General features: G+C 44.6%; 1 protein-coding gene across 7 annotated transcripts; it reads right to left on the bottom strand.

The window, feature by feature from the left end:
- Nucleotides 1-60,514: 60,514 nt before the first annotated feature.
- Nucleotides 60,515-244,781, bottom strand: SLC8A2 (solute carrier family 8 member A2). 7 transcript variants are annotated; one of them, XM_030218037.1, is made up of 7 exons: nt 243,238-244,781; nt 98,957-99,065; nt 93,234-93,252; nt 85,364-85,488; nt 83,262-83,361; nt 67,455-67,730; nt 60,515-60,891 (listed from the first exon to the last, which is right to left on the bottom strand). In XM_030218037.1, exons 1-7 carry the CDS (start codon nt 244,764-244,766, stop codon nt 60,515-60,517), a joined length of 2,535 nt encoding a protein of 844 aa, XP_030073897.1. In that variant the 5' UTR covers nt 244,767-244,781. The 7 variants fall into 7 exon arrangements, with proteins under 7 accessions (XP_030073897.1, XP_030073898.1, XP_030073900.1 ...); XM_030218038.1 differs by lacking the exon at nt 93,234-93,252 and adding an exon at nt 92,704-92,738 and having other exon boundaries at nt 85,364-85,474; nt 98,962-99,065; XM_030218040.1 differs by lacking the exon at nt 93,234-93,252 and adding an exon at nt 86,298-86,315 and having other exon boundaries at nt 98,962-99,065.
- Nucleotides 244,782-288,358: the final 43,577 nt, after the last annotated feature.

The following is a 288,358-nucleotide window of genomic DNA, read 5'->3' as shown; positions in this document are numbered from 1 at the left end:
TCTTGGAACTTTCCCTAAAACAATTTGAGGATGCTTTCAAGACTTATCTTTTCACAGCCATTGTTGGCGAGGAGGGTAGTGTCAGTGGTTGGAGGCAGGGTTGAATATGACTATACAAAGGTATATGATTATAAATATGATTATGACTTTGATTCTGAGCATGCATTTTACTAAATTTGCTTCTTGAATAACTGAAGCTTATTTCTTTTTCTGGGATGTGTTTCTTTCTATAAACATACATACAGGGCCGTGCCAACACGGTAAGCGGGGTAAGCGCCACAGGGGGGCGCCTGCCTTCAAGGGCGCCGCGCCATCAAGTTGCATTTTTAAAAAAAAATCGTACTTCTCCGCTCCATCCCCGATTCCCCGGCGCTTTAAATTTACCTCGCTCCGCCTCTGACGTCTGCGCAATGTCAGTGAAAGCGCTGCCTGTCTGACGTCTCTCCACCAGCCTTCCCTTCGCTCGTTCGTTCCCTCTGTATCCCGCCTTCTTCTGACGTCATTTCCTTGAGGGCGGGACACAGAGGGAACGAACGAGCGAAGGGAAGGCTGGTGAAGAGACGTCAGACAGGCAGCGCTTTCACTGATGCTGCGCAGACGTCGGAGGCAGAGCGAGGTAAATTTAAAGCGCCGGGGAATCGGGGATGGAGCGGAGGAGGCTCAGGCTGATTGAGAAGTATGCTCAGAGCCTCCTTTGCAGGCCAAACCCAGCCATTTCATCCATCGCGCCCCAGACGGCAGCTTGGGGGAGCAGCGCTTGGCTCTTTGGCACCGCCCAGCTCTTCCACGCGCCTTGGAGCCAGGCAGATCCGGGGGGGGGGCCCCGCACCAACTGATAGTCTGCAGGGGGGCGCCAGAGACCCTAGGCACGGCCCTGCATACATATAACTTAAATCTGCACAGAGCAGTTGCTTTAACCATAAACAGCAGCACTACAACAGCATTATTATCACACAAGGGTTGGGAGAAGGAGGTCACCCTTTCCTTCCCTGGGTCTGGTAAAGGATAAAACTGCCCAGGAAGAAGCTACACTTTCAGGTCGGTCTGGAGACCTCATGGGTGTTGCCACCATGGAGAAAGCTATGGACGGACTAAAGGGAAGCCACAGGACTAAACACAACATGGGCCTTGATGTAGTACTGTTAAAACTGAAACTGAGTATGGTTAGTAGTCCATCAGGAAGTTCCAGTTCATAAAAACCAAGATGATGTTACTACTACTACTTAACATTTCTAGAGCGCTACTATGGTTACGCAGCGCTGTACAAAATAAACAAAGAAGGACGGTCCCTGCTCAAATGAGCTTACAATCTAAAGAACGAAATGTCAAGTTGGGCAGTCTAGATTTCCTGGGTAGAGGTGTAGAGGTTAGGTGCCGAAGGCGACATTGAAGAGGTGGGCTTTAAGCAGAGATTTGAAGATGGGCAGGGAGGGGGCCTGACGTATGGGCTCGGGGAGTTTGTTCCACGCGTGGGGTGAGGCGAGGCAGAAAGGGCGGAGCCTGTAGTTGGCGATGGTGGAGAAGGGTACTGAAAGGAGGGATTTGTCTTGAGAGCGGAGGTTACGGGTAGGAACGTAAGGGGAGATGAGGGTTGAGAGGTAAGGAGGGGCTGCAGATCGAGTACATTTGTAGGTTAGTAGCAGAAGCTTGAATTGAATGCGGTACCTGATCGGAAGCCAATGAAGTGACTTGAGGAGAGGGGTGATGTGAGTGTATCGGTTCAGGCAGAAGATAAGACGTGCAGCAGAGTTCTGAACGGACTGAAGGGGGGATAGGTGGCTAAGTGGGAGACCAGTGAGGAGTAGGTTGCAGTAGTCAAGGCGAGAGGTAACGAGAGAGTGGATGAGAGTTTCGGGTGGTGTGCTCAGAGAGGAAAGGGCGGATTTTGCTAATGTTCTGAAGAAAGGCCATGGAGGACTGGTTCTGAGATATGGGGAAGTCCAAGGGAAAAGTGTGAGATTTCACCTGCTGAATCACAGTTGTGTTCACACTTACACCAAATGACCAAACCTGAGTTTGTCTTCTGGGTTTTGACCATGAACTGCCTGAAACCATGGAGGGTTTGCTTGGAATGGTGCCCCCATTAACTCCAGGTGATAGGTCAGTCTTGCCTGCTCCTATTGAAGCATTTCCATGGCTAGACTTGATGATGCAGTGGGAAAATGTGGGATACAAATGCAACAAATAAAGAAATAAACCTGTGAAGTTAGACCACCGCTGATGGAGGAGAGCTGTCTGTCTTAAAGTTGTTGGGATAACTAGTGGGGGAGCAGATGCCTGATGCGCTGAGGAACATGAGTTGGTAGTGATGGACCTTCTCCCCCTCCCCCCCACGACAATGGGGTTAAGGAATTTTGTAGGACTCTGGCCATTTAATTATTAGTATGCCATTTATGAAGAAACGAGCTCAAATTACCCTTGATGAGTTTGGGATTCTCCGACAGGTTTGCATTTGGGCATGTATCTGCGGTATTCTATAACACTGTGCAAATTTCCAGAACGCCTCAGATCTGTCCGTGCCCCTCCCAGGGCCACACCCCCTTTGGGTTACATGCTGTGGGATTTGGGCGTGCAGTGTAATAGAATAGTGCGTAACAAGATGAATGCGCAAATCCAAATTTCAACATTAACTACTTTTCTTTTACACGGTCAACAGAAGGCTACAAACCAGACTGAGGAGGTGAAGCTTTGCCAGTATTGTATTGAGGAACTTGGAGGCGGCAACTGGAAAGTTGTAACAAGTTCAGGCTGGGTTGTTTAATAAGCCCTTGATACATTGCAAATTAGAAAATTTGGAAAACAGAGCAAAGCATTTGAACCTTAAGGTGCTAAACTTTCCTAAATCTCCTCTTTTGCCCCCCTGGGAATAATTTTATGTTTAAAAAATACTGAATTCTGCGATTCCTCCTATTAATATGCTGCATTTTATTCTATTTAAGAAGAGTGGTTCACAGGGGACTGTTCTTAACAGTGAAATATCAGTAGGCAGCTTGGACATGGTTTTTGGCGCATTCTGAGATAGGAGAGCCTAAGTGAGGCCCCCCTGCTTCTTCCCTCAAGATAGAGATCATGTCTTACGCTGATTTTAGCCATAGGTCAGAACTTTTTATGGGACTCAAGTTATGAATATTTTCTGACCCATGTAGGGTTACATAAGTTTGTAAGAAACGTTTTCTTTCTATGAAGCAAGTTTTGCCTCTTTGGGGAGCAATCCCAATTTCCTTAAAAATGTTTCACTGTTTTTGCTAATATCACGTATATTCTCTTTGAGCTGGAACAGCTGAATTTTCTTTTGGATCCTAAGCTGGAGATCCCGGTTTCTGTATCTGCCACTGTAGAGGGTTTAACCTTTATATATTGCTACTTGTAAATTGTACTTGTGTTACTTGCAGTTAAATTGCACAAATCAAAAATTAAAAAAGAAAAAGTTCCTGCTAGGATTTCTATGAAGGCTGTGGTGACCTATGGTTAAAACCCAAACTTCAATGAGCCTGGGGAAGGTGGATATGTTACTTTTTATCACAATCTCACTAATCTTGGAGGCAGGGGCGTAGCCAGACCTCACATTGGGAGGGGGCCAGAGCCCGAGGTTGGGGGCACATTTTGAGTGCTGCTCCACCGCCCCCCCACCACCACGCCTTGCCTCGCCTCCTCGCCCCCCTCCCCCCCGCCTCGCCTCCTCACCCTCCCACTGCCTCTCCCCCTCAAAAACAAATACCTTCACTGGCGGGGGTCCCCAACCACCACCAGCCGAAGCCTTCTTCTACGCGGTCTCCGGCACAGCTGCGTTCGCTGCCTGCCCCTTGCTCTTCTTTCTTCTTCAGCCAATCCAGGGGCCCGGATGAAATTTGCGGGGGCCCAGGCCCTCGTGGCCCCCTGTAGCTACGCCCAGTGGTGTGCTGGAGCGGGCTCTCACCAGCTCGCGAGAGCCGTTTGTTAAATTTTTAAGAATTTTAAGAGCTGGTTGTTAAAATAGGCCCCATGTGGCTACTTTAACAACCTGCTCCCAAAATGTGAGCTCAAGCCCCCTCCTGAACTCCCTTTTACTTTGCTGGCAGGGACACTGAGCCCCAATGGCCTAATAAATAGACTGCCACTGCTCCCCACTGGTTGTTTCTGGCTCTGAGCAGCAGGCCGAGACTTCTTGTGTATGCTCTGACCGTGCGCGAGAAGTCCTGGCATGCTGCTCAGAGCCAGAAACAAACAGTGGGGAGCAGTGGCAGTCTATTTTGGCTGGTGGGGCTCGGCATTCCTGCCAGCAAAGGTAGGCCTAATGTGTCCACATGGGTGGGGGGGAGAGACATGTATTACCACCCCCAAATTGCAGGGCTGGCTACGCCTGGAGAGAGAGCCCATTGTTAAAAATTTACCAGCACACCACTGGCTACGCCCCTGCTTGGTGGCTGTGGGGATTATTACAAGACAGAGAAGGTGGCCTAGGTGTTTGGCTTAAGTACTGCTCTTGTAAGATGACAAGGTTTAAAATGGCCTACTGGCAATGGTAAATACAAATCTCTTCGGCTGATTGTTGATATAATCAATAGCGGGAGTCCAAAAATACTCTCTTTATATATTATCAATGTCTCCCTCTCCTCAACTCATGTGTTCAGTATATATATATATTTTCTTCTAATCATTAGAATACTCTTATAATAGTTCGAGGAACCTCAGTTGTGCATATTGCCAACTCAACTTTATGGCAATAAAATGTGCACACGACTCTTCATCGGCTCACCATGATACCACATTTTTTTCAAATATATTTTTCTTCTATAAAGTCTTATATCACTATACTTAAATACTCATCTTCTCTCAAACAAATCGGACCCAGGGGTTGTTGTTAACATAGTAACATAGTAGATGACGGCAGAAAAAGACCTGCACGGTCCATCCAGTCTGCCCAACAGGACAAACTCATATGTGCTAGTTCTTTGTGTATACCCTACCTTGATTTGTACCTGTCTTTTTCAGGGCACAGACCGTATAAGTCCACCCAGCACTATCCCCCGCCTCCCAACCACCAGCCCCGCCTCCCACCACCGGCTCTGGCACAGACCGTATAAGTCTACCCAGGACTATCCCCGCCTCCCAACCACCAGTCCCGCCTCCCACCACCAGCTCTGGCACCAGACCGTATAAGTCTACCCAGCACTATCCCCGCCTCCCACCACCAGCCCTGGCACAGACCGTATAAGTCTGCCCAGCACCAGCCCTGCCTCCCAACCACCAGCCCCGGCACAGACATTATAAGTCTGCCCAGCACTATCCCCACCTCCCAACCACCAGCCCCGCCTCCCACCACCGGCTCTGGCACAGACCGTATAAGTCTACCCAGCACTATCCCCGCCTCCCAACCACCAGCCCTGGCACAGACCGTATAAGTCTGCCCAGCACCAGCCCTGCCTCCCAACCGTCTCTGCCACCCATTCAAGGTTAACGTCCGACATGCACGTTTCGCCCTTCCACAGGGCTGTCTCAAGGACTGACCCCTATAAAAATAGAAAGACATCCCAACATTGAACGAAACTGGCAATGGTGGCAGAGTGCATCAGTATTATTTTATTTTTGTTACATTTGTACCCTGTGCTTTCCCACTCATGGCAGGCTCAATGCAGCTTACATGGGGCAATGGAGGATTAAGTGACTTGCCCAGAGTCCCACTAGCAACATTCCATGTAGAAGTCGGCCCTTGCAGATCACCAATGTGGCCGCGCAGGCTTCTGCTTCTGTGAGTCTGACGTCCTGCACATACGTGCAGGACGTCAGACTCACAGAAACAGAAGCCTGCGCAACCTTCTACATGGAATGTTGCTAGTGGAATAGCAACATTCCACGTAGAATCTCCAATAGTAGCAACAGAATCTCAATAGTAGCAACATTCCATGTAGAATCTCCAATAGTATCTATTTTATTTACATTTGTACCCTGCGCTTTCCCACTCATGGCAGGCTCAATGCAGCTTACATGGGGCAATGGAGGGTTAAGTGTCTTGCCCAGAGTCACAAGGAGCTGCCTGTGCCTGAAGTGGGAATCAAACTCAGTTCCTCAGTTCCCCAGGACCAAAGTCCACCACCCTAACCACTAGGCCACTCCTCCACTCCTCCAGATTGTGGGTCTGCTTGGGATAGATGTGGAGGGCAATGGTAGTCAAAAACTAGGGGAAAGGTGGTTTTTTAAAGTAATTTTGTAAGTACATCTACCCAAAGTGGATGAATCTTTTCTGGGCAGACTGGATGGACCATTTTGGTCCTTGGTGCTATCTCAGATGGATTATGATATAATTAAGTCATAATCCAGAATAAGAAGGAAATCATTTTTTCTTCTTATTCTGTTGTTAATAATCCAAAGCTTTTCTCAAACATCTGTTTATCATCACCTTAATGTAATCTTCAAGAGATGTTTAGACCTTTGACCACTGACCTTTCTTTGGTCTGGATGAACACTGACCTCCTGTGTGCCCATCCCTGGCTTGGCTCCAAAGCTTGGTGAATTCTGCCCCATTCCTCTTGCTAAGATGCCGTCCTTAGGGGCAAGTCAGCTGCTAGAGAAGGAAACTAGGGAGGTGGGATACTGACTGGTCAGAATTAAATGATATGCCATGATATTAGAACTCACATCAACTTCGTCAGTCCCAATTGTTATTTTTTCTCCACCACTTAACGCAATTTTTTTATATATATCACAATTTTCACAATCAATTCGAACTCTTGCCTCAGTAGTGCCAGATTGTCCAACGGTAACTACTGGCAATTCAAACGGCACTCAGTTCTTCATTGGCTTTATTTTTCTATATTAGTATTTTTAATGCACTTATCTTAGGCATTTTCGGACCGGCAAGAGTTAGAATTGATTGTGAAAATTGTGATATATATATAAAAAAAATTGCGTTAAGTAAAGTGGTGGAGAAAAAATAACAATTGGGACTGCCGAAGTTGATGTGAATTTAGACGAGTGGTCCCTTATATTGTGGAAGATATTAGAACTAACAGGCCCCCACCCTTTCTTTTTAAACACAGACACTCACATTCCCAACATATGCGTGATAACCTCATAGGCTGCTACTTGGTGAAGCAGAGTCATATGAGAATAGAGAAAACATTAGAAATCAGACACACTCCCTCTCCTCCCTTCTCCATGGCAGCTCCCTGATCCCCTCCCCCCCCCCCCCCCCCCCCCCCCATTTAGTACACCATCTATCACACAGTGCATAAATGCCACCATCTTTCCCAGCTTGTAGCAGACGGTAGGCAGGGTGGTGAATGGCATGCAGAACTGCTAAGTTACCCTGTTCTAGATAGGAGATCTTAGGCCAGTCCTGGATTTTGGACAACCCTATCCTGATGTACTCCTGTACTTTTAGCATGGACTACAAATACCACAATGCACTGGGATGTAAGTTCAAAAACCAGGACTGAACTAATGTCTCCTGCCTTTCTTGAACTAGATCACTTAGCAGTTCTGGAAGGTGAGGAGACTCTACTCCTCCTCTATCACCAGACTGGACATTGCCCTTCTGCCTTGAAGGCCAGGATTAGATGCACTGGGACTCAAAGCAGAAACTAAAAATTCAGCCCAGAAGTTCTGCCTCTGTGACCTCACTCAGCTTCAGGGTCGCCGAGAGGGGGGGACAGGGGGGACAAAAGTCCCAGGGCCCGGGCCTCGAAGGGGGGCCCGGCGCTGCAGTCCCTTCCACCCGCCCCCCTCCGTCCACCACTGGGCCCCCCTGAATTCAAATCATAGCGCCTCACCTCTACCTCGCTCCGTGTGAAAGAAGCGCAACAGCGGCAGTCTGCAGATCGCCTCCCTTCGGCCCTTCCCTCCCTATGTCCCTGCCTGAGGTCGAGGTGAGGGGCTATGATTTGAATTCAGGGGGGCCCGGACCGGTGATGGACGGAGGGGGGCGGGTGGTGGAGGAGCGGCAGCGACGACGACGGCCATCTTGGGGGGGGAGGCGGTGGGGCGGGGGCGGGGCCCCGGGCCTGGCCCAGTGTCTCGGCAGCCCTGCTCAGCTTCACCCTTTGTGGTGCTAGGGCCCCACGTAATTGCCTTGCCTGTCCCTTCTGCTAGACCAGGGGTAGGTAACCATGGTCCTCGAGGGCCACAACCCAGTCAGGTTTTCAAGATTTCCACAATGGATATGCATGAGATCTATTTGCATACAATGGAAGCAGTACATACAAATCAATCTCATGCATATTCATTGTGGAAATTTTGAAAACCCGACAGGGTTGTGGCCCTCAAGGACTGTGCTTACCTACCCCTGTGCTAGACCTAGCCCTGTCTTTACATAGAAATGGGACAGCATTGCACACTTCACACAGGGAACACAGGGTATAATAGCTTCAGTTCAGTTTGGCCCAGACCAGAGAATGGCACAGAGATGGGGTCAAACGGTTAACAAACCAAACAGAGAGGGTAAACAGCATACATATAAAGTACACAAACAAAAAAAGCAACACTGGGCCTTCAAGACTGAGACAACAGGAGCATTTTATTGACAAGTGACCCGACACGGGCTGTGTTTCGGAATTAAACAACGCCTGCCTCAGGGATCAGGGTCTGGATGTAATCTGTTTAACATTATATATGTGTCCAATGTCTCCGAAAGTAAACGGAGAGGGTCTTTACAACCAAACTCGCCTATCAAAATATGCAACGGCGATATCGAGCGAAGAACTCCTGTGTAAACCATTTCTTTAGCAAAAGAAAATTGTCGGGTCACTTGTCAATAAAATACTCCTGTTGTCTCAGTCTTGAAGGCCCAGTGTTGCGTCAAATGGTTAACCACAGGGACGGGGACTGAGCCCATGGAGATGGGCTCAAACTTTGTCCCAATGTCATTCTCTTGAGACTAGACTTAAACAAGCTGTTCCAAGTAGATGGAACAGCATCTACAAAACATTAATATCAATATGTAAAAACTTAACACATCTTAGACAACTGGCAACTGAATTCAATGATAAAAAACTGCAGAAGCTGCTTTTGGATTTAAATGAAGTATTGTTAAATGACATCATTTGTGTCTTGTCTGCCTTTGATGTAGCAACAAGAGTCTTGTCTGTTGATCAGACTCCTACCATCTTCCACATCCTTCCATCCCGTGCCCAGTTGATCTTACAGTTACTACAGATTCATCCATTGTTGCAGGCATCAAGGAGCACTTCAAATACGTAATTGTCACTTATTTTCTTGTTCATCCACTACACAGTGTTGGCTCTCTGCTGCACCCACATCTGAAAGACAATCCAATGATCTTCTCAGATGATATAAAAACACAGGCAACCGAATCTCTGAGAAGGTTCTACCAAAACCAGATCAAAGTAGAAGGTTCAAGTCACCAACATCAACAACTCAGGATCCTCCACAATCCACATTCCCAGAATTGATGTTAATTTTATGAGCGACTTTCATGGAACAATGCCTCCTTTGAAGGCTGTTGTTAATGAATTAGACAGCTAGTTTATGTTTGAGTGACGCAGAGGACAATGTTTAGATTTTGTTGAAAAACAAGCAAAAGTGCTGGCCAAAACTTGCAAAATTTGCACAGAGCATCTTGTGCATTCCTGCTACCGGCACAACTTCTGAAAGGACAATTTCTGTTGCAGGAAGGACTATGGAAGACAGGAGAGCTAGACTGAATCCTGAGATTCTTGATGACTTATTATTCATTCACAGATTTAAAAAATCATAGTAGTACTTCATAGGGGATACTGAGCTGGTTGTATTTTGTCCCCCTGGACATTTAACCAGGTAGATTAGGGTTCTTTGGGGTAACAGAAGTCAGATATTGTTGGGGTTGGAAGGGTAGAGGGGGGAGAAGAGGGGGTTATTTCAGTTGCTCATTATTATTGTTTTCTATTTGTGATTTATAAACAATGGTTGTACAAAATATTGTTCCGCTTTATACTTTAATAAAAAGATTTAAAAATAAGATCATAATTGTTTGAGGTTTGTGCAGATGAGGACAGAGCCCGTGGGGACAGAGACAGAGTCCGCGGGAATGGGGTGGGGACAAACTTTGTCCCCATGTTATTCTCTAGCCCAGATATTTCCTCCTGTTCCTTTTGAGCCTCTGTCTCAGTTTGACATGGTCTCTATTGCATCCGGACCTTCACTTACAACCAACTCATTTCCCCCTCTGTGTTTAATTCTCACTCAGTTTAGCTGCTGCAAGGATGGTCCTTGGCCAGAAGTTGCAGATCGCAGTTCCTTCCAGAATGTGTTACACATGCACCCTAAATCTGATGAGTTGATGTCACCCCCTTGTGCTATGATGAACTCGACTCTCTTATCCTCCTCCCCTCCAGGGCTATCAAGGCTGCCTCTGTATCATCTCAAACTCCAACTGGCCCAAGGAATCCAACCTAGGTCACTGACATGGCAGTGCGTAGAACTGTCACCCCTGATGCATTATGGGAACTGCAGCACTGATTTCAATGGGCAGAATCATGGACTACAAATACCACAATGTTTTGGGATGCAAGTTTAAAACCAGGCCTGGTCAAAAAGCCGTAATTTGGCAGTTCTGTTCCCCTTCCCCTCCTCCCCCCGCCCCACCCAGTGCATGCATACAGGTTTGATTTATCTAAGAATCATAACAAGCACACGTTTATAACTGGAAGAGGGTGGAACTGAGAACTGGATCAACTGCCTGCCTGGTTGATGTGAAATCAGTTGATGACCCTCAGACACTGGTTTGCTGAAACCTCAGATTTGAGGAGTTGGGATTTCGGCCTCTGAGCAGCCTCCTGATGGTGGAAATCCAGCTATCCCGGCATCTCCTAGAACTGCAGCTAATAATAATTGCTGCAATCATCCTCCATTAGGTGATAATTTTTTCCAGCAAGAATGTGTGTTCTGGGGAGAGGGGACGCTTTACCCCGGAATAAAGGCTTCAAGATGTGCTAGGGGAGTTTTATACGCTTTGATGGAATTGATGTGAATGCAGGTCTCAGTGTCAGAGCCCTCACTGCAAGTTTCTGCTTGCAATTCACTGTAGTACAAACATAATTATAAATTCCGGTGTCTCTTTGGCAATACAGACTCCTGCCACTACCAGACACTTTGAAAAGCAAACGTGGAGGAGTAGCCTAGAGGTTAGAGCAGCGACCTGAGAACCAGAGAAGCTAGGGCTTAAATAATACTGATACTGGAGCAAGTCAATTTAACCCTCCATTGTCTCTGCCAGTGCAGTAAGTGTGTACGATTACAGCTCTGTACTAAAGTTCAGTGCTGAGTTTCCAAATTATTTGATTCCTGATGCAGTAGGCAAATATGCACAAAACACAGGAGCTAACACGGGAGAACATGCCAGATACATGCACACGTGGGCCTGTGCTAGCGGCAGCTATATTTGGCACATGAGATAATTGCATTGACATCTGAAGGTAACATAGAGGGGGATAATCGAACGGGGGCGCCCATCTCTAAGGACGGCCCGGTAAAGGGGCGGGGCAACCCGTATTATCGAAACAAGATGGACGTCCATCTTTTGTTTTGATAATACGGTCGGGGACACCCAAATCATGAAATTTAGGTTGACCTTAGAGATGGTCGTCCCCGGTTTTTGGCGATAATGGAAACCGAGGACGCCCATCTCAGAAACGACCAAATCCAAGCCATTTGGTCGTGGGAGGAGCGAGCATTCGTAGTGCACTGGTCCCCCTGACATGCCAGGATACCAACCAGGCACCCTAGGGGGCACTGCAATGGACTTCATAAATTGCTCCCAGGTGCATAGCTCCCTTACCATGGGTGCTGAGCCCCCCAAAACCCACTACCCACAACTGTACAACACTGCCATAGCCCTAAGGGGTGAAGGGGGGCACCTACATGTGGGTACAGTGGGTTTGTGATGGCTTTTGAAGGGCTCACATTTACCACCATGTGTAACAGGTAGGGGGGGTGGGCCTGGGTCCGCCTGCCTGAAGTGCACTGCACCCACCAAAACTGCTCCAGGGATCTACATACTGCTGTCAGGGAGCAGGGTATGACATTTGAGGCTGGCAAAAAATATTTTTAAAGTTTTTTTTTTAGGGTGGGAGGGGATTAGTGACCACTGGGGGAGTAAGGGGAGGTCATCCCCGATTCCCTCCGGTTGTCATTTGGTCAGTTTGGGCACCTTTTCACGGCTTGGTCACAAGAAAAAATGGACCAAGTAAAGTCGCCAAGTGCTCGTTAGGGACGCCCTTCTTTTTTCCATTATCGGCCGAGGACGCCCATCTGTTAACCACGCCCCGTCCCGCCTTCGGTACACGGCCGACACGCCCCCTTGAACTTTGGTCGTCCCCGCGACGGAAAGCAGTTGAGGATGCCCAAAATTGGCTTTCGATTATGCCGATTTGGGTGACCTTAGGAGAAGGACGCCCATCTCCCGATTTGTGTCGGAAGATGGGCGCCCTTCTCCTTCGAAAATAAGCAGGATAGTAGCATAGTAGATGACGGCAGAGAAAGACCTGTACGGTCCATCCAGTCTGCCCAACAAGATAAACTCTCATGTGCTACTTTATGTGTATACCTGACTTTGATTTGTATCTGCCATTTTCAGGGCACAGACTGTAGAAGTCTGCCCCGCACTAGCCCTGCTTCCCATCCACTAGCCCCGCCTCCCCCACCGGCCCCCCACATTTGTACTGGAATGCTATTGGATTGAATGTATTCATCTTATACACTGCCTTATACCTTCATGCCAAAGCAATTTACAAATGCAATCACATAAAATAAAAAACAGTTACAGTACAAATCAACAATACCAGGCAAACAACAGTATCTGCAATAAATCAAACATAATATTGATGAAACATCCAAAACTTTAAGAGCTTACAAAACACAGGATGTGAAGAAGCATTTTAAATTTCCTCAGGCAACGAGTTCCAAAGAGAAGGTCCAGTGTAACAGAATACACGCTTCCTACATTTTTTGCCCATGATCACATTCCAACACACGTACGGATATATGTGCATGCAACTTCACGTGCCAACGCACAGTTTTTTGCAAATACCAATTTCGTCAACCGTCCGGCATTTCTTGGTTCCAGCTCATCTCTCCCTTCAGTGCCGACTCTTCAACGAAGCTAGAAAAGTTGGGAGCCCTAATATTCTCATAGTAAACAGAAGAAACTATCATAAAATCCTTGCTTGTGCTGATCCACAGAAAGGGAAATGGGACTTGACATACTGCCTTTCTGTGGTTTTTGCAACTACATTCAACGCAGTTTACATAGTATATACAGGTACTTATTTGTACCTGGGGCAATGGAGGGTTAAGTAACTTGGCTAGAGTCACAAGGAGCTGCAGTGGGAATCAAACCCAGTTCTCCAAGACCAAAGTCCACTGTACTAACCACTAGGCTACTCCTCACTAGCAACATTCCATCTAAAATCTTAGATAGTAGCAACATTCCATTTAGAATCTGAAATAAGGAAAGGGAAATGGGACTTGATATACCACCTTTCTGAGGTTTTTGCAACTACATTCAACGCAGTTTACATAGTATATACAGGTACTTATTTGTACCTGGGGCAATGGAGGGTTAAGTAACTTGGCTAGAGTCACAAGGAGCTGCAGTGGGAATCAAACCCAGTTCTCCAGGACCAAAGTCCGCTGTACTAACCACTAGGCTACTCCTCACTAGCAACATGCCATGTAAAATCTTAGATAGTAGCAACATTCCATTTAGAATCTGAAATAAGGAAAGGGAAAAGGGACTTGATATACCACCTTTCTGAGGTTTTTGCAACTACATTCAACACAGTTTACATAGTATATACAGGTACTTATTTGTACCTGGGGCAATGGAGGGTTAAGTAACTTGGCTAGAGTCACAAGGAGCTGCAGTGGGAATCAAACCCAGTTCTCCAGGACCAAAGTCCGCTGTACTAACCACTAGGCTACTCCTCACTAGCAACATGCCATGTAAAATCTTAGATAGTAGCAACATTCCATTTAGAATCTGAAATAAGGAAAGGGAAAAGGGACTTGATATACCGCCTTTCTGAGGTTTTTGCAACTACATTCAACACAGTTTACATAGTATATACAGGTACTTATTTGTACCTGGGGCAATGGAGGGTTAAGTAACTTGGCTAGAGTCACAAGGAGCTGCAGTGGGAATCAAACCCAGTTCTCCAGGACCAAAGTCCGCTGTACTAACCACTAGGCTACTCCTCACTAGCAACATGCCATGTAAAATCTTAGATAGTAGCAACATTCCATTTAGAATCTGAAATAAGGAAAGGGAAAAGGGACTTGATATACCGCCTTTCTGAGGTTTTTGCAACTACATTCAATGCAGTTTACATAGTATATACAGGTACTTATTTGTACCTGGGGCAATGGAGGGTTAAGTGACTTGCACAGAGTCACAAGGAGCTGGGGTGGGAATCAAATCCAGGATCAAAGTCTGCTGTACTAACCGCTAGGCACTAACCCTTTGCTCCTCCTCAGACCTTGTGTTAAAACCCCACCATTGTGCTCAGCCTTCAGGTCTTCTGCACAACAATTCTCTGCATCTCTGCTGAATAGGGAATATCTTCATTACCAGAGAATTTCAATGGGCTGTACAGCCGCACTGATAGTATACCAGACTCTATCCCACATACCAGTGATTTCCAAACCTGTCCTGGGACAGCCACAGCCAGTCAGGTTTTCAGGATACCATGATGAATGTGGATGAGATAGATCTGCATACCAAGGAGGCAATATATGCAAACCGATCTTATGAATATCCATTGTGAGTATCTTGAAAACCTGACTAGCTGGGGTTCCCCCAGGACAGGTTTGAGAATCACTGCTATACACCCTTTGTTGGGTGAGGGATGATGACACACTAGTTCTTGACTTCAGTCCCACAAGCCATATAGAAAGGGGGGGGCAATTGGTGACAACAGCACACAGCTGCATGCGATCTAGAAAGGAGGTGGGGTAGAACCACAACAGCACTCTGCTTTGGGTTCACAGGCTATGCCGGGGGGGGGGGGGGTGATGGAACCCTTGTGTATGTAACGCATCCTGTGTGACCGTACAGATTGCAGAACTTCAAATCAAGCAACCCTACCCACCAGCTTACATCGTAGTCTGCAAACGCCTCTCCGGTACTATGTAAGCCATATTGAGCCTACAAATAGGTGGGAAAATGTGGGATACAAATGTAACAAATAAAATAAAATAAACCTGGTGGGTTCTGGGCAATTGTAACTTGCAGGTAGCCACTAGGCTAATCCATGGCCAGCAGTATCACTACGTCATGCTTCCTTTATCTGCACTTTTAGTTATTAGTTCTCCGTTTAACTCTGCTCTCAAGAGAATGAAATCCAAGCTTATCCAGATTCCAACCTTTTTACCAGTCTCCCTAAAGCATGCTTGAACTCTCTCGCTGTACTGGTGTTTCTACTATCTTGGCTGGTAGGTTATTCCAGGTATGGAACACCCTTTCAATAAACAGCACAACAACAAAAACATTTTTCGTGTGCTACTGGGCAAAAACCATTTGTCCTATACTAAATTCAGTGTGCGTATTCCAAATCCGAAGTCAGAATTGTTGTAACACGTCAGGAAATTTTGTTATGCATAAGTTTGCCCAAATGAATTATGCACTTGGAAAGCTTTGAATAATTTTTTACAGAACGAGTTTTACTCCAACAATTACCTGATCTATATCAAAGTTTTCGTAGTAAACAGTATATGAAAATGTAAAGGAATAACAACATTTCAAAAAAGTCTAATATTCCAGTTTAAAAGTCTTACTTCAGCAAGGCCCAGTACTGTTAAAAGTGCTTCAGGCATCTGCTTTTGCGTTTGTGACCGGTCATATTTTCCCATTGCAAAAACTAGCAATAGTTCCCCCATCATGTTGGGATTCCAGCGGCCTTGATATCTGTTCTCCATTGTAGAAATGTCTTTATGGAACCTCTCTCCATGTTTCTAATATATAATGCATTAATATTATAAGTGAATAGGCTTTGCATGTGTAACTTAAAATCTAGACATGTCAGGCAAATTCAGAGTTCATATTTGGAATCGGCGGGTTCAATTTAGCATAAATCACATGTTTTTCTCTCAGTAGCAAAATCATTGTTGCGTTGTAATGAAGCATTTATATCATGCTTCACCCTCCATAGAAGATCCAATTTTCCAGCACTGTCTTCAGCTGCATCCATTTTTTTTTTCTCCAAACGTTTGTTGGCCCTTCGAACGGGGCCATATTCTTCAGCACCAGATATGGCGTGTTTATGTTGTGTGTTTGTTTTAGTGCTTAGTCTTTGATCTTTTGTTCTTTCCTATTTTAGCGTTAGCGTTCTTTTCCCATTTTATATATAATTTGCATTGTAAACCACTCAGAAGTTCATTCCCATTGGTGGTATATCAAATTTTAAATAAAACTTGAAACTTCATGATGCATTGTCATGGAAATTCCATTCCTATACCCAATGTTGCTTTACTGTAATTTACTGAAACATCAAATATTTTAAATTTTATATTGTATCCCCTTTCCCTTCTTTTCTCCTGCAGACGCATTTCGAACCTCTCATATCTTTCAATCTAGGACTTGAGTTGCAGGCCCTATATCATTTTTGTTACTTCTGTGAACAGCTTTCATCCTCTCATTGCAAAGGTCCTGCCTCCAGAGCAGAGCACTCAGTTCACCACTGACCTAGAGAAGGGCTCTATTACTTCCTTTCTTCGTTGATGATACAGTATTTATTTATTTAGATTTTGCGCACACCTTTTTCAGTAGTAGCTCAAGGTGAGTTACATTCAGGTACTCTGGATATTTTTCTGTCCCAGGAGGGCTCACAAACTAGGTTTGTACCCGATCTCTGCAAACCAGTTCCTCACCACTTTTAGCTTTCTGGTCTACTCCCATACATATTCAGATTTAATATTTGGGCACCTATGGGTAGGAACAGAGGGTGAGGACATGGATCCTCCCATGGAGCTCAGAAAGCCAAGAGGGATCCTCTGAAGACTGGAAATCAGGGGTAAAGATGTTGGGCCAGTATGCCATAGCGATGTCTCTTTGACGTTACACTAATGGATGGCCCAAGCTGAGGCGCTCTATGCTATTTAGCCATTTTTGTTACCCTTCTCTGAACCTTTTCTAGTTTCGAGATGGGATGACCAGAATCATAGGTGCCAGCGTTGTGGGCACCCCCAATATTGAACAAATTCCTTAACTGTGACCAGGGAACATTCCCTTACTTTGCACTTAGCACCCCCCAATCATTTTGAGAAGTTGGCTCCTTTGACCAGAACTGCACATGATACTCAAGGTGCAGTCACGTTGTGGATCAATACAGAGGAATTATAATACCTATAAATACTTATGCAGCAAACAAAATACCTATGTGGCATAAATGCACTGGAGGCAAGTCTCTTTCAATTCAAAGGAAGCTCTGGGGCATAGGATGAAGGTGAAAGGGGATAGACTGAGAAGTAACCTGAGAAAATTCTTCTTCATGGAAAGGGTGGTGAATTCGTGGAATGGCCTCCCGGTGGAAGTGGTGGAGACAAGTACAGAATCTCAATTCAAGAGAGCTTGGGGTGAGTACATAGGATCTCTAAAGGAGTGATAGGGAGAATAGATGGCATGGATGGTCAGACTGGATAGGCCATATGGTCTTTGTCTACATTTTTCACTGTTTCTATAATATTCTGTTTTATTCTCAATTTCTTTTCTAATAATCCCTAAAGCTTTGTTTGCTCTTTTGAATACTACCAGACACTGAGCTGACAAATTCAAGGGAGAAGAGAAAGCAGATGGAAAAATGAAGAAGGGGAAGAAAAGGAAGAGGAAGAAGGGAGCAGGGAGAGAGAAGGGGGAGGGGAATGAAAAGAAGAGAGTGCAGATGGAAAAGGGAGAGGAGAGGAAGGAAGGGCAGGGGAGAGAAGGGGGGACTAAGAAGAAGATGGTGCGGATGCAAAAAGGAGGGGAGAGGGAAGAAGGAGAGGGGAGACACTAAATGGGAGGGTAAGAGGGTGTTAGGTGAGAAATTGGGAATGGAACGCAGCGGCAAGAGTGTGAGGGGTAGGGGAGAGTGCAAGCGGGTAGGATTTGAATGTATCAAGGGGAAGGGAGTCAAAATGCCTGTATGCCAAAAGGCACACACTGTATTTCTCCTCAACACACACTCTGTATCCCTCCGCACATACCTTGCTCCCCAACACAATTTGCCACCAGACCCAACCACCCACTCACCCACCCCCACCCCTAAAGCAACTTATACCCTCACACACCCCACCATAACACACACCCTCTAGCATAGATCCCCACGTATACCCTGCTATACCCTCCGAAACACCCCTCCCAAACATACACAACCCCCCACATACTGCCTCCATCACACGAATACCCACACCTCCTCATACACCCCATAAACATACCCTATACAAACAGGCCCCAACCCCACATATACACACACCCACAAAAACACATTCCCTCCCCACACACTCCACACATATACCCCTTTCACACATACATGTGACACACCCTACACACCACTATACACCTCCACACACAGTGCACTCCCCACTTACATATAACCCCGTCCACACTCACTACCCCAGGCATACTGAAAACACAAATATATACACAAATCCACTCACAGAGGTGTTTCACACCCTCTGCTACCTTAACAGGACACACTTTACCGTACCATCTGATTTCACACCTAGCCTGGAATAGACATGTATGCCTTTGCAAATGGAGGAATGGGGAAATGCGCCATTTTGTCACGCCATAAATGTGCAGTTTTCAACTTGTTTCTAATCTGCACATTTTACTGTAGTCTTCGTATTTAAAGGTAAATGCTACTATTGTATTATCTTCTCCTGCAGATTATGTCAAATGTGATTGTATTGTGATCATTACAAGTGGCCCCACTGCCACCAGCTCATGCACCAGCTCCTACATTCCACTGAGAACTAGATTTAGAGCTGTTCTTCCTTTTACCGGCTCCTGGACCAGCTGCTCCATGAAACAGTCATTAATGGCAACTAGGAATCTCCCTAGCATGTCTGATGAGATATTCATTCAATCAATATTAGCCTAATTGAAATCTCCCATAATTATTATATTGCCAGTTTTATTTGCCTGTTGAATCTCTGTTATCATTTCACAGATTATTTCTTCATCCAGTCCAGGCAGGGGCGTAGCCAGACCTTTCATTTTGGGTGGCCCCAAAGTTTGGATGGATGGGCCTTCCAAAATCCCCCCTCCTTTGTCCTGCATCTTTCTCCCCCTCCTCTGCCCCCAGATCCAGAATTCCCCCCTCCCTGACGCCCAACATCTCCCCCCTCTCTGAAACTACCCCCATACCTCAGTACTTTCGACAGCAGCTATGTACATCCACTGCCTGGTCAGCCCCGCCATGTTCTGCCAGGGAGGAAACAGGAAGTGATGTCAGTGAGGGCAGGGTGTGTCAAAGGGAAGCTGCTGAGGAAGGTGCTGAGGTAGAACAGGGAAGGGGTGTGTTGTAGAGCTGCAGGTGGGAGGCAAATGCCAGATCTGGGGGTGCAGGAGAGGGAAAGGGCAATTCTGGTCACCATATCTCAAAAAAGATATAAAGGAATTGGAGAAGGAGCAGAGAAGGGCAATGAAAATGATAAAAGGGATGGAACGACTTCCCTGTGAGGAAAGGCTGAGAAGGTTAGGGCTCTTCAGCTTGGAGAAAAGGCGGCTGAGAGGTGATATGATAGAAGTCTACAAGATAATGAGCAGAGTAGAGCGGACAGATGTGAAGCGTTTGTTTACACTTTCAAACAACAATAGAACCAGGGGACACAAGATGAAGCTAGAATATGGTAGATTTAAAACAAACAGGAGAATGTTTTTCTTTACTCAGCCTGTAGGACTCTGGAACTCGTTGCTGGAGAATGTAGTGACAGCAGCTGGCCTTACGGAGTTTAAAGGGGGTTTGGGCAGATTCCTGAGGGAAAAGTCCATTGAACATTATTAATTTTTTTCTTTTTTTGGTTTTGCCGGGTTCTTGAAGCCTGGAGACAGGATGCTGGGCTTAATGGACCATTGGTCTTTTCCCAGTATGGCAGTGCAGCCACTGCTGAACTATTTTGAAGGCCACACAGGGTGGGCCTGAGGCAAAAATGGGTGGGTCGTGCTACGCCACTCATAGCCAGCAAGAGGGGGCAGGGGGGCAAAAGTCCCTGGGCCCGGGCCTCCAGTGGGGCCCGGCGCAGTGGTCTCTCTGTCTCTCTCCTGCTCCTGACGAGACCCGGGTGATCGCGTCCCGACAGGAGCAAGTGAGAGAAAACTCTGGCACCGGGCCCCCTTTGCATTACCTGCCTAGCCGCTGCTGAGCCCTCAGACCGCACATGCTCAGTTTTGAGACTGAGCATGTGCAACCTGAGGAAAGCAACCGCAGGGGTAGGCAATGCTGGGCAGATGAAGGAGCCGCACACACTGCCTGCAGCTGGAGGAGCCAGCCAAGGTACTTCAGGCGGGCGGACGGGAGGGAAGGGGGATGGCGGCGGCGCTGGCGATCATGACTTTTTTTGGGGGGGGGCGGCGGTGGCGATGATGATTCTGCCCCAGGCCCGGCTCAGTCTCTCGGCGGCCCTGACGCCAGTGAGTCCAGGTGAGCAGTAGTATACCCCCACTGCTTTATTGTTCTTCATCACACATAGAATTTCTTTCCATAAAGGTTCCAAAATGCAACTTCTTTCCAGTAGATCGTTGTCCTGTTTGATTATTTGCCATCCTTAACTACACTGCCGCCGCTTTACCACTGTGGGCAGCCCTGTCACTTTGATACAGTTTGTACCTTGGAATTACAGTATCTCATTGATTATCCTCTAACTAATGGGTTTTTAAGATGCGTATAATACTGAAAACTCCTCAGTACACAGAGAGAAGTTGGTCAGAATTCCATGAGCCATGCTCCGCATGCTTTCCCCACTTTTTAAAAAGCATAGGCCATCGCTGATGTTAGGAGCTAGGTCTGTTTTGGGAACAGCTTGCTATGGCAGAATTGGTTTCAATCTCAGCTCTTTAGGGTAGAAGAGGTGAAGGAACAGGGTTTGGGGTGGAAATCAGGCCTCTTCTGGCTACCCACATTCCCCAAAACATGCGAGCATGGCCAATGTCTGACAGCCTTTAAGAAACGGCTGAGCCAGTCATTTCTCTTCAGGGCTACCCTCATGGCAGCTTTCAAAAAAACCCAGGCAGGATTTGCAAGACCAAGGGAAAAAAAGAAAAGGAAATGAAAAAAAAAAAACAGAAAGAAAGAAAGAAAGAAAGAGGGAAAGTGCATCAAACATTTCAAAAAGGACAATGTCTTTAAACAAAACACAGGGAGAGATGTGAAGGAAGATTTTGAAAGGCAGGATTGAAACTTTAGCTTCAAAGCCTGGGCTGCCTTTTGATGTGGCTAATCCCCATTCTAAAATCATATTTAGGGCATGAAGTCTGCGCATAACCCCAGCCACTCAGCTTACCAGCAGCTCACTCCGCCCAATTAGTTCCTTCGATACATTTGGGTTTTATTTTCCGAAATCCTCAACACCCTGTCTCTGATGATCACGTTGTGCAGAACTGCGGAGGGAAGGAAGTTAAGGTCGTTATGTGAGAGCAGGCTGTCTCATTGTGAGGCTGAAAGGGACATGGAACACAATATGGAATGGCTAGGGAGGACACAGAAACTGGTTACAGGCACTGTACCTGACAAACAGGGTCAGCTTTAGGCACCAGCAAAGGGCTTTTTCAAGGGCGCCGTGCAGCTCAACGTTGCGGTGTTGGCCTAACAACTTGTACTTTCTATTTTGATGGCGATTCCATCATGGATTGGATGCTCCTTTTGATCTTAGTACAATCAACTTTGCTGATTAATTTTGACTCCTGAAGCAGGCGCAGGTAGCGCTGAAACTCAGGACTGCGTCGAGCCAGTTTTATATCCTCGTTCAAAGTTGATTGATCGTCAATAAATATCCCAGTGCTGGAACTTCATTGGTCTTCCCCCATTTTTTGTTTGCGGTTTCATCTGTTGTCCCTGGGGGACCGTTCTGCTTTTTGTTGGCACCAGCAAACCAAGCACATGCCTGGAGTGGCCAGTTTCTGGGGGTGGCATTTTGGCCATCATTTTGATGACTAAAGGCTAGGCATGTGTATTCCTTAGTACACATTTAGTTCATTTATGCACCTTAAAATTCTTAGGGGTCCTTTTACAATGCCAAGGTAGAGCTACCGTGACGTCGGCATGCGCCAATCCAGCACTACTGCAGAGCCACCAAGGAAGCCGGCGATAGTGTCACCCCCACCGTATGCCATTTCCAGCTTGACTGGAAATATTTTGTATTTTTATCGCTGGGTTAGTGTAGGAGCCCTTACTGGCTCGTAAATAGGAAGCGGTAAGGGCCTCTCCAGGAAATGGCCGTGAGGTAAGCTTGTACTTACTGCACGGCCATTTTCTTTTCTTTTTTTTTTTAAACCCACTGCAGTGGAATGGGCCTCAGCGGCAGCAAATCCATGTGCCAAGACCACCGCAGGGCCCCTTTTACTGCAGCTTGGTAAAGGGGCCCCTTAGTGCGGGCGTAATCAACGTAATATGTGTTAACCTATGAATGCAGAAAAAAAAGAGCAACACTGGGCCTTCAAGACTGGGACAATAAAAGTTCTTTATTGGTGACCCGACACGGGCCGTGTTTCGGCGCTAAACAGAACCTGCTTCAGGGGTCAAAAAAGGGGACACAGTACGGTGTACTTGAAGTAAAATTCAATGCCCCAGCGTGTAATATAAACAAAATCGCCGTTCACAGCAATCACAAAGACGCGGCTGTATGGGGAGCCCTCTCATGTGCTTAAAAGCGAAAATGAATGAACACATGTACAACTAATTTATGCATATTAAAAAGGTTTTAATGCATGTTTTAGAACGTTGCAAAAGTGCAGTAAAAAGCAACAAAAAAATGTATGGCAGGGCCGTTGCTACATAGTAGGCATGGCAGGGGGGAAGGGCGCTGATGTTTGGGGGGCACCAAAAGCTGCCATGTTTAGCTGTAGCACCGGCCTTGTGAAGCATGGGCATCAGATACTGAATGCAGTAGCACCATGGACTAATACAGAGGCATTATAGTATTTCCAGTCTTATTCACCATCCCTTTCCTAATAATTCCTACCATCCTGTTTGCTTTTTTGACCATCGCCGCACACTGAGCAGAAGATTTCAGCGTATTATCTACAACACCACCCATATCTTTTTTTTGAATACAGACCCCCAAGGTGGACCCTAGCATCAGGTTACTATGATTCGGATTATTCTTTTCAATGTGCATCACCTTGCATTTGTCCACTTTAAATTTCATCTGCCATTTGGATGCCCAGTCTTCCTGCAATATTTCACAGTCCGCACGTGTTTTAATAACCTTGAACAGTTTTGTCTCATCTGCAAATTTAATCACCTCACTCGTCGTTCCGATTTCCTTATCATTTATAAATATGTTAAATAACACTGGTACCAGTACTGATCCCTGCGGCACTCCACTGTTCACCCTCCTCCATAGAGAGAAATAACCCTACCATCTGTTGTCTGTCCAGTAACAATTCCTAATCCACACCAGAACCTTGCCTCCTATCCAATGTAAAGCAGAAAATAGAAATTAGATCCTGGAAATGGACTTAGGAGAAACACAACAAGAGAATATAATAAAGAGAGACCAGGACCAACCACGTGGAAAAACAAAAGGTCAAACCACAAAGTTTATTTATTTAGATTTTGCTCACACCTTTTTCAGTAGTAGCTCAAGGTGAGTTACATTCAGGTACTCTGGATATTTCTCTGTCCCAGGAAGCCTCACAATCTAAGTTTGTACCTGAGGCAAATAAGGGTTAAGTGACTTGACCAAGATCACAAGGAGCAGCAGTGGGATTTGAACCGGCCACCTCTGGATTGCAAGACCAGTGCTCTAACCACTAGGCCACTCCTCCACTAGCAACATTCTGTGTAGAATCTCAGGTAGTAGCAACATTCTATGTTCCACTGCACTAACCACTAGGCTACTCCTCTACTAGTAACATTCCATATAGAAGCCTGCCCTTGCAGATCAGCAATGCGGCCGCGCAGGCTTCTGTTTCTGTGAGTCTGACGTCCTGCACGTACGTGCAGGACGTCAGACTCACAGAAACAGAAGCCTGCGCGGCCGCATTGCTGATCTGCAAGGGCAGGCTTCTATATGGAATGTTGCTAGTGGAATAGCAACATTAACATTCCATGTAGAATCTCCTATAGTAGCAACATTCCATGTAGAATCTCAAGGTGAGTTACATTCAGGTACTCTGGATATTTCTCTGTCCCAGGAGGGCCCACAATCTAAGTTTGTACCCGAGGCAATGGAGGGTTAAGTAACTTACCCAAGGAGCAGCAGTGGGATTGGTACTGGCCACCTCTGGATTGCAAGACAGGTGCTCTAACCACTAGGCCACTCCTCCACCAAAACAGTGATGTTTAATAGTTAAAGAAATGAGAGTCAATTGAAAATGTGGATATCCTGTGTTTTGTTCTTACAGGAAGAAACATCTTCCTTTTTTTCAGTGTTCTGCTGCTTGCAGGCTAGTTTCTCAGGTTTTCAATTTCTTTTTTTTTTTGTCTAGGTATTTGTTTCTAATCTGACTGACTGTGTTTTCCTTTTGTAACCACAGAGGATTCTTTCACATATAAATTCTGTATTGGCTTGTTCTCTTTTTCTAACTGGATGTGTACTGGTATTGCAGAATATTTGCAGTGCAGACTTTGATAGAGATAGGGTTAGCACTTAGGTGTCACATCAGTGAGAGCTAAAGAGGATCCACGTACGTACGTGGAGAACTCAATAGGTCCCACGGGGCACTATTGCATCAGTGCTTATTCCAGTGCCTTACGTTTGACACAACGGTCTTTTTTAAGACCAACTTTATGTTGCTATTTCAAGCCTTCTGTTTTTCAACCTAAATGTAAAATTAGATCATCAGTCTTTTCCTTAAAACATAAGACTCCTGATGCAGGCTGCCAGGCCGAAACACAACGTTGTGTCGAGTCATTTCTAAGGAAACATTAATAAACTATGTTGATTTTATTATTAATTATTTGTTTGGTCCCAGTTCTTTGGATAAGCCTGGTTTACTTTTCCCACTTCTTTGATCTCTGTTTGCTGCCCCGTGGGATCTATTGAGTTCTCCATGTACGTGGATCCTCTTTAGCTCTCACTGATGTGACACCTAAGTATGTACAGAATGTTTCTGTAATTCTGCTTCTGCTCTGAACCTGTTGCTGGGAATTTTATTGGTTGATTTAGGAGTGTTCCATGTGAATGAATAATTATAGTCCATGAGGGCAATCCTATAGCTGGGTGCCACAATTTGTGTGCCAATGTTGCATGCTGAATGCTAATTCTACAATGGCATCGGGGCACCAAGATGCCATTAAAGAATACTAGCCTAAGTCAGCATTGATGCGCCTAAATCCAGGTATGAACAATTAAGCCAGGTGTATGGCAAGCATGACTGTTCATGCTTAAATATGCTTAAACAGTATATGCCCCTTTGACTTATGCGCTAACTCCCTAATTCTATAAAAGTTGACAAAAACTGCACGCGCAAATTTGTGTACATGCCCAATTTACACATCCAATTTAATTGAACAATGAGCCAATTAGTGCCAATAATTGGCTTTTTAACAAACAATTATTGTCACTAATTACATTTAATTGGAACTTCTGCACATAAATTTAAGCACAGGATCTGTACCTAAATTTTATCCATGAGTAAAAAAGAAGAGGTGTGGAAATGGGAGCTCATGGGCGGAATGGGGGCATTCCTAGCATTTATGTGTGTTGTTATAGAATGAGGTGGATACATGGCTATTTAGGTGCATGCATTTGTACTACGTTTCAGTTGGTGGAAATGGAGACACCTAAAATTAGGCGTGAGTCCTAGGTGTAAGCGCTAATTTATAAACTGCGCCTAACTTTAAGCACAGCCATATAGAATAGCACTTTTATTGGCAACCACAGAGACGTAGGTAATGCTGAAATTACTTTATTGATGGATTTCAGTAGATATACAAGTAGACTCAACACGGACTTGTGCAATCCAGTGGTGTTCACATTTCTGATCGGTTACGAGGTCTGTGACAGGACTTTTTTTTTTTAGCTGCTGTTGCACCCTAGTGGTGCTTGCTTTGACAAACTGTGATAAAGCAAGTTTTGCACAAGATACACGACTCCTGAAGCAAGCGCTATGCGCCAAACACAGGTCCGTGTCGAGTCTACTTGCATATCTACTGATATCCATCAATAAAGTAATTTCAGTATTACCTATGTCTCTCTGGTAGGCTTGGAAGGCTAGTCATGCATCCCAGGGGCGTAGCTACGTGGGGCCATGGGGCATGGGCCCCTGTAGATTTGGCCCTGGCCCCCCCCCCAGTTGCCAACCCCTTCGACACCCCCCTCCCCTGCCAACCCTCCCCTGCCGCCGTCACGTACCTTTGCTGACGGGGGTCCCCAACCTCTGCCAGATCAGCAATGCAGCCGTGCCAGAGAAGAGGTCGGCTGGCGGGGGTTGGGGACCCCTGCCAGCAAAGGTACCCGATGGCGGTGGCGGGGGAGAGTTGGTGGTGGTGGGAATAGGGAGTCGAAAGGGTTGGCACCAGGGGGGGGTCAAAGGTGGTGGTGGAAGTCAAAAATGGAGGTGGGGGGGGGGGGGTCGGCGGCGCCAGGGGGGGGCTAAAATGTGCCCCTCACCTCGGGCTCTGGACCCCCCTCCCGCCAAAGTCTGGCTGCGCCCCTGGTGCATCCTTACTTTTTCCCATTTGGACATTGCACGTGGAGGTTGCCTTTCTTTTTTTACTGTGTGTGTTGCCATTGCAAGATATCCCAGTTTGAAGAGAATCCATCCTCCTGCTAGAAATCCCACACGGGGCATCTGCCATTTCTCCCCTTCCCTGCTGCAGGTGCTTTGACCAGTTCCAGATTCTTACTGGCATTCATAAGGAGGAAAAATTCTCTTCCCTGCTTTCTCCTTTTTATTTTGGTCTGGTCCTGTCACTCATGCCATGCCCCCCCGGGTATGCCCCAGGCAAGGCAAATAAATAGAAAAAGTACTTTTATAGCTGGCCTATTCACTCCTGTTCAATAACAGCTCGGGGCTATTCTATTAGACTGTTCTACATTTCGCCCGTCTTTGCACCCTGGAGATATTAAACTTCCCCATCTCCCCTCCCACACGCCCCTGGTTCCCACAGTGGAGGGGAGGGGGAGGGATTAGGGAGCACACTCTCTAATAAGATTTTTATTTAAAGTGATAAGAACTTGGGGGACACAGCCCAAATACAGAACAGACAGTCTATAGTCTATGTGCAAGAAATCTATGGTCTATGTCCCAGAAATGCCAAAGAAAGACCATGATCAAGTATTTTACATCACATTCATTGTTGATTTAATCATAATTGATAATGATTGTAACAGTTGGGTAGGCTGGATGGACCGTTCAGATCTTTATCTGCCGTCACTTTCTTACAATGCCCAAAGAAAGGAAGAAAAAAAAACAAAGAGGAAAAAATCTGGTGTATCCATGTGTCTGTACATTTCTAGCACTCTGTGTATATGTGTGTGTCATTTGTCTGTCTGTCTGCCCGTGTAATGTGCTGTAAATTAGTTAATTTTGTTCTATCAAAAAAAAATAATGTTGAAAAAAAAAATAATTCTGTTCTGGGGTGCATCCACTCTGCTCTCAGTATTGAGGGACAGGCAAATATTTCTTCTCTCCTCCCTCAAAATTTCATCCAGATTCTACTACTACTACTACTACTACTATTTAGCATTTCTATAGCGCTACAAGGCATACGCAGCGCTGCACAAACATAGAAGAAAGACAGTCCCTGCTCAAAGAGCTTACAATCTAATGGACAAAAAAATAAAGTAAGCAAATCAAATCAATTAATGTGAACGGGAAGGAAGAGAGGAGGGTAGGTGGAGGCGAGTGGTTACAAGTGGTTACGAGTCAAAAGCAATGTTAAAGAGGTGGGCTTTCAGTCTAGATTTAAAGGTGGCCAAGGATGGGGCAAGACGTAGGGGCTCAGGAAGTTTATTCCAGGCGTAGGGTGCAGCGAGACAGAAGGCACGAAGTCTGGAGTTGGCAGTAGTGGAGAAGGGAACAGATAAGAAGGATTTATCCATGGAGCGGAGTGCACGGGAAGGGGTGTAGGGAAGGACGAGTGTGGAGAGATACTGGGGAGCAGCAGAGTGAGTACATTTATAGGTTAGTAGAAGAAGTTTGAACAGGATGCGAAAACGGATAGGGAGCCAGTGAAGGGTCTTGAGGAGAGGGGTAATATGAGTAAAGCGACCCTGGCGGAAGATGAGACGGGCAGCAGAGTTCTGAAAGAGAAGCTCCAATCGTACCATGCAGTTAAACAAATCAGAGTGCCTGACCCTGTGTTATAATGAGAACCACTTCATTAAAATAACATAGGGTTTGATTTCTGTATGCTAATATGTTACCTGCCTTAAGAAGAAATGCCAGTGGCTCGGAAGGTATCTACCATGGTACATGAGGCACCTAGCAGGTACAAAATCACGGCAAAGCTTCTGTGAAGCATTACAATAGCCAACAGGCTTGAAACCCTGGGCCAGTAAAAGCCATTTACTGGGATGAGCCTACCAGGAAAAATGACTGAATTGAAAAAAAGAAACTGTTTTCTTTATTTTAATTACAATTGTACTGAAAGGCATGAATATGGCGTGAAGAAGCAGCTTGGTGGCTAGGGCAGCATTCCTTGTGACCTTGGGCAAGTTACTTCACCCTCCCTTGTGTCAGATACAAATTTAACCCCCCTCATTTACGAACTCACCGAAAATGGTGCAGCCGTGCCATTTTACTAAGTGAAAATTTACTATGCAATTCGCTAACCTGTGGTACCTCATTACCACAGGTTATTGAATCGCACTGTAAAAAAATGTTTTTGCATTGCTGGAGCTGGGAATATTCCATGTTCCCGGCCATAGCAATGCAGAGATAGCAGGCACCAAGGGCCAGTTCGCTATGCCAAAAAATGAGCCCTCCACAATTACCCCAGATTGGCACCCCGACAAAAAAAACCCTGACAAAACAGCCTGGTAACAAAATAGCCCTTGACAAAATGGCCCCTCCCACAAAATAACCCTAGACAAAATAACCCCCTAGAAAAAAATGCAGTGTCATATTCAGGGCAGCCTGATCGGGCCCTTTTGGCAGGGGGCTAATTTGTCAAAGACTATATTGTAGGCAGGCTGTTTTGACAGTGGCTGTTATGTCAGGGATTATTATGTCGGGAGCTTTTTTTGTTTGGAGTTTTTTTGTCGGGGCTATTTTGTCGGGGTACCCCCCCCCCCCCCCCGGATCCCATTATTAAAATTGAACAATGACCCTTCCTGGTACCCCTCACACCCTTTCAGTCTAGTGCTCAAGTGAAATACCCCCTACCTGTTATTCCTCCCCTCCCCCCGCCCCAGCACATACCCCCAAATCCCTGCTGGCTAGCAGGGGATAGGTCCTATCCTCGGTTGCTCTTGCCCTGAAGGCTACTGTACTGGAAATGGCATCATTCTGGTCCCTAACTTACTGCTAGGGGGCCAAGCTGCCAAGTAAAGGAACACTCCCCTAATGCTACTTTATGTAAATGCAGGTCTGCCTTCAGTTTGAGTTTGGAAAGGCAAATAAGTAAATTTATGTGGGTTTATGTATTTTGGTTCATATTTTGTAATGACTTCTTTTTAGCTTGTTAGCCACATTAAACTCAAAATTGTACAGGAAAATGTGGGGTATAAATGTCATTATTAATAATAATAAATGTAAGTATATAAGTATTGCCATACTGGGAAAGATCAAAGGCCCATCAAGCCCAGCAGCCTGTTTGCAACAGTGGCCAATCCAGGTCACAAATACCTGGCAAGATCCCAAAAAAGTACAAAACATTCTATACTACTTATCCCAGATTTTCCTCAATTCCATTTAATAATGGTCTATGGACTTTTCCTTTAGGAAGCCGTCCAAACCTTTTTAAAACTCCGCTAAGCTAATCGCCTCTACCACATTCTCTGGCAACGAATTCCAGAGTTTAATTACATATTGTGGGAAGAAAACTTTTATATCTGAGAAACTTCCTTACAATGTACAATGAAATCATTTAACAATTAAATTAACAACCCCGTCTGCACCACGGTATCTTATCTAACCCGCAAACGCTCTACTCCAGTAGGCACACAAACCAAACTAAAATGCTGCTTCAACAAGTTGCCCATACCCAGTGGCGTTCCTAGGGGCGCTGACACCCGGGGCAGATCGCTGATGCACCCCACCCCCCGGGTGCAGTGCCCCCCCCGGAACAGCGCGACCCCCGGCGAAAGAACCCCCCGGGTGCACGCCGCTGGGGGGGGGGGAATGCCGCGCGCCTGTCGGCTCTTCGTTTCCATGCTCCCTGTTCCGGGGCAGAGGGAGCATGAAAACGAAGAGCCGACAGGTGCGCGACACCCCCCCCCCAGCGGCGTGCACCCGGGGCGGACCGCCCCCACCACCCCCCCCCCCCTTGGTACGCCACTGCCCATACCACTTCCTATCTGATCAGTCCCGGTCAGTTTTCAAACGGGTTTATTTTGTTGCCCGTCGCACAAATGGCCCACTAAGCTTAATGGAGAATTGAGCAGATCACAGTCCATCTGTCAAATGCATGGGCCAAAGACCTTACCCAGGCCAGCATTCAGTACACAAAACATCCAGGGAAGGTACTCTACCCCATGTTGGTGGAGTAGCCTGTGAACTAGGGGAGTCTGGTTCAAATCCCACTGCCGCTTCTTATGCTCTTGGGCAAATCACTTAAGGGTATTAAGGTTCCACTCAAACGCGTGAAACCATTCTTCCCGAGGGAAACATTTTGCAACTTCACAGTGGCGTAGCAAGGGGGGGGGGGCGGGAGGGGCGGTCTGCCCCGGGTGTCAGCTCGAGGGGGTGCTCCCTGCCAGCTCCCCCACCTCGGCGCATCGACACCCCTCCCCCCCGACCAGTTCCCGCACCCTACCTTTAAAAAAAATATCGGAATCCCAGGTGCAGCGCCTCACGCCTGCACGTAAAAGAAATGTGGACCGTCGGGCCTTCCCTCGCTCTATCTGTCCCGCTCTCCGCTGATGCAACTTCCTATTTCTGCAAAGGCGGGACAGACAGAGCAAAGGAAGGCCCGACGGTCCACATTTCCTTTACGTGCAGGGCAGGCGCGAGGCGCTGCGCCTCGGATTCCGATATTCTTTTTAAAGGTAGGGTGCGGGAGCTGGTCGGGGGGAGGGGATGTCGATGCACCGAGGGGGGGGGGGGATGTCATCGTGCTGCACCCGGGGGAGGGGGGGTGCAACGGCGAACCGCCCCGCCCCAGGTGGCAGCCCCCCCTGCTATGCCACTGCAACTTGATACAATCAATGGTACTAAGCCATGTAGACTACTGCAATGGAATTTATGAGGGATGCAAAGAACAAATTATAAAGAAACTTCAGACCGCTCAAAACACGGCAGCCAGGCTTATATTTGGAAAAATGCAATTCGAAAGCGCCAAACCCCTCCGAGAAAAACTGCACTGGCTTCCAATCAAAGAACATATTGCTTTCAAAATCTGCACCCTGGTTCATAAAATTATCTACGGCGAAGCCCCGGGATACATGACAGACCTCATAGACCTACCAACCAGAAACACAACAGGATCAACACGAACATACCTAAATCTCCACTACTCAAGCTGCAAAGGACTCAAATACAAATCAACCTATGCATCCAGCTTTTCCTACATAAGCACACAACAATGGAACGCATTACCAAAAGCCGTGAAAACAACTTATGATCACCTAAACTTCCGGAAATCATTAAAAACTAACCTGTTCAAAAAGGCATGCCCTACCGACCCAACTTAAATGCCTGAACCCTGCAACACAACGAAACCAAAGCTCGTAATGGACGTATAATAACTCTTCCTCTCTACGACTGCCTAATGTGTCTGTACACACGAACCTTATTCTACCACAACATTACTGTATTTGTTCATAATGGAATTGGCGAACGCCTTTACGGTACTATGTAAGCCACATTGTGCCTGCAAATACGTGGGAAAATGTGGGATACAAATGTAACAAATAAAATAAAATAAAAATAAGGTGCACTGAAAAGTGGCCTGTGCTGGTGTAGACGTGTGTATTGGACGCACGCAGGTCTATTTTTCAGCGCACCTGGGGAAAAAAGGCCTTTTTTTGGGCAGAAAATGGATGTGCGGCAAAATGAAAATTGGCATGCGTCCATTTTGGGCCTTAGACCTTACCGCCATCCATTCACTTAGCAGTAAGGTCTCACGCGTTAATCGAGTGGTAATCATCAGCGAGTGTACAGTGCCGATTATTGCCCAGTTAGTGTCGCTTGCTGGAAATTTTCTGGCGCACGTAAAAAAAAAATGAAATTACCGCCCGGGCCACATGGTAGCCGGGCGGTAGTTCCAAATTGCCATGCGTTGGGCGCACATTGGCGCCTATGCGGCTTAGTAAAAGGGACCCTAACCCTTTCATTTCCTCAGATGGAAGCATAGGAGCCCTTTTACAAAGCTTAGGTACGTACTAATGCGTGATTATCGCAGCAAAAATGGCATACTGTGAGGTGCGCTGAGGCATCCCAAGGTAATTTGGGGAAGCGCACATGCTACTGGAGCAGGTCTGGGGACAGAGTGGGTATGTTCTGTGCTAACTGGTTAGCGCACGAGTGTTGCCGCATGCTAACGGATTAACGTAGGTTTAGGGTGTGAGTCCCTACCACCCAGTGGCGTAGCTACGTGGGGCCACAGGGGCCTGGGCTCCCATAGATTTGGCCCTGGGCCCCCCTGCCGATGACCCTCTCGACCCCCCTCCCGCCGCCAACCCTCCCCTGCCGCCGCTGTCGCCATGGGCTACTTTTGCTGGCAGGGAACCCCAACCCCCCGCCAGCCGAGGTCCTCTTCTTCCAGCGCAAGGCTTCGTTCTGTTTCTGAGAAACTCAGAAACAGAACGAAGCCTTGCGCCGGAAGAAGAGGACCTCGGCTGGCGGGGATTGGGGTCCCCCGCCAGCAAAGGTAGGCGACTGTGGCTGCGGGGGAGGGTTGACGGTGGGAGGGGGGTCGAGAGGGTCGTCAGCAGGGGGGTCAGTTGGTGGTGGTGGTGCCGGCGGCGGCGGCGGGGGGGGGGTTGACAATGGCGGGGGGGGGGGTCGGCGGCACCGGGGGGGGGCTAAAATATGCCCCCTCACCTCGGGCTCTGGACCCCCCTCCCGCCTAAGTCTGGCTATGCCCCTGCTACCACCATATGCAAATGGGGAAATTAGCATGTGGCCATTATTACAAAAAAAACCTGCAGAATCAGTCATTTTACCCCAGTGGTAAAAATGGCCTTAGCACGCAAGAAGGACCCCGTGTACAGACGCATTGAGGCCACTTTTTACCGCTGTTTGGTACAAGGGTCCTTTAAATTGTAAATCCTCTGGGGATACGAAAATACCTACTGTATATGAATGTAAAGTTTGAGCTAAATCCAACATCTCATCTCCTTCTCTTGCTCTCCCCGCTGTTCTATGAGTCATGGGGCGAGGGGGGAGAGAGACGTTGCCTCACAACCACAGAAAGAAACAAAGATATTTTAACCAAGGTCTGAATGAGAAAGGAGCGGCGTCTTTCAGCGTGTCACCAGAAAATACAAAGTACCGTCCTAAAATATGCCAAATCCAGCATACACCTACAAGGCTATCATGCTGTTCAGTGCCAAATTCAGCATATTTCCATAGGAACACCACACTATAATGTGTCAGTTCTGTATATTTTTAGTGCTGTTGTATCTTGCAGTATTTATTCATGTCTCTGATATAATGGATGTGCATGTACGTGTGTGTGTGTGAGTGTATGTTTAAGGTATGTATGTGTATGTGGCACCCTCCTAGCCCTCTGGCAGCCCGGCACTGTTGCCACTGCATATGGCAGCTCTACACTCACACAGCCCCATCAGTTCACCAAATTATAAAGCTGCACTGCTTCCCATATGTTCTACAACTTGCTGACTCCCCCACCCCCATTGCTCCCACAGAGGGAATGGGGAATGGAGGAGGGAGTGGCATTGTACCCTGCGGACCAAGAACTGACACCGGATGATGGATTACTCGGCCAGCCCTTGGTGTCAAGAGAGGAATGACCTCACAGCAGTGATCCCGAGCCCTCCCATCTCCCCCCCCCCCCCCCCCCAGAAATCTCCTGCCTCTCCCAGCACCTCCTCCCCATCCCCGAGTCACTGACAGACGGCAGCCAGGCCTCCGCTGGGAGGGTCAGAGGGGAACAGTGACAATGAGGCTGTGGGAAGCTTGGAATAAAGGCTGGAAGATGGACTTTGGGGAGGAAGCTGACATGCAACCAGGGCACCCCCAGAGGAAAAATGGTGGAAATGCAGAACTTACCCTGAGCTGATTCTCCACTTAGGAAACACAGTTCAGGTTTTGGCTAGCTTGAGTTGCTCCTCTGGACTCTTTCTCTCCTTCCTGGCTACATAAGTCATAAGTACATATGTATCACTGCACTGGAACAGACCAAAGGTCCATCAAGCCCAGCACCCTATTTCCAGCAGTGGCAAATCCAGGTCACAAGTACCTGGCAAGATCCCAAAATAGCAAAGCAGATTTTATGCTGCTTAACCCAAGTATAAGTAGTAGATTTTCCCAAGTCCATCTTAATAATGGCTTATGGACTTTTCTTTTAGGAAATTATCGAAATCTTTTTTAAACACTGCTTTTTACCACATTCTCTGGCAATGAATTCCAGAGTTTATTTACACGTTGAGTGAAGAAATATTTTCTCCAATTTGTTTTAAATGTACTACTTAGTAGCTTTATTGCGTACCCCCTAGAAAGTGTAAACAAGCAATTCACATCTACCCATTCCACTCATGATTTTATAGACCCCTATTAGATCTCCCCTCAGCCAGTCTTTTCTCCAAGCTGAAGAGCCCCAGCCGCTTTGGCCTTTCCTCATAGGGAAGTCGTTCCATCCCCTTTATCATTTTTGTTGCTTTTTTTTCTATACTTTTCTAATTCTGCTATATATTGTTTTGAGATGCAGTGACCAGAATTGCACTCAATAGTCAAGGTGTGATCGCTTCATGGAGTGATACAAAGGCATTATAATATTCTCAGGGTTTTTCCCCAACCCCGTGTGTCTCTCAGCTATTCATGGCAGTTTATTTTCGATATTTATGCGTAAGGCTGCCGATTTTATGTTTTAACCAATAAAAACGGATCAAGCGTCCCAGTATAAATAAAGTAAAAACAGGTGTTTATTAGATAAACACTAGAGAGAAAAAAACCTTTCCATTTGTACTCTTTCACTCTTCCCCACTTGCCTTAAATTTTCCTCTCCTTTTTTGTGCCTTTTCCTTGCTGACGACTCCTCAGCTATACAAACCTATTTGCCCCCACCGGAAAAGGAACCCAGCAATGGCACCTGCATCATGAAAACACTGACAAACACTAATTTTTGGTATTCTCAAACAACCACTAATTAGCTGGGAAACAAAGACCTAAATGTATGATTCATAAACCCCTCAGAATAGAAGCACTAATTCTATGCTACATTTTTATCTTTCCAACATTAGCTCAAAACAGTTTACAATAAGACCCCAGAATAGTTAAAGGTTCAGATCTACAGATGAAATCTATCCAGAAACAATCATTTATGCCCATTTTAAACATAAAATAAATTTAAAAAACTTCAGGCAGTAAATCACATAACCGGATCTAATAATACATCCATACTCCTGGAAAGAATATTATCATAAATTTCTAAAAGCTGCCACATATAAGCCTATCTTTACTGGTTTGCTAAAAGTTAGATCTGTTGATTAAAGAATTTCCTTGAAAAGCCAACTCCACCTGTTGGGGGCGCTGTAGGTTAACACGCATTTCCAACACCCTTGAATTTTATCTCCTTGTGGAAAGATGATCTAAGGGCTCCATTGCCAGCTGATCCTATTATTCACTAATCCTCTCAGGAAGGGGACCAGTATGATCCAGGGCTTTTAAAATAAAAGTTAAAATTTGAAACTGGACCCTGAATATTACTGAAAACCCGTGCCATTTTTGAAGAGTTGTGCACCCTCTTGCATTCCTTCAACCCCAATTCCCTGGAAATCATAAGAGGGGGCTTTTGCATTTTGAATAACTGACTGGTTATTTTGGGTAGGCCTTCCAAACCACCCCCTTCTTTAGCCTGCATCTCTCTCCCTCTCCTCTGCCCCCGGATCCTGTATATGCCCCTGCCTATGACCTGGCAATTCCCCTTCCCCAGTGTACCTCACTGTGTTTGTGGGCGACAGCAACAATGCACATCCACTGCCTGCGCTGGTCTCTGCTTCCCTCTGCCGCGTCCTGCCCTTGCTGATGTCTCTTCTGGTTTCCTCTGGCAGGACGCAGCAGAGGGAAGCCTGCAGAGACCAGCGCAGGCCGTGGATGTGCAAATGATTCCTACCTACCCATATGTAAGCCAGAGACCCTGATCAGTGACAGTGGTAGATAACTGGAAAGCTTCTACCCAGCTATTTCCTGCTGAATATCCACTCTCGAATTTTCAATGTCCAACAGAACAGTCCATAAAGTAAAGGTCATGCATTTGATATAATACCTTTTGAGGTACAACCAAACCAATCTATTATATACAGGTACTTTCTCTGTCCATAGTGGGCTCACAAACTAAGTAATTGTACCTGGGGCAATGGAGTGTTAGGTGGCTTGCCCAAATTCACAAGGAGCTGCAGTGGGAATTGAGCCCAGTTCTCCAGGTTGCAGTGAAGTTCCTAGGGGGGGTGGGGGTGGGTGCGGTCCGCCCCGGGTGCATGCCGCTGGGGGGGTGCCACGCGCCTATCGGCGCCGCTCGTTCCGTGCTCCCTCTGCCCCGGAACGAGTGAAGCAGACAGGCGCGCGGCACCTCCCCCCCCCCCCCCCGTTTTGCCGGGGGGGGGGCGCTGCATCCGGAGGGGAGCGCATCGGTGATCCGCCCCGGGTGTCAGCCGCCCTAGGAACGCCACTGCCAGGTTCTCAACTCATTGCACTAACCATTGGGTTACTCCACAAGATACCTGACACAGTCCAGCAGTACAGAGTTCCAGTAGATCTGGACTATAAGTCTCGGGTTCTTCAGAATCATTTTCTTATACTGCTCATATAGAACAATCTCTTGCCCCTGCCAGAGAAGACTTGTAACTGGGTCATATCACCACCATGAGGCTGGTTTGGGCAGTTAGGCCTAGCTCCTGGGAAGGAATCCGCTGATCAGGTCTCAGACCCTCCTCCCATTGCCTGAAAGCACAAAAGAATTTAGGAAAGAGAAATGAAAAGAATGGGACACCACTGTGTCCCAGTTGACAATCGCAAGCCCCCTTTCCTTTGAGGCTCATGGCCCAGCTGCTCCGAAATGCACCTCTGATCACTGAGAACAAACAGCCACCTCTGGCGAGGAAGCAGCAGGCACTGCGGCCCCCATGGTGGGGAACACAGGGCAGGAGCTCTTCTTACACTGTGACCTTTAAATGACCTGGGGCTTCTGCCTGAGTACCCAGCCTTCCAGGGGGAGAGGGGTGTAGGGAGCAGAGTTAATGCTGGCAGAGTTTCTGCGTGCAAAGCCGCACACCTCTGTTTTCTCATATGGGTTTAGCCTTGTGTGCATGTGTTACAGTGGATCTCTGTCTGATTTTTTATTACAGCATACGAAAAGTGGGGTCCTTTTACTAAGGTGACCGGAAAAATGGCCTGCGCTGTCGTAGGCGTGTGTATTAGACACACACAGGTCCACTTTTCAGCGGGCCTTCAAAAAAGACCTTTTTAAAAATTTTGCCGAAAATGGACGTGCGGCAAAATTAAAATTGGTGCACGCCCATTTTGGGTCTGAGACTGTACCGTCACCCATTCACTTAATGGTAGGGTCTCTCGCGTTAACCAGGCGGTAATCATCTACGCATGTAGAATGCCAATTGCCGCCCGGTTTCCACCGCGTGCCAGAAAATAAAATATATTTTCTGGCATGTGTAACGGACACACGTAAAAAATGAAATTACCGTCCGAGCCATGTGGTAGCCAGGCGGTAACTCTGAATTGACACACTTTCGGCGCACGTAGGCACCTACACGACTTAGTAAAAGGACCCCAGTGTTAGGTGACTGCCATGTCCCTGAACATTACAAAGTACGAACAGTAGCAGCTTTGGGGGTGCCAGTGGGAAATCAGCACCCCTAATATTGAGCAAGCTCCTTCATTAAGTCCAGCGAGGGGTAATTTGTATTGTGCTGGGCACTCTCACTCATTCTGAGCCCTTGTACAACTTTGCATTAGTATTTAGTTTATTTATTTCCAAGAATTATAAACTGCACACATTACCATTCTTGGCGGCTCACATCGATAAACTTAAAACAACATACATAAAATGTCAGACAGGCAGCGTAAAATCATGCAATCATCACATCAAGTATTAACATTGAACGTGCATTGAAACAAACAAGTCTTCAAGGAAACACACTCCTTTTAAAAAAAAAATATACTTCCCTCTTTGGCTTGATTTTGTAATAATTGTTTCAAGAAACACCAGTGACAGAAATGATCTATGTATAATTGTGCGTATGTGGGTGGGTGTTTGAGAGTGTATGTGATTGTATTTGTGTGTGTTCTGAACATTGCCAGGATGGGGGGTGAGGGGTACCTAATGGGCAGCTTTTTAAGGCATCATGCTACTGATATAAATTCTGTCCTGGCAGCCCCTGTAGCGCAGGGAGGGGGTCCAAGGAAGAAGGGGACCCAGCTGTAGCTGCTCATGGATCTTCTGAGGGGGGCCCCACTGCTGTAGGAATCCTTTCCAAAATGATTGCTTGAGAGTCTTTCATCTGAACTGTCACTGTGTCATTTCTAAGACAGTTTCATCAAACTTCTTCAAGGGCTGTGAGTGAAGCAGAAATGACAGTACAGAAAGACAGTTCAGGGCCTGTGAGCCCTGAAGTATCCTCACCCCTGTCTCCTACACAGATTTTCTCTTACCTAGGAAACCTGTGACTTTGGTTTGATTTTGGAAAAAAGAGGCACCAAACACAGAAAGAAATTATCTATGTGTAAAAAAGAGTAAAACCATACTTCCCAAGAACCGTTTTCCGAAATTTGGTACAATCATTAGTACTCAGTCACCTAGACTACTGCAACTCACTCTACGCTGGATGCAAAGAGCAAATACTCAAAAAACTCCAGACAGCCCAGAACACAGCAGCCAGACTCATATTTGGAAAACCAAAATACGAAAGCGCAAAGCCCCTACGAGAGAAGCTACACTGGTTACCACTCAAAGAACGCATCACGTTCAAAGTATGTACCCTAGTACATAAAATCATCCACGGCGAGGCCCCAGCCTACATGTCTGACCTGATAGACCTACCACCCAGGAATGCTAAAAAATCATCTCGCACATTCCTTAATCTTCATTTCCCCAACTGCAAAGGCCTAAAATATAAACTAATGCACGCATCAACCTTTTCCTATATGAGCACGCAATTCTGGAACGCATTGCCACATAACCTAAAAGCGACCTATGAATTGACCAACTTCCGCAAACGGCTGAAGACCCATCTGTTCGACAAGATATACCACAAAGACCAAAACATGTGAAATCCCCACACTAATCTAGTAATGTTGAGAATGCCTTATATTATTTCACTATCATGACTTCCGCTACCATGCAACCCAAAATACTTCTGTAACACTAAGTGTCAATTCTCCTCTCATTTCCACTATCCATTGAGCCTGCAAAAAAGTGGGATAATGTGGGATACAAATGCAATAAATAAATAATAAATAAATAAATAAATAACTTTGTGGGTGTGTGTGTTTGGGAGGGGGGGAACAACACAGGCTCGGGAGGGTTTTGAGAGTGCCTGTCACTGCACACTTATTCTGCACAATTCTGGTTATCGCATCTCAAAACAACAACAACAAAAAAGATACAGAGGAATTAGAAAAGATACAGAAAAGGACAACCAAAATGATTAAGGGGACAAAATGACTCTCATGGGAGGAAAGGCTTAAACCCAGAGGGGGAGGGGCAGGAGAGAAGAAAAAGTGCTGCAGGGTGATTGGGGAGAAGTGAAAAGAGCAAATGGATGTCCTTGGGTGGGATAAAAGGGGACAATGCTGGGCATGGAGAGAGGAAGAGGCAGAGGGGGCTTGTGGGGCAGGGTGGCATAGAGAGAGAGAGAGAGAGGCATGCTGAGCAGAGGTTAGGAAAGAGAGTGAGAAAAAGGCGAAGTTATAAAGCGTTTGGGAAGAATGAGGAAGGGCTGCAGTGAGGATTGAAGGGTGGTCAGTGTAGCCCCAACTTAAAACAAAACAAGACTCCAGGGATGATTGGAAAACTACAGACCAGCGGGGGAGATATGACAGAGGTCTGTAAAATCGTGTTTACCTTCCAAATTATACAAAGACTGGTGGAAGTTCCATGAAACAAATAGGTAGCACATTTAAAACAAACTGTGGGGAGTTGAAGTGCAGGAGCAATTTGTTGATATATGTTTGTTTATTTATTTATTTGTTGCATTTGTACCCACATTTTCCCACCCATTTGCAGGCTCAATGTGCAAATGGACTTAGATATTCTGCCTTTCTATGGTTACCATCAAAGCAGTGTACCCAGGGAAATGGAGGGTTAAGTGACTTACTTGCCCAGACTCGCAAGGAACTGCAGTGGGAACTGAATCCCCTTCCCCTGGTTCTCTGACTGCTGTACTAACCATTGTCACTCCTCAGTGTTATATAAGAAACACAACACCTTATACTGATTATCTGGTTCACAGGACAGTCATTTATTAAAATAAAGAAACAGAAGAAAAAATTGAGGAAAGTATTTTTTTTTCACTCAGTTCACAATTAATCTGTGGAATTTGTTGCTAGAAGATGTGGTTAAGGCAGTTAGCATAGCTGGGTTTAAAAAAGGCTTAGACAAATTCCCCGGAGGAAAAAGGCTGTAAACCATTATTAATCATATAGCCTTAGGAAAGCCACTGCTTATCTCTGGCTGAGAACAAAAAGGGATGGATCTACCCCCCTGAGATCCTGCCAGATACTTGTGACCTGGATAGGTCACTGTCAGATACAGGATGCAGGGCTAGATAAACCTTTGGTCTGAGCCAGTATGGCACACCTCAAATTCTTAACACATACAATGGCTTATATCAGTACCCTCGGTAACTAAGTGCAAAACTAAACTCACAGAGAACTTAATCAGATCCACGTTATCATTATTAGGGGAAAAGGGACCTCAGGCATGGCAAGACGTCAAGACAACATATCTTTAGTGACAATTCAATCACTGGTCCCCCCAAAAAACCCCAAAACAATTTTTTGTGAAGAAATTTCGGTCATTGCAAAGTTTGAATTAAAAAATTGATTGGGGGGGGTATGCTGTGTCACCAACTTTAAAAAAGTGGGTGGTTGACATCTTGCGAAGCCTGAGGTCCCTTTTCCCCCTAATAATGATAATGTGGATCTGATTAAGTTCTCAGTGAGTTTAGTTTTACACCTCAAATTCTTATATTATGGAGGTGCTAGATGGGAACAGAGAAAGAAAGAGCTTGTTGCCGGAGCCAGAGGAGACAGACTTTGGCAGAACCACCACTGGTAAGTTTGATGTGGGGACATAATTTTTAATAGATCTGTCTATGGTGTTGAGGATGGACAGGGGACAAGTCAGAGTACAGGGGTCTGGGAAGTGAATATGTTCTCCCCAATTCCAGTTGGCATTGCCTTTACTACAGGTCCACTAGGCCTGCAGCTGGAAAAGTGATGAACCTCAGGTTTCCAGGCTGTGACCCCTCTTCTTTCCCTCTCACAACACATGGCACTCCCTGCTGGCAGAATGGAGAACACCCATGTGCAGGCCAAAACAATGAAGGGCCCTTTTACTAAGCCGCGTAAGCGTCTATACACACCCAATGCACGCCAAAATGGAGTTACTGCCCGACTACTGCGTGGCTCTTGTGAAAATTTCATTTTTGGTGCGCGTCCGATACGCGCGTCTGAAAAGTATTTTTTATTTTTGGGAGCATGTCACGGACACGTGCCAAGTGGCATTTGACGTATGTAGGTCATTACCGCCCGGATTCTTTACTGCTAGGTGAATGGCTGGTGGTCAGGTCTCAGAGTGAAATGGACAGGCGGCAATTTTGATGTTGCCGTGCGTCCACTTTTGGCAAAAAAGGCCTTTTTTACAGGCATGCTAAAAAATGGATCAGTGCTCACTCAAAACCCGCGCCTACACTACTGCAAGCCCTGAAAAGCTGTTTAAGGGGTCCTTTTACTAGGGTGCGCCCAAAAATAGCCCGCGCTGTTGTAGACGCATGTATTGGAAGCACGCAGTCCATTTTTCAGCGTGCCTGCAAAAAAGGCCCTTTTCTTTGGCCGAAAATGGACTTGCGGCAAAATGAAAATTGGCAAGCGACCATTTTGGGCTTGAGACCTTACCGCCACCCATTCACTTAGTGGTAAGGTCTCACATGTTAACCAGGCGGTAATCATCAGCGCACATCACTGCGCACTGGAAAATAACATTTATTTTCCAGCACACGTACTGGACTCGTGTAAAAAATGAAATTACCACCCGGCCATGCAGTAGCCAAATGGTAGTTCCAAAATGGCATACGTTGGGTGCGCATAGGCGCCAATGCGGCTTAGTAAAAGGACCCCTTACTTATTTCTCAGCATTCATGAGATAGGTGTAGCTTCAGAGATTATGGGCATAAAGTTGTAGTGGAAACCTAACATCCAGGGGGTCTGCAATTTTTTAAAAAACTCCTAGTTTTGTCTGGGCTTCGCTGATTTGCTATTTCTTGCTTCCCTTGTGGTGGGGGGCGGGGGAGAGTTGGGGATGGAAGCGGACGGACAGGGGACTCTCCTCACAATTTTGTCTGTCTTGTCCCTACTCAGCCGTAACCATTTAGAAAGAGTCCCGGTTATGGTCATTTTCATTATGGATTTTGGATGTATTTCAGGAGTCTGGCATTTCCACTAACACACTCTGCCTTCTCTTTGTACATCCCCAGAGGAAGATAGAAGGAGAGAAGGCTGATTGTAGAGAATGACACAGGGGCAAAGTTTGTCTCCATCCCCACCCCATCCCTACAAAATCTCATTCTACAAAAAGTGAGTGCTTGTCTTTTATTGGCAATGATGGAACTAGTGCAGTGGAATTTGAGTTTGCAGGAACAAGGTGGGGATGGAGATAAGGACAAACTTTGTCTCCATGTCATTCTCTAGTTGATTGTACAGAGTGTACTGCTTCTCTGATCGTGCATGTTGAAGGAAGAATTAAAACATTGTTATAAAATGTTTCTTTTCAGAAATAACTCATTCTAATTATTTAATTTATTTGCATTTAGTTCACACTTTTTCAGTAGTACTCAAGGTGTCTCTGGGGAGCTTACAACTTAATTAATTTTGGACCTGAGGGTTAAGTGACTTGCCCAAGATCACAAGGAGCAACAGTGGCCTTTGAAACCCTAACTAGACTACTCATCCTCGCCTAATAAATCTGCTAATTCCTCTCACAGGCCCTTCTGATCTACTCAGGCCACCCTAATTCTCTCTTGCTCCCCTCATCTGTCGGGATCTGTGTTCTCATTAAGGACATAATAAATCCGTTTCCTTGAAGACGAGAGGTGCAGGTGACACCAGAAACAGGAGCCCTGGAGAAGATGCCGATGGCATTGAGTGCATGCCTTAAGATTGGCACTTTCTGGCATCTGCCTTAGTCTGTTCCCAAGCTTGTGATCCTGAGGGATTTAATAACCATAAACAAGTCCTAAAAATGCGCCACAGAAATGCCGGGCATTACAGGCACAGCCTGAGTTGGAGCTGGTTTCAAAAATGCTGTCACAGAGCCCAGAACGTTTGGTTTGTGACCTGGGAGCGCCCTCTGGCTGTGGCCTACAGCTATTTCAGTGCCTAAAATCAGCACTACAAAGGTTTAAACTGACCGTAGCAATCATTCTGGATTCACATTTAGAAAAATATTCACTTACTGTATGTTACTATGTATATTTCTAGTCATTCAGGTATCCGTGGACAGTCGGAAGCACAACAAAAGCAGCAGTACAGGAGTTCATAATGTAGTCCGAATGATTCTGGTTCTCACACCAGTTGCTGGTTTCAGGTGAGGTACTTTTTACGATCAAGTATGTTTCACCTTTGCAATATTTGTACTGATAATAAAACCAGACCTTGTCAGTATACTGTAGATTACTGTTTCAGTAGAGGGGAGATACTGTATTACTAAAGATACCCGCCAGAAATCATTTTATATTCCTGGAAGCAGGGGCATAGCTAGATGGGGCCACGGGGGCAAGGGCCCCCACAGATTTAGCCCTGGCCCCCTCTACTTTCCACCCTCTTGCCACCAACCATCCCCTGCCACATTTGATTCCCCCTCCCGCCAAAGTCTTCTTCAGCGCCGGTCTCCGGCACCTTCACTGATCTGTTTCTGTGAGTCCTGACGTCCTGCGTGCATAACGCATGCAGGACGTCAGGAGTCAGGACTCACAGAAACAGATCAGTGAAGGTGCCGGAGACCGGCACTGAAGAAGACTTCGGTTTGCGGGGGTTGGGGACCCCCACCAGCAAAGGTACCAGGCAGCGGTGGAGGGGGGAGGGTCGGCGGCGGGAGGGGGATCAAAAGTGGTGGGGGAGGGTCGGCGGCAGGAGGGGGGTCGAAAGTGGAGGGGGGTCAGCGGCGGCAGGTGGGGTCGAAAGTGGCAGGGGGGGTCGGTGGCTGGGGGAGGTGGGCTAAACTGTGCCCCCCCACCTTGGACTCTGGACCCCCTCCCACCGAGGTCTGGCTACGCCCCTGCCTGGAAGTCTACAGTGTATGTTCTAACTGTGCAGAAAAGTCCTCGCCAGGTTAATGCCTTCAAAAATCAAGAACAAATCAGAACATCAAAAAGAAGCCTTTCACCTCAGAATACCAGAGAGTTCATTTTAGAAGTATCTTGATGTGTAGACAATGACATTTTCACAAGTAAATGGCAATTTCAGAAAGCTGCTATTTAGAAATGTATGAATTTAGGGCATCTTTTATCAAGCCGCACTAGCAGTTTCCATTCGGCAAACTGAATGGGCTTTGTAGGCATTACCGCACTTGGAGCCGCTAGCGTGGCTTGGTAAAAACAGGCCCTTATTTACTTAGGGGTCATTTTATAACGTCAGAATAGAACTACCGTAGTGTTGGCATGTGCCAATCTGGCACTATTGCAGGAGCCAACAGTAGTGCCCCCCCCCCCCACATGGAGCGCCATTTCCAGTGCAATGGACTTTTTTTGTGTGCTGGGAGCTTACCTGGCAGTAATCAGGCAGCTCCACATGCTGCCTAGTTACTGCTGGGTTAGCGTAAGAGCCCTTACCATCTCCTAAATAGGTGGCAGTAAGGGCTCCCCCCAGCAGGGCCTCTGAGAGGGGGGGCAAGGGGGCAAATTTCCCTGGGCCTCCAAGGAGGGCCCAGTGCCAGGGTCTCTCGCCTTCTCCTGCACCCAGGCCGCCGGCGTCGCAGTCCCCAGTCTCCACCTGCCTAGCCTCAGATCCCTTCTGTCTGCCACCCGACCCCCTGCATTAAAAAAATCTCTAAATCGGCAGTGCAGCGCCTTCTGCATGAAAGCGGCAGATTACCTCGGGCGGGCCTTCCCTCACTGTGTCCCGCCCTCGCGGAAATAGGAAGTTACATCAGAGGAGGGCGGGACACAGTGAGGGAAGGCCCACTCAAGGTGATCTGCCGCTTTCACACATAAGGTGCTGCACTACCGATTTTAGAGATTTTTTTTTAAATGAAGGGGGCCGGGTGGCAGACAGAAGGGAGCTGAGGGTAGGTAGGTGGAGACTGGGGACTGCGGCGCCAGCGGCCTGGGAGCAGGAGAGGGAGGAGACAGCAGTAGCGATTGGGGGGAGGCAGGGGTAGTGCGGCGGCAATCCTTGGGGGGTGGGGGCGGTGGCGGCGATCCTTTGCGGGGGGGCCGGGGGCGGCCTTGCCCCCAGCCCGGCTCAGTCTCTCGGCGGCCCTGCCCCCCAGAAATGGCTGCACAGCAAATGTGCTCTTATCACACAGCCGTTTCCTTTTTTTGCCTTTTATCTGCTGCAGTAAAAAAAGGCCTCAGCATACAGCAAATCCAAGTGCCAATGCTACCGCAGGGCCCCTTTTACTGCAGCTTGGTAAAAGGGGCCCTTATTTATTTTATTTTATTTTAGCTTACTTATAACCTGCTCAATCTACTACTCTAGGCGGCATACAAAATAACATACATAATAATACATAGAATCAAATAACATAAGCAAATAAAACATACATTAAAACTCATAAAATAAACATAGAAAAATAACATACGTGGAGAGGCATTTTCAATAGTGCATCTAAGTCGGACGTTGGACGTTTTGCGCTAAATGTCCCAAATCCGAATAGCAAATGTAACCATTTTCAAAAAAGCAAAACGTCTATCTTAAAAAAAAAAAAAAAATACCCTTTCAAACAAGGGTTTATGCTCTGTGCGTTAATCTTTTTAGGCCATTTTTGAAAAAAAAAAATCGCACAAATGAAAAACATAGCAGATCAAGCTGTTGGGATGTAGGAGGAGCCAGCATTTTAGCAGACTGGTCCCCCAGGCATCCCAGGAGAGCAATGGGCACCCTGGGGGGGGGGAGGAGGTACTGTAGACTTCTTATAAATGCTCCTATGTACACATCTTACTGTTGCTCCCTTATCTTGTCTGCTGAGCTCTCCAAAACTCACCCAAAACCCGCTATCCCCAACGCTGCACCACTACAATAGCCCTTATGGGTGAAGGGGGCACCTAAATGTGGGTACAGTAGGTTTCTGGTAAGTTTTGGAGGAATCACAGTTTCCACTACAAGTGTAACAAGTAGGGGGAGGTATGGGCCTGGGTCCACCTATCTACAGTGCACTGCACCCACCACTAGACTACTCGAGGGACCTGCATGCTGCTCTAATGGACCTGAGTATAAAATCTGAGGCTGGCATAGAGACTGGTGGGTACCATTTTTATTCACATTTTTGGAGGTGGGAGGGAGTCACTGACCACTGAGGGAGAAAAGGGGGGTCATCCCTGAATCCCTCCAGTGGTCATTTAGGGCACCTTTTTCTGTATTATTCGTTAGAAAAACAAGTCTAGACCAAAACATTGAAGTTTTTGCCCTAGACTATTGGTTTTGTTCTATTATGGCTATAAAACATCTAAGTGTTAAGCAAGCCCTATACCTGCCCTAAACCCTCCTTCAGAACATCCCCCTTATGATTTGGATGCACTGCAGATGAAATATATAGATAGATGTCTGGAAAACAGATTTCTAAAATACCAATTTGGATGTTTTGAGAAGAAATCCATTCAAATGGTGCTTTATGACACTTTTTGGATGTTTTTCAAAAATCAATCCCATAACAATACATAAAAATAAAATAATTAATAACAGAAAATAAAAATAAAATAATACATAAAAATAACATACATAATAATGAATAGAATCAAATAAACATAAACAAATAAAACATCCCCAAAACATAAACAAATAAAACATCCCCAAGAAATGCAAGCCCAGAAACCAGAGGCTACCTACTTCTCCACCTACCAAACTGCAGAAACACAATCTACAAAACCATCTACATGGTCAGATTTAGCTACCTAGGCTCCAAACAGTGGAACTCAGTACCCAAGGCCATAAGAAACAATATCTACAGTTCAGAAAAGAGAAGAAAACATACCTTTTCAAAAAGTTCTATGACTAACAACATCAAACATATAAAAGGCAAGTGACCGTACTCACTTGCAAATGTGCAGTACAGACTTCCCTCTCTGTCCCGCCCTCGCATCAAGACATCATGACGTCAGAGGGCGGATCAGAGAGGGAAACTGAGTCGAACTGTCGGACGCTGCTGTCGCCGCAGCCGCCACCACCGCCACCGCCTGGAAAGGAACATCGCGCGAAACAACCTCCCCCCTCCCCCCCATCCCCGCCACCGCTCCCGCCCCCCTCCGTATCGGGCCCCCTGCACTGACCTGATAGCGCCTCTCACCTCCGTTTGGGAGCACTGCAGGTGAGAGGTGCTGTCAGGTCAGTGCAGGGGGCCCAGCACGGAGGGGGGAGGGAGCGGCGGCGATGAGGGTAGCTGGACATGGGGGGAGGGCAGGGGGGAGAGGCCATGGTTGCTGGACTTGGGGTGAGAGCAGGGCACAGAGGAGGGTTGCTGGACATGGGGGGAGGGGGGAGGCCAAGGGAAAGAGGAGGGTCGCTGGATATGGGGGGAGGGGGGGAAATCGATGGACGGGATGAGGCCAGGGGAGAGAGGAGGGCTGCAATACTCGCCCGTTTTTATGGGCTTAACGGCTAGTAAATCATAAATGATCTAAAACACCTCTAAATGTAACATCACCTAACCATAAACTTCTAACTGCAAAATTGTAAGCCAAAACTGTAAAGTCACCTAACGGTAAAATTGTAAGCCGCTTTGAACCGAAACCTGTTTTTGGAAAATAGTGGGCTACAAGAATGTATACATTTAAAAAATAAAATAAAAATAAAACATAGTAACTAATGATGATGATGGCGGTGGATAAAGACCTGAATGGTCCATCCAGTCTGCCCAACAATCACACTCATTATCAATTCATAATTAAATCAGCAAAGAATATACTTTATTTTTTTTTGTTTATTAGGATTTATTTACCCCCTTTTTGAAGGAATTCACTGAAGGCAGTGTACAGTACGAATAAATCAAACAAACATAAGCAATAGACAATTAATAGCAGTAAAAATATTCAAATAACAATATAAAGTATGGCATAGTTCAATATTTACAATTATATACTTTATCACGAGTCTTTCTTTGACGTTTCTAGGACAAAGACCACAGAAGTCCACTCGGTTCTGTCCTTATGTTCCACCTACTGGAGTTGCCATCGAAGCTCACTCCATCCTATCCAAATCCATCTTGTCATTTGCAGGGCCTAGACTGTAAAAGTGTGCCCAGCACTGTGCTCGGTTTCAGCCACTGAAGTTGCATTGAATCCCTCTCCAGCCTATCCTAAACTGGATAGCCATATATAGACACAGACCTACAAAGTCTGCCTGGCATCGGCCTTAGTTCTTCAGAGCCGAGTGGTCCTTTTACTAAGCAGTGCTAAAAAGTGGCCCATGCTAGCCCCAATGTGAGTATTTCTTGTGTGCTAAGGCAGGGGCGTAGCCAGACTTCAGCAGGAGGGGGGTCCAGAGCCCGAGGTGAGGGGGCACATTTTAGCTCCCCCGGCGCTGATGACCCCCGCCGCCACCACCAACTTTGACCCCCCCCCCTGCCGACGACCCTCTCGATCCCCCTTTCCACCGCCAACCCTCCCCCGCCGTCGCCTACCTTTGCTGCCGGGGGACCCCAACCCCCGCCAGCCGAGGTCCTCTTCTTCCGGCGCAAGGCTTCGTTATGTTTCTGAGTCTGACGTCAGCAAAGGTAGCAGACGGTGACGGCGGTGGGGAAGGGTTGGCGGCGGGGGGGGGGGTCGAGAGGGTCATTGACAGGGGGGTCCAGGGCCAAATCTAGGGGACCCAGGCCCCCGTGGCCCCACGTAGCTACGCCCCTGTGCTAAGGGCACTTTTAGTGCTGCTGGGAAATGGCCAATTTTGACATTTGTACAATAATGGCCATGCATTAAGGGGTCCTTTTACTAAGCTGCATAAGCACCTACGTGTGCCCAACATGCGCCAGTTCCAAGTTACTGCCCAGCTACCGCATGGCCCGGGCGGTAATTTCATTTTTGACGCATGTCCGATACACGCATCAGAAAATAATTTTATTTTCTGGTGATGCAGGCAGTAATTGGCATTTGGATGTGCATTGACCATTACCACCCGGTTAACATGTTAGACTTTACCGCTAAGTCAATGGCTGGTGGTAAGGTCTCAGACCCCAAATGGACATGCGCCAATTTTCATTTTGCCACATGCCCATTTTTGCCCCCCCCCCCCCCAAAAAGGCATTTTGTGCAGCTGCGCTGAAAAATTGTCCTGCGCACAGTCAAAACACAAGCCTACACTTCCACCGGCCATTTTTCAGCAAACCTTAGTAAAGGGACCCCCAATTTTCCCATTAGCATGTGGCCATTGATGTGTGAGCACTTACCCACTTGTTCACTAAGCCACACTAGCGGCTGTCAGTTCGGTAATGCCAACACAGCTCATTCTTTGAATGGGTTGTGTCAGCATTGTCGTGCGGCTTATGCAGCTCACGCACTAATCCTGTGCTAATCAGTTAGTGGATGGCAATGCCCATGCACTAACCAATTAGCATAGCTGTGCCCACTCTTGGCCCCCCCAAACCCCCCCCCCCCCCCCACCCACTCACACATGTTAATAAATTTGATTATTGCAACACCTTGTTGTATGGATTACTGTATGGAGTGTTGTGAGCTCTGTAGGTTCCGCAGAGTGCTTCAGCTCGATTGCTTACTAGAGCGAGTAAGTTTGAACATATTACCCCACATTTGAAAGAATTGCATTGGTTGCCCATTGCCTGAAAAATTATCCTGCGCGCAGTCAAAACACACGCCTACACTACCGCAGGCCATTTTTCAGCAAACCTTAGTAAAGGGACCCCCAATTTTCCCATTAGCATGTGGCCATTGATGTGTGAGCACTTACCAGCACTTACCCACCCTGTTCACTAAGCCACGCTAGCAGCTGTGTGTTCGGTAATGCCAACACAGCTCATTCTTTGAATGGGTTGTGTCAGCATTGTCGTGCGGCTTATGCAGCTCACGCATTAATCCTGTGCTAATCAGTTAGTGGATGGCAATGCCCATGCACTAACCAATTAGCATAGCTGTGCCCACTCTTGGCCCCCCAAACACCCCCCCCCCCCACACACACACACATGTTAATAAATTTGATTATTGCAACACCTTGTTGTATGGATTACTGTGTGGAGTGTTGTGAGCTCTGTAGGTTCCGCAGAGTGCTTCAGCTCGATTGCTTACTAGAGCGAGTAAGTTTGAACATATTACCCCAAATTTGAAAGAATTGCATTGATTGCCCATTGCCTGGCAGATTCAATTTGAACTGCTGGTATTGGTTTTTAAGGCACCCCATGATGAGGTTCCTTGTGCTGTGGTTGAAAAGTTGCAGAGGATCAAGAATTGTTGACTGTTCCCCAGTGGCGATCCTAGATCGGCAGCCACCCGGGGCGGATCGCCGATGCACACCCCTCTCCCCCGGGTGCAGCACGACACTCCCCCTGACGCAATGACACCCCCGGCGCATCAAACACCCCCTCCCGGGGGTATAGAGAACAGCTGTGCGCCTGTCGGCTCCGCTGGCTCCCTGCACCCTCTGCCCTGGAACAGGAAGTAAACTGTTCCAGGGCAGAGGGAGCAGGGAACCAGTGGAGCCGACAGGCGCACGGCCGCTCTCTGCACCCTTCCAGCGGCGTGCACCCGGGGTGGACTGCCCCTACCGCCCCGCCCTTGGTACACTGCTGCTGTTCCCTCTGTCCACAGTATTCGACTGCAAGCTGTTCATGTGCAGATTTATTCCATTGGCAGACCTCATTTGTGGAATGTTTTGCCTCTTTCTGTACGGCAATTGACTTCTTTGGCGGTATTTAAGAAACGGATAAAGGTTTTCTCTGAAGCATAGTTGGTGGCTCTATTTATCTTCTGAAGCAGCGAGGTTTTTGCGAAACAAGGTGCTCTTGTAGAAGATGGAGATTGAAATTTAATGTTAGAAGATTGAAATTTCATGTCAGTGAAGCAAAGCTTGATGATAGAGACAACAGCACGCCTGAGAGGATAAACGGTAGCCGGCACGTAGAAGTTTAACGGCCATCCTATATAATAATTCTCACCTCCAACGTTCTGACTTGCCTGGGACCGTGGCTCATTCTAAGTTGGTCTGCTAAGCTCCGTAGATCAGGCTGACATCACCATAGCCATTATGATGTCAACTTCAGAACCTGGGGGGGGGGGGGGGGGAACATGCCTCACAGCTGATCCATGTCCAGAGGAGGGTCGCTGGACATGGGTGGCTGGAGGGGGGACAGGGGAGTGAGGAGGGTTGCTGGACATGGGTGGCTGGAGGGGGGGCAGGGGGTCGCTGGCCATGGGTGGCAATAAGGGGGGCAGGGGAGAGAGGAGGGTTGCTGGACATGGGTGGCTGCAGTGGGCGCAGGGGGAGAGGATAATCGCTGGACATGGGTGGCTGCAGGGGGAGAGGAGGGTCGTTGGACATGGGTGGATGCAGGGGGGCAGGGGAGAGAGGAGGGTCGCTGGACATGGGTGGCTGCAGGGGAGGCAGGGGGTCGCTGGACATGGGTAGCTGGAGGGGGGTAGGGGAGAGAGGAGGGTCACTGGACATGGGTGGCTGCAGGGGGGCAGGGGAGATAGGAGGGTCACTGGACATGGGTGGCTGCAGGGGGGGCAGGGGAGAGAGGAGGGTTGCTGGACATGGGTGGCATGAGGGAGGCAGGGGAGAGAGGAGGATCACTGGACATGGGAGGCTGCAGGGGAGCCGAGGAAAACCTTGCTAGCGCCCGTTTCATTTGTGTCAGAAATGGGCCTTTTTTTACTAGTTGTCTATAAAGAAGGACAAAGCAGCAGCCATGTAATATGGATATCATAACCCGGGATTTGAAGAGATAAGTGGATTGGTATACCATTTGGTAGAGGGCTGCTGTAACCTAGATATATTTGCCATGTGCCTAGGCCCCTTTTACCGCAGTGGGGGTTTTATGAAAAAAAATGGCTGTGCAGTAAGTATATACTTGCCACATGGTAATTTCCTGGGGGATCATTTGTAAAAATGAAAAACATATCATTTATACAAATTGTATATAAAAAATTATATTTATGAAAAACCTTGTAAAAACGTATAAGTTGAATAAAATAAGAGAGAAATGCATACACTAATGCAAATGATATGCTGTGTATTTGCACAATGTTATATTTCTCTTATCTCATTTACCATATTATATTCACCTTTATATGACAATTTGAACCAACATTTTACTTTTTAAAAGTTCTATCTTTTTGACTTCTAGGTGTCATTTTACTTATGTTCTCTTACAACAATATTATTTATTTATGTATTCATTTATTTATACAAGTTTACAATGATCTTATGCATAGACTCCTGAGGCAGGCCATTAGGCCGAAGCACGGCCGTGTCGAGTCATTGCTGCTGATTTAATAAACTTTCAAGACCATAAAGCATCATCGTATTATTGAGCCACCTTCGCTGTCTCCCGAGTGTCATTATCTCCGCAAGGTTTTTGTTCTTCTAGATTACTTTCCAATACACTAGGTATTTCTGTCTCCAAAAGGCTTACAATCTAATTTTATACCTGAGGCAAGAGAGGGCAAAGTAACTTTAAGCTCATAAGTGATATTTATGGGATGTGAATCTGATTTCCTGGTGCTCAGCTCTCTGCTCTAACCACTGGACTGCTCCACTCTTGGTTACAGGCCTGAATTCTGATCATCCATGTTGGCCATGAACACAACTGGATTCTTCGTAAGCTGGAGCACAGTGTGGGTTACGTTGCAGCTCATGAGCTTTGGGAGTTAAACAGGCCTGGTCTTCAGATGTGATTAAATCCTAAAAGAGAAATGCTTTGGGAACATAAAATGGGGTTTCTTTGTTATAATAAGAACCATTCCTTTGGAGACCATCTGAACCTTACTGAGGAGGGGCAAGGCTAGTGTAAGGGCATTAGGAATGAGGGATGTCTGTAAGATGTTTGTATTATATCATTTCCAATGTCTTGTTTTGGGAATATTTTGGACTTCTTTTTTTTCCAATTTTTTTATGCCAGGACAAATGTTGTAGGAGTTCACACTCTTTGTAAAGAATGCACATAGTAACATAGTAAATGACGGCAGATAAAGACCTGTACGGTCCATCCAGTCTACCCAACAAGATAAACTCATTTTACATGGTATGTGATACTTTATATGTATACCCGAGTTTGATTTGTCCTTGCCTTCCTCAGGGCACAGACCGTAGAAGTCTGCCCAGCACTGTTCTTGTACTAAGTTCTGAAGCTAACATCGAAGCCCCTTAAAATTTACACTCCAGTCCATCCCTATCTATTCAGTCACGATCAGGGCATAGACCATAGAAGTTTGCCCAGCTCCCGTTTTTTTCCCAATTACCGGCGTCGCCACCCAATCTCCGCTAAAATTCCACATATTATTTCCTCGGAGTCCGTACCCTTGTCCTAAAACCACCCATGCATGAACCATCCATCGTGCATACAGAAACCACATTCTTTAGGAAATGTACACCCTCTTTCGGAAGAGTGCACATTCTTTGCAAAGATTGGTGAATGTAAAATCATTAAAATGTGGGTTTTTTCTGCCTGTTTTCATGTGTTAATGACATGCAGCGACATGGGATATGCTGTTGATATTTCCCAGGTAGCTGCAAATGATGGTACACCCCCATTAAGAATTTGAGGTTAATTGTCAGCTTTGTTCTCTCCCCCCCCCCCCCCCCCCCCCCCCCCCCCCCCCCCCCCCCCCCCAACCACCACTATGTACCTCCTGTAACAGCTCCCACACAATGCTTCCTTCTTTGGAAGGAGCAGCTCCAGCACAGCACCCTGGCTCTCTCTGATCTTTCCCCAGTACCTTGGGTCTATGCCCTTTTTAGCATCTTTCCCCTGCCCCCCTCCCCAGCATTCATACTGCTGCTTTCCCCTCCTTTCTCAAGCATTTTGCCCTCCTACCTCTTCTTCTTCTTCTCCAGTCTCTCCTTTCTTCCCCCTGAATCTGTCCTCCTGCCTCTCGCTCCCCTTTTTCTCTCTCCTTCCTTCCCCTGCATCTGTCTCCTGCCTCGCCCTCCTCTTTTTTCTCTGCTCCCTGCCATCCTCCATTCCCCCTCCTCTGTCAGGGCAGAGAACTATACCATTGCCTTGCCTTCTGTATAGGTGTGTTGTGCTGTTGATTTCATGGTGCTGGCCCAGAGGAGGCAGTGAAGTGGCTCTTCCTTCTGTTTCTTTGAATAGTTGGGCCTGTGCCTAGGGATCCCTGCCAATGGCACTCTTCCAGTCCTACTGCATCTTACTAACTTGGCTGGCAGACTCCTGCCCAGTTAAATCACAGAAAGATGCCAGGGACAGCCCTTCACCTCAGTGCCAGAATAGGGTGATGTGATATTCAGGGCACAGTTATGTGACACAGTGGAATGTGCCATGCCTGTGCCCCCTCTTTCCCCCTCTTAAAGCTTCCAGGAAATATGGGTGCTTGAGGCACCACCCTGGACTCCTGCCCCAGTTCCAGCCCACCAGTCCCCAAGTTTGGCCCTACTGGTGAATTTTCTGAGATGTTATTGTTCTCCCAGATGGACAGAGGTATTGAATCATTGTAATAAGGCGGAATGTAGTGAGAAAATGGAGAAACAATCCAGAAAAGGGAAAGAAATAAGGAGAGACCACATCTACATTTTTCTCATTCACTCCACCAGTAATAAATACAACAGACAAAATCAATCTTTTTTTTTTTTTTTTTACAAAATAAATCAATGTATTTGTAAAGTTATAGATTTTGCGCAGTAACAATAGCATGCTAAGAATATTCTTTTCTTTTTTTCCATGTTAGAAGTCAGTACAGGCAGATTTATAATCAAGGTGAGAAAAAGTTCATGGCGGCAGTTCCACAAACACCCAGAAGGGGGAAACCCAGCATTTCAAATAAAAATTTAAAAATAAATAAATAAATAAAGGAGAGAGAGAGAGAGAGAGAGAGAGAGAGCGATCTCGGCAGTGATATTTCAATTCTCCACCTCTTAAGAAAAAGAAACTGCAAAGCTGAAGGGTGGACAATGAACAGAGCTGAGGCAGAGTCAGGCTTCAGAACCTGAAGGTGCTGTTCCCTCCTTGGAGATTCGGTTACTTTCTTGCACAGTTAAAATATGAAACACTGATTAGGGGTTGCAGGCTGAGCCTGGACAGAACTCACGGGGACAATATTGTGTCTCCTAGGCTTTGTACTTTTGAAAAGAGTAAAAAATTGATTTACTTCTACTCGTTCTATGCCACTCAGGATTTTGTAGACCTCAATCATATCTCCCCTCATCTGTCTCGTTTCCAAGTTGAAGAGCCCTAACCTCTTTAGCCTTTCCTCATATGAGAGGAGTTCCATCCCCTTTATCATTTTAGTCGCTCTTCTTTGAGCTGTGAGCAGTAAGCCTGCCCCTCAGTGCAGTGCTCAATAATCACATTATAGCAGTGTCTTTCACTCCCAGTTCATGAGGGCCACCAATGGGTTAGGTTTTCAGGATACCTCTATTGAATATGCATGAGAGATATTTGCATGAATTCTACATAATGGATATCCTGAGAATATGACCTGTTGGTGGCCATTGAGAACTGGGAGTGAATACTACTTTATTACAGGGTTCCAGATGGCACAAGTTCTGGAGGGAGCCTTTGAGCTGGTCTTGGAGTTGTGACACCACTTGTAGTGGATTTAGGGGTAGGGGCTGATTTGAGCTGGAGGAAGCAGGGACTACCAACCCACAATGCACTGTGCTGGAAGTTCACATGTCCCTCCAGAAAATGGATGACTTATCTTTGCAGACTATTACAGATGCAACCCCCAGAATAAGAATCCTGTGATCTGCTACTGCACCTAGACCAAGGTTACCAGATGGCTAAATCAGCAATGGAGGTCAAACCAGTTCTGCCACAGCCTGTTTCAGATGACCTGGGTGTGCAAGTGCCATATTTTTCTTGTAAGGATATAGGATACAGGAAATAGTTCTCGAATAAGTTGTTAATCCAATGAAGCAGGCTCAGGAGGAACTTTACACAAGAACATAAGAATAGCCATACTGGGTCAGACCAATGGTCCATCTTGTCCTGTATCCTGCTTCCAACAGTGGCCAAACCAGGTCATCAGTACCTGACAGAAACCTAAATAGCAGCAACAATCTATGCTACCAATCCCAGAGCAAGCAGTGGCTACCCCATGTCTGTCTCAATAGCGGACTATGGACTTTTCTTCAGGAACTTATTCAAACCTTTTTTAAATCCAGATACGCTAACCGCTGTTACCACATCCTCCGGCAACAAGTTCCAGAGCTTAACTATTCTTTGAGTGAAAAAATACTTCCTCCTATTTGTTTTTAAAGTATTTCCGTGTAACTTCCTTGAGTGTCCCCTAGTCTTTGTACTTTTTGAAAGAATGAAAAATCGATTCACTTCTACTCGTTCTACACTACTCAGGATTTTGTAGGCCTTAATCATATCAGCCGTTTAGTTTCCAAGCTGAAGAGCTCTAACCTGTTTAGCCTTTCCTCATAAGGGAGGACTTCCATCCCCTTTATCATTTTGGTTGCTCTTCTTTGAACTTTTTCTAATTCAGCTATATATTTTTTGTGATACGGCGACCAGAACTGAACGCAATACTCAAAGTGAGATCGCACCATGGAGCGATACAGAGGTATTATAGTATTCTTGGTCTTATTCTGCATCCCTTTCCTAATAATTCCTAACATTCTGTTTGCTTTTTTGGCCACCGCCGCACACCTAAATGTCCATTTTGAGTGACATTTTCCAATCATCAGTGAACAATGAATGAGGTTAAGTAGCATCATCCGCTCATTCCTTTGTAGATGTCTTCCAAGGCTTTCCAAATCTATACCGGGTCTGCAGTGTATCTCTTGCACATTCATTATGGATATCCTGAAAATTCAGCTGGCAGTGGGGCCCCCAGACAGGTTTGGAGATCCCGGTTCTATTCTCTTATATATAAGAGAGTAGAGTAAATTCCTGTTACAGGGTCTTACTGTTTTTTTTACATTTTGTAAGATGAAATAATAACATGGATAGTTTACTTAATGGTTGCTCACCAATATACTGAGGTGTCTGTTCATTATGGGGCCCGTTCACTAAAGGGCTGGTGTGCAGCAACAGGCTTGCCGTGTGCCAATCCAGAACTACCACCAGGCTACTGCAGGAGCTTGGCAGTAGTTCCCACCCACAGCGCAGGCCATTTCCAGCCATTTTGCTGCCGGAAAAAGTGCTTAAGGCGGTTAACTTAGCGGACTTCAAAAAAAGGTTGGACGGCTTCCTGGAGGAAAAGGCCATAGAATGTTATTGAATGGACGAGGGAATAATTCACTAATTCTAGGAGCGGTGGGACAAATACTTGTTCTTTTGGCCGCTGTCGGTGACAGGGTGCTGGGCTCGATGGACCCTTGGTCTGTGCCAGCATGGCGATGCTTATGTACTTATGTACAAAAATATTTGCTATTTTTGTAGCGTTGGTGCTTACCCGGTGGTAATTGGGCAGCGCAGTGCACTGCCTGCTTTCTGCAGGAGCCCTTACTGCCATCTCAGTGGGTGGCTGTAAGTGTACCCCCCCCCTAAAAAAAAAAAATGGCCACACGGCATGTGGTTCACTTACTGCATGGCCATGTCTTTTCCAGAAAAAAAAGGCATCCTTTTACCCGCTGCAGTAAAAGGCGGTCTCAGCGGACATCAAAAACGTGCACTGATACTAGCACAGGCCCCCTTTTACTGCAGCTTAGTAAAAGGACCCCTATGTGCCTTCAAAGGCAGGGCAGGATTAAGGCATAGGCAAACTAGGTAAGTGCCTAGGGCTCACATGTTTAGGAGGGGTCTCTTCAGATACAGTAAGTTAATTCAGTGGTTCCCAAGGCAGATTTTTGCTTTAAGACAGAAGCTGGCAGAAAGAAGTAAATGAGTGTGTATGAGGGGTGGGGCAGGGGGGAGAGGAAGGAAAGAGAGAAGAGGGGCCCAAGCCCTTGCTGTCTGCAGCAATCAGTCTATTCTTATCCTCCTTGTGCATTGTTCTTATCAGGAGGAGTTGGGGAACATGCTTCCTATGTGCTGATTCTTCCTCTGATAGGTTTCCTCTGCAGTCCGAATAATGCAGTGCAGGGGCATAGCTAGGTGGGCCCACGGGGGCATGGGCGCCGCAGATTTAGAGCTGGCCCCCCTGCTTTCATCTCCCCCCTCCGCTGACCCTCCCCCGCCACATTCAACCCCCCCCCCCCCCGTCCCGCTGCCGCCAACCCTCCCCCGCTGCCTCTGTCAGGTACCTTTGCTGGCGGGGGTCCCCAACCCTCGCCAGCTGAAGTTCTCTTCAGTGCCAGTGTCCAGCGTGCGGCGTTTATGATCTGGATTCTGTTTCTGTGAGTCCCGACGTCCTGCACGTAGAATGTGCAGGACGTCAGGACTCACAGAAACAGAATCCAGATCAGCGAACGCGCTGGACTTGGAGACTGGCGCTGAAGAGGACTTCGGCTGGCGGGGGTTGAGGACCCCTGCTAGCAAAGGTACCTGGTGATGGCGGGGGAGGGTTTGCGGTGGCAGCACCGGGGGGGGGGGGGTCAAAAGGGACAGGGGAGGGGGCTAAAATGTGCCCCTTCACCAGGCTCTGGACCTCCCTCCCGCAGTACCTCATTTGTGAGAGTTTTAAAATATATTGATATTACAATGGGAAGCCCAATACACTTGTTTACCTAGGGTCCTACCTTTAATCCTACCCTGGTCAGAGGCCCATGTCAAGGTATGGATACTTACAGACAGCTAACGACTGTGGTCTTACCGAAGAGAGAACAGTTTTCAGTGCAAAATGAAAACCAATAACAAAAGATGAAAATAATTCTGAACTGGAAATAAAGAAACGCCAAGTGAGACTGATGAGCAGGTCAATGTTTAGTCAAAACCAGGTAATGCTATCACCTTGGAAAATGTTCAGAGCTGGTTAAAATTGTTCCATCTTATCATGTCGCATGATCAGTTTCAGAAATGCTGATGGCTGGACTGGAGTCTGTTCCCCTAAAGCACAAAGTGACAGCCTCAGCCCAGTGTGGAACCACTGGCTGGAAATGTTTGGTGCACAGGTCAGGTTAACCATCAGGACCCAGCAAATGAGCAAGAAAGGAAAAAGCTATTTGCTGGCTTTAAAAAGTACAGTGACCTAATAAGCGACAAATAAATAACTTAACAAAATAAATCATAAGAAAGTTACATTACAAAAAATAAATATTGTTGAGAAGAACACAGCAGTTAAATAATAAATATTTGTAAATACTAACTAGAAGGATTGTTTTGCTTTCTTGATAACACTTGAGCTGGAGCACGGCAGTTCTTAGAGACTTCGCCAGGTTTTTCTGACAGCCCAGAAGCCCTTACGCTGTTACAGACTTTGATTGGCCTCTTCTCTACGTCTGCCTTGCTTAAAACTAGGTGCTGGGGCAATGCCACTTGAAAACGACTTGGGAGAGGTGAGGGCACAGGGAGAAGAGTTGGTTCTGCACCCTAGGTAAAAAAGGGCCCCTGCCAGTGGGGCACTGGAATGTTGCAGGCACCTCAAGTCTGTGTTGCCCGAGGCTACTCTGGTGGCATCTTCCTCTTCCAATCCGTCCCACTGCGTTGGCCCTTTAAAATCCTTTGATATGGCAGTAGGCCTCCAGACTAGAAAACAAGATGTAGAGGAGCCAAAGCCCTATGAAGAGCACAGTTGTCAGAAGCTTGGCAGCTCTGGGACCCCCTAATTCGCCTCCAATCTGGGGCCTTCGCCGGTACAGCAACACACTGATACTCACAAATGCGAAGATTGTGAACAATGTGATGGAAAAGGCCAAGGTTCCTGTCTGTACCTCAAAGTACTTCCCCTGCGTGGCCCAGTAAATTGCTGCCACTGACCAGGCCACGCCGATCCCCAGGAATACGTTGACGGCATTGCTCCCGGTCACATTGCCGATGCAGGCATCTGCGTACTGGTCCTGCATTGCAGCCACTTTGCTGGCAAAAGTATCTAGGATGGAAATCAGATAAGCACATTGAGTTAACAGCCTCATGAACGTAATGTGGTTGAGGTTGCTATTGGATGCATGTTAGACTATGATTCATCATAGTTTGGAATATTTTCCAGCTCCTGGACCATAGGTAACAGTGGTTAAGTATAGATAACAATACTTTGAGTGTTGCCTCTGATGCTAATTGACAATATTAAACCACTAGTAAAAAGGCCCGTTTTGACACAAATGAAACGGGCGCTAGCAAGGTTTTCCTCGGAGTGTGTGTGTTTGGGAGAGTGTATGTGAGAGTGAGTGTTTGAGAGTCAGAGTGAAAGTGTGAGTCCAATCCATGCTCCTCTGTCACCTGGCCCCTCCAATTCATCCCTATCCAGCAATTCCGCTGTTCTCCCTGAGGCCTGCCCTGCAATCCATATGCATCCATGGCCATCTGTCCCCTCCATTCATCCCTATCCAGCAATTCCCCTCTCCATGAGTCCTGCCCTTCCAATCCATGGCCATCCATGCTCGTTTGTCACCTGGCCCCTCCATTTTTCCCTATCCAGCATTTCCCCTCTCTGCCTGAGGCCTGCCCTGCAATCCATATCCATCCATGGCCATCTGTCCCCTCCATTCATCCCTATCCAGCAATTCCCCTCTCCTGAGTCCTGCCCTTCCAATCCATGCTCCTCTTTCACCTGGCCCCTCCATTCATCCCTATCCAGCAATTCCCCTCTCTGCCTGAGGCCTGCCCTGCAATCCATATGCATCCATGCCCATCTGTGCCCTCCATTCATCCCTATCCAGCAATTCCCCTCTCCCTTTCCAATCCATGGCCATCCATGCTCATCTGTCACCTGGCCCCTCCATTTTTCCCTATCCAGCATTTCCCCTCTCTGCCTGAGGCCTGCCCTGCAATCCATATCCATCCATGGCCATCTGTCCCCTCCATTCATCCCTATTCAGCAATTCCCGTCTCCCTGAGTCCTGCCCTTCCAATCCATGCCCATCCATGCTCCTCTGTCACCTGGCCCCTCCATTTTTCCCTATCCAGCATTTCCCCTCTCTGCCTGAGGCCTGTCCTGCAATCCATATCCATCCATGGCCATCTGTCCCCTCCATTCATCCCTATTCAGCAATTCCCGTCTCCCTGAGTCCTGCCCTTCCAATCCATGCCCATCCATGCTCATCTGTCACCTGGCCCCTCCATTTTTCCCTATCCAGCAATTGCCCTGTCTCCCTGAGGCCTGCCCTGCAATCCATATCCATCCATGCCCATCTGTCCCCTCTATTCATCCCTATCCAGCAATTTCCCTCTCTCCCTGAGTCCTGCCCTCCCAATCCATGCCCATCCATGCTCCTCTGTCCCCTGCCCCCTCCATTCATCCCTTTCCAGCAATTGCCCTCTCTCCCTGAGCCCTGCCCTCCCAATCCATGCCCATCCATGTTCTTCTGTCCCCTGCCGCCTCCATTCATCCTTTTCCAGCAAGTCCCCTGTCTCCCTTCCATGACCCCCCCCTTGCATCCATGCTCCTCTCTCTCCCATGTCCCAGCCTGGGCCGCCCTCTTCTTCCCCCCCCCCCCCCCCTTCGCATCCATGGTGTCGTTTCTGCCCTGCCCTCCCGCTCCCATTGTTTTTCTTTTGTGGCCACCCTCTTCGCTCCCCCCAACATGGTTTTTATTTGTTTTTCTTGTTTTTAAATGTACCTCCGTGGTTCCGGCAGCGAAGCGTCAGGGAAGGAGGCGGTGCTCCCGACGTCTAGGTTTCCCTTCGCTGTGTTTCGCCTTCTTTTGACGTCATCCTTGACGTCAGAAGAAGGCGGAACACAGCGAAGGGAAGGCTAGACGTTGAGAGCGCCGCCTCCTTCCCTGACGCTTCGCTGCCGAGCGTTGCGATTGGATGAGTGTCATTGCTCCGCCCTCGACGTCATCACGTTTGACGCGTGGGCGGGGCAGACACAATGCGATCTCACCCCCTTCACTTTTGGCTAACAGAGGCTTCATTCGAACGTTGGAGGTGCGTTTTATATAGAGAGATGATTTGGCAAGCAGCTGTGATCTACCAGTGACATCCTTTAAATCGAGGCACTGGTGGATGCAGTCTGGCTTTGGAGGTCACTGGTTGCCAATGGTGTCATATTCCTGGGGGAATTTTGTGCACAGGTCTTTTCCTGCCGTCATATATTATGTTACTATCCAGCTCATTTTCGAAAGTGATCGCCGGCCATTTTCCAACATAAATCGGGAGATGGCAGGCGATTTCGCAAAAGCGGCGAAATCGGTATAATCGAAAGCAGCGTTTTTGACATCATCACTGCTTTCCCATCACTGCGCCGGCGAAAGTTCAAGGGGGTGTGTCGGCGGTGAAGCGAAGGCGGGACATGGGCGGGCATGGGCGTGGCTACCAGATGGCCGGCTTTCGGCGATAATGGAAAAAAAACGGCGATAAGCAGTATATCGCCGGGTTTACTTGGTCCTTTTATGTTCACGACCAAGCCTCAAAAAGGCGCCCCAAATGACCAGATGACCACTGGAGGGAATGGGGGATGACCTCCCCATACTCCCCCAGTGGTCACCAACCCCCTCCCATACTAAAAAAATAAAACTAAAAACCTTTTTTGCCAGCCTGTATGCCAGCCTCAAATGCCGTACCCACCTCCATGACAGCAGAATGTGTTGTATTCTCCGACAGCCCTTCCCTGGTTGCGATGTGGTTGCGATGTGGGTGAGTGTGACATCTTTTCTGTTAGGTGCCCTGCAGAGTCACATCAGCAATGCATTGTGGTGGGTGTAGGGTACTGGGCTCTACTCCCATGGTGCTTTTCCCCCCTGCTAACTGGGTTCAGAGTGTGCCCTGTTTTGTTTCCGGTAGTCCATGAGGTAGTGGCCATTTTTGTAAGCCAGTTTTAGATCCCTTTCATGTGTCACCCACGTTAGAGAACGTTATTACCTTGAATGTTGCTGAAAAAGGGCATTGTACACCATTCTGCCAGCTCTGACCTACTGCTAATCTCAGTACCAGGGAGACTCTTTGCCAGTGGGGCACAACCTCTGATCTGCAGTTAACTGTGAGTAAACGTGCTTATTCAAATAAAGAACTTTTTCAAAGAGATTAGTCTTCAGGTGTCAACTGGTGTGCCAAGGTTATACAGCAGCAACAAGTCCTAGAGGCCTGCGTGTATGCAGGTCCCTGGAGCACTTTTAGTGGGTATCGCAGTGCACTTAAGGCAGGCGGACCCAGGCCCATCCCCCCCTACCTGTAACACTTGTGCTGGTAATGGAAGCCCTCCAAAACCCACTGTACCCACATGTAGTTGTCCCCTTCACCCCTAAGAGCTTTGGTAGTGTTGTACATTTGTGGGTAGTGGGTTTTGGGGGGGGGGGGTTGGGGGCTCAGCACCCAAAGTAAGGGAGCTATGCATGTGGGAGGTTTTTCTGAAGTCCACCGCACTGACCCCTAGGGTACCCAGCTGGTGTCCTGGCATGTCAGGGGGGACAAGTGCGCTACAAATGCTGGCTCTCCCATGACCAAATGCCTTGGATTTCGCCAGGTTGGAGATGGCCGGCATTTTTTTCCATTATCGCTGAAAAACAAACCCGGCCATCTCAAACCCGGCGAACTCCAAGGCATTTGGCCGGGCTAAACCGTATTATCAGAAAAAAAAGATGGCCAGCCATCTTTTTCGATAATACGGTTCTGGCCAGCTGTAGCACCGCCGCCAACATAGATCGCCGGCAATCTATTTGGCCGGCGACGTTCGATTATGCCCTTCTATGTTATGTTACTATCTGCCTTTCTATCTATCTATCTATCTATCTATCTTTATTTTATTCTATATATCTATCTGTCTGTCTATCTATCCATCTGTCTGTCTATCTATGTATCCATATATCTGTATGTCTATAATTTATCTATCTGTCTGTCTGTCTTTCTATCTATCTGTCTATCCATATATCTGTCTGTCTATAATTTATCCATCTGTCTGTCTATCTATCTATCTATCTATAATTTATCTGTCTGTCTATCTATCTATCTGTCTATCCATATATCTGTCTGTCTATATAGTAACATCAAACATATAAACAGCGAGTGACCGTACTCACTCGCAAATGCGCAGTAGACTTCCCTCTCTGTCCCGCCCCCGCGTCAATACGTGATGACGGGGGGGGGGGCGGGACAGAGAGGGAAACTGCGCGAAGGGGAGGGAACCACCGAGGTCGTCACCGCTCCCCCTCCCCCCGGGGTCACCGCCACTGGTACACCCCCCCCCCCCCCGGAGTCGCCGCCGCCGCCACCCCTCCACCCGGCCCGTCTCTTCGCTATTCAACTTACATCTCCGCAGCAGGCAGATATCAGCTGAGCTGCCGTTGGCCTTCCTTCCCTGCCTGTGTCCCGCCCTCGCCGATGTTAAGTCACACGAGGGTGGGACACAGGCAGAGAAGGAAGGCCGACGGGAGCTCAGCTGATCTCTGCCTGCTGCGGAGATGTAAGTTGAATAGTGAAGAGACGGGCCGGGTGGAGGGGCGGAGGAGCAGCGGGGGCGGCCAGGGGCGGCCAACTCGGGGGGAGGGGGCGGCGACCCACCAGCCCGTTTTAACGGGCTCAACGGCTAGTAGTAACATAGTAGATGATGGCACCTGCATGGTCCATCCAGTCTGCCCAACAAGATAAACTCATATGTGCTAGTTTTTATGTATACATTACCTTGATTTGTACCTGTCTTTTTCAGGGCACAGACTTTATAAGTCCGCCCAGTACTATCCCCGACTCCCAACCACCAGCCCCGCCTCCCACCACCGGCTCTGGCACAGACTGTATAAGTCTGCCCAGCACTAGCCCCGCCTCCCAACTGCCGGCTCTGCCACCCATTCTAGGCTAAGCTCCTGAGGATCCCTTCCTTCTGAACAGGATTCCTTTATGTTTATCCCACGCATGTTTGAATTCCGTTACCGTTTTCATCTCCACCACCTCCCGCGGGAGAGCATTCCAAGCATCCACCACACTCTCCGTGAAAAAATACTTCCTGAAATTTTTCTTGAGTCTGCCCCCCTTCAATCTCATTTCATGCCCTCTCATTCTACCGCCTTCCCATCTCCGGAAAAGGTTCGTTTGCAGATTAATACCTTTCAAATATTTGAACGTCTGTATCATATGACCCCTTTTTCTCCTTTCCTCCAGGGTATACCAGGGGCGTATCTGCATGGGGCCACAGGGGCCTGGACCCCCGCAGATTTCGCCCTGGCCCCCCTCCCCGCCGTCAACCCTACCCCGCTGCTTACTTTTGCTGGCGGGGGGCCCCAACCCCCGCCAGCCGAGGTCCGACCCGCAGTCTTCATATTTCGTCTTCCTCTGTGGCCATGCTGCAAGGAAGTAACGCTGCAGTGCTAATTCGCTGAATCCAGTTCGGAGTCTGACGTCGCAGCACGTTGTACGCGCGTACAACGTGCTGCGACGTCAGACTCCGAACTGGATTCAACGAAGCAGCATGGCCATGGAGGAAGACGAAATATGAAGACTGCGGGTCGGACCTCGGCTGGCGGGGGTTGGGGCCCCCCGTCAGCAAAAGTAAGCATCGGGGGAGGGTTGACGGCGGGAAGGGGGGTGGAGAGAGGCGGCGGCGGGGGGGGGGGGGGGGGGAAGGGAGGCAAAAATGTGCCCCCTCTCTCTGGCTCTGGCCCCCCCTACCGCCGGATTCCAGATACGCCCCTGGGGTATACATGTTCAGGTCAGCAAGTCTCTCCTCATACGTCTTGTAACGCAAATCCCATACCATCCTCGTAGCTTTTCTTTGCACCGCTTCAATTCTTTTTACATCCTTAGCAAGATACGGCCTCCAAAACTGAACACAATACTCCAGGTGGGGCCTCACCAATGACTTATACAGGGGCATCAATACCTCCTTTCTTCTGCTGATCACACCTCTCTCTATACAGCCTAGCAACCTTCTAGCTACGGCCACCGCCTTGTCACATTGTTTCATTGCCTTCAGATCCTCAGATACTATCACCCCAAGATCCCTCTCCCCGTCCGTACCTAGCAGACTATCACCGCCTAACACATACGCCTTTCGTGGATTTCTACTCCCTAAGTGCATCACTTTGCATTTCTTCGCATTGAATTTTAATTGCCAAACCTTAGACCATTCTTCTAGCTTTTTCAGATCCTTTTTCAAGTTTTCCACTCCCTCCGGGGTGTCCACTGTGTTACAAATCTTAGTATCATCCGCAAATAGGCAAACTTTACCTTCTAACCCTTCAGCAATGTCACTCACAATATATTTTATCTATATATCTGTCTATCTGTTGTCTATTTATCTGTCTATCTATCTATAATTTATCTATCTATCTATCTGTGTGTGTATATATATATATATATATATATATATATCTGTCTATCTATAATTTATCTGTCTGTCTTTCTATCTATATATCTATCTATTTGTCTGTCTGTCTGTCTGTCTATCTATATATCTGTTTGTCTATCTATAATTTATCTATATGTCTATCTAATCCACTGTCAGCCATAAGGAACATGCCCAAAGTTGCCACAACCTCATTTGGCACATTACCCTTTTCTATTTACCTGGTATGGAGGTACCAAGAGCCACAAATACCACAGCAGTGACAGAATCCTTTAGTCCAACTGTGCAGCCAAAGTGTGATGCCAGGTCCCCGATGATAGCCGTGAGAATCCCCACAATAATGATGCAAATGGAAAAGCAAGCCCAGCCATTCCAGTATTCAGTGGGAGGCACAAAGGCAAAGAGGACCTTCCAAAAGACTGTGAGGAAGTGCATGACATAGTCAAAACAGGAAGGGAGGCGTTCCTCACGGGCATCATCCTCGTCCTCCTCGTCACCTAGAAAGTCAACAGTTAGAAGGAAATTGTTACGTTTTATAGTAGCAAACCCATGCGCTACATCCATGGTCCTAATAAAAACCCATTTCACCCTACTTACCTCACAACCCCCTCACCACCCAACCCACCAAAACACCATCAACTTAAAAAAAAAAAAACAACCTTTCCCACAGCAACAAGAGGGCAGGATAAGAATTTCCTGTCTCAAGGCCTCCTTCACATTACTCACTGAGGGAAAAGCCATCTGCCCGATATTCAGATTGCGGCAGGCAGTGCTTTGACTGACCATGGATATTCAATGCTGGGTCATTTCCGGCAACTGGCATTGAATATCTGGGTTTTTCAATGCCGGCTAGCACATGACTGGTTATGTCAATATTCAGACATGACTGGCCATGGCTTAACAGGCAAAGATAGGCCTGTTTTTTATACGGCCTTATTTGGCCGCTAAGTCTGGTTGGTTAAGTTCTGAATATCGGGACTTAACCGGTTACGCTCCCGGAATGTCCCCAATGTTTCTGGCTTTATTTTCAGCACTAACCAGGCATTTTCAGGGGTGATAACTGCAGAGCTGCCCAGGGGTCCCAATTTTTGAGAGGGAGATTTTAGTACACGCCCACAGCCCCGCCCCACTTTGCATTGGCTCCACCCTCTCTACATGGCTCCGCCCCCTGGCACACCTCAAACCCACGGCCATTTCAGAAAATAATTTATTTAACAGCCCAACACCTTTTCAACTAGCTTTCAGAGGCCAAAACCTCCTGCCTCCGGTCAGTATAATGCTGTTATGGTATCCTCTCCTGACCTGAGGAAGGAAGTATTAGTCTCTGAAACTTTATTTACACAGCTACCATATTACTTTATCCTAAATTAAAATAAAATTATTTTCTTTACCTCTGTTGTATGGCCATTTACTTTTCGAATTGTGTTGCTCCCAGTCTATTGATTCTGCTTTCCTTCATCTTCTCTCAACTCTTTTGCCAGGGTTTCCTGGCCATTTGTCATTTTCTATCCTTTTTCTTTGTTTTCTTCAATATTTTTCTGCCTCTCTCTCTCTGTCCAGATTTAATTCATTCTTACTATCCATTCTTTAATTGCCTTCTTTTTACTTCATCTACCTATTCATCTTTTCCTCACCCTTGTTCTCCCCGTGCCCCTTCCTCTTATTCTCCAGTCTTTCAGCACTCCCCTTTTCTATCCAGCAGCTCTCCTCTTTCTCTCCCCATCCTTCCAGTATCTCCCCTCTTTCTTTCTGCATCCTTCTATCCAGTGTCTACTCTTTTTCTCCCTACCCTTCCATCCAGCGTCTTCCCTCTTTCTCTCCCCATCCTTCCACCCATCTACTCTCTCTTCTGATCCTTCCATCTAATGTCTCTCTCTCCCGATCTAATGTCTCTCTCTCTCCCCCCTCCTTCTATCCAGTGTCTCTCTATCTCTCTACCTTTTTCTATTCAGTGTCCCTTCTCTCTCATCTTTCCAGTCTCTCCCCTTTCTCTCTGCATCCTTTCATCCAGCGTCTTTCTCTCCATCCTTCCATCTGTTTTCTCTCTTTCTCTCCCCATCCTTCCATCTATTTTCCCTCTTTCTCTCCCCATTCTTCCATCCGTCTTCCCTCTTTTTCTCCCTATCCCTCCATCCAATGTGTGTCTCTCTCTCTATCCCCTTCTTTCCATCCAGTGTCTTTCTACCCTTTTACATTCATCATTTCCCCCTCTTTCTCCCCATCCTTCAATGTCTCTTCTGTTTCTCTCCCTACCCTTCCTTCCAGTGTCTTCCCTCTTTCTGATCTCAGCCAAGATCCCCCCCTTTCTCCCCATCTTTATCACCAGCAGCTTCTCTCTTTCTCCAACCCTTCTCCATCTCCCCTCCTTCTCTCCCCACTCTATTTTACCTCCTGCTTCCCGCTCCATCTCCCGTCCTTCTCTTCCCACTCCATTTTACCTCCTGCCTCCCGCTCCTCCTTCCACCAGATCTTCATCTTGGCCACTGCTGCTTCTCCTGTTGAGCAGCAGTGGCCGCACCAAAAAGTAAAGAGCTAACAAAAAATTTGAAAAAAGCAAGCACGGCACTGCAGGCAGCCTCAGGCCTTGGCTGTCGGCTCTGCAGCCGCTCCTCTCTCTGTCCCTGGAGGAGCGCAGCGCAGTAGGAAGTCGATCTCAACTTCCTGCTCCAGCGCTCCAGGGACAGTGACGTGAGAGGAAAGAGGAGCGGCTGCAGAGCAGACAGCCAATGCCTGAAGGCTGCCTGCAGTGCCCCACTTGCTTTTTTACATTTCTTTTGTTTGTTAGCTCTTCTTTTTTTTTTGTCGCGGCCGCTGCTGCTCAACGGGAGAAGCAGCAGTGGCTGGAAATGGAGGGAACTTAGCGCCGCTGTGTGTTTCAGCGGGAGACTTTACTGCTTTGGCGGGAGTGTGGGAGATGACCCGCCAAAGCGGGAGTCTCCCGCTGAATGCGGGAGACTTGGCAGGTCTGTAACTGGAGATGTGAGTTAACCCATCAGCGGCCATTCCCAGCCAGTTAACTTGTGCTGAATATCAGCTGGCATGTTTTTTAATTTTTCAAATTCTGAAAGCACAATCTATCTGACTTGCATTGAGCTAAAAATGCAGAAACGTTCTACAAATAAAGGACCTGATATTCCCGAAGGATTTAGCTAGGCAGGAGAAGCTCTTGCCTAGTTAAACATGCTGGGCACCTCAGGGCAGGATATTTAGCAGTACTTAACCAGGCAGTGCCACTGAGTTTCCTCTCTGACTGCTCTAGTACTGACCGTGCAGAGCTGGAGCAGTCCAGGGGCAGAGTGGTGCCTGCATAACTTCTGAAACCACACCAATATTTTTAAGTGTCTCTACTCGCATAGCTAATCAGGCAAGTGGGATCACAGCAATAACAGAACAAAGTTCATAGTTAGGTATGTGAATATGGCACTGAATATCAGCTGAACCCGCATAACTTCCATGTCTCACCACTGACCCGGATATGCAATGCCAGTGTCCGGACATGTCCTGGCATTGAATTTCATGGTCTAAAATTGCCAATGGCAGTCAATGTTTTAAAAAACACTCACTGCCATGGCTGAATATTGACAGATAAAATATATGGCCAGCCCTACAACAGGGACCAGCACAGAGGCCACATATGTAGTGGAGGAGTGCCTTAGTGGTTAGAGCACCAGCCTTGACCTCCAGAGGTGGCTGGTTCAAATCCCACCACTGCTCCTTGTGATCTTGGGCAAGTCACTTAACCCTCCATTGCCTCAGGTACAAAATTAGATTGTGAGCCCTCCAGGGACAGAGAAATGTCCTGTGTACCTGGTTGTAACTCACCTTGAGCTACTGAAAAAGGGTGTGAGCAAAATCTAAATAAATACCATGTTCCAGGTCTTAAAAGGCCCAATCTTTGGAAGTCAGTTCCTTTCTTCTCTTAATTTTGGAAGCCTTTAAGCTCCTTCTTGTGCCCTAGATTTTGATAGTAGTTTCATGACACAGTGAGAATGTGGCACTGTATTGGGTGGGTTTGTAGCCATCTTGATAGCCACCTAAGCAAGTAAGTCTGCTCCCCTCCCCTGACCTGTAAAGCTGGCTGCTCACTTAAAAATATTTAAAATTATGTGAAAAGCAAATCAACCAGTGAACTGGCTTCGGGGCTTCTAGTGGCAATGAAGCAGAGAAATGTGTGAGTACTGGACACCAAAGAATAAAGAGACCAGGACAGCCAGAATCACAAATGATTGATGTCTACAAAGGACAAATCTCTGATGCTTTCTTTGCCAGGGAGCCAAACAGTACCGCAGGTGGGTGACCAGTAATGTACCAGCAAAGTAGGGAAAACAACCACAGGGAAATGTGGAGTAATGTGAATATAGTATCATACCAGGAAACATTTAATCGAGATTTCAAGGGACCTTGTTATAATCTGAAATCATAAACTGATGCATCCTCACACAGGTGAAAATTCTCAGACCCCACCCCAACTACAACTCCCTTCCATATGGACTCGGTGTCATTGGAAACCCCCTGCAAATAGGCACTTGATTATCTGAATGTGTGTGAGGGTACTTTGGATCAGTGTATTCTCTGCCTGTAGATGGCAGCAGCTTCCAATTTATACATGTGTTGCCAACAATTACAACTACCATTGACTTGGTGTAACTGTTGACACCTAATTAATGTGTGTACTCTATAATGGAATCTTGATGCCCAGATACTGTTACAGAATTGCTGGCACTGGGATGCCTAAATATTGGAACCAATTTAAAGAATTGCCACCTTTATCTTCATTAAAGGTCTTGTACAGGGTAAAGGGTCATGGATTTGATACACTGCCTGTCTGTGGTACAACCAAAGTGATGCACATTTATTATATACTTTGCCCCTACTGGGCTCACAATATAAGTTGTGTACCCGGGACAATGGAGGGTTAAATTATTTGCCAGGGTTACAAGGAGCCACAGTGGGAACTGAACCCAGTTCCCCAGCTCACTGTGCTAAATATTAGGCTACTCCTCCACTCCATCAATGTGTGTTTGTATAAATCAATCTATTATTAAGTTTTAATTTGCTGCTCTCAAGTTTACCTCATTTATTGTATTCATGTTAATATTTGCCAATTTTTATGATATGCTGTTAACAAAATTTTAAGTTTTATTTTAAACGGTACCTGCTGTACACTGCCTTGGGTGAATCTCTTCATAAAGGAGGCTAATAAAGCCCAATAAATAAAATAAATAAAAATAAATATTTTTTATTTTAATCACACTTTTTTCAGTAGTCACATTTAGATACAATGTCCCTGTCAGGCTCAATCTAATTTGTACCTGAAGCAACAGAGGGTTAAGTGACTGGCCCAAGACCACAAGCAGCAGCAGTGGGCTTTGAACCAGGGTCTCCCTGGATGGTAAACTCAGTACCTCTCCACTCTTATCTCTCCCTACACTCCTCCCTGGGAACTCCGTTCACTGAGTAAAACTCTCTTATCTGCACCCCTTCTCCTCCACTGCTAACTCCAGACTCCATTCCTTTTAGCTTGCTGCACCATATGCCTGGAATAGACTTCCTGAGTCAGTATGTCAAGCTCCATCTCTGGCCATCTTCAAATCCAGGCTAAAAGCCCACCTTTTTGATGCTGCTTTTAACTCCTAACTCTTAGTCACTTGTTCAGTACCCATGTTTTATCATTCCCACCTTAGTCATTCCCTTATCCGTTATTTGTCCTGTTTGTCTGTCCTAATTAGATTGTAAGCTCTGTCGAGCAGGAACTGTCTCTTCATGTTCAAATGTACAGCGCTGCGTTCAGCTAGTAGCGCTATAGAAATGATTAGTAGTAGTAGTAGTCTTTGGGATTCCGGAATCTTGTTACTCTTTGGGATTCTACATGGAATCTTGCTACTGTTTGGGATTCCAGAATCTTGCTACTCTTTGTCCTTATCCCTTATTTATCCCGTTTGTCTGTTCTAATTAGATTGTAAGCTCTGTCGAGCAGGAACTCTCTCTTCATGTCCAGTGTACAATGCTGTGTACGTCTAGTAGTGCTATAGAAATGATAAGTAATAGTAGTAGTAGTGCTCTAACCACTAGGGTATTCCTCCAGTCTCCTACTAGGCTTATACAATACAACTTAATGATTGAACCAAGCAATATACATAAAACTTCCACTCATTATCTATAAGAAAATGAATGGAATGGAACAGGTCGATGTGGAGCGTCTGTTTACGCTTTCCAAATAATACTAGGACGAGGGGGCATGCGATGAAGCTGCAGTGTGGTAAATTTAAAACGAATCGGAGGAAATTTTTCTTCACTCAACGCATAGTTAAACTCTGGAATTCGCTGCCGGAAAAGGTGGTTAAGGCAGTTAACTTAGCAGACTTCAAAAAAGGGTTGGACGGCTTCCTGGAGGAAAAAGCCATAGAATGTTATTGAATGGACGAAGGAATACAGTATTTCTAGGATGGGCGGGACAAATTGCTTGTTCTTTTGGCCACTGTCGGTGACAGGGTGCTGGGCTCGATGGACCCTTGGTCTGTCCCAGCATGGCGATGCTTATGTAAATATATATATTTATGCCTGTTCTGGAGCAGGTATATATCTACCTGTAATCCATTTCTGGAAAGTTGTAATTATTACTCTGAGATAAACTTTAAATTTAAATAAAATGGAAATAAATGTACATTTTAGGCTTCCGCTGCTGGTTGCATGCATAAACAGCAGTTTCATAAGGGAAAGTATATACACATGTTGCCTTTATAAAATTACTTCTTTTTCTATATATACCAGCCGCATCCACTTTACATCCTGTAACTGTGACCATCTACATGTGTTCAAATGTCTTCGAAGCACTTACTTTAGTGCAATCCCATCCTAACAGTGTCTCAAACCAGAAGCTACCTTAGATTTTCAAAAATGGCACAGGCAGGAGCCAACGTCCCTCTCACTGACTCAGAAATGTTTCTTACCTGCTCCAGGAGAGGAGATACGAAGGGGAGGGGGGGATGTGAGAGAAAAAGAGACTTTGGTGCACCACAGCATCAGAACAAATGGGTACTGAAAACAAGATCTCTCCTGTCATCCAATTGATTCAGCATTCGCAGAGAAAAGGGAGAAAAATCCATTTGCCCGGGTCGGATTTGGTGGACAGGAAGCATATTAGCACATCACACTATATATTCTTACTGTCATCAGAAGAAAATTATTATCGTCTGCAGCAATCACTGAGGCTTCTTCAGCAGCCTCTTTCAGAAAAGACCTGAACTTCCCAAACCTGTCCTGTTAACCCAAGGCAGCCAAATTTTCAGGCTCTCCCCACTCGCTGACTATGCATTATATAAGTTTGCATACCTTGGAGACGGGCAGCCCCGTTTTAGAAAGATATTGAAGTCAGATCAGGACATAGAGGCTCTAAAATACAGGAGAAATGGACCCTTTATGCACCAACAGGCAGATGATCAAAAGCAAACGCCGGCGCTAGAGGCTGTTAGCGCCATACTAGCGCCAGCGTTTGCTACTGCCCCTTGATCAGAGCCCTCGAGCGTGTGAAACAACGCGCTTGAGTGCTCTTAGCGCAAGTAGCATGCTAATGCATGCTAAACAGGGCTCTTAGCACAAGTAGCCTGCAAACGCATGCTAATCAGCAAATAACGCATTCATCCCCAATGATCAGCGTCCAGCGTGCCAAAGATTGGGTCGCTAGCCATGACAAACCCTACGCCAGCTCCGAGCTGACGTTAGGGTTTGCAGATCATTGGGAGGAATGGTGAGCCCTGTCCAGCATGCATTTGCATGCTGGCAGGCCCCCATTCCCCCCCTACAGCAAACCTGCCAGCGAGGGCAGTTGAGGACGTCCAAAATTTGGACGTTTCTGTGACGGGGCAGTTGAGGACATCCAAAATTTGGACGTTTCGGCAATGGGCAGTTAAGGACGTCCAAAATTGGATGTTTCTATGAGAAAGACGTCTTTCTCATAGAAATATCCAATTTTGGACGTCCTTAACTGCCCATTGCCGAAACGTCCAAATTTTGGACGTCCTCAACTGCCCATTGCCGAAACGTCCAAATTTTGGACGTCCTCAACTGCCCCGTCGCTATACCTCTGACATCGCCTTGAAATTTGGCCGTCCCTGCAACAGGGCAGTTGAGGACATCCATCTTCTGATTTAAATATGGACGTCCTTCTCTTTTTTTCCAGCCCAGACCTGTCAAACAAGTGCGGGAGGATAATCAGACATAATTGCGCTGCTTAAATTTGCATGCATTATCTCTGATCATAGGTCTAATAGCGCCCCGCGCTGTTCCAGCACTATTTTAGAGCGCTGCTTGGAACAGCACGGGGCTTTTGATCATCTGCCTGAAAATGCAGATAGGATAAACATCCATTTTAGAAAAAAGTCAAAAATTTCAGGGGTTGAAAACGGGCACATAAGCATCCGTCTTTGCCATTTTAGAAACATAAGTGTGTATTTTCTCAACACTGTCACAGAGACTGGTTTCCCTTGTCAGTTTGGCATCGGGGAGGGGGAGAAAAACTACTGGGAGATTAAGGGGGCAACCTCCCCTAATCCCTCCAGTGGAGTGCCGCTCAATAGCGACTGTTTACCAAATCCTAAACGTGCTTGTTAGCAGGTGTAACTCCCAACATCGATCTTTTAGGACATAGAAGTTTAGACCCCTTCTGAAATGGGAAATAAACATCTATGAAATTGCAAATGCCCTAGTTCCACCAAAACCATGCCCTTTGCCATTTACACTCAATTGGATTTGAGACGTGCATATCCCAGTTTTGTAAAATGGGAACTTGGACATTTATGTAAGATAAACGTTTAAGTCTCAGTTTAAGCACAATTCAAATGGGAATAGGGCTTGTGAAATGTGGACTTCAGTATATACACATTGAATTCTAGCATATTATGGATACTCAGAAACCCTGACTGGCTGTGGGGTCACTAGGACACATTTGGAAGACTGAGACCTAAGATTTTCAGTCATCCCTACAGAACCCTGAGTTTGCAACTGTATCACAAAGAGGCGCATTTTCGAAAGGGACGTCCAAGTTGCGATTTGGACATCCTTGCAAAATGGCAAAATCTAGGGGCGGAAAAACCCGTATTTTCGAAACAAGATGGACGTTTCAAAAGTACCGTCAGGGACATCCAAATCATTAAATTTTGCTGTCCCTAGATTTGGATGTCCCTAGACATGGACGTTTCTGATTTTCGGTGATTTTCGAAACCAAAGACGTCCATGCCAAAATGACCAAATGCAAGCCATTTGGTTGTGGGAGGAGCCAGCATTTGTAGTGCACTCGTCCCCCTGACTTGCCAGGAAACCAACCGAGCACCCTAGGGGGCACTGCAGTGGACTTCATAAATTGCTCCCAGGTACACAGCTCCCTTACCTTGTGTGCTGAGCCCCCTAACCCCCCCCAAAACACACTACCCCCACAACTGTACACCACTACCATAGCCCTTACGGGTGAAGGGGGTCACCTATATGTGGGTGCAGTGGGTTTCTGGTGGGTTTTGGAGGGCTCGCTGTTTCCTCCACAAACGTAACAGGTAGGGTGGGATGGGGCTGGGTCTGCCTGTCTGAAGTGCACTGCAGTACCCACTAAAACTGCTCCAGGGACCTGCATAATGATGTCACGGACCTGAGTATGACATCTGAGGCTGGCACGACATATTTTTAAATATGTTTTTTGAGGGTGGGAGTGGGGTTAGTGACCACTGGGGAAGTAAGGGGAGGTCATCCCCGATTCTCTCCAGTGGTCATCTGGTCATATCGGGCACCTTTTTGTGCCTTAGTCATAATAAAAACAGGTCTGGGTGAAAACGTCCAAGTGTTTGTCAGGGACATCCTTGTTTTTTTTGATTATGGGTCAAGGATGTCCAAGTGTTAGCCACGCCCAAGTCCCGCCTTCGCTACACCTCCGAAACGCCCCCTTGAACTTTGGCCATCCTTGCAACAGAGTGCAGTTGGGGACGTCCTAAATCGAGTTTCGATTATACGGATTTGGACGTCCCTGGGAGAAGGACGTCCATTTATGTCGAAAGATGGACGCCCTTCTCTTTCGATGAGCCCACCTCTGTTATTGAAATGGAGCTGCAACAATGTAGTTCATCCTATGGAAATGTGTTGTTGCTATTAATATGCCACACTAGAATTACACTCAAATGTGTCTATATTTATTTTATTTATTTATTTATTTTTATAGCCCATATTATCCCAAACAAGTTTCAGTTCAATGTGGCTTACAATAAACAGTATAGGATACATAACAAAGAATAATGCATAAGAAAGTCATTTGTTGTAAGAATCCAATATTAAAATACAGTATCATAAACATACTGGGATAGCTATGGATGTTTAACATTTAGAAAATCTATTATGAATGAGAAATTGTACATGAAGCAAAGAGAAAGTTAATGGTAAATGGAGTAATAACCAATTCAGGTAATAATTAATTGTTTGAGATATGGTTGTTCTTTGTGAGGGTTTGTTTGAATAGGAACGATTTGAGAATTTTGCGGAATCTAGTCTATTCCTGTATATTTCTTATTTTGGGTGGTAAGGAGTTCCACCATTTGGTTCCTAGGTAAGTGAAGTCTGCAGAGTGGACAGTTTTGTAGATCCCTTTCTGGCAATTTGGGATGTGTAGTCTGAGATAGTTTCTTGCCACATATTTAGTGTTTCTTAGAGGTAAGTTTATTAATGGTACCATTTAGTCTGGAGCTGTGCCATTTAGGATTTGAAAGATAAAGGTACATAATTTGATCACTGCTTTGAGACTAGCCAGCTTATTTTCGAAGGAGAAGGGCGGCCATCTTCTGACACAAATCGGGAGATGGCCGACCATCTCCTAAAGCAGGCCAAATCAGTATAATCGAAAGCCAATTTTGGCCGGCTTCAACTGCATTCCATCATGGGGCCGGCGAAAGTTCAAGGGGGCGTTTCAGTAGGGTAGCGAAAGTGGGACGGGGGCGTGGTTTGAGATGGCTGGCTTCACCCAATAATTGAAAAAAGAAGAGCATCCATGGCGAGAATTTGGTCCACTTTATTTGGTCCCTTTTTTTTTCAGGTCCAAGTCCCAAAAAAGTGCCCGAACTGACCAGATGACCACCGGAAGGAATCAGGGATCACCTCCCCTGACTCTCCCAGTGGTAACTAACCCCCTCCCACCCTCAAAAAACAACTTTAAAAACTTTTTTCCCAGCCTCAAATGTCATACCCAGCTCCCTGACAGCAATATGCAGGTCCCTGGAGCAGTTGTTAGTGGGTGCAGTGTACTTCAGGCAGGCAGACCCAGGCCCATCCCCCCCACCTGTTACACTTGTGGTGGTAAATGGGAGCCCTCCAACCCCCCCCCCAACCCACTGTACCCACATGTAGGTGCCCCCCTTCACCCATAAGGGCTATGGTAATGGTGTAGAGTTGTGGGGAGTGGGTTTTGGGGGGAATTTGGGGGGCTCAGCACCCAAGGTAAGGGAGCTATGCACCTGGGAGCTATTTTTTTTTAATTTTTAGAAGTGCCCCCTAGGGTGCCCGGTTGGTGTCCTGGCATGTGAGGGGGACCAGTGCACTACAAATGCTAGCCCCTCCCACGACCAAATGACTTGGATTTGGTCGGGTTTGAGATCGCCGGCCTCGGTTTCCATTATGGGCAAAAACCGATGCCGGCCATCTCAAACCCAGCCATCTCTGACATTTGGGCGGCCCCAACTGTTTTATCGAAATGAAAGATGGCCGGCCATCTCGTTTCGAAAATATGGTCGGCCCCGCCCCTTTGCGGCGCCATCTTCAGAGATGGGCGCCCTTAGAGATGGGCGTCCACGATCGAAAATGCCCCTCTATATGACTGTGACTATTACTTTTACAATATGACATAAATGGCTTACTTCTACCAGGGTGCAGTCTCTCACATTTCCACAGGAAGGACCACAATCTCATGTTTCCCTTTCAGAGGTAGCTCCCCTTCCCTGCAGAATCACTATAGAAGTCTAAGGCACCAGACTCCATCAGGGACAACAGCAGCTACTGCGCCTCTCCCCACTCACAGGGGATCTGCTCTGAATCATGGGTCTCAGTGTGAATGTGCTGGAGTGGAAGTAGTAGGAAAGGCTGCAGCTTGAAGCACGATGCCCTTGCTGTGCTTGGAAGCAGCCAGGATCATGCACTTTCCTTCTGTTAAAAGACTGAGAGGTGCAAGAAGTCAGGGGGAGGGGGAGGCAAGAAGAGAGTAATGGGGCAAGTGGCAAGGAAAGAGTAAGTGATTGGGGCAGGAAGCTAGGGGAGAGTGGGTAACAGAAGGGACTGGTGTTGGGGAGAGGGGTCTGAGTGGGACTGCCCTCCCCTCTCCTGATCCCAGATCTCCTTCCCTGATACTCGTTCCCCTCTTTCTCCTCTCTTATCATGATCCTCATCCCTCTTCTTCCTTCCAGAATTGATGTATCCTCCCTTCTCTCTGCCCTTCCATCTCCTGATCCCAGATCTCAGATCTCCCCCCCCCCCCCCCCCCCGATACTGGTTCCCCTCTTTCTCCTCCCTTCTCATGATCCCTTGTCTGTCTCCTTCTTTCCTGAATCTCTCTATCCTCCCTTCTTTCTGCCCTTCCCTCTCCTGATCCCAGATCTCCTCCCCTGATACTTGTTCCCCTCTTTCTCCTCCCTTATCATGATCCTCATCCCTCTTCTTCCTTCCACAATTTCTGTATCCTCCCTTCTCTCTGCCCTTCCATCTCCTGATCCCAGATCTCCTCCCCTATTTGTCCCCCTCTTTCTCCTCCCTTCTCATGATCCCTTGTCTGTCTCCTTCCTTCCTGAATCTCTCTATCCTCCCTTTTTTCTGCCCTTCGCTCACCTGATCTCAAATTTCCTCCCCTAAAGCTGGTTCCCATCTTCTCTTCCCTTCTCATGATCCCTTGTCCCTCTCCTTCCTTCTGTAAACTCAGTGTCCTTGCTTCTTTCTGCCCTTCCCTCTCTTGATCCCAGATCTCCTCCTCTGATACTGGTTCCCCTCTTTCTCCTCCCTTCTTATGATCCCTCATCTGTTTCCTTCCTTCTTGAATTTTTTTCTCCTCCTTTCTCTCTGCTTCTTGCTTGAGATTCCTTCTCCATTTACTTCCTCTGAGTTCCACTCTCCCTCAGCTGATATTCCCCCTTCTCTCCCTATCCCTCAAGTCCCTTCTCCATCCCATATTGGCTGCATATTTATATATATTGCGTGGTCAATATAGAAAAGGTTTTAATCAGCAGAAGAGGCTCCCCATATGCAGTAGCACTTACCAAGATAGTACCACTGAATATCACTGCTAACTGGCCATCTCCTAACTGGTTAGGTTAGGGGCAGGCCAGGGCCAGAGTTAGGGTAGAGGAGCAACTAAGCCTGTTAGTGCTAATTTTCAGTCCAGTAACTGGCTAAGTAACCACATAAAGTGAGGACAGCAAAACAGCTGTCCTACCTTTGGGGGATCTTTTACTAAGATGGGCTAAAGAAATGGGCTTAGCGCATTTTAATGTGGGACTTTCCCACATGCTAAACCCATTTCTAGTGTGTCCCTAAAAAGGGGCTTTTTTCTCTTTTCTTTTTGCAGGTCCCACACTAAGTTTTCCATTAGTGTGCAAGACCTGAATAAAGTATTAACACAAGAGCATTTACCACGTCAAGTGCTCCCATGTTGTCTGTGTTAGCATGCACTAATACAAATGCATTACCTGGATAATGCTTCTACATACATTCCCCACACATGACACTCTCCCTCACTGTTCCCTCCAAGCTGAGTGGGTGTCCTCCAACTGCATTGCTATCGGTGGGAGGTTGTGCTTCAATGTTGTGTTTTCAATTTCTAGAGACAGGCACATTCCCTGGAGGTCCTGAAGAGCTTGCCTGTCCCTCACTATTGAAAATGTGATAGTGAAACAGCACCACCTGCTGGCAGAACTGTACATGGAGGACTCCTGCTCAGTTTACAGGGAACAGTGCTCCCCCTCCCAAAAAACATGCAGAAAAAGAAATAGTGTGTGATTATTTTATTTATTTGGATTTTGGGCTTTTGCTCATGCGCTGACAGGCTAATTACTGCAAAATGCTTTAGTGCATTTTTGAGGTAAGCCTTTTCTCATGTGCTAAGCTCGTATTTATTAATTTAATTTAGCCTGGAAGGTCCCTGGTTGTGCAGTTTGGATAAAACTCTTATGCTGTTTTATATGGTATTTTATGTTATTATTTTTAATTATGTATATTTTATAGTAATCCGCCGTGAACAGTGGAATGAGCGAAATATAAATTTTTTTAAATGAATTAATTAATTAAGGCTTAGCACACTTTAATAAAAAGGCCCCTTTATGCAACAAGTTAACCAGACACTGGTCCGAATATCGACTGGTGCCTGGTGAACTTTCGGTTTGGTGAACATACCTGGATATTCGATGCCGCGCATGCCCTGACGATGAATATCAGGGGTTAGTTCAGCCCACAGCCGGAAGTGCTTTCCAGCCACTTACCACCATGGGCTGAATATCAGCTCCTGAGTTTTTGGTACTCATGTAATGATTGGAATTTTTAAAAATGATTATTCTTTTTAATATATTGTTTTATGAGTTTTTGGGGTCCTTTTACTAAGGTGCGCTGAAAAGTGGCCTGCGCTGGTATAGATATGCGTATTGGACATGTGCAGGTCCATTTTTCAGTGCACCTGCAAAAAAAGGCCCGTGTGTAAAAAATAAAATTACCATCCGGGCCACGCGGTAGCCGGGTGGTAGTTTCAAATTGGCGCGCGTGGGGCGTGCGTAGGCACCTATGCAGCTTAGTAAAAGGGTCTCTTTTTGTATTCTCTTGTACATGATGCTGATCACTATCAGGGCAATATTTAAACTCATGGTCAGTGTTTCTTCTAAATGCCAGCCATGGCATTTAAAATAATAATAATACAACAGAGGAAAATTGCTTTAGCTAGAGTACGACTAAGTCTAACATACAATCATAAAGTACTCACTTTACACCTGTATTATAATATTTCACATAAGACATTTATTTTATTGAAATTGCAGTGCCTTGCGTCCATTCAATATCCCTACTCATTAGTCTCACAACAGTCACTCCAGAACTCCTTTTTTTCTAGCCTATCACTCATCCACATCCATTCATTACTTTATCACACCTTACTCAATGCTTTGTCCGACTTGATGTAGCATCAATCAATAATGCAAATTCAACACAACTACAGGTTTCCCCTCTTATCAGTTCAAACACGCCCTAAAAAAGGCTTTTTTCTAGGTGCCTCAAAGCACATGTCCATAAGAGTCCTTGTTGTATCAATCTCCAACACTTGTAGTGGAACTTGACAGTCAAAGCTTGAGCGTGCCCAATTGCACGCACTTGATGTCTTTATCCCTTTATATGGGTGTGTAAACCACACATGAGTAGGGATATTGAATGGACGCAAGGCACTGCAATTTCAATAAAATAAATGTCTTATGTGAAATATTATAATACAGGTGTAAAGTGAGTACTTTATAATTGTATTTAAAATAATACCCAGATATTCAGTGCCAGCTGATAATCGGCTACCGGTACCAAATATTCAGCTGTGGCACTCGACTGCTACAAATATCCAGATAATGACAATATTCAGCACCATGATCCAGATAGGAATGCAGATGATTTAGGACAGCTTTTTCGCTGTCTTATACTATCTGGATACAGGCACTATTGCCAGTCTCTGGATAAATCCCTGCTCCATCTAGGCTTTACTGCAGACCATGTCAGCACTATCTAGAGAGTGCCAAGGTGGTCCGTACTGATTTTCAGTGGCGTTATTCAGATAATACTCCTGAACATATATGGATGGCCCCAGTCAGTGCTACTTCTCTGGGTAGTTGGATATATGCAACTTTATGAAAATGTGTCACATAAGTGCACCAGAAGTTTTACAGCTCTGTCCAGAATTTGCAAACTTGCCACAGAATCTTGAAAAATCTGCCATAGGAAAGTGGGGCCTTTCCATTACCCTGTGTTACAGTTGAAGCCTTGAGTGGCACACTCACCTGCACTGACAGTGATAGCTTCCAGGAATTGCTCTCTCCAAGAGTGAGTGCCAATCACCAGTGCCAGGTTGGTCTTTTTAATCAGTTTATCAACGGTGCTCTGCCAGAGAAAAAGAGGAAGTCTTTATAAGGCTTCTTAGGTGACAAAAGCATGTGAGTGCAACCAAGGAGATCCACTAAAAGAGGTTGATTACAAGACACTTGGGAACAGGAAGCTAGGACACCAGCTAGATATCTGGTTCATGCACAAGATAGTGAGGATTCAGTCTCCAGCTACACTCCAGAAAAGCACTTTGCTATATAAATATATGCAGCAGACAGGGGCCAGGAATACAGGAAGAGATACTGGGAAAACTTACAACAAAAGTTAGTGACACTGGAGCAATGGAGGTGTCCATGGTGCTGAAAAGGACTGATGTCAAGGACATCAATTTTTTTTTTTTTTGACTGAGCAGAAGAGTTAGACGCTGTCCATATGATGAGGCAAAATGATAACATGAAACTGAGTTTAAAAGTATTTATAACAAATATAGAAGTTACCAGCTCATTTACAGATGATGGTGGTGGGTTTCACTGTTAGTTACTTGTTTGAACCTCAAAATTCCTGGTTGGAAAAATACAGGAATAGGAGTGCAGTAAATGTGGGACTATAACAGTCCCCCACCCACTTTTCTGGCTACCCCAAGCCACTTTCTCACCAAACCAACTAAAATGATCTGTGATTAGCCAAGTTGAGAAAAAAAGACCCAGATATATAAAGGTCTTCATTTTAGAAACTCATAAATACCAGCACTTTCATGTGTATGTATCATACACAGGTAAAACTCAAGTTTAGGAAGCCCGGTATTCACATGTGTATAGTCATAATACCAGAATCATCATATTCAATGGATATCAAAGGGAATATATATTTTTTTTTTTAATGGAGAAAAGATCTCAGTTAACCCTGTAGAACAAAGCTCTGAAACATGTTCTTACAAGCTATTTCAGGGACTATATCAGTGGTCATAAAAACTTCATTAGAACACTCCCACTTTCCCACAGTAACACCACATTGCCACACACACTTTTTTCAAAAACATTTTGAAAATGTTTGTCATGGCAACATGGTGAAATATCGAACTCTTACTGGAGCAGATTAATCAGAGGTTGCAATAAGAGCAGCAGCCACCATATAATAGGTATAAAGTCAAAAGAGCCACGATTGTCATCCAATCTGTCCATGAGAGGACTTGATATCTCATGAAACTTTCTATGGATTTCACTAATTATCTGCACAGTCACCAACCTCCAAAATGACAAACCCTTATGAAAATCAAAACCTTGCCAAAATATGGGGTCATTTTACTAAGGTGCACTGAAAAATGGCCTGCGCTAGTGTAGACGCGTGTTTTGGGTGCGTGGAGATCCATTTTTCAGCGCACCTGTAAAAAATGTCTTTTTAAAATTTTGGCCGAAAATGGACATGTAGCAAAATAAAAATTAGTGCGTGTCCATTTTGGGTCTGAGACCTTATGCCACCCATTGACCTAGCGGTAAGGTCTCATGCGTTAACCAGGCGGTAATGGTCTACACACGTAATATGCCAATTACCACCTGGTTAGCGCCGTGTAACAAAAAATACAAAATATTTTCCAATGCACGTAAAAAATGAAATTACCACCCAGGCCTCACAGTAGCCGAGTGGTAGTTCCGAATTGGCGCACATTGGGTGTGTCCAGGCACCTACACGGTTAGTAAAAGGGCCCCTATGATTATCCGTGTCATAATCTCTCTCTTTAACCCCTCTTTCTCTCTCTGTGTGACTTATAATTAGGGTTATGTCATGCAAATGGATGGAATTGCATTTTCATATCCTACACAACCGACAGTTCAGATTCTCATGTGCCTAATGTTGCCATAGATTAAAATGGGAACCAACAAATTAATTAGGCAACTGTAATGGGGTTTCAGCACTAAAGACGTACATGACAAATGCCAATGAGGGCTTTATAAGACTAGACCCTCAAGGCTACAGGAAGTTGAATGAAAAACATCAGCTGGCTAATGTTCTGCCTGAGGTCAGCTGGCAAAGCCAGCAGGTTACCCAAAGGGTGTCTCACCTTGAATTCATAGGACTCCTCGATGACTACCTCCAGCTTGGCATGCTCCCCTAGGATAGGCTTGCCCATCTCCGCAATCCTCCTGGCTTCTTCCTCTTCAGCTGTTAGTTTCTTATCTTCTTCATCTAAAGGAGAACATATAAGTCACTTCAAAGCCTTTTGGGGGATTTAGGATTCCAGCAATATCTTTCCTTGCATGGGAAAATCCAGACTTAATCTTCATTCTGCCTGTTTTTATTACGTGTGATATGTTTAAAAAAGAGAAACAAAAACCTGGGAGATTCTAAACAGTGGGGATGAGCAACAAGAGACCTTGACCTTAAATGGAGTAGCCTCCATGGCTTATTATTTACATATTAACAGTGCAATAATACAATTACCGTAGCCTCAGAATTATACAGCTTTCACATGCACTTTTTGCCTAAATCTGAAAAGCTCTCGCGTGCCTGGTACCCCCAGCTTTCTGCCCAAAAGTGGCAGGTGTCTTCTGCTTTTCTTCAGACCACCAAACATAATTTGTGGCTGTGTTGTTTCCAATTAATGTTTAACAGAAACACAATGTGCACATCATTTAATCTAGGTTGTATATCTGGTTGAGGTTTATGTCAACTCCCAAAGGAATATAATTGCTAGTGACACGGATGGTAGTTTTCCAGAATGGGTATTCTTGTGATAAATACCGACTGGACAGTGCAGGGAACATAGGAAGGTAGGTCATAAGCACAGAAGCCAGCTTAGATCCCTCCCTGGATGCAGGAAAGTAGTTTGCTCAATATTTGGCTTGTTGAAGACTCACTGCACCCTCAGTGTTGGCACCTCTGGTCACAGGTAGGTTGCTAAGGTGATGCGGCTGAACACATGGCTTAGCAGGATTAAAGGTAAGGCTACTTAGAAGTAACAGTCTTGGGAGGTGGGAAAAGAAAGAAAGACTTACCCTGGTTTAGTAAGAGAGCTGTAGAGAAAGAAAAGAAAAAAAAGGAGAGAGAATAAAGTATGAGCACATTAGAGTAGATAATTCAGACAGAAGCACTTTTAGACAGCAGGGCTACCAGAAGGAGGGGTATCCACTAAGAAATCACACAGCTGTATAAGCAAGTCAGTGACATAACACTCTGTAAGACTGAGTTGGGGAGTCATCTTTTGAAGGTAGTTTTACCCGTGCTTTGTGATTCTTTGAAGCTGAAATAGCACTTCCGATCCTATACCCTGGACTGATCTTTTAATCTACATACAGTGAGGAGTGCTTTACCTCTCTGTCTCCTTTCATTCCTACCCCCAAAACAATTGTGCAGGGATTCTCCATATCTGTGACAGATCCAGGCAAGCCAACGTGGTCATTTTAGGAGTTTGATTTGATTTATTGATTTGATATACCACTTTTTACTGGAAGTATTAAAGTGGTTTACAAAGAAAAAATAGCATAGAATTTAAAAAAATACATTGGAATTTAAACAATCAAAAGAAAACCACCCATTACATTCAACTTAAGAATACAATATTAAAACTTAGCTAACACAAGTCATCAAACTATTGCAACTTATAACTTGCTGAAAGCCTTTTCAAATATCCAAGTTTTCAAAATGTTTCAAAATCCAAAACAGCTAGACAAATTACATACTGTAGCTGGCATAGAGTTCCACAGAAAAGATCCAGTCTCTCTCTCTCTCGGATCCAAGGGCTTTCAGAGAGGACATACACGGAGCACACTAGAGCAGGTCGATAAGATAGCCACATTTTATCCTGTGATGTGCTGCCAACTTCTTAGCATGGAGCTCCTGCCAGCTCCGGTCCAGTCACTGACACATTCTTAATTATTGTTAAATCATTTAGCAAAGGTCTCTCAAGTACATTACTGTTGTAACTTATCTCACTACTTGCAAGCAAGCAGAGGGGCTTTCATAATTAGTCTATGGCATTTCCATTCCCAAATTACATCGAAACTGTCCCTCCCCCACACACACTCATAATCAGTGAAGTCAAATATTTTCTCCAAAGAGCAATTCTTGTCTGCATTCTCATCTGTGATTAGTGCAAGAATTTCCCAAACACATCCTGGTGACCTGACAGCCGGTTGGGTGTTCAAATATTCAAAATAAATATGCACAAGAATATAAGAAATGTCATACTGGGTAAGACTGAAGGTCCATCAAGCCCAGTATCTTGTTTTTAGCTGTAGCCAATCCAAGTCACGAGTACCTGACAACATCCCAAAAAGCAGCTAGATTCCATGTTGCTTTCCCCTAGAGGGCACTGTTTCTGAACCCTCTCCTGGAGGCACACCTAGCTAGTTGGGTTTTCAGAATTATCACAAAGAAAATGCATGAGATAAATCTGTATATATTGGATACTTATTGCATGCAAATATATTCACTGTGGCAATCCTGAAAACCCAACTGGATAGGTGTGCCTCCAGGAGAGGGTTGCAAAGCACTGACCTAAGGATAAGCTGTGGGTTTCCACAGATCTTAATAATGGTGTGTGAATGTTTCCTCCAGGAACTTGTCCAAACGTTTTTTTTAAAACAACTACAATAACAGTTTTTACCAGCTTTTGCCGTCATCTACTATGTTACTATAGAAGCTTAGCCGAGATTGGGAGGCGGGGCTGGTGTTTGGGTGGTGGGGCTAGTTCTGGGCAAGACTTCTACGGTCTGTGTCCTGAAAATGGGGCTAGTTCTGGGCAAGACTTCTACAGTCTGTATCCTGAAAATGGCAGATACAAATCAAGGTAAGGTATACACAAGAAGTAGCACATATGAGGTTATCTTGTTGGGCAGACTAGATGGACCGTGCAGGTCTTTTTCTGCCGTCATCTACTATGTTACTATGTTACCACATCCTTTGGCAATGAATTCCAGAGCTAAATTATGCATTAAGGGTCCATTTTACCAAGCTACACAAAAGGGGGCCTGTGCTGGCATCAGAGCGTGTTTTTGACCTACGCCGAGGCATCAGGTAAAAGGGAGGTCTTTCTTTTTTTAAGATATGGCTATGCGGCAAATGGCTATTGCTGGTGGCCATTTCAAGGAAGATCCCTTACTGCCACCCATTGAGGTGGCGGTAAGGGCTCCTATGCTAACCTGGCGGTAACCTGGGTGCACACTGGCACTACAAAAATAAATATATTTTTGTGCTGCCAGATATGACTGAGCACGGGGGGTGTTCAGTACTGCCAGACTGCTGAGGCATAGCTGCCGAGAGGGGGGCAGGGGGGACAAAATTCCCCGGGCCTGGGCCTCCAAAGGGGGCCCGACGCTGCGGTCCCACCCGCCGTCCGTCGTTGACCGTCTGCCACCAGGCCAGGCCCCCTGCATTGAAATCACAGCGCCTCTCACCTCCATGTGAAAGCGCTGCAGGCAGCAGGGCAGCAGATCGCCTCCCTTCAGGCCTCCTTCCCTCCCTGTGTCCCGCCCTCCTCTGATGTAACTTCCGCAAGGGTGGGACACAATGAGAGAAGGAGGGCCGAAGGGAGGTGATCTGCCCTGCTGCTTGCAGTGCTTTCACATGGAGGTGAGAGGTGCTGTGATTTCAATGCAGGGGGCCCGTGGCGGACGGAGGGGGCAGGTGGAGGGGGGAGCGTTGGCGGCGGCCTCGGGGGGAGGGGGGAGTGGCGGCGGCGACCTCGGAGGCAGGCACAGCAGTGCTGATCTGCCCTGGGTGGCAGCAACCTAGGAACACCACTGGGTCTTTTTCTTGGCTTGGGCTGGGGGACAGAATGGGAATCAAGGGGACTATGGCAGTGGGTCCTGGAGGGGGATCAGAGGACTTTTTACCACATGGATTTTTTTAGGCACCATATATAGAATCTGGCCATTAGTGGCTAACTGGTTATATCATGCAATATAACCAGCTATCCGCCAATATTTAGCACGGATAACTTTGACGATTCAGCACATCGCCGTGTAACTTTGACGGCCAAATTGGGCTACTGAAATAGCAGGTCTATCTTTGGCTGGTTTAAACTTAACTGGCCAGCACTAAATATTGGTTTGGCTGGTTAAGTTTAAACCAGATATTCAACTCCAGTCACCGGAAATAGTCTGGCACTGAATATCCAATCTCGCTGCCGACCGAGGGAGTTAGCCGGGCTCCCTCCCGCAGTCTGAGTATCAGCCCCAGTCTCTTTTGGGGGTTCAGAAGGTGTAATATGCAGTGGCAACATTTTGCCTAACTATGAAGACTCTGAGGAGATTCATAATCAATCACAAAGTCGGTGAGCAGACCAGACCCACAGATCCCTGAATTAGATAATTAAATATTCATTTGAAGTCAAGTGTGAAATGTTTGTGTGGTGGCAGTGAAAATGGAGTACAGATCTGGGACTAAATTATATGTACAAATAATGATTCTGATAGGTCACGTCACATATTACTGGAGGGGTTTTAATGTCCTGAGTAAGAATCTGAATTCTTGCAAAGGGTAAGGGGAGCTGATCATTAAAGACAAATATAGAGGCAGGTGACAGACAGAGGGGCAGGTGAACTTTAGCAAAATAAATGTAGCTTGACTCATAGTGGTAGTACCACCAGACTACTGCTAGGGGTCACCGGTACCATTGTGAGCCCAGTGCCAGCAGCAGCAGGAGTGACTGGGGATTGCTGCTACCCCGGTACCACTAGATGCCATGAATGTTTACAGTAGGCTTGGAGGAAAGGGGGGAGGGATTTGTGATGAGGGGATCTTTGAGGGAGGGGACTTATGATGGAGGGGCTCATGGGGAAAGGGAGAAACACATCTCTTAATACCCAGCCCCTTTCAGATGCAGCCTGGGAGCATCAGGCCAGAGGTTAGCAGCTCGATGCTCCTGGACAGTAACAATAACATCAGCTTTTAGCTGATATTATTTTTCCAGCTGTCTGATTTACATAATAATGAGGTGTTTTGCATGCCGTGCATCTCATTATTATGTATTCCACAGTAACTAATTTTATTTTGCTTTACAGTAATATAATGCACATTAACACAGTAACAAAATAAATGTCGGCAGATGAGGACCTGGTCCATCCAGTTTGCCCATCAAAGTGGCCAGAATTGAATGTGGCACTCTGCACAGCTGTCACTTCTTCCTGATGAAATGCTGATATACTTTATCTCTGTCTCTTCCTGAAAATTTTGAGGCACAAACTGTAGAAGTCTGCACAATACCAGTCCTACTTCCCAACTACTGGAGTTCCTGTGAAAGCCCATTCCAGACTCGATCCTGGATCTCTTGTTGTCATTTACGATACCCAAACTTTAGAAATCTGCCTGGCGTTGGTCCTACTTCCCCATCTGCCATCAAAGTTCACGCCAGTTATGAGGTCATTTAAGGTAGGTTAAGAGGGCAAACACACCTTAACAATTAACCCCCCTCCTCCTCCTGCTCAGTTACAAAAGATCCTTCTTAAGATTTAACAGTTTCCACCATACACAAATTCTAGGAAGTGGGTTTTAATGAAACGTTAATGAGACCCAGACTTAACTAGATACGGGAGTATTTGCATAGATTCTCACCCTCTCTGTGCTTCCACACACACAAACACCGCCTTCTCTTCCCTCTTACTGATGTACTGACGTGTGATTTCGACATCAGGAAAACTATGTCAGTGGCGGCAGTAACACATTGCCTCCCCTCAGGAATATGGCCCACCCGATCAAAAGTAACACTTTCTCCGGTGCCCTATTATAACCTCCTCCTGTGTTAGCACTGGGAGGAAAGTGATAGGAACAGCATTCTTCACTAACACTGGCTGAATCATAAATTCAATTGAGTTTCTTTTTTTTTATTTTTACCCCATGAAGCTTGAAAGAGCGATAAAAACTAAACCCAGCATTGTGGATAAAAGGCAGAAAATAGAAAATGTAACACCAAAAGATGGACGACTGGCGGTGAGAAACAGAATCTGGTAAAGGTCACCCAGTTACAGTGGGCAGAGTCGACACCAGAAAGGCCTCAGCTTTTGCATTTCCTATTTGAGCACACAGATCTCCCAAGGTAGGGATATGCCTTTGTTAGAGCACCTTAAAAATGTTCCGGCCTATACTCAGCTGCTGGCGATCAGTGTTTTTATGTCTGCTGCCGGCTGTATTCCTGGATATTCAGTATTGGGCCATGTCCAGGAGCTGACACTGAATATCTGATTGTATGTTGGCTGGTAAAGCTTGTGGGGCTGATATTCACACTGTGAGAGGTACCCTGGCTGCCTCCTGCGGTCAGCGCTGAGCCTGGAAATTCAATGCCGGGCCATTTCCGGTGACCGGCATTGAATATCAGTGTGGTTTTTGGCCGGATTAAAGTTATCCAGCCAAGCCAATATGCAGCACTGGCCGCTTAATTTTAAACCAGCCAAAGATATTCCAGCCACCAAATTTAGCTGGTGATGCGCTGAATTAAGCACTAACCGACAATATTCAGCGGGAGATAACCAGCTATCTCCCACTGAATATTGCCGGGTAGCTGGTTAAGGGCCATTCCTGGCTAATTAAATGGTTGTAAATATCAGGTGAGATGCGGTTAAGTGCAATATTCAGCCCTTGATCGCATAAGCTGAACCTCTTAAAGATAGGACAGCTATTTATGTAGTCAATTTAAGCGGTTATCGTATGAGGTCAAGGGTTGAATATTGGCCCTTAACCACATATGTGCCAACTCTGCCCCCAGAACACCCAGAAGTTGGCCTGTTTCAGCAGAGGAAGTAACTGCGAATATTCAGCAGTGCTAACTGATTAAATGACGCTGAATATCAGCGGTTAGGCAGCCCAAGGCGATTTAAGCGGGCAGGAACCTCTACTGCCCGCTTATTGACTTAAAAGTGCACACACTCTGCTGCTCCTCAGTACCTTTCTACTGTTCTCTCTCCCTACACTCCTACCCGGGAACTCCGTTCACTGGGTAAATCTCTGTTACCTGCACCCTTCTCCTCCACCGCTAACTCCAGACTCCGTTCCTTTTATCTTGCTGCACCATATGCCTGGAATAGACTTCCTGAACTGGTACGTCAAGCTCCATCTCTGGCCAAATCTAGCTACAAGCACACCGTTTTGATGCTGCTTTTACTCCTAACCCTTACTCACTTGTTCAGCACCCATTTTTATCATTCTCACCTTAGTAAATCCCTTATCTCTTATTTGTCCTAATTAGATTGTAAGCTCTGTCAAGCAGGGACTGTCTCTTCATGTTGAAATGTACAGCAAATGGTGTAATTCAATACCAAAGATCGCAAGAAGCTTCACGAACTATCCTCAATTTAGAAAAGAGCTGAAAACATGCCTCTTTAAAAAATTCTATAATATAATCATTTAGTATCGACGTCCATTCCGATTACTAAAACAGGAGCAAAGGAGTAGCATGATCAACAAGACTCTTCCAGAAACCAAAGGGGACAAGACATCAACCCCTTAATTCCAAAAAGTTGCATGCCCAAATGTCCAACTAGCATGCAAATTTGCACACACAAGTTATAGACAAAGCATACAATGAAAACCTAGAACCTTACTAATCCACTGCTGAAAAACCTACTGTTCACTATACCTAATAACGCCTCACTTCTACTCTCTACTTCTCCCTTAACTAACCTCTGTACTACAATAATTGTACCTGACATCCAAGAATAATTGTGTTACAAAACTATGTAAGCCACTTTGAGCCTGCAAATAGGTGGGAAAAGGTGGGATACAAATGCAATAAATAATAAATAACTTACTAATTACATGCTAATTGACATCAACAACCAATTATTTGTTATAAAATTGTTGTTCTTTGGTGCTAATTGGCAGTCCTTGACAGATATACAAGTACCTGCCCTTAGTATTCTATACGTTGTGCATTTCATGGAACTCCAAGGAGGACCTGGGAGGGGCATGGGCAGGTCAGGGGTGTGTTGGGCAGTTACAGGCATGGGTTATAGAATACTAGTTAGGCGTGAGTAATCTGGCAGTCAAAGCACCTTTTGAGGAGAAAGCAGAGTATCAATTTCATGCAACTGCTTTGGTCCTGACCTACAGTAATTTGGGCAGGGCTTTTACGAGGGGGCATGAGGCAGCTGCCCTTTTTGAATCCAGAACCCTCTTGTCCCCACTGAAATAAAAGGCCATATAGAGCAGCCAAAGAGTCAAATAAAGCAGCATTTCCCACTTAGCAGCTCTATGCAAAGCATTTAGCAGACATGGCTATGCAGGTACATAGCCCTGTATCAATATTCATGGCACAAACTGCGGAAAGTAAATAATCCATTTGCTCTTTTAAATAAGCAACCCTCAAGGTCACTAGCTACGGTAGAACCACTACCAGGTACTCAAAGAGAGCGCTTGTCATAGGTCGCTAAATCAGCAGTGACGGATGGGCTGCCACAAGCATTTTGCCTGACTCCACTACAGAGGTGCAAATATGGCAGCAGAGACCAGGGAGAAACCCACAAACACGAGTAAAAGGGCTGCAACAGAAGAGGCTGAGTGAAGTGGGCAATTACAAGTAAGAGGCAAAAAAAGACCCCCACCCCACCCAAACTAGAACTTTCCACCATGTCGGCCTGGAATAGGGCATGAAGGATAGGCCTATTCCTGATGGAGGAATTACTCACAAATCAACATTAGTTCTTTCTGAGAAGAGACAGAGCTAACTAGAATTGAGCTGAGCTGAAAAGTAATAAAAGCCAGATGTGGGTGTAGTTCAAAGGAAATTCGGTGCACAGGAAAAAGCTGACAGTCTATCAAAGGAGGGCAACTGCCTTGTTAACGTATTTTTTCTCGGGGTGGCTGCTTCGTCTTTATGACGATATCTGTCTATTTAGTACTATCTCTTTAAGTCTGTCAGCTGATTGGTTGCCATGATTGAAGAGCGTCTGACGTTTCTCCTTTAAATGGTGAGGCGCCATTTTTCTAAAGTTGTCTTCCCTATGAACAGACGTACTGGTTCTCTCTATGCAAGCGGGTCTCTACAGGAATGTACGGGTATGTGGCTGAAGGATCCCTTCAAGTGCTGATTTTTATGTTTCCTTCCACTAGAACCTCGGACCGTTGGACCCTGAAGCAGACATCGAAACGTCTGGCCACCGTTGGTCGCGGTCTTTCTGGAAGAGAGGAACCGAGGAAGACACACCTAAGCTAAGTCTAAATACCTTAAATACATTAGAGCTTAGGTAGTTTTGTAAATGGCATTTTTGCTGTCAAATTGCACTATAGGAGGTTTTTTCTAGCCAATGATGAAGCAGCCCTGTTCCGAGTGTTTCTAACGCCAGTGTGCGTCTTGAGGCTTTTCGTCCTGCACAGACAGTGACTCGTTGTCTTCGGTCAGTAGATGAGCTCCCACTATTTTGAGTCTATCAAAGGAGACAGGGATAAGAAGGGGGGGGGGGGGGGTGCACATAGCTGTCAAAGGAAGGTTGTGGGTAACACTTCTTCAGTACAGGCCTGCCCAGATCATCTAGGTTGAGAGATTAGAAAGAGGGCATCTAGGTTAAGAGGCCAAGCAGGCTCCTATTTAGCTGCTATTTTATAAAGATATGTATCTCCTGGCTTATCTCTCAGTCAGGGCCGCCAGCTAAGTTCCCTGGGCCAGGTACCCGGGACTAAGGGTCATAAAACAAATTGTACTTCAGATGAGCTGGGCGCAGGCCGAGCTAAATCCCAGTAAGCTGAAGAGTAATCTTTTTTGGGGCACTCTCAAGTCCACTCTCATTCAAAAAAATCAGCTAGCAGTCATTGAGTTAAGCTTCAACTGGCTTTACTTAACAACAACTTGGAAAACAGTTCAGTACACAAACTGATATGTACAGTCAGGACATGTTATAGTTCCAGATCAGCTTCAAACATAATCTCCTCCAGTCACCAAATGTAATGCAAACAGAAGAACATAAGAATAGCCATACTGGGTCAAATCAATGGTCCATCTGGCCCACTTTCCTGTTTCCAACAGTGGCCAATCCAGGTCACAAGTACCAGGCAAATAGTGACAATATTTCATGCTAGCAATCCCAGGGCAAGCAGTAGCTTCCCCATGTCTGTCTCAATAGCACTATGGACTTTTCCTCCAGGAACTTGTCCAAACCTTTTTTAAACCCAGATATGCTAACTGCTGTTACTACATTATTGGGCTCATTTTCAAAAGAGAAGGATGCCCATCTTTCGACAACTGTACACCACTACCATAGCCCTAAGGGGTGAAGGGGGGCACCTACATGTGGGTACAGTGGGTTTTGGAGGGTTCACATTTACCACCACAAGTGTAACAGGTAGGGGGGATGGGCCTGGGTCCACCTGCCTGAAGTGCAGTGCACCCACTAAAACTGCTCCAGGGACCTGCATACTGTTGTCATGGAGCTGGGTATGACATTTGAGGGTGGCATAGAGGCTGTGAAATTTTTTTTGTTTTGTTTTTTTTAGGGTGGGAGGGGGTTGGTGACCACTGGGGGAGTAAGGGGAGGTCATCCCTGATACCCTCCGGTGGTCATCTGGTCAGTTCGGGCACCTTTTCACAGCTTGATCGCAAGAAAAAATGGACCAAGTAAAGTCGGCCAAGTGCTCGTCAGGGACGCCCTTCTTTTTTCCATTATCAGCCGAGGACGCCCATCTCTTAATCATGCCCCAGTCCCGCCTTCGCTACGGTGCCGACAGGCCCCCGTGAACTTTGGTCATCCCCGCGACGGGAAGCAGTTGAGGATGCCCAAATTCGGCTTTCCATTATGCCGATTTGGGCAACCCTGAGAGAAGGACGCCCATCTCCCGATTTGTGTCAGAAGATGGGTGCCCTTCTCTTTCAAAAATAAGCCTGATAATCAGCACATAAACATTCATTCTTCGATATGTTTTAGAACAGGCTCTATGGCAGGAGATCCTGTTCTAAAATATTAGCAGAAAGTGAGATGGACATCTCAATTCCCATTTAATAATAATAATAAAATGTATTTCTATTCTGCATTATCTTTAAAATTCTAAGCGGATTAAACAGTAAATACAAAGCATAAAAACAACATTAAAATACAAACATCATATAAAGACATTGTATGCTAGACTAAAAATTACACACTCATTACTCAACATAGTAACATAGTAGATGGTGGCAGATAAAGACCTGTAAGATCCATCCAGTCTGCCCAACAAGATACCATATATAATGAGTTTATGATATGAAGTATCACATATATACCTGATCCTGCTTTGTCCTTGCCATTTTCAGGACATAGGCCATAGAAATCTGTTCTAAATTTCTGAAGTTGTCGAAGCCCATCCAAATCTATTCAGCCACAATCAGGGCAGAGACCTTAGAAGTCTTGCCAAGCACTAGCTTTGGTTCCCAATTAGCGGTGTTGCTACCTAATCTCCACTAAGCTTCTTTGAATCCATTCCTTCCAATCAGGATTCCTTTGTGTTTATCCCACACATTTTTGAATTCCGTTATCGTTTTCATCTCCATCACTTTCCGTGGAAGGACATTCCAGATATCTACTACCCTCTCGGTGAAGAAATACTTCATGACATTATTCCTGAGTAAGCCCCCTATCAACCTCAATTTATGTCTAGTTCTACCACCTTCTTGTCTCTGGAAAAGGTTTGTTTGCGGATTAATACCTTTCAAATATTAGAACGTCTGTGTCATGTCACCCCAGTTTCTCCTTTCCTCCAGGGTATACATGTTCAGGTCAGCAAGTCTCTCCTCGTACGTCTTGCTACGTAAACCCCATAACATTTTCGTCGCCTTTCTCTGAACCGCTTCAAGTCTTTTTACATCCTTAGCAAGGTAAGGCCTCCAAAACTGAACACAATATTCCAAGTGGGGCCTCTCCAATGGCTTGTACACTGGGATAATTCAATGCATCAAAATGCAACATTGTAGCTGGTGTAGAAACTTATCAATAGGCAGAGTAATTGCTCATCTGGTCCAAATGCCTGATGAACAAAATAGGTTTTCAATTCTTTCTTCAATTGATTTAAGTTTTGGATCACATCAAGTTCAGCAGGCAGTGCATTCCAAAGTTTAGGACCTATGCTGTCTGTTCTTAAACACCGCTCTAAGGTTGAACTCTCACATTAAGTTATATAAATACAAGCATAAACCCACATAGATGCACCCAGTTATGCCAGGCTGATGACAGTTCTAAATGGGTAATGCTTACGTGTGGCAAGTAATGCACACAACTCACAGTGTTTTATAAGTTGCCCATGTCCCATCTATACGCCAAACCAAAGGAGAGTCCAAATCTCCCACAAAGCACACAAGCAACCACAAGAAGGGTGGAAGAAACCAAAAGGACCAGACTGAAGACCACAGATAGTAAGAGCACCAAAATAGATTTATTGGGACCCTACACGGTCCATGTTTCGGCCAAGAAGGCCTTCCTCAGGGGTCTTCAAATTGACGTATACAGATGTTCCTCCAAGATTACACAGGACAGAAAGAATAAGCACAAAAATGCTGGTGCTATCTGAAATGGAGCGTAGACACTAATGTCTGTATTTCACCTTGCAATTCTGCACTGTATTAACAGTACAGAGTCACACACAGGGCTTTTGCACAGTTTCTTCTGCACTTTTGTACCAGTTACAGGATTGCCTTTAAGGGCCTGATGTTCAGCCAGCAGCCATCAGTATTTTGATGACCTCCGCTGGTGTTAAACCCAGAAATTCAATGCCAGTCAAAGCGAGACAAGGCAGGCACCAGGTTGGATACGCTGGGCCAGGCACCAGCATTGAATTTTGGGGTTTCCGGAGCATTTAACTGGCAGTGGGTTATTGCATAAAGAAAGAACTGACTTTTATTTATTTGGGTTTTGCTCACACCTTTTTCAGTAGTAGCTCAAGGTGAGTTGCGTTCAAATACACTGGGTATTTTCTTGTCCCTGGAGAGCTCACAATCTAATTCTGCACCTGAGGCAATGAAGGGTTAGGTGATCTGCCTAGGATTACAAGGAACAGCAGTGGGGTTTGAACCAGGCACCTCCGGATGTCAAGACCAGGGCTCTAGCCACTAGGCCACTCCTCCACTCCACTTTGTGTAGTCCTGTTTATACACTTAACTGGGCAAGTGCTACCACCACCCTCAGAATGCCCCCAAAATAGTCAGTTTTCAGTTTGGCGCTAACCGGTTATTCTGATTATGTGCTGCTGAAAATTAGCACTTAGCCCCAAAGAAGCGATTTAACCTTCTAGGAGTTGTTTCTGGACAGTTATATCACTCTGAATATCGACCCCTAAGTGTTTACTGCAGCTATACCTGACTACTATTATCCTGAAGCATTGACAGAATAAAACTACAGCCCACAGAATGCTCTGTACTGGCAGATTAAGAAGCAAGGCCAGGCATAGGCAGCTCCAGCCCTTCAGTGTCACAAGTAGGCCAGGTTTTCAGGATAACCATAATAAATATGCATAAGATAAATTTGCATGCAATACCTCCATTATATGTAAGTCTATCTCATGCATATTTGTAGTGCATATACTGAAAACCTGATCTACGTGTGTGACAAAACTGTCTAAGCAACAAAGAGCCATCTGATGATCTAACTGCCAAACTTGCTAATATTCCTTCCCTTCCCCCTTCCCCCTCCCCCCCCCCCCCCCCCCCCCCCCCACTTACATACACACATATATACTTTAAAAAAGAAGAAGAAGAAGAAAGCGCCCCACCTGAAATTCCACGCTTCATCCATCTCGGTTTCTCCAAGATAACAAAGAAGTTCTCTTGTTTCTCATACTCCTCATCATCAATAATCTTCACCTGCAAAGTTTTCCTGAGCAATGGAAGGAGAAGAGAAAGAGGAGAGGACACATGGTCAGATGAGGCTACTCAGTCCTTTGAAGAGAAGAAGCAGCAAAACGCATGGAGTCGCAGACTTCTATCATACCTGCCAACAATTGTGACTTTAGAAATTGGAAAGTAAAGGAACAATTAAGCTGGTAGAACCTTAGTCAATAAAGATTCTTCTGTAAGTACACATTAGGAAAAAGTCCTTGTTGAATGAATAAGGCCGTTAGTTGTTGGTGAAATGTTCCCTACTGATGAGAGGTTGTAGCCTCATGCAACTTAGGTCATAAGACATCTCTTCTACCCTCTTCCCAGGACTTTCTTTGAGGGGGTACTTGGGGGTACTGAGTACCAGCACCTTTTTCATTGTCTGCTAAAACTGACCCATGATTCCCCAAGTTTTAATGAAAGAGCTCAGGCTCTACACACCAATTCTGCCGTGTCATAGATTCTGTGACTGGTTTCAGGGGGCCTGGCTATTGTGGGGTGGGTCCCTCAGTGATCACCCCACCCCTGAAGGATGGCCTGGCATTTGAGTACCAGCACCTTTTTCGCTAGAAAAAATGCACTGCTCCTTCCACACCTTCTATAAGGGTTTTTAAAGATATGCAATAAATCAGTTCATCAAAAGTTATGTTGGCAATTGTTACAGCGCTACACATCTCATCTGCCCTCTTTAATTTGGAATACCAAGCTTTCTTTCTTTGCATGAACTGCATTTAGTGAATGCCACTGTTACAAAAAGAAGTCACAATAAGCAGAAGCCTTTTTGTATGGGAAGATGTTCATTTTAGTGAATCACCCACACACAGAAAATGTTCCTCAGCTGCCAGACCTGGAGAATGGAATCATCTGGAAGCCAAATCCGATTTGTCAACAGTGAAAGTGAGGAACTGTATCAGAGGGGGGCATTTTTGCCCACATGGTGGTAACACTTCCAATCTGAAAACTGTAAGGGGGAAGGCAGAAGGCAGGCATGAAATTTTACGCATATGGAGACAGGGGATCCGTCCAACCTAAAGGCTGTGGGCCAATTCACTGCAGTTTTTTTTCCTATGTTGTGTGTCTGTGGGAAGAAAAGCCTGAGAGAAACCGTCTACACATTAATTGATTTGCTTGCTTTATTTTTGTCTATTAGATTGTAAGCTCTTTGAGCAGGGACTGTCTTTCTTCTATGTTTGTGCAGCGCTGTGTACGCTTTGTAGCGCTGTAGAAATGCTAAATAGTAGTAGTAGTAGTAGTAGTAGTTATATGGATAACAACTGGGCATTTATAAGGAAGACAAATTGTGCAGGATCTCATCCTGAAAGTAAGATGAGAAGGAAAGGGTGAACTGTCTCCAGAGAAACAGAGCACCTTTTAAAAAAAAAATTTTTATTTATGCATTTTCAATTAACATAATCCAAGTATACAATTTATCAAACAAAATGATAAAAAGGAATTAAAAAACTAAAAACATACTCTGTTCCTTTTATCTCACCGCACCTTATGCCTGGAATAGACTTCCTGAGCCATTACGTCAAGCTCCATCCCTGGCCACCTTCAAATCCGGGCTAAAGGCCTACCTGTTTGTTGCTGCTTTTAATTCCTAACTTGTCACCTGCTCATAACCTTATCTTGTCTTCTCTTCAATAGTCCCTCTTCCCTATGTGTCCTATCTGTCTGTCCTACCCTTATTTGTCCTGTCTGTCTGTCCTGATTTAGATTGTAAGCTCTTTTGAGCAGGGACTGTCTTTTCTTCATGTTCAATTGTGAAGCGCTGCCTACGACTGGTAGCGCTATAGAAATGATTTGTAGTAATAGTAGTAATATATAAGGAAACTCATAATCATAGTTCCATTATTAAAGTCCATAAAATCAAGGGGGACAAAAACTAAGGGAGGAAACGAAGAAAGAAATGCTAAAGGATAAAAGAAAAGAAGGGCACCTTTTTTTTTTTTTAAATCAAAGGGCCCAATATTCAAAAAAAGCTGAGGCATTGATATGCAGCATGGGTTAAGCAGGCAGGAGAAGGTGTTGTTTGCTTAAACCACTCTAGGGGGAGCCCTTTTACAGAGCAGTGGTAAACCCAATGCGGGCTTACCGCTCACTCTTTCTCACTACCACCAGCCCAACGCAGCCGCCGGCAGTAGTCCCGCCCCCCAGCGCAGGCCATTTCTGGGGGAAAAAGAAAACCCCCGGAAATTGCTTGCGCGGCGATAACCCGGCAGTACTCGGGCATCACCGTGCGCTGCCTGGTTACCACCAGGTTAGAGTGGGAGCCCTTATCGCCACCTCAGTGGATGACAGTCCCTGTCAGATGGAAACGGTAGCAGAATTCAAGCATGCGTGGGATAAACAAAGGAATCCTGTTCAGAAGGAAGGGATCCTCAGGAGCTTAGCCGAGATTGGGAGGCGGGGCTGGTGTTTGGGAGGCGGGGCTAGTGCTGGGCAAGACATCTATGGTCTGTGCCCTGAAAATGGCAAATACAAATCAAGGTAAGGTATACACAAGAAGTAGCACATATGAGTTTATCTTGTTGGGCAGACTGGATGGACAGTGCAGGTCTTTTTCTGCCGTCATCTACTATGTTACTGTGTTACTATGTTACTATCCAGCTCATTTTCGAAAGTGATCACCGGCCATCTTCCGACACAAATCGCTATTTTGACACCATCGCCGCTTTCCCGTCACAGAGCCGGTGAAAGTTCAAGGGGGCGTGTTGGCAGCGACGTGAAGGCGGACATGGGCGGGCATGGGCGGAGTTACGAACTGGCCGGCTTTAGCCCATAATGGAAAAAAAACTCGGCGATGAAGAGCATTTGGCCGCTTTTACTTGGTCCCTTTTTTTTCAGGTCCAAGCTTCAAAAAGGTGGCTGAACTGACCACATGACCACCGGAAGGAATTGGGGATGACCTCCCCGTATTCCCCCAGTGGTCACCAACCCCCTCCCAGCATAAAAAACAGGTTACAAATACTTTTTTGCCAGCCTCTATGCTAGCCTCAAATGCCGTACCCACCTCCATGACAGCAGAATGTGTTCTATCCTCCGACAGCCTTTGCCTGCTTGTGATGTGGCTCTGGGGTGAGTGTGGCACCTTTTCTGTTATTTGCACTTCAGAGTCACATCAGCAATGCATTGTGGTAGGTATAGGTATTGGTAGTTGGTAGGCTCTACTTTTCCCCCTGCTTACTGGGTCAGAGTGTGCCCTGTTTTGTTTCCTATTGTAGTCCATGCAGTAGTGGCCATTTTTGTAAGACAGTTTTAGATCCCTTTCCTGTGTTACCCACGTCAGAGAACGTAGTTCTTACCTTGAATGGTGCTGAAAGAGGGCACTGTACACCATTGTGCCAGCTCTGACCTACTGCTAATCTTAGTACCAGAGGACTCTTTGCCAGTGGGGCACAACCTCTGATCTGCAGTTAACTGTGAGTAAACGTGGTTATTTCAAGAAAGGACTTTTTCAGAGAGATTAGTCTTCAGGTGTGAACTGGTGTGCCAAAGTTATACAGCAGCAATGAGTCCTAGAGGCTGTATGCAGTTCCGTGGAGCAGTTTTAGTGGGTGCAGTACATTTGTGGGTAGTGGGTTTTGGGGGGGGGGGGGGTGGGGGGCTCAGCTCCCCAAGTAAGGGAGCTATGCACGTGGGAGCTTTTCTGAAGTCCACCACAGTGACCCCTAGGGAGCCCGGTTGGTGTCCTGGCATGTCAGGGGGGCCAGTGCACTAAAAATGCTGGTTCCTCCCACGGCCAAATGCCTTGAATTTGGCCGGGATTTGAGATGGCCGACATAACTTTCCATTATCGCTAAAAAACGAAGCCGGCCATCTCAAACCCTGGCCAAATCCAATGCATTTGGCTGGCCGGAACCATATTATCGAAACAAAAGATGGCCGGCCATCTTTTTCGAAAATACGGGTCTGGCCAGCTGTTTGCGGCGCAGCCAAAATACATCGCCGGCCATGTATTTCGCTGGCACCATTCGATTATTCCCCTCAACGTTACATAGCCATGCGGTAAGAGTTCTCTTACCGCATGGCCATATGTGCCTACCAGCGCTGGACCCTTTTTCCCGCAGCTTGGTAAAAGGACCCCTGATGATGTTGGCAAACACTGTTATTATTTATTTATTTATTTATTTAATACATTTATACCCCACATTTTCCCACTAGTTGTAGGCTCAATGTGGCTTACACATAACCGTAGGGTAAGCTACAGTTCAGAAAGTATAAATGAACAATGTAATAGTAGGTTATTAAGCGTATAGGTATCATATAAAACAACAGAGATAACAAACGATAGTATTATTATTATTATTATTAATTACATTTGTACCCCGCGCTTTCCCACACATAGCGGGTTCAATGTGGCTTACATAGCAAATAGAATTACAAAGTCTTGAAGGAGAATGTTACAAGTTGTAGTAAACATAGTAGTAGTGGGGTTTTGAGGATATGTAAATTGAGCATGGAGAGGTAAACAAAGATATACAAGATAATAAGGTCCATGGACTTTGCTGAAAACAGGAAAAATTAAGATTAGGTTACATCATTAGGACTTGTGAAGTGTGGTCATTGTAGAGCCTGTGCAATGACTTTGGAAACACAGACTTTTATCAATCCTGTTGATGGTAAATCCTGTATTTTACAGCATTCAACTACTTGTAAAACAAACTATGTAATGCATATTTTAAAATGCAGCTGCAATAAGATTTATATGGGGAAAACAAGCAGACAACTTCATCTGACAATGAATGAATATTGCTCCTGTATTGGCAATAAAAAATCAGGGGCACTATTGATAAAACACTGTATTTCAACAATCACAGTTTTGATGACTTCTGGTGTTTTGCAAGTGACCATATTGGTGAGACGAGACACAGGGGAGACAGGGATAAAAAAAACTTCTGCATTGCGAACAACGATGGATTCATCGATTTCAAGCATTAGAATCCCGTGGTCTCAACACTCATTCTGATTGGTCTTGCTGTTATTAAATATATGCAGATTCTGTCCCTTTAACGTACAGCGTGTGGGCTGATTGGACATTGTTACATTGGTGTCCTGTTTATAATGTGGGCACCATTTTTTAGATTTGCGACGTTTGCAATATCAGTCACGAGCAGACACAAGTAATCCCAGTTTGCTAGAGTATTTCTGATTGAGTAAGTCACGTTGTAGTCCTAAATGTGATTACCTTCATCTTTTTTTTTCAGGTCACTGAGTATGGTGATCCCCTGATGAAGGAATATTGTCAAACGGGTGCCTGTTGGGATCCAGTACATAATAAGACGTACCCTACTTTCTAGCTGTTGCAATCATCATCATTGGATGAAGATTATGAATCATTCATACATTAGATTTTTTTGATTTGATGCATAATGGAAAGTTATGCACGATATTAAAAAGTAATATCATGCTACGGAAAGATATAAACAGGATGGAGTCGGTCCAGAGGGCGGCTACGAAATTAGTAAGTGGTCTTGAATGCAAAAATTATAGGGACAGGCTTATGAACCTCAACATGTATATGCTGGAAGAGAGGAGGGAGAGAGGAGACATGATAGAAACGTTTAAATATCTCAAGGGCATTTACGTACAGGAAGAGAGCCTTTTTCAAATGAAGGAGAGCTCTGGAATGAAGGGGCATATGACAAAGTTAAGAGGGAATAGGCTTAGGAGTAACCTAAGGAAGTATTATTTCACAGAAAGGGTGATGGAGGCGTGGAATGGCTTCCCGGTGGAGGTGGTGGAGTCGAGGACTGTTCCAGAATTTAAAAAGTCATGGGATAAGCATGTGGGATCGCTTAGGAACAGGAAGAATTAGGGGTTACAGAGGATGGGCAGACTGAATGGGTCATATGGCCTTTATCTGCCGTCATGTTTCTGTGTAAGAAGTTGGGAGTTTTGTATATTATTTTGGGACAAGTCTATTCATTGGTTGATCATGTGGTAATGTTGCCATTAGTATGTGACTATTTTGAAAAATTACCATGTGAGTACTTACCACCACCCATTTTGTAGGTAGTAAGGGCTCTCATGGTATCAATTCACTAACCAGTTACCACCTAAAAGTCGCCATAATTTGTGCATGCAATTTAAGGGCCCCTTTTACAAAGTGGTGGTACATGTACTGTCGCTTTGCTGTGCATAGCCGCCGAGAGGGGGGGCAGGGGGGACAAAATTCCCCAGGCCTCCAAGGGGGGCTCGGCGCCGCAGTCCCACCCGCCCTCCATCGTCGACCGTCTGCCACCGGGCCGGGCCCCCTGCATTGAAATCACAGCACCTCTCACCTCCGTGTGAAAGCACTGCAGGCAGCAGGGCAGCAGATCGCCTCCCTTCAGGCATCCTTCCCTCCCTGCGTCCCGCCCTCATGGAAGTTACGTCATACAAGGGCAGGACACAGGGAGGGAAGGAGGCCCAAAGGGAGGCGATCTGCTGCCCTGCTGCCTGCTGCGCTTTCACACGGAGGTGAGAGGCGCAGGGGGCCCGGCCCGGTGGTGGACGGAGGTGGAGGGGGGAGCGGTGGGGGCCGGGCCCGGCCCAGTCTCTCGGCGGCCCTGTTCCTGTGCACCAAATCAGGAATACCGCTGGGCTTCTGAAGAAGATCGGCGTTAGTTCCCACCCCCAGCACGCTCCATTTCTAGTATGACAAAAATATTTTTTATTTTTGTAGCACTGGGGTTTACCCAGTGGTAATCAGGCAGTGCCATGCGATGCCCAGTTACCGCCAGGTTTGCACGGGAGCCCTTACCGTCACCTAATTAGGTGGTGGTAAGAGCTCTCCCCCACCACCCCCGGAAATGACTGTGCACCAAACCCTGTGATTAGCGCAGGGCTATTCTTTTTTTTTGGCTGAAAACAACCTTTTTCCTACTGCAATAATAGGGGGTCTGAGTGAATGGCAAATCCACGTGTTGATGCCACCGCAGGCCCCCTTTTACCGCAGTTTGGTAAAAGGGGCCCTAATTGAATAAGATTTATTAGAGCCAATAATTGGCTTCTTAACAAGCAATTATTGGCACTGCTTGGATTTAATTGGAACTATGTACATAAATTTAAGCACGTGGAATGGGGGCATTCCTTGCATTTGCATGCATTATAGAATAAGGTGGGATACACGCCCAATTTAGACGCATACATTTGCACCACATTTCAGTTGGTGCAAATGGCCACTCCTAAAGTCAGGTGTGAGTCCTGGACGTAAGTGCTATTCTATAAACCACACCTTGGCGGATAGAGATCTAAGATGGCGACGGTTAGATCAGCTTAACCAGGCGTGCCCTGAGATTGTCCCAGCTAACTTTGGAGGAAGCGTCTTACCCAATATCGATGGGTAAGAGGAGAGGCAAGGTCTCAAAAAGAAATAAAAATATGTTTTAGTGCATGGCTTTGACAGTTACTGCAGGCTGCCATTTTAAGCTTCATTACGTGCGCATTAACACCTAACAGCTTAGTAAAAGGGCCCCTAAGTTTTCAGCTGAAAATTCTTCTTAATGTAGGAGCTTAAAAGTTATGCTTGTAAATTTAGGCCTGCCACTCATTGCCAAGCTCCCGAGTTGTATTTTTTCCCCAACCTAAATCCGCCCCTGTTGCCACCCATTTTTTATGTTCCTAAATTTAGGAGCTTAGTGAAATTTTGAATATAAATTTAAGGGTTGAGATCTTAAACATGCTTGGTAATATATTAGAGAGCATGCTTGGTAATATAATTAGACAATAAAAAGATACAAGGAAAGAAAACTGAAAGCCAAAATCAGCAGCTGAGAAATGGTCCTCTGCTGGGTGCTTGATCGCTGCCTAAGGCAATCTGTCTGAGCCCTCACGGCCTTCATTTACATTTCATCTGCAAACACTACACGCTCTCATTTGAAGTTTAATTTTCTTTCTCTTTCCCTGCTCTAATATTTTCCTTCCATATTAAGCTTTCTGAGAGATGAGATATATCGCTAGAGTGGATGGCCACTGGTGTGCAATTCCATTACAGAGAGACAGCATGGGGCAGGCTGTGTTCTCCACAGAGAGGTGAGGGGCATCACTCACTTAATACCCTTCCTTCCACCTTAGCCCACACTCATCTAATAACCACACGGCAGGACTCAGGCCAGATTTCAAGCTCAGGACTGTAACATGTTCTGTGAGACTCTGAGCCTGGTTTGCAAGACATGCGCATGGTTGAATGTATTGTGACAACAGGCTTATACTGGTTGCTGACCTGTTTACTGTGTTGAGTGGCAACCATTTGGGGAGGGGAAGTTGAAGGGGCACAATCTTCTCCAAAGATAGCGGGGTTTTTTGGCAAAATCAATCATATTTGTGAATAAAGATTTGCACTATATTGTTGATTCTTTGATTTCTATAATTTTGTGGTGGAATACATATTGGGGCCGATATTCCCACCGCGGGAGGCAGGCCAGCTAACTCCTGCGGTCGGCGGTGAGATCGGATATTCAGTGCCAGACCAATTCCAGTAACTGGTATTGAATATCTGCTTTATTACGGCCAGTTTAAAGTTAACCAGCCAAGCCAATATTCAGCGCTGGTTGGTTAAGTTTAAACCGACCAAAGACAGGCCTGCTATTTCGGCAGCCCAATTTGGCCACCGTGTTGCAAATTCAGTTCGATCCATCTGCAGCATTTGTTGTGACTGACCATGAGATATTGTTGTGGATGCTGGATGAGATTGGTGTTGTAGGTCCATTTCTGAACTGGTTTAGAGGATTTCTGATACTGAGAACATATCAGGTTAGGATAAGGAATGAGTTCTCCTCTCCCTGGGCCCCCGATTCTGGAGTTCCCCAGGGGTCTCTCCCTTGTCACCTATTGTATTTAATATAGCAATGTCCTCTCTAAGAAAAACATTAGATGCAGCTACAGTGAAAAACTGTATTTATGCCGATGATATTACTGTACTTATTCCTTGGGAAGATACATTGCTAATATGTATGCCAGAATTAAATTCTGTGTTAAATTAGTTGAAGACTGAGTAACCACCCATAAGCTGAAATTGAATTTAGAAAAAACAAAATTTTTCATCTCAGCTAATCTTCAACAGAATGTTCTCTGCCAGACCGTAAACATAGATCAGACTAGTTTCCCAATTGAAATAGAATTAAAATTGCTGGGAGTGTCATTGGATACAAATCTATCTTTTGAAAATCATGTAGGTCAACTTACTAAAAAGATTTTCTTTACTTTAAAAAGATTAAGAAAGATTAGGCACTGTTTTGATCCCCTTCATTTTAGACTAGCTGTTCAAGCTTTAGTCTTAGGTCAACCAGATTACTGTAATGTGCTTTTTGCGGGCTGTTCGCAGCTAATCCTGAAGAAATTGCAAACTCTACAGAATGTGTCAGTTCATAAGGTCTATACAGGAAAGAAATTTGATAGGGTTACCCCCACTGTTGATCAGAGCACATTGGTTCCCAATTCAAGCCAGAATTTATTTTAAAGCTTGCACTATGATTAAGATACTTCAAGGTCTTGCACCAGGGAATATGCTATCGCTGCTAATTTTTTTTTCATCTTATGCACCTGTTGTAAAATTGAGATATAGATTAGTCTTGCATCTGCCTTCTTTCAAAACAGGTGGATACAAAAGGATGTTTCAATCCTTTTCCTGTTTTATAGGTGTTAAAGTTTGGAACTATCTTCCATTATTTGTTAGCTTCTCTGATGATCTCATGCATTTTTGAAAGTCTCTTCAAGCATGGTTGTTTGAGAAGATCCTCTACTAACTACTTAGACTGTATGATATTTTAATTTATTAGCTGTGTTGATATGAACTATAAATTATGCTGGTCTCTTATTATCTGTAAACCACTTAGAACCCACAAGGTCAATGCGGTATGTAAATGATTTTAGTAGTTTCATTTTCTTAAAGTATCATAATTTGTATTTACTGGAAGGAAAGCCTCAGAGTCAAGCCTCATCGTCAGCAAAGAACTTAGGGGCCGATATTCAGACCACAGGAGTTAGACCGGCTAACTCCCACAGTCAGCGCTAATCCTGGATATTCAATGGCGAGCCACTTCCAGAATATCCGGTTTATTATAGCTGGTATAAAGATAACTGGCTAAGGAGCCCTTTTACAAAGGCGCTCTGAAAAATGGCCTGTGGTAGTGTAGACACGTGTTTTGGGCGTGCGCAGAATCATTTTTCAGCGCACCTGTAAAAAGTGCCTTTTTAAACTTTTTGACAAAAATGGACGTGCGGCAAAATGAAAATTGTCATGTATCCGACACCTTACCACCAGCTATTGATCTAGCAGTAAAGTCTCACGCGATAACCCAGCGGTAATGACCTACCCGTATCAAATGCCACTTGGCACGCGTAGCTCATTATTATTTTTTGGACACGCGTGTCGGACGTGCACCAAAAATGAAATTACCACAACAGCCATGCGGTAGCCAGGCGGTAACTCCATTTTGGTGCAAGTTGGGCGCACGTAGACGCTTATGTGTCTTAGTAAAAGGGCCCCTAAATCAATATTCAGACTTAGCTGGTTATCTTTACATTGGCCAAAGATATGCCAGAGTTTCACGTGGCCAAATATAGCCGTGAAACGTGGTTTAAAAATTGGCAGATAGCCAGTTATATCATCCAATATAACTGGCTATCCGCTATCTGCTAACCTGTTTACAGGAATAGGAAAAGCACAAAAACAGGATCTAATCTATTCCAGAACACAGATTAAATAATCCTAAACCAACACAGTGAATATGAAAGTTCTTAATTATGAAAAATCTATTATAAAAGAAGAAAAGACTTCATAAAACTGTAGCAACATCTCAATGGATATCATGAACTATCTCCTTTCAGTGTTCATTCTTGACTGTCAGGTTTTCCGGGCAGGAACTAGGTTTTTGAGCCCTTGGGCCACTGCCGAGGAGCAGCAGCGGCAGGCAAAACCACCCCACACAGGGATTAGACAGAACTCTGACAGGGACAGCTAGACTTCACCTGCACTTGACCACTGTTCCTCAGGAGTTGAGCCCCTGGGTGCAGGTGGCTGGCAGGACTTGCCGGACAGGGCAGGAACTGGGTACCAGCAAGATACACACAGGGTCTAGAACACACAGGGGGGCTAGGCAGAATACTAGACTAGGACTCTCAGACAGACAAGAGACAGACCTGAAAGCTGCAAGCAGCCACTGAAACAGGGAGCAAACACTGATAGACAAGAGACAGAACTGAAAGCTGCAAGCAGCCACTGAAACAGGGAACAACCACTGATAGACAAGAGATAGAACTGAAAGCTGCCAGGCAGCCACTGAACCAGAAACACAGACCACCTAAGAACTACACACCGAACTACAAACAAGAACCAAGACTGGGAAACAAGCAATACAGAACACAAAGCTACACAAAGACTAAACTAGAATCAGACAAGAATTACAGACTATAAACTGGACTGGGCAGAAGTGCAACAAACACCAACAAACCAGGGCCTTAGGCGATGCAAAGGCAAACACAGAAGTTTCCAAATGACTAATAAGCCCAGCAGCAGCTGAGACTCAGCTGCAGCAATCACAAGGCAGCTACAGGTGCTGTGCAGGCACAAACAAGAAAAACAAGTCTGGCAGCCTGGAAGATCCGGACCGGACTGAGCTGAAGCCTGGAACGGGTAGGGACAGCAAGACAGTCTATGGCAGCCACCGGTTTTGGCCACCAGAGGGTGAGGGGAGCACAAACCAAGACACAGGCAGAAAGCATACTGAAGCACAGAGTGACTTAACACACACAGGTGCAGCATAGGGGAGAAATCAGAGCCATGCTGGAGCAGCCAGCACACAGAGACAGAGACAGAGCTAACTCAGAAAGACCAGACAGAAGCCAGCTTAGAAGCTGACCGCCAGAAATAAGGTAAGCCTGAGAGGGGTCACGACCACAGACATGACATGCCCACAGTTAAAACAGTCTGGCAGAACCGGGACTTGGAAAGGCTCTGAAAACAGCCCTTGGGGGTAGGCCCAGCGGAACCAGGATCTGGAGTGGCTCTGAAAACATCCCTTGGGGACAGGCCTGGCAGAACCAGGACCTAGAGTGACTCCATTCCCTCTGGAACTCCAATGTGACCTATGCCCAGTAATGCAGTCAACATTGTGAGTGAATGCTAAAAGGTTTTGCTATCTCATCCTATGTGGGCTTGCTCTTAAACTGGAAACTTGAGCATAGCAATAATACACAGGGCCCTGTGTTAACTGCTACTGTTACCAGCACTGCTGCTGAGGATAAATGTAGGGAAGAGGAAGTGATGAGAGAAGGGAAGAGAGGAGAGTGGAGGTCTGCTATTCTTTTCATCATCATTTGGAATCTTGAGAACTTAAGTTAAAATTAGGGCTGTGCCGAATATCCGTAATTGATTCAATTTGACTCTAAATGCATTATTTGTACTCAGCCGAATAGTGATTTAAATTCAAATACGAATAATCTGGGTCACTACTGTGCTACATCCTACTGGATCTCTGATTTTACATTGCTTCTTTTATTATTTATGTTAAAGCTCAATGCCCATTATTCGTGTTTATATTTGGCCGCAATAGTAAACTATGCGAATCTGCTATTTGGTACAGCTCTAGTTAAGATGAGATCATATTAAAAGTTTGAGAGACACATTCTAGAGCTCGAAGATGGTGGCACTGAGACATCTACCAGGGCACAGGTGGAACCTATGAGCTCCCATGTTGTCACTCTCTGAGTCAATGAAAAGAGCTGGGAGCCCCTTTACACCCTCCCTCTCCTCATCCCCCACCACCTTTGCTATTCTAAGGCAAAAACTTGTGCGCCAGGTTACCATGGCAACAGAGACAGTCCTGCTCTAGACACTAAGCACAGAGAAATCAATTATCAGCAGATCCCAGTACTGTTCTGTTACTTAGCAGGATGGAGAAACCAGCCTGGGGCATCTCTGGAACTGTAGGGAGAAGAGTTAACAAGGAGAGGGGGTTTCCGATGGGGGGGGCACAGGCTCCTCCTTTGGGACTGCAGCTCATTCAGAACTGGGATTTGGATCTAGAGCCGTCCCAGCTCACGCAGTCCAGTAATAGCAGTGATAGTCCTGGACGGACCAAACCCCAGGGCCACTAAACCACTAGGATGGCCCTTAGTGGGGAAGGGGGAGGCTGTTTTACTAGAATTTATATACAGACAGGCAGATATATGTCACAACAAAAATACCAGTGGGTAACAATGAGTAATTACAATTCTAACAGTGTAATCTCTCTGAAGTGATGCAAATGTGAGAAGGTAGTGGTGGTCCTGTCTAGCGATCTTATTTTTATGTTTACATCCAACAGAAGGTCCACAGGAGGGACCTCTACTGCATCCTCATTGGCTGCTCATGCCCTATGCTGGTACCGGAATATACTTCGGACCGGAAGTTTGAAGGACACTACGGATGACATAGCTATATAAGCTTCCTTTAAAAGAGTGAGCGACCATATTGAGAAAACCACATTTTGATCTAGCATCAAGGCATTTGAGTCTGACTAATATTGAAATTTAAGGTTACTTTTTTGATTTATCTTACAGGAGACTACTTTGAAACAGCATATTGGGAAACATGGATCTATGTCGGTGACATTGGGCCTCCATTGTATACTGTTTACTGAGGCTGGAAAGCTAAGTATTAATCTGGAATTTAAAGATAATAATAAATATGGAAAACTTAAGAAAAATGAGAAATTCAGTAAAAATAAAAAATTGGGATCAATGAGGATTGCGGTACTGCCTCTTAAATATGCTTGGCTCATACAATCATCAGCCATTATAGAAGCAGGCACGCTGGTTTGACGATCCTGCTAAAACGCTACTGATATATTAGATCTTCGTATTTACATATTGATACATTACCTATGAAGCTGAGTATTTAGATTTATATATATCTATGCTGGTACCAGGCAGGTGTAAATGTTAGCACCTAGATATTGGCGCCTAGGCAGTATTCTATATGTAGTGTGTGACCCACTCATGCCCCGACCTCGTGCATGCCCCCTTTGCAGGTGCTCACTTATCGAAAAATGTCTAAGTGCAGCTAGGTACCTAATTGCCGTGTTTACTCCCGTTCAGGTGCCTAACTTCTGTTTCTGTACCTAATTGGCACCTACGTTGTGGTGCAGGATATAGAATTAAGGTGGTGCTGACCCGATTCATTCTCGCTGCTTGCACCGGCCCCGCAGGCTTCCATCTGCCATGTCCCACCCTCGCTGACATTATTGTCTGTTGTCTGTCTGGCAGAAAGCAGCAGATGGAAGCCTGTGGGGCTGGGGCTGGTGCAAGCAGCGAGATTGAATCGCTGCAGGTGCCGAGGACACCTGTACCGACACCAGGGAGGGAAGTGGCTCAGAGACCGGAGTGCAGATGCCGGGATGCTGCGGAGCAAAGGGTGGAAAAGAACAGTATGGCACTGCAGCTGGGTGGGCCTGAGCCAAGATTGAGTGGGCCTGTGCCTACTCCACTGGCTCAAGATGAGTCAAAGGTCAGGTTCTGGAGTTGAAAGGCACTGGGATATGAAAGAACATGTTAGGAGAAGCTAGACAGAACAAGGCCGATGTTCAGCCAGTGGCGATCAGCATTTTACTGACCCTCACCAGCATTATACATGGAAATTCAATGCCAGGCCATGTCCAGTCTCCGCATTGAATTTCTGGGTATATGGGGGTGGTGAAAACATAACCGGTTAAATGCGCTTATGTTTATTTGTACTCGATGAATTGCCTTTTTAAACAAATAAATCAAAGCGATTCACAAACTAATTAAAAACATATGGAAAAAGGAAAAGAATGCCAAAATATATATAGAAAAGAAAACAATCACACCAAAAAAAGATAAAATATAGCTGCATAACTACTACATTCTCTTCAGGAACAACTGATCCGCTAACCCAGAAGCACACTAAATAGTTGAAAAATAGTAAGTCTTCAGCGCTATCTTAAAGGTTCTTTGACAAAGGCTCAGCTCTTATATTCAAAAGAAGGTTATTCCACAAAAATGGGGCCAGGAAATAAAAAGCATTTTTTCTTGTGGCTTCATAATATGCTTATCTAGGGTTGGATAAGATAAGTCTATGATCACTGAGCAAGCGCAGACAACGTTCTGTAGTGTAAGAAATAGTGATGCCAGGTAATCAGGTAAACCAGTATGAATCGCTTGATGTGCCAGAGTAAGAATCTTAAATTGTATCCTTAAGTGGTTTGGCAACCAATGTAGTTTCAACAACAAAGGAGTGACCTGGTCAGAAAGAACATCTTGCATTACAAAGTAAACAAGTTGCTGAATTTCGAAACATTTGCAAACTTTTTACTGCGGAAATTGGAAGAGTAGCATACACCACGTCGCAATAATCCAACTGAGAAGAAAACAAAAGCATGGAACAATGTTTGTAATGCTGGAAAATCCAAAATACGTCCTCCGAAGAGTGAAGAAACCCCTCTTAAGGACAGTTGAGATCTGATCAGAGGATGTCAGTTTGGAGTCCATTAGGACCCCTAGATATTTAAAACAATCAACAGGAGAAATAGGTTCGCCAAATTGAACAAGTGTCATGGGAGGAACTGAGCTTTGGCTAGCAAGTCAACAAACAGTTGTTTTTCAAATTTAAAATTAAATGATGCTATAAGGATAGGACAGACTTTTTATATGGTCGTATTTATGCTCTTCCCTCAGCCAGTGTTGAATATTAGTACTTAACTAGCCAAGTTCTGACTCATAAGCACATATGCACCGCCATGCTGGGAAAAGACCAAGGGTCCATCAAGCCCAGCATCCTGTCTCTGACAGTGGCCAATCCAGGCTTCAAGAACCTGGCAACCCCCCCCCCCCCCCCCCCCCCCAAAAAAAAAAATAAAAATTAATAATGTTCAATGGACTTTTCCTTCAGGAATCTGTCCAAACCCCCCTTAAACTCCGTAAGGCCAGCCGCTGCCACCACATTCTCCGGCAACGAGTTCCAGAGTCCAACTACACGCTGAGTAAAGAAAACCTTTCCCCTATTCGTTTTAAATCTACCATATTCTAGCTTCATCTTGTGTCTCCTGGTTCTATTATTGTTTGAAAGTGTAAACAAACGCTTCACATCTGTCTGCTCTACTCCGCTCATTATTTTGTAGACTTCTATCATATCCACCTCTTACTTTTGGCGGGCTCCACAGCATCCGTTGTGTTTACACTGCACTGCAGCGATATTAATACCAGATGCTCTTCTTTACTTCTGCACCCACGTTTAGTGATTTCTATCACAAGTGTTTGACCCCTGAAGCAGACAGTAGATCCGTCGAAACACGATCCCATGTCGGGTCACATACATATCTGGTGCTGAATAAAGTTACTTCACCTTACGATCGACTGATGAGATTCTTTGGTTCACCCCTACTCTTTTATCCTGGTTTTTGGACTACACATGGGGGTTTTCTTACCCTGACCTGTTGGTTGCTGTTTTGACTCCACCTCTGGAATGTCCCCTAAATAGCCAGTTTTGACTCAGGCACTAACTGAGCATTTTCAGTGGCACTATCCAGTTAAGTGCCACTGAAAAATGTTCAGTTAGCTCTAGACAGGTGATTTAAATTGTTTTAATAATGGGCTAAACATTCCCCTCCTCCCCCCCCCCCCCCCCCCCCCCCCCCCCCCCCCCCCCCCCCCCCCCCACCAAGAGACACCCAACCCAAGCTAAGCCTGAAATCCTCCTTACCTTGGGAAACTAACTTCAGTAAAATGGAAGCAATCTGGAAAGTGGGGCTTGCACCTCTCTGATTGTCCTAGGAAGTCTTGGGATACAGTGGTGACAGGTACGCATGTGCTCCGAGGACAGTGAATGAACCAGATTTCTAGTTCTGTGCTGGCTCTTCAGCTGATGACTCACTGATGTTGGAATTTTTGTCTCTGATTCTCAAATATAAAAATGTTTGGGTCGATATTCAAAGTGATTTAACTAGCCAGAAATGGTTCCTGGCCGATTAAATCACTTGCTCAGGGCTAACCAGTCATTTTCAACAGCCCTTAACTGGTTAGCACTGCTGAAAATGTCCAGTTAGCGCCTATGTCAAAACTAACAATTTTGGGTGCATTCTGGGGATGGAGAAAGCACTTGGCTGGTTAAATGCTGCTATTCATCACTTAACCAGCCATGGTAACTGCATAAATAGAACCACATAAACTTCAGTCCTATCTTTATGCAGTGCCCCATAGCCAGTTAAATGCTGAATATCATATTTAACCGGCTATGATTTAGCTAGCTCCACAAACCCAGAAGTTCAATGCCAAAGCCCAGATGTAACCCATCGTTGAATTTCTGGGCATAACGCCAGCGGTGATCAGCAAAACGCTTGCTTTTAAAATTAAGAAAAAAAGAAATAAAAGGCCATTCTGCAAATGAATACTAAAACAGTCTGTCAGCAAAATTCATTCCTATCTGTACAGAGGGATATCACCCTTCCCTAAACATAAGAATAGCCATACTGGGTCAGATTACCTAGCCCGGTATCCTGCTTCCAGCAGTGGCCAATCCAGGTTACAAGTACCTGGCAGAAACCAATTAGTGGCAAGATTCCAGAGTTCCAGAGAGTAGCAAGATTCCAGAATCCCAAGGAGTAGCAAGATTCCGGAACCCCAAAGGGTAGCATGATTCCGGAATCCCAAGGAGTAGCAACATTCCATGCTACCAGTCCCAGGGCCATCTCCAGCAGACACACTGCTCTCCCTTCCAAGTGGTTTCCTCATACTCAGTTTTCTGTAATAAGTAATGCAAATTTATGAGGGTCAGTGGTCACATCCTTAATAAAATGACGTCCTTAATATTTAGGACATGCAGCGTAGACAGCTTCTGATTGATACCCTTTTGATTTCTCCCTCATTTCCAGCTGCTCTATTTTATTCTCTCTCCTCCATCTGCCTGTGTGCTCTGCCACCCCACATCCAAACTATTCGATTCTGTTTCTGGGCTGGCATAGCATTTAATAAGCCCCACTTATGGCCAGATGTTATTACTTCATCAATCAAATCAACAATTATCCATGTCTCTTTACTGATATTACAGCTCAGTTCATGAATGTGGGGGAAGTGTAGGGGGAAGGGAATAACCAGCTTAAAAAATCTTCATTTAAAATGCTGGATAGATAGTGATGCTCTTCTCTGGGAGAAAGGGTCATGGCTTTGATATGCCACCTTTCAGTGGTACAACCAAAATGGCTTACATTTATTATTACATGCAGGCTCTCTCTCTGTTTCTAGTTTTATACCTGGGACAATGGAGAATTAAATGATTTACCTGAGGAGGCGAAGTGGGAATCAGACTCAGTTGTCCAGGTTCTCCGCCCACTACACTAACCATAAGGCTACTCCTCCACTAACCACTGAGCTAAGCCAGCGAGGGCAGTGATGGAGCTAGAGGGCATCAGAAGGGAGGTTTAAAAGAGTGGAGGTCTCTGATGGTATTATGTAGTAGGTGATTATAGAGAAAGAGATTGGTTTGCAGGGGTAGATTGTGAATATAGAATAAAGCCTTCAGGCTATCCAGTCTATGTCCATTTCCCCTTCCTGGTTCAACACCACAAATCCTACTGGATCTCACCTCTAAGGATCCTCTGTGATTGTTCCTGGAATTGCAGCACCATTCCCCCCCCCCTCCCCCCCCACCACCATCAACCTGCACTGGGCAGCTGTTTCATACCTCCACTAGCCTTCCTGTGAAAAAGGCTTCCCTGAGACCCGGTCTGCCATATTGCTCTGAAGAGACAGAATATTCCTTTTTCTCCTGCCTGTCCTCAGCTGAATCAAACAGAGCCTGAACACAGCTGATAAGGTGTCCATAATTCAGAACGGACAGATCCAAGCTGCAGCGTTGTTTAAATATTTGATCAGGTGGATGGATTTACTACTTGAGAAATAAATTGAAACATGCAGCAGCCATGTGTGTGTGTGTGTGTGAGACACAGAAAAAGACAGATGAAAATAGGGATGGAGAAAGTGGTGAGTGCAAATAGAGAGGAAAAGGAAGGAAAATGAGGGAGGAAAGGAACAAAGAGAGAGAGAGAGAGAGAAAGAAAGAAAGATTTTTCAATAGAAATAAAAAGAGAAATATATATATATATACACACACACACACACATATATATCTAGACACACATATGAGAGAGAGAGAGAGAGAGAGAGAAAGTGAGAGCGAGAACTGTCAGTGATGTCTGTGCGTAGGAGGTTTCCACTGATTATTCTATTATTCAGAGAAAATGTCTTTTTTTTTTCCTACAGTGAGTGATATTTCCAAGGTAACTTATCACTTTCATGTGTGGAGGCAGTTATCAGTATGCACAGCAGCAGAGCCCCCATGGGTGCCGAGTGCGAGCACAGTCTGATCAGAGCCAGGCTGTGTGATGAAGGAGCTTCACCATGTAATGAAATAAAAAAAACAAACACTCAATCCAGTCGGGCACCAGAGCTAAATGAGGAAAGCCCTTTTACGGTGCTTTCTGCAAGTTCTGATCACAGACAAAGGAGACCTTCTTATTCCTTAGACCAGGAGTTTCTAGGGCCAGGGACTTACTGCCCCTGCCCACACACTTTTGGCTGAGACCCCCTCCACAACTGGAGTAGATATCGAATGGCTGGCAGGGATGCCCAATCCCTGCCAGCGAATGAGATCCACTGCCTGAACTGCCCAAGCAGGAAGAAGTCAGCAGCCTCTTTTCCAGCTGCCGATGTCTGCACTCCGCACATGCTCAGTTCAGGCAGCACATCTTGTCCGCTGGTGGGGATTGTGCATCCCTGCCGGCAAGGTAAGATTAACATTGTGGTGGCGGGGGGGGAGGGGCAAGACCTCCCCCCCCCCAAAAAAAATGGACGTGCGGCAAAATCAAAATTGCTGTGTGTCCATTTTGAGTCTGAGACCTTACCACCAGCCATAGACCTAGCGGTAAAGAATTTGGGCGGTAATGACCTACACATGTCAGATGCCACTTGGTGTGCGTTCGCTACGCATGCCAGAAAATAAAAAATATTTTTCAGACGTGTGTAGCGGACATGCGCCAAAAATGAAATTACCGCTAGAACCACTTTGTAGTTGGGCCGTAAGTCCATTTTGGCTCGCGTTGGGCCAAAATGGACTTACCATCAATTTATATACTTTAATCACTTTCCTCCATGATTCTCTATGAAGTTCAATAGGTTCTCTACTCCAAACCCTTTCAAGTTTCACACATTCTCTTTACTCTTCAGCAATCTTCTGTTAAACCATCTTGATTTTCTTTTACCTGGACCTTATCAACATTATAAGAAATAGTTCTCCCTGAATACTCCATACTGGCTCCAGCTTTGGAACAGGCCAACAAGTCTCCTTTAACACTGCACCTGCTAATCACAGTCTAAAGTAGTACTTCTCAACCCAGTCCTCAGGGCACACCCATCCAGTCGAGTTTTCAGGATAGCCACCATGAATATGTATGAGATAGATTTGCATGCACTGCCTCCTTGGAATGTAAATCTCTCTCATGCATATTCATTGTGGATATCCTGAAAGCCTAACTGGTTGGGTGTGCCCCAAGCAGGGGTGTTATCTCTTGTTTGTCCTGTTTGTCTGTCCTAATTAGATTGTAAGCTCTGTCGAGCAGGGACTGTCTCTTCATGTTCAAGTGTACAGCGCTGCGTACGTCTAGTAGTGCTATAGAAATGATAAGTTGTAGTAGTAGGCTGTAACCAGTATTGGATTTTGGGGGTGGGGGGAAGGTCTTTTTTACAGGTGCGCTGAAAAATGATTCTGCGCACGCCCAAAAGCCGCACCTACACTACCGCAGGCCATTTTTTAGCGTGCCTTTGTAAAAGGACCCCTAAAATAGCCTTTTTTTTACAAATTACATAGGCAAGGATTCTCTGGATATCAAGAAACTATAGTCAGTTGTGAATAAATTAGCTAGCCCAAGAGATTTATCTTAAGAAATGAGTGGCTTCCATCAGCAGAGGAGCTTGCCCTCTTTTTTTAGGAATAAGATAGTAGAGATCAGAAAAGAATTACCAGTATAGAAATTAGATCCATTAGAATATTTTCAGAGTTTAGTTTCCATTGGATGATATTATCTCTGATAGAATTTCAGAAAAGTTTGTATTTCCTTCAGCCTTTGTAGCTAAGTCATGCTTGAAGAAATATGCCAAATTTCACTGTTTATTAGAAACTTGTCCTGCACATTTGATTTTGAAGGCACCACCTAAGTGGGAAAATTAGGTTCTTACCATGATAATTTTCTTTCCTTTAGTCATAGCAGATGAAGCCATTACGTATGGGTTATGTCCATCAACCAGCAGGGGAGATAGAGAGCACTCAAACTTTCTCAGTGCCCTCTTGGCCAGCTAGCTCCACTGCCTCTTCAGTATTTGAAGCTTCCAAAGCAGTATGGCAAACCGCAATGGGAATCACAAGAGCTTTCCTCACAGCGAACGATGGCCCATCACAAGGGCATGAACTCATAAAGGAGGGAATGCACATCCTCCTGGAGGGAATAAACTCATCCTCCTTATTGTAGAAGTGGAGGGGAACACATGCACCTCCTGGAGGGAATCACACATCCTCCCAACACACTGGAGGGAATGAACTCATCCTCCTATTTATAGAACTGGAGGGGAACACACGCGCCTCCTGGAGGGAATCAACACATCCTCCAAAAAAACATACTGGAGGGAATGAACTCATCCTCCTAAAGTTAAACTGAACATGAATCCTGAAGATTGTTTTCCAACTTTCTCCCAAGGAAGGAACTTCAGGAAATTAGAACAGAACCTGAAACAACCAATTTACAGCATACTGACAATCAAACAGTGAGGGCTCATGGCTTCATCTGCTATGACTAAAGGAAAGAAAATTATCATGGTAAGAACCTAATTTTCCCTTCCTTGTCATCAAACAGATGAAGCCATTACGTATGGGATGTAACAAAGCAATCCCTAGATAGGGTGGGAACAAGCCACACCACGCGCTAGCACTTGTGCTCCAAAATGCGCATCCCTCCTGGCAGCCACATCCAGCCTGTAATGTCTGGCAAAGGAGAGCTTAGAAGCCCATGTTGCTGCACTGCATATCTCTTGAAGAGAGAGTGCTCCAGTTTCAGCCCAAGAGGAAGAAATCGCTCTAGTAGAATGCGCCTTAAAGGCTACAGGCGGCACCCGGCCGGCCAGCAGATAAGCTGAAAAGAAAGTCTCTTTGAGCCAACGGGCAATAGTGGCCTTAGACGCTGGAGACCCTCTGCGAGAACCTGATAGTAAAACAAACAGATGATCAGAAGTCCTGAAAGAGTTAGTAACTCGCAGATACTGCAGCAGAGTCCTGCGCACATCCAAAAGGTGCAGCTGCCCAAAAGATTCTGGAAACTCTTCCTCTGAAAAAGAGGGCAAGAAAATAGGCTTGTTCAAGTGAAACGCTGAAACCACCTTAGGCATAAAGGAAGGCACGGTCCGAACCGTGACTCCGGACTCTGAAAATTGCAGAAATGGGTCTCTATAGGACAGCGCCTGGAGCTCTGACACCCGTCTCGCCGAGGTAATGGCCACCAGAAAAACGGCCTTCAGTGTCAAATCCTTCTCCGATGCTCGCCGAAGCGGCTCAAAAGGAGATGCCTGCAGGGCTTTCAAAACTAGCCCTAGGTTCCAAGCTGGACAGGGTGCTCGCACTGGAGGTCGGAGCCAAAGCACCCCTCTAAGAAACCGTGCCACATCTGGGTGAGCAGCCAAAGACACGCCTCCCACCTTACCACGAAGGGAGGTCAACGCTGCCACTTGCACCCGCATGGAATTATAGGCCAAGCCTTTTTGTACACCTTCCTGCAAAAAGTCCAGAATCGGCGAGACAGGAGCCCGCAATGGTGCAATGGCTCTGGAAGCACACCAAGACTCAAACAGGCACCAAATCCTAGCATAAGCTACGGAAGTGGACCGCTTGCGGGCTTGCAGGAGAGTGGTAATCACTTTATTGGAATAACCTTTATCCCTCAATTGCGCCCTCTCAATAGCCATGCCATAAGACCAAAGCGGCAGGCGTCCTCCATGGCTACCGGACCCTGAGTCAACAGGTTCGGTACCAGAGGTAACGGCAGAGGAGCCTCCAGGAGCATCTGTCGGAGGTCTGCATACCAAGGTCTCCTTGGCCAATCCAGGGCGATGAGGACCACTTCTCCTGGGTGCAGCCGAATCCGCAAGAGCAGGCGCCCTATCAAGGGCCATGGGGGAAACACATAAAGAAGACCCAGAGGCCAGGGTTGAGCCAAGGCATCCAACCCCGCCGAGCGAGGATCTCTCCGTCTGCTGAAGAAGCAAGGGACTTTGGCATTGGAACTTGTCGCCATGAGATCCATCACGGGCTTGCCCCATTTGGCACAGATCTGCAGGAATACCTCGTCTGCCAGATTCCATTCTGCTGGATCGATCTGATGCCTGCTCAGATAATCGGCCTGCACATTGCTCTGACCTGCAATATGAACTGCCGACAGACACTGAAGATGCAGCTCGGCCCAGTGGCAAATCAGTTCGGCCTGCGCGGCTAGTGCTCTGCACCTTGTTCCGCCTTGTCGATTTATATAGGCCACTGTTGTCGTGTTGTCCGACATCACTCTGACAGCCAATCCTTCCAGGGTCACTTGAAAAGCCAGAAGCGGCTCAAACACCGCTTTCAACTCTAGGCGGTTGATGGACCACTCCGACTCTTCAGGTGTCCATAGACCCTGGGCATGCTTCCCCTTTCAATGTGCGCCCCAGCCCTTCAGGCTGGCATCCGTTACCACTAGGCACCAAATGGGGAGCGTCAGCGGCATTCCTCGCCGCAGCATGCTGACCGAGAGCCACCACTCCATGCTGAGTCGGGCCGCTTGGAGCCAAGAGAGTCTGCTATGAGGAAAGCAGAGTTATTGAAGACTCCGGAGGCTCAGATGAGCTGGAAAGGCAGGGAAAGGGCGAACCTATATGCCTGCATCCACTGTTGGTGGGTAAGGACAGGGAAAGCAATGCAATATGTCCACATCCACGGAGGTATGGGTAAGGCAGGGAAAGGGCTAACCTATGTGCCTTTAAAGTGAAGCTGCTATAGCCTCAAACACCCCGGTTAACAACTGGCAAGCCAGGAACCACCTCCCGGCAGATTTTTCTGGAGCTTGAATAAGCTGCAGCCACCCTGCTAGGGGAGATAGAGAATACTGAAGAGGCAGTGGAGCTAGCTGGCCAAGAGGGCACTGAGAAAGTTTGAGTGCTCTCTATCTCCCCTGCTGGTTGATGGACATAACCCATACGTAATGGCTTCATCTGCTTGATGACAAGGAATTATACTGTTTTTGCATCAGGGCATAATAAAAATGCTTGAAATAGGGAAATTTCCGGTAGAGAAAGGAAGCATAATACTCCTATTCCAAAAATTCCTTCCATGCAACTGAGCGTTACATCTAATCATAGACCAGTGGCCTCCATACCTTTGCTGGTAAAGGTTATGGAGGATGCGGTGGTAGAACAATTAACAAATTTACCTGGTACAGCACAATATCTTGCATGAGTCTCAGTTGAGCTTTAGAAGTGGATATAGCACAGAGATAGTATTGGTGATATTACTTGCAGAGGTTAGACAGGAAATTAGCATTAGAAAGAAGGTTCTGTTATTGCAATCTGATATGTCTAGTGCATTTGAGGGCCCTTTCACAAAAGCCGGGGTAGCACCAGCTTGGTGCATGGCAATTCGGTCCTACCGCCAGGCTCCCAGGGAGCCTGGCAGTATTTCCGACTCCTGTTGCATGCTAATTCCAACGCTAGAAAATAATTTTACATTTTCTAGCATTGGGGGTGTGCCCAGTGGTAATTGGGCAGTGCTGCAATCTCCCAGTTACCGCCTCCTAGGCGGGAAGGGCTTCCCCAGGAAATGGCTATGCGGCAAGTGTTTAACTTACCGTATGGCCATTTCCTTCCTTCACCTCTGACATATCATTATGCTGAAACGAGAGCGTGTGCCTACTCTGTTGCCGGACTCTCACTTTGGGATTATCTTCCTGGTCATCTAAGATTGTGCGATAATACTCAACAGTTCAAACGATTCTTCAAGTCTCATTGACTTTTAAAGGCCTTTCTAGAAGAAAAAAGTATAATGAGGAAACTGTGATTTGAGCCACTGCGTTGACTGTGGATGGATTGATATCATTTAGATCTTGTTTTGATTGTATTTTAAGATGATGGTTGGGTTTTTAAAAATTATTTTATTGGTATTATGTAGGTTTTATTTTCACCTGCTTTGGGTTAAGGCAGGATATAAATGAAAAAATAAAGAAATTAAAAGAAAATAAATAAATACAAGAAAAAAAGCCTTTTACCAGTGGCTGTAAAAGGGGGCCTCAGCGTGAGGCAATATTGCGCACCAATGCCACCGCAAGGCTCCTTTTAATGCTGTTTGGTAAAAGGGACCCTTGATCTGGTTGATTACGGTGTTTTTCTGTCACTTCTGCATTACTTTGGTGTTGGAGGAGCTGTGCTTAAGTGGTTTAGGGGCTTCCTGATAAGTAAATCATATAAGCTGAAAATGAAGGGAGTGTTATCTCCGACATGGAACCCTGGTTGTGGAATCCCACAGGGTTCCCCATACTGCCAATATTGCTTAATTCGATGATGGTGTCTTTGGAAAGGATGCATTCTAATTTTGGCTCTCACCTATTGATCTATGCTGACGATATAACTTTGTTTATTCCATTTGTGGGAGAGATTTTGGATATAACTCCAAAATATAAAGCGGGGGTTGAATATTTTAGAAGCACGGGCCTCAACGCTTAAGTTGAAGCTCTTGCTATCCTGTAGTTCTTTTAACATGGCTAGTGTTAAGGACTTATATATTGACAGAATTAATTTCCCCGTAGAAAATTCTGGGCGTTATTTTCGATAGATGCCTTACATTTGAACCTCAGATACAGGCAGAGGCAATGAAGGTTTCCAAGTTACTGTGGAAACTGTGAGGCATTACATCTAATTTTAGTCCTGATATTTTCAGAATGATCGCACAAATGATGCATTAGCCCTTATAGATATATTTGGGTTGTAAAGAGATTATTATAAAGAAAATTCAGATGTTGCTATATAAAGGCAGTCCGAATTATTTTTAAAGTTGCAAAATTTGAGAGGGTTATGTCTTTGTTGCTGCATTTGCACTGGTTGCTGGCACATCCATGCATTATATTCAAGTTATGTACATTAGTCTTTTTGATTCTGCATGGTTTTTGCTCCAAGCTATATGCTTTGCTTATTCATTTATCAGTCAGAAATTCAAGTCCTGAATCTAGGGAATTATTAATATTACATTAGCCTGAACCTAGGAAGATCGTTTATAAGAAACTTTTTTTTAGCAACATTTGCATGTCAGGCTGCAAGTTTTTGGAGGAATGAGCTTCCATGTGCGATTAGACATCATTCAAATCACGGTAAATTTCAAAAACTGTTGGAGATTTATTTGTTTGGGAAGTATTTGGTCTTTTGTTTTCATAGCAATATTTTGTAATATTTCTGGGAATGCCCCGTTTTTTAAATTCTGTGAGTCACACTGAACTCAGGTGGTATGTGTGGGATCTAAGGGGTCCTTTTACTAAGCTGCGGTAAAAAGTGGCCTGCGGTAGTGTGGGTGCGTGTTTTGGGAGCACACTGGGACATTTTCCGCAAACTAACCTTTTCCGTAGATGGGAAGGCGGTAGAACTAGAAGACATGAAATGAGATTGAAGGGGGGCAGACTCAAGAAAAATGTCAGGAAATATTTTTTCACGGAGAGTGGTGGATGCTTGGAATGCCCTCCCGTGGGAGGTGGTGGAGATGAAAACGGTAACAGAATTCAAACATGCGAGGGATAAACATAAAGGAATCCTGCTCGGAAGAAAGGGATCCCCAGAAGCTTAGCCGAGATTGGGAGGCAGAGCCGGTGGTGGGAGGCGGGGCTGGTGGTTGGGAGGCGGGGCTAGTGCTTGGCAGACTTATACGGTCTGTGCCCTGACAATGGCAGATAGAAATCAAGGTAAGGCATACACAAAAAGTAGCACATGTGAAATTATCTTGTTGGGCAGACTGGATGGACCGTGCAGGTCTTTTTCTGCCGTCATCTACTATGGTTTTTTTTTTTAGCACAGCTGGGAAAAAGGGCTTTTTTTAATGGGTCGGGAAATGGGCATGTGCTGAAATTAAAACTAGCGTGCGACTATTTACGGCCTGAACCCTTACCGCTACCCATTGACCTAGCGGTAAGGGTTCACATACTGCCCACGCGGTAACCATGCAACGTACGCCAACTGCTGACAGCCTGGAACTGGGTAACTTGGCACCTCTGCTAACTTTCAGCCCTATCTCATTCTCCTGCAGTTTGAATGGATTATGTAAAATGAACATTAACATGCTCTGCAACATGTGACTCCTGTCCTATAAGACCGATGTTTTCAACTTTGCTTCTCAGGCCTCCTGGCCCAACTTGCTGAAATAATTTTCTTCTATAATCAAAAAAAAAAATCTGTCACAGCTTGGCAAAACACTTCGAAAAGTCTGTACTTTCAGTTTTGGATACTGAGAAGATGTACAGCAGAATTCAAAGATATCCAACAACTGCTGCAATGTAAGCACTGCTGTTATGGTCCCTGGGATCACCAGCTTCATTCCCTGGGACATGCTGGGATATGTGAGCAGACACTTGGGATTGAGGGATGAAAGAAAGGGACCTGGGTTGGGGAGGAGAGAGAGGAGTGGTGCTGCCAATGAACACAAGTCTAGAGCCAGGGGAGGGACACACCCCTTTCTCCTAACTGGATCCACCAGATTCTAGAATCTTCCTTCTCCTCTTTTTGCCCTTATTGTAGAACCTTCCTTCCCCACTCCCTTTGGATTCCAGAGCCTCCCTCCCATCTCCCCTAATTCTGGAACATTCTTTAGTCACATACCCCCTATCCCGCCTGTCCTTGTCCTTACCATTCTCTCTTATTCCCTATTCTTTCTCCTCTCGCCACCCCTGTCTTGAATATCACCTTTTCCAATCCCCCCCCCCTCCCTGATCCCTAAAAATGAAGAGCTTGTAATTAGTAGACAGATGTGGAGAGACATTAAACCCCTCATTCTAAAACAGGTTGCCTAAAGTTGGATGCCAGCTGTGCTTGTAAGTTGTACAATACCCAGGCACAGCAAACAGGACGAAACAGGAGAAGGCAGCACAGTCAGAAGGGAGTAGAGGCTGGCCAAGAGATGAACTGCCACAGATGTTTTTATTCAAACCACCAGTAAAAGATCTGACACTGGCCGTGTTTTGGCGGGGAAATCCACCTGCCAGAGGTGCCACAACCAAGCCAGTTCATGGCCATTTAAATAGCACTTAACTGGCTAAGCACTAATATTCAACGTGAGATAGCCGATTATCTCCGATGAATATTATCACTTAGTGCAGCGATTTTCAACCAGTGTGCCGTGGATGCTCTGCAGGTGTGCCATGGGACTTAGTGGCTGTGGTGGCTGGTAGGGATCCCCAAGCCCCACCAACTGAAGCGCCCAGAAGCTCCTAAGCACAGCTCGGCAGTCAGCAGCTGCTTCCTGAGCCGCCAGTTTTCACATATGTGCAAAGTACCAGTGTTGGGGACAAGCAAAAATTGTTTTTTTTTCTCTGGGCCAGGGTAAGTGAAGTGCCAATCAAAGTTTTTGTTGAAGCCTCTTTCTCCTACAGTTGACTGCTGGATTTTTCTTCCTGTTTATTTTCTCAATTCTTAAGAGCTCTTAAATTTTTATCTTGCCTTTATGAAACAACTAGTAAAAAAAGCCTGTTTCTCATTGAAATGAAATGGGCGCTAGCAAGGTAATCACCTTCCGCCATTAATGTTTTTAAGGGAAGTTCTAGCGTCCTCCTTCCCTCCCTCCCAGTTCCAGGGTCCTCCCTCCCTCCCTCCCAGTTCCAGGGTCCCCCCTCCCTTCTTCCCAGTTCCAGGGTCGTTGACCCTCCCTCCAAGTTCCAGGGTCATCGTCCCTCCCTCCCTCCTTTCCAGTTCCAGGCCCCCTCCCTCCAAATTTTAAAAGTCATCCTGACTTACCTCGTCGGGGTTAAGGCGGCCAGCAGCAGCAGTAAAAAGCGTGCAGGCTCGGCACTTACTTCAGTTTTCCCTTCTCTGGAGGGAGGGGGCCTGGAACTGGAAGGGAGGGACGACGACCCTGGAACTGGGAGGGAGGGGGACCCTGGAATTGGGAGGGAGGGGGATGCTGGAACTGGGAGGGAGGGGGACGGACGACGACCCTGGAACTCGGAGGGAGGGAACGAACTTCCGATGGGTGAATATTATATACAGCCTTCCCTTCCCTCTGAGGGCGGGGCACTGAGAGCGAGTGCAAGGCCTGTGGTTGGTCCCTTCTCCTTCTGACATCGCGTTTCTTTCCCTGGCAACTATACAGAGTTCCCTCAAGGGCGGGGCGCTTACGAACCCTACGAACACTACACGGCTTCACTGCCACGGAGTCAGCTTCAGAACATTGGATGTGTGAATTATTATATTAGATATTATAGACTAGTGGGGGGGGGGGTTATTTTTTTAATTTAAGTGTGTGTGTTGGGGGGGGGTTCAATTCGAGGGGGCAGGGCAGAGTGGGCAGGGCAAGAAGGGGTTGGAAAGGACATATATCCTTAAAAAAGCTCATGGTGTGCCTTGACAATTTTAGCGCCTTGTCAGTGTGCTGCGAGATGAAAAAGATAGTAGCTAACTGGCTATATCACGTGATATAACTGGCTAGCCACGAATATTCAGCACTTCACTGGCTAAGTTTGGCAGCCAAATCAGACCGCCTAAATAGCAGTCCTATCTTTGGCTGCTATAAACTTAACCAGCCAGCACTGAATAATAATTTGGCCTAAGTTTATGCCAGCCAAATAAAAAAAATAGATATTCAATGTGGGTCACTAGAAATGGCTCAGCATTGAATATTCAGTCTCAGCACCGATCGCAACACTTAGCTGGCCTGCCTCCCACGGGCTGAAAATTGGCTGCTTTAGTGCCTAAATGCTATAGAGGCCCTTTTAATAGCTGCAGTATGAGGAGCCCTGCGCTAGCGGCAGTGGCTGATTTTGCTGCATTCCAGGGCCCCTTTTACAGTAGCGGGTAAAAAAGCTGATAAAAGAAATGGCCATGCGGTAATTTCGCATTTGCTGCATGGCCATTTCGGGGGGGGGGGGGGGGACACTTACCACCACCCACTGAGGTGGCGGTAAGGGCTCCCGCACTAACCTGATAGTAACCGGGCAGCGCACGACACTACCTGATTACCGCCAAGTAACCCCTTGTGGAAATATTTTAAAAAGAGGAACCCGAACTGTAGCTACGTAATGCAAGATTCCATGTTAGGAGTCACCGACCAAGAAAGGGATCTCGGCATCGTTGTTGATGATATGTTGAAAACCTCTGCTCAGTGTGCTGTGGCGGCTAAGAAAGCAAATAGAATGCTAGGTATTATTAGGAAAGGAATGGAAAACAAAAGTGAGGATGTTATAATGCCCTTGAATCGGTCCATGGTACGACCACACCTCGAATATTACGTTCAAATCTGGTCGCCGCATCTCAAAAAAGATATAGTGGAATTAGAAAAAGTACAGAAGGTAGAGAAGGGTGACAAAAATGATAAAGGGGATGGGACGACTTCCCTATGAGGAAAGGCTAAAGCGACTAGGGCTCTTCAGCTTGGAGAAAAGATGGCTGAGGGGAGATATGATAGAGGTGTATAAAATAATGAGTGGAGTGGAATCATTTGTTTATTCTTTCCTAGAACTAGGGGGCATGCGATGAAGTTACAAAGTACTAAATTTAATACGAATCAGAGAAAAGTTTCTTCACTCAACGTGTAATTAAATGCTTGAATTCATTGCCAGAGAATGTGGTAAAGGCAGTTAGCTTAGCAGGGTTTAAAAAAAAGTCTGGATGGCTTCCTAAAGGAAAAGTCTATAGACAATTATTAAATTGACTTGGGGAAAATCCACTGCTAATTTCTGGGATATGCAGCATAAAATGTATTGAACATTTTTGGGATCTTGCCAGGTATTTGTGATCTGGATTGGCCACTATTGGAAACAGGGTGCTGGGCTTGATGGACCTTTGGTCTGTCCCTGTGTGACAATACTTATGTACTTATGTAGTATTACAGATGGTGTTCACATAGACTTGTCAAAACGATGGTACAGTAAAAAGGTTTTGCTGATAAAAATCTAAGGTTCTTGGTGATGAGTAAGGTATGAGAGAAAATGGCAAACCTGAATGATAGATTTAAATACCAGGACTAAATTTGATCCTGTGATGTACCAGAAACCAATGTTCCTCCATCGAAAGGAGCAATCTGGGGAGTAGTGTGGAAAAATAGCACTTCCAAACACGAGGGAGTCAGAAAAAAATGTCATACACAGATTTTATTACGGAATATACCTAGTAGACTCAATAGGGAGCCATGTTTCAGTGCTAACCACGACTGCCTCAGGAGTCAGGGTTGGTGAAAGTGATGGGAACGCTGTGTATGAAGACAAGGTGAGCAATCTTCAAAAGTGTAGTGCTTTAAAGCAATCAGTCAGAAGTCCAGCTTCTGTCGAGTCTACTAGGTGTATTCTAGAATAAAATCTGTGTGTGACATTCTTCTGACTCCTTCAGGTTGGGAAATGCCATTTTTCCACACTACTCCCCAGATTGCTCCTGATACGCCCGTAGTGTTCTCTATTTCTCCACCTCCGGTGGTCGATTCTTACCTCCTTCAAGAGGGGCATAACATGATTCCACTTTCGTGCACCCTTTCATAATTTCATAGCTGTATTTTGATGAATTTGAAGGCATCAATTAAGTGGATTTCCTTAAGCGAAGAACTGCAGTAATCTATACTGCTCATTATAATGGAGTGAATTAGCATTCTCACATCTTGACTAGTGAATAAAGATTTAACCAAATGTATCATGTAGAGTTTTATAAAACAGATCTGAATGTGTGCTCTTTACCTGACAGTCATCATTTATTATCATTTGAAAAACTGTCAGCGATAAGACCCAGGTAATTGGGGAACCAGCCATAAGAATCTGGGAGATAAATTGTATGACTTCTGTCTGTTAAGGATCATTCCTTTAGTTTGATCTGGATTTAATTTCATCTTACAATGGGACAGCCAGCTTGGAATCCTATTGAGTTTATCATTAAGAGAGGTAATTCTCTGTGAATCCTGAAGGTACAGAGTTATTAAAATCTTTAGAAATCATCTACATAGGCAAAGGCAATCAGGTCAAGTGATTGAATCAATCCAAGCTGTGGAGCCATAAAGATGTTAAAAAGTACAGGTGCCAGAATATGTAAGAGCTTGAAAAAGAATTGCAATGTAGTACTTGTATGTATGACCAGTCAGGTAGGACTTAAAGCAGTCCAGAACACCTCTAGAGATACCGTGTGATTATAGCTAAGAGTCAATAATTGGTGATCCACCAAATCAAAAGACGCCAAGAGATTTAAAGATAGAAATACAACAGTTTTATCTTGATCGACATTAGTTTGTATATATGTAAGCAGAGCGAGAAGAGCAGTTTCTGTACTGTGTGATCTATGAAAGCCTGATGGATTAAGATGTAGGACGTTAGCTGCTGCTAGAAAATTCCATAAAGCATGGAAGTCAGTATGCAAAAGGGTTTTATCCGAGTAGGTTGTTTGAGGAGGACTGGAGGAGTTTTGTTCCTGTAAAGTGCCTGCATGGCTGCACTTAAGAACACCTCTTGAGGTAGCATCGAGGGCAACCACACCATTGGCAGTGGCAACAGCTAGCATGCAGGATCATCCCATGCCCATGTCCCACCTGGATCCTGTAGGATTTTTATCACATTGGCTGATCTTAGCACATGGTAGCCATTAGGATGGGTCTCTGCTAACGGCTACTGTACACTAGCTGCTTATCATGGTTTAGTAATCAGGCCCCTACTTCTGTTCTTTTTGTATTTTGAAGATGCTCGGGCTGGTGTTAGACATTCAGGGGCCCAGGGCAGAAACTGTGGAGAGGGCCCAAAAGCTGGTCTTCAACCTTTGCTTCCTTTAGATAGGTTTGGAGCCCCTATGGTATGGGGGCCAGGGCAACTGCCCTGTTTGCCACTCCCTAACGCCGGCCCTATCATGCTCCAGAAGTATTTTTCTGTTAGGGTGGCTCTTTGTATGACTTTACATCCAGTGCTAGGTGAATATGGGCAGGACAATTCTGTAATTGCAATGGAAGTGATATGGGTCAAAACTTTACTCGCAAAATCCAACATGGAGACAAACAAAGCAGATCAAGTTTTGAACCATATCACTGATTGATCTGCTTTGTTTGTCTCCACGTTGGATTTTGCGGATCGCTTGCCATCTTGTTTCTTATTGCAATGGAAGTGCCATGTATACTCACAAATGCCCTAAGCACTATTCAGTAAGGGTGCATGTAAGTTGAATATTGCTGGATTCTATATAGCATGCCTAGCATTCTGCACTGAAATCTAAGTGCATTCCGTAACAACATGTGTAACGTAATTGGCTTAACAAGCTAATCAGTGTTGATAACAGCACTTATCAAGGAATAATAAGCACTAATTGGCAATAATTAGAATTTACGTGCACAACTCGCTAAGCATATTCTGTGATGAACTGTGCCTAAATTCCAATGTGTGTAGTTCAAATGTGCACAGTTCAAAGGGGTCATGGTTATGAGAGGGGAAATGAGTATTTTGTGGGCATTCCAAAATAGTTATAGAACATGGCCCAGTGCGCAAAACTCTACGTGCGGGGATTTACGCCACATTTTCATTGGTGTAAATGGAGGCATGTAGGTTAGGCACTGGGATATCAACTAAGTGTACTCTGTATACTGTGCCTAAATCTAGGTGCCGCTTGTAGAATACACTTAGCCAGAAATGTTTACCTTGCAGATTTTGTAGGCGCCTTATATAGAATCTGGCCCATATTATTATTATTAGGATTTATTTGCCGCCTTTTTGAAAGAGTTCACTCAAGGCGGTGTACAGTAAGAATAGATCAAACATGAGCAATAGGCAATTACAGCAGTAAAAATATTCGAAAACAATACAAAGTATGGCATGGTATACTAGCAATGTCAGAACAAAGAAGGGGGTCCAATACTTCCACAAACGAAACAGGAATATCAAAACACCCAAGGGTGGAAGAACACCAAATCCAAGGAAAGACCAGTCCTGAAGACATGGTAGTAAGAGCACCAAAATAAAGTTTATTGGGACCCTACAATGTCAAACCAACATGTAATAGAACATTATAATTGGTAGTGAAGGGTAAGGCAAAGTTGTGAACCCTCCAGGGACAGTGAAATACACAGTGTACCTGAATGTAATTCACCTTGAGCTACTACTGAAAAAGGTGTGTGTCTCAATAAATAAATCATTTTGATAAATTTAGGGTTTGCACCAATAACCTAAATTAGGAGATCTCAAAGAATTTTCTAATTCATCTCAGTTTCCTTAGTGTATAAAAGGAACACCAAAGATGAAAAGTGAGTATCCAATGTTAAAGTCAGACCAATATGGACACCTAATAATTTAATATCCCCGGAACCAATTTAACATAGCCAACAGAATATCAGCATTTGCCAGGAAACTCTTTAAACCCTTTAAGAAGGATGTGCCTGTGTGTTTAGATACAACTAACATGAAACTGTTTGAATGTAAGGCGGGGGGGGGGGGGGCATACATATAGGTGGAGGATGGGTGGGACATGACTGTCCACCTTATAACTGAAAGAGAAAAACGCCTAGATTTCGACCCAAATCGGGAGATAGACGTTTATCTCACAAAAACGAATAAATCGGTATAATGGAAAGCCGATTTTGGACGTTTTCAACTGCACTCCATCGCGGAAGCGTACAAAGTTGACGGGGGCATGTCAGAGGTGTGGCGAAGGTGGAACTGGGGCGTGGTTATCGGCCGAGGAGAGATGGGCGCCTTTCGCCGATAATGGAAAAAAAGTATGCGTTTGTAGCTAGAATTTAGGGCACTTTTCCTGGACCCTGTTTTTTCACGAATAAGGCCCCAAAAAGTGCCCTAAATGACCAGATTACCACCAGAGGGAATCGGGGATGACCTCCCCTGACTCCCCCAGTGGTCACTAACCCCCTCCCACCACAAAACATGATGTTTCACAACTTTTTATTTTCACCCTCAAATGTCGTACCCACCTCCCTGGCAGCAGTATGCAGGTCCCTGGAGCAGTTGTTAGGGGGTGCAGTGGACTTCAGGCAGGTGAACCCAGGCCCATCCCCCCCTACCTGTTACAATTGTGCTGCTTAATGCTTAGTTGTCCAACCCCCCCAAACCCACTGTACCCACATGTAGGTGCCCCCCTTCACCCCTTAGGGCTATAGTAATGGTGTAGACTTGTGGGTAGTGGGTTTTGAGGGGGATTTGGGGGGCTCAACACACAAGAGAAGGGTGCTATGCACCTGGGAGCTCTTTTACCTTTTTTTTTTTTTTTTTGTAAAAGTGCCCCCTAGGGTGCCCGGTTGGTGTCCTGGCATGTGAGGGGGACCAGTGCACTACGAATCCTGGCCCCTCCCACGAACAAATGCCTTGGATTTATTCGTTTTTGAGCTGGGCGCTTTCATTTTCCATTATCACTGAAAAACAAAAACGCCCAGCTCACAAATTGTCGAATAAAACATGGACGTCTATTTTTTTCGAAAATACGGTTCGGTCCGCCCCTTCACGGACCTGTTCTCGGAGATAAACGCCCATGGAGATAGACGTTTTCGTTCAATTATGCCCCTCTGTGTCTCCGACTTATGCACACAACTTATAGAATACTATAAGTTGTGTGCATTGCTTGCTACACCCAGTTACAGTCATTTATGCCTGCCACAAACCTGGTGTTAATGGGCACGTCCACATTTAGGGGCACCGATACATATTTATGCTCATTGTTTATTGTAAAAACTCTTATAGCCTGCATTATGTGATAAATCCTAAGTGGGTAGCAGAATTTACATACATAATGAAAAGTGTCATACAATAAAAACAATCAAAACAGATAACAAATATATTCATTTAAGTACCAACTAATCACATCGACACATCTGTCAAACACTTATCTGATAGAGTTCTCTGGACGTCACTCAAATTACAGCATCAAAGGCCTGCTGCCATAAAATAGTCTTGAATATCTTCTTAAACTGAGATATAGATTGCAGCGCACAAACTTGATAAGATAAGTCATTCCAAACTTTAGGAGTGGTTCAATTCTGGTTGCCATATCTCAAAAAGAGCGACCAAAATGATAGAGGGGATGGAACGGTTCCCATATGAGGAAAGGCTAAAGAGGTTACGGCTCTTCAGCTTGGAAAAGAGAAGACTGAGGGGGGATATGATTGAGGTCTACAAAATCTTGAGTGCTGTGGAGCAGGTGGAAGTGAATCGATTTTTCAGTCTTTCAAAAAGTACAAACATCAGGGAACACTCAATGAAATTGCATGAAAACACTTTTAACACAAATAGGAGGAAATATTTCTTCACTCTAAGAATAGTTAAGCTCCGGAACTCATTGTCAGAGAATTTGGTAATGGTGGTTAACATATCTGGGTTTAAAAGAGGCTTGAACAAGTTCCAGGAGGAAAAATCCATATGTTATTGAGATGGACTTAGGGGATGCCACTGCTTGCCCTGGGATTGGTAGCATGTAATGGTGCTACTAAGTGGGTTTCTGCCAGATACTTGTGGCCTGGATTGGCCACTGCTGGATGCAGGATACTGGGCTAGATGGACTGTTGGTCTGACCCAATATGACTATTCTTCTGTTCTTATGGTTACATAAAATAATCTTAGCTTCTACATTTCTCAAGTCTAATTGCTTGAAAACAAAGTACAACATCAAATAATAAAGCAGAAGATGATCGTAAAGTCTGTACTGATTGATGCAGATGAAAGGTTGCCGCAATACTCAGGAAAATAGAATTAGTTAAAACCTTAAAAACCATTAATAAAATTTTATGCTGAATTCTAAACTCAACCGGCAACCAATGTAGCCTCTTTAAATCTGGTCAAATCTACATAGACCATACAAAACTCAGGCCACCGAGTTCTGAGCTAATTGTAAGGATTTCAGACTCTTCTTAGGCATCACTAAAAGCAGACTATTACAATAGTCAAAACGAGGAATCATTGTACTCTGAACTACAGTCCTGAACGTTTGTGCAGACAAATATTTGTTCACACATATTTAAGGCAGGGTCAAGAATGCTAGTATTCTATAATGAATTCGGGCATCCAGATGCCATTATTAAATCAGCGCTGTCTGCACTACATAGAGGCACCTACATCTAGAAGCCTGATATTCAGCCAGCAGTGATCAAAGTTTTGTTCACTACCACCAGTGTTATACCTGGAAATTCAATGCAGGACCATGTCTGGGCTCTGGCATTGAAGTTCTGGATATACAGAGCCAGTGAAAATATAGTTGGTTAAGTGCAATATTTGACACTTGGTCTGGACGTTTATGCAGTCCATTGATGTGGTTATCATAGCTGGTTAAGTGCTGAAAATTGGCACTTAACCGGCTAAGTGCTGACGGTTTGGCTGCTAACCAAGGATTTTCAGCAGCACTATCCAGTTAAGTGTCACTGAAAATGCTCGGATAGCCATGGACAGGTGATTTAAATGGCCAGCAGCCTTTCCTGGCCATTTAAATAATTTGGAATATTGGGCCCTTGGTTCTCCTTTATAGAAACTTCTCCTTGCCTGAAGCAAATGAGGCATAAAAAGGCCAAGATAAGAAATAGAAAAAAAATCTCAAAGAGAATAAATAAGGAGGAGGCATTCATATTAATTCTATCTCACCCCTTTCCATCTAATTTTCCTTTCCATGCTTTTACTCTTTTGCTTGCCTGAGGGGAACCAGACCTTCATTTCCATGCTGATTTATTTATTAAGATGTATTAACTGCTTTTATGAAGAGATCCCTATCATGATCCTGTAGGTTTGCTGGAACTCACCAAGGACTGTGGTTTGGCATGCAAAAAATAATTTAAAATAAATGAATCAAGAAAAGGAATTCATCCAAGGCCATGTACAACAGGTTTAACTTTCACATCGGCAACTTATATTACAGTGACAATATAACTATAGCAAAATGATCAACTGGCAACAAAATACACAGTGAGATCAGTGATGTAAACTTGAAAATGGGCAAATTTAATTGCAGAAATATGTGGGTGGAACAAGACTGGCTGAGGGTGTTCCTCCTGACATGTGTTCACTTCTTGTGCTCAGCATCTCAACTTGCTTTTCTTGCTAAATTTTGAATATGACATCTGGTTGATGGGGAACAGCAAATGTTGGTCCTGTGACTCAGCTTTGCTGTTCCCTCTTACGAAGTTACAGGGTTGGGGGCAGGGAACATAAGAATACCAATGATGCAGCCAGTTTTACCTACAAGAAGAAATATCTCAGCTATGATGGAAGGAACATGCCAGCCATTCTTTTCTGCTTCCCACTAACTTCACCTTCAATGTGGTGAAAGGGAGGAGCCAGTGCTAAACGAAAAGACCAATGAAAATAGAGGAAATATCAGACCTGATGGCCCAAAGCCCTTTTCTTTCGACAAGTAGTAACTTCACGGTTAGAGAGGGCAATGAAATCAGCATCACTTTGTACATTAAAATTTGGGAAGACAGCCCATTTTCTCATGTTTGCCAGCAGGTTTCTCACTTCTGTTATCCCTTCATTGTCAGCTCTCACCATCCGTATGTATTTTTCCAGGAGCCCAGGCATCCTGCAGTGACTCCAGTAGCCACACAAGATCTCAGAGAGCTGCAGCTGAGGGAGCTCCCTGTGCTTTTCTTGTCAGAAGACATAATGGGGGAGAGGGAGGGAATTCTATATACAGCATCAAAAGTTAGGTGTCAAAAAGATCCACTCTTAGGGGCAGATTCTATATATGGTGCCTAAACAATCAGCGTTGCCTGAGGTTATATAGGCACCAGTGCCTGCCTAGCTAACTGGGCAAGTAGCACTGCATAAATAGCAGTCCAAACTTTGCCTAGTTAGCTATGCAGGGATGGCACTGTATATCAGCCCTGCCTGCATAACTTCCAAGTGCTGCTACAAACCCAGATGCCAGTGCCATGGGCTGGCATTGAATATTCAGGTCTAATTTAGCCACCAATGGTCAGTATTTACTTAAAACAAAATACTGACCGCTACCAGCTGAATATTACCACCTAAAAGTTGAACATGGCTATATTTTGCCCTAAGGCTGCATCAAGCACATACAGAGCAAAAGCTCAAAACATCTCACAGGGTGCTTTCAAAAAAATATTCCATATATGCCAAAAACTCATGAAACTCTGCAGACTACCCAGAGCTCACAAATATGATAACTAGTCAAGAATGTATTTATTTATTTATGTATTAGGATTTGTTTACCACCTTTCTGAAGTAATTCACCCAAGGGAGTGTGCAGCAAGAATAAGCCGAACATAGGCAACAGATAATTACAGCAGTAAACTTATTCAAATAACATTACACATATTGACAGCACCTCCACACACTTTGTAGAAAAAGACTCCAAGCTGATTTGCTTTGTAACACTTGGACTAAGAAAAAAAAAAAAATCCCTGAGCATTCCTTTTGCTTTAGCTCAGTCGCTGTCTGTGGTGCTGAAAGGATTGAAACCGTAATTGCTCTTCATTACATCTCTTCCAGATATGAAACCTGAATTACCAAGGGTTTTTTTCCATAGATGCAGAATAGGAAACATATACCTTTGATAAATTTGGTCTCTGGTGTATATGTAAGCCATGCTAACTTGTTTATGAAAGAAACCGTTCCAAAGAAGGGATGAGCAATATTTTCTGTAATTCCCATGGGCCAGCCTTGTTGCACCTCTCTTGACAAGGATGGAGAGTGTGTAAATAGATTGTCGATTTTTGAGGACATCTTCACCATGCCTGTTGCATCTGAGGCAGACCCCACAGATTATTCAAAAGAACAGTGCTTGCCTTTTTATTCATGGAAAATCATTTAGTACATCTGCTCAATTATCTGTCAGAATAACTAGTCCTGAAGATCAGAGGGCAGTGGTTCCATGATATCCATAATGAACACACATGAGATAGATTTGTCTACAATGGAGGCAGTGTATTCAAAGTTTTCTCCTGCATATTTATTGAGGGAATCCTGAAAACAAGATAGGTTAGATGTACTCTAAAGACTGGTTGATAACCGCTATCATAGAGCATAGTCATCATAGATGGTATATTCAATTCATTCATTTTAAATAATAATTATGGGGCTTGAGCAATAAAACTGAGAGCAAATATTTTTTGTTGTGTACATCAGTAAAATCAGGGGGGTAATTTTATAAAGGTTTTTCTATGTGGAAATCATGCTTTACATGCAGAAAAGGGCTTGTAAAATTGCACATGGGTACATATGCGTACCTACATTTATGAAGACCACATGCAAGCACTTCCAGGGGCATAGTTTGGGTGAAGCAGGGACAGGCTGTGATATATGGAAGTATGCATAGAGTACACCCTCACACATTTGATAACCATTTTTTTATAGAAGGTGTAAATACGTGTGGAGAGCATTTGTGTGCTCCTGGAGCTGGCTCTGGGAGCCAATTTTATAAAGGCACATAGGCAACCTATTATAGAATCGAGCCCTTAGAAGGATATTTTATAATTGGACACCTAGATTAACAGGAAAAGTAGGCACCTACTAAGGTGCTATTTTACAAAGACACATGGAGGGGCATTTTCGATATAATGTCTAAGACTGACTTTGGATGTTTTGCATAAAATGTCCAAAATCCAAATAGAAAAGATCATTTTTGAAAAAATAAAAACATCTATCCTTTTTTTTAATACCATTTCAAACAAGGTTTTGTGCTTTGTATGTTTTGTTTTTTGGTCCATTTTCTTAAAAAAAAAAAGACAAAAAACATCCAAATGAAAAGCATACAATCAAGCTATTGGGATATAGGAAGAGCTGACATTCTTAGTAGACTGGTACCCCAGACATCCCAGGAGAGCAATGTGGCACCTTAGGGGGCACTGCAGTGGACTTCAAATAAATGGTCCCAGGTACACATCTCACCATTGCTCCCTTATCTTGTCTGCTGAGCCCCACAAAACCCACTACCCCCAACTGTACACCACTACAGTAGCTCTGTTGAGTAAAGGGGACACCTATATGTGGGTTCAGTGGGTTTCTGGTGAGCTTTGGAGGGCTCCCAGTTTCCACCACAACTGTACAAGTAGGAGGAGGTATGGGTCTGGGTCCACCTGTCTGCAGTGCACTGTACCCACCACTAAGTTACTTCAGGGACCTGCATGCTGCTCTAATAGATCTGACTATATCGTCTCACAAGCAGCACAAAGTGGCAAATGAACATTTTTCTCGCAAAAATTAAGTTGCAATTTTTGAAACTCAGAATTTGTATGTTTTACTCCACAGTTTGTCTAAATTGCAAGGGGGAGGGGGGGTTGGGTGGGACTTGGACAGCACTTGGGCGAGCTTAAATCTGGATGTTTTTCAGCAATAATGGAACAGAAAAATAGTCCAGGGCAAAAAAGAAGTATGGTTTAATTTAGACCTGTTTCAGACACAACTAAGTCAGAAAAAAGTGCCCTAACTGACCATCTGTGACCACTGAAGGGATTAAGGCATGACCCCCTTAATCCCCCAGTAATCACTTAAAGTAGGAGTGGCTTGCTGCTCTATTGAAATCTTCAAAAATGCTGTTAGACCCATGTCTTTAATATCTACAGCTGGTTCTAATAAATCTGTTAAGACTCCAGAAATCAGTTTTGGTTTAGAAGCTTTTTTTTAAAGCATATGGATGTCTCAAAAAGCCAAAATGGATATCCATGTGCTTGAAACATCCAAATCTTGATTTTGAAAAGGCAGAATAGGGACGTCCAACACTGCAGTAGGTCAAAATAGCAAGGGGGCATGTGCTGGACATGTTTTGGGCAGGACTAGGGAGGGCCTGAAATCTGCATGTCCAATAGCAACTACCGAAGGGGAAGAAATGTCCATGTCTAAAAAGGAGGATGTCCTTATTTAGACATGTTTCAGGAATGTCCAGGTTACAGAGAGGTGCTCTGATTGAACAGCTGTCCACTGGAGGGGTTAAGGCATGCCACCTCCTTAATGCCCCAGTGGTTGCTGTCCCCCTCCCTCTCCCCTGAAAGTGAAACCAGAAGGGGATACTAGGCTGTATGATAGCTTCAGGTATTATTGGCATTAAGTAAGTAGGTCTGAGGAATAGCCTAATGGTTAGTGTAGCGGATTGTTAGCAAAATCCCACTTTGACTTTTTTTGTTTTAATTATGAGCCCCCCAGAAACAGAAAAATACCTATTGTCCTTAAATATATAAGATGCCTGCAAGCCTGAATGCTATTGAGGTGGTATACATTCAGGCACTGGTGTAACAAGGACGGGGCGGTGGGGGCGGTCCGCCCCGGGCGCACGCTGCTGGAGGGTGCAGAGAGCAGCTGCACGCCTGTCAGCTCCGCTGGTTCCCTGCTCCCTCTGCCCCGGAACAGGTTACTTCCTGTTCCAGGGCAGAGAGAACAGGGAGCCAGTGGAGCCAACAGGCCGCGTGGCTGCTCTCTGCACCCTCCAGCATGCAAGAATGCACCGGGGGGGGGGGCTTGATGCGCCGGGGGGGGTGTCGTGCTGCACCCTGGGGGTGTGTAGCGGCGATCCGCCCCGGGTGGCAGCCGACCTAGGATCGCCACTGCATTCAGGTGCAGTAGGTATATTTTTGTTCCTGGAGGGTTCACAATTACAAAAACACAGAGTTAAAGTGGGAATTGAACCTGGGTCCCTTAGTTTACAGTCTACTGCACTAACTACTAGACTCCCCCCTCTGTTCTGCATGGACATTTACATGGCCATTTTCTAAGAATACTGCTATACAGACATCCATGTCCCTTGTTAAGTACATAAGTACATAAGTAATGCCACACTGGGAAAAGACCAAGGGTCCATCGAGCCCAGCATCCTGTCCACAACAGCGGCCAATCCAGGCCAAGCGCATCTGGCGAGCTTCCCAAACGTACAAACATTCCATACATGTTATTCCTGGAATTGTGGATTTTTCCAAGTCCATTTAGTAGCGGTTTATGGACTTGTCCTTTAGGAAACCGTCTAACCCCTTTTTAAACTCTGCCAAGCTAACCACCTTCACCACGTTCTCCGGCAACGAATTCCAGAGTTTAATTATGCGTTGGGTGAAGAAACATTTTCTCCGATTTGTTTTAAATTTACTATACTGTAGTTTCATCTCATGCCCCCTAGTCCTAGTATTTTTGGAAAGCATGAACAGACGCTTCACACATCCACCTGTTCCATTCCACTCATTATTTTATATACCTCTATCATGTCCCCCCTCAGCCATCTCTTCTCCAAGCTGAAAAGCCCTAGCCTCCTTAGTCTTTCTTCATAGGGAAGTCGTCCCATCCCCGCTATCATTTTAGTCGCCCTTCGCTGCACCTTTTCCAATTCTGCTATATCTTTCTTGAGATGCTGCGACCAGAATTGAACACAATACTCAAGGTGCGGTCACACCATGGAGTGATATAACGGCATTATAACATCCTCACTCCTGTTTTCCATACCTTTCCTAATAATACCCAACATTCTATTCGCTTTCCTAGCCGCAGCAGCACACTGAGTAGAAGGTTTCAGCGTATTATTGACGACGACACCCAGATCCCTTTCTTGGTCCGTAACTCCTAACGTGGAACCTTGCATGACGTAGCTATAATTTGGGTTCTTTTTTCCCACATGCATCACCTTGCACTTGTTCACATTAAACGTCATCTGCCATCTAGCTGTCCATTCTCCCAGTCTCCTAAGGTCCTTCAGTAATTTTTCACAATCCTGTCACGAGTTAATGACTTTGAATAACTTTGTGTCATCAGCAAATTTAATTACCTCATTAGTTACTCCCATCTCTAAATCATTTATAAATATATTAAAAAGCAATAGTCCTAGCACAGACCCCTGAGGAACCCCACTGACTACCCTTCTCCATTGTGAATACTGCCCATTTAACCCCACTCTCTGTTTCCTATCCTTCAACCAGTTTTTAATCCACAATAGGACTTTTCCTCCTATCCCATGACCCTCCAATTTCCTCTGTAGCCTTCAGAATTTGGGTGTTTCAATTTGTAAAATGGATGTTCATGCTGGATGTTTCCAGCACATGGACATCCATGTCATGTGTTTTTGAACAGGCTGTATCCTGTTCAAAAACACATTTGAGACATTCTGACTTGGAGGTCCTTATTATGACTTAGACATTCTGACTTGGACGTCCTTTTGAAAATGCCTCTTTACATCACCACAGGAAATGCTGATTCTTGAAATTTCAACCAAATACTTCCTGAACATCTCTCTAGGAGAGATATTAAGTACTTTGAGAACATTTATTAAATGGAGATTTTTGCTACAAAGGATATTTTCCATTTTCTCAAGCTTGTTATGTAAATGCAGATTACCCTTCATTAAAGTAGAATTTTGCTGAAAAACAGACTCAGACTTAACTTCAATTACCTGAATAAGGTAATTAATGTATGCCTGAAGTAAAAATTGCATAATAAGGGGAAAGTTATCAATGTGGGCTATTGTTGACATATCATTTTAACCTCAATCATTAGTAACTAGGTCTCAATGCATAAAATGGGACCTGTGCTAAAGTAGCAGAAGTTAGTGGTAAAATAACACACCTTAATGGTAGAGAAGATCCGCCAGCAAGCTGACAACTCAAACGCCCCACGGTAAAAACAGTAATGTACAAAAAGTGGGAGAGCGACCAAGGATACCAGAAACTGGAAGATGTTCTTTAATAAAAACTTTATTGAAGGTTTGAAGACTCGACACAACATCGTGTTTCGGCCGTCAGGCCTGCATCATTTTATGATGCATGCTTAGACCCCATTGCATAGTACAATAATTTGTGTATGTGCAAAAGACTTACTAGGCAATACTAAACTTTATTTTACTACTACTACTTATCATTTCTGAAGCGCTACTAGATGTACGCAGCACTGTACACTTGAAAATGAAGAGACAGTCCCTGCTCGACAGAGCTTACAATCTAATTAGGACAGACAAACAGGGCAAACAAGAGATAAGGGAATATTAAAGTGAGGATGATAAAATAAGGGTTCTGAACAAGTGAATAAGGGTTAGGAGTTAAAAGCAGCATCAAAAAGGTGGGCTTTTAGCTTAGATTTGAAGATGGCTAGAGATGGAGCTTGACGTACCGGCTCAGGAAGTCTATTCCAGGCATATGGTGCAGCAAGATAAAAAGAACGGAGTCTGGAGTTAGCGGTGGAGGAGAAGGGTGCAGATAAGAGAGATTTACCCAGTGAACGGAGTTCCTGGGGAGGAATGTAGGGAGAGATGAGAATGGAGAGGTACTGAGGAGCTGCAGAGAGAATGCACTTATAGGTCAATAAGAGGAGTTTGAACTGTATGCGGAAACGGATAGGAAGCCAGTGAAGTGACTTGAGGAGAGGGCTAATCAAACATATAAACGGCAAGTGACCGACTCAAATGCGCAGTACAGTCGGAACGCTGAGAGTGTAGAAGTCCAAGCCCCGCCTCCACCAGCAGTACAGCCCAATAGGGAGGAGGGCTTGGACATGGGCGTGGAAATCGGAGGAGGAGGGAGCAGGGAGGGAAGGAGGGGCAGAACTGAGGGAAACAGACGCTGGGGGGAGGGCAGGGGAGAGAGCAGGGTTGGTGAATGGGGGGGAGGGGAGGCCATAGGAAAACAAAAAACTAGCCCGTTGTTACGGGCTTAACAGCTAGTATGAGCATAACGACACTTATGCAGATTCCCCTTAATCAGCAGGTGAACTGTTACTGTAATTTCTCTAAACAGAGCTTTAATTAATTACCCTTTACCATGTGCATCTGTAAAATCATACAGAGCCACACCTCCTCTCCTAGAAAGGAAGTGTTGCATATCTTATAACATTATTGCTTGAATAAATGCTTTAAAAGATATTGAAAAATTAATTATCATGGTATAGCCATAAAACATTATAATAATATGGTTCATCTGTGTACATGCATACATATTATATGTATTTATAACATTTCTCTCTCCAGATGGCTTCTGCTTTTGTAAATGTCTTCATAGATGTGCAAAATACTCCCACGTCAATTTTCTGAACTCATGCCAGCCACAAAGCTCCTCTTTGTACAAAATTTTCAAGACTTGTCTTTGGTTATCTAGCGACCAAGGACACTTGAAGGTAAGCAACCCTGCTTCCAAACATCTCCATCATGCAGTCACGGACACGCTCTGTTGTTAAAAGCATAAATTCCCCTGTGTAGACAATATCTTTCATCTTGGATAAAGTAGTGTGAAAGTTGTAATGTACTACGCAATAGGGTCTAAGCATGTTAGTCCATTTTGAAGGTTAATAAATAAAAATAAAAGGAAAATAAGGTGATACCTTTTTATTGGACTACTGTCGGAATGCTTTTAAGTTTCACTTATATATATTGGTATTGTTGACTTTTGAACACACAACATAACATTTTATTTATATTGACTAACAGCAAAACAGATTATCGGACTGAGATATATTCTAAAAGAAATACAACCTCAACTGCCCAGGAGGGGCTATAGTGCCTCACCTCCAACCTTGGCTATTATCACAGGTTACACTTAAATTAGCCCAGAAGCCCGGAGCAATAGAAAACCACTCCACTGTGGAGAAAAAACTATTGCTCCCAAAATAACAGGCATAAAAAGTCACACAATAAACTATTGGTACAATAGCCAATCAAACATATAAAAGGCGAGTGTCGTACTCACTCGCAAATGCGCAGTAGAGACTTCCCTCTCTGCCCCGCCCCTGCATCAATACGTGATGAGGGGGGCGGGACAGAGCGGGAAGTCTCTACTGCGCATGCCACAGACGTACTCGCAACTGCTCCGCCCTCCCCCTCCCCCCCCCAAGGTCACTGCTACCGCTCCCCCCACCCGGAGTCGCCGCCACCGCCGCCCCTCCACCCGGCCTGAGCACTGTCTTTCTTATTGAACTTACATCACACCACGCAGACGCAGCAGGCATATCAGCAAAGCTGCCGTCGGGACGGGCTTCCTTCTCTGCCTGTGTCCTGCCCTCGCCGCGTTACGTCACACGAGGGCGGGACACAGGCAGAGAAGGAAGCCCGTCCCAATGGCAGCTTTGCTGATGTGCCTGCTGCGACTGCGTGGTGCGATGTAAGTTCAATAACAGACAGTGCTCGGGCCGGGGGGGGCAGAGCAGCGGCGACCTCGGGGTGGGGCCTCGGAACCCCCCCCCCCCATTCCAAAACTAACCCGTTTACACGGGCTCAACGACTAGTAATAAATAAAAGGCCACAAAACCTATTAACTCGAGTTAATCATAGTGTGCACATAAAAAAATCAACATTGGCTTATCTGTACTGTAGAACCACGTTTCATATCTTCGGAGGAATTCCTTTCTTCAATGCTGAGTTATCAAATATGTGCCTCAGTATACAAAAATCCCTGGCAAAGGCCCTCTTGTTTCGCTATGCTGCATCAGGAGGATATGCATGCCCCCCTTGCATTCACACACTATACTATGTAAGTTATGTGTGCTATTGCAGAGTAGCAGTTTGGCACCCTGCTGGCACTTTTGCAAGTATGTGCGCCCTTATATGATCCATGCAAGAGACACATTAACATGGTTGCCTAGATTGTGGAAATGCCCTTAGAGAGGGTAATTCCCTACAGGTTTTCTAAAATTAGGTGCTGGCAGGCAGTGTTCTAAGCACAAACTGTTTTTAGGCCCCTTGTACCCCTCCTAAATTAGCATATACCAGTCATCAACAACTTGGGAGGGATAAAGGAAACCAGGGCTACGTGCATATGAGAAAGTCGATTGCTTATTTATTTACCAAGTACAGATACAGTTGATAGTTTCTCATGAGAGATCAGTACAGTTACATAAAAAGAGATGTTCTCTGTGACTGCGTCTCTGAAATACTGTTCTGATTCTGCAGCTTATATCGTTTGTTTCAGACAATGATTTAGATTACTTTTTCTGCAAATCATCCTTCTCATAGATTATTATCTGGGTCTCACCATCTGCTTTCCTTAACATGTTAAACCACATTCTCCCTTTTTGTTTACACTAGTTTCTTTTCCAAGCCTGCTTGCCCGTAAGGGTATCATAATAGACCATAAATTCCAGAGATCATAAATTCCAGAGTCATGCAGGCTCATCAATCTCTGATAGATTCCAGAGTCACACAGATTTATCAATCTCTGGCCTTTTGACCCATTCCATAGTGCATGACTGTGCTCATAATTCTACAAAACTCCCTGATATTCAAAACTATTTTTTTTATTATTTCTTTATTAGTATTTCAATCAAAATCACAAGTAACATTACTTGACAGGAAAAAAGCAACTAAAGAAATTAATTTACCCAGAAGTTCCTCAAAAATAAAAGAATAGTTTTCTCCTTTATAGATGCTTTAAAGTCGACAATACAGAGTCCAATTTTTCAATAACTGGAGATATAAGGAAAAGAAATCAAATGTTTCAAATATACGTTAATCAAAACAAAACTTCAGCGTAACAGGCTTGGTATATATACACTTATAGAGCTCTCTTTGATGTTAAGAAGGAACCCAGTTGGGAAGGGTCAAAATACACATATTTAACATTTTGATAAGTTACCAAACATTTACATGGATATTTTAAGTAAAACGTTGCTCCTAACTGGCGCGTCTCCTGTTTCAACTGCAAGAACTTTTGCCTACACTTCTGCGTGTCCCTCGACAAGTCAGGAAATATCCGAGTTTGTAAACCTCTAAAGGTTTTCTCTTTTTTTTTGAAAAATTTCTTTAATATCCATGACTTGTCTGAGGTCAACGCTACCGTGGCAAGTAAAGTTGAAGCAGTTAATTGTTCACTATCTGAGCTTTCTATCAATGCAGAGACATCTATTGCCTGATTATTTAAATGCTGTTCATCTCTTTTCCCGGGATATAAAAAACCTGGGAGATAGGAGGGAACTGATCTCCAATTTCCAAAACTTCTTTAAAGTAATTTCTTAACATTTCCCTCGGAGAAATCAAGGGTTGCAAGGGAAAATTTATAAAACGCAAATTATTATTTTTTAAACTGTTTTCAAGAAACTCCGATTTTCTCTTTAGGTTAACCAAGTCTTTAACAGTTGTTGTTTGCAAAATTTGTATCTGTTGTACTTCTTTTTCAAGATTTTCAGTTTGCGAGGGCACAGATTTAAGTTTAGTTTCTACTTCCTTCAGTTTCCCATTCAATAAAGAAATTTCTTCAGACATCTTTTTCGTCTGAGGGCATAAAGCCTTACTAAGTTCCACAATTAGATGCCAGAGATTGTCTAAAGTTACTTCGGTAGGTTTTTTAAAAGGAAAAATCTCTTCTACCTCAGTGTGCATCAGACTCACATTCCCAACTGTTCCTACCGTCTCCTCAGCTGATCTTCTTTCTATGGGAACAGTCAAAGTGGAGGTTAACAAACTCCCCAAACCTTCCGACGAAGATAGAATTGCCTTCCGTTCCCCTCCGCTACCTGACTCTCCGGTCTTCGCGGTCGAGAACGCCTTCATCGGAGAACTGCTTCCTATTGGCTGGGGAGGCGGGTCTCTGCTGTCCGGGCTCAGCGAAACTTCCAGCCCAGTGTTCACTCCACTTTCTCCAGCTAGTGGGTGAACAAGCGGGCCGCCCGTTGACGGTGAAGCCATGCCTGCGGCTCTCTGCAAAAAAGGTTCAATCGAACCTGAAGAAGGTGGATTCCTCGGCTGCTGGGAGGCAGTCGCTGCAGCCCTTCCTCTCCTCTTCGGCATATTACAGGTATTGTTCAGGGAATGAAAGAGACTCTAGAAACGCGTCCGTCTCATTCGGCGGCCATCTTGGACTCCCCTATTTAAAACTATTTAATTGGCTCCTGGCCGGTTAAATAGCGTTTAAGTGCCTAACTGCAGATATTCAATGAAAGATAACTGGTTATCTCCCGCTGAATATCCTGGTTAGCTGCTAACTGCTAACCAGCTATATCACGCGACATAGCCAGTTAGGAGCGGATATTCAGCGCCAAACCAGCTATGTTGAGTGGTCAAAATAGGCCACATAAATAGCAGGGCTATTTTTTTTTTATTTATGCTTTTAAAATACAATTATCAAGGATTACCTTGTACAGAAATGCATGTAGAAATGAGAAATTATTTTAGATTTGAAATTTTCACATAACATTAAATTAAATATTCATATAGAATGTAAAATTTTAAACATTTATACATACAATATAATTTGTAACCTTCCTTAGACCCCAATAAAAAATAAAAAAAGAAAAGAAAAAGGGGGGAAAAGAGTTAGGTAAGTAATTACGAAGAAATAAACAATTTTAAGTAAAGCTGCATTAACTCCAGACAAATCATTTCACGTTTCATTTCTACAAACGATTTTAGCTGTTCCGGTGAAAAGAATGTATATTTAGTTTGGTCCAATTTCACTATAGACTTACACGGGTATGCAAGAAAAAAGGATGCACCTATATCAATTGTCCTTTTTTTTAAAGCAAGAAACATCTTCCTTTTTTGTTGTGTAGACTTGGTGACGTCTGGATAAATCCATACTTTGGAACCATGGAATTGAGCTTTCAAATTTCGAAAATAAAGTTTCAGGATATTATTATAGTCTTGCTCAAACACTAAGGATACCACCATTGTAGCTCTGTAAATTATAGTATCTGAGGATTGTTCCAAAATATCTGAAATATTTTGGAAATCAACATTATCTTTTTCAGGGCCTTGTGCTTCTTCTCTAGTTTTGGGGATATAATATATTTTGTTCAGCGGGGGTATAGCCTCTGGAGGAAAATTCAAAATTTCTGTCAGGTATTGCTTAAAGGTATCTATCAGAGTTACCCCCGCTGCAGGGCTATTTTTCACTGCTAAAATGTTAACCGGTTAGCGCTGAATATCAGCATAGTTGGTTAACTTTTTAGTGACCAAAGTAAACCCAGATATGCAATGCCGGTTGCCAGATACAGTCTGGTACTGAAAATCCGGGTTTAATGCCAGCGGTAGACAGCAAACGTGCTGCCCGCCGCCGGCTGAATATCGGGCCCAAGTTCTATAATGGCAATTGCACAAGTCCACAGATATGCGCCTAACTTTAGGTGTAAACACTTCCACTAGCCATTGTCCACCAGATCTAGAATCCTGCCTGACCAAAGATGGAACCCTATTCGACTCTGTACTGTTCTTTTTGAACTACTACCCTGCTCGATACTCTGTAACCACCCCCGTTGTTCCGTGTAAGCCACATTGAACCTACCAAAAGGTGGGCTACAAATGCAATAAATAAATGGCTGCTGTAAATGATCGCATATAACTGTAGGCAGTTAGGGCATAACTGGAAGTATTCAATAAGATGTGCATGTAAGTGCCAGGCATGCCCCCGACCTGCCCTTGCCCCTCCCAGGTCCATGCTCCCTTGCAGTTGCGTGCTAGGGCCATTGCATGCACATTTTGCAGAATACCAATTAAGGGCAGTTATTTTTCTTTTTTTGTTTAATTTTTATTCATTAACCTGTTCAAGCAGCCACCCATCAAATAAGAGAGCTTTCTACGATATAGTAATCATGTCTTTGCAAACCATTTGATCTTCTTACAGTCCCTAGTGAGTCCTATGAATGTCCCTAGCCAATCATTTTTCTCTCTTTCTGCAGCTCACAAAGGCAGCAGAGAGGCAAAGTACAAATGCTTGTCACCCCTGTCCTGGCATCAGAAGGCAGGCATATCCCAGTCACCTGTTACACACAGTAGGGGCCAGAGAGCTGAGTTAACAGCCTGTTTATCCTTTGCCAAAAACCATTAGCGTGCTGCGGTGATCAGGCAAGGAAGCGCTTCATATTTACAGAAAAAGGAAGGGCATTAATGGGCTCAAATGTCACTCTCTGACATTTAAGCCTTGTTACAGCTAAATAAAGAGCAGAGCAGCAAAGCCATATTTCCAGGTTAGAGAGCTGCTGAGAAAATGTAATAAGCCTAATCAAAATGTTCTTTTAAGGCCAAATTTAGCAAGTTAAGGAGCATGCTTACTAAAATGAACTAGGCGGGGGTGGGCTTCAGTTCGGGGGGGGGGGTACCTGTTGGGAGACTCTTGAGAGGCAGTTCGTTTAGTGGGATACGGTTGGAGAGATACTGTTCGGAGGATCTGTCGGAGGGGAAGTTGTTTTGGGGAGGGGCGTTGCATCGCTAGGGAAGTTTATTTTTTGTTTTCTGCTAGGGCCCATGTTACATGACCCCGGCAGGTAGCGCAGGTCCAAGCTATCAGCTGGAGCATGAAACACGAGTCCATACAGAACATAATTGCCCTGTGAGGTAAATGCAGGGCAGATGCATTTACTGCAGCTTAAGTTTAACACTTACCCCATGATTCTATAAACGATGACTAAAGGTGCATACATAAATCAGCGCACGTAGCTGATTTGCACGAGCAACTTAATTGTTTGACAAGCCAATCATTGGCTGCTAACAAACAATTATTGGCATTAATTGGCCTTAATTAGCATTTACACGAAGATCATCCTATATAATAATTTGCACCTCCAACGTTCCATGTCTGGCTGCCTGGGTTCGTAACATCTTCTGATGTCAGCCAGCCTCCAGCGTTCCATTCCCCCTCACTGTCCCGCCCTTGCGTCAAGATGTAATGACGTCAGAGGGCAGAACAGTGAGAGGGAAGGGAACGTTGGAGGTGAGCTGACGTCAGGAGGGATGTTACGAACGGAACGGAAGCCAGCGCCAGCCAGCCAGAGAACGTTCAGATACAAATCGAGGGGAGGAAAGAATCATGGGACATCAAGGGGAGGGGAAGGCAGGGCAGAGGAGAATTGATGGACATGGATGGGATGGGAGGACAGTAGAGGAAAGAATTGCGGGACACGGATGGGAGGCCAGGGAAGAGGAGAATCACTGGACATAGAGGGGAGGGGGGGAAAGAATTGCTGGACACGGAGGGGAGGGCAGGGGAGAGAAAAAAAGCTTGCATGACAGCCTTCCTAGGGCCCATTTCATTGTTGAGGAAACGGGCATGGTTCCACTAGTATTCTATAACAATCCATGCGTAAATCCTAACACGTGTACATTTTGGGGGGCGTGGCTAGGGGCATTTTAGGGGCATTCCAAAACTTTATGCGTGTAAATACAGAATTCAACAGAACCGCACCTAATGGTAGGTGCAGTTTATGCCCTAAGTGCTTTCCTATAAGGGACGCATACCCCATATAGTATAGCACTCAGCTATACCGATTTTTAGGTGCCACTTATAGAATTTACCCCTTAAGGTGTGGTAAATGCAAAAACATACCATACTTTAGTAAATCTGCCCCTAGCAGTCATAATGAAATGGATGAGAAGTCATTATCTCTGTGTCAGGCTCCTTCCCTTTTCCCCCTGCGAGGCTCTAGCCCACAAGATGTTCCCCTTCAAATCCGATGATTTATTTAGAAAAGTTCCCTTTCCTGAGACCTGCTTGATAACACGTTGATACACTGTCTCCTTTAATGAGGCTAGAGAATGAATGCAGCTTCCATCGATTTCATATCAAGCCTGTGCCAAACATTATTCACTTTCATGATGCTGGAGAGAATAAAAATATGTCACTTAAATTGCTTTCTGCTCTCTCCCTCCACTCCCCACATATGCTGTCTTCATCATTGGCCCCTTGAACATGAGTCACATTCTAAAGACTTAGAACTAGATGCACAAAACTTAACGATCCAGCAACGTGCTTTTTATACTGGTTTTAGCCAGTTTAGCGAGCACAGATTTCAGCAAGACATGCTCAAAAGGGTTCTGCAGCTCTTTTCCTGTCACAGTAGCAGTTAATGAAAATTGCATGCAAAGTTATTTTAATGAGCTAATTACTATTCAAATGTGCATTCCAAGTGATGCACCGCCATTTTCCTAGTAATGCACAGAAAGGACTGCCTGCCTTTATGATGAAATTTCTATGGGTGGTCAGCAGCTGCCGGTACTGCTGTTTCCTTCCCATTACTGCTGAAATAGCAGCTGCCGGATGGCTGAGGAGAGAACTGGCATCTCTATAGCCCACCCCCACCCCGCTTGCCAAGCATACATGGCAGTCCTTCATTCTCTCCTTTGCCTTGCTGTCCCTTGCTTCTCTCCCTGCCTGCACTGCTGCTGAGGGTCTGGCAGCAATGAAAAAAAAGGTTTGAAAACAAAAAAAAGTTACACACTGCTTTCAAACACGCAGCTTGTATGCGTGTATAAAAGACGTCTATAGCATGCTCAGAGCAGTCGCGCTTAGCAATTGACTGTTCCGCACATGCTTGGGTGACCGATTGGTTTCCCCCCTGCTGAGCTGCTCGCTGTTTTTGTGAGCAGCTCATTTGTATGCCGTTTCTTTTGAGCATCCCTCACTTTTTCCAACTCAGTCATTTTCACCGAGGTGGAAATAACGATCGGTGCTTTACCAGGTCTTTGGTGCATCTGCCTCTTAAAACCAAAGGTATCAATCCTATAAAATGGTATCAGGATTTAGGTGCCCCAAGGCTGTGTGCTTAGTGTCAATTCTGTAATAGCATCTGGTTACCAAGATTACATTATACAATATGAGCATACGTTAGCATTATTCTGGTTGATGTTCAAAATGATTTAACCAGCCAGAAACAGCCGCTGACTGGTTAAGTCGCTTGTTCAGAGCTATCCACTAATTTTCAGCAGCACTTAAGCAGTTATCGCTGCTGAAAATGATCAGTTAGCGCCTACGTGAAAACTGGCTATTATGGGGGCATTCTGGGAGCGGAGTCGGTACTTGGTCAGTTAGGTGCTGAAATTCAGCACATAACCGGCAAGGGTAACTGAGTAAATAGGACCATTTACATAGATATTTCAGGAAAAAAGTGGCACCCAAAGCAAGAACCCTAGATTTCAGTGCTTTAAAAAAAAATCTTACGGCTAAGCTGAGTCGCTCGGGGTACATCAGAAAAGAGATAGAAATTTTTGCCCCACAAAACTGCACATCTTTTTTGGAAAATACTTTCTCAATATCAAATTTTTTATCTAATTCAGAAGCCAAAGTGACCAAAAGGGTGAATCTATCATTGATTACATCTTGAGGGCCCTGTTTACTGAGCCACACTAGAGGCACGTCAGCTTTTTTAGCGTGCGCTAAGCATTAACACGCGCTAACCGTGTAGATGCCTATCCTGCTTATTTTCGAAGGAGAAGGATGGCCATCTTCCGACACAAATCGGGAGATGGCCGGCCATCTCCTAAAGCCAGCCAAATCGATATAATCGAAAGTCGATTTTGGCCGGCTTCAACTGCTTTCCGTCGCAGGGCCGGCCAAAGTTAAAGGGGGCGTGTCAGCAGGGTACCGAAGGCGGGACAGGGCTGTGGTTACAAGATGGCCGGCTTCGGCCGATAATGGAAAAAAGAAGGCTGGCTCTGACGAGCATTTGGCTGGCTTTACTTGGTCCATTTATTTTTAGGACCAAGCCTCAAAAAAGTGCCCCAACTGACTAGATGACCACCGGAAGGAATTGGGGATCACCTCCCCTTACTTCCCCAGTGGTCACCAACCCCCTCCCATTCAAAAAAAAAATGTACACATTTTTGTGCCAGTCTCTATGCCAGCCTCAAATGTCATACCCAGCTCCCTGACAGCACTATACAGATCCCTGGAGCTGTTTTTAGTGGGTACTGCAGTGCACTTCAGGCAAGCGGACCCAGGCCCATCCCCCCTACCTGTTACACTTGTGTTGGTAAATGGGAGCCCTCCAAAACCCACCAGAAACCCACTGTACCCACATCTAGGTGCCCCCTTCACCCCTTAGGGCTATGGTAGTGGTGCACAGTTGTGGGTAGTGGGTTTTGGGGGGGGGGTTGAGGGGCTCAGCACACAAGGTAAGGGAGCTATGTACCTGGGAGCTTTTTCTGAAGTCCACTGCAGTGCCCCCTAGGGTGCCCGGCTGGTGTCCTGGCATGTGAGGGGGACCAGTGCACTACAAATGCTAGCTCCTCCTACAACCAAATGCATTGGATTTGGCCGGGTTTGAGATGGCCACCATTAGTTTCCATTATCGCCGGAAACCAAAGGCAGCCACCTCTAACGCCGGCCCAAATGTTGAGATTTGGCCATCCCCAACCGTATTATCGAAACGAAAGATGGCCGGCCATCTTGTTCCGATAATACGGTCGGGTATGTCGCTTTACGGGGCCGGCCCTAGAGATGGCCGCTTATATAGATGGCTGGCCCCGTTCGATTATGCCCTTCCATGGTTAGCATGTGCTAATTTTTAGCATGCGTTAAAAACACTAGCGCACCTTAGTAAACAGGGCCCAGAGTATTTTCCAAAAAAGCAGTCAAATCTATTTCAGATGAAACCAATCGATCCACCCCCCGTTGGCCAGCCTGGATCTTTCTATCAGTAACAATCTGAAAGGTATAGCAAATTTTTAAATAAACATAAACATTGACATGGCCGCTACTGCAGGGCTCTTTTTCCCACAACTTAGTAAAAGGACCCCATAGTTTTTTCAAATGCCCACAACCTGCCCCTTCCACGCCCATGGCCATGCACCCTTTTTAACTGCACACATTAAAATTTATATGCACCACATTGTAGAATATGCCTAGAAAGTTGTGCGCGTGCATTCTAATTAATGCCAATTAATGCCACTACTGGTTGTTAAGTACCAATTATCGGTGCTGATTGGCTTGTTAATCAATCAAGTTGTGTGCGCAATTTGGTCATGAGGCCAAATTAGCGTGCGCAAGTTAAGGTGCCATATATAGAATTTGGGGAAAAGTGACTCGTTGAACATCACAAGGAGTGCTAGTGGTCGGGGGGGGGGGAGGGAGGGGAGATTTGAACTTTCTGACCTTCAACCTATTGAAGGGAACTATGTATGGTACAGACATTTAAATCAGGGGTGTAGCTATTATGGGGCCATGGGGGCCTGGGCCCCCATGCCAACGACCCTCTCAACCCCCCTCCCGCCGTCAACCCGCCATCACCGTCTGCTACCTTTGCTGTCGGGGGACCCCAACCCCCGCCAGCCGAAGTCTTCTTCCTGCGTTTTGTTTCTGAGTCTGACGTCCTGCACGTACAACATGCAGGACGTCAGACTCACAGAAACAGAACGAAGCCCTGCAGATCGCAAGGCTTCGTTCTGTTTCTGTGCACGTTGTGCAGGACGTCAGACTCAGAAACAAAACGAAGGAAGAAGAGGACCTCGGCTAGCATGGGTTGGGGTCCCCCGCCAGCAAAAGTAGGCGACGGCAGGTGGGCGGGCGGGGGTCGAGAGGGTCATCGGCAGGGGGGGGGTCAAAGTTGTTGGTGGTGGTGCTGGCGGCAACGGGGGGTGTCGGCAATGGAGCCGGGGGGGTCGGTGGAGCTGGGGGAGGGCTAAAATGTACCCCCTCACCTCGGGCTCTGAACCCCCCTCCCGCCAAAGTCTGGCTGCGCCCCTGATTTAAATACCTCTGGGGCATAAATGCAAGTGGGCCTCTTTCAATTATAAGGAAGCTCTGGAACAAAGGGTCATAGGGTGGACCTGAAAGGGACTAATCTAAAGAAATACTTCTTCACGGAGAAGGTGGTGAATTCATAGAACAGCCTTCCAGTGAAGGTGGTAGAGACCAGAACTCTATTTTATTCAAGAAAACATGGGATAAATACATAGGATGGCGAGGAAGGAATAGCAGATGGTATGCATGAGCAGATTGGATAGACCATATGGTTTTTATCTGCCATCATTTTCTCTGTTTCTTTCCATGTTACATTATCTCCTCCCCTGAGATTTTTCCTCAATCTTGTAATGTACATCAGTTTAATACCTATGTGGAGTTCTAATGAGGGTCAGTACTACAGTCCATGCTCTAATTCACCAAAAGGTCTATTTATCAAGGTGCAATCCATAGTAGCATGCGTTATTAACAAAAGTGCAGATAATGGGAGCCCAGGCAAATAACAGTAAAAATACCTCAATAAATAGACCCCTTAGATTCATCACTGTAGGACTGCAATCTCAGGAATAAGGAATAAAATCACCATGAATGGTTTTGCTTGTTTATCTGGCTTAGGCAAAATTAATTTGAGAAGTGCTAGCACTTTAATTTGGAAACCCATGACTGCAAAATTGGTCATTTATGGAACACAGGAATCCATGGTCCTCATTACTCCCAGCATGGATTGCAGCTGCTGATCTGTGCCCTCCCTCCACTCTGTGATTATAAACTATAGGGGCTGATAGACAAGCATATAATTATTCTTTCAAAAACATTACTGGTAAACTCTGCAAAACACAAAGCCTCAGAATTAAAAATGGGAAACCAAAGGTGCTTTAAATCAACTATTTTATCCACTTGTCACTGAGTCTCTCTGTTAGAGTGGGAGGTTCTCAATTCTATCCTAGGGGAGCACCAGCCAATCAGGCTTTCAGAATATCCACAATGAATATGCACGGGATGGATTTGCATGCAATGGAGTTAATTTATATAATCTATCTTATGCATATTCATATTGAATAGCCCGAAAATTTCACTGACTGGTGCATGACCAGGAACGTTAGTGAACCAACTGTTCAATGACATGCAAAGCAGATAGACTAAGGCTTCCCAAACCTGTACTAGGGACCCCCACAGCCATTTAGATTTTAAGGGCACCCACAATGATTACTATGCATGAGGTACATTTCCATGTCCTGTGGGGTAATATTCAGCCAGCAGTGATCAATGGGTTTTTTTTAGCGTCTACCAGCACTTATCCAGGTACCAGCAACATTCAGACCAGTACCTGGATAACTATTCGGATAATGTTAGGGCTAAAACCCAATCAAATTTCAGTTGGCATCCAAACTGGCCCAAAATCCATATTTGGCCTTGTTTTGATTTTGGCCAAACATTCCAGTGCATTTTTGGCTGCAACCAAAACTTTGTGCTGTGTCCCGTAGCTCTCCACCAAACAGAAGAAGCTCCCCTCCCTTCCCCGGAACAGAAAGAGCCCCGTCCCAGAATCACCCATAGCCCCCCCCCCCCCCCCACCCAGGCCTATCATACAACCACTAGTAAATCACTGGCCAGTAGGAGAGGAGTGATCCTCAGTTGCTCCTGCCCATGCCGTCTCTGCTGTCAAAATGGCAGTAGTACTGCAAGCTGCTGCAAGAGGTCATAGCAGCAATTTTGAAAGGCAGCTGCGAGGGGGCTGTGCTCATACCCCAAAAGACCCCTGCTGGACCACTAGGAAATCAGGTTGGCCCGGGGGGTCTACCTCGACATCAGGAGGAGGAGGAGAGGGGGCTGGGGGCTCATTGAGGGGGAAAAGGAGATGGGCTTCAGAAACAGCTAGATGGGCCATTGGTCTGATCCATTATAGCTTTTCTTACGTTCTTATGATACCATGGGGCTCATTTTCAAAGCACTTAGACTTACAAAGTTCCATAGGTTTCTATGTAAGTCTAAGTGCTTTGAAAATAAGCCTTTATGTGACTGATGATGAGGGAAGGCAAGGGGGATAACTCTAAAAGCATCTACTAAGTGACTGGTGATGGGGAGTGTAGCGGGGGGGGGGGGGGGTGGGGGGAGGATGTACGGTTAATTACTGTCTTCCATCTCAACTATCACTAACAGAAAACTGAAACTCTAGCACAAGGCTATGAGAGAGAAAAGTGAATTCACTCAGTTATACACTTAGCTGCCTTTTCCCTGCAGTTTCAGTCTAAGCCCAAGCCCTCTATTTATGTGTCAGGCCTGGCATCCCATAATCCCCAGCTCTTAAAGAGGCAGGGGCTATTATTTAGTAATTTGAGAGGGCATATGCTGTAATTAGATCACTATTATCGAGGAAGCTTGTTCTCAAACACAGACACTAATGTCATTCTAAACACAGGTTATAGTTTCAGACAAGTTTTAACTTCCCAGCAGTAGATTTCACAAAATATCAATTTAACTGCGTCCTATTCTTTCTTCTGTTAATTTTCTTTCTTTGCTGCTCTACTATGGTTTTATTTTATAAAAATTTGATATAAAATACACCCACCATTTTTTTATGGCCATACCCCTGTTCGCTCAAACAAATCTGCAACTGCTGCTCCTGCTTTCCCCTCAGGAAACATCTCCAAATGGGTTTATATTGTGAATGACAAATGCGCAAACCAATAGGGAGATAATCTCAAAAAACAGTTTATTCAGAATATTCATATCAATATCACTTTTCATTGTTTGGTGTTTCTCTGTCCACAATATCTGATCACATAATTATAATATATTAACATTTTTTTACATAATTTATCAGTATACATTTACAAATTCGCAATACCATTATGAATGTCCGTATATGTTTGGCTACATATTTTATTAAGGCGGATATATTTTATTTGAAATCTCTTAATATTATGTTTTTAATTTGTCCTGTTTTTTTGTAGAAAGTTGATTGTGACCCCTGAGGCAGGCGCTTTGGCGCCGAAACACGGACCGTGTCGGGTCCTTGATATTGATATGAATATTCTGAATAAACTGTTTTTTGAGATTATCTCCCTATTGGTTTGCGCATTTGTCAGCCTCTACTTTTGCTGTTTTGCTTTGACTTTCCGTGGAGGCTCCTCCTGTCTTCTTGGATTTATTTTATATTGTGAATACCATGGCAGTCATGAACCTCACTCCTGTGCCAGGGTATGCTCTGTTTGATCTCGATCTCTCCAATTTACTGCTAAAAATCACCTTAGCACTTGCAATGTGCCAAATTCTGAAGTTCACTGGATATAATGGGGGTAATTCAGTACAGGTCACCTAAATTTAGGTGTCAGGATGCTGCATGCTAAACATGAATTCTATATCGAAAATTGCACACAAAATTGGAGAAACTCCACTGGCTCCCACTTAAGGAACACATTGCGTTCAAGATCTGCACGATCATACACAAAATCATTCATGCAGACGCCCCAATCTACATGCTAAACCTCGTAGACCTACCTCCCAGAAACACCACAAGATCATCCTGCAAATTTCTCAACCTGCACTACCCCAGCTGCAAAGGACTTAAATACAAGCTGATGCATGCCACTACCTTCTCTTAAATGAGCACACAGTTATGGAATGCACTACCTACAGACCTGAAAGCAATCAACGAAACAACTATCTTTCGAAAATCTCTGAAGACATTCTTCTTCAACAAGGCCTACAATGAGAGCCTATAGGCTCACTAATCCACCACACCAACCCACTCAGCTATGAAATCCCACCTTCTATAATTACCCTAATCACTCCCTTCCTTCTTCTTTCCTCCCTTACTTAATCTCTGCACAATACTAACTGTATCTGATATCCTGGAATGTCAATGTTAACAAATCTATGTAAGCCACATTGAGCCTGCAAATAGGTGGGGGAATGTGGGATACAAATGCAATAAATAAATAAAAATAATTGTCGTTATAGAATAATAGCATGTCGATATTTACGCACCAACATTTAGACAATGTTAGGACACATTATTATACCATGTCATACTATTTTAGTACAGGGTCTCATTGCATAAAATGACTTGTGATAAAACCCATCTTAATGGTAGCCCATGAACTTCCCCTTAGTTTCTGGTAACCAGAGCTGATATTGTGATGTCATAATGCTTCATTCCACCAACAACCTCATCAGTGATGTCACAATGACTTGATTGTCCTGTACATGGCTCACTTTTATTACACAGAGCAGGGATTTCCATTTCTAGAGACATTTCTCTTTTCTTTAATTAAGGGTGGAAGTTATCAATGTGGGCTAGCATTAAGATGGGCTATTTTACTGTTAACCCAGGTTATTAGTAACTAGGTCTCAATGCATAAAAAGAGACCTGTGCTAAAATAGCACGTGTTAGTGGTAAAATAAAACATCTTAACGGTAGCCCACGCTGATAACTTCTCTCTTTAGAGTGAAGAGTTTCAGTCTCTGGTAACCAAAACTAACATTGTTATGTCATAACACCTCATTCCACCAATGGCTAAGAGCCAACCTCATTAGTGATGTCACAATGGCTTGACTGCCCTATACTTGGCTCACTTTTATTACATATACCAATGATTTCAATTTCTAGGAAGATTTCTTTTTTCTTTAATTACGGGGGAAATTTTTCAACGTGGCCTACCTTTAAGATGTGTTATTTCACCATTAACCCTAGTTATTAGTAACTAGGTCTCATTGCATAAAAGCCAACCTCTTCAGTGATGTCACAATGACTTAATTGTCCTATACTTGGCTCACTTTTATTACATAGAGCAGTAATTTCCATTTCTAGAAACATTTCTTTTTTCTTTAATTAAGAGCAGAAGTTATCAATGTGGGCTAGCATTAAGATGGGTTATTTTGCTGTTAACCCGGGTTATTATAACTAGGTCTTAATGCATAAAATGGGACCTGTGCTAAAATAGCACGTTAGTGGTAAAATAACCCATTTTAATGTTATCCAACATTGATACCTATTCCCCCTAAATGTTGCAGTTGTGCATACAACGATCAGTTTTCTATAACCTTAGTGCACAAGTGCTGGGCACACCCCTGACCCGCCCATGCCTCTCCCACCCACACATCCACACCCCCTTGCAATTACACGCTAACCAGGGCTGCCGAGAGACATGACTGGGCCCAGGGCAGAACCAGACTGCCACCTGCCTCTCGCTGGCATCACCCCCCCCCCACACACACACACACAGCTGCCCCCACACTCGCACTGATGTTACCCCCCCCCCCCACTCACACTGCTGCCCCCACTTGCACCACTCCTTCCACACCTTTTTGTCTTTGCCTCTAAGGGGGGCCCGGGTCTGGTGCCGGCAAGCCACTCACACTGCCCCCCCCCACCACCACTTGCACTGCCGCTCCCGCACCTTCCTGCGTGCCTGCTCCCCCAGTCTGTCCTCTCCTACTCCTCTCCGTGCTGGGAGTCAGGACCTGGATGATTGCAATCATCCGAGTCCTGGGCGGCACGCAGGAAGGGGAAGACGGAAGCAGGCAGCAAGAAGAAGCTTGCTGACCCTGGGCTTGGGCCCGGCCCCCCCCCCCCTTGGAGGCTAGGCTCAGGAAATTTCACCTCATGCCCCCCCTCTCAGTGGCCCTGATGCTAACCCCAGGATCCTATATATTGCGCCTTAATTTCTGTGTGGAAATTGAAGCATATTCTTTAACAAAGCACGTAACTTAATTGTTTAGTTAATCAGCACTGTTAATTGGATGTTAACAAGCAATTATCAGTACTAATTGGCATTGATTTATGCGCACAACTCGCTATGCATATTCTGTAATGTGGTGTGCGTAAATTCTAAGTTCCATAATTGAAAGACAGCATGGCCATGGGCAAGGCATGGGCGTTTCTAAAATCTATGCATGTTGTTATTTAGGTGTCAGGATTTACGCAAAAACATGGCTGGCCGTGACTAAATTTGGTCGCATGGAGAGGTGCTAGGCATAATTCTATATACCACGTGGAAATTTAAGCCTATTCTATAAAATTTAGGTGTACTTAAGAGAATATACCAAGGTGTATTTTTTTACGTGCGGAATTTTCAGGATTTCTGTGCTAAGGTTATAGAATTATGACTAAGTGCCTTTGAGTGCGTACCAATTACCTCCAGTGAAAGCCAATATTGGTAATTAGTGACAATTAGTGCCTAATTTATCAATTAAGTTACTTGTGTAACTGGCACTGTTCTATAATCAGTGCTCGCAAATATGTGCAGACAAGATTATAGAACGAAGGGGAATATGGGCTTTAGTGCTAAATACAATTGTGAATATTTCTGCATCTTTAAGCCACATTTCTTTGGTCTCTAACAGCATTTCTTGCGACTTGAGGATCTTCATTCTGCACAGCATATGGAGAAACAGAATTTCTATCTGTCCATACTCTCTACAGAATAATCACTTGACATTGAAACTTCTATTAGCAATGTTGCTCTTGTGTTTTTCTTTTCCCCACTGTATTCAGTTTTCTTGCATCAGGCCTTTTGTCAGTTGGAATTGGCGTGTCTCAGGTGATCACGACCTCTTCATTCTCCACCATTCTCCCAGTGTCCTTCTGTTTCCAGTGAATGAGCTTTTGTGCACGCAGGTTTTCTGACATCAGCACATAACTGGCAGCTACAACAGAGCAGATTCTATATACGGTGCCCAGAAAATCCAAGTGGAACTCAACGTATTCTATAAAATGTAGGCGCGGTGTATAGAATATGCTTAGTTGATACCGTAGCGCCTAAATCTACATGTGTCCATTTACACCAATAAAAACCGGGTGTAAATCCCGCACGTAGATTAGGTGCACTGACCCATATTCTGTAATTATGCACAGAAATTTTGGAACGCCCATAAGCATGCCCCTTTTAAGCTATGCACGTTTATTATAAACTACGAGCGTTGCAGTTCTTTATAGAGTGCACGTAGCGATTGCCACGCATAAATTGTAATTATTGCCAATTAGTGCTTGTTATTGCTTGTTAAGTGCTGTTAAAAATGCCGATTGCATAAGTGATAAGTTATTGTTTGACTTCTTGGTCCTGTTGCATTGAAACTGATCATCTCACACTGGAAGGACAATTCTCAAGTGAACGTGGTGGTTTGGTGGAACTGGATTCTACTGTACAAAAAATAAGAGCAGTCGGCCGTAAATTCTATTCTAGGACATAAAACTGGTCTTCAAAAATGGAAATCTTTACACCTTTTTCTTTCAACTACGGCCTGCCATTAGGTCTTGGACTCAGCTACTACTACTACTATTTAGCATTTCTATAGCGCTACAAGGCATACGCAGCGCTGCACAAACATAGAAAAAAGACAGTCCCTGCTCAAAGAGCTTACAATCTAATAGACCAAAAATAAATAAAGTAAGCAAATCAAATCAATTAATGTGAACGGGAAGGAAAAGAGGAGGGTAGGTGGAGGCGAGTGGTTACAAGTGGTTACGAGTCAAAAGCAATGTTAAAGGGTGGGCTTTCAGTCTAGATTTAAAGGTGGCCAAGGATGGGGCAAGACGTAGGGGCTCAGGAAGTTTATTCCAGGCGTAGGGTGCAGCGAGACAGAAGGCGCGGTCTGGAGTTGGCAGTAGTGGAGAAGGGAACAGATAAGAAGGATTTATCCATGGAGCGGAGTGCACGGGAAGGGGTGTAGGGATGGACGAGTGTGGAGAGATACTGGGGAGCAGCAGAGTGAATACATTTATAGGTTAGTAGAAGAAGTTTGAACAGGATGCGAAAACGGATAGGGAGCCAGTGAAGCGACTTGAGGAGAGGGGTAGTATGAGTAAAGCGACCCTGGCGGAAGACGAGACGGGCAGCAGAGTTTTGAACCGACTGGAGAGGGGAGAGGTGACTAAGTGGGAGGCCAGCAAGAAGCAGATTACAGTAGTCTAAACGAGAGGTGACAAGGGTGTGGATGAGGGTTTTGGTAGAGTGCTCGGAAAGAAAGGGGCGGATTTTACGGATGTTGTAAAGAAAGAAACGACAGGTCTTGGCGATCTGCTGGATATGAGCAGAGAAGGAGCGAGAAGAGTCAAAGATGACCCCAAGGTTTCGAGCTGAGGAGACAGGGAGAATGAGAGAGCCATCAACAGAAATAGAAAACGGGGGGAGCGGGGAGGTGGGTTTGGGGGGAAAAATGAGAAGCTGGGTTTTGGTCATGTTTAATTTCAGGTGGCGTTGAGACATCCAGACAGCAATGTCAGACAAGCACGCTGAAACTTTATTGTGTACTTTATTCTGTTCTACTATTTTCCTGTTTTTGCTGTATTTTTAAAATCTAATTAAATAAAAAAAAAGAAAGAAAACACTCAATGGAATCAAATTATCCAGGCCTCTGTCTTCCGTCTTGCCCTTTTATGCAACGTTGTTTATAGTATCTGAAGAAAGTATTTAGCGTTATTTTTTATTTTTGTTACATTTGTACCCCGCGCTTTCCCACTCATAGCAGGTTCATTGCGGCTTACATATTATATACAGGTACTTATTTGTACCTGGGGCAATGGAGGGTTAAGTGACTTGCCCAGAGTCACAAGGAGCTGCCTGTGCCTGAAGTGGGAATCGAGCTCAGTTCCCCAGGACCAAAGTCCACCACCCTAACCACTAGGCCACTCCTCCACTGTTGCTACTATTTGAGATTCTACATGGACTGTTCCACCAATGTGGCCGCGCAGGCTTCTGCTTCTGTGAGTCTGACGTCCTGCACGTGCAGGACGTCAGACTCACAGAAACAGAAGCCTGCGCAGCCTTCTACATGGAATGTTGCTAGTGGAATAGCAACATTCCACGTAGAATCTCAATAGTAGCAACATTCCATGTAGAATCTCCAATAGTATCTATTTTATTTTTGTTACATTTGTACCCCGCGCTTTCCCACTCATGGCAGGCTCAATGGGGCTTAGATGGGGCAATGGAGGGTTAAGTGACTTGCCCAGAGTCACAAGGAGCTGCCTGTGCCTGCAGTGGGAATCGAACCCATTTCCCCAGGACCAAAGTCCACCACGCTAACCACTAGGTGTTATGCAACATTGCTGTGTACCATAACACTGTTACATGAATTTTTAAATAAATAAAATACATTGTAGTATTAAAAAAATGCTGATTACCTTGCTATGCCAATTAAGTTATGCACATATCTCCATGCAGATTCTAGGCACCATATATAGAATCTGGGGAAAGATGTATCACCATTCCAGTTCTGTCTCACAGAATCTGCATTTGCCCATTTACCAGTTTTATCTATGCCTGCCATGAATGGTGTTGTCCATGGTCCACTATTCTGAACTACAGTGATCAATCTCTCATCTGTAATTTCCTTGTGCATTGCACGGAATATTTCATCAATGATGCCTAATACATATTCACTCCCCTACTTTAAAACCCTTCCCATTTCATTTATTAGTTGATCAATTTGTCTTATATGTGATCTAGGTAGATTCAAGAGTGTTTCCCCAGGTTATGAAAGACACCACTGATTGACTATCAGGCTTATTTCTGAAAGAGAAGGGCGCCCATCTTTCGACACAAATCGCAAGATGGGCATCCTTCTCCCAGGGTCGCCCAAATTGGCATAATCGAAAGCCGATTTTGGGCGTCCTCAACTGCTTTCCATCGCAGGGACGGCCAAAGTTCACGGGGGTGTGTTGGAAGCATAGTGAAGGAGGGACTGGGGCGTGCCTAACACATGGGCATCCTCGACCCATAATGGAAAAAAGAAGGGCGTCCCTGACGAGCACTTGGGCAACTTTACTTGGTCCATTTTTTCTTACGACCAAGCCTCAAAAAGGTGCCTGAACTGACCAGATGACCACCGGAGGGAATCAGGGATGACCTCCCCTTACTCCCCCAGTGGTCACCAACCCCCTCCCACCCTCAAAATACTTTAAAAATATTTTTTGCCAGCCTCTAATGTCATACCCAGCTCCATGATAGCAGTATGCAGGTCCCTGGAGCAGTTTTAGTGGGTGCAGTGCACTTCAGGCAGGCAAACCCAGGCCCATCCCCACCCCCACCTGTTACACTTGTGCTGGTAAATGTGAGCCCTTCAAAACCCACCAGAAACCCACTGTACTCACATGTAGGTGCCCCCTTCACCCCTTAGGGCTATGGTAGTGGTGTACAGTTGTGGGGAGTGGGTTTTGGGGGGGTTGGGGGGCTCAGCACACAAGGTAAGGGAGCTATGCACCTGGGAGCAATTTGTGAAGTCCACTGCAGTGCCCCCTAGGGTACCCGGTTGGTGTCCTGGCATGTGAGAGGGACCAGTGCACTACGAATGCTGGCTCCTCCCACGACCAAATGGCTTGGATTTGGTCGTTATTGAGATCATCGTCCTCGGTTTCCATTATCGCCGAAAATCGGGGACGACCATCTCTAAATTTCGTGATTTGGGCGTCCCCGACCGTATTATCAAAACAAAAGATGGACGCCCATCTTGTTTCGATAATACGGGTTTCCCTGCCCCTTCGCCGGGACGTCCTGCGAGGATGTCCTCAGGAAAACTTGGGCGCCCCTTTCGATTATGCCCCTCTGTGCAGGCCAGGGTTTTTTAAAAGTTTTGTTTATAAGATTTTGAAGGGTGTGGCTCCGTGCTATATGTATTCACTGATTAATGTATTGATCTCCAAGTACAGTACGCGCAACAACTTAAATTTATCTGTCCCTTCTTATAGAGGCCTACTTTCAAAGAAGTATTTCACAGCTTTATTTTCATATCAAGCTTCTCAAATTTGGAATCTTTTACCAACTTTGGTGAAATCTCAATCATGTTATTTAGCTTTTCATAAGCTTCTAAGAACAAATCATTTTAGAAAATATGTCCTTTCAAGTTAGATACTGACGTTGTATTCTTTATTTTATGTTAATCTGTTTATTTTATTGTGAGCTCCCAGTTTTCTAGACTGGTTCTATTTTGAATTGTAATCCACTCCGAACCTATTTTAAGGTGTTGAGGGGAACAGAACCTTAACATTAACACTAACATCATGTCTATATTAGAAAGCTGATTCACAGAGGCTGGAGAGCCCATTTACTTGAAATACTGTACATCGCTGTCTTCCTTCCATGCCTGTTTATTTACATTTATTTATGTCATTTAAACCCCACATTATCCAAAACGGCCTTGCAATGCACAGTGAGAGCAAACAGATAAGTACAACAATGTACAATACATTTGATATCAAAGTGCAAAACCATATCAAAGGTGCACGTTACGTGTGAATTCTCTAATGCAGTTGTGTATGCAACTGCCTTTATAAAATACTAATGTAACTCTGAATTTACGCACAAGCGCATAAACCAGCTCAATGGCTGGCGTATATGCTTGTGCTAACCGTAGGCAAATAAATAATAGTATTCTATAACCCACATGCATAACTTATTTTATGTTCATCTTATTGTGAGCTCCCAGTTTTGTAGACTAGTTACGCTACCCCTGGTAAAGTTATCTCGTCAACCACTGTAAAGCATAGCATCATACAACCTTGTCAATGTAATTGAATCAATGTCATCTCTAACAACTGTTAAATGTAAGCCATATTGAACTGAAACTCATTTTTGGATAATTGTAGGATACAAGTATGAATAAATAAAATAAATAAAACTGCCTGACACACTCCAATCTGCCCATGCCCCTCCTAGGTCCACACTCCCCTTCAAGTTGCACGCGCTGGATTTTGCACGTGTAACTTATAGAATAGCGACTATGGGCAGTCACACTTGTGACCGCTAATTGGTGCCAATTATAGCCAATTGGCTGTTAACTCCAGGATCCGACTGCAACCAAAAATTGGCCACTTGGTTTCAGCAGAAACCAAAGCTAAAAACTAAATGGGCCAGGCCTTGCCCCCCTGCCGCTACTACCACCAAACACACCCTCCCTCTCCCTGACCATCGCTGCTGCTGCCACCACCACAACATATGGCATACCTTCCCCTGCCTCTCGGAGCCACCTGTCAGTCAGCTCCCTCTCTCCAGGCCTACCTTAGGCACCCCTAAACTGGGAACCTTGGCAGCTTTGCATTAGCACAGCACTAAATTGGAGATAAGAAAGAAGACCTAATGTTGTTCCGGTGAGATGGCTTCACAGGAATTCCTATTATTCGTTTCATGTGGTTGCCACCTTTGTTGGTTTTGCAAGTGACCTCTCCACCTATAATTCCAACCGCATGAAATGAGTGTTGAAACCGACAGTTTCTCAAAAGAGTATTCCCTTTTACAATCCAGTCCGGAATCGAGTCTATTAAATTTCAAATAGCAACTTTGAAATATACTCCCAGTAGAAGTTAGGTTATGCCCTTCCTATGTTCATTTTCATAAACAGCTGAAATCATATTTGTTTTCAAAATTTTCATATGAAATTATAGTAATTTGGTTTGAGTTATAATAATTATTTATCATTGTAGTTCTGGATTGATATTATCTTTTGTTGTTGTAGTTGTTAACCCGCTCTGAACCTAAATTTAGGGACAGAAATGGACTATAATATCCCTCCTCCTCATCATCATCACAAAAGGCATCTTTGTGATAGCATATGCGTCCTCTAATATGGAGCTTTCATTCATCATATTGTCAGGACAAAGATCAGAGGCACAGAGCCCTTTTAAGACCTGGTATGTTCCATGTGATCATGAAAATAACACTTTGATGTCCGTAGCCAGGATTCTTAGACTGACTAAAGGGGCATGGTTATCAATGTGGGCTACCATTCAGATGTGTTATTTTACCACTGGCTTGTGCTATTTTAGCACAGATCCCATGAAATGCAATGAGACCTAGTTATCAATAACTGGGTTAACAGCAGTGGCGTAGGAAGGGGGGGCGGGAGGGGCGGTCCGCCCCGGGTGCACGCCGCTGGGGGGTGTCAGCTCCGCGCCGGTGCACTGCCCTCTCTGCCCCGGAACAGGTTACTTCCTGTTCCGGGACAGAGAGAGCAGTGAACCAGCGCGGAGCCGACACCCCCCAGCAACGTGCAGTCGGGGCGGATCGGCCCTCCCGCCCGTCCCTCGCCGCAGGTATACGCTCCAGGGGCGGTGCGCTCCAGCAGGAGGAGGGTGCGCCGTGCTGCACCCGGGGAGGATTTGCGCAGCGCTGACCCGCCCCGGGTGTCAGCTCCCCTCGCTACGGCTCTGATTAACAGTAAAATAACACATCTTAACTGTAGCCCACATGGATCACTTTCTCCTTTATTGCAATTAAGATTTAACAATGAGCGCTTAGAATCAGCAGCCACCCAAGGGTTAATTGTTCTGGTTGAGACATGAGAGCAATGAATTGGTCAGGTTCTTGTAGGCCTTCAAAACATGGCAAACTAATATACCTATATCTATACCTGTATCCATCTATCTAAAAATATTTCACAGAATAGTGGAGATTATTTATTTATTTATTTATTCATTCATGACATTTATACCCCACATTAGCCCGAAATAGACTCCAGTTCAATGTGGCTTACAAACAAACAATAAAGTGAAAAGTAAAGTGAGTTGAAAGAAACTACAGAAATCAATCATAAAGGAATAGGGCTTAGAGTGGCAATGATCGGAAAAACAGTCAACAACATCCCTAATTACAAAACAGGAAGCAGTGATTAAAATTCTCCTAATTGAAACTGGGAGCTTGCAAAGCCAACTTTAATTGCAAGGCCTGAATGGTTCATTAACAGCCAACCTCATACAACTATCATGACCAATCCCCAACATGAAATTGTAGATGTCTTAGACGCTTAGTATACTTCAATATTTAATTCTGCTGTAGGCAATTCCTCCCTAATCTTTGTATAAATGTAAGAAGTTCTAGGAAGAGCAGAATACCTCCCCCCCCCCCAACTCTGTCAAATACCTTTGCCCTTGTCTAAAACATTTCCTGCTTTTTCAGTATTACTCTCCCCAACAGCATCGTCACACTGTTCCTATTTACTAAACACCTACACAATTTGTTTCACTTGTGGCAGCTCTGAGCTAAAGCCACCAAAGGAAAACAACAAGTACACTGACCAAATAGGATACGATACTGCTGTGAACAGTCCCATTTATGCATTCTGTATATTAGTACCCCAAAGGAAGCATTATTGGACACATATTTGAAAGGTATTAATCCCGCAAACAAATCTTTTCCGGAGATGGGAAGACGGTAGAACGAGAGGACATGAAATGAGGTTGAAGGGGGGCAGCCTCAGGAAAGATGTCAGGAAGTATTTTTTCACAGAGAGGGTGGTGGATGCTTGGAATGCCCTCCCACGGGAGGTGGTGGAGATGAAAACGGTAACGGAATTCAAACATGCGTGGGATATGCATAAAGGAATCCTGTGCAGAAGGAATGGATCCTCAGAATCTTAGCCGAAATTGGGTGGCGGAGCAGGTGAAGGGAAGAGGGGTTGGTAGTTGGGAGGCGAGGATAGTGGAGGGCAGACTTATACGGTCTGTGCCAGAGCCGGTGATGAGAGGCGGGACTGGTGGTTGGGAGGCGGGAAGTACTGCTGCGCAGACTTGTACGGTCTATGCCCTGAATAAGGCAGGTACAAATCAAGGTAAGGTTTACACAAATGTTTGTCTTGTTGGGCAGACTGGATGGACCGTGCAGGTCTTTTTCTGCTGTCATCTACTATGTTACTATGTTACTATACAGATAGAGGGAAATTAAATAAAAGGCATCCAAAGTTAGGTAAGGAAAACAGAAGTAGGGGAGGACCAAAAAAATAAAGTGAAAAAAGGACACCTTGGAGTCAAAGAATGACAAATGCCACATTTATTGTAAAAAAATAAAATAAACTGTGGACCAACAGGTCTGCATAAAATAAATCCCCAAAGACAGTGAGAGTTCAGAGAAAGGAGTCGACACGGTGCCGTGTTTCGGCACAACCGCCTGCCTCAGGAATCACAACCATCTGAAAACTTCTAAACACAAGTATCTGTAGTTTGGGGGTTAAATATCTTTTTTGGAGTGTTTAGAAGTGAAAACACTTAGACCAGAGATTCTCAACCCAATCCTCAGGACACACCTTGCCAGTCAAATTTTCAGGATACTCACAATAAATATGCATGAGATAAATGGAAGTGGTGCATGACAACTTACCTCCTGCATATTCATTGTGGGTATCCTGAAAACCTGACTGGCTAGCTGTGTCCCGAGGACTGAGTTGAGAACCCTGACTTAGACCGACAATGCCCTTTGAAGATGATTTGACCCCCACAAACTGCAGATACTTGTGTTTAGAAGTTTTCAGATCGTTGTGACTCCTGAGGCAGGCGGTTGAGCCGAAACAGTGTCTAGTCCTTCCTCTGAACTGTCATTGTCTTTGGAGATTTGTTTTAATGCAAACCTGTCGGTCTACATTTGTTTTACAGTAAACTTGGTATTTGTCATTCTTTGATTCCAAAGTTTCCTTTTCTTACTTCTGCTTTTTTTTCTATTTGTTTCATAAGAAACGTGTTCTCCTTTTTGGTGCTTGCCCAAAATTAGGCTCCAGGATGATCCACACTAAGATAGTATTCTGCAAAGGGTGGTCTGCAAAGAGTGCCCTTTAAAGAATACTATCTTAGTGCACATTTCATGCCTAACTTTGGGCACACGCAGAACAATAGCGAGGAAGTCACCGACCAGGAAAGGAATCTAGGCGTCATCGTTGATGATACATTTGAAGCCCTCTGTTCAGTGTGCCGCGGCAGCTAAGAAAGCAAATAGAATGATAGGCATTATTAGGAATGGAATGGAAAACAAAAATGAGGATGTTATAATGCCTTTGTATCACTCCATGGTGCGATCATACCTCAAATATTGTGTTCAATTCTGGTCACCGCATCTCAAAAAAAGATATAGTGGAATTAGAAAAGGTACAGACGGTAGAGAAGGGTGACAAAAATGATAAAGGGGATGGAACGACTTCCCTATGAGGAAAGGCTAAAGCAGCTAGGGCTCTTCAGCTTCGAGAAAAGACGGCTGAGGGGAGATATGATAGAGGTCTATAAAATAATGAGCGGAGTGGAATGGGTAGAAGTGAATTGCTTGTTTACTGTTTCCAAAAATACTAGGACTAGGGGGTATGCAATGAAGCTACAAAGTAGTAAATTTAAAACAAATCAGAGAAAATATTTCTTCAGTCAACATGTAATTAAACTCTGGAATTTGTTGCCAGAGAATACAGTAAAAGCAGTTAGCTTAGCAGGGTTTAAAAAAGGTTTGGATGGCTTCCTAAAGGAAAAGTCCATAGACCATTATTAAAATGAACTTGGGGAAAATCCACTGCTTATTTCTAGAACAGTAGCATAAAAAGTATTGTACTGTTTTGGAATCTTGCCAGATACTTGTGACCTGAATTGGCCACTGTTGGAAACAGGATGCTGGACTTGATGGACCTTCGGTCTGTCCAGACAATGTTCCAAAGGATCTAAAAGTTTATTGTCAAACAATCAAGACTTGAGATGGCCATGTTTTGGCCTATCTGGCCTGCCTCAGGAGTCTCCTATGGTTGTATGATTCCAAAGCAATGCTGTTATTTAATACACCGTGAAAAGTATCAAGACACTAATATGAATCTAGGTGGGAAACAGTGCATGCCAAGAAATAAACTCTCTAAAAGTGCACTTTGTAAGACCAACGACAAAAACATCAGTTGCCTGGGAAATGGAAACAGACAATCATAGGAGACTGCTGTGGCAGGCCAGATAGGCCAAAACACGGTCGTGTCGAGTCTTGATCGTTGGACAATAAACTTTTAGATCCTTTGGAGCATTGTCTGTATTTTCTGTTTCACCTTCACTGTTCTGCATGTTTTCAAGTCTGCAAGAAATTTGTTTCTTCTGTGTCTCGTAAACGTTGGGCACGACAAATTACACCTGCCAAAAGCTGAAGTAAATGCTGGCACCCAACTAATGGCAGATAAATGCACAAATGCAGGTATTCTATAAAATCACCCTAATTTCTAGGAACATCACTGATCTACCCATGCTCCTCCCCTGGCCACACCCTCCTTGGAGTTACACGCTATTAAATTTAGGCACATGTATTATAGCATAGGGAATAGGGTAGATCTATGTGTAACTCCTAATTACTACTACTACTATTTAGCATTTCTATAGCGCTACAAGGCGTACGCAGCGCTGCACAAACATAGAAGAAAGACAGTCCCTGCTCAAAGAGCTTACAATCTAATAGACAAGAAATAAAGTAAGCAAATCAGATCAATTAATGTGTACAGGAAGGAGGAGAGGAGGGTAGGTGGAGGCGAGTGGTTACAAGTGGTTACGAGTCAAAAGCAATGTTAAAGAGGTGGACTTTCAGTCTAGATTTAAAGGTGGCCAAGGATGGGGCAAGACGTAGGGGCTCAGGAAGTTTATTCCAGGCGTAGGGTGCAGCGAGACAGAAGGTGCGAAGTCTAGAGTTGGCAGTAGTGGAGAAGGGAACAGATAAGAAGGATTACTGTCAATTAAATGCTTGTTAACACCAATTACTGATTCTAAGCACCTAGTTAGCTAATTAGTTTATGCACAGATCTGTAATTTGCACCCAAACCTGTATGCCTAATTTTGAGTACTGAAGTTTCCCCACAATGTGCACCCTCCAGCATACAATGAGATTGCTGGATTTACCCATCAGTCATTTTCAGTTAATGACTGCTTATCTTCTTTCCCACAAACTAGATTCAGTAATGATCATTGATATGTTAATACATGTTAATACATATTAATGCAAGTTAATGCACATTATTTAATGCAAGCTCCATTCTCAATGGGGCCTATTTCCTAAATGCCTAACTTTCATTAACATGTATTAATATTGTAATGCATATAAGTATTTCTAGCCCACGTAGTCTATAATTAGAGAAGGTGCTCATTTTGGAGACATTTCTTCCTTGATGGTCTGCGTTGGTCTTTAAAAACCTTCTCCATAGGGGGAGGTTTCAGAGTGACTGACTCTGGCATGCCATTTTAACCCAATTGATCACGCCATTTGGGTGGAGGGGGGGTTACTGATGTGACACATTCTAAGCATAACTCTGCCTTACCAGTTTTTCTAGTCTTGTTAGAATAAACTGTTCAGGTTGCCCATATTATATTCCACTGGTTTTCAAACTCAGTCCTTGAGACACACCAAGCCAGTCTGGTTTTCAGGATATCCATGATGAATATGCATGATATAAATTTGCTGCATTGCCTCCATTGAATGCAAATCTATCTCAAACTTATTCATTGTGGATATCTTACAAACCTGACTGGCTGAGTGTGCCCTCAAGACTGAGTTGGGAACCACTGTTATAATATGATCACAATGAGGACCTTGTTCACAGGCTGTGCATTAGCCTCTGTGCCTATTGTCACTTGGGGGGGGAGGGGGAGGTAATTTTATACAATTTTCTCCACATGTGACACCTGTCTTACACACAGAAAAGGGATCTCACGAAAGTGCAAGAGGGTATATACATGTAAAACATGTTTCATGATCAGCACATAGGCATTACCGGGAGCATAGTGTGGGTGGAACTACCTATTTGAGCCTACAAATAGGTGGGAAAATGTGGGATACAAATGTAACAAATAAATAAATAGAATTAGGGGGATAGGGAGTAAGTCTATAAAGAGGGCACCAACATTTAGGCACCAAGAATGTACGTATGTAAATGACCAGAATGCTGGCAACTACCCACATAAGGCCGCACATATGCACATAAGTGCCAATATTCTGGCTGCACACTTTTCAATTCTGCAGGCTACAATAACTAGTCAGTTAGACTACTGTAATATGGTCTTGCTGGGGTCACCTAATTCCTCTAGTCTTGGGGTTGCCTATTTCCTTTATATTCCTGAACATGTATACTCTGGAGAAAAGGAGAAACCGGGGTGAAATGATACAGATGTTCAAATATTTGAAAGGTATTAATCCGCAAACAAACATTTTCCAGAGACGGAAAGGTGGTAAACAGTTATGCACATAAATTATAGAATACTATAATTTACACATCATTTTTTTTTAGCAATCTAAGCACGAGCATTTACACAGCTCTGTGGCAGGTATAAGTGGTCACACCTAAATTAAACACGCATATTTTACCTTTTACACTAGTATTCTATAAAGGAAAGTAGGAGCCAAAGAAATTTCTTCTTAGACCACACATTATGAGAAAGTTGAAGATGTCTGACATTTGCTTTCAACATGGCACCTTCAATGACAACAGGAAGACGAAAATGATGGTGGAAAAACTTATTTGTAATGTTCGACACGGCACCGTGTTTCGGCCAAGTGCCTGCCTCAGGGGCCTTTGTGTTTGGGTTTTGGCACTGAAACCGGCCTGAAATCTGGGCTTGTGTTTCGACCGAAAATGCCAGGGCATTCTTTGCTGAAACCAAAACTCCCCCACATCTGTGATGCTGCCATCCCATTATACACAGTCTCCCTCCCCCTGAAACTGAACCAAGCTTCCCTTGCCAATTATTCCCCCCCCTCCCGCCGCTGCACACAGCCTCCCTTCCCCCCTCCATGACCCACCAGTCAGCTAGCTTCCCCCCTCCGGACCTACCTTAGGCAGCCTGGTGGTCTAATGGCCTAACTGGGGCAAAAGCGATTCACAGTCATTCTTGCTCTAGCCGTCTCCACCACCAAAATGACTGTCGTGACCTTCAGAACCTTATCCGATGTATTTTGAGATCTGGCACATTGATTGCAATGGGCAGAATGAGAATCTGGAACTGCTAATACCACATTGCCAGACTGGTCAAAATGTCTCCCTCCTGAAACTGGATAATGTGGCAGCTCCTTTAATATAGTCAGTGAGGCATCAAGTACAGGGACTTAGAATTATCAGACCCTTGGACATATCTGCAATGGGAGGACATTATGAGCAAAGGCGGAGGAGCTGGGGCCATGCTTCTTCAGCTGAGAGGTTGGGTGGGATTTGAAATGCTTGCCAAACTAAATCCCCAGCTGGTAAAATGAACTAAAAATCCTTGGAGTCACTATCGACCGCCACCTAACACTCGAAACCCACGCAAACAACATAACCAAGAAGATGTTCTACTGCATGTGGAAATTGAAAAGGATAAGACCATTCTTCCCAAGATTCGTCTTCTGCAGCCTAGTGCAATCCCTCATCCTCAGCCATCTGAATTACTGCAACTCACTATACGCAGGCTGCAAAGAGCAAATACTGAGGAAACTTCAAACAGCCCAGAACACAGCAGCCAGGCTCATCTTCGGAAAACCAAGGGCAAAACCACTACGAGAGAAATTACATTGGCTTCCACTTAAGGAACGCGTTACTTTTAAAGTTTGCACATTAGTCCATAAGATCATTTACGGCGAAGCCCCAGCATACATGTCTGATTTAATAGACCTACCACCCAGAAACGCTAAAAGATCATCCCGAACACACCTCAACCTCCACTTCCCTACTTGCAAGGGCCTGAAATACAAGACGCTACACGCGTCAACCTTTTCCCACATGAGCACGTAGTCTTGGAATACACTACAGTGCAACCTAAGAATGATTAACGAACAAGCTTCCTTCCGTAAACTACTGAAGACTCACCTGTTTGAAATAACTTACGGAAAGAGCTAAAACACATAGAGTCCATACTCACTGATCATCAATGCAACATACATCCACTTCTGATCCCTCACCCCGTAATCCAGTCAATCATACATCTATTCACGGAACTATGTACACCATATGTCTTTGTGTCTAACACTGTCCTTTTAGCTTCCCATTGTCTCCTTCCAATGTTTCTATGTTGATGTCCCATTGTTATATTCCTAATGATATTCGAATGTCTCGCATAACTCTGTACAATGTAATCCATAACCAAGTTGTAACAAATGTATTTCCATTATTCATATCTTATTGTAAGCCACACTGAGCCCGCAAAAAGATGGGAAAATGTGGGATACAAATGCAATAAATAAATAAATAAACTAGAAAAACCGAACTCCTATCACTTGACTGATTAACCTCTTTGATATTAATGAACAAGCACTACCAATTTAATCCTAATGTCAAATATGGTCTTTCTATTGTTGATGACCTAATGCATGTTACAATCCAATCTATCACTCATGAACCAATATAATAACATATTCTTCTTTTCCATGTATGTATCCACCTTAATGCAATGCCTTTGTAATTCGGTTACCCGGAAATGGCAACCGCCATTACGGCAAATGTAAGCCACATTGAGCCTGCAAATCGGTGGGAAAATGTGGGATACAAATGCTACAAATAAATAAATAAAATAATACTCCATGCAGAGCATGGTGGCAGGAGCTTTAGACCTTGTTAACAACTTGGCACAGCTGCCACCCTGTAACTAACTCTGAACAGGTGATGAGTTGGGTAAATTCAGAGATATTCCTTCCACCCTCAGCAAAGGGAAAGGGAATGGGATTTGATATTCTGTCTTTCTATAGTTGCAATCAAAGTGATTTACATAACATAGCCAGGTAATTATTTTGTATCTGGGGCAATGGAGGGTTAAGTGTCTTGCCCAGAGTCACAAGGAGCTGCAGTAGGAATCGAAGCAGAAAAAGTGTGTACAAGAGAAAAGAAGCAGAGGCAAAGATATGTCATTGGAGTTGAACTGGAAAAACTATTCTTTAAATCAGTGGGTAGTGGGCCTTAGTTTGTAGCCTGTGGGTCACTGGGTTACGCTCCTTATCCAGAAGCAGAAAAACTTATTACACTGCATTGTGCTTCACCGAGACAGACAAAGGGCAGAGCAAAGAGGAACTTTGTTCTCAATACCTAGATTAACTCAAACCAAGCTTGGAGACAAGAAGAACTATGATAATTTCAGCATGAATGGTCTCATTGTTCCATTACGGCTGTCATCAGCAGGTAATTATATGGTAAGAATAAAACAGCTGTACTGAGAGGCTCCAAAAGATCACCTGTTTCTCACTCCCTGCCATGTTTTCCAATCACCTGTGGCATGTAAGTATTAATATCTGCAGCCACCCACTTGCACTCCCACCATCCCTCAGCTCTGACTCAGAGAAGGATTCTGTGGTGCACAGACGCTGAAACAGTTTCAAATACATTATGGGAAAGAGACTAATAATGGCCATTTTTGGAAACTTCTTTTATATAGTATAAATCAGATGCATTTTAATGGTGTTATGCTGTTACTGTAGCCGTTTGTTGAGAACTCAAGGCTGTGGCTACTGTGAACATAGGGATAGATATTCAAAGGGGCTTGAGAGGCCTTCAGTCAGTCCCAGTATGGCAATGTTGTTTATGTTATATATGTACATCAATACATAAGTATTGGCATACTGGGACAGACCGAATGTCCATCAAGCCCAGCATCCTGTTTCCAACAGTGGCCAATCCAGGTTACAAGTACCTGGCAAGATCCCAAAACAGTACAATACATTTTATGCTGCTTATCCTAGAAATTAGCAGTGGATTTTCCCCAAGTCCATTTTAATAATGGTCTATGGACTTTTCTTTTAGGAAGCTATCCAAACTCTGACCGTCGCTGGCTAGATTAGCCCTGGATATTCGGTGCTTAGGACTTGCTCTTAGCCGTTCAGTTTCTTTTAATTTGTTTGGTTGTGCATGGCAGGGTTCCTGTCCACAGTTTAAAGCTCTTCTAGGCGCAGGTCTTGTCAGATGAATTTAATCAAATTTTTTGACTGAGTGACCAGAGAGTTGTACCAGTAGAGAGAGCTAGACGTAATGTGCTGAGATTTCAGCAAAGCCTTTGACAGGATTCTGCCTGGGCAACATAAATAAACTGAAAGTTATTGGTATGGGCTCTAAAGTGATTGATTGGATTAGAAATTGGTTGAATGGAAGGCCATAGAGGGTAGCAATGTGGGGTTCAGTCTGAGGATAAGTGATACCAGAGGTGTGCAACAGGGTTCAGTTTTTGGTTCGGTTGTTTTATTTTTTTTAACGTTTTTGTAAGCAATATTGTGGAAGGGCTATCTGGTAAGGTTTGCCTCTTTCCAGATGATACCAAAATTTGCAATAGGGTAGACACCCCTAACGGTGTGGATAACAAGAGGACAGACTTAGCGAAGCTTGAAGAAAGGTCTAGAATTTGGCAGCTAAAATTAAATGCTAAAAAATGCAGGGACATGCATTCGGGCTGCAAAAAGGGAGTGGTACAGTATAGAGGGTGAAGTACTTTTGAGCATGAAAGAACAGTGGGTCTTGGGAAATCCTTTATCTTATGATCTTAAGGGGGGCAAAACAGATAGAAAAGATGATAGTGAAAGCCAGAAGGATGCTTTAATGCATAGGGAGAGGAAAGAACCCAGCTACACCCATTAAAGGGGTACTGGACACAACTGGACCGACAGCCAGCGAGGGTAGCAATGGGGAGGGGAGGGAGGGGAGGGGAAGAGCAGAGCGAGTGGGAGAGCAGGTAAAGATAAGATAGGCAAGCAAAGGGTTAAGAGGAAGAGGGGGAAGGGAGGGGCGGGGAGAGAGGCAAGGTAAAAGAAAGGAAGAGTAGGGAGGAGGGTCTTTTTGAATGAGACAGCAGGACAAGAACAACGCTGACAGTTATGCATAAGCAACAGTTGGGGCTGCATGTTGGCAGCCGAGTAAAAGAAATTGTGGACACAGCGTGTCTCCTGGCTTAAGCGGCCGGGGGGCCAGAACACAGGTTTTAGTAATATAGGTGGGCATCCTCAAACAGGATGCACCAGGACTCAACGGGGCCTGAAATTGCCACAGGCGACACACAGGCTGCTCAGACGGCAACCTGTGGGGCAGGCTACGCATGTGTAAGATGGGAAGCTGTGTACCCGCTGTATTAACAGGTGATAGGATGTTTTGTAACAATAAAGATGTTATGTATGTTATAATATTTGCGATGTGTAATGTAAAACGTTCCTGGCTGCGGCCAAATAAATCCAACTTTCTGCAAAATTCACTGTCAGTGTGATGTGTAAGGGATGGAAGAGAGTGTCAGAGCGTGTGCTGAGTGCCTGAGTTGTGACCAGCAGGGAAAAGGAGGTGTTAGCACCTCTGTATTAGTCTCTGGTCAGACCTGATTTGGAGAACTGTGTACAATTCTGGAGACCGCACTTTAAAAAGATAGAAACAGGATGGAGTTGGTCCAGAGGGCAGCTACTAAAATGGTCAGTGGTCATCATAAAGCATATGGGGATAGACTTAAAGATCTTAATATGTATACTTTGGAAGAAAAGAGGCAGAGGGGAGATGTGACAGACACAATTAAATACTTACTTGGTTTAAATGCACACGAGACAAACCTCTTTCAAACTGAATGGAAGCTCTAGAATGTGGGGTCAGAGAATGAAGGTGAAAGGGGATAGACTCAGAAGTAATCTAAGGAAATACTTCTTTACTGAAAGGGTGGTGGGTGCATTAAATGGTCTTCCGGTGCAGATGATAGGGACAAGAAACGTATCTGAATTCAAGAAAGCATGGGACAAGCACAGAAGATCTCTGATGGGGAGGAAAAATTGGTAAATCTTAGTAATTGAATGGATGGGGCAGACCAGATAGGCTATATGGTCGGCTGCCATTTTCTCTATTTCTATGTTTAGCCACAGCTAAGGAGTCTTTTTGGATTTTGTTGTTTTGAAAGCATATGAGAACAAGAGTTGACATCTATCATAACTGAGGCAGGGCAGCTTGTAATTTAGTTAAAGATGCTGCTGGGAGAAGGGAATCACCATGGAAACACCCAGAATCAGAGGAGATGCATGATGGAACGAGCCTGCTGCCAAAGGCCATGTCACTACGTTCTGACTTTTCCAGATACAAAGTGCATTTTCCTGGGCATATTATATCACGACTCTGTTTCTGAAGATAGGGGAAAGCATCCTGGCATGCATGCTGAGTGGAGTGAAGTTCATTGATGGCCCTTCTTCGATCACACTAGGTTATGATGCTATTGTGAATTTTGTGCTTTTCACATGAGGGCTTTCTTAAAAGGGGCGTTTCCACTAAAAATGTCTGCACTGCCCACCCACTACACATGCCAGTGAGGAGACATCACCAAACCACATAGGACAATTTCTTCATATCTACTATTCCATAAGCGTTTAAAAGTGTATTCGTTTGAAAAAATTTTTTATTAGGTTATAAATTTATGTTGCTTTCTTTTTTTTTATTTCCTTCATTCTGCTATTTTTTAAGATCATATCTGAATCTTCTACTACCTGCTTATATTTATTAGCACTTGATAAAACCACCCTTATTACGATTGCAAATACCAGAGCGATGTAAAATGAAAACCATAGCAAAGAATAGAATTCCATAAAAAAACAGGACAGTATAACAGTTAAATAGATACAATCATACCAAGGGAAAGGGGGGAAATACGGGAGCTACTGGCAAAATTGACTTGCATAGTAACTAGACTAAACCTGCAGCCAACTACAAATTATCATAAATCTTGGGAAACTAATTAAATACTAAAGAAAAAAGATAAGTTTTCAAACCAATTTTGAAATTAGAGAAGGAATATTTGGATCTAAGTGAAAGAGGGAATCCATTCCACAAAAACGAGGCCAGGAAGTGAAAAGCAGTTTTTATGGTAGATTCAAATTGAGCACAAAATAACCCGGGAAGGACAAATCTGTGATCATTTAAAGATCTTAACAACCCTGGTGGAGAATAGGGAATGGTTTGATTTGCCAGGTAACTTCAGATTACAAGGAGATCTAAACACATTCCCAGGAAGACTCTGATAATATCACTATCACAGACTCAGGGGAAGTGAGCCCTTGGACCATAGCTGGGACCAACTATGGCAGGAAAGTCACTCAGGCTAAACACAGCACAAGGCAAAGTACTAGGCATGGCTTGGCAGAAGACAAGGCAGGCAGGGCTTGAACTGGAGACAAGGCAGGCAGGACTGGCAGTTGTGTGTTTGAGCTTGGTTTAACCCTTTGTCTGCAGAGTTTCCCTGCTTCTGGCAGTTGTCTGCTTGGTGCAGTTTTCCCTTGTGACTGTCAGTCCTTTCTTTGCTGTAATTATCTTCTATATTGCTGAGCACTGTTCCTTTCTGTGCTGGGGGTGTGTTAGGCACCACACTCCATTTTGCTGACTTTTCCCTCTCCTGTCCGCTGAGGGTCTCTGCCTACAGTATCTTTATTTCTCAGTCCCTCATTTCCTTTGTGTGCCGTGGGGTACTGCTTGACATGTTTCTGTATGTGCTTCCTTTTCTCCTTGATTGCCCAGGGCACTGGCTGCCTTGTTTCTTGTAGATACGTCTGTCAGTTGGGACTGGGGCGTGCCTAACACATGGGCATCCTCGACCGATAATGGAAAAAAGAAGGGCGTCCCTAACGAGCATTTGGGTGACTTTATTTGGTCCATTTTTTCTTACGACCAAGCCTCAAAAAGGTGACCAAACTGACCAGATGACTACTGGAGGGAATCGAAGATGACCTCCCCTTACTTCCCCAGTGGTCACTAACCCCCTCCCACCCTAAAAAAAACTTTTAAAATATTTTTTTCCAGCCTCTATGCCAGCCTCAAATGTCATACCCAGCTTCCTGACAGCAGTATGCAGGTCCCTAGAGCAGTTTTAGTGGGTGCAGTGCAGGCAGACCCAGGCCCATCCCCCCCCCCACCTGTCACACTTGTGGTGGTAAATGTGAGCCCTCAAAACCCACTGTACCCACATGTAGGTGCCCCCCTTCACCCCTTAGGGCTATGGTAGTGGTGTACAGTTGTGGGGAATGGGTTTGGAGGGGGATTTGGGGGCTCAGCACCCAAGGTAAAGGAGCTATGCACCTGGGAGCAATTTGTGAAGTCCACTGCAGTGCCCCCTAGGGTGCCCGGTTGGTGTCCTGGCATGTCAGGAGGACCAGTGCACTACAAATGCTGGCTCCTCCCATGACCAAATGGCTTGGATTTGGTTTTTCTGAGATGGGCGTCCTCAGTTTCCATTATCAGCGAAAATCGGGGACGACCATCTATAAGGTCGACCTAAATGTTGAGATTTGGGCGTCCCCGACCATATTATCGAAACGAAAGATGGACACCCATCTTGTTTCGATAATACAGGTTTCCCCGCCCCTTCACGGAGCCATCCTGCAAGGACGGCCCCAGGAAAACTAGATGTGAGTTGAGGTTATATATTTATCAGTTTTATAGCCTGTATTATCCAATTAATCTAAACAGGTAACAAAAAACATATATAAATGCAGCATAATCATAAAATACAAAAGACAAAATAAAATGATAAAAAGGTAAAAGAACATGTTGAAAATAAATAAAATGATATCTACTTATAATAAAGAAAACTTAAAATAGTCACATCTGATATAGTCAAGCACCTTAACCATAATACATCTTCAATAATATGCCCTTTGAAAGAAATATGCTTTAAGTTGCTTTCTAAATGACATTAGTGAGGATATTTGCCATAATTCTAGGGGAAGATCATTCCACAAAGTTGGACCACCGATGAAGAACATCCCTCTAGTTGGACTTGATAGAATGAGGGTGCATCTAATAGCAATCTTCCTGGAGACCTTAGATTTCTACTGGGCCGGTAAATTTTCAAATTTTTAGAAATAGCAACTGAGGCTTCATCCTGCAAAGCTTTAAATAACAACTAAAGTATCTTAAACTTAACCCACCACACAACTGGGAGCCAAAGCAATTTAATAAGTTGGAAAGTGTTATGATCCATTTTATTAACAGCCCCTATCACACGGTCAGCAGAGTTTTGTGCTACTTGCAAGGCTTTTAAAGAAGATTGAGGGAGACCACAAAAAAAGGGCATTAAAGTAGTCTAAATGAGGAAAAACAAATCTTTGCATTACCAGTCGAAAGTTCTCCGATGATAGTAAGTTCCTATGTTGCATCACTAGCCTGATTTTTTTTTAAAAACAGTTTTAACAACTGCAGAAATCTGTGATGTGAAAGATAGAGATCAATCCAAAATCACACCCAGACTTCTAACTGAATTCAAAACAGGTAAAGTATCACCCTCAAAGTTACAAATTTAAAGAAGGTGGTACTTGATCACTATCAGGCTCATTTTCTAAAGAGAAGGATGCCCATCTTTCGACACAAATCGGAAGATGGGCGTCCTTCTCACAGGGTCGCCCAAATCGGCATAATCGAAAGCCAAATTTGGGCATCTTCAACTGCTTTCCATCGCGGGGACGACCAAAGTTCACGGGGGAGTGTCGGAGGTGTAGCAGGGACTGACTCTTCATGTTCAAGTGTACAGCGCTGCGTACGTCTAGTAGCGCTTTAGAAATAAGTAGTAGTAGTAGTAGACTTGGGCGTGCATAACACATGGGCATCCTCGACCCATAATGGAAAAAAAAGGGTGCCCCTGACCAGCACTTGGACAACTTTACCTGGTCCTGTTTTTATTACGACCAAGCCACAAAAAGGTGCCCAAACTGACCAGATGACCACCGGAGAGAATAGGAGATGACCTCCCCTTACTCCCCCAGTGGTCACTAACCCCCTCCCACCCTCAAAAAAAATCTTTAAAAATCTTTTGTGCCAGCCTCTATGCCAGCCTCAAATGTCATACTCAGGTCCATCACAGCAGTCCCTGGAGTTTTAGTGGGTGCAGTGCACTTCAGGCAAGTGGACCCAGGCCCATCCCCCCTACCTGTTACACTTGTGGTGGTAAATGTGAGCCCTCCAAAACCCACCAGAAACCCACTGTACCCACATCTAGGTGCCCCCTTCACCCGTAAGGGCTAAGGTAGTGGTGTACAGTTGTGGGGAGTGGGGTTTGGGAGGGCTCAGCACATAAGGTAAGGGAGCTAATTACCTGGGAACAATTTGTGAAGTCCACTGCAGTGCCCCCTAGGGTGCCCGGTTGGTGTCCTGGCATGTCAGGGGGACCAGTGCACTACGAATGCTGGCTCCTCCCATGACCAAAGGGCTTGGATTTGGTCGTTTCTGAGATGGGCATCATTGGTTTTCATTATCGCCGAAAATCAGAAATGACCAAGTCTAGGGACGACCATCTCTAAGGTCGACCTAAATTTCAAGATTTGGGCATCCCCGACTGTATTATCGAAATGAAAGATGTTTCGATAATACGGGTTTCCCCACTCCTCCACCTGGACGTTTTGCGAGGACGTCCTCAGCAAAACTTGGGTGTCCCTTTTGATTATGCCCCTCCACGTGATAACCAAAGAACTTGTGTTTTTGCCACATTGATAGGTAAATGATTAGCAGACAACCATGCTCAAATTGTACGCAGATAAGGTTCAATCAATTTAAGTCCCTCATGTATCCTCTCTGGTGCAGGAAAATAAAATTGTAAATCATTGGTGTATAACAGATAGCCAACACCCAGATTTGCTAAAAGTTTACATCCTGGGAGCATGAAAAGATTAACATAAGAACATAAGAGTAGCCATACTGGGTCAGACCAATGGTCCATCTAGCCCAGTATCCTGTTTTCCAAACAGTGGCCAAGCCAGGTCACAAGTACCCGGTAGAAACCCAAATCGTGGCAACACTCCATACTACAAACCCCAGGGCAAGCAGTTGCTTCCCATGTCTGTCTCAAAAGCGGACTATGGACTTTTTCTCCAGGATTTTGTCCAAACCTTTTTTAAACCCAGATGCGCTAACTGCTGTTACCACCTCCTCCGGCAAAGAGTTCCAGAGCTTAACTATTTGTTGAATGAAAAAATATTTCCTCCTATTTGTTTTAAAAGTATTTCCATGTAACTTCTTCGAGTGTCCCCTAATCTTTGTACTTTTGGAACGAGTAAAAAATCGATTTACGTCTACTCATTCTACACCACTCAGGATTTTGTAGACCTCAATCATATCTCTCCTCATCTGTCTCTTTTCCAAGCTGAAGAGCCCTAACCTCTTTAGTCTTTTCTCATACAAGAGGAGTTCCATGTGGCACGCCTAAACCCAAAGGCATCCAATCTGATTTTGAATGAATTTGCACAACTTGAAACTGACATTCTGCTAAATATGACCTAAACCATAAGACTACCTTACCAGGAACTCCAAATGAAGACAAAAGAGAAAGTAAAATCTCATGATTTACAGTATCAAATGCAGCATCAACGTCTAAGGAAACCAAAAAGAACCTTTCACCTCTATCAAAACCAAATCGTATTTCATCAAACATTGATATCAACAAGGTTTCCATGCTATGATTTGAATGAAAACCAAATTTAATGATTCTGTTCAACAAAATCTGTCAGTTGATAGAAAACCAACTTCTCCATCACTTTTGAAAAAAAAAAACCCCATAAGATCAGAAATAAGATGAAAATTCTCAACTTTATTCAGATTGAATGAAGGTTTTTTTTTTTAGTAATGGCCTGGCAGCTGCTCTTTTTAGTGAAGAGGGAACTTCACCTGTGTTAAATAAATGATTGATAATCTTAGTCATTGAAGGAGCTATAAAGCATTCAGAGTGGGTCGACTTAGGAGTAACGTCAGGAACTGTTTTTCAGGGAGAGGGTGGTGGATGCCTGGAATGCTCTCTGCGGGAGGTGAAGGAGATGAAAACAGTAGCGGAATTTTTAAAAATGTGTGAGATAAACACAAAGGATCCATATGTAGAAAGTGAATGGAATCAAAATAAAACTTAACCATGCTTAGTCGACAAATCCAGTAGTTGGAAAGTAAGGCTAGTGTCGGACAGACTTCTACAGTCTGTATCCTCATTATGGCTTGACAGCTCTAATTGGGCTGGAGTGGGCTTCTATCACAACTCCAGTAGTTGAAAATTAAGCCAGTACTGGGCAGCTTTCTACAGTCTGTGCCCTAAAAATGGCAAGGACAGATCAAGATCAAGAATGCATATGTTATCATATCATAAACTATGAGTTTATCTTGTTGAGCAGACTAGATGGACTGTGCAGGTCTTTTATTCTTCTGTGTTACCATGATGACATCAGGGTGTGTTTCAACTGCACTCACCCTCCATTGAAACTGAAAACACAAAGTAAATGGTGCGGAAACAGTTTAAAAAAATTCCCATTCAGGTGTTACTTGAAACCTAAGGGATTAATTCAGCTGGGAACTATTTTTATCCTGGGAAGATGTTTGCTGTGTGTTGGGGGTGGGGGTGTTACAGTGAGATGGCTAACAAGCCCTGAGTAGAATGTTACTTCACACCAGCCTCCCACCCCCTCGTGTTCTCCTACTGAATTAGAAATGTCTGCAGTCCTCCCTGGGGTGGAAATTCATGCAATTCAGCATCTTCACACTCCAGTTCAGCTGTGCCAGTTGCCATCTGCAGTTCCAGTGATCCCACAAACTGTGCAATTTTACTATTCCTGCTTCAAGCAGTTCCCAGAGAGGAAAGGAAGACCTCAGCCTAGGTGCAACTAGGCCAAAGTAACCAAACTACATCGTATTCTTTGCCAGTTCTTCATGGAAGGTCTCCATCCCCCCCCCCCCCCCCCCCCCCACCCAGCCTGTAAATCCACTCTCAACAGGAAGAGCATGCAGTAACTTTGCTATCATTTAGATTTCATATGCACCCCAGTTACAGTTTAACTGCAGGAAGAATACATTCTTAAGCTAAAAACAAGGCTGATTAATTAAATATATAATCCTAAATAGAATATAACAGCAGAGATTTACACAGACATTTACTTATGCAAACTATGGACAAATCAAATAGAAAAGAGATTAAAAATAAAAGATGGCGCATAAGCAGAAAACAAAGCTTTAACCTGGGAGACTATCCAGCTCATTTTCGAAAGTGATCGCCGGCCATCTTCCGACACAAATCGGTAGATGGCCGGTGATCTCCTGAACCCGGCCAAATCGGTATAATCAAAAGCCGATTTTGGCCGGGTTCAACTGCTTTCCGTCTCGGAGCTGGCAAAACATCAAGTGGGCGTGTCGGTAGGGTAGTGAAGGCGGGACGGAGGCAGGATGGGGGCGTGCTCACGAGATGGCCAGCTTCGCCCAATAATAATTTTTAAAAAGCCAGGCTTGTAGAGCATTTCGCCGGCTGTACTTGGTCCCTTTTTTTTCACAACCAAGCCAGCCATCTTTTTCTAAAATACGGCTGGCTCCGCCCACTTACGGCGCCGGCCCCGAAGATGGCAGTTTTTAAAAAAGGTTCCAGGGGAGATCTGGGAAATTATAGACCGGTGAGTCCGACGTTGGTACCGGGGAAAATGGTAGAGGCTATTATTAAAAACAAAATTACAGAGTACATCCAAGGACATAGATTACTGAGACCGAGTCAGCATGGTTTTTGTGTGGGGAAATCTTGCCTGACCAATTTACTTCGGCATGAAATGAGATTGAAGGGGGGCAGACTCAAGAAAAATGTCAGGAAGTATTTTTTCACGGAGAGAGTGGTGGATGCTTGGAATGCCCTTCCATGGGAGGTGGTGGAGAGGAAAACGGTAACAGAATTCAAACATGCGTGGGATAAACATAAAGGAATCCTGTTCCCAGGGAATGGATCCTCAGAAGCTTAGCTGAGATTGGGTGGCATAGCCAGTGGTGGGAGGTGGGGCTGGTGGTTGGGAGGCGGGGATAGTGCTGGGCAGACTTATACGGTCTGTGCCAGAGCCGATGGTGGGAAGTGGGGCTGGTGGTTGGGAGGCAGGGATAGTGCTGGGCAGACTTATACGGTCTGTGCCCTGAAAATGACAGATACAAATCAAGGTAAGGTATACACAAAATGTACCACATATGAGTTTATCTTGTTGGGCAGACTGGATGGACCATGCAGGTCTTTTTCTGCCACCATCTACTATGTTACTATGTTATGTTACTTCAATTCTTTGAAGGAGTAAACAAACATGTGGACAAAGGGGAGCCGGTTGATATTGTATATCTGGATTTTCAAAAGGCGTTTGACAAGGTACCTCATGAAAGGCTACAGAGGAAATTGGAGGGTCATGGGATAGGAGGAAAAGTCCTATTGTGGATTAAAAACTGGTTGAAGGATAGGAAACAGAGAGTGGGATTTAGTGGGCAGTATTCACAATGGAGAAGGGTAGTTAGTGGGGTTCCTCAGGGGTCTGTGTTAGGACCGCTGCTTTTTAATATATTTATAAATGATTTAGAGATGGGAGTAACTAGCGAGGTAATTAAATTTGCTGATGACACAAAGTTATTCAAAGTCGTTAACTCGCGACAGGATTGTGAAAAATTACAGAAGGACCTTACGAGACTGGGAGACTGGGTGGCTAGATGGCAGATGACATTTAATGTGAGCAAGTGCAAGGTGATGCATGTGGGAAAAAAGAACCCGAATTATAGCTACGTCATGCAAGGTTCCATGTTAGGAGTTATGGACCAAGAAAGGGATCTGGGTGTCGTCGTCGAAAATACACTGAAACCTTCTGCTCAGTGTGCTACTGTGGCTCAGAAAGCGAATAGAATGTTGGGTATTATTAGGAAAGGTATGGAAAACAGGTGTGAGGATGTTATAATGCCGTTATATTGCTCCATGGTGCGACCGCACCTTGAGTATTGTGTTCAATTCTGGTCGCCACATCTCAAGAAATATATAGTGGAACTGGAAAAGGTGCAGCGAAGGGCGACTAAAATGATAGAGGGATGGGACGACTTCCCTATGAAGAAAGACTAAGGAGGCTAGGGCTTTTCAGCTTGGAGAAAAGATGGCTGATAGAGGTATATAAAATAATGAGTGGAGTGGAACAGGTGGATGTGAAGCGTCTGTTCACACTTTCCAAAAATACTAGGACTAGGGGGCATGCGATGAAACTACAGTGTAGTAAATTTAAAACAAATCGGAGAAAATGTTTCTTCACCCAACGCGTAATTCAACTCTGGAATTCGTTGCCGGAGAACGTGGTGAAGGCGGTTAGCTTGGCAAAGTTTAAAAAGGGGTTAGACGGTTTCCTAAAGAACAAGTCCATAAACCGCTACTAAATGGACTTGGGAAAAATCCACAATTCCAGGAATAACATGTATAGAATGTTTGTACGTTTGGGAAGCTTGCCAGGTGCCCTTGGCCTGGATTGGCCTCTGTCGTGGATAGGATGCTGGACTCGATGGACCCTTGGTCTTTTCCCAATGTGGCATTACTTACGTACTTATTTGGCCGGCACCGTTTGATTATGCCCCTCTATTAGAGCCCGAAATTCAGCCACCAGTGGTCAGCATTTTACTAATCACCGCCGGGTTTATTCCTGAATATTAAATGCCGGGTCATGTCCGGGAACCAGCATTGAATATCCAGGCATAGGTGGTCAATAAAGCATTGTCGGTTTGTGATATTCAGCACTTAACCACCTATAATGAACCACATAAAGATAGCACTGTGTTTTATTTATTTATTTATTTGTTGTATTTGTATCCCACATTTTCCCACCTTTTTGCAAGCTCAATGTGGCTTACATATTGCCGTTACGGCGTTAGCCGATTCCGGTCTGAACAAATACATGGTACGAATGAATACAAGGTGATGTTGTGGTAGATAAGGTAAATGTAAGGTAGGTGTAGTTGGGGGAACGTAGAGAGGGGGGGAGGATGAGTCAGGTAATGAATGTCCTTTACATTCTTTGGTTGCATTGTGTCGCAGGTGTCCATGTATTTTTATGCTGGGTCGGTGGGGTTTGCTCTTTTGAACAGGATCGTTTTTAGTGATTTCCGGAAATTAAGGTGGTCTGGCATAGTTTTTACTATTTTTGGCAGTGCATTCCATAGTTGTGTGCTTAAGAATGCAGCTTTATTTATGTGCAGGACTAGCTTAAGGAACGTCATGCCCTGAGCCTACTTTTGTATCGTTCCCCTTCCCCACATGCGAACTGGTATGACTCTTTCCACTCTATCACCCACCTCCCCCCCCCCCCACTGACAATCCAGTATCTCCTCCTCTCAAATCCCCCCCCCCCCCCCCCCCCACACACACACACACTAAGTGATGTGGAGGGGCATTTTCGATAGAATATCTTAATCAGAATTTGGACGTTTTACGCAAAACATCCAAATTCTGAACAGGAAAGAAGGTCATTTTCGAAAAAGATAAACATCTATCTTTTGTTTTCGAAAATACTATGGACGTTTTCTGTATTGGACGTTTTGTGATTTGGACATTTATTTTTTGGGGGGTCATTTTTGAAAAAAAAAAAGTCCAACTGCAAAACGTCCAAACTTAAGCCATTGGGACGTAAGAGGAGTCAGCATTTTTAGTAGACTGGTCCCCCTGACATCCCAGGATAGCAATAGGGCACCATAGGGGGCACTGCAGTTGACTTCATAAACTGCTCCCCGGTACACATCTGACCACTGCTCCCTTACCTTTTGTGCTGAGCCCCCCAAAACCCACCCCAAACCTACTACCCCCAACTGTACACTTTACAAGTGAAGAGGGCACCTATATATGGGTACAGTGGGTTTTGGAGGGCTCACAGTTTTGTCCATAAGTGTAACAGGTAGGAGGAGGTAGGAGCCTGGGTCCACCTGTCTGAAGTGCACTGCACCTAGTACTAAACTACACCAGGGACCTGCATGCTGTTGTAATGGACCTAAGTATGACATCTGACGCTGGCATAGAGGCTGGCAAGTAATGTTCTTCATCACAATTTTTGGGGGTGGGAGGGGGTTAGTGACCACTGGGGGAGTAAGGGGATGTCATCCCTGATTCCCTCCAGTGGTCATTGCTCATTTGGGGCACCTTTTTGTGCCTTATTCCTAATAAAAACAGGTCTAGCTCAATACATCTAAGTTTTAGTCTTGGACGTTTTTGTTTTGTTCCATTATGGCTGAAAGACGTCTAAGTCTTAAGAACGCCCAAGTCCCACTTTGAACACGCCCCTGGCACGCCCCCTTGAGATTTAGACATCCTTCTGCCGTACTTCGGAGAAAAACGTCCAAAAAGAGGTTTCGAAAATACTGATTTGGACGTTTTTGTGAGATAAACGTCCAAATGCAGACTTATGTCACTTTTTGGACGTTTTTCTCTTTTGAAAATGAGCCCCAAAGGGTGTCAAAATCTCAGTTCGACATCTCTTTGTTTCGCTCCATGGTGTGACCGCACCACAAATACTGCGTGCAGTTCTGGTCACATCAGATGTAGCAGAATTAGAAAAGGTACAGATGGGCGACAAAAATGATAAAGGGGATGGGATGACTTACTTATGAGGAAAAGCTAAAGAGGCTAGGGCTTATGGACTTTTCTTTTAGGAAGCTATCCAAACCTTTTTTAAACCCTGCTAAGCTAACTGCTTTTACTAATTTCTCTGGCAGTGAATACCAGAGTTTAATTACACGTTGAGTGAAGAAATATTTTCTACGATTCGCTTTAAATTTACTACTTTGTGGCTTTATTGCGTACCCCTAGTCCTAGTATTTTTGGAAAGAGTAAACAAGTGATTCACATCTACCCATTCCACTCCACTCATTATTTTATGGACCTCTATCATATCTCCCCTTAGCCGTCTTTTCTCCAAGCTGAAGGCCCCTAGCCACTTTAGCCTTTCCTCATAGGGATGTTGTCCCATCCCTTTTATCATATTCGTCATCCTTTTCGTCTGTACCTTTTCTAATTCCACTATATCTTTTTTGAGATGCGGTGAACAGAATTGCACACAATATCCAAGGTGCGGTAGCTCCATGGAGTGATACAAAGCCATTAAAACATCCTCATTTTTGTTTTCCATTCCTTTCCTAATAATACTTAACATTCTATTTGCTTTCTTAGCCACCGCCGCACACTGAGCAGAGGGTTTCAATGTATCATCACTGATGACGTCTAGATCCTTTTCCCGGTCGGGGACTCCTAATGTGGAACCTTGCATCACATAACTACAGTTTGTGTTCCTCTTTCCCACATGCATCACTTTGCACTTGCTCACATTAAACGTCATCTGCCATTTGGATGACCAGTCTCCCAGTCCTATAAAGTCCTCTTGTAATTTTTCATAATCCTCTTGCGATTTAACAACTTTGAATAACTTTGTGTCATCAGCAAATTTAATTACCACTAGTTACTCCCATCTCTAGATCATTTATGAATATGTTATAAAACAGAAGACCCCTGGGGAACCCCATTATCTACCTTTCTCCATCGAGAATACTGACTGTTTTCTATCTTTTAACCAGATTTTAATCCACAATAGAATACTACCTTCTATCCCATGACTGTCCAATTTCCTCTGGAGTTTTTCATGAACTACTTTGCCTTTTGAAAATCCAGATACATAATATGGACCAGCTCACCTTTACACGTTTGTTCACCCCTTCAAAAAATGTAATAGATTAGTGAGGCAAGGTTTCCCTTTACTAAATCTACTACTACTACTATTTAGCATTTCTATAGCGCTACAAGGCGTATGCAGAGCTGCACAAACAAAATCCATGTTGGCTTTGTCTCATTAATCCATGCTTTTGAATATGCTCTGTATTTTTGTTTTTTATAATAGTCTCTACTATTTTGCCTGGCACTGACATCAGGTTAACCAGACTATAATTTCCTGGATCACCTCTGGAACATTTTTTAAAAATCAGCGTTAAATTGGCCACCCTCCAATCTTCTAGTATCATGCTTGATTTTAAAGATACATTACATATTACTAACAATAGTTCTTCAAGTTCATTTTTCAATTCTATCAGTACTCTGGGATGAATACTATCTGGGCCAGGCAATTTGCTACTCTTCAGTTTGTCAAATTGTGTCATTACATTCTTCAGGTTTATAGAGATTTCATTCAGTTTTTCTGACTCATTAGATTTGAATAGCATTTCTGGCACCGGTATCTCTCCGAAATCTTCCCTTGAAGAGCAAAGCAAAGAATTCATTTAATTTCTCCACTATGGCTTTTGTCTTCCCTGAGTGCCCCTTTTACCCCTCAGTCATCTAGCGGTCCAACTGATTCTTTTGCTGGCTTCTTGCAAGTCAGAGGTGTAATCAGACACCCAATTTTGTGTGGGCCTGGGCCCAAGGTAAGTGGAAAGAAGAACCCAACCCCACCCCATCCCTGCCACACAGGTGATTTGGTCTCTACTTCTTCTGCCCCCCCCCCCCCCCCCGCATGCCATATGATCTCTCAACCCCCCTGCCCTCCACCCCCCCCCCCCCCCCCCGTGCACCTTTTAAATAGCAGATCTTCACCAGCAGCGAACACAGACTGGTACACACTGCTCATGCTGGCACCACAGCCTTCTCTCTGATGCAACTTCTTGTTTCTGCATAGGCATGAGTACGTCAGATGCAGTGTTGTATAGTAACTAAATAAATGTAACTAGTTACTGTACTTAAGTAAAGGTTTTGTTACTTTTACTTGTAAAGAAGTATAGGATAACATTTGTTACTTTTACTGAAGTAAGAATTTCACCAATTTTTACTACTTTTACTCAGTTATATCCAGGGGCATAACCAGACTTCGATGGGAGGGGGGGTCCAGAGCCCGAGGTGAGGGGGCACATTTTAGCCCCCCCACGGTGCTGCCGACCTCCCCACCACCATTGCCGACACCCTCCCGCCATTGCCGACATAACCCGCCGCTGCCAGCACCACCACCAACAACTTTGACCCCCCCCCCCCGCCGATGACCCTCTCAACCCGACCTCCCGGCGCCAACCCGCCGTCAATCCGCCATCGCCATCTGCTACCTTTGCTGGCGGGGGACCCCAACCCCCCCCCCCCCAGCCGAAGTCTTCTTCCTTCATTTTGTTTCTGACGTCTTGCACGTACAACGTGCAGGACGTCAGACTCACAGAAACAGAATGAAGCCTTGAGATCTGCAGGGCTTCGTTCTGTTTCTGTGAGTCTGACATCCTGCACGTTGTACGTGCAGGACGTCAGACTCAAACAAAATGAAGGAAGAAGACTTCGGATGGCAGGGGTTGGGGTCCCCCGCCAGGAAAGGTAGCAGACGGCGATGGTGGGTTGGCGGTGGGAGGGGGGGTTGAGAGGGTCATCGGCAGAGGGGTCCAGGGCCAAATCTACAGGGGCCCAGGCCCCCGTGGCCCCATAGTAGCTGCGCCACTGGTTATATCTGATGCTTGCTGTTAAAAGTAAAAAGTAGAGGTGGAAGTGAGATGTAAATGATGATTCCTCAGTAAACCAAATGAAACAGCAAAACCTGGAACAGGATTTTGCTATTGCAAACCTCATTATGCAAACAGTGGATCAACTCATCTTAAATTTTGCTATTCAGGGAATACAGGCTATGAGAACAGCAGAGCTGCCAGTGTTTGCTGAACTTTTTACTGGTCTCCAGCCAAACAGGTCAATGATGAATTGGGTTACTTTGAAGTAGAGATGAAGTTGAAGCTGCTTGCAATTCTTGGTGAACAGACATATGTCTCTATCACATGAAACATGTAACATTTGGGTGACTGTCCACTGAACTGAGAGTCTTTAGAGAAGAAGTCTCTTGTCTGGCCTTAAGAAGATTGAAGGGTTTGCACACATTTGACGTTCTTGCATCAGTTCTCGAAGATATTCAAGTAGACTTTGCCATCAGACGAAGAATTGTTAGAATAAGAACAGACAATGATTCTAACTTTGTGAAAGCTTTCTCTGTAACTGGACAGCATGGCAATGATGATGAAGATGCAAGTGATAAATTTCTTCGATGGGGCGACTTCCCTATGAAGAAAGACTAAGAAGGCTAGGGCTTTTCAGCTTGGAGAAAACATGGCTGATAGAGGTATATAAAATAATGAGTGGAGTGGAACAGGTGGATGTGAAGCGTCTGTTCACACTTTCCAAAAATACTAGAACTAGGGGGCATGTGATGAAACTACAGTGTAGTAAATTTAAAACAAATCGGAGAAAATGTTTCTTCACCCAATGCATAATTAAACTCTGGAACTCGTTGCCGGAGAACGTGGTGAAGGCGGTTAGCTTGGCAGAGTTTAAAAAGGGGTTAGACGGTTTCCTAAAGGACAAGTCCATAAACCACTACTAAATGGACTTGGGAAAAATCCACAATTCCAGGAATAAAATGTATAGAATGTTTGTACGTTTGGGAAGCGTGCCAGGTGCCCTTGGCCTGGATTGGCCGCTGTCGAGGACAGGATGCTGGGCTCGATGGACCCTTGGTCTTTTCCCAGTGTGGCATTATTTATGTATGTACTTATGTAGCACTACTTCTAATGCAGATGATGACAATGATAATGATGATGGTAAAGCATTCATTGCTGTAAGTCAGTCAGGTGTTTCAGAGATTCCCTGGCTCAATACCTGCAGATCTAGTCAGAAGACATGAGTAGTATTGCAGCCAGGCCTGAACTGAAGGAAATTTTTATCAAACTGAACAATCCACTTCCTGCTAGTGCAGTTGTCGAACACCTTTTTAGCTGTCCTGGATTAATGACTCCTCTCCAAGTGCACTCACATGAGTGACAGTTATTTTTAAATTTTAGTTTTACTAAAAGGAAAGTAGATTGAATTGTAGTGCAATATGATTGTTGGGATAAAAACGTTAACAATAGTTGTATTCATTGTAGTTGTGGTACTTCTACTTTTTACCCACCCAGCTTCCCCTGATTCTCACCTTTCCCACCCCACCCTCTTCCTGTGAAATTGTAATTGGAATGCTTTGGTGTTTCACTTATATATACTGTTTTTTTTAAAATCAACAATTGCTTATTTCTGATCTGAAGAAGGGCAGCCTTCGAAAGCTAACCAAACAATGTATTAAGTTAGTCCAATAAAAAAGGTATCACCTTATTTTCTTTTCTATATTTTGTTTTATTTCTAGTTACCTTTAAAAGCAGACTAACAGGGCTACCACATCACTTTTTACTCAAAAAGTATTATATTAGGCAATAACTTTTTACTTTCAGTTAAGTAACTTTTTAAATGTGTTCTTCACTGTACTTTTACTTTTTCTTAAGAATTAAAATACACATTTATTTTTACTTTTACTTTGAACAACACTGATCAGAGGGAAGGCTGTGGGGCCGGCACAAGCAGTGTGTATCGGTTGGTGCTTGCTGTCGGCAAAGATCTGCTGTTTAAAAGGTATGTGGGAGGCAGTAGCATTCCTAGGGGGGCTGACACCCGGGGCGGATCGGCGATCCGCCCCGCCCCCCGGGTGCAGCGCCCCCCCGGAACAGCACGACGCCCCCCCCCCCAGCGAAAGAACCCCTGATCCCCCAGAGAAAGAACCCCCCCCAGGTGGACGTCGCTGGGGGGGGCGCCACGCACCTGCTGGCTCTTCGTTTTCATGCTCCCTCTGCCCCGGAACAGGAAGAAGCCTGTTCCGGGGCAGAGGGAGCATGAAAACGAAGAGCCGACAGGCGCGCGGCACGCCCCCCAGCGGCGTGCACCCAGGGCGGACCGCCCCCACCGCCCCCGCCCCTTGGTACGCCACTGGTGGGAGGTAGAGTTGTTGGGAGTTTTTGGCTGGCAGAACTTGAAGAACCCTGCCAGTGCTGCTACTGGATGGGCCTGAGACCAAAGTGGGTGGGCCTGGGCAAGTGCAAGCAAAGCTGAAAGTGGAAGCACACATCAGCACCTGTTGTTCTGTGCTTAAATATGGGCCTTTCAAAAAACGTTAAGTGCATAAACAGGGCCAGCTTAACCTATGGACCAGGTGAGGCACTGGCTCAGGACACCAGTGATAAAAGGCACCAAATCCTGGTCTAGCATCTCTCCTTCCCTCTCTTCCCTTCCCTCTGCCTGCCTATAGTTCAGTATCCACAGAATATGAGGGAGAGAAGAGAGAAGAATATAAGAACATAAGCGTTGCCATACTGTGATAGACCGAAGATCTGTATCAAGCCCAGTATCCTGTTTCAAACAGTGGCCAATCCAGGTCACAAGTACCTAGCAAGATCCCAGAACAGTAAAACAGATTTTATGCTGCTTATCCTAGAAATAAGCAGTGGATTTTACCAAGTCCATGTTAATAATGGCTTGTGGACTTTTCTTTTAGGAAATTATCCAAACCTTTTTTAAACCCTGTTAAGTGAACTGCCTTTACCACATTCTCTGGCAACTGCACTCCGTCGCGGAAATGAATAAAGTTGACGGGGGCGTGTCGGAGGCGGGATTGGGGCGTGGTTATCAGCCGAGGAGAGATGGGCGTCTGTAGCTGATAATCGAAAAAAAGGCGTTTTTTCCGCAATTTTGGGTCACTTTTTTTGGACCCTTTTTTTTCAGAAACAAGTCCCAAAAAAGTGCCCCAACTGCCCAGATGACCACTGGAGGGAATCAGGGATGACGTCCCCAGACTCCCCCAGTGGTTACTAACCGCCTTCCACCAAAAAAAAAAACCCCACTTTAAAAACTTTTTTCCCAGCCTGTATGCCAGCCTCAAATGCCGTACCCACCTCCATGACAACAGAATGTGTTCGATCCTCTCACAGCCTTTCCCTGGGTCAGATGTGGCTCTCTGGTGCAGTACAGGGTCACATCAGCATTGCATTGTGGTGGGTGTAGGGTATTGGGCTCCGTGATTTCATTAGCTTGTGTTACAGTCTCACGATGTTGGTAGTTGGTAGGCTCTTCTCCCATGGTGCTTTTCCCCCTGCCTACTGGGTCAGAGTGTGCCCTGTTGTGTTTCCTGTTGTAGTCCATGCGGTAGTGGCCATTTTTGTAAGCCAGTTTTAGTTCCCTTTCCTGTGTTAGCCACGTTAGACAACTTAGTTCTTACCTTGAATGTGGCTGAAAGAGGGCATTGTACAGCATTCTGCCAGCTCAGACCTACTGCTAATCTCAGTTCCAGGGAGACTCGTTGCCAGTGGGGCACAACCTCTGATCTGCAGTTAACTGTGAGTAAAGGCGGTTATTCCAATAAAGGATGTTTTCGGAGAGATTAGTCTTGAGGTGTCAACTGCTGTGCCAATGTTATACAGCAGCAACAAGTCCTAGAGGCCTGCGTGTATGCAGGTCCCTGGAGCACTTTTAGTGGGTACCACAGTGCACTTCAGCCAGGTGGACCCAGGCCCATCCCCCCCCCCCCCCCCACCTGTAACACTTGTGCTGGTAAATGGGAGGCCTCCAAAACCCACTGTACCCACATGTAGGTGCCCCCTTCACCCCTAAGAGCTATGGTAGTGTTGTACATTTGTGGGTAGTGGGTTTTGGGGGAGGGGGGTTGGGGGCTCAGCACCCGTGGTAAGGGAGCTATGCATGTGGGAGCGTTGTCTGAAGTCCACCGCACTGACCTCTAGGGTGCCCAGTTGGTGTCCTGGCATGTTATGGGGGCGAGTGTACTACGAATCGTGGCCCCTCCCACGACCAAATGGCTCAGATTAGGACATTTTTGAGCTGGGCGTTTTGGTTTCCATTATCGCTAAAAAAAAACAAACTCCCAGCTCAAAAACGTCCATTTTTTCGAAAATACGGTTCGGCCCGCCCCTTCACGGACCCGTTCTCGGAGATAAGCGCCCATGGAGATAGGTGTTTCCATTCAATTATGCCCCTCCATATGTCCTATCCAGTCTGCCCATCCATGCCATCTACTCTACCTATCACTCCCTTAGAGATCCTATGTACTTGTCCCAAGCGCTCTTGAATTCAGATACTGCTTTCATCTCCACCACTTCCACCGGGATGCCATTCCACAAATTCACTATCCTTTCTGTGAAGAAATATTTCCTCAGGTTACTACTCTATCCCCTTTCACCTTCATCCTATGACCCCTCCTTGCAGAACATCCTTTTAATTGAAAGAGATTCAGCTCCTATACATTTATGCTGCATAGGTATTTAAATGTCGCTATCATATCTTCCCTCTCCCACCTTTCTTCCAAAGTATAATATTGAGATCTTGAAGTCTATCCCCATATGCTTTATGATGAAGACCACTGAACATTTTAGTAGCTGCCCTCTAGATCGACTCCATCCTGTTTATATTTTTTTGAATGTGTGGTCTCCAGAATTCTAAATGAAGTCTCACCAGAGTCTTATACCGAAACATTATCATCTCCTTTTTCCCGCTGGCCATTCCTCTCCCTCTGCACCCAAACATCTTTCTGGTAGGTCAGACTGGATGGACCATAAGGTCTTTATCTGTTCTCATTTTCTATGTTTCTATTAATTATTAGCCGGGTATACCTGGAGACTGTAATGGTGAAAGGTTATCCTTTTTAGGATCTGCTCTATAAATCCAAGATATCCAACCTGGCTACTGTCAGAGACAGGATACTGGGCTTGATGGATCATTGGCCTTACCAAGCTTAGCATTTGATCTCTCTCTCTCTCTCTCTCTCTCACTCCCCCCTTGCCTGCCCCATTCCACTCTCTCTCATGCTGCCTGTCTATGTTTGCATTTTATTATCCTTATCCTTCTCTCCCTCTCTGCCTACCTCTACTCCACCCCCTCTCATTCTGCCTCTGTCTGGGTTTGCATTTGTCTCTTCTTTCCTCTCCCTCTCTCGTCTCCTGTGCTCTTTTTAACTGTACATTCTCAGGTGCAGGCTGACACAGATCTGCCTTTGTCCAATGCAGAACACGTAGTACCTTCTTGTCATTCAGATTTCCCCTGAGCAAAAACAAGATTAAAACAGCATGGAAGCAAATGGAAGCTTAAAACAGAACTGGTTCAGCCTGCCACTGTTGACATGAAAACACTGACCCGTCCTCCCTTCATTTTTTGCCTCATCCTTCGTGTTCTGTCCCAGATTCAGGAAACTTTCTTGGCCTAACATTTTGCACATCTCTTGCCATAAAGTGGTTGAAAATTGCAACATACAGAAATGACAGTATGAAAGACAAGTCCCTGGTCCCAGGGATGTTCTGCATTGTATTTCCTGCATAGTGTCAGGATACAACAGATTTTGCTGCTAAGGCTGCTCTTTCTCTGACAGTTCTTATCTCTGCCTCTCTGGGGGGGGGGGGGGGGGGATGATGCGCACAATACAAAACCCCATAGCACAACAACAGTACAGAAACATAGTGAAGCGATGCTTAGAAGAAATCATATGCAAATGATATGCGTGCTTAATTTGCACTAACAAAACGTAATGGGAATACCGTGCCTGGCACATGCGCACAAAGGTTTTGTGGTGAGCGCAACTTTTGTGCGCATGGCCAGACAAACCTGGAAGTATAAGCACACATCAGTGCTATTCTCGTGCACTTTTGAACATGAGCCTTTCAAAACTTATTTGCACTTACAATTTTTGAAAAGCTCATATTTAAGTGCAGAAAAACAGGCGTCAATATGAGCTTTCGCTTTCAATTTTGTTCGGACACACACACTTGCTTGCTTGTTTCTCACTAGCAGCGCTTAAAGTTGCTTGGGCTTCCTTCCACTTGCAAAAGAAGACAAAACCGCAGTTTAATGTGAGAAATCTTCTCTGAAAACCTTCTATGCTGCCCCTGACCTGGCGTTATATTTTTTGGAATTAGAGACATAATTTCCTTCGGCGCATTGCAGCGCTGTTGTTTGTGCATTGGGAAGAAATACTGATTGACCTCATTAAAATCCATTTAAATAAATTTGCAGCCATCTTTAGGACCCACATTAACAGTGGCGCTCAAGCCCTCCGATCATTCGGCGCTGCATAGCATGCATGCAAACCCGGCATTAACAGCATATGAACACCGGCAGTAGTTTTGAGCATTGGTCCATGGTTGTCTCTATCATTCCATCTCAGGGATCCATGCAGAAAATCATGTGTTAGGGATCTGTGCTAATGCACATGTTAAAAACCATGCTCCCCAATGCAGTAAGCAAACTGTACTATAACAGGCTGCATGCAAACAATAACATGCCAGACTCGTGCACACATGGGTCTATATGCATTCACTCTGCCACTCCCCAGTACCTCTTCACTCTTGTCTCTCCCTACGCCCCCCCTCGGGTACTCCGTTCTGTTGATAAATCTCTCTTATCTGTCCCCTTCTCCTCTACTGCTAATTCCAGACTCTGTTCCTTTTATCTCGCTGCACCTCACGCCTGGAATGGATTCCCAAGCCTGTACATCTAGCCCCCTCTTTGGCTGTTTTCAAGTCCAAACTTAAAGCCCACCTCTTTACCATTGCTTTTGATTCCTAACCACTGCTCGCTTGCCCTGTCCTTTTATCCTCACCTCTTTATTCCCTTACCCTTAATTGTTCTGTCTGTCTGCCTGTCTTATCTAGATTGTAAGCTCTTTGAGCAGGGACTGTCTTTTTTGTGTATGGTGTACTGTGCTGCGTATGCCTTGTAGCACTATAGAAATGATAAGTAATAGTACTATTACTACTACTACTATTTAGCATTTCTATAGCGCTACAAAGCGTACGCAGCGCTGCACAAGTAGTAGTAGTATATTAGCAGCAGATATCTTTGGTGCACGAGAAAATTGCATTTACACTGAGAAGGCTATTCTGCGCATATATTTTTGCCTTAATATGGTTTATGTGCAGATTGGCATTCCATCATGTGCACGTATATGCATGCATCCAACTCCAGGTTCTGTTGCACAACTTTTGCAATACCATAGTCTAGAATTTCTTTGTACCAGGGCACCTTCACCCCCCCTCCCCCCCACCACACACGCACACTTCAGCTTCTCCACTTTGATGAAGCCAGAAAATGTTGCATGTCATGTATGCTTATTGTCAAGTGAAGAAACAAGCATAACGGGTCAGATTCTATATAAGGTGCCTAAAAAATCTGCTTGGTAAGCATTTCCAACTAAGCGCATTCTATAAGCGGCAACTAGATTTAGGCATGGTATATAGAATACGCTTAGTTCATATCCCAGTGCCTAAAACTACGCACCTCCGTTTACACTGAAAACGTGACATAAATCCTTGCACGTAAATTTTGGAACGCCCACAAAGTGCCCATTTCCCTACCCATAGCCACACCCCATTTGAACTGCGTGCCTTAGAATTTAGGTGCAGTTCATTACAGAATACGCTTAGCGAGTTGTACGTGTAAAATCTAATTATTGCCAATTAGAGCTCGTTATTGCTAGTTAAGTGCTGTTATCAATGCTGATTAGCTTTTAAGCCAAGTTACGTGCATTGTTATAGAATACGCTTGGATTTCAGCACGAAATGCGATATATAGAAACCGGGGGAAATCCTAGATAGCAATGATCGCAGAAGAGCAAGCTAACTCTTTTACTCTTCTTCAGACCTTGCATTAAAATCCCAGCAGTAGAAAAACCTGCACTAAAGCCATCTTGTTCTGTAATTTTCTCTTGATCTGTGCTGAATTACTAATATCTTAATTAGCATGGGATGAAAGGAGCTGTGCGCTAATGTCTACTTGAGACTTTGTGCACTGTTAGCTCATGCACAAAACTCATTTCTAAATAGGCAACTCAGGAAAGCATGCACAAAAACTGATCTAACTGGAACACAAAGCCTAGAGTACCTTACTGCATTAACACCTCAGTCTGTCTATGCAGCCTGTAAGTATTTCTCATAGCAGGTCATTTGTACTTATTTACCTGGATGGGCCATGCTGGTCTTTATTTACCATCATTTACTATGGGGTTGATATTCAGCTGGTAGCGATCAGTGTTCTGCTGACCGCCACCGGCGCTATACCAAAACTTCAATGCTTGACCATTCTGGGCACCAGCATTGAATTTCCAGGTCTGCAGAACTGGGTCAACAAAAGAAGCACAGAAGGGCCTCCACGGCTAGAACAACGGTACAGTCTTTAATAGAAAAGGACCCGACACGGGCTGTGTTTCGGCGCAACAGGCGCCTGCCTCAGGGGTCAAAACCGATATCCTTTGAAGTAAACAAAGATCTCCTCTCTTCTGGCCTACCCTCCCTGTGTCCCGCCCTTGCGGAAACCTGAAGTTACATCAGACAAGGGCGAGACACAGGGAGGAAAGGCCAGAAGAGAGGAGATCTGCGACTGCCGCTTCGAATGCAGGGGGCCCGGAGCCGTGGAGGCAGGCAGGTGAGACCGCGAACTGCAGCGGCGGGGGGGGGGGGGGGGAGTGCCAGAGGGCGGCAGGGGTGGGGGGAGCAACAGGGGGGCGGCAGCGGCGGAGAAGCGGCAAGGGGCGGAGGTGGGGCACCCTTGCCCCGGGCCCAGCCTAGTCTCTCGGCGGCCCCGGTGCTGACTGAGCCCCTGTAATGCCCCCAAAATAAACAGTTTTGAGTTCAGCACTAGCCAGTTATTTTCAGCTGTGCTAACCAGTTAAAGTGCCACTTAAAATGACCAGTTAGCCCTGAACAAGTGATTTAACTGGCCAGAAGCCATTTCTGGCTGGTCAAATTGCATTGAATATCAACCCTGAGAAACATTTAAGAATATATCTGTCAGGAGTGCTGGAGGTCAAAAGCACTCCTGACAATATCCATTCTGGCTACAAAAATATATCCATTCTGGCTATTTAATTTCCAGGGCCACAGATCATTTTTACTACTAATCATTTCTATAGTACTACTAGATGTATGCAGCACTGTACAAATTATATGCAGGTACTTTCTCTGTCCCTAGAGGGCTCACAGTCGTAGGGCTCCTTTTACAAAGCCACGCTAGCGATTCCAGCGTGGCAAATGCGACCAAGCCAATAGGAACTGAATGGGCTTTGTTGCATTTGCAGCACCGGAATCGCTAGCATGGCTTTGTAAAAGGAGCCCTAAGTTTTTGTACCTGGGGCAACGGAGAGTTAAGTGACTAGTCTAAGGTCACAAGGAGCTGTAGTGGGAATTAAACCCAGGTCACCAGGATCCAAGCCCACTGCGCTAACCATTACGCTACTCCTCCACTTTAAAAAGAAAAAAAGAGGAAGGGAAAGACAGTCAGTCAGTTTGGTTTTCAAACTTGTGATTAATTGCAGGTTAGAGATGGAAGACCACCCTCATACTAAGACATTCACAGAGTAGTTATTAAGTTGCAGCGAAAATCAGGCTTTTATTGCATCATAATTTATCTTGGGGATGACTAACCTGCAGAAGTTCAGAAGGGCAGATTAGTCACTTCTGCTACTAGTATATGAATAATGCTACTTGTATGCAAGTTATTCACAGTGCCCAGACTGCAGCCCCAGTGTGCCCAGGCACTTCTTTGTGGCAGGAGCTTGTATTGGGGGGGGGGGGGGGGGAGTCTTGGGAGTAGTGACAGCCCTACCACTAGACCATCTGAGGCGAAGGCCTCAGGCTCATCGCCCCTGCCCTTCTCTCCCCTACCCCCTTCCCCAAAATTACCTTTTTCTTTTCTTGTTTTACAAAAGAAGGTGGCAGCAGCGACTCCCATAGGCTGCCCTTTCACCAGTCCTGGCCCTTTCTCTCTACTGCAGGTGGCCTGCCTCCAAGGAAACAGAAAATTACATCAGAGAGGCGGGCTGCCCACAGTACAAAGAAGGAGCCGGGACCGGCAGCAGGGCAGCCTATGGGAGTCACTGCCACCACCTTCTTTTGAAAGACAAGAAAAGAATAGAAAAGGTAATTTCGGGGAAGGGGTTGTGGAGGGAAGGGTGGAGGGGGCGACAGTGGAGGAGCTGGGGAGGCAGCTCACTTTCTGCCTCAAGCAGCCTGTTGTCTTGGGCCACCCCTGCTTGGGAGAATGTGATTCAGGGGAGCATCGGGGGGGGGGGGGGGGACTTCTGATTTCAAGCACTGGCCCCTTTAAGAAGCACTCGAGTGCATTGTGTTTTAAATGCTAGTCTTTTTACCAGCACCTCAAAACAATTACGTACCAGTCACTCTTAATTTGAAGTGATAAAAACTAAGAAAGGCTACGTATGAGAAAACCAATTCAGTTTATTTACTTACCAAAATACAGATATAAAAAGGTACAGATATAATCAATATTTTCTCATGGGAGAATCAGCACAGCTGCACACAAGTGCTCTCTGTCACTGTCTCTCCGAAGTAATACTGTGTTTCAACTATTGGGCCATGGTTTTGTGGCCCAGTGATCCCAGGAGAGAATAGGAATGGCTTGTAGTGTTCATCTTATTACTGTGTAACATGTGTACCTCATACTAACGTGTATTATGGTAATATAACATGTTACTGCCTTTTAGGACATGTTAAGGGGCAAATACATTAGGACCATAATGCACCTCCCTTTTATCAGATTTTGAACAATTCCGAAAGTTGCTTTTTTTCTTTTCATTTCTTTCTTTTTTTTTAATCTGGGAAATATGCTGAATACTCAGACTGAGTTTTTCCCTAGACGTGGCACTGAGTACTGGAGCATTGGGTCTTCCGACAGGTGATAAATGCAGAGAAAGAAAATACATAAACCTTGGGAAGGTATATAAATCTAGGTAAATATAAATATATTTATTTATTTAACATGTTTTTATTACATGCTGATCCACAGTCCTTGCACGTTTCCAACAAACATACAAAATCATATTAGCCAAAATAAAAAAAACAATGTAAAAGAGATAAAACAGCTAAAAAAGAATACAATCAAATTAAAGTGATTGCATGTTTTCCTAAGAGAGCCATAATAAAGCTACAGCTGTACCGAATAGCATATTTTCCTATTTGGCCAAATATGAATAATGAAAAATATTATTCAGCTGAATATGAATAATGGGCATTGAACATTAACATTACAAATAAAGAAGCAATGTGAAATCAGAGATCAAGTGTTTATTTCAGTAGGATTTAGCACAGTAGAACCCCAGATTATTCATATTCAAATTTAAATCACTATTCAGCCGAATATGAATAATGCATTTGGGGCACTATTCGGAGCTGAATCGAATCAAATATGATTATTCGATACAGCCCCAAATAAAGCACAAGCACAAAAAAGCTTTCTCCAAAAAGACTGCTTTTACCTTTTTCCTGAATGCTCAAACATCATACATCAACCGACGTGATACAGGCAATGTGCCATAGCACTGGCCCTGAACAAGAAACACACCGCTTTCTGTTTTTTTGCATTTTTAGCCCAGCACAAGGCTAGAACTAATATATATGAATATAAACTGAAATATCTAAATGTATGAACAGGATAGAGCTGGACAGACAGTAATGAGTGCTTTAAATTTCCAATGAATGCAGAAAGTGATTAAATATTTACAAGGGCTGATCTTGACTACCGAAACATGACTGATTTTTAAGCAGACAACCAGCTTCTAAATTATTTACCTACCTTGAAATGTATTCATTAATTTACTTAAGTTCAGCAAAAAAAAAAAAAGAGAGAGAGAAAGAAATGAATTCTGCAGTGGGGTCAGGGTTGAGATTAATAGAAGCCCCAGCCAGGAACAATAGGCAGCATTAAAAATGGAGGAGCTCCAAGCTGCCTTCATTCTTTTGGTGTTCCACATCCTTGAATCTGTGTCTGAATTTAAGAAAGCGTGGGACAGGCACGTGGGATCTCTTAGGGAAAGGAGGAGATGGTGACTGCTGTGGATGGGCCATTTTTGGCTCGTATCTGCTGTCATGTTTCTGTTTCTATGCCGAGTCCACTCTTCAGCTGTCCATACATACTTTCCAGGTATCACTGTGCCATCTGCCTGGGGTTCTGATGAACTGCTGTGCAGCTGTTCACGTTGTGGTCACATTTTACGTGCACTGAGTTCCTGATGATCTGCTCTTCACCAATCTGTGCTGCATTAGGGGTCCTTTTACTAAGGTGTGCTGAAAAACGGCTTGTGTTAGTGTAGGCGCGGGTTTTGGGTGCACGCAGAATCATTTTTCAGCGCACCTGTAAAAAAAAAATGCCTTTTTATTATTTTTGCCGAAAATGGACGTGCAGCAAAATCAAAATTGCCACACGTCCCATTTTGGTCCTGCGACCTTAGCACCAGCCATTGACCTAGTAGTAAAGTCTCACATGGTAACCAGGCGGTAATTACCTACATGCACCAAATGCACTTGGCGTATGTCCGTTATGCGCAGCTGAAAATAAAAATTGTTTTTCTGCCGCGCGTATTGGACACGTGCAAAAATTGAAATTACCACAATAGTCACGTGGTAACCGGGCGGCAACTCCATTTTGATGCACTTTGGGCGCACGTAGAGCATTATGCGGCTTAGTAAAAGGGCCCCTTAACGTGTTATCAGTGTGATCCCTGAATGGGGTTTTGATAGAGATCTGTGATGTCATCACACCTTTTGTCAGGGGTCAGGAATACTCTTTTAGGTAATCCTGGAACATACAGAACATTTTTGGAGATGTTCATAGCAGGATCCTGCTGCCAAAAGGATTTCCCCTCCCTCCCAACAAAGCTCCCACCATGTGGGAAACGAGGTGATGGCAAAAGTTTCTCTTTCCATCCTCGAACCAGTATGAAGAGAAATGTGTTCACCTTCTTGCAGATGACCCATGAATTTTAAAATGTTTGTGGTTCTGGTACTGTACAGCAAGCATCGTGCTGGCTGGGACGTGACTGCCGTCCAACGAAGGCACATGTACCAGGGATCACTGACTTCTGCATTACATGCATAACTTAACTCGCTTTAGCCTACACTGAAACAATGTAGCACAGACCAAAACACAGAAGCAAAACAAATTGAAATGTTGGGAGCTTTTCTTTGTCAATCAGAGGAGAGGAAATCAATGGCACAACAGAGCAGCAAAACAGGAAAGAAGCACAGGGGGCCTCAAGAACTGGTGGGAGGAGCAATGTTTAGTCACAGACCAGACACAGGCTGTGTTTGGGCAGAAAGCTTGTGTCAAGGATCTGCTCTATTGTTATTCCAGCACATACAGAAATAATACTGGTTAGGCTCCAATGCTCCAAAGAGCATGTGTCAACAGTATAGAATTACAGCTCTTTGGACGGCGACTGCTAAAGAAAATAACTTCTTTCTGCAGGAGTTTGCTTGGCTCAGTCGGCATTTCAGATGAGGAGTGCCCCAAAATGTCCTATAAAAATGACAGCACATCCCTAGGGGTCAAAGCTCTCAGTGCTGTAGTCAGGATTTACAAGAATCAATATGACATCTGCATGTCAGTAGGTTCATAAATAGAGAAGCTTACAAACCCTTAAGAACTTTCCTGTTCAAAAGTGAAACCAAAAACATAATGAAAAGTGGATAAACTAATTCATTTTGTATGCTTTGGTAGTCGACTGAACTATTTTAAACAACTGTTGAAACTTCTGAACAACTGGAAATGGATAAATCAAATCCATTAAAGAAATAAAATAGTGGTCTCTGCCTGGGAGAAGTTAAATTGATTTACTTTGGAAACCTGTGTGATGAATAATTCATCCAGCAGAGCTGTGTGTGGCCTATTAATTACCCCCTGCCTTCCCATGATGCTTAGAAGCACTTTTACTAAGCTGTGAAAAAGTGGCCTTTGCACACCCTTACCTGGATTTTCCCTGCGTGCTAAGCAGTGTTCCCTCTATGGAGCGACCTGCTGCGTGCAATTTTTTTCAAGTGAGAGCTGAAAATAGCGGAGGGGTGGGGTTCCCAGAGCTATCTGTAGAATGGGGGGAAGTCTCCCTGAGCTATCTATGGATCTGTGGAGCAGGTAGGTCCACCCCCCCCCCCCCCTGAGCTGAGCTATCTAAGGAGCAAATGTAGTGTTAATTATAATTATTTCATTTTTATGATCTTAGATTCAATTGTGAGTCACAATTGAATCTAAAATCATAAAATGAAATAACATCAATAAATACATGAAATAAATACATTAAAAGAGGCCCCTACAGCTTCTCTCTAAAAATTGCATGTGAATTAAGGTCACATTTACCACAGCCGTAAAATGGTCTTTGTTATTTGTATTAATGCATGCCCATTAAAGAATTTATTACTTGAGCACTTACAGTCACCCATTTTGTAGGCAGTAAGGGCTGAAGCGATATCCATGCGCTAACCAATAATATAGCTGCACTACCTAGTTAGTTCAGAAACGCCCATTCTCTGCCCTAGACTGAAATTGTAAATACTCAATAAGAGTTCAATAAGAGTCTGAGTTGAGCTGTTAAAATAACGAAAACCAGAGTACTGCAGACTGAAACGCTGAGCAACATTTAGGCTGATGTATTGCTGGCAACATGTTATCACATGACTGATTGGAGCATAATTGTGTTTGGGAAAAAGAGATTAAAATGCTATTGAAAGACCAGAGCCCTTATCCCAAGTTTTTGTCTCGAAGTTAGGACATGTTAGAGTTTTAGTACCACCGCATAACCCCCAAAATCTGATTACATCATATGAGTCTCCTGTAACTCCCCCCCCCCCCCCCCCCCAGCAACTGGTATACAATGCACCCACTCACACACAATGCACCCAGTAACTCACTGTTCCTCTCATTTTATAACTTAGCATCTAATGTTAGGCAGCAAATATAGAAAAGTGGGTATAGAAAAATAGTCACCAATAATTGGCAGTTTCACACATAAGTGCTGGGTGCTTTTCTATCATGTTCATGCCAAAGTCACTTAGAAGGGAAGTTATCAACATGGACTGCTGGTAAGATGGGTTATTTTACTACTATTTTAGCACAGGTCCCATTTTGTGCAATGAGATCTAGCTACTAATAAGGCAGATTAACAGTTAAATAACCCATCTTAATGGTAACCCATACTGATAATTCCCCCCCCTCCCCCCACTTGATTATAGAAAAAAAAGAAATGTCTCTAGAAATGGAAATCACTGCTCTATCTAATAAAAGTGAGCTAAGTATAGGGCAATCAAACCATTGTGACATCACTGATGAGGTTGGCTCTTAGGTATTGGTGGAATGAGGCATTATAAGATTACAATATCAGAAGAGAGTGAAATATAGGGCAATCAAGCCATTGTGACATCACTGATGAGGTTGGCTCTTAGGTATTGGTGGAATGAGGCATTATGACATCACAATATTAGCTCTGGTTACCAGACTAAAACTCTTCACATCAAGGAGGCAAGTTATCAATGTGAGTTATCTCAGAGAGAGATTGATGTCAAACTGGCGTTCTATTTTTAAATTGAACGAACTACAGTATTGCATCCAGATCTTTATAGTAAGATTATACAGTTGATTAATAAGACCCCCAATGAAGGCTGGAGTGCCAAAACACGGCCCGTGTTGGGTTTGTCACCATACTGACTGGACAATAAACTTTTTCTTGATCCACTGGAGATTGTGTTTGGCATCTTCCACTTTTGTGACTTTGTGTGCATCTCTGTGGAAGATTGTCTTGCTTTCTTTTTTTTATTTTAAAATAGCACAGGTCCCATTTTATACAATGAGACCAAGTTACTAATGGTAGCCCATGTTGATAATGTCCCTCCTTAGTGCATTACTGCAAGGGGTTGCACACATGGGCAAAACATGGGCAGGCCATGAGTGTGTCACCAAGTGATGTGCATATCATCTATATATATAAAAGGCAACCCCAACGTTCTGAAGCCTCCACGGAAGTTGAGGCGCCCGAGATATCTGGTGTGCCCTGGAGTGTCTGCACCGCCCTCACGTCAAAACGTCATGACGCGTCAAAACATCATGACGTCGAGGGCGGAGCTATTGACACTTGAGGGCCAAAACGGCCCACAGCGAACAAGGCAAGTAGCTTCGAGGGACGGAGGGAGGGCGAACAAGGCAAGTAGCTTCGAGGGACGGAGGGAGGGGGCCCCTTGCTAGCGCCCATTTCATTCCGCTCAGAAACGGGCATTTTTTCCTAGTATGAAATAATAATAGCCACATGCATTGCTTGGCACACTTAGATATGCCAACCATTGACCTCTGATGGTCATATATAGGGGGCACTCCGAAATTTCAGTGTGCCAGTGTGGCATAGGTGCATCCAGAAGTCATTATCGAATTGGCATTAAGCGCACCCCATTGTGGTGCCTACATCTTGGTGCCAAGTTATAGACTTACCCCCTATATATGTAATCACACACACATACACACTTACTCAGCGAAACACGCCTCCGGGCAATGTTTTGAGCAAGCACTTTTCAGCTTATTTAAAATTAACTCCAATCCCTGAATACTCCAAAAAGATTTCTAGCATTGGCAAAAGAAAGGTTGAACCTCTTAGGGTTTTTGATGGCTTGGGGCTGGGAAGGGGAGGCAGCTCTATAAGAAGAATTTTCAGCCTATGACATGACATGAATGGAAGGCTGCTCCAGTCCTTCTTTTGCTCCATTGCAAGCAGGAATTTTTAGGTCGGATTTAGGAAAGGAGCCACTTCAAGTCCATAGTATAGATCCATCTGCTAGTCAAAAAACAAAAATCAAGGCTCTAGCTTGCCACCTTGTCTGAAAAATATGAATGTGAAGTATGAATGTGACATTTCTCTCTATATTAACAGGGATCGTGAAGGTCAGCACAGTGATGCTAATAACAGAGAAGTGATAAGAGAGAAGACGCCTGCTCATTTTATCATACACAGATAGTAGCTTGTACCTCTGTATGTACTGTCTGCAGGTTCCTGTCTCAGCTGCTACTGGCTCTGTTACATTAACAGCTGTCCTGGGGAAGCTGGATGCCTTGGTATATGATTATGGAAATACAACAAACAAGATGGCCAAGAAACAAGACACCCTGAAACAACTTCTCCTGCTTTTTATTCTACAGCTTTGTCTCATTTCCTGCCCAACTCTGTCAGCCAGGAGGAGACAAAATGGTAGCAAGCCATGCAGCCTCCACACCCAAGGTCATCACCCCACACAAGGATTTTATAGTGCTTTGTGCTATGGGTTCGTGTTAGTCTTTTCTTTCCTCTCAAGTTTTTATTCAATTTTTTTCTTATAGTCTGGGACCCTTCACTCTTCCTCCATTCCCAAGACCAGTCCATGTGAGCCACATGGCAGCACAAATCATGCCACCGACCCACCCCTCAGTGTATTGCTGATCTAAAGTCAGATATTCTTCATCAGGATGACCTCTCCAGGGTAATACTACAAGCCAGCACTGTTGGTAGTTTCATCACCCACTCAAGGTTTCTGTCTGGATGGTACAAGAACAATGCGTCATCTTTTGACAGGGGCCATTCACCTTCTGCATCACAGGATGAGAAGTTTCATGGAACATTATTTGAATTTTACCTCCAGTGGAAGGCTGAAAATAATGACATAAGAATACACTGTGCAGGGCCAGCCCAGTGACTCATTTGCACTGCAGTATGGAAGGACTCTGGTTTGATCCCTGAGTTGGGATTTCTGCTTCCCAGGATTCCTGGTGCTGGAGATGCTACAGAAGTAGCATTCACAGTCACCCTGTGGAAAGAGGGTGGAACGAATGTTGTGGTCATCATTCAAGGTTGATTCCTTGTACTTAGATTCAGGGTCCATGATTGCAGGATTTATAAGGAGCCCTGGTGGATGGTTCTTGGTCAAGGAATTGTCACTGCAATGACCCCATTAAATATGTTAATGAGGGGGGTTATAAAATAGAAGAACAGTTCCCAGATAGCTGCAACTTATTCCTTGCTCCCCCCGCCTACTTTTATTCAAAATCTCAGACTAAATGGATACATTTTGCTGATGACAACCCACTCCAGACCAGTGGCGTAGCCACAGGTGGACCACTTAGGGCTCAGGCCTACCCAACAGTACCATACGTTTAGCAGTAGCTGGTGGGGATCCCAAGCTCCGCCAGCTGAAGTCTTCCCCCTGATGGTAACAAAAACGCTACTCTCCGTGATACCGGCACCTGCACATGCTAACTTTTCAGCGCATGCCTGCTGCAGACTGCCAAGGTGGAAAGAAGTGTTTTCCCGCCAGCTGAGATATTTTTTGGTGGTAGGGGGAGAACACTTGGTGCCCACCCACCTCTTGCCTAGGCCCACCCAAAATCTGTTTTCTTGCTACGCCTCTGCTCCAGATCTTGCATATATAAATTCTATACATTGACGAGGTTTGGCTTGTGCTTTGATTGCTCCTCAGTTTGGTGTTTTTTTTTGGTCAGTATTATTTGTTTATACTCATGACGTTCATCGAAATTGTTTTGACTCCTAATGCAGGTGCATTGTGGTACCGAAACGCCGACTGCGTCACGTCTTTTTCATTTTACTGTATCTTTTAATAAATATCCTTCATTGGAACCACTGGTCCACCCCCTTCTTTTTGGCTGTGTTTTGATTTTGCCTAGGGGGTTGTTTTCTCTTTCCTTTGGATATCTAAATTCTAGCCTTGCAACAGTAGCTTCTTGGTTTTTCCGACATGGGATGAAGTAGAACTCCCCCCAAATCCATGGTGAATCACTTGCCCATCCCCTGCCCCTTCCCACTCCACAGACTTCCCTTATATCAAAGATCAAGAAATTCCTTTGCACAAATGCATTACTATATTAGGGTGGAAAATAGATGCTTTATAAACTTTGAGCCCCAAATCACAACAGTTTTAAAGTCTTCACTTTTTTTTGCACTTAGGCAAATTTGTACAGTAAAGTCTTTCTTTATATGACAAGACTTAAAACCATTTTGGCCAATATTCAGCAGACAGCAGTCAGCATTTTTAAAAACGAGGACCATTGCTGGCTAGATTAGCCCTGGATATTCAGTGCTAGGCCATGTCATAAGTACATAAGTGTTGCCATACTGGGACAAACCAAAGATCCATTAAGCCCAGCATCCTGTTTCCAACAGTGGCCAAACCAAGGCACAAGTACCTGGCAAGATCCCAAAACAGTACAATACATTTTATGCTGCTTATCTTAGAAATAAGGAGGTGGATTTTCCCCAAGTCCATCTTAATAATGGCTTATGGACTCTTTAGGAAGCTATCCAAACTTTTTAAAACCCCGCTAAGCTAACTGCTTTTACCACAATCTCAGGCAATGAATTCCAGAGTTTAACTACATGTTGAGTGAAGAAATATTTTCTCTGATTTGTTTTAAATTTACTATTTTGTAGCTTCATTGCAAGCTCCCTAATCCTGGTATTTTTGGAAAGAGAAAACCAGAGATTCACATCTATCCGTTCCACTCTAGTCATTATTTTATAGACCTCTATCATATCTCCCCTCAGCTGACTTTTCTCCAAGCTGAAGAGACCTAGCCACTTTAGCTTTTGTCACAGGGAAGTCGTCCCATCCCCTTTATCATTTTCAATGCCCTTCTCTGTATCTTTTCTGATTCCACTATATATATTTTTTGAGATGCGGTGACCAGAATTGTACACAGTATTCAAGGTGTGGTCGCACCATGGAGCAATACAAAGGCATTACAATGTCCTCATTTTTGTTTTCCATTCCTTTCCTAATAATACCTAACATTCTATTTGGTGTCCTAGCCTCCGCTGCACAATGAGCAGAGGATTTCAACGTATCATCAACGATGACATCTAGATCCATTTCCTGGTCGGTGACTCCTAATGTGGAACCTTACATCGTGTAACTATCATTCGTGTTCCTCTTTCTCACATGCATCACTTTGCACTTGCTCATATTAAATGTCATCTGCCATTTGGATGCCCAGTCTCCAGTCTCATGATGACCTCTTGTAATTTTCACAATCCTCTTGCGATTTGACAACTTTGAATAGCTTTGTGTTGTCAGCAAATTTAATTACCTCACTAATTACTCCCATCTCTAGATCATTTATAAATATGGTAAAAAGCAGCAGTCCCAGCACAGACCCCTGGGGAACCCCACTATCTACCCTTCTCCATTGAGAATACTGACCATTTAACCCTACTCTCTGTTTTCTATCTTTCAACCAGTTTTTAATCCACAATAGAACACTATCTCCTATTCCATGACTCTCTAGTTTCCTCTGGAGTCTTTCATGAGGTACTTTGTCAAATGCCTTTTGAAAATCCAGATGCACAATATCGACCTGCTCACCTTTAGCCACATGTTTGTTCACCCCTTCAAAGAAATGTAATAGATTGGTGAGGCAAGATTTCCCTTCACTAAATCCATGTTGGCTTTGTCTCATTAATCCATTCTTTTGAATATGTTGTGTAATTTTGTTCTTTATAATAGTCTCTACCATTTTGCCCAGCACCAACGTCAGGCACTGGTACTGAATATCTGGAGCAGAATTCAGTGGGGCTGGCCACAAGAGCTTATGTGTGTCCCAGCCAGTCCCACTGTTACCTGTAAGATTATGGCTTAATCAAAAGTGGCCTCTTCATTTTACAAATTACTTCAATTTGGAGAATGGAAGTAGTGTATAGGTACTCAACTGGTATGGGAGTGAGAACTCGGAGATATTCTATCTGACCAACACTGGCTCAATTTTGGTTAAAAGGTCTTGCGGTAGTGTAGGCGTGGGTTTTGGGCGCGCGCTAATCCATTTTTCAGCATGCCTATAAAAAAGGCCTTTTTAAAATTTTTGCCGAAAATGGACGTGCAGCAAAATCAAAATTGCCGCACATCCATTTTAGGTCTACAACCTTAGTGCCAGCCATTGACCTAGTGGTAAAGTCTCACGCGGTAAATGGGCGGTAATGACCTACACACATCAAATGCCACTTGGCGCACGTCCATTATGCGCATCCAAAAATAAAAATTATTTTTCAGCTGCACATATCGTACGCACATCAAAAATGAAATTACCTCAAGAGCCACGCAGTAGCTGGGTAGTAACTCCATTTTGGTACATGTTGGGCGTGCGTAGACGCTTACGTGGCTTAGTAAAAGGGCCCTCAAATGTCTTTGTCAGCCTTGCTATTACAATCTTTATGGGGTCCTTTTACTAAGGTGAGCTGAAAAATGGCTTGCAGTAGTGTCGGCACGGGTTTTGGGCGTGCATCAATCCATTTTTCAGTGCACCTGTAAAAAAGGCCTTTTTTATTTTTGATGAAAATGGATGTGCAGCAAAATCAAAATTGCCATGCGTCCATTTTGGGTCTGTGACCTTACTGCCAGCCATTGACCTAGCGGTAAAATCTCACGTGGTAACCGGGCAGTATTGACCTACGCACGTCAAATGCCACTTGGCACGTGTCCGATACGCGCGTCCGAAAATAAAAATTATTTTTCAGCCGCGCATATTGGACGCATGCCAAAAATGAAATTACCGCAAGAGCCACACGGTTGCCGGTCAGTAACTCAATTTTGGTGCTCTTTGGACACGCATGGATGCTTATGAGGCTTATTTAAAGGGCCCCTTTATTATTTATATCATCATTCGTTATGGACACCAATTAAGTTGCAAAGATTTGGGATTGTGGTCACTGACCTATGCTGGCCTTGTACGTCAACTATAGATACCCTTTCTCAAATCCTTTATGAGTGAGTACACTAATGAAAATGCATTCTAGTCTGATGTATAGAAGCAATGAAGAAAAGGAGAAAAACCTCTGCTACATGTAAAACAACCGATACCAGCGAAGGTGGCCTAAGGAAGGAGAAGCTGGCAAAGTGGTCACCAAAAATATTTTATTCATAGAAGACCTTTCTTCCCAAGGACCGTCTTCCGCAACCTGGTACAATCAATGGTACTCAGTCATCTAGATTACTGCAATGCACTCTACGCTGGCTGCAAAGAGCAAATCAAAAAACTTCAGACAGCTCAGAATACTGCAGCTAGACTCATATTCGGCAAATCAAAATATGAAAGTGCTAAACCCCTACGAGAAAAGCTACATTGGCTCCCACTCAAAGAACGCATCACATTCAAAATATGTACCCTAGTTCACAAAATCATCCACAGAGACGCCCCAGCCTACATGTCAGACCTGATAGACCTACCACCCAGGAATGCCAAAAAATCATCCCGCACATTCCTTAATCTTCACTTCCCCAACTGTAAAGGTCTAAAATACAAACTAACGCATGAGTCAACCTTTTCCTACCTGAGCACACAATTCTGGAACATGCTACCACACAACTTAACGCTCTATGAACTAACCAACTTCCACAAACTACTGAAGACCCATCTCTTTAACAAGACATAACACAAAGACCAACAAATATGAACTCCAATACAAATATCCAGTACTGCCTTACAATATTTGCTTGTTAAACTACCAGTATGTTTTATCATTATCATGTTACCCAAGATCCTTCTATAATGCTAAATGTATATCTTCTTATATGTTTCCACTATTCATGATGTATTGTAAGCCACATTGAGCCTGCAAAGAGGTGGGAAAATGTGGGATACAAATGCAACAAATAAATAAATAAACTTGGCCAAGGTTCAGCACACAGCCTGCTCCAGGGGTCTTCTGTATTTCTTTCCTTAAAGGATACAGGCTGCAATCTCCTGAGTTTGGTATAGTTCCCAACAGAAAGAAATACAGAAGATCCCCAATGCAGGCTGATCTATGGAAGAAAGTTACTGATATTTTACGTATTATTTATATTTCTTTTAAACTTGTGATATGGAAATTATTAGCACTCTTGACCCCTCTCTCTGATGTTGACCGACATTTTTCTGGCTTCCTGAACTCAGTGACACTGAAATTAATCATCAGTTACTGGAAGGATAATTCTTTACTGATTGTAATGAAGTGGTGGAATTGATGTCATTTTAGAAAATATGAATGCATTTTTTGAAATTAAATATCTTATATCCGTAGTTGTTTTGTTAAGAAATGGAAAAGGCTGGATGATTACATATTGTCATCTGTATAGCAGTTTCTCTCAAATGTAGTCTTGATTGATAACTGTATCATTCCATCCCTTGCTTGTGTTTGTGTTGTTTTGCTATATCTTGTTATTTAATAATAAAGGGACCCTTTAACTAAGCTGCGCTAAAAAGTGGCAGCGCTATCCCTAGCATGGGTCTTTCCTGCATGCTGAGGCCACTTTTAGCGTGGTGGTAAAATGGTTCCATTTTTTATTATTCCCACTAATGGCCACACGCTAATTTCCCCATTAGTATCGCTCCATGGTGCGACCGCACCTCGAATATTGTGTTCAATTCTGGTCACCACATCTCAAAAAAGATATAGTGGAATTAGAAATGGTACAGAGAAGGGCAACGAAAATGATAAAGAGGATGGGACGACTTCCCTATGAGGAAACGCTAAAGCGGCTGGGGCTTTTCAGCTTGGAGAAAAGACGGCTGAGGGGAGATATGATAGAGGTCTATAAAATAATTAGTGGAGTGGAACGGGTAGACGTGAAGCATCTGTTTACGCTTTCCAAAAATACTAGGACTAGGGGGGCATGCGATGAAGCTACAAAGTAGTAAATTTAAAACGAATCGGAGAAAATGTTTCTTCACTCAACGTATAATTCAACTCTGGAATTCGTTGCCAGAAAATGTGGTAAAGGCGGTTAGCTTAGCAGAATTTTAGAAAGGTTTGGTCGGCTTCCTAAAGAAAAAGTCCATATACCATTATTAAATTGGATTTGGGGAAAATCAGCATAAAATGTTTTGCACTTTTTTGGGGATCTAGCCAGGTATTTGTGACCTGGATTGGCCACTGTTGGAAACAGGATGCTGGGCTTGATGGACCTTTGTTCTGTCCCAATAAGGCAATACTTATGTACACTTACTGCCGCCTATTTTCTAAGTGGTAAGGGCTCACGCGCTGATCCCAAAAGTACCGTGAGACACCTAAGTGCACCCTGCAGTAGTGCTTTTTAACCCGTGGTAAGCATGTGTTAGTGCTTGCCGCAGCTTAGGAAAAGGGTCCCTTTGAACTCTAAAAATACTTTATGCAAATGTGCAGTGAAGATGACAGCAAATGAGGTGAGAAAACACAGAAATAAAAAGACCAAGAGAGAGAGAAAGACAGACACAAGTAGTACACCAAGAGGGAAGAGCGAGTATGTTGAGTTATATGCAGGCTGAAGCCCTTTTACTAAGCAGTGGGAAGCCCAAAACAGACTTACCGCTCGCTAAACAGGAAGTGCCACTGGGCTACCGCAGCAGCCCAGCAGTACTTCCCACCCCTAGCGCACTGTCATATCCGGCACTACTAAAATATATTTATTTTTGTAGCACCAGAGTGTACCCGGCAGTAATCGGGCAGTGCCTCACGCTCCCCCCGAAATGGCCGCGTGGCAAGTGCTTTACTTGCCACATGGCCATTTCCTGCAGGAGAGAGAGAGAGCCTTCCCTTTTACCTGCTGAAGTAAAAGGGGGCCTTGGCACGAATGAAAAAGGGGCCTGCAGTGTGGGGGCTTAAAGGAAAGGGAATGAGATTTGATATAGTACCTTTCAGTGGTTACAATCAAAGATGTTTGCATATTATTTATTAATTTAGATTTTGCTCACACCTTTTTCAGTAGTAGCTCAAGGTGAGTTACATTCAGGTACTCTGGATATTTCTCTGTCCCAAGAGGGCTCACAATCTAAGTTTGTACCTGAGGCAATGGAGGGTTAAGTGACTTGCCCAAGATCACAAGGAACAACAATGGGATTTGAGCTGGCCACCTCTGGATTGCAAGACTGGTGCTCTAACCGCTAGGCCACTCCTCCACCCCAAAGAATTTTGTTACTCTTTGGGGTTCTATATGGAATGTTGCTACACTTTGAAATTCTGCATGGAATCTTGTTATTCTTTAGAATTCTAGAATCTTTTATTTATTTAGATTTTGCTCACACCTTTTTCAGTAGTAGCTCAAGGTGAGTTACATTCAGGTACTCTGGATATTTCTCTGTCCCAAGAGGGCTCACAATCTAAGTTTGTACCTGAGGCAATGGAGGGTTAAGTGACTTGCCCAAGATCACAAGGAGCAGCAGTGGGATTGGAACCAGCCACCTCTGGATTGCAAGACCAGTGCTCTAACCACTAGGCCATAACCACTAGGCCACTCCTCCACTCCATATAGGTACTTGTTTTGTACCTGGGACAATGGAGGGTGACGTGACTTACCCAGCATCACAAGGAGCTGTGGTGAGAATTGAACTAGGTTCCCCTGGTTTTTAGGCTGCTGCACAAACCGCTAGGCCACTCCTCCATAATTACACGCTATTGCCTCCCCTGCTTGACTGCGATGCAGTGGCAGGGAGGGACTGCTGGGGGGTGTCACACAGGGCACGCTTATGGCTTGGGATGCTCCTGTGTGGGGGGTCTCAAAAATGGAATAGCAGGGGATTCTGCAAGCCAGAATTGAGGTGAATTGGCAGAGCTGGGTCTGTCTTCTTGTGTCTGACTTTGTTATCAGTCATTCAGTCAGTCACTTTCATGAGCTATGCAACCCAGACTCATGATGTCATGCAAATATTGATTTACCTTCATTGCAAATAGAAACATTTATTTCCACAGTTATGGGTAATTAGGCAAAGACATCTGTGTTCTCATCGCTCTCCTCTTGCTTGCACTGCATACCACACATTTGTGTGTGTGTGTGTGTGTGTGTGTGTGTGTGTGTGTGTGAGACAGCGAAAGAGAGAGACTGCTTTTCAAAGGAGAACATGGTGGCAGAGAATATGTGAGCAAACCGAGGTACCTGGGTGCCCCTCACTTTCCTCTTCCCTCTGTGAGCTCAATAAACTATCACTGATACAGAGAGGTGGTCTCTGCCAGCTTCTACAGCTCTTTGCCCTCTCATGCATTAATGAGAACATGCTGTCTTTCCCATTCTCCCCAGGGTGGGCTTGTTCTGCAGTTTGGCAGCAGTTCTCACTTTGATTTGAGAGAGCTCTCTTTTAATCTTGGCATTATTTTGATCTGTTTGTGAAAGTGAGGGACTTCAGCTGATGAATGCACCTCCGTTAAATTGACTACAACAGTACTGGAACCACAAGCAGCTCTGCCAGTGTACCTTAGTCCTCATCTGCCACACTCGTCTGCTGTTCCACTAGTGAGACAATGCCTCCCCACACACATAGACACTACTCAGATCATCAATCCCCCCCCCCCCACCTCACCAATACACCCACACCTCTAATGCCCTTCAGTCCTATCATTGTTCTCTTGAACCAGAACTCCTCAGAATCTTGCAGCTTTACTGGATTTAGCTTCACAGATCCAGTTATTGATATGGCGTTTAGATATGGAATTCATATCCACTCATTTGCTGATGATATTCAGTTATTTATTTTGTTGGGATCAGTGCAAGAGGGCCAGTTACCTACGTCAGAGGAGGGCGGGCCCAGGAAGAAAGAAGGGACGTCTGAGGAGGCCTTCTGACTCGCCGATCAGCTGTTCTTGCCCGTGCAGCAGAGGTGAGAGGCGCTGCACGGGCTGGTAAGGCAAAGTGGGGGGGGTCGTTGGAGGGGGGTGGAGCGGCAGCCACGACCAAAGGGGGGGCAGCGGGGGCAGGGCACGGGACCGGAGCATGGCAGGAGGCGGAGCTAGTGTGGGAGAATACACAGGAAGGGAGGAGGGCCGGCCCGGGGCTGCTAAAATTGGAGTTTTTTCGTGCGGTGGGGGGGAAGCGGGGAGCAGCGGGGGGGGGGGCAAGGCGTCCATACAGGACGCTCATGATGAGCGCCCTTGCCCCCTCTCGATCCTTTTTTTTTTTTTCTTTTTTGGTGCTGAGGGAGAGGGGAGCAGCGGTGACCTGGGGCATCAATAAAGGATGCCCCTGACGCGTTTTCGACCCCCCCCCCCCCCCCCCAGTTATTTTTTAATGGATTTTGTAAACTTCTAGCAGACAGACAGCCCTAACGAGAGGTACAGACTCTCGTTAGATTTCATGGTGTTTTCCTGCGTTAAACAAATCGGAAAAGGCTAGTGCATGTCATTTCAATGGGATTTGTAGAAGAATTGCTCATCTGCATTCAGTTTTCGTTAGCTGCTACTGTCGTCGGAAAATAGGCTTTAGTGCATGGAAAGGATAGGAAATTCTTCATTAAGGGCTCATTTAATGATGAAAAATGTTTAGTGCATCTGGGCCCAAGTACATAGTCTGGGAGTTTTTCTAGATGCTGGATTAACTTTTGATAACCCTATTTCTCAGTTGGTCTCTTCTTCATTTTACTATTTACACCATTACAAAGGATTCATACTTATTTTACAGAGCCTTATTTTGCTCAGTTGCATTATGCTTATGTAATTTCCAGTGGCGTAGCTAGGTGGGGTGTCAGGGGAGCGGCCGCTCCCCCAAACGGAGTTCTGCCGGCACCTATTTTTTTTGTCCTGTTGCAGTGAAAATGTGCGCTGGAGGAAGTCCACTCTCGCTCCCCCCACGCCGTCAACTTACCTCATCCTGGCTCCGCTTCTGGTAATTTTACATATTTACTCTTGCAATGCATTATTTGTGGGGTTACCTGGTAAGAGTTTTAAAAGACTCCAGTGTATTCAAAGTGCAGCAGTTCAACTTTTGATGAATTTAAGTACATAAGCATCGCCATGCTGGGACAGACCAAGGGTCCATCGAGCCCAGCACCCTGTCACCGACAGCGGCCAAAAGAACAAGCAATTTGTCCCGCCCATCTTAGAAATGCTGTATTATTCCCTCGTCCATTCAATAACATTCTATGGCTTTTTCCTCCAGGAAGCCGTCCAACCCTTTTTTGAAGTCTGCTAAGTTAACCGCCTTAACCACCTTTTCCGGCAGCAAATTCCAGAGTTTAACTACGCGTTGAGTAAAGAAAAATTTCCTCTGATTCATTTTAAATTTACCACACTGCAGCTTCATGGCATGCCCCCTTGTCCTAGTATTTTTGGAAAGCGTAAACAGACGCTCCACATCGACCCGTTCCATTCCACTCATTATCTTATAGACCTCTATCATATCTCCCCTCAGCCGCCTTTTCTCCAAGCTGAAGAGCCATCCCATCCCCTGTATCATCTTTGATTTACAAGATCATATCTCACGTAATCTTTCTTCTCTGCATTGGCTTCCAATTAAACAATGTTTCCTTTTCAAAATTACTGGTGTTGGCGTTTGAAGTGTTTCAAGGCCTGGCACCAAGATACGTTTCCGATAAGCTGCCAATGTATACACCTAAGCGATCCGTACGTTCTCAGAGCGAGAGATTTTTTTCTTGTACCTTCTGCCAGATCCTTTCAGTAAGAGTGTGCTCGCTCTCAAGCTTACTCTTGTGTTATGACCTGGTTGCGGAACAAGGTTCTCTCCCTCTGTGAGGTCTATTAATGAACTTTGGGGATTTCAATAGGCTGTTAAAACTTACTTGTTTTAATCTAGCAATTTGATGAGTTTGTCAGGCTGCAAAATAAAATGTTATTTTATTTTGTTATATATTTACTGTTTTATTATATAATGAATGTAGTTCTGTAACAACAGGCTAAATAATGGAATAGATAAATAAATAAATAAAGCCTGTTTGCCTGGGTTTTAATACTGTAAAATCTGATATCCTAATACCAGCCACAGAAATCAATAGCAATTTGTTATCTACCGTCACAGGCTTCCAAACGGCTACAAATCTGCCAGGGCATCCATCATAAATAATGGAGAGTGAGGAGAGGAAGGGTTGCTGAAAGACTGTTCTCCAACAGCTGCTGCAGAGATCCAAGACAAAGATAATAAGATAATAGCTAAAAATGAGATGCCTCTCACACAAAAGCCATATTCCCCTTCAAACTGCACTATCAGCTCTCACCTACAGTCAAGTTTCACAGCACTTTCTTGTTCCAGCCTGGATGAAGATATTGAAATCTCCAGATCCCTGAAGTCAAAGGGCTGCATCTCCCTTCAATCAAGTAGTGCCATTCCGCCCCCCCCCCCCCCCCCCCCCCCCGACAGCATCCTTTTTGCTTATTCCTACGAGAGCCAAGGTTTACGGTGCTATAAGTTGTTGATTTCCTGGGGTTGTCGACAGAGTCAGATTAAGCTGCTGCACTGATGAAAAAATCAGCAAGACAGGAGTGCCATAGTAATCTGCAAAGTATTTTTCAGAGACTGGCCTGCAATTTGGGTTGGGGGAAGGGAAGAAACGAGACATGGAGGAGCAGCAGCATACAGAGCACTTAACTACCCACAATGTCAGCAGAAAGTCAACATCACCTGGACACTGACAATGAATTTTACATTTTTGTCAGGGTTTTTTTTTTTGGGGGGGGGGGGTGATTTTGAATAGCCCAGGTTCTTTGCAGTCTATGCATGTTGCAGCCAGTTTTCAGAGGGAACTTCCGAATTCTACTGAAGACTCATCTCTTTAACAAGGCATACAACAATGATCAACAAATATGAACTCCTGTACACATATCCAGAACTGCCTCCATAATCAGGGCCGGTCTTAGCAAGTGTGGGGCCCTGTGCAGACCAATTTGGTGGGGCCCCATCCTAGCCCCACCCTAGCTCCACCCCATTGATAAGATTATTCCATTTTTAGAAATTTTTTTTATTTATGAAATTTCAAATAAAGACAAATGAAGCTAAACTTGTACAAAAAAACTGATTGAAATAATAAGCACAATGCTATCATGAAACCTCCCCTCCCCAGAAGTGGAGTGGCCGAGCCACAGGATCATCATGAATGATGCGGACGGTCGTCCGAAGCGAGCGGAGGTCGGAGCGGAGGCAGAGCGGGGCCCCCTTAGGCACGGGGGCCCTATGCGGCCGCCTTGGTCGCCTCTGCCTGAGACCGGCCCTGTCCATAATATCTACATGCCAAAATATTAACACGTTTTTTCATTATCATGCTACCCAAGATCCTTTTGCTATTACTAAATGTATATTTTCTTATATAAAATTCTTATATATCTCTGATATATTTCTTATTATGTTTGCTTGCTAAAATACAATCATGTTCTATCATTATCATGTTACCCAAAATCCTTCTGTTATCACTAAATGTATACTTTCTCATGTATTTCCACTACTCATGATGTATTGTAAGCCACATTGAGCATGCAAAGAGGTGGGAAAATGTGGGATACAAATGCAACAAATAAATAAATAAATACCCCCCCCCCCCCCCCCGCCTTTGAAAATGAAGAGTCATCAAGAATGTACCTTCTTATTTTGCCTCTGCTAGGGATACGGGTGGCCAAGGGGGTAGGGAGCAAAATAGGACAAGTATATTTGAATATCGAATATCCAAGTTTTCTTTTCACCTTCTGACCAAAACAGCGCTCCAGCCCTCACTGGGAATCTCTCTTTTTAAGCCAGCAACAAGACTGGGAAAGCTAGAATTGGCTTTCTTTGGAGCAGAACAGAATTATTGTAAGTCACATTTGTTTTGCCCAAGTAAATTGTTATTTACTCAGGTATCCATCTTTGAAAATTCACTTTTTAATTTCAAACCGACTGTATACCTGCAAAGTATATGGGTGCATTTAACACTGTTCTATGTTTCAGAGACAAACTATGTTTAAGGCACTCACACAGATTAACCTGCATTTTAGATAGGCAGTGCAGAGGAGTATCTTAGCACATGCGTGTTTGAAAATATAATGCACACACCTTCCCCCAGCCCAAACACATCCCTAGGAATACTTCACAATACGGTTAAAGGTCTATGTGCTGTGGAAACCTGCACTACATTTAACTGGTAATTTGTAGAGATATTTATTTTATTTATGTATTTATTTTTATTTATTGGGATTTATTAACTGCCTTTATGAAGAGATTCACCCAAGGCGGTATCCAGCAGGTACAGTTTAGCATAAAACTTACAATTTTAACAGCATAACAATAGTAAAATGACCAAGTATAAACATAAATGCAATCAATGAGGTAAACTTGAAAACAGCAAGCTGAAACCTAATAATAGGACTACCATGAAACAGGATCAAAAATATACACATTTAACAGAACTGAAATTCAAATAGCAGAGATATAATATGATGTAAGCATAATAGCGTTAGTGATGAAATATCTAATAAGCAGACAATTAGAACATTCAAATAACATTGCTATCATACTAATGCTTTTCTACAATATGGTTTATTGGCACCCCAATATAATAGCCCAGACAGAATAGCTCCAACAAAATAGCCTTGTAACAAAATAGCCCTTGATAAATTGACCCTTATCAAAATGGCCCGACAAAATGGCTCCTCCCACAAAATAACCCTTGACAAAATAGCCCCTGACAAAACAGCCTCTGTGACAAAAATAAAAGGTGCATATATTTACACCTGCTCTTTATCACACAAAATTTCCTAGAATAATTTATGTGTGTAGATGCTGTGTGTGCACAAGCTTATGTGCACATCTGGAGGGAAACCTTTTCATAGCTTGTTTCTGAACTTAATATACCACTCTACATATACAAATGTCTTTTAAAATTGCCCTACTAGAGGATTGACAGGGGTGCATCTGTGATGCCCTTGAACAATAAATTCAACAGATGGTGACAAAACTATCAAGTGATCTGAGAAGCAGAGACATGACCAATTAGGCCAAGAACAGAGAGGATTTTAAAAATGCAGGAAAGACATGCTTTGCAGAGGGGAATGCTTGGAAAAACTGATGACCTTACAAAAAGACAGCATGGAAACAGCGAATTGAAATTCATTCTGCCCCCCTCCCTCCATGAGGAAAACTGAGTAAAAATAAATATATAAAACCTGTACTCAATAGGCCAGAGAACAGAAATTGCATCTCATGGCGCTTTTGTTAGCAGAGATACTCTTCTTTGCATTCCAAGGTTAAAGCCTCTATTACGCTCTCTGTTTGTGAAATGGCATGTAACAGGGCACTAGACAGGGGAGCTGCATAAAAATATAGCCTGACTTTACTTGTAGAGGATCCCTGTATTCGAGGAAAACGTATCACCCGCCGACTCCAGAACTCTTATGTGTAATGCTACTTCCTGTTACTGCATAGGCAGGATGTGGCAGACACAAGACCTCCGGCAGGGCCGTGCCAACACGGTAAGCGAGGTAAGCATGGCAGGGGGGCGCCGCCGCACCATGCTCACCTCGCTCGCCCTCCCCCCAACATCCCTTTTCTTTTTTTTTCCTTTTTAAATGTACCTCCGTAGCGGTTCCGGCAGCGCAGCGTCAGTGAAGGAGGCGGTGCTCCCGACGTCGCTAGCCTTCCCTTCGCTGTGTTCCACCTTCTTCTGACGTCAAGGAAATGACGTCAGAAGAAGGCGGAACACAGCGAAGGGAAGGCTAGCGACGTCGGGAGCGCCGCCTCCTTCACTGACGCTGCCGGAACCGCTACGGAGGTAAATTTAAAAAGAAAAAAAAAAAGAAAAGGGATGTTGGGGGGGAGAGAAGAGGGCGGGCAGTTGAACAATGGGAGCGGGAGGGCAGGGGAGAGACGAGAGCATGGATGTAAGGGGGGGGGGCGGTCATGGAAGGGAGAGAGGGAAGTTGCTGGAAAAGGATGAATGGATGGGGCAGGGGACAGAGGAGCATGGATGGGCATGGATTGGGAGGGCAGGGCTCAGGGAGAGAGGGGAATTGCTGGATAGGAATGAATGGAGGGGGCAGGGGACAGAGGAGCATGGATGGGCATGGATTGGGAGGGCAGGGCTCAGGGAGAGAGGAGAAACTGCTGGACATAGAGGGGAGGGAAGAAAGATGAAGGAGATGAAATGAGGGAAAAGGAAGAGAGGAGAAAAACTGCACATGGATGAAGAAAATAGGCAGAAGCTGAGGACCAGAAATGAAGAAGAAAGGAGGAAAGGAAAGAAATAAATGGAAAGGAAGCCCTGGAAACGGAGTTAAGAGGACAGATAGCAGTAGAATCAGATACTGGGCCAGCATGATCAGAAAAAGAAAGTCACCAGACAACAAAGGTAGAAAAAAATCATTTTATTTTCATTTTAGTGTTTGGAATATGTCCACTTTGAGAATTTACATCTGCTATCTTATTTTGCAATGTATAGCAATCTGTTTCTAAGAATATTGCTGACAATTCCTGTCAGTGTGGCAAGTGGTGAGCGATCATTTTCACGGGGGGGCACCGCCGCCGCCAACTGATAGTCTGCGGGGGGGGGGGGGCGCCAACTGATAGTCTGCAGGGGGGCGCCAGAGACCCTAGGCACGGCCCTGACCTCCGGGGTCAGCTGGTGATCAGTTCTCCTCGAATACAGGGATACTCTACAAGTAAAAGTCGGGCAGATCCCCTTTCAGTCTGCCACAAGGTAAGTTCTCCCCCCGTCTGGTACTATTCGGGCTACTTTGTCAGAGGCCATATTCTAGGCAGCCTGATCGGGCCCTTTTGTTGGGGGGCTAATTTGTCATTGGCTATATTGTGGGCAGGCTGTTTTGACAGTGGCTGTTATGTCGGGGGCTTTTTTGTTTGGGGTTTTTTTGTCAGGGCTAATTTGACTGCATACCCAGCTTACCATATAGCTGAGGGACCAAGTGCAGATATATAAATTGGGACAAGACGAGTGGTACAGAGTCAGTTTGGATAAATAGATAGGTGGCTAAACTAAAATCAAGTTCTTTGTACACTTAAACAAGATATAAGGGACTGATCCATTTATATACAGCTGCATAGCACTGGAAAGTGCTCACCCCCCTCTCAAGTGCTTCAGTGTGCACCAGCATTTCCGCAACAGCTGGTCAACTAAAGGATTTTCTTCTCATTTCTACACCCTTTCCCACCCATTTCAGTTTGAGCAAGCTCAGGTGCTATCAGGTTAAAAGTGAATTTAAGCTAAAAGTTGTCAACCTGTTTAGACAGACCTATGTGGTCCCTGAGGGTTTTGGCCTAGAACAGTGGAAGTTCAAATACTGACAAGAGCTCTAACCCTAGTAGCGCTTTAGAAATGTCAAGTAGTAGTAGTAGTACTAGCTATCTGTATGGACATAAGTTTAATCTACCATAATAAAAATCAAGTTGATATACAATATGCCTTGAAATTTTTTTAGTGTATGTGTGTACATCTATAAATGTGCATACAAATATCACTCGTAGAGGGGCATAATCGAACGGGGCGCCCAAGTTTTCATGAGGGCGCCCTCACAGGACGGCCCCACGAAGGGGCGGAGAAACCCGTATTATCGAAACAAGATGGGCGTCCATCTTTCGTTTCAATAATACGGTCGGGGACGCCCAAATCTCAACATTTAGGTCGTCCTTAGAGATGGTCATCCTTAGGTCGTCCTTAGAGATGGTCGTCCCCGGTCTTCAGCCATAATGGAAACCGAGGACGCCCATCTCAAAAACGACCAAATTCAAGCCCTTTGGTTGTGGGAGGAGCCAGAATTCATACAGCACTGGTCCCCCTCACATGCCAGGACACCAACCGGGCACCCTAGAGGGTACTGCAGTGGACTTCAGAAATTGCTCCCAGGTGCATAGCTCCCTTACCTTGGGTGCTGAGCCCCCCAAACCCACTCCCCACAACTGTACACCACTACCATAGCCCTAAAGGGTGAAGGGGGGCACCTACATGTGGGTACAGTGGGTTTTGGAGGGCTCACATTTACCACCACAAGTGTAACAGATAGGGGGGGATGGGCCTGGGTCTGCCTGCCTGAAGTGCACTGCACCCACTAAAACTGCTCCAGGGACTTGCATACTGCTGTCATGGAGCTGGGTATGACATTTGAGGCTGGCATAGAGGCTGGAAAAATATTTTTTAGATATTTTTTGAGGATGGGAGGGGGTTAGTGGCCACTGGGGGAGTAAGGGGAGGTCATCCCCGATTCCCTCCGGTGGTCATCTGGTCATTTAGGGCACATTTTTGTGGCTTGGTCGTAAGAAAAAAAAAGGACCAGGTAAAGTCGTCCAAGTGTTCGTCAGGGACGCCTTTCTTTTTCCATTATCGGTCGAGGACGCCCATGTGTTAGGCACGCCCCAGTCCCCCCTTCACTATGCCTCCAACACGCCCCCATGAACTTTGGTCATCCCCGCGATGGAAAGCAGTTGAGGACGTCCAAAATCGTCTTTTGATTATGCCGATTTGTGCGACCCTGTGAGAAGGATGCCCATCTTACGATTTGTGTCAAAAGATGGGCGCCCTTCTCTTTCGAAAATAAGTCTGACAGAGTACCACGCAAAGAATATACAGCCCGAGTAAAGTCAACACTTTGTTTTATCTCGTCCCTTCAGCATATTTGTACCTGGAACCTGCATTGTCCAACGATATAGTCTTTGCCTTTCCGAAAGCACTTCAGGAGTATTTCAAGTGTCAAGAAGTCTCATTCACATCTTTTAATCTTAAAATACTTCTTGTTAGTAAGTGCCATTATGAAAATCAGGTTCCTAGAGATATTCTGAGACCCTTGGAGAAACATGTGTGACTCTTTGGCCTCCACTTGAGTGCACTTGCTGCTCTTCATTACATAGTCACAAATACATATATGCTGCATTAAATGCTAGCTATACTATTAATTGTAGGGATCTAGTTACGGTTCCATTTCTCAAAAGCGAAATGCTGAGGGGAACAACAGTAAAACATTTCTGTGTCTCACTGGCCTCTCTTTAAGATATGGAGGAAAATGGCAGATCGATAGGGATTCACGTCTACCGAACAGCTATCAGTGCTGTCACCAGTTGCCAAGATTCAGAATCTCTTTTTTTTTTCCCATTTAAGCACATGTCCGTCCATAACCTCTACTCCTGACCTATGAGGGTTTATCTTAACTTTCGCCATGCCTTTGACAGAAAGCAGCGGGTGTAAAGAACAGCTGGCTTCACAAGATAAAGTATCACCCCCTTTTTTTTTTTATTGTATCTGCAAGGCTTAAAGACCATTTTACAAGATATAAGCTTCCTGGATAATCCCATCCTGTTAGTCACATGAGACAGCCCTGCTTTACTGTTTCATAAGAGGAATGATTCTCTTGTCACACAGTAAGAATCTTAGTGACATTTGTTGTTTTGTTACAAAGTCATTGAATTATTACCCAGCAGAAACCAGAGTTACTCAGCACAGAATGTTACAAGCTAAACTATTACTCTGGAACCTATGTGAAATACCATAATGTATTCTTCCTTATCATTGTATGTATGCACCTTAATGCAGTACCGAATGTAATTCTGTTACCGGAAATGGCAATCACCACTACGGCAAATGTAAGCCACATTGAGCCTGCAAATTGGTGGGAAAATGTGGGATACAAATGCTACAAATAAATAAAATAAATAAATAACATTATTATTATTTATTACATTTGTACCCTGTGCTTTCCCACACATAGCAGGTTCAATGCGGCTTACATAGTAAATAGAATTACAAAGTCTTGAAGGAGAATGTTACAAGTTGTAGTAAACATAGTAGTAGTGGGGTTTTCAGGATATGTAAATTGAGCATGGAGAGGTAAACAAAGATAGGATGAGCAAAAGGAGAAGAGATTGGGAGGGGTAAGGAGTAGGAAGGATAGAGAGGAAGAGGTATCCTCTCCAGACCTGAGGAAGGAAGTGCTGGTCTCTGAAGGCTAATCAAAAATGTTTTAAAATCAGCAAAGGTATCACCTTCTTTTCTATTTTGTGTTTTATTTGCATTTATTAACCTTTATTAAACATAGCTACCACATGACTATCTTAAATTTAAAATAAAATTATTTTATTTTAATATAAAACAAGCCCATCAATGATTAGCTCTTTAAAGGATTCCTTGATTTATTTTTTTAGGCTGAGAATTTTCTGGTGGCCGTCAGTCTGGAACTGGTGCAGTTTATCACAGTAAGGGCTGGATTCAGTAGACGGTGCTCAAAATTCGGCACTGAAAAAAAAATCGGTGTTGAACGATATTCTATGCAGGGGCATTCTGGGATGGGCATCCTTTATGGAATAGCGTGTACAGCCAGAATCCATGCTGAACCTTTGGGTGGGAGGAGTTCCACCAATTGAACCAGGTGTAAATCCCGGTGCGCAAGTTGGGCGCATATCTGCACCATTTTCTAACACAGCGCACATTTTAAGGGAACATCCCTGATCCACCCATGTCCTCCTGTCGTTACACTCCTTTCCAGTTCCATGCTGAAACACCTAGGCGCTATTCTATAAATGGGTACATAAGTGTGTTTTCACGTAGATCTGTCATTTCTTCTATTCTATCAAAGCGAGAATCACCTTCAAATTGTGTACCTTTACCTTTCACATACTAAATGACACAGCTCCAGACTATACGGTACCATTAATAAACTTACCTCAAAGAAACGCTAAATATAAGGCAAGGAACTACCTCGGACTACACCACCCAAATTGCAAAAAAAGTGATCTACAAAACTGTCCACTCTGCAGATTTCACTTACCTGGTAACCAAATGGTGGAACTCCTTACCACCCAAAATAAGAAATATACAGGATTAGACTAGATTCTGCAAAATCCTCAAATCGTTCCTTTTCAAACAAACCCTCACACAGAACAACCATATCTCAAACAATTAATTAATACAATTGGTTATTACTCTGTTTACCATTAACTTTCTCTCTGCTTCATTTACAATTTCTCATTCATAATAGATTTTCTAAATGTTAAAGATCCATAGTTATCCCAGTATGTTTATGATACTGAATTGTAAAATTGGATTCTTATGCATTATTCTTTGTTATGTATCCTATACCATTTATTGTAAGTCACATTGAACTCAAATTTGTTTGGGATAATGTGGGATATAAATGTCACAAATAAATAAATAAATAAATAATTTCTGTTCTGTTTCAGCACCTTGCATCAATTAGAATGCTTTTCCATGCTGAAAATTCAGCACAGAAGTAGCACCTCATGTTCAATGCCATATATAGAATTTCCCCGTAACTGTCAAAATAATGCAAAACCTGTTACCACACATGTACAGTAGTGGTTACTGTGTGCTACACCATACCTTAAGGGACTACTAACACACTTTAGTAAAAGGGTCCCTAATTTTGTCTCTCTGACTCTCTGCACCCACACTTCAGAACTGCTGTTCTGTTTTCATCCAACCTTGTTTGACCCTTGGTAAACCAAGCCCCGGTAGTCGCACAGTCTTGAAAAAGCACATAAATTCGAGGATTATAAATGCTTAGTGATTGATCACATCCCTGAAACATTAAGAGGAGGTGATAGAGATAGACAGTGCAAAAGGATCAACGATGGATACACAGATTGAAATCTTTAGCCCCGATAGGGTTAAATAATAGAGTTGAATGGAAAGGTTTTTTGTAACATCGATACATAAGTTTTTAGTAGCACTATATTTAGCTTTGCACGGTGATTAGATAATTCCATTGAACAACACATAGGAGTGAGGGAGTTAGTCCCCTTTAAGAAAATTGTTTAGCCTGATTGGTTAACTTTAATGGCGGTATACATAAAAACGCCGCCGCCGCCATTTTTCTGAGGTCGGACATACTCCGAGCTGACACACGAATCAGGTAGTAATACGTATGTAACAATATAGCAGTCCCATGGGCTCTCCAATCTCTCAGAAAAATGTAATGTTTGATATTTTTTCAATTTCAGGATAATGTAGAGAGCGGTTGGGTTCAGCTTCTTAAGAAGCATCTGCGAAACAGGAGCTCACTGTCGAGCGTTCCCAGCAATTGCATGGTTACATAGAAGCTAAATACCAGTTATTCTACATTATTAATAACATTCTAAACGAACAAGTTCTAGCGAGGTTTTTCAGACTCATGAGGATACTCGCCAGCAGGTTTACCTAAAGGAACAGGATTATTCCAACGTAAGCGATGAGCAACATGGCTTAAGGGACAAAACAGTGTTACCTAAACCGAGTATCTGAAGTCTTTTCCTCGATACACATAAGAGTTCATAAGCATCATAGGAGAGATCAACTTGCGAATAGTGCAGTCCCAGGCTATTCTTACATGTTTTGCAGTGCTAATGTTACAGGATCATGGGAGCAGTGCAGGAGACTGGGCACTGCATGTCTGAGAGCTTTGCAGTGCCAAGAACAGCTGTTCTAAAGTTGGCACTGGAAGCAAACCCCAAAAAACAGTCAGACCTCAAAATCCAGAATAGCAAACAGGGGAACAGACCAAAATACAGACCATGATGATCCAAGGACCTCTATCAACTGATACAATGTTTGTGTAGTTTTGTTAGAGACTTCCATTTTCAGCATTGGTTATAGTCTACTACATTTAAACAAGGAGCTGTTTCTATACAAGTTATTTATACATGTTTTATATAAATTTTATAACTTTTGAGCATTTATTATGAAAAGAATCTTCTATTATGCATCTGATTTGAATTAAAAGCAGTGGCTGATTATTTTGGAGAAGGTCATGTGACACTGACAGTGCTTATAAACATGGCAGCACATTGTGCTTTGTTTTTAATTGCAGCAGGGTCCATATCTGTGAGGGAGAGAGATTAATTTTCATCAAGCTTGGTGTTTGCAGTTACTTTACACTGGTTTGGTAATTTTAGCCCCTGAGACAGCTCAATAAGGGCAAAACTTGGCCGAGTCTGGCGCACATATGTTCACTCCTCCAGTTCTGTTGCTTGTTTAATAAATCTACCTTGGATCATCTTAGTTTGCATTTTGGTCTGTTCAGCTGGAAGCAAACCTCCAGATAAGGTGAGGAAGGATTTCCAGACTGGAGAAAGAGCCATCTGGGAAGGAACAGACTGAGAACAGGATTGCAGAGGTGGACTGGAGGGAGAAGTGAGTGAGAGGTGAGAGTGACTGGAATAGGGATGGAAGAGAGGGTGGTTAGCTTAGCAGAGTTTTAAAAAGGCTTGGACGGCTTCCTAAAGGAAAAGCCCATAGACCGTTATTAAATGAGCTTGGGGAAAATCCACTATTTCTGGGATAAGCAGTATAAAATGTTTTGTACATTTTGGGGATCTTGCCGGGTATTTGTAACCTGGATTGGCCACTGTTGGAAACAGGATGCTGGGCTTGATGGACCTTTGGTCTTTCCCAGTATGGCAATACTTATGTACTCGGGGAAGAAAGGATGTGGAGCACAGGACCTTAAGTTAGGGAGAGAACTGGAGAAAAGAAGGGGAAAATGTAGAGAGAGATGGGCTGGCAGAAGAGAGTGTGAGGTGGAGACGGGTTGACGGGGGAGAGGGAGAGCGAGAGAGAGTGGTGAAGCAGATTTTATTTTAGTTAAATGAGTTGCTCTGAGTATAGAGGGTAGCCAATGGAATGCCAGGTTTCAAAAAGGGCTCCAAGGGTGACCCAAGAAACTGCACACATTGGTGCTAGATAAAATGGTGGAAGCTATTGTTACTGGCGACAGAATTAACAAGGCTTAATGGGGGAAAGTCAGCATGGATTTAGCAAAGAGAGGTCATGCCTTACAAAGTGTAAACAAGAAGCATGTGGATAAAGCTGAGCAGGTTGATGTGTCCCTGATGAGAACATAAGAATAGCCACTACTGAATATATCAGTGGTGCTCAGGTAACTCCTGTGGCTGCCCCAGACCCAGATATTCAGAGCTAGCACCCGGGAGTTAGAGCTTTTGGGTCGGTAACAGATTTAAAGCTTAAATGACATAAATCCAATGCCTGTAGAAGGGCCTCTGAGGCCTTGTGAGATATACGTTTTCCCTTAAAGTGGGTGAGGGAGCGCAGTGAGCCAGTAACCCAGATGTGCCAGATGCTATATAGCCTATGCTGAAACATACAAGGAGTGCCCTCCAAAACTGGATGGGAGCTCTGCTATCTGTGAGGGCCCATATTGCTTTGTTTCATATGATTCTGTTCCCAAAATGGCTCTAACTTTTTCCTGAAGCAAAGAGATTTTAATTCATTGAATAGGATCCTTAGGGCATATCTTTCACAAGTGAAGAAGGCAGTGGCATATCTATTCGATGTGCCTGTGTAGCATACACACCCCCTGTCAGACAGTTCATCTGCATTCTCCCTCCTACCCTCTGCTGCAGAGGGCAGGGGTGAGAATGCAGATAAATTGTCTGACATCTCTCACTTCCCTTCCTGGCAAAGCTCTGCAATTCCCCCCACCACACACACACTCCTGCACATCCCCCCACTGCGTGCGCCTTCAAAGCACCTCTGCTCTAGTCTTTGCTCGGGCAGCAGCAGCAGCATTCATAGGCTGCCTGCACCTGCACAGGGAGCTTCTACTCTGAACTGTCCCACTCCCTCCCCTTCTGACACGACTTCCTGTTTTCTGAAGGGCGGGATGCAACGTTGCCAGGTCTGCGGGTTTCCTGCCCAATTGGGCGGCTTTCCGCAACCCGTTGCGGGCAATTTTTGCCGGCTGCAGGAAATTGGGCGGCTTTTAAAAAGCTGCGTTGTGGATTGGGTGGTTTTCTGGGGCTTCTATTGGTCCAATTTGGTCCAATAGAAGCCCCGCAGAGGTTGGGTTAACGACGTTGGGGGCGAGGTTAGTGACGTTGGCGGCTATGTCAGGGGCGGGGTTAGTGACGCCGGTGGCTACGTCAGGGCGGGGTTAATGCTGGAGGGTACGTCGGGGGTGGGTTTGATGACGTTGGGGCGGAGTTTACCTTTGTACGGGTATTGGGCTCATTTTGGGCGGGGAAATTTTTTCAACCTGGCAACCTTGGTTCCAGTGTTGCCAGGTGGGCGGTTTTACCGCCCAATTGGGTGGGTTTTCGCCAGCAGCGGCGGGAAAATTTCGCCGGCCGCGGGATGCGGTTTTTTGGGCAGTTTTCCCGTCGCCGCTGTGCGAGTTCGGCGTTTTTTTCTGGGGCTTCTATTGGTCCAATTTGGTACAATAGAAGCTTTTCCGGGGCTTCTATTGGTCCAATTTGGTCCAATAGAAGCCTTTCAGGGGCGGGGTTGACGTCAGGGATGACGTAGGAGGCGGGGCTAGTGACGTGGGAGGTGGGGTTAGTGTCGTGGGAGGCGGGGTAGGTGACGCAGGAGACGGGGATTGGCTACGGGCGGGTTTACGGCTCGTTTGGGGCTGGGAAAATTTTTCCCAGCTGGCAACCCTGCTTGGTTCAGAGTGAGAGGAAGTCCCGGTGCAGGCACAGGCAGTCTATGATTGCCGCTGCCCAAGAAAGACTGGAGAAAGAACTGATTTTAAAGGTACAGATGGGAAGGGGCATGGGGCCGGCATGGGGAACAGGAGGCGTACCCCCTGTGAAAAAATCCTGGATACGTTGCAAGGTGAGGCTCTCATTGCAACAATTGATGTATCCTGTATGCCAGAGGGATTCTGGAGCGCCCAGATATCAAGGGTGATCATGTTGCAATATGAGACATTTAACAGACTTGTGGATAAATTCATCATGTTATACCCGCTGGCTGTAAAGGAGGCACTTTGAGCCCCGCTGGCTGTGAGATATTTACTTCTTGATTGTAACCACAGAAAGGTGGTATATCAAATCCCATCCCCTTTCCCCTTTCTTTTTCAGGCTCAGAGTGAAGGAGTAGCCTAATGGTTAGTTTAGTGGACTGGGAACCAGGGAAAAAGGATTTGATTTCAATACTATGCAAGAGGTGCAGTAGAGACTAGTGTAACAATAAGGTAAACTTCAAACAAAATGGCGCCATTTTGTTTGACGTTCAATCAACTGAAATCGAAATATGCAGCCCATGTTCCTGAAGAAGCCAAATACGGGTGAAACGGCGGCCCCATCGAACATAAGCTGAGTGCTGTTTATATATTTGGCGCTTCAACATTGATTTGCACATAAATGTTTGCACTTTTTAATTTAGTTAAAGCACTTTAAAAACAAGATTGCATAAAAAAGCAAAAAATAATGAGTTTTAATCCCTATGATAGAAACTAATCAACGGTAAAAATCTGTACCCGTTGTAACCTAAGATTTTTAATCTGATAGGTTTCTGAGGGATTTTCTCCTTTTCAATCACTACATGAGTTTGGGAAGCTCATTATTTACTAGTGTTCTCACTGAGCTTAAAAAAGATTTGATTCCCATTTCAGCTCCTTGTGACCTTCCGCAAGTCAATTAACTCTCCATTGCCCCAGGTAGGAAAAAAAAAAAAAAAAAGCAAACTTAAATTGAGCTCATTAGTGACTGAGAAAGGAAAGGATCCAAAGAAGCTTAGAAGATTCAAAAGCAACACTGGCAATTGGGAAGCAAAGCCAGTACTGGGCAATCTTTTACAGTCTGCGCTCTGATCTTGGCTGGACAGATTCAGCTTCAGGAGTTGAAGAAAAAGACCCGCGCTGGGCAGACTTCTACGGTCTGTGTCCTAATCATGGCTGAATAGATTTGGATGGGCAGGAGCGGAGCTTTTCAGGGGCTTCAACATTAAATTCAGAAATTTTAGAACAAGGGAAGTGCTGGGCAAACTTCTACAGTCTATGCCCTGAAAACAGCAAGGACAAATCAAGACCAAGTATACATATGAAGTATCACATACCAAATGTAATGAGTTTATCTTGTTGGGCAGACTGGATGGATCGTACAGGTTTTTATCTGCCATCATCTACTATGTTACTATTGGGCTTATTTTCAAAAGAGATCGCCGGCGATCTTCCGACACAAATCGGGAGATCGCTGGCGATCTCTCAAAAGCGGCAAAATCGGTATAATCGAAAGCTGCTTTTTTGACATCATCGCCGCTTTCCCGTCGCCGAGCCAGCGAAAGTTCAAGGGGGCGTGTCGGTGCATAGCGAAGGCAGGACATGGGCGTGGCTACCAGATGGCCGGCTTTCACGGATAATGGAAAAAAAGGCGGCGTTAATCAGTATTTCGCAGGTTTTACTTGGTCCTTTTATTTTCACGACCAAGCCTCAAAAAGGTGCCCCAACTCACCAGATGACCACCGGAGGGAATGGGGGATGACCTCCCCGTACTCCCCCAGTGGTCACCAACCCCCTCCCACACTAAAAAAATAAAAATAAAAACCTTTTTTGCCAGCCTGTGTCCCAGTCTCAAATGTCATACCCAGCTCCCTGACAGCAGTATGCAGGTCCCTGGAACAGTTTTTGTTGGTTGCAGTGGACTTCAGGCAGGCGGACCCAGGCCCATCCCCCCCTACCTGTTACACTTGTGGTGGTAAGTGTTGAGCCCTCCAACCCCCCCCCCCAAAAAAAAAAACCCACTGCCCACATGTAGGTGCCCCCCTTCACCCATAAGGACTATGGTAGTGGTGTAGAGTTGTGAGGAGTGGGTTTGGGGGGGGAATTTGGGGGGCTCAGCACCCAAGGTAAGGGAGCTATGCACCTGGGAGGTATTTGTATATTTTTTTTTATTTTTAGAAGTGCCCCCTAGGGTGCCCGGTTGGTGTCCTGGCATGTCAAGCGGACCAGTGCACTACAAATGCTGGCTCCTCCCATGACCAAATGCCTTGGATTTCGCCGGGTTTGAGATGGCCAGCATTTTTTTCCCATTATCGCTGAAAAACAAAACCGCTGATCTCAAACCCAGCGAACTCTGGCATTTGGCCAGGCCAAACCGTATTATCGAAAGAAAAGATGGCCGGCCATTTTTTTCGATAATACGGTTCGGCCAGCTGTTTGTGGTGCCACCAAAATAAATCGCCAGCAATCTATTTCGCCGGTGCCGTTCGATTATTCCCCTCCATGCTACCTGTATATAATATGCAGACTGCTTTGGTTGTACCACAGAAAGGCAGTATGTCAAAAGTATTGCCCTAATTTATTTGCATTTCACTGCATCTCTCCAGAATCACAAAGGAGCCATTTCCTACTGGGGTCTTTGAGGAAGACCTGAGATGCAAGATAGAAGCTTGTGTTGCCAGGATGCTTTCAAGATGAGAAAATTTAAACTTTCTGTTGGGTATGCAGAAGGGGAAGTGTCTAGCTGGGAATAGAGTGATGGAATATACTTCTGATTTCTTGGATGATCAAAATGGGATTAAGTCCTTCTTGGATAGGGGTGTGGTATTTGAGTTTCCAGGTACCAATTTTATGCCTATGATCATTAGGTCCACTAGTAGACCTTCAAGGTGGTGAAGGTGTTGAATGAATATAGTATCTCCTAGAAGAGAAAGTGCCCAAGTAGGTTGATTATCAGAGATCAACAACTCAATATGATTTACAGTATGATTATACTAATCTGAAGGACAAATGGGAATGGGGTTTGGGCTTGGGCTTAGAGGGTGCACTATTGTGAAACATGGTGAAATGATGTAAGACCTTGTCCACTAACATTATGTTGCAAGAACAGCAATTTAAGTTAGTTATTCACATATACAAGATTTTAAAGCCTCTTTTGCTAATACTGGTGTGTTTCCTAAATGCAGTGTAGTGAGGGCTATCCTGGGCCATGCGTTTGGGTTCTGTTCAGTGATCAAGCAATTGCAGGGCTCGGCAAATCAGTGTTTACCAAGATTGCTGGATATTTCCCTCCCATTGCAGGTGGAGTTGTAGTTATTCAAGGACTTTTTGAGCATGTCAGCTCTTGGGGGTGGTGGGAAGGGAGACTATTTTTAAGGATGGCATTTTTATTGCTCAAAGTCTATTATTTAACTTAACGGTGCTTGAAAAGATGGAAGTGACATCTGTCTCCTTTCAGAGGTGGAAGAGTTTTCAGCAGATATGGTCAATGTTCTGACACTTGCTCCCAGACAGACCACAGAATTTACTGCTCAATTCTTAAATAACCAAGATAGTGATAAATCCCATTGTACTGTCTATGGAAGTCTTGGGTAAACACTGAGCTGCTGCTGGGGGGGAGGGGTGGAAGGGGGAGTCGGAATGCTAAATTAGTTCTTCTTCAGTTGTGACAGAATGTGTAAGGCACAAATGAGGTGTTAATGTGTAATGTGGCTGTTTTGTATTGTTGCCAATGGTTTAATAATAAAAACAGGTTTGATCGAAAGCAGCTGGAATGGCTCCCTTATGAAAAAAAGAAAAATAGATTAGACTCTTCAACTTGGAGAAGAGATGACTGAGAAGGGATATGACAGAGGGCTATAAAATCATGAGGGGAGGGGATTAGATAAATAAGAAACGGATATTTACCCTTTCAAAGAATACTAGGAATAGGCAACACTCCATGAAATTAACAGATAGCTGATTTTAAACAAATTGAAGGAAGTATTTTTCACTTAGCACACAAGAAAGCTGTGGAATAGGGCTACTAGAAGTTTTGATCAAGGCATCTAGCAAAGCTGGGTTTAAAAGAGGACACGCTGTAGAGAAAACGTTTGGGGATAGCCACTGCTTATCTCCGAGGAAGAGGACACTGGATGGAACAGCAGGAAACTGGGCTACCAAACCTCATGGCCCAGGTTTTCCCCTAGTCCCCTTCCCAAGGACAGCCTGTCTGTAATGGTATCAAAGCAGGTGTACGCATTGTATTTTAAACCATTGCGTATCCAGAGACCAGACAAATTTAAAGAAATTTCTATGTATCTTCAAAGGGATATAATCAAAGAGGCCTGATACATTATGGTTTTTCTCCCATTCTATGTCAATGGAACCAAAGCTTAGTGGAACGTCAAGTAGACATGTGCTATTCAACCATATGGGCAGGACAAAACATAATCCCTAAATAAATCAACCTCCAACCCCCCCCCCCCCCCCCCCCCCCCCCCCCCCCCCCCCCCCGAACATGGCACCATGCAGTCCTATGTTCTTCTAATCAGAACTCACTTCCTGAAGAGGAAACAAAACCACAGCCCACTCTGCAATGTTATTGCCTGAATCACTCAGCCTCAGAACAGAACTGACTAGTGTCTTCTTTAACCCTTTTCAATCCACAATGTTTTGTCCCTAGCTATTTTCCCTCTTTACACAGTGAAACCTATTACTATGTTAGTGGATTCCTAGTTATAAACATTTGAAAGTCCCATTTCCTTATTTCAATGACGTAAACTCTCCATTATACTAAAGAAAACCTCCATTATGAAGTACCACTGGACTATCACAGGTTATTTTTAGGGACATCTCTCAGGGCTTTCAGGGCAATTTCTGCAACCCACATACAAAACTAAGACAAACACAATTCACAATTGTATGATATCCGAATGAAAGAGGAGAAATTACGGGATGCCTGTATATGCTCTTTGTTCTGTGCAATTCACAGCTGGTATATCTGTTTGTTCCTGTTACTGACGTAGATAAGCGGGGAGCTTCTTGCTCCCCATCTAGAGTTTCACAAAAGAAAACAAGCTCCTTATAAGAGGGCTCCATCGCACATTGATATAACTGTGTGAAAAAAATGTGAAGCAGAAAGATTTAAAAGGTTACACTAAAAATAATATTTGAATGTAACAAGTGCCAGTACATAAGCAAAAATCAGTGAAGACAAAGAGGAAGCAAACTATTTTACTTAGGGTGGTCAACTGTCCTGCATTTTGTGGGACCCATTAGGTTTAGATTAAACATGAATCACAATTCCTTACAAAAGAATTTAACTAATCCAATTATTTGATATGTTAAGACATATCTCTCCTCTCCACATACCCCCAAATTGTCCACCCAAATAGCACTTGAAAGTTGGCCACCCCTAGTCAGCTTTGCTTACTTACACTGTTTCGTCATTTTGAAACTCCAGCTCTCCATAGGTATCCTCATAGTCAATGCCTCCTCCTCTGGCTGTGCCCTCCATTGTCCTGTAAGGCACAATCACTGTGCCCCGGGCTCCTGAGTTCCGTACCACTTTCACTTCTAGGATGCCCACACTTTCACTAACATGGATCATCTTGTCTTCAAAAGTAAAGATTCCAGCATGGTCATCATCTAAGATGGTGACTGTTGCAATCAGAGGAGACACCAGGCGACCCTTGGGATAGGCATTGGGGTCACATTCAAACATACCCTCAGCATCTCCAATCCGGAGGTTCAACAGCCTGACAAAAAAATGTTCATCCTCTTCGAAGATGTCATCATCTATGATGCCAATCTTCAGTTCTTTCTGTATCTCTCCTGGTTTGAAGATAAGCGTGCCCTCACTATACTCATAGTCAGATCCAGCATTGGCTGAGCCATCTTCAGTCTTGTAGTCCACATAGAAGGTACTGTTGCCATCTCCCCCTTGGCAGATCACATTAAGAGTCACAAAACCACAGTTCTCCAGGCACTGGTAAGTGCAGGGCTCAAAATATATCTTACTAATGGCTTCCTCATCTGACTCAGACTGGACCTCTTGAAGGTTGGCTGATTTTTTTGAGTGATCAGCAGCATGCTTCTTCAGAACATTGCCAGCACCAATCATCATTCTAGTGGCCTGGATACGGTAGAATGCCCTGCTCTTCTGCTGATGAAGGAGTGCATAATAGTTTGCCATCTCCACAAGCTGATCCAGTTCCCGATCTGGATACTTCTGCTTTAGTTCCTTCAGGATCTTAATGACTTCCTTGCGGCTCTCATCCAACTCTTTAGCTTCTATGGAGGCTACTGCCCCATCAACAAAAACATTGTCCTTATCGGCTCCAATTTTCCCATCCATTTCAATCCCCTTTGGAAACTCCCCTTCAGTCTCTATAATGATGCCCCTGCGCTTGTCAGCTCGATACCTCTTGTACACATACTTGTAGAAGAGCAACCTCTTGTCAGCAATCCAAGCGAAAACAACACAGACGGGGAAAAACATTAATGTCACTAGGCCTTCCCAAACCTGGACTACACCTGGAGATATCACAGCCAAAATAAGGTAGAGCCAAATGTAGGCAAAGATGCTCCAAGAGGCAGTCATGAAGAAAACTCTTAAGTGTTTTATCTTCCTGGATTCACCATTGGGAATGACATATACACAGACGGCAATAATGACAAACATATTAAAGGCAGCACTGCCAACAATTGTACCAGGACCCAGTTCTCCAGCAAGAAAATTGTGTCCACACACCTCAATGACAGAGAGGAGAATTTCTGGTGCTGAAGACCCCAGGGCCATCAGGGTAAGGTTTGACACGGTCTCATTCCAGATCCTTACTGTTGTGATACTCGTCTCCCCATTGGGTTTGGTCATGGTGATTTCTTTCTCTTGTGAGGTTATGACTTCTATGGAAGCCATGAAACGGTCGGCGATGATGGAAACACCCAGAAACATATATAGCATTGCAACAAAATAGACTATGGCCCTAGCAGCTTTGTCACCAAACGAAGGGTTGTCTGGCTGCCACACAGGGAGGATTATGCCTGGCTGACATTGATTGGATCCCTCACATGTTGAATTTTCATATTCTCCTGACTCAGTCCCTGAGGCTTCTGTCCAGTGGAAATCTTTTGCAATGATGAAAAACAGAAGTAGAGTCTTTGTGAGCAATGAGGACAACAGCTTCTGTAGTAGTACCATTGTTTGGGCCATTTCACTTCACTCTTCTGGTCAAAGGTTACAGAACCTATCAGAAAAAAAAGAAAGAGAACAAAATGTCAAATTATATTGATAGGATCACAGGCAAAAGCAGGAAAGGTGAAAAAGGATGTGTATAATGACTTCCTGATGAATGATAAGGAGTTAAGAAGCGAGACTTCACTAAGGAGGTCAAGCATCCATCTCATTCTATAACAGAACGATGTCAAGCATTGAGTGACCAGATTGACTGAATGCTTCCAAGAGCTTTATAATGGATAGGAATAATCCTACAGAGATACTGGCAAAGACTCTGTTCCATTGTTGGTTGCTTTCACTCAGGGGTAATTTCTCCAAATAGGTTGGCTGAGCTGATGCTCCTTTGCTCTTTATACCACAAGTGGTATAGAAAATTACATTCTACAATGAATGAGCTCAGCTGGGTTCATTTATCATAAGGCTTCCCAAATCTGTCCTCGTCATTCCCCAACCACTCAGGTTTTCAGGAGATGCATGAAGTAAATTTGCAAACATGGAAGAATCAACATATGCCAGTTTATCTAATGCATATTCATTGTGTGGATATCCTGACAACCTGACTGGCTGTCTGATCACCAGGAAAGATGTGAGAAGTCCTGCGCTATAACAGAATCCCAACACCTCATCCAGGATACTCAATGGACAATGCAGTTAACAAACCTTAAAGTTAATGAGAGACTTTCCAAGCTGGGATTCACTGCAGTAAGGCACAAAACCCAAGCAGACAGGATTAAGGCACTGCAACTGTGTATGTAACATATACAACTAAAAATGGAATATGGGGTCTATCGAGAGAAGGAAGGGACAACTCTATCCGCTCTTTAATTCTGTGCTTATGTAAACTATTTTGAATGAATATTATTATTCAGTAAGATGTGTATTTAACAGGTTTTATATACCATGTCCTTCTAGAATCATATTTAAAACATCTTCCTTCCTCTTCATCCCAAATTCAGACGCATCAGTAGGTTATTATTGTATTTGATAGTATTAAGTTTTCAGCACTTAACAGGGGAAGGTAGGGGCACCTTTCTGTTTGGAGAGGGCAAACAAACCAACCTCTGCTGTGCTTCTCAAGCTTCCCAGTTGCTGATTGGTTAAAATGTTATTTGGGCGAACAAGTTGAAAATTTTAATCGGAGATTAAATTTGAGACTCTTGAATTTCCCGAAAGAATTGGGGATAAATCCCACTGATGCCTTTAAACTATATTTGATGGAAGTTTTTCCTCGGAAACCATTCCACCACTTAATAAAGTATACTATATTCCTCACAAGAAACCATCTATAACTTCTCTTCCGGCCAATTCAAGGGAAAATCAAGAGGACTCTTTAAACATCATTGATATACTAGAGACAACACTAAATGTGAACTCTGAAAGATCAACATTAATAGTGTCGCTTATATTTCAGCAGGACTTGGATGCTGTGCTACGTTTATATTTTTAAAAAATGCAAGCATTGTTCAGGGGTAAGAAGTATGGATATACCCCGATATAACCAAACAAACTCAAGAAAGGAGAAAATTGTTCTTATCATTGAGAACAGAGGTTGTATCTTTAGGGGCCTCCTTTTACCTCAACTACCCCTGTAAATGCGCTGTAAAATACTTAGGTTTAAAGTATATTTTCCACCAACCAGAACAATTGAAGGCATTTACTGTATAAGTGCAAAGAAATTGGCCAGCCGTTAATCCCTTGAAGATAATGTAAATGACTGAGTTAGGTTGCATGCTATGCATATTTTGTTATTTAATTACCTGGAAATAATGGTTTATAACCCTACCCCCCCACTTTTTGTGGTCTAAAGAAGATTTAAGAATTTTCCTCTTCTGTTAAATTTCCTCCCCTTTTAGGAAGAAAATTTTGTTTTCCTTATTTTTTTCATATTTGTATTACCTGTTCAAATTTAATGATTTGTTTAATTTGATTAAAACTATAAATAAATAAATAAATAAATAAATAAATAAAAAAAATAAAAAAAATAAAATGTTATTTGGGCCATGGCTCTGGTGACTCATCCTGTTCTGGTATCTATGATGCCTGATCACTGTTCTACTTGCTCTCTGTTATGGCATTACCAGGCTTTGGCAAAATGCAGTCTACCTGAGAACTTGTTTTATGCCTGCAGGACCTTGAAATAAAGCCAAGAGTTTACTTGATCAGGGAGTTTCCTCACTGAGAATTCAGACCAAATTCTTATTTATTAAAAAAAAAAAAAAAAGAAGAAGAAGCAGCAAAAACATATCAGAGTAGGGACTGAACAACTGCTAAGAAATTATTCGTAAGCATCCCATGTATTACTTGGGTAACAGGTACAAATTACCATGTCAATAAAGTTTTCTGAACCTGGGTGAAAGACAGTTTCCCCTGCTTCTCACTCCAGGCCCCATTATCCATGTACTATGAGATATCCCACAGTGCATGGCCATCCCATTCTGTCTCATTCTATGGATATAGCTTCTCTCTCCACCTCGACCTGTGTTTGAAACATGTCAGACCCACAGTGATATTACAGTCAATCAGGGTCTCTCTCTCAAATGCATACTCTCACTCCTGGCTTACATTTTGCAGAAGCTGTTTTGCGTTATTGATTTCAGTGATGGTTGTACTGATGACATTAACAGGTTTCTCAGTTGTAGAGATGGTTATACTGAAAATAGAACGGAGGTTGAGAGATCGCAATCATCTTTTAATTACTTAAAAGCACTCACTCCCTCTTACTTTCCTTCCACTATTTTTCTCCATCTCTCTTCTCTCTCTCACGTTAAGGGAGGAAGAGATCAATATGGGCTACTGTTTACCACATGTCATGATATTTTAGCACAGAGTCCCACTTTGGGCAATGAGACCCTGCACTAAAATAACACAACTTAGGGTAAAATAGCTTGACTTAATGGTAACTCATGTTGATAATTAACTTCCCTCCTAAGTATCCCCCTTAACCCTCCCTTCCAACACATATGTGCGTGTACATGTGCACGCATGAGTGCGCACACACACATACACATTCTCTCTTGCTCTGTCCAGTAATCCAGTTAAAGGCAACAAAACAAAAAAAAATGCTATTGCACAACTATAGCAGCAAAGCTAATTGTAATAATTCCTTCCCAACTCTAGATAGAGTCGTCAGCATATATTCCTGGATCAGCATTTTTCCCTAGAGTCTACCTACATTATTAGATTCATTAATCCCCTTTGCCTCCAAAATCTTTTACAATTACTTATACATAATATAGAAGATAGGACCAGCTTGAATGGCAAACTAACTGCACTCTTTGACTAACATAATAATATGATGATTGACAGCAAAGGGGGCCTAATTGAACGGCGCCGGCCATCTATATGGGCGGCCATCTCAAAGGCCGGTGCCGCAAAGAGGTGTCCCGAACCGTATTATCGAAACAAGATGGCCGGCCATCTTTCGTTTCAATAATACGGTTGAGGCCGGCCAAATGTCAGAGATGGCCGGGTTTGAGATGGCCGGCATCGGTTTTTCGCCAATAATGGAAACCGATGCCGGCCATCTCAAACCCAGCCAAATTCAAGGCATTTGGTTGTGGGAGGGGCCAGGATTCGTAGTGCACTGGTCCCCCTGACATGCCAGGACACCAACCGGGCACTGCAGTGGACTTCATTAATAGCTCCCAGGTACATAGCTCCCTTCCCTTGGGTGCTGAGCCCCCCAAATCCCCCCCCCCAAAAACCCACTCCCCACAACTGTACACCACTACCATAGCTCTTATGGGTGAAGGGGGCATCTACATGTGGGTACAGTGGATTTCGGGTGGGTTTTGGAGGGCTCCCATTTACCACCACAAGTGTAACAGGTAGGGGGGGATGGGCCTGGGTCTGCCTGCCTGAAGTGCACTGCAGTACCCCCTAAAACTGCTCCAGGGACCTGATTTGTGTCGGAAGATGGCCGGCCTTCTCGTTCGAAAATAAGCAGGATAGTCTACTAAGCCCATCCGCTCTGTCCAGTTATCATATCCACACCAATCAGGATACACCCCAGCTTCCAACCATAGTGTGATCGGCTGAAAGATTTCTTCTCAACCAGGAAAGTCTTTGGCAGCAGTTCTAAAATTGGCACCTCATTTTAGGCACCACAAATGGATGCACTTAGTGCCAGGGCCAGCTCAAGAGAAAATGGCACCCCTCCCCCATAGCATCGCTTACAGCACCACCTCCTTTCCCTCACTGGTTCATCATCTCTCCAGTCCCCATCCCTCTGGTTGCAGTCTCTCTTTCCCTCTCATCTGTCCCCCTTCCTGTGAGTCCAGCAGTGCTCACTCACTTCTCTCCCTCCCCTATGGTCCTTAAAGTTTACTTCAGTTGCCAGCAGCAGCAGCATGACAGGCTGCCTTTGGCCAGCCCCTGGGTCTTCTCTCTGCTGCAACCTGCTCACAGGAAATTGTATCAGAGGAGGAAAGACACAAGACCCAGGGGCTGGCTGAAGGTGGCCTGTCATTCTGCTGCTGGCAACTGATGTAGACTTTACAGGACCGTTGGGGAGGGGGAAAGGTGAGGGAGCATTGCCAGACCCATGGGAAGGGGAAGAAAAGGCTTAACTGCAGACCAAGTGAGATCAGAGGCTGGATATTTTGGCGCCCTTAATCACCGGTGCCCTGGGGCAGAGCCTCATATTGTCCAGTGGTTAAGCTGGCCCTGCTTAGTGCCAATTCCATAACAGCTTAAGGGCACACATAAACTCTTATAGAATATTAGTGCAAAGTTACACTGGCATACCAAATGTTAGGTTCACCTACTTATGACAGATCAATGGCTGGCATGTGGGCATGCCTAAGTGTGCAATGTAATGAACGCAACTGATAGCATTCTATAAGTGCATATGGGGCTTGGCAACACACCCATGATACGCCCATGTTCGTCCACGTGCATTGCCCCCCTGACAGTTACATGCTAATAGGCATACTCTTTATAGAACAGTGCAGTGTTCCCAAACTGTGCGCGTGGCACCCTGGCGCACCGCAGCAAACTCTCTGGGGTGCCACGGAAAATCCCGACCTCCCTTCCACCTGAACCGCTACTGCAGACAACAGCAGCTATCTGCTAAACAACCAAAAAAAAAAAAAGCAAGCGAAGCACTACAGCAGCCTTCAAGCATATGCTGTCAGTTCTGCCAGTCCTCTGCCCCCCCCCCGGAACTGGAAGTTGACGTCAGCAGAGACAGAGAACCAGCTGAGCCAAAAGCACATGGAGTGGAGGAGTGGCCTAGTGGTTAGAGCACCAGTCTTGCAATCTAGAGGTAATCCCGCTGCTGCTCCTTGTGATCTTGGGCAAGTCACTTAACCCTCCATTGCCTCAGGTACAAACTTAGATTGTGAGCCCTCCTGGGGCAGAGAAATATCCAGAGTACCTGAATGTAACTCACCTTGAGCTACTACTGAAAAAGGTGTGAGCAAAATGTAAATAAATAAATAAATGCTTGAAGGCTGCTGCAGCCCCATACTTTTTTTTTTTTTGTGGCCACTGGGGACAGAAAGCAGACAGCATTCGGAAGTCGCAGAGGCAACTGCTAAGGAGATTGGATGAAAACAGGAGCCAGATGAAGTCAAAAAGTGAAAGCCAACAGGTCAGTCTCTGTTTCCCTTCCCTTTCAAAACAAAGCAAGCAAACCTATGAGCTGCTATATCCGAGCTGTCATTCTTTATTGTTGGTAGCATTTTTTATTTAATCTCAGTTATATTTTTAAATATGCTGGCTCGTGCAGCATGCAGATGTACCAAGAGGAAGTATAATAACAGAATAACTTTTCACAGGTAGAATAGTAATTTGTTATAATTCGTAATCAGTGTGTCATTTGGAGGGGCTGGTTATAGGGACACCCTAGCACTGTTATATTTTTGCAGATAAAAAGATGGAAAACTGTGTGGCCGGGGGGGGGGGGGGGGGGGAGACCTGTGTGGCTGGGAGAGCAAAGATCGGGGGGGGGGGGGGATGCCGCAAACAAAATGCTCGGACACGAAGGGTGCTATGAACTGAAAAACTTTGCGAACCACTGGAATAGTACCCAGCACTTACAGGCATAACTGCCACTTATTGGTGCCAATCACAAGTATAGGCACAACTTTCTATAAACTATGGGGTCGATATTCAGCCATTGGGCAGCGAGTGTTATTCAAAGCTGGGACCCATACAGCTAACACATTGCAACTTAAGTCAATATTCAGCACTTAAGCGGCTGTGGGTTACCGAATAAAAATAGGGCAGACTTTTATGCACCAATTAGTGTCAATAATTGCTTGTTAGTGGCCAGTTATAAGCACCAATTAGCTTGTTATGCAATTAAGTTGCATGCACAAATAGGCTATGCAAGTTGATTTGCTCAGCTGACTAGTTGCCCTTTACAGAATCTGGGTCAATGTATTATTATTTATTTAGATTTTGCTCACACCTTCTTCAGTAGTAGCTCAGGGTGAGTTACATTCAGGTATGCTGGATATTTCTCTGTCCCAGGAGGGCTCACAATCTAAGTTTGTACCCGAGGCAATGGAGGGTTAAGTGACTTGCCCAAGATCACAAGGAGCAGCAGTGGGATTTGAACCGGCCACCTCTGGATTGCAAGACCAGTACTCTAACCTCTAGGCCACTCCGCAAAAATAAAACGCCAAACTTTGGAGCCCTTTTACTAAAGACTGGAGCATAGCAACAGGCTTGCCGCGCACCAATCTGGAACTACCGCCAGGAGTCCAGTGGTAGTTTCCACCCCCAGCATGTGCCATTTCCGGTGCTACAAAAATATTTTCTATTTCTGTAGCACTGGTACTTACCCAGCAGACATTGCTGTGCGCTGCCCAGTTACCACCAGGTTAGCGTAAGTGTTCCCCCTGAAGTGGCTGCATGGCAAGTAGTTCAACCAGGGCTGCCAAGAGGGGGCAGGGGGCGCAAAATTCATGGGCTCCACCTCTAAGGGGGGCCCGCCACCGAGCCCCAAGGTCTGTCTCCTGCTCCCATCGGGATCCGGTCCCGGTACACTGGAGCAGGTGAGAGACAGACTGCAGTAATGGGCCCCCCTTGGGGGCTGGGGAGGAACAGATGCACTGGTGTAGGGGGCAGGGCCCCCCACATCAGTGTGTCAGCTCGGCCTCATAGAGGGGCCCGGCTCCGGGATCTCTTGTAGCAGCCCAAGAGTTAAGTGAGGGGCAGCAGTGGTGGCTGCATTCTGAATTGGGCCTGGCAGCTGCTTCCCGACTGTGGGGGGGGGGGGGGCGGCTGCATACCGCATTGGGTGGCTCCTCAGCTCTGTCTCTCAGCAGCCCACCTACCACATGGCCATTTCATTTTAAGACAAAAAAAACCAGTCTCTTACCCGCAGTGGTAAAAAGGAGCTTCAGTGCACGTCAAAACACAAGCTGAGAAAACTCATATCTTCAGAATAAAATAGAAACTTTGGAGAACGCTCAACGTTCTAATACATTAAGACTGATAAATTTTCCAAAACAGGCTTCAATAGCCCCAGCAATAACCTTTAAAAGATATTTGAGTGAAGTCCTGAAGATACCAGAGAAAGTATACCCTCCAATATCAAAATTTTATTATTTATTACCATATTAAAAAAAGGAGAAGGAACAGCTGGAGGGTCAAAGAACTGAAATACCATTTGATATTTTGGATTTGAATCAAACACAAACTTTAGATGACGACAATATAGGCTTAATACCAATCACTTTAATAATCTCTTTTGTGTTACAACCGGACAGAGATTAGATCCTTAAGCAGTTTTTCCTCCATAGAGATCAGCTCTTTATGAACTATAAAATAAGAATGTTTCCGGATGTTTCTAAAGCAACCCAGAGAAGGCGAAAAGAATTTCTTAAATTACGCCCCAAGGTTCATCAATTGGGTGCACTTTTCTGGTTAAATTTTCCGTGCAAATGTGTAGTAAAACTGAATTCTGTTAAATATGACTTTTTTGATTCTAAACAATTTAACCTTTTTTTGGACTCTAAAATAGCCTTGTTACCTTTAGATCAATCAAGACTAATTCTTACATCTACTCCATGAGATAGTTAGAAATTCCTGGAATTCCCCCCCCCCCCTTAACCCTAGTTTCCTAAGGAAAAAATGTACATTAGTATTTCTTGGACATTGTGACAGGCCTCCCGTGTTGTGGACTATAGATGAATAATATGGAAATATTTTCATTTTATATTGCAAACCACTAGCATAATTACTTTGATTTTATTCCTTTTGTTTATGACAAGTTATCTGTCAATATAAGATGGAAAATGTATAGAATTATTATTACTACTACTACTACCACTATTAAACATTTCTATAGTGCTACTAGACTTACGCAGCGCTGTACAAATCAACATGAAAAGACAGTCCCTGCTCAACAGAGCTTACAATCTAAATTGGACAGACGAACAGACAGCTAGAGGTGGGGAAATTGCAGTGGTAGGGGTGATAAGTGAGGGTGGTTACGAGTCGAAAGCAGTAGCAAAGAGGTGGGCTTTAAGCCTAGACTTGAAGACAGCCAGAGACTGAGCCTGACTACTGGCTCAGGGAGTCTATTCCAGGCATAGGGAGCAGCGAGATAGAAGGAACGGAGCCGGGAGTTAGCAGTGGGGGAGAAGGCTATCTGTTAATGCTGTGGTACAAAGTTCAAGTTTTAAAATTAGGGGGAAAATAGTACGGAGATTAGTTGATGAAGTTTGCTGTTTTATATTTTTATTCTGCCTGTCACTAACCTACAATTCCTCCTTTAAACCCCAATCTTTAAGTTCCCAAAGCACAAAGCAAAATAGTGTATAGAATTATTATTAAAAAAGCAAAGGGGCAGACGGTCTGCAAACTCCAAGACGGAAAATCAACAAAGCAGATCATGATGAAAAAATGCAATTTATTAATAGACTAGTAAAAGAGGCCCGTTTCAGAGCAAATGAAACGGGCGCTAGCAAGGTTTTCATCGCCAACACCCCCCCACCCCTCCCTCCCTGGCCAACCCCTTCGTTGTTCTGCCCTTGCTCCGCCCCCAACATCATGACGTTTGACGCGAGGGCGGGGCCCGGAGCGATTTCCCACCCCTCCCCGCCTCCCTGCCTCCCTCCCTGCCAACCCCTTCGTTGTTCTGCCATTGCTCCGCCCCCTGAGGGCAGGGCCCGGAGCAATTTTGGTGGCTTCACCACCACGAACCTTCGAACCTTTTTGAAGGAAGTCAGGGCTTGGCTTCACTGACGTCAGTGTCCTCAGAACGTTGAGGGTGAGTTTTATTATAGTAGATATAAACCAGAAAAATGTGCTGACATAAGATATGTCGGACACTGTCTTGATTCTGGTAATGCGTTTTTCTGGTTTATTTGGTTGAGCTGTTTTTTTTCAACATATCTTATATAATAAAACTCACCCTCAACGTTCTGAAGACACTGACGTCACTTCCGTCACTTCCTTCAAGACGGGTTCGAAGGGTTCGTGGTGGTGAAGCCACCGAAATCGCCAAGTCTTGAGGCCCCGCCCTCGCGTCAAACATGATGACGTTGAGGGCGGAGCAATGGTGTCACACACCGAGGGCGGAGCGATGGCGTACGGTGCGTTCAGGAGGTGCGGAGCAATGGCATCAGAACGACGAAGGGGTCGGTAGGTAGATAGGGAGGAAGGGAGGGAGAAGGGGGGGTGTTGGGGAGGAAAACCTTGCTAGCGCCCGTTTCATTTGCTCCAGAAACAGGCCTCTTTTACTAGTATACTAGAAGATTCACAACTGCGGTCTTCAGTACATTTGGTTTCATCAAATCTACCATATTTTGACAGTAGAGGATCATTGTTTAGCCCCTGAAGCAGCCCTGCTGGGCGAAACACGGCCTGTGTCGGGCTGTACTGTATATAATTTTAAATATATCTATTAATAAATTAAATTTTTTTATCACGATCTGCTTTGTAGAATTATTATTAATTCTTTTTCTTTTTCCTGTAAATCTTTACTAAATCCCCAAAAAAACCTGATGCTAGTGCAGACCCCCTTTTACCGCAGCTTAGTAAAAAGACCTCTTTGTCACTATAATAAAAGTGAAGAATAAAATACCTCAGCTGTAATGAAGCACTATAAGCACCCTACAACCACATCACATGTAAAAAAAAAAAAAACTCCACTTAACAATAATTTATCAAAGAGAGTTCACTTGTGAAAGGGATTGTGTGCAGTGCTATGGACATGGAACAGTGGATTTTCCCCTGAGGCAGCAACAGTGAAACAGGGATTCCTTGGGTCATTTCTGAAGTGCCAAATGTATTGTGGTCTGATGTTTTGGGCAGCAGAAGCACTGGACAGCACAGCACCTATTTTTCAGATAAGTTCTTAATTATATTAATTATCACCTATATTTACAAGGTTGCGTTACGGGCGTGTTAGCATTTTTAACACACGTAAATGGTTTACATGTGTTAAACGCTAATGCACCCATAGAAATGTATAGGCGCGTTAGCGTTTAACGTGCCTTAAATTTACAGGCATGTTAAAAACACTAACACACCTTAGTAAACATACCCCTATATCTGGTTTGGACTATTATGTACTTTTCCTTGTTGTAGACAATGCAAACTTAACTCCTTTGATAAGTGAACTCTTTTTGTTAAATTAATGTCAAGTGGAGTTTCTTTTCACCTGTGATGTGGTCGTATGCTTAAGCTTGGATGCCCATAGCACTTTATTACAGCTGAGGTCTTTTTTTTCTCACTTTTATTGTAGCGACAAGGTTTGCAATTTTATCTTTAGGGCTAGTTCATGCAACCTACCTCCTCAGAGCCTCTTCACAATCCCTTATTCTAGAACATCTATGCCCTCAAAACAGATTAGTTTCTTATGCATTCCTACTATCTTTCAGATAGCATGGAAATGAAAACGGTAACGGAACTCAAAAATGCGTGGGTTAAACCCAAAGGAATCCTGTTCAGAAGGAATGGATCCACAGAAGCTTAGCGGAGATTGGATGGCAACACCGGTAATTGGGAAGCAAAGCTAGTGCTGGGCAGACTTCTACGGTCTGTGCCCTGAAAATGGCAAGGACAAAGCAAGATCAGGTATGCATATAAAGTTGCACATACGAGCTTATCTTGTTGGGCAGACTGGATGGACCATACGGGTCTTTATTTATTTGTTGCATTTGTACCCCACATTTTCCCACCTATTTGCAGGCTCAATGTGGCTTACATAGTACCGTCAAAGGCGTTTGCCCAGTCGGTGGATAACAAATACAAAGTTGTATAGTGATCGTATGAGGTATAAGTGGAGGGTCGGAATGGATGAAGCTTGAGTGATGTCCTGCTCGATCATAGTTATGCTGTGTTGGTAGGTGAAGAGGGTTACGTGGGGTCGTTGGGGTGGGTCTTTTTGAAGAGGTTGGATTTTAGTGATTTCCTGAAGTTCAAGTGGTCGTGGATTGTTTTCACAGCTTTTGGGAGCCCATTCCATAGTTGTGCGCTTATGTAGGAAAAGCCGGTTGCGTAAGTTGTTTTGTATTTCAGTCCCTTGCAGTTTGGGTAGTGTAGGTTTAGGTAGGATCTTGATGATCTGACTTTGTTTCTTATTGGTAAGTCTATAAGGTCTGTCATGTATCCTGGGACTACGCCGTACATGATTTTGTGGACTAAGGTGCAGACTTTGAATATGATCCGTTTTTTGATTGGGAGCCAATGCAATTTTTCTCAGAGGGGTTTGGCACATTCAAAGCGTGTTTTGCTGAATATCATCCTGGCTGCTGTATTTTGGGCGGTCTGGAGTTTTCTTATGAGTTGTTCTTTGCAGCCCACGTAGATTCCGTTGCAATAATCTGCATGGCTTAGGACCATTGATTGTATTAGGTATCGAAAAGTTGCTCATGGGAAGAAAGGTTTTAATTGTTTGAGCTTCCACATTGAATAGAACATTTTCTTCATTACAGAGTTTACTTGGCTCTCGAGGGTAAAGTTGCGATCGAGTGTGACACCGAGTATTTTCAAACTGTCTGAGGTAGGGAGGGTATGTCCTGGAGTATTTACGGTTGTGGGTTTGTATTTGTTTTATGAAGAGGAGAGGATGAGGCAATGTGTTTTTTCGGTGTTCAGTTTCAGTTGGAATGAGTTTGCCCAGGAGTCCATGATGTTCAGACTATCGTTGGTTTTGTTGGTTATTTCTGTCAGATCATGTCTGAAGGGGATGTATATTGTAACATCATCTGCGTAAATGAATGGGTTAAAGCCTCGGTTGGATAAGGACTGTGCCAGTGGAATCATCATCATGTTGAAGAGTATTGGTGATAATGGTGATCCTTGAGGTACTCCGCAGACTGCTTTCCACGGTGGTGATATGTTTGACTTTGATTTTACTTGATAAGTTCTGGTGGTTAGAAAGCCTTTGATCCAGTTAAGTACATTGCCTTCAATCCCGAAGTGGCCTAGTATTCTTAGTAGTATGTTGTGGTTTACCATGTCGAATGTGCTTGACATGTTGAACTGGAGGAGGAGTATGCTTTTGCCTGTGGCAATCGCCTGCTTGAATTTGGCCAGGAGGGTGACTAGGACAGTTTCAGTACTATGGTGGAATCGGAATCTTGATTGTGAATTATGTAGTATTGAGAACTTGTCCAGGTATTCTGTAAGCTGTTTAGTCACGAAGCTCTCCATCATTTTTACTACTAATGGGATAGACACAACTGGGCAGTAATTGGTGATATCGTTTGTGCTTTTCTTGGCGTCTTTTGGTATTGGGGTGAGTAGGATGTTGCCATGTTCCTCAGGGAAGAGACCTTGTTGTAACATGAAGTTTAGATGGGATGTAAGGTCTGCTATGAAGCGGTCTGGGGCAGACTTGAGTAGATGACTGGGACATATATCCAGTTTGCAGTGGGTCTTGGCAAACCTGTGAGTCGCTTGTGTAACTGATTCGGTGCTGAGGAGATTAAATGTTGTCCAAATGCGGTCAGCTGGGTATCTTTCGGAGGTTGGGTCCAGATCGTTGAAGAAGATTTAGATGTTGGTATTGTGATGAGGAAGTGTGCTGCGTAGTTTTATTATTTTTTTCGTTAAAGTAGTTAGCAAGTTTGTCTGTGGGTGGGATGTCTGTGTTGGTTGTGGTGATAGGGGTGGTGTCTAGTAACTTATTTACGAGTTGGAATAGTTTCTTCATATCTTTGTAATCCAATCCTAATTTGGTTTTGTAGTAGGACCTTTTGGTTTGTTTTATTGCGATTTGTATTTTCTATGTATTTGTTTCCATGCATTGAGTGTATGTTCATCTTTTGTCTTTCTCCATACTCGTTCAAGTTTTCTAGATTGTGTTTTGAGTTTGTTTAGTTCGTCATTGAACCAAGGTATAGTGTTTTGTCTTTTTGATATTTTTATTTTTAAGGGTGTTATTTTGTTGCATCTGCCATCCCAGTGGTTGAGATAAAGTATGGAATCAGTGCGTGTTTATCTGCCATCATCTACTATGTTACTATGAAATGTCTGTCATACCTCCCCTCTCAACTCTCCTCTAAGAGATGCATGGTTAAGTATCTAAAAACATTCTTCCCCAGATAAATCTGTTTTTGCTTTGCCTCGGAGTGTGTCTGCTTTGCCTTCAAATATTTTTGTCAATTATGGGATTAAACGGCCCCTTACGAGATAGGGTCTGATGATGCATTTGTATCGAAGGCCCCTCATCTCCATTAATCAGCTGTTTTCCCTTAAGGAATATAGTCATAGCTTGAATACTGTTTCAGCATAACCTTTGCACCCTTTCCATTAACTCTATGGCTCTTTCTAGTACATCTTTCAGCCATTTTTAAGACGTCCTGAACAAAAACATGCAACAAGAGAACTTCTAGCTCTAATGGAAGATATGTTTTACCACTTGTAATGGAAACTATGACCAAAGAATTAATAGAGATGTTGTCTATGTCAAAGCTTCTCAGGTGAGAGAGTTTAAGGATATAACCTTTTATTTCCCTGCTCACATGTCTGTTATCATCATCTTAGTGCATTTAGAGAAGAGGGGGACTGGGAGGGAAGAGGAGTTTCCCAGCACTCATCTCATAAATCTTTTCTTCTTCTGCTCCAAGCTGCCCGGGGGATTGCCTCCAAATAAAATGAGAAACCATGATTACCGCACAGGCTGTAGTGCTGGCAAAATGCTGCCTCTCTGTCTAATGAAAGCCACAAATAGCTCCTGGGTGATGACTGCAAGTTTCATGCACTAAATCACATCTTACAGAGCAGACAGCCCTGGCTCTGAACTTTAGTACACATACACAGGCAGGGCTCAGTGCTTTCACTAGGTTGAAATTTCTAATCTGAAGTTATTCTGGGCAACATGTTTTGGAAGTGAAGATAAGGCTGGGACAAAGAAAGGGGGAAGGTGGTACCTGAAAGTCGCAGTCTCAGCAAAGACAGGATGTGGTCAGAAACAGAAGACTATTAATGCACAATACTGTCATAGGGCAATTTCTCCAAATGGGTTAGTTTTGCAGATATATACACACACAAAAAAAAGAAGTTAATTTTTGCTCAACAACAAAAACCAGGGGAGGCTATCATTGAGTGAACACATGGTACCAATTGCAAAAGACTGAAAAAATGAGACCTCAAATCTCCTTAGGACCTTCATACACAAAGCTCAAATGTCCAAAACAGACCAGTTCAATCATTGATCTTGATAAAAAAAAACTGCTCTTTTTTTGAGTGCTTTAATGAGACCAAAGATAGAACTGGACTCCTGTTTTGGACATTTGAGCTTTGTGTATGAAGGTCTTATGAAGATCTGAGGTCTCATCTTTTTCAATTGGTACCATGTGTTCTCTCAACATAGCCTCCCCTGATCTTTGTTGTAGAGCAAAAATTAACTTTTTTGTGTGTATATTTGATATTTTTGCTTCTCTTTTTCTGTCTTTGTTTTCATAGGTTAGTTTTGCACATACCATGACAGGAATGAACTTCACTGTAAAGGTCTCTGTGTGATTCTCCAAAAGGGTCAGTGGGGGAAGGCCCTTGAGTCACAAAGACAAACCGTCCAATATTCAGCCTGTGAGTTACTTCCTGTTCCAGGGCAGAGAGAGCAGGGAACCAGCAGAGCCAACGCAGCTCCCAGCGACATGCTCTCGGGGCGGTTCGGCCCTTCCGCCCATCCCTCGTAAGTACGCGCTCCGGGGGGGGGGGGTGCACAGCGGCCCCGCCCCAGGTGTCAGCTGCCCTCGCTACGGCACTGCTTATATATACTGTCATCTACCAACATTTGCTTATTTCCAGTCTGATGAAGAAGGGCAACCTTCGAAAGCTAATCAAGAAATGTATTAAGTTATGTCCAATAAAAGGTATCTTATTTTCTTTTCCATGTTTTATTTTGTTTTATTTCTATTGATTACCTTTAAAAGTGGACTAACACAGCTACCACACCTCTCTACTCAAGATTTCTTTGCAAATCAGAGGTCTTCCAGAATTTCCTACCAACCAATCACATCATTAGACTGTTTGAACATTCTGAGCCTTTTGTTAAAGGAGGAGGTTACAAGGTCAGGAGGTAACTCCAGGCTGAGTCTCCCCAGGGTCTTCTACAGATTAGTAAATCCTGTGTTTCTCAGGGCAACCAGGAGTACAGTTTTCTGAATGCTTCAGTATGTCCCTGCTGACCTGGGACCATCTGGTACCGTTACCATATATGTATGTGATCAGGAAGCAATGCATCGGGAAAAAGCAGTATTAAGAAAGAGAGTGGTCCCAGAAGACCGCATTAGACAAGGTAGGTAACAGAAATCACCTGCAGATGCCACAGAAGCAGGGGAAGCGTGGGCAGAAAGAACGAGATGAGACCTAACTTGGTATTTGATCCCCCATCACCTGGTTGGGCAATTGTACTACAGGTGCAAGTGCTTTTCAAGGCTTATAAACTGATCTTACCAACAGAACAGACAGTTTTAAAATCATATCATTAAATGCTGGGAAAAATTGAGCAGTTAAAAACAAAGCTTCTAGTCAAACCTAGGGTTGTCAATGACATTTCGAAACATGTTGACTCCTCTCTCTCTCTCTGGCATCTTTCCTCATCCACATAATGGGTCATCCCTAGATACAAAAAGGGTGGTAGGAAAAGCAATGGTTTTAAAGGAAAAGTGATAAAAGGAAAACATTGTGTAATTAGGATAGAACATGGCAGGGTAAGTTGTTCCTTTAACATAATGTCAGAATTCTTGGCTTGGAACTAAAGGGTTGCAAGGTGGAACCCTTAATTGGCTTAGCGTAGAAACGAAAAGGGGTGCTCAGCTGGGTGGTACATAGGTGTGTCCCCCATTTATACACAGAATACGATAAGTTCCACATGCCCTTGTTGCATTTCTGTGACCACTGCTATGCCAGGTCTATGGTCGGGGTAACTGTAGACATATAAATATTAGGCACCGATGCCAGATTACACTAGAATTCTACAGTGGAGTCAGGGCTCTCGTTGTGTGGCATCATCAGGGTACCTAAATGGAGGTGCCCAGGTATAGAATAGTGCCCCTCCCCCCATATGACTGGATGACTCAGGAATTTGGCATAGAGGTATAGAGTCTGACACCTCTGGAACTGGAGGGCTCAAGGTGCAGGCGACTGTGTAGTGAATGCCATCCTCTCAGTAGGGATGGATGTGAGGATACCCTTGTGCCCATTCCCTGAGCCCTGTGGAAATGGAGAACTTAGAGAATGGGCACAGAAAATACGCCCTGTCCGAAAAAAGAAGCCACTCATTTTTTCATCCTAACTTTTAGATGCTTATTTATATATTTACTATTTTTTGCATGTGGGTTACGTAAACTATTTCCAATTCAATAAACAAAATTTAAGCACCTCACCTTGCAATGACTCATTTTGCCAGCTGTTTTGTGTTAGAAAAATTGAAATTATAACATGAACATGATTTCACAAGGTAAAACAGCCACATAAATCAGGTATGGTATCTGACCTATATATGCTCAGTTTCTGAATAATTTAGGGAATGTGTCTGCCAAAAATCTTAAACGTATCATGAAATTTGTCAAAGTTATGACTAAAAACTACAGCAGTGACCTCTTTTTTTCCTGGATACAGAGTAGAATCTGCCACCTCTAAGATGGGCTATTTCTGGGGATGAGCACAGGAAGAGTCTAGGACTGGTTGCTTCTGGGGCTGGTTTAGGAGATTAGTACTGGAATATATACAATTTCTCATTATGTGGGATGCTTTCCTTACTGCTGCTATGCTGTGCCTATTCTATGCAGGACCAGTGTTAGGGAGTGGCAAACAGGGCAATTTACCTAGGCCCTCATGTCACAGGGACGTAGGAATAGCCATATTAGGTCAGATCAAGGGTCCATCTAGCCCAATATCCTGCTTTCAACAGTGGCCAATCTAGGTTACAGGTACCTGGCAGAAACCCAGTTAGTAGCAACATTTTAGCTACCAATCCCATGGCAAGCAATGGCTTCCCCCATGTCCATCTCATTAACAGACTATGGACCTCTCCTCCAGGAACTTGTCCAAACTCAAGATACGCTAACTGCTGTTATTACATCCCCCGGCAATGAGTTCCAGAGATGAACTATTCTTTGAGTGAAAATATATTTCCTCCTATTTGTTTGAAAAGTATTTCCATGCAATTTCATTGAGTATCCTCTGATTTTTGTCCTTTCTGAATGATTGAAAAATCGATTCATCTCCACCCATTAAACACCACTCAGGATTTTGTAGACCTCAATCATATCTTTTCCAAGCTGAAGAGCCCTAATGTCTTCAGCCTTTCCTCATTTGGGAGCAGTACCATCCCCTCTATCATTTTGGTCGCTCTTCTTTGAACCTTTTCTAATTCCGCTACATCTGTTTTGAGATACAATGACCAGAATTGAACACAATACTCAAGGTGAGGTCGCACCATGGAGCAATACAGAGGCATTATAATATTTTTGGTCTTATTTTGCATCCCTTCCCACACACTGGGCAGAAGCTTTCAGCATACTGTCTGCAATGACACCTAGGTCTTTTCCTTGAGTGCTGACTCCTAAAGTGGACCCTAGCATCAGGTAACTATGATTCAGATTATTCTTCCCAATAGTGCTAAGCATTTTTTTTCTGTGACCTGCAGTTTGTGGCCAGAACTGTTAACTCAATTCCAGTGACACTCTAGCTATCTGCTAAACTTGTTGGGTGCCTGTTCTGACCAATAGCTTCTACATACTGTTGTACTGAAATATGAATCTTCTAGTAATGAAGCTACCTTGAGCCATTTCTGCCTCAGTTTTTGTTCATCATCAGTAGAGTAGGGCCATGCCAGCAAGAGATGCTTCAAGCATCTTCCAGCACTTCCTGCAGCTGTCCATGCTAATTCATCATAGAAAGAGTTGCTAAGCAAGGAAACCCATGAGTTGTCATTCAAGTTAACTAGTAGCAGGAACTGTTTGCTTTGTTATTAAGGTTTTTTTTTTTTTTTTTTTTTTTTTAAATGACTTGCTGCCTAGAGGAGTGGCCTAGTGGTTAGGGTGGTGGACTTTGGTCTTGGGGAACCGAGTTCGATTCCCACTTCAGGCACAGGCAGCTCCTTGTGACTCTGGGCAAAGTCACTTAACCCTCCATTGCCCCATGTAAGCCGCATTGAGCCTGCCATGAGTGGAAAAGCGCGGGGTACAAATGTAACAAAAATAAAATAGATACTATTGGAGATTCTACATGGAATGTTGCTATTCCACTAGCAACATTCCATGTAGAAGGCTGCGCAGGCTTCTGTTTCTGTGAGTCTGACGTCCTGCACGTACGTGCAGGACGTCAGACTCACAGAAGCAGAAGCCTGCGTGGCCACATTGGTGATCTGCAAGGGCCGACTTCTACATGGAATGTTGCGCTAGTGGAATAGCAACATTCCATGTAGAATCTCAAATAGTAACAACAGTGGAGGAGTGGCCTAGTGGTTAGGGTGGTGGACTTTGGTCCTGAGGAACTGAGTTCGATTCCCACTTCAGGCACAGGCAGCTCCTTGTGACTCTTGGCAAGTCACTTAACCCTCCATTGCCCCATGTAAGCCGCATTGAGCCTGCCATGAGTGGGAAAGCGTGGGGTACAAATGTAACAACAACAAAAAATGTGCATCACTTTGCATTTGTCCACATTAAATTTCATCTGCCACTTGGATGCCTCAAGCTGAAGGAGGTGGAGGCTGGAGGTGAGCTTTGGAGCTTCCTCCCCAGTTTTCCCCCTGGGTTCCTGAAAGTCTAACACCAGCCCTGATTCTGTGATAGGTCAATAAACAGTGTATATAGAGAAGCTTTAACAGACACTTTGCACACTGTATCTATTCTGTGGATGAATACAGGATCTCGGTGTTCAGCACTGCCAATCTGGCATCTTCAAGATCTTTAACAAATAGCACCAACCCTCCACCAATCTGATCTACTCTACCGTTGCAATATAATTTGATGTACCCTTGAGCAACTACCAGCTTCTAGAATCTACTGTACTATTGTAATCTGCCTTGGATAAGGCAGAATATAAATAATATAAGATAAATGATAAACAATAATCTGGGGAAAAGCTCACAGTCACTCTGGAGCACATGGTTCTGAGTGAGGTATCTTTGTATCTTTGAAAGATACTAACAAAACAGGGACATTAGAAAGGTTGCAATAAAGTCAACAGTAATCCAGGTGTCTTTTAGTAAAGAACAGAGTTTAAAGATTGCAAATTATCCCTGACAGCTGCTAAGCAAGTTAGAAATATAAACATAAAACATACTTTGAAATGTCTGTATACAAATGCTAGATTACAGAGTCAGAGTACATGGCAGTGAATGATGAGATAGATATAATAGGCATCTCAGAGACCTTGTGGAAACAGGATAACAAATGAGACACTGTGATACCAGTGATCTGAATTATAAAGTGGGGGGTGATGCTGTATGTTAAAGAGGGCATTGAGTCAAACAATAAAAATGCTGCAAGAAATAGATTGCAACATGGAATCTTTGTGGTATCTTTATGGATGGAGATCTCCATGTGCAAAAGGAAAGATAATAGCAGTGGAGGGTATATTACCATCTGCCTGGCTAGCATGGACAGATGATGAAATGTTAACAGAAATTAGGGCAGGTAAAAAAATCAGCAACACAATAGTATTGGGTGATTTCAATTACCAAACACACATAGTTTAAGGAATAAAGGTGTACAAAAAATCAAAACATCATGAAAAAAATATAACGTAGTGAGCCTTGTCCTGGTCACAGGAGAACTGAACTGAAACTAAATACAGTAGAAAAAATGGAGAGTGGAGAAAAAAAGACCTCAGTAGAAATGTGCAACAGTCAGTGTGTGTCAAAAGCACTATATGCTGGTGCTCACTCAACCATTGGTCAAAGAAACAAACTCCACTCACACAACAACAAAATCCAGACTCTCAAAAAAGGTTTTTTTTCCCCAAGAGACCAAAGGCAAATCAGGGGACCTTTTACATCGCTCTTTCAAGACCACCGCCGGCCAGGGCCGCCGAGAGACAAGGCCGGGCCCAGAGCAAGGCCGCTCCGCCCCCCCCCCCCCCCCCCCGCTGCTGCCGCCCCCCGTCGCTCCCCTTGCTGCTGCCACCCCCCCCATCGCTCCCCCCGCCGCTGCCAACCCCTGTCGCTCCCCCTGCCTCTGCAGTCCGTAGTCTCACCTGCCTGCCTCCACGGCTCCGGGCCCCCTGCATTCAAATCGGCAGTCGCAGATCGCCTCTCTTCTGGCCTGTCCTGCCCTCATCTGATGTAACGTCCGGTTTCCGCGAGGGCGGGACACAGGGAGGGAAGGCTTGAAGGGAGGCGATCTGTGACTGCCACTTCAAATGCAAGGGGCCCGGAGCCGAGGGACTACAGCGCCGGCGGCCTGACCCCGGCGCCCGGCCCCCCTTGGAGGCCCGAGCCTGGGGAATTTTGCCCTCCCTGCCCCCCCCAGCGGCCCTGCCGCTGGCCCAACATGGCCACCAGTGGTAGTACAGCCCCAAGCATGCACAATTTCAGGGGGAAAAAGAAAATCCCCCAGAAATGGTTTGTGTGGCAATAACCTGGTGGTAATCAGGCATCGCCACACACTGCCCGCTTACCGCTGGGTTAGTGTGGGAGCCCTTATCGCCACCTCAATGTGTGGCAGTAAGGGCTCCCAATCCATGGCCATGCGAATAGGAGTTCTCTTACCATACGGCCTTGTGTGCCTGGGGTCTTTTTTACCCACTGTGGTAAAAAGGGCCCTGGCATGCAGGGAAAACAGCCCCTGCCACCAGCGCAGGGCCCTTTTTCCTGTAGCTTGGTAAAAGGACCCCTCAAAGAGGTAGCCTAGCCATCTTAATAGCCCACAGTACTCAAATTTCTAAATCAATTCAACATAATAAAGGCTCCATCTATATGTAACCTGAAAAAATACAAACCTGATTTAGAAGTCTCAGTACTGTAGGTTATTAAGGTGGCTAGACTACCTCTTTGAATGACTTGCCTTTGGTCACTTAGGAGTTTTGAACTGATCAACAGATTCCAATATCATGTTGATGGAGTAGAGTAGAGCCAAATTCACCCGATTTTGACATCCTAGGATCTGGACAGTGATTGGCAAGTGGGTGGGCTGTGGGGTTTCTTTTGGAGGGGGGATAGCTGGTGGTTTGAAGAACCATCAAGTCAATAGCTTGGTTGCAATGAGATAGGGGTTTCTTGGTTGTTCGTATTTGCTAATGTTTTGACACAAGCCTTCGATATTATTTGATGTGTCTTTAGAGCTCTTCTTCAAAATGTTCAATAAAGATTTATTGAAACAAAATTAAAGAACTAAAAAATGAAATTGCAGATCTACTATTAATAACCTGTAACCTATCATTAAAATTGTCTACTGTGGCTAAAGATTAGAGATTAGCCAACATATCACTAATTTTTAAATATGGTTCCAGGGGTAATCTGGAAATTAATATGTACTGGCACATACATGAGTATGTTCTGAACTAGCAATATACATGTGAACATGCTAGAAGTTGAACATATGCATGTCACCCATTTTAAGAAACTTACATGTGTATTTTTCCTGATACTGTCATAGAGCATAGTATTCTTTTGCAGGAGAACATAAACCACTGGAGGATTAAAGAAGTGACCTCCCTAAATCCCTCCAGTGGACCGCGGCAAAAAAAAACAGCACTTTTCTGAAGTCTGCACATTCCAGGTGTAAATCCAGATGTGCAATCCCCTTCTGAAATGGGGAACACGTGTATTTTTTTAGTCTTGCCCTAGCCCTGCCCACTTACCAGGTGCAGGTTTTGGCGTTTTAAATGCGTATACCCTGGCCTTCTAAAATTGAAACTTAGGGGCACAGTTATCAATATGGTCTACTATAAAGGGGGGGGGGAGGAGGGGGTAGGAAGTTATTGACACAGGCTACCGTTAAGACAGGCTATTTTACTACAAGTCTTGCTATTTTAGCACAGGGCCCTGTTTTATGCAATGAGAGACCCTGTGCTGAAATAGTACAACTTGTAATAAAATAGCCCCTCTTAATAGTAGCCCACGTTGATAACTCCCCCCCTTAGGGCCTTATTCTATAAAGATTGTACTCCTAAATTTATGCTCCCAAAATTTATGCTCCTAATTTATGAGCATAATTTACGGTCCTAAATTTATGCTCATGAATTACAAGCATAATCTGTTTTGGAGCTTAGAATATGCTTACATAAGTATTGCCATACTGGGAAAGACCAAAGGCCCATCGAGCCCAGCATCCTGTTTCCAACAGTGGCCAATCCAGATCACAAATACCTGGCAAGATCCCAACAAAGTACAAAACATTTTATACTGCTTATCCCAGAAACAGTGGATTTTCCCCAAGTCCATTTAATAACGGTCGCATGCCCCCTAGTCCTAGTATTTTTGGGAAGCTTGTATTTTAGGAGCGTAACCTTTATAGAATATGGCCCTCAGGGGCCCTTTTACTAAGGCACGTAGGTGCCTACATGTGCCCAATGTGCGACAAATTGGCACTACCATCCGGCTACCGCATGTCCCGGACAGTAATTCCATTTTTGGTGCGCAGCCAAAAAACGAAGTAGAAAATATTCTATTTTCTACCATGGGGCACTTACCCGGTGGTAATTGGCAGTTGACGCACACTGAACACATCCTTCCCGGTTAGCGTGTGAGACCTTACCGCTAAGTCAATGGGTGGTGTTAAGGTTTCATGTCGAAAATGGACGCGTGCTGATTTTAATTTTGCCACACATCCATTTTACGGCACAAAAAATGCCTTTTTCCTAGGGGTGCTGAGGAAGTGGACCAGCAACGCATCCAAAACACGCACCTACACTAGCGCAGGTCACTTTTTACCACAGCTTAGTAATAAAGGCCCCTTAAACATAGAGGAGAGACAGCTGAGGGGGCTGGATATGATATGCATCCAGCTCCTCTTACATAAGCACAGAACTGTGGAACTAACTACCAAAAGCCGTGAAAATAATGTACGACCACATAAACTTCCGGAAATCACTAAAAACCAACCTGTTCAAAAAGGCATATACCCTATCGACCCAACCTAAGTGCCTACTCTGCAACACAACGAAACCAAAACTTGTAAAAGACACTGCATAACTCTTCCTCTCTACGATTCCCCAATGTGTCTATAACACATGAACCTTATCTGACCATAACATCTCTTTGTATTTGTTTTCTCTACCGGAAATGGTGAACGCCTTACTGTGCTATGTAACCCACATTGAGCCTGCAAATAGACGGGAAAATGTGGGATAGAAATGTAACAAATAAAATAAAATAGAGGTCTATAGAATCCTGAGTAGAACAGATACATGCAAATTGATTTTATACTCTTTCAAAAAGTACAAAGATTAGGGGACATGCAATGAAACTAGTAAATAGTACATTTAAAACAAATAAGAGAAAAACATTTCACTCAGTACATAGTTAAACTTTGGAACCTGTTCCAGAAGATGTGGTAAAAGCAATTAGCATAGTTAACTTTTTTTTTTTTAATGGTTTGGAGAAGTTCCTGAGGAAAACGTCAACAGATTGTTATTAAGGGGCCCATTTACAGAGCGGTGGTAAACCCAACGCGGGCTTACCACTCGCCTCTTTCGGGACTACCACTGGTCCAACACAGCTGCCAGTGGTAGTCCCGCCCCGAGCATGCGCCATTTCCGTTGGAAAAGGAACCCCCCCCCCCCCAGACATGGCTTGCGTGGGGATAATCCGGTGATAATTGGGCATCGCCGCGCACTGCCCAGTTACCGCCAGGTTAGTGCGGGATCCCTTATCGCCACCTCAGTGGGTGGCAGTAAGGGCTCCCCGTCTCATGGCCAATCAGTAAGAGTTCTCTTACCGCATGGCCACTTCTACCTGGGGTCTTTTTTCCTGCTGCGGTAAAAAGGTCCCTGGTTCACAGGAAAAACAGCCCCTGCATTTTTTACCACAGTTTGGTAAAAGGACCCCTAAGGTAGACATGGGGAAAGCCACTGCTTATCCCCGGGAGTAACTAACATGGGCTCTAGATACATTTTGGTATCCTGACAGTTACTTGTGACCTAAATTGGTTACTGTTGGAAACAAGATACTGGGCATGATAGGCTTTTGATCTGACCCAGTATGGTGATTCTTACATTACATAAGTACATAAGTAATGCCACACTGGGAAAAGACCAAGGGTCCATTGAGTCCAGCATCCTGTCCACGACAGCGGCCAATCCAGGCCAAGGGCACCTGGCAAGCTTCCCAAACGTACAAACATTCCATACATGTTATTCCTGGAATTGTGGATTTTTCCCAAGTCCATTTAGTAGTGGTTTATGAACTTGGCCTTTAGGAAACCGTCTAACCCCTTTTTAAACTCTGCCAAGCTAACCGCCTTCACCATGTTCTCCGGCAACGAATTCCAGAGTTTAATTATGCGTTGGGTGAAGAAAAATTTTTTCCAATTTGTTTTAAATTTACTACACTGTAGCTTCATCGCATGCCCCCTAGTCCTAGTATTTTTGGAAAGCGTGAACAGACGCTTCACATCCACATGTTCCACTCCACTCATTATTTTATATATCTCTATCATGTCTCCCCTCAGCCGTCTCTTCTCCAAGCTGAATAGCCCTAGCCTCCTTAGTTTTTCTTCATAAGGAAGTCGTCCCATCCCCGCTATCATTTTAGTCGCCCTTCGCTGCACCTTTTCCAATTCTACTATATCTTTCTTGAGATGCGGCGACCAGAATTGAACACAATACTCAAGGTGCAGTCGCACCATGGAACGATACAACGGCATTATAACATCCTCACACCTGTTTTCCATACCTTTCCTAATAATACCCAACATTCTATTCGCTTTCCTAGCCGCAGAAGCACACTGAGCAGAAGGTTTCAGTGTATTATCGACGACATTCTTCATCTTTCACCTGCAGTTGATACATTCTGTATAACAATGTGAGTATTGGAAAAGAAACTCATTCACTTGGATAAATATAGGTTTTCTCTGCATTTGTTAAGGGTGACTGCATTACTTAGGAATGAGGCTGGACCATCCAACTAATGTGAAACTGTCCCTGCTGAATCCTAGAGCTTGAAATATTCCCTGTCAGTGCTTTTCATTCCTTAAAACACTGCTCAACACTTTAATGGTTAAGTTGGTTCAGCGATGTGTCTCTCCTCAAGAAACGTTAATGCCCCCTTTTCACACTTGATAAAGCAAATATATGTACCTATTAAAAATAATTCCCTCTTCTTCTATCCTCATGGTTTGTTTTGATATTCACAGAAGGCTGATTGATGGCACAAACATTTTACCATTGGACTGAAGGACAGCAGAAAGCCGGCAGCACAGCGCAGGAGGGGAGCAGCTGGTGTCAAGTCAAACATGCAGGGTTTTTCCTTTCTGGTAAATGTCTATTAGAGTCTCAAAAAGATTTACAGAACCAGGAGTGCATCAATTATTCTATCTAAAGAGAACAGCAGCAGGAATTTTTTTTTTAAGAGAGAGTAAGGGAGACTGAACAAATATGGAGCAGGGGGAGACAAGGGAGCACGCAAAAGAAACGCAAAGATCAGACATGCACATTTCCCCAAACGTGACAGGAAAAAAAATCAAGCACTTTCCACAAAACTATAAGCAGGAAAAATGGTTTAATCCTGTGAAAAACAGGAGAAGCAGCAACTACTGCAGTAAAATACGTTGCATCCTGCTGAACAGCACCAAAACCAAAGATTCCTCTTTTTGATTGTCCTTTCTATACTGTGTGTATAAATTTATTTTGTTTGCTTTTCAACCCTAGTTCAGTATAACAGATGGTAAAAAAAAAAAAATGTCTGTGTGTGTCTCCTTTTGCATCAAACTGTGGGCCAGTGACGATCCTAGGTCGGCTGCCACCCGGGGCGGATCGCCGATGCGCACCCCCCCCCCCCCCGGGTGCAGCACGACACCCCCCCTGGTGCAATGACACCCCCCCCCCCAGCGCACCAACCCCCCCCCCCCCCCCGGGTGCATTCTTGGCTGCTGGGAGCAGCCGCACGGCTCTCGGCTCCGCTGGCTCCCTCTGCCCCGGAACAGGAAGTAACCTGTTCCGGGGCAGAGGGAGCAGGGAAACAGCGGAGCCGACAGGCGTGCGGCTGCTCTCTGCACCCCTCCAGCGGCGTGCATCCGGGGCGGACCGCCCCCACCGCCCCACCCTTGGTACGCTGCTGCTCTGGGCTAGATTTACTAAAACATGTTACTGCATGACCATGAGATCCTTTTACAAAGGAGCGCTGAAAAATGGCCTGCGGTAGTGTAGGCGCGTGTTTTGGGCATGCACAGATCCATTTTTCAGCGCTCCTGCAAAAAATGCCTTTTTTTATTTTTGATGAAAATGGACATGTGGCAAAATAAAAATTGACTAAGCAGTAAGGTCTCACCCGCTAACCGGGCGCTAATGACCTATGTGCGCCAAATGCACTTGGTGCTTGTAGCGGACGCATGACAGAAAATAAAAATTATTTTTCGGACGCAAGTATTGGGTGCATGCCAAAAATGAAATTAACACGAGCCACGTGGTAGCCGGGCGGGAACTCCAAATTGGCACACGTTGAGCATGCATAGACACTTACGTGGCTTAGTAAAAGGGCCAGAAAGTCGAAATGAAAAAGCGGAGGTCCAATGCTTCCACAAACAAACAAACTAAGAACACACAAGGGTGGAAGACGCCAAAAATCCAATAATGACCACTTCTGAAACCACGGTAGTAAAAGCACCAAATGAAAGTTTATTGGGACCCTACACAGTCCGTGTTTCGGCTAAAACAGCCTTCATCAGGGGTCATTCACTTGACGTATACAGATATGCTTCACGATCTCTCAAGTTGAATAAAATGTCAACAACGTGGTGCTGTCCAATTTTCCATTGCGAACTGTGGACAGCACCACGTTGTTGACATTTTATTTAACTTGAGAGATCGTGAAGCATATCTGACCACGTCAAGTGAATTGGTGCATATCCATTTTGGGCCTGAGACCTTACCGCCACACATTGACCTAGCAGTAAGGTCTCACGTGCCAACCGGGTGGTAATGGTCTATGCACATACAATGCTGATTACCGCCCGGTTAGCGCCACTCGCCAGAAAAAGATATTTTTTCCGGCGCGCTTAGTGGACTCGCATAAAAAATGAAATTACTGCCCAGGCCACGCGGTAGCTGGGCAGTTCAAAATTGATGTGCGTAGGGCACGTGTAGGGCGCCTACACGGCTTAGTAAAACATCCAGAGCTAAAAGTTAGATGTTGGTCTAGACCTGGTTCAATCACGGCTAAGTCGTCAAAAGGTGCCTTAGATGGCCAGATGACCACTGGAGAGATTAAGGTATGACTCCTTACTCCCCCAGTGGTCAATGACCTCCTCCCACCTCACCAAGGATGTGAAAGAAACAGTATATACCAGCCTCTATGACAGCTTCAGATGTTATGGCCAGTCCTATTAGAGAAGCAAGCAGGTCCCTGGAGCAGCCTAGTGGTCGTTGCAGTGCACTGTAGAGAAGGGGACTCAGGCCCATATCCCACTCTAACTGTTACACTTGTGATGGAAAATGTGAGCCCTCCAAAACCCACTAAAAACCCACTGTACCCACATATAGGTGACACCTGCAGACATAAAGACTATTGTAGCAGTGTAAAACAACTTATAACCACCTAAACTTCCGGAAATTACTGAAAACTTACTGTTCCAAAAGGCATCCCCTTCCGACCCTACTTCAATACCTGAACCCTGCAACACTATGAAACCAAAGAACGTAATGGACATAACTTAACTCTTCCTCTATACGATTCCCTAATACGTTTGTTTCACATGAACCTTATTCTACCATAACATCACTGTGTAATTGTTTATACCGGAATTGGCGAACGCCTTTACGGTACTATGTAAGCCACATTGAGCCTGCAAATAGGTGGGAAAATGTGGGATACAAATGTTACAAATAAAGTTGGGTACAGTAGGTTTTTGATGGGTTTTAGAGGGTTCCACATACAATAGAAGAGGGTAACAGTGAGATGTGTACCTGGGACCTTTTATGTGAAATCCACTGCAGTACCACACTGTTTTGCTGGGATGTCTGTGTGATCATTCTGCTTACCGGTGTGGTGTCTATTGGTTTATTCACGAGTTGGTAGAGTTTATGTGCATCTTTGTAGTCTGACCCTATTTTGGTTTTGTAGTATGCCTGCAAATTGGTGGGAAAATGTGGGATACAAATGCTACAAATAAATAAAATAAATAAGAATACTGTCCCCCTGGAAACAGGATGCTGGGCTTGATGGACCTTCAGTCTGTCCCAGTTTGGCAACGCTTATGATCTCATGTTCTTATGTCCTAGATCTTTCACCATTCCTTTGGCATTCTCTAATAAAGCTCCTACATCTTTTCTCCCTGCAGTCTCTCTATACATCACTGCTCTAGCTGCCTTCATCCCAAAGACAAATGGCACCTTGTGAAGAGAGAGAAATAATAATAGATAATTGACAAAGATAAAGTGAGACTCAGGGATCATTATACCATATAGAGCATATTCCATTTCATGATCACAGGCTTGGCAGGCTTAATATATTTGTCTCCTTGTACTAGGGCCCTCCTCTTCCTCAAAACAGAAAATACAAATAAAGAGCAGAGAGGTTAGAAAATATTGGAAATATGTTGTCATTTGCAATGACATAGGAAATGTCAACATATTCTATGTCACCACATTGTCATTACCAAATGAAAGCAAGCAGAAAAACTTGACATTTTGGGTAGATTCTATATACGATGCCAAAAAAGCACTATTCTATAAGCCAGGCTTAAAGTTAGGTGTGGTTTATAGATAAGTACATAAGTAATGCCACACTGGGAAAAGACCAAGGGTCCATCGAGCCCAGCATCCTGTCCACGACAGCGGCCAATCCAGGCCAAGGGCACCTGGGGAGCTTCCCAAGGCACCTGGTGAGCTTCCCAGGTGCCTTAGGAATGTCCGTGAATCACACCTAACTTTAGGCACAGCCATTTGTATCAACTGAAATGTGGTGCAAATGTGCACAACTACATTAGGCGTGTATCTCTGTTATTTTATAACAAAGCACGTTAATTTTAAGAACACCCCCATTACGTCTATGACCCTCCAATTTCCATACCCCCTTTTCCAGATCATTCATAAATTGTAGGTACAGATCCAGTGTCTAAATTTACATATGCACGTGCCAATTAAATCTAATTAGTGCCTTTAATTGCTTGTTAAAAAGCCAATTAGCACTAATTAGCTCATTATTGAATTAAATTGTGCATTCAAATTGGACATGCCCATATTTGTGTGTATAAGTTTTGGCGACTTTTATAGAGTTAGGGGTTTTATGTTGTGTCATTCGTTATTGGAGGAGTGGCCTAATGGTTAGTGTAGCAGGTTGTGGACCTGGGGAACTGGGTTCTATTCCCACTGCTGCTCGATAGTAAGCAGTGGGTTGAGATCCTGGGGAACCAGGTTCAATTCCCTCTGCAGCTCCCTGTGACCCTGGGAAAGTCACTTAGCCCTCCATTACCCCAGGTACAATATATAACTTAGATCGTGAATCCATTAGAGATAGTGCAAAGTACCTGTAATTCAATTCAAATCAATTCTTGTATACCGCTAATATCCCCTTTCCAGGGTTCAGTGCGGTTTACATTCTAGGTGAGACAAAAGCAAATAATGTTAGTGTAAGGTATGAGAAACATTAGAGACCACTGGATTAACACATGAGACTAAAAACATTAAGGAAAGGATCAGGGCCGTGCCAACACGGTAAGCGGGGTAAGTGCCGCAGGGGGCGCCTGCCTTCAAGGGCGCTGTCGAGTTGTATTTTTAAAAATAAAAAACCTTACCACGTTGGCGAACTGGCGGGCGGGGCGCCAGTAATAAAAGCAACAAGCAGGCACGCTCGTCTCCGTCCCGTCCGTTTCCCTGCCCTCTCAGCCAAAGCCCGCCTCCCTGGCTGCAATCTGGAAAAGACGATTAGTTCTTTTGGCCCCGCCCACAATGGCTTCGTTTGAGCCCAGTACACCTTCTGGCAAATCCACCTTGACTCCCGGATTCACTGCAAGTGGTTCAACCTGGTCGCAGAAGCGCTTTGCAAAACCGCTGAGGTACAATAGGATCAGATTAGTGGAGCCGGGCAGGGAAGATGGTAGCTTTGATCCTCTTGGAGTTTAGGGAATATGACTTAGTGAAACTAACGCAGATAATTGTAAAGATTGTTGGAAGCAAAATTAAATATATAAAATCTTTTATGGAAAAACCTAAAATGTAAGCTTGATACTCATAGGGTTTTTATTAATGTATGTCATTTCCTGTTTAACATGACAGATTGTTTTCCCCCATTGTATATAAGTTCTTAGTCTTCTTCAAATGTCTCCACTCAAGCAAATTCAATTTATGCATAGCCATTATGATTTTTTAAAGACCCCCAAACCAGTTTATAGTACAGGGGGCTACTGGCAATCCCCATTGATTCTAAATGTGACCTCCTTGACTCTCTTCCTCAGAGACTTGTTGCTTCATTCTACCTGTGTCATATGTAGCTCTCAATACAACAGTGTGGTAGCTATGTTAGTCTACTTTAAAGATAAAATAAATAGCAACAAAACAAGAAGATAAGATACCTTTTTTTTATCAGCTTCATGCATGTTTTGGCAAGCTTTCGAAGGCAGAGCCTTCTTCAGGTCAGAAATGAGCAAAAGATGACAAATATCAGAATATATAAGTTTTAATCGTATTTGTTTAAAAATCACAACTCTTGAATATTTTTTTTAGAGGATTTATGAATTTCCTTTGTGCTTAATATCGAGGCCAGTTTTACAAGCCTCTTCTGCACATAAAATGAGTGTTAACTAGGTATGGGCAGCCAGAAAAGTTGTTTCCATGTGATTTCTTGTGTCGTGTACAGCCCATTTTGTAAGATGCTGCATGTGGGAAAAGAGTGCACTCTTTCCCCAATAGGGCACACAGGTATGCACAGATTTTTCAGGTGCAGCAGGAAATAGTGCGCCCTCTTTCCAGGGCACTAGTTCCAAAGAGTGCACACTTAGCGGTAAAAGCCATAACATGAAATCTGATGAGTTCATTGAGTTTTCTGCTCATTTCATTTGGTACATGCAATGACTTAGGATATTCTGTTGACATTTCCAATATCGTTGCAAATGACAGCTCGTTCCTAGTGTTTATAAAATTGCATGTGTGACGTGCATGTAAAATTACACAGGTACAGCTTGTATAGATCTAATTTTACCCAGATAGAGTAGATTAATAAGTCCACTTGCTTTCCCTGATTCTGATATGCCCCTTTACTTGCTTAATGTCTCTTATGTATTGTTGTTTTTCTCAATCCTATGTAAGCCACATTGTGCCTGCATGTGTGGGAAAATGTGGGGTAGAAATGTACTATAAATAAAATAAATAAATAAATAAAGGGGGTTTGGAGGATGGGGTTGTTGAGGGTTTGGATTTATGAACACACACACTGAAATTAACCCAGAAACTTTGGTGCCAAAGGGCAGCTGTGAATTTAAATGCATAAATTTCACTTGTCAAGTGGAGGAGTGTGGTAGCCGTGTTAGTCCACTCTTAAGGTTATCAATAGAAATCAAACAAAATAAAACATGGAAAAGAAAATAAGATGATACCTTTTGTATTGGACATAACTTAATACATTTCTTGATTAGCTTTCGAAGGTTGCCCTTCTTCGTCAGATCGAAAATAAGCAAATGTGCTAGCTGACAGTGTATATAAGTGAAAACATTCAAGCATTACTATGACAGTAAAATAGATACCATTGGAGATTCTACATGGAATGTTGCTACTATTGGAGATTCTACATGGAATGTTGCTATTCCACTAGCAACATTCCATGTAGAAGGCTGCGCAGGCTTCTGTTTCTGTGAGTCTGACGTCCTGCACGTACGTGCAGGACGTCAGACTCACAGAAGCAGAAGCCTGCGCAGCCACATTGGTGATCTGCAAGGGCCGACTTCTACATGGATTGTTGCTAGTGGAATAGCAACATTCCATGTAGAATCTATAGAAATCAAAAAATAAAACATGGAAAAGAAAATAAGATGATACCTTTTGTATTGGACATAACTTAATACATTTCTTGATTAGCTTTCGAAGGTTGCCCTTCTTCGTCAGATCGGAAATCAGCAAATGTGCTAGCTGACAGTGTATATAAGTGAAAACATTCAAGCATTACTATGACAGTAAAATAGATACCATTGGAGATTCTACATGGAATGTTGCTATTCCACTAGCAACATTCCATGTAGAAGGCTGCGCAGGCTTCTGTTTCTGTGAGTCTGACGTCCTGCACGTACGTGCAGGACGTCAGACTCACAGAAGCAGAAGCCTGCACGGCCACATTGGTGATCTACAAGGGCTGACTTCTACATGGAATGTTGCTAGTGGAATAGCAACATTCCATGTAGAATCTATAGAAATCAAACAAAATAAAACAAAACATGGAAAAGAAAATAAGATGATACCTTTTTTATTGGACATAACTTAATACATTTCTTGATTAGCTTTCGAAGGTTGCCCTTCTTCCTCAGATCGGAAATAAGCAAATGTGCTAGCTGACAGTGTATAAGTGAAAACATTCAAGCATTACTATGACAGTCTGACAGGGTGGGAGGATGGGGGTGGGTCGGAGGTATGCGTGGGGACATCAAAGCATATGCTTTGATGTCCCCACGCATACCTCCGACCCACCCCCATCCTCCCACCCTGTCAGACTGTCATATCAATGATATGCTTTGATGTCCCCATGCATACCTCCGACCCACCCCCATCCTCCCACCCTGTCAGACTGTCATAGTAATGCTTGAATGTTTTCACTTATATACACTGTCAGCTAGCACATTTGCTTATTTCCGATCTGACGAAGAAGGGCAACCTTCGAAAGCTAATCAAGAAATGTATTAAGTTATGTCCAATAAAAAAGGTATCATATTTTCTTTTCCATGTTTTATTTTGTTTGATTTCTATTGATAACTTGTCAAGTGAAAATGTAGTATGAGGATACTTTCATGTCGGGACTCACTCGGCAGGGCAGAAGAAAAGAGAAGAATCTTCTCAAGTACTTCTTTAAGCCAGCTCTTGGAGCCAGGCAGGTCCGGGGGGGGGGGTGGGGGGCGCCAGAGACCCTAGGCACAGCCCTGGAAAGGATCATGGATGATACTAGGAGGTAGAAGTCATGCTAGATTGTTATGAAGTAGTCTTTGGGAACAGAAAGGATTTTAGCCTCTTCCTGAAGTTGAGGTAGCTGTTTTCTGTTCTGATGGAAATAGGTAGAGAGTTCCATATTTTGATTCCAAGAACGGGGAACAGAGAGCTGAAAATCTTTTAATTTTGAATTGTTTTTTGGAACGGTGATGCTAGCATCAGTTGTTGTTTCAGTCTGTTAGACTGGAACAGACATAGCGAAGCAATCTTAGTCAGCAGTTCAAAGGTGAAGCCCTGTAGGATTTGAAAAAACTAAACAAGCAGCTTTGAACCTTTCCGCTATGGGAAGCCAGTGCAGTTTGTTTAAGTGAGTTGAAACATTAGTATACAGTATCTATTCAATCTGTATACTTGTCTAGCAGCTGTGTTCTGTATGATTTGCATTTTTTTTTTCTGATGACACTTAATACCAAGAAATAGAACATTACAGTAATCCATGGGTGTAGTTTGCGGGTGAGCGAGCTGAGCTGCCACACCATCCTCCAATCCCCCGAGCTGCCAGCAGCCTCTGCGAGAAAGCAGCATGCACGCTGCTTTAGACCTGCCCCTAGAAGCCTTTCTTTCTCCTTCAACTTCCTGTTCCCACGTAGGGGGGGGAAGCTGTAGGAGAGGGAAGGGCTATTGGGGCAGGTCTAAAGCAAACCTGTGTGCTGTTTTCGCTGAGGCTGCCGGTAGGTCGGGGGATTGGAAGACTGGGGGGGTGGGGGTGATACAGGGTGCCACTGGAAGACTCCAGTGCTGTGGTGGCAGTGGCGGTGATGGCAGTGGGTGGGGGGGCTCGAGGGAGATCAAGAGAGACAGGGGCATGCCTGGGTGGGAAAGGTAAAAAAATGAGACCACATGGGGGGGGGGGGGGAGTAAGAGAGAGAGCAGAAGAAGGATGGGACTAGGGAGAAGGAGCAGAAGATGGATGGGACTAGGGGGTGTGGGGGGAGGGGGAGGGAGAGGGAGCAGAAAAAGGATGGGACTAGGGGTGTGGGGGAAAGGGGAACAGCGAAGAAGATGAGTGGGTGAGGGAGGGAGGGAGAGGGAGCAGAAAAAGGATGGGACTAGGGGTGTGGGGGAAAGGGGAACAGCGAAGAAGATGAGTGGGTGAGGGAGGGAGGGAGAGGGAGCAGAAGATGGATGTGACTAGAGATGTGGGAGGAGGGGAACACAGCAGAAGATGAGTAGGACTTCTTGGGGATTGAATGGGAAAGGAAGAGGCGAGAGAAGAAATGGAAAAGCCAACCTGGAAAAGAATTTAGAAGACACATGGAAAGTGGAAGACAGTAGATCAACCCAATCAGAAAAATAAAGTGCTCAGACAACAAAGGTAGAAAAGTAAGAAATTATTTTTATTTAATATTTTTTAAAGATTGAGATGTATCTGCTTTGTGAAATGTACATTTATTTAATTTTATTTTAGTTTTATATTTTGCAGAGTACAGGAAAAAAAAAACATTTCTGTTTCTCTCTTACCATTTCAGTTTTTGTCTGAATGATTTTTTGTGGTCCTATATATATATATATATATATATATATATATATATATATATATATATATATATATAGTTCTAGCCAGTTTAGCATGCAAGTAGTAAACCAGGACATGCACAAAAGGGTTCTCTGAGTCATTTTCCTGTCACAGTAGCAGCTAATGAAAATGGAATACAAAGCTATTATAATGAGCTAATTATTATTGTAATGTGCATGCAAGGCGATGCACACCCGTTTCCGACCCCATGCACAAAAGCAGTCCCTTCCTTTAGCGTGGTCTGGACCTGTCGGTTCTTCATTATCGCAAGTAGAAGGGGAAGATTTAGCACAAAAAAAAACGTACACCGGCTTACATGCAGCTTCTTTGCGTGTATGAAAGCCAAGTACGAAAGCCGTGCCATGATTCTTTTCTCAAATGACATTTTACTGGCAAGAAATAGGGGGGGCAGTAAACATAAAGCATAAAAGTAATGGTGACTTACCAAAAATGCAAGGAAGACAAGGGTCAAACAGCCTCTACTGAGAAACAGCATCCCTCACCCAGTGGCGTTCCGAGGGGCGCTGACACCCGGTGCGGATCACCGATGCGCCCCGCACCTCGGGTGCAGCACCCCCCCCCCCCCCCGTGCAGCGCGACCTCCCCGGCGAAGGGACACCCCCCCCACCCCGGCGAAAGAACCCCCCCCGGGTGCACGCCACTGGGGGGGTGCCGCGCACCAGTCAGCGTCGTTCGTTTCCATGCTCCCTCTGCCCCGGAACAGGTTACTTCCTGTTCCGGGGCAGAGGGAGCATGGAAACGAACGACGCTGACCGGCGCACGGCACCACCCCAGCGGCGTGCACCCGGGGCGGACCGCCCCCACCTTGGTACGCCACTGCCCCCACCCTAGAAGCACAACAAAGAGGGGCTAAACCAATTGGACAGTGTCAGCCTGGGATGTCCCGCCCACTCACTTCTGGAGGGGGACACCAGGAAGTTTGGATCCAATCAGCTCACAACTCTAGAGTGATGTCATCAGGAAAGCCCTGCAGGGAGGAGGAGTTGGGACAGCAACCAGCAAATGAGAGTCCATGTTCAGGGAGATGGGCGTTCCAGGATGTCAGCCAGCCAATAGAAAAAAGCAGCAAGAACAGCTGGGGGTAGAACCAAGCCCTGATGCTGATTTCTCAAAGCCCAGAGCCGAGAGTAGCAGCCAGCATATTCTAGGCTTTTTCCACTTTTTCCCAGCTGTGGGGAGGCAGGGAACCCCAACTCAGGTCTGTCCATCCCCCCCCCCCCCCCCAAAATGTGCTTTTGTGCTTGCAAAAAAAAAAAAAAGGGCTACATCTACTGCTTTCACACACGCAGCTTGTCTGCATGTATGAGAGCCTTCTGTAGCATGCACAGAGCAGCCCCGCATAGCAATTGACTGTTCTGCGCATGCTCAGCTCACCGACTGGCTTCCCCCATTATCGCATGCAAATAAGCTGGGTCGCAAAAGCAACGAGCAGCTCATTTGCACGCAATTCTCTTTGTGAATCCCTCTGTGTTTCTAAATCGGTAAATTTTTACCGATTTGGAAATGCAGACAGATTCTTAATGGGGCCTTTGTGCATCTGGCTCTCAGTGTTCTAGGCTTGTGTATGTATGTGTGTTTTGAATAACTATAATGAATATGTATAAGATGTATGTATGCAAATGAATATGCTAATGTGCCACGCCCCACCCTTTGCAACCCCAAATGAAATTGTCAAACTACACCCATGCAGTAATCAAAGTGAGATATAACTACCATTTGGACTAGTAGTGCAAAGGCTTTTTGGTCGAAGAATGATCTGACAAGACGTAGTTGTCATTTTGAATAGTGTTTTCTCTCATAGTTGGTTAATATGGGACGAGAAGAGTTCCTGTGGAAGTGTAGTATCAGGCCAGTCTACCTAGCCTTACCATGTGTTTCCAAGCTAGTTTAGCAATTATAATAGCACTAAAAAAATTTAATGGCTATGATCAATAGCATTGAAATCCCCATAAGCGCTGAGAGGGGAAATTTATCAACATGGGCTACTGTTAAGTTGGGTTATTTTACCATGGCAGGTTACTTTAGTACAGGGGACAGGTGGGGATGAAGGAAATTACTTGCAAGGACGGGTTAGATTCCATTGGGGATAGGTGAAATTTATGTCCCCCGGGAAACACTATTTCAGATGGCTGGTAACTAGATTTTAGTAAATATGCACAATAGATAGATAGATAGATAGATAGATAGATAGATAGATAGATAGATAGATAGATAGATAGATAGATAGATAGATAGGAAGAGTCAGTCTCTTATCACCAGAAGATCCACTTCTAAATGCAATGATATTCATAGTCTGAAAAAAAAACATATCTTTCTTCATTACAGAGGTCTAAAAACAGAGGAGGCACATGACTTGCATTGAATAACCTCTAGTCTCACATTTCTCAGCGCCTAAAGGAAGAATTACACAAAATTAACAATCTCCCCAATGTCAGTTGTTACAGACTTTTTATTGCAACGTTGTGTATTTCTTATAAATACCCTGACCTAAAAGAGGGTGTGAGCGGGAGGTGACATCAGCCTTCAAGTGTTTTATGCACATCCAGTCTATACATAGCACAGCGTGAAACAAGGGAGCCCTAAGAGACAGGAAGCAAAATCAAAGCTTAATGAGGTGGAAAGTCAAACAAACAGTAGCATGGAGGGAGGGGGTGCTTGGGTGCAGCGGGGCCTGCCACCTGCAGCATTAGATCAAGAACTCAGCCCCTTTGTAGAGTTTCATCGGGAATGTCCTCCCTTTCAGGAGAACTTACCCCCAAGAGATCCCAGTGGAGGGTGTAAGGTGAGACCCGAAAAGGAAAGTGATGAATTAAAGAGTCTTGGAAGCCCTGGCACAGCCTGTAGCCAAATCAAGTCAGCACAGCTGCTGCAGAGGAGCCTACTGGTGAGAGATCCACTGCCAGAAGTAGCTGACTGCCTAATTCTTCAGGACCACTCTCAGCTAAGGGTCCCATTAAACTGCAATCTTTCATTAAAGCAGACGAAGTGGGAAATCCTAATGATTTTTAAAAATATTTTTCTATATGTAATGAAAATGATGATTTATGCAACGCTTTTCTAACTTGAAACAGTCTTTGAAACTTTCTATTTTTTTATTCGCAGATATTTAGGGGTCCTTTTACTAAGCTGCGGGAAAAAAAAAAAAAGTCCAGCAGAGGCCGTTTTCCCCACTCGCCAGGGCCCTTTTTACCACAGTGGGTAAAATGCCCCGCCACACGGCCAGCCGCATGGCCATGCGGCAGGGAGCAGTAAAGGCTTCTGCGCTAACCTGGTGGAAACTGGGAAGCATGCGGCGATGCCCGATTGCCGTCAGGTTAGCGCAGTGCAACTGAAAAAACTTTCCAGTGCACCAGAAATGGCACCACACTAGAGCCGGAAGTACTGCCGGTGGCTGCATTGGGCTGGCAAGAGTTCCAGGATAGCATGTGGTAAGCCCACAAGGTGAACTAGCATTTTTAGTGCATGCTAAAAACAGGGGCGTAGCCAGACCTTGGCGGGAGGGGGGATCCAGAGCCCAAGGAGGGGGCACATTTTAGCCCGCCTCCCCCAGCAGCCAACCCCCCCCCCCCCCCCATGCTGCCGCAAGGTACCTTTGCTGGTGGGGGAGGAGCCCCGCCAACAGAGGTACCTTGCAGCGGGGGAGGTCAAAAGTGAGGGGGCCCGGACTAAATCTCTGGGGCCCATGGCCCCACCTAGCTACGTCCCTGGCTAAAAATTAGTAGCCTAGTGGTTAGTGCAGCGGACTTTGATCCTGGGGAACTGGGTTCGATTCCCACTGCAGCTCCTTGTGACTCTGGACAGGTCACTTAACCCTCCATTGCCCCTGGTACAAAATAAGTACCTGAATATATGTAAACCGCTTTGAATGTAGTTGCAAAATACCACAGAAAGGTGGTATATCAAGTCCCATTTCCCCTTCCCTTTACTGTTCTGAAGGTTATTGGAAAGAAGTCCCTTGTTCGGACCACTTAGAACATCAATTTAATATTTATTGAAAACAGCTAGACAAAGGGATCAAAGTTAAGAGATTGTTAAGGGACCCTTTTACAGAGCAATGGTAAGCCCCAACGCAGGCTTACTGCTCGCTCTTCTGGGACTACGTCCGTCCCAACATGGCAGCTGGCGGTAGTCCCACCCCAAGCGCACTCCATTTCCGGGGGAAAATGGAAACCCCTGGAAATGGCTTCTGTGGCGATAACCCGGCAGTAATTTGGTATCACCATGCACTGAACGGTTACCACTGGGTTAGCGTGGGAGCCCTTATTACTACCTCAATGGGTGGTGGTAAAGGCTCCCTGCTGCATGGCCATGTGGTAAGCAGGGGCGTAGCCAGACTTCGGCGGGAGGGGGGTCCAGAGCCCGAGGTGAGGGGGCACATTTTAGCCCCCCTGGCACCGCCGACCCCCCCACTTTGACCCCCCCCCATGCCAACGACCCTATCGACCCCCCTCCCGCCGCCAACCCTCCCCTGCCGTCGCCTACCTTTGCTGGCGGGGGACCCCAACCCCCGCCAGCCGAGGTCCTCTTCTTCCTTTGTTCTGTTTCTGAGTCTGACGTCAGACTCACAGAAACAGAACGAAGCTTTACGATCTGCAGGGCTTTGTTCTGTTTCTGTGAGTCTGACGTTCTGCATGTTGTACGTGCAGATGTCAAACTCAGAAACAGAACGAAGGAAGAAGAGGACCTCAGCTGGCGGGGGTTGGGGTCCAGGGCCAAATCTAGGGGGGGCCCAGGCCCCCGTGGCCCCACATAGCTACACCCCTGGTGGTAAGAGTTCTCTTTACCACATGACCATGTGTGCTGGGGGCTTTTTTACCTGCTGCGGTAAAAAGGGCCCTGGTGTGCAGGAAAAACGGCCCCTGACACCAGCAAAGGGCCCTTTTTCCCGCAGCTTGGTAAAAGGACCCCTAAATACTTCAAGGGGAACCACTGATCCTATTGTATTCTGGACAAAACTTGATGATAACTATTTGCCTTTAGAACCTTTGAATATTGCTACAGAATGGCAAAGGCTTAGTAAGGAATTATTTACACACCTTAGCTTCATTGAAAACTATTTAGACCCTCAGATAGATGGTTTCATTCTGAGTTACTAGAACTGAAACGTAAATGTAGAAAATGGGAAAGAAGCTGGCATAAATCTCCTTCAAAGGAAAATAAGACGCTATGGAACATAGCCAAAAAGGAATACAAGATAATGCTGAAAGACCATTATTCAAACCTGAATAAGGGACATCAAATGGATACTAAGACAATTTTTAATATTCTTTACAGTCTTATTAGTACTGAAACTTGTACAACCTTAATAGCAGATAATAAACCATCAGCTGCATAGCTGGCAGAATATTTCAGAGACAAAATTAGAATAATAACAAGCCTTTTTGATAACAGCTATCTAATTCAGAATTTCTTGGTTTCTGACTTGAACTCTTCCCCAGTAGACAAAATATGGAAAGACTTTTCTCCTGTATCTTGGGGTATGGTAGAGAATTTATTTTTAAAATATATAACAAAATTCTGTAGCCTAAATAATTGTCCATCATACGTTATATCGAATTCTAGCAAATTTAGGGGCCCTTTTACAAAGACCTGTAAGGGCCTACGCGCGTCCAGCACAGGGGCATAGCCAGACTTCGGCGGGAGGGGGGTCCACAGCCCGAGGTGAGGGGGCACATTTTAGCCCCCCCCAGCACCACCGACCCCCCCCCCCGCCATTGCTGAACTCCCGCCACCAACTTTGACCCTCCCCCCTGCCGACGACCCATCCGACCCCCCTCCCACCGCCAACCTTTGCTGGCAGGGGACCCCAACCCCCACCAGCCGAGCCGAGGTCCTCTTCTTCCCAATCCCGCGCAAGGCTTCGTTCTAGTACAACGTGCAGGACATCAGACTAGAACAAAGTCTTACGCGGGATTGGGAAGAAGAGGACCTCGGCTTGGCTGGCGGGGGTTGGGGTCCCCCGCCAGCAAAGGTAGGCTACAGCGGGGTCCAGGGGCAAATCTATGGGGGCCCAGTCCCCCATGGCCCCATACTGGCTACGCCACTGGTCCAGCATGTGCCAAATCAGTATTACCACCCAACTACCCCGTGTCCCAGGTGGTAATTCTGAATTTGGCGCACTCCAAAAACATGCGGTAAAAAATATTTTCTATTTTCTACTGTGGGGTGCCTACCCAGTGTAAACGGCAGTTGGCATGCACTGCATGCTTACCACATGGGTAACCATGCGAGACCTTACCACTAGGTCAATGGGTGACGGTAAGGTCTCAGGCCGAAAATGGATGCCCATTGGTTTCAATTTTAGCAAACGTCTATTTTCCGGTCCCTTAAAAAAAGGCCCTTTTTCCTAGACACGGTAAAAAATGACCCAGCGGGCGCCCAAAAGATGTGCTCACACTACCACAGGTCACTTTTTACCGGATATCCTTTATTTACAGTGCCTTTCAGACAATAAATGATACATTCTGGTGGCATAATATTTGTCAAATACACAAATATGAAATTAAGATGACAAAAAAATAACTTGCATTCAAAAACCAAACAAATTTGTCTCCCTGTAGATAACTTCCTGAAAAACTGATTTCCCTATACACTGAGGGTGCCCTTTTACAAAGGCGCAGCAGGGACTATGCGCTTATAGCACACGCCAAATCGCCACTACTGCCCAGCTAGCACATGAGCCGGCTGGTAATTCCAACTTTGGCGCAGCCGAATCCTATGGTAGAAAATTTTCTACCGTGGGTTGCTTACCCGGCAGTAAACAACAGTAAATAGGTGGCAGTAAGATCTCAGGCTGAAAATGAACGTGCGCTGGTTTAAATTTTAGCGCGCATCCATTTTCTGGCCCCTTAAAAAAAAGACCCCTTTCCTAGACACGGTAAAAAATGGCCCAGCACATGTGCTCGCACTACCACAGACCACTTTTTACCGTGGCTTAGTAAAACGACCCCCAAGAGACATAATACTGATTGTGATTATTTTACACATTTAGAGGCGAATTTGTTTCTCCTGTTTGTCTGTCCTAATTAGATTGTAAGCTCTGTCGAGCAAGGACTGTCTCTTCATGTTCAAGTGTACAGCGCTGCATACGTCTAGTAGCGCTTTAGAAATGATAAGTAGTAATAGTAATTAAACTCTAAAATTTGTTGCCAGAGAATGTAGTAAAAGCGGTTAACTTAGCAGGGTTTTAAAAAGGTTTGGATGACTTCCTAAAGGTAAAGTCCATAGACCATTATTAAAAGGGACTTAGGAAAATCCACTGCTTATTTCTAAAATAAGCAGCATAATATGTATTGTACTTTTTTGGGATCTTGCCAGGTACTTGTGACCTGGATTGGCCACTGTTGGAAACAGGATGCTGGGCTTAATGGACCTTCAGTCTGTCCCAGTATGGCAATACTTATAGACTTACAAAGTTACGTGGAGGGGCATAATCGAAAGGAGCGCCCATGTTTTCCTGAGGACATCCCAGAGAAGGGGTGGGGAAACCCGTATTATCGAAACAAGATAGGCGTCCATCTTTTGTTTCGATATTATGGTCGTGGACAGCCAAATCACAAAATTTAGGTCGACCTTAGAGATGGTCGTCCTTAGAGATGGTTGTCCCTGATTTTCGCCAATAATGGAAACCGAGGATGCTCATCTCAGAAACGACCAAATCCAAGCCCTTTGGTCGTGGGAGCAGCCATCATTCGTAGTGCACTGGTCCCCCTGACATGACAAGACACCAACTGGGCATCCTAGGGGGCACTGCAGTGGACTTCAGAAATTGCTCCCAGGTGCATAGCTCTCTTACCTTGTGTGCTGAGTCCCCCCAACCCCACTCCCCACTACTGTACACCACTACCGTAGCCCTTAGGGGTGAAGGGGGGCACCTATATGTGGGTACAGTGGGTTTGTGGTGGGTTTTGAAGGGCTCACATTTACCACCATAAGTGTAACAGGTAGGGGGGTGGGCCTGGGTCCGCCTGCCTGAAGTGCACTGCACCCACTAAAACTGCTCCAGGGACCTGCATACTGCTGTCATGGAGCTGGGTATGATATTTGAGGCTGGCATAGAGGCTGGAAAAATATTTTTTTA

This window comes from Microcaecilia unicolor, chromosome 11 (assembly GCF_901765095.1).
Source record: "Microcaecilia unicolor chromosome 11, aMicUni1.1, whole genome shotgun sequence".
In the NCBI taxonomy this organism is placed as follows: Eukaryota; Metazoa; Chordata; class Amphibia; order Gymnophiona; family Siphonopidae; genus Microcaecilia; species Microcaecilia unicolor.
The sequence above is the reverse complement of the archived record's forward strand: the minus strand, read 5'-3'. Positions and strand labels throughout refer to the sequence as shown.

Coding starts and splice junctions, on each gene's coding strand:
- SLC8A2 (XM_030218037.1), bottom strand. CDS start 244,766: ATGCTATATATGTTTCTGGGTGTTTCCATCATCGCCGACCGTTTCATG. Junction 99,066..243,237: donor TTTCAAAATGACGAAACAGT/GTAAGTAAGCAA, acceptor TCCATTGCTCAG/GAAAACTTTGCAGGTGAAGA. Junction 60,892..67,454: donor TCTTGGTACCTCCATACCAG/GTAAATAGAAAA, acceptor TTTCCATCCTAG/ATACTTTTGCCAGCAAAGTG.